The following is a 288,358-nucleotide window of genomic DNA, read 5'->3' on the forward strand; positions in this document are numbered from 1 at the left end:
TGTTACTGCCACTTTGACATTATAGGGTATTTTTTGTGTAGATTGTTGACAAAAAATTACAATTCAATCCTACTTTGTAACACAATAAAATGTGAAGAAATCCAAGGGGTTGAATATTTATGATACCCACTGTAATCTATAACAACTGTAGTGAGTCATTTGGTTAATCTCCCATGCCAGTATACATGTTTCCCATTGTATTGTCACATAATGCACATTCCTACTGTCTTTTTGAAATAGGTCATTGACTATGCCTATATTCATGTATTTTCTGTCGTTTAATTATAAACTGTATTGATATTTAATTCATTGTTAACAAATGTTAATAATTGGACTGCAGTGCCAATTAGATTTTCTCCAAAACTTCCCTTTTCATGACTTCTGAAACACAACTGTAGGCCTACATAATGTTCTGTTTGATTTATTGGTCAATCAGAGGATTCTGCGAAAAAACATGGAATACTTCCTGACATGTCATTTAGCAGTGGCAACAACCTTTCAGAAGCAACCCCACAGCACTGTTTTACAGTTTTACAGAGAAAATTCCTGCAAATGAAAGAGGATGTGTTTACAGGATAAAGGTGAGGAAGCCTCGACTTTCTCCAGCCGTTGTTGGGAAGATTTTGCTGTTCTTGTGTCAATACTTTATCCGAATATGATTTCATTATTGCATCCATTAGTGGCTCACTGTTTTTGTCGACACTGTTTTATCCCGTTCATGTAACAAGAAAACATGATCGTTTCGGTTACATAATAAATGCAGTATTCCAACGACACGAGGAAATCCTCTTGTTTTGCTGGCCCAGTGGCCACTATAACATGTTGGCAAAGAGAGGGCTTGTGTGTTGATTAATCCTGCCCAAGGAATTTCAATCATGTCGGAAACTAAATAATAAAAAAAAATATATATATATATTTTACTGTCTGAATTTTGAATTAAATGCTAATCCTGTCAATCACTCAGGAGTGATGACACGGGCCTGTCTACTGGAAACGAAGAGCCGTGATTGGAGGGCACTGGTATAGGAGGCGGGATCAATAAATATTCGACTGTCAGATTGGAGCTGGTGTTGCTGTGTGCAGGTAAAGAGAAACACAAATGAGGTAATTTACAGTATTTGTCCTACCTTACTAGGCTACGAAACGCGATGGACAGACACTGTTCTGTTGAAGAGCAGCACGTTTATGTCACATGAACGAACAGTTGAACCCTCGAGCGGCAAAGTAAAAGCGTGCAACACCTTGGAAAGAAAATATCCCGTCAAACGTTTGGTCGGGGGCACACATTTTACAAGGAACTTCGACAGCTGCGTGTTTTCAAACAAGCCATCAACAAAGAATGAAACCCTTCAAACGAGGTAGGCATACGTTTGTGGGAATTTAGTACAGAAAATATTGGCAGGCATTCATTATCACCCTGACAGTTTGCCAAGTGTGCCCGGCTTTTGGGTGTAAATGGAATGCGTTTTTTTGTTGCGAGCAAATGCATCGTGTGTTTGTGTTTGAATTTGGAGGGACAGCGAGCCAGCTACATTATCTTTGGAAGCAAGCATGGTGTCCATCTGGCGGAGCGACAGAACAATCCTGCATCCGCGAAGGCGTGCGTTCAGCGGGTTCTTTGTACGTTTGATACACGATGAAGATGGCTAGCCAACTTAGTTATCGTTTTTTTTTTTTTTGAATATTAGTTTATACTTTTCTCATGTTACATCTTATTTTAGCATTTGGCAAATTGGTAGCATTCCGGTAGCTATTTGATTTCATTGCAAAAGTAATCTTAACCCCACGATAGACGACACTGAATAGAACAAGACAGTTCCACGAATTTGCCTCATTGTTTGGTAGCTAGCCTGCTAACTTTAGCCTAAAACTAGCTAGCTAAATCCGCCTTGAAGATACGAGTACATTTTAACAAACTCAAATTATGCACATCTTTGCCTTAAGTTTGTCAAGGTATTTTGTCTAGATAGCAAACTCCGTATAAAAATATGCCCTTTTACGTTATGCAAAGAGAAAGTTGAGGTTTGACAGGAACAGCGTGTGACATGTAACGTTACTGTAGCTAGCAAAGTAAAACAACTCCACGATGTAGCTACCATAGATTTTTATAGCAGTTTTCTAGCTAACTTTTATATCGCTACTCCACATCAACGGAGACGAGTGGGAGGAGTGTACCTCTACTAGTGATGCGCGAGTTGACTCGTAACCTGCGGGTGGGTTATTTTGTGGATAAAGGGGGGGGGAGTAAAAAGAGAACAGTACCTTAAATTCATAAATGTACCATTATAGTGCATTTTATCTATAGGCTACACGGAGGCTTTTCTTTCGTTATTTTAGGCTATCTGGAATTACTGAGTAAATTTTAGGTCCTGACTGTACGCGTGCTAAATAGACTACAAGACAATCGCCACATGCTTTTCGGGAACTAGCCGAACAATTGAATTTTGATCCAAGGCAAAACGGATGACTCTTAATTCGTTACGAGAAAAGCTGCGAAATTGATCTTAGAAAATAAGAGAAGGGAGGGCCAGAAAAGTAATGTTGGGAAAGATTTGGTGAAGTGGTTAAAGAGGATGGTGGCAGTGTGATTGCGAGGCGCTCTACACATTTGAGTCACAAGAAGGGGACTTCAAATAGACCTGTGGCATGTCAAGGGAACAGCATCCCTATACTTTGCAGATGGGTTAAAGAGAAATCTGGACACTGACTTTAGGTCTATAACCTCTCATAGCCTTAATATTAACTCATGTTGAATTTAAGCGTTTCTTGCTGTAAAACAATACGCCAAATGTCGGCTAATTTGAATGAGTAGGTGTCAACTTTTAACTCATACTGTACGTTTTCTGACCCGTTTCTCAGGCGGGCGCTGTCTTGATCTTGGCAAAGCTCCCTTCCAACTAGAGATAAGTAATACACGTCTAGTCGGATTCTTATGGGTACCAAGTTTGGTAGCTAGCGTATTTAAAATTTTGCCCATTCATGCGCAAATTTTCTAACTTGATTTTAAGGTTATAGTTAGTAGCTAACCACATACTCTGTTAACCATTGAATTAAAATCAATTGCTCCAGGACTTAAATTCCCTGGCCAAAGGTGAAAATAGCCCCTTGCACGGCTGGAGATGGTGACATGCACACGATCTCCTTTTGTGAGGACAGGAGCTGCCTTCAGGGGTCAGATTTCACCCAGAGAAAGACATTTACTGCATTCTATACCCTGGGAGAAACCATTCTCCATTTTGAGTTGGTCTTCCCCAGTGCCACAAATATAGCGATTTTGAGGAAGGAAGACAAATCTTGTTTTGTATTTATTTTCTTCCAATTTGCTTATCTCATCACTTAATTTAATGAGGGAGTGTCTCATTGCTTCATCATGCATGCTTGTACATTTGTTGTCAACTACTACACTTACCAATCAATCGGTGTAACCTGATTTGTTTCAATCGCATTGCTGAAATAAATCATAGATCATATTGTAGGCAAAATACTGATCAACCACAGGCCTACACAACAAGTAGATGGTTGTCAGTCTCTGATTTGGAGGGAAAGCAATACATTCTATAACAAGTTAATGTCCAACCCTGGCCTATGAGTACAAACACTAGCACAGACTCAACAGCCCCATCTAAACCTCATCTCCTTGTCCTCAGCTCTGGAAGAGGAGCGGATGCGAGAGCAGGAGCTGTCAGCCATGTCTGAGGGTGACCCCTTTGAGGATGACAGCTCCACCCTCGACCTGTCTGGAGGGGGTGGGGGCTCGGGTAAGCGGCGTCGCCGTGGCAACCTGCCCAAGGAGGCGGTGCAGGTGCTGCGGAGCTGGCTGTACGAGCACCGCTTCAACGCCTACCCTTCAGAGCAGGAGAAACTCAGCTTGTCAGATCAGACCAGCCTTTCTGTGCTGCAGGTGAGTGGACCGGGACCAGTCTTTAAATCGTTTTATTAAAATAAATAACAACTAAACAAATTAGAGTTAATTCTTGCTCCCAAATGCTTGAATTGGGCCTAATCAAGCAGCAGTCCACAGACAACATTTTGGCCTACAGTAGCCTTTGCCAGGTGGAAACTTTGAGCTGTGTAGCAGAGTACCAACATAGGGCTGGGAGATTATTTAATTTATTAATTTATTGGCGTTTCAAGATTGCTTAAAAAAAATTGTTTTCTCTAAATAAGCATTGTGGTTTTAAAGGTCAAATGCACTGCATTTCAAACAGTCAGCAATAATCTGGTTTTTTTTGTTGCAATAATCTGTCTTTCAAGACCTTTTATGAAAAGGGGTAGTGCACATTAATTAACCAATACGGACTAACTTCTTGTAACGGGCATTGGGCTATAGAAAATGAACAGGTCTCAAGCCCACGTGCTAGTGATTTATCCAGCTGATCTTTATATTTCAAGTTTAGCGGACTTGGATCTATTTGCTAGCTAACAAGGTTGAAAAGTTATGAACACACCCTTTTTGAAAAGCACGTTATCTTGTCAACTTTGTTCAGATGTTGAAGTGGCCTACCTAATTTCTCAGATTGAGAACGAGTTGCCAATTCCTTTATATAATTGTTTTATGCTTATTGCACATTTATAAAACAGACTAGACAGCTAGTATAAGTTGTTGGCTAAATTGCTACTGGACCATAATGTACTTGTCCTCTTGCTCAGTGGAAACCGGGGCCTCCCACTCTTTCTATTGTGGTTAGAGCCAGTTTGCGCTGTTCTGTGAAGGGAGTATTACACAAAGGCGTACGAGATCTTCAGTTTCTTGGGAATTTCTCGCATGGAATAGCCTTAATTTCTCAGAACAAGTTTAGAGGACACAAATGCTCCTAAAAACGAAAAATAAACTCAATATAGGCATTTGGAATTTTGCGCAAAAACAAATTCAAATGAATTCAATATATCACCCAGCCCTACACCAACACAGCCTATACCATAACAGGGCTTGATTTTTAAGTTGTCTGACTTGCATTTTAATTAGTCTAACAATGTATTAGGTCAGGTTTTGGCATGTTCCCCTCAATTACAGTTGAAATGAATGATTTAGTTTCCTCCAGTTCAATTGTTCCAGATTAGTGCCTGATGTAGTGTAAACAGTTGATCATAGCAGACACTCGGGGCCCAGATGGAGCCGTGACTGCGTACTCTGTCGAAGATGGTGGTTTCATTATCAGATATTGTGTTCTCTGTTGGCCTCTTGTAAGTGTCCTGTGTGCGTGGAGATGAATGCCGTAGCACCTATAGGCCTACTTCAGGCTGGTGCTAAATAGAGATTCATCCCATGATATTTACTTTGTACTTATCGTCATACTTCATCGCTAGGGTGTTTCTCAACAGCTTAGTGTACAACAATATTCAAATGTCACATGGGTGAGGTACTACTGTACAGATTAATTTGACATGGTCACCGCAGTCTTCCCTTCTCACCTTGTAGGCTGACCATTTGTTGTCATTTCCTCTCCTCAAATACACACACACATTCACACCCCAGGAGTGGCGACATGAGGTATTCCTGGACTGAGCAGAGAGCAAGCAGGGCTAGAGCAGTGCTGACAGACCCATAGTGTAGTCATTGCAGTGAAATGTCCCTGGTTGGCTGCGCTCTACTTGCTCTGTCGCTCAGCGTTTTTCAGCCGAGACTTCATTAATGCCAGCTGTCTGAGGTCACTCATCTCACTGCGTGTGGGAGGTTTTTACCACAAGATGGCAGTAAACAAGGCCTGGAGGAGAGCAGGAGAATGAGAACATGTGGGCGGAAGTCTCATTCCAACAAACTACCCCTCGGACCAGTTTGAGCTATTATATGCCAGCCTGTACTGTTGACACCAGGCAGGATGGGTCCATGGACTCATGCTACTTATGCCAAATCCTGACACTGCCATCAGCGTGACGCAACAGGAACCAGGATTTGTCGGACCAGGCAATGTTTTTCCACACCTCAATTGTCCGGTGTTGGTGGTCGCGTCCCCACGAGTCGCTTCCTCTTGTTTTTAGTTCATAAGAGCGGAACCCGGTGTGGTCATCTGATGCAATAGTCCATCCTTGACAAGGATCAGCTAGAGTTGTGTTTCTGAGATGCCACTGTTGTACTGTGGCGTTATTTGTCTTTCTGGCCTGCCTGTTAGCTTGTATGATTCTTGCCATTGTCATTCAATCTCTCGCACTGTCGTGTGTGAAAAGCCCAGGAGGGAGGCCGTTTCTGAGCTGTTGGATCCGGCGTGCCTGGTACTGACTATCATACCACGCTCAAAGTCGCTTAGGTCACCCGTTCTAACATTCAATCGAACAAACAGTAACTGGATGCCTGTCTGCCTGCGTTATATAGCGAGCCACGGCCACATGACTGGCGATCCATTTTCGTGAATGAGGTGGTGTACCTAATAAACTGTCCCACTGTCATCTGTTCTTGTAGTTTGGTTCTTCAGGGAATCTGTTAGGCTTTTGAGATTCACCCCGATTCTTTTTTGCAGGCGTTGTTAAAGTTACTGACTCTTTTCCAGATATGCAACTGGTTCATCAATGCCCGCCGCCGCCTCCTCCCTGACCTTCTCCGCAAGGATGGCAAAGACCCCACCCAGTTCACCATCTCCAGGCGGGCGGGGAAGGGTGAGGGCCGCCCAGCCACTGGAGGATTTGGCGAGGGTAGTTCCCCTAAAAGCCCCACCTCAGTCCCCTCTCCGGCCCTGCCCCCTCTCAGGCCCTCTGTCATCCGACCAGCCCCCACACTGGACCTCAGCCTCTTGGGAAATACTGCCACTGCCATCCTTTTGGGAGCTGGCTACCCCAGCCAAGAGGGCTACTGTGTCCAGGCCCTGATGCAGCTGGACATGCAGAGTCTCCTGAGGAGGGAGGCCGAGGAGAATGGCTCCAAGGTTATCAGCGCCAGCCCCACTGGCGGGCTATTCAACACCCCGCCCCCCACACCTCCGGAGCTGTGCCCCAGCCAGGACTTCAGTGACCTGCGGTTGCTGGTGGATGCAGCTCTCCAGAGGGCCGCCGAGCACGAGAGTCAGAGGCTGTTCCCAGAGTACCAGAGCAGGGCAACTACAGAAGCCACAGGTGGCTACAGCCACAGCAGCAGTGCTATGGGTCCGACCACTCCACCGGCGCAAAGCCAAGCTACGTTTGACTCGCCCAGAGAGCAGAGTCCTACGAACAAGGCTGTGGTGTCCCCAGTTTCAGTCCTAATTCATGTCCCAGTCTGCTCTGCACCTAAACTCACCATGGCCTCTGTACCGGTTCCAAATGTGCCTCCCCACCTAGCCCAAATGCCAGTCCTAGTGCCAGTTTCGACCCCTTTTCCAACCTTCGTCCCAGCACCAACTTTCTCCCTGGTCCCACCTTCAACTCCAATCCCAACCAAACCCCTTCTCCCAGCCCCAAGCCCTGTTCAAACCTTTGCCGGTGCGCCAACTGTGTCCTGTGTCCCAACCTCAATCCCAGCTCCAAGCTCTACCCAAGTCCCAACCCTAACCTCTGTCCCAACCCCGGCCCCACCGTTACCACCAGCCCTCACCCCATTCCTGGGCCTAGCCTCCCTCCAGCCCTTGTCCTCCTCTATCCCCAACAGCAGTGTCCAGAGGGCCCAGTCGGTGCCCAGCGTGTGGAGTGTGGTCCACAGCGACGTTACAGTCCGACAGCCTGCCACCGTGGTTCAGACTCCCATGGCTGCCGTGTGGGGGCCACAGCACACCTTGCGCGCCGTTAGCGAAACAGTCAACTAGAGCCACGGCCACTCCCTTGTCTGTGTGTATGAGGGAGCACCATATCCCTATTCAGACTGCCCCTAACTATGTTCTCTTCATCCTCTGACACTGTATGCTCTGCAGTTTGGATATGGCAGAACTCATGCATACGGTTCATACATCAGGCGCTGGGAAGGATACGAGGGATGGAAAGACAATTGTTTTTAAAGACGGTGCTTTTTAAGCATTTTTATCAGGACTTTAAAAACTTTTATCCAATGGAGGCTGTTGCTGGGTGGAACCTTTCAACATGGTTTTTCAATCAACATTTCAGAGTATAGGTTAAATGTTGCGACGGTTTACATAAGAACGACGACACCAAGTTCTGTAATGTAGTTTTTAACTCCCTTTTCCACTATCTCAACTATTTCCAAAAGGGGTCAAGGAGGACATTTCCTTCCCCTGTGATTTAAAAAAAAAAAATGTATAGTTTGAAGTTGCACCAGTAGAGCTAGGCTTATCAGTAGCAATACTGGACTTGGTTGAATGTATGAAGGTCACTTTTATCTCGGGCTGTCTAGCCTGTCAATCATTCCCACCAAGGTTAAACAAGGGTGTACCTGGGGCTGAGACAGGTGTGTTTTCAAGCCCTGGTGCTGTGCTCCTCCAGTACAGTTTATGCACTTTAGATATTTTCACCTTTTTTTAGTATGTCCACATCTTCACACAGTGCCGGAAGACAGGCGGAAGGGGAAATTGATTGTATTGCAGTGTGCCTGACTGCACAGCTCCAATGTCTGTCTCCTCTCTCCTTGCCTTAAAGCTACTGTAAACAAGTGGCCACCATGGATTCTACATTTTAAGACACTAAATCAGTTGCAAAGAATATGAACTTTTTTTTCTTTTTTAAAATGTTCATTTAAACCTATTTCCAAAATAGTATCTTAGCAGGTAAACTGTTTTTGTGTGTATACACACACAGAGGAATGATTTTATTTTTGTTGGTCTGTTACTTTCTGCGCTATCTTTATGCATCATGTACAATTTCCAGGGATGTATTGTTTTTATTGTGGATGTGAAGGAGGTGGAATTCCTGTCTGTGTTTGAGAACGATGGGGCGGGAGGTCACATTGGTCCTGTTATAGAAATCAATTTTGCGGCGAAGCTAAAGGCTTAGTTGTGTGACGCCGCCAGGCTGTCTCCTCATTCTTAAGGGTAATTTAACACTTGCTATAAGTGCCCTATTATGCCATAGTCTTTTATGGATGAAGCCTGTCACAAACATTTCAAGCTTTTGGGCCTCTCCTGTTTGGAGAGGGATTGACCCAAGTAGCGAATCATTGGCGGCTTAAGATTCGGTCCTTGTATTTCAAACCAAAATATGTCCTTAATTGAAACGCCTGTAGTTGTTCGCTTGGATGACAATCTGGTCAGTGTTGTATTGAATTCATTGATTTTTTTTTTTTAATGTTGAATGTGTTTAATGTTGTAAGTTATTGAGAAGCAAACTGTCTTGACTTCCTTTCCCTCTCTCTTTTCCCTCTGTTTTAGCAAAGTATATACTCTCGTTAGAGTATTTTACTATTTCTTATACGGTTGTAGTTTCCATGAAACAATCTCTCATAATACATATTATGGCCAAATCGACGCTGCACAAAGTTAGTTGGGCCCTACTACGTAAACAGTGCTGCTGCGAAGTAATTTTTTTCTGTCATAGGTCAGTTTAAATGGGACTAACTTAGTCTTTATAGCTGTTACCAGTGCCATACATTTAATGACCCTGGTGGTGATTTTTTTTTTACAGCTAGATGCATGAGGAGCTGATATGGAATTCCGTGTTATTAACATAGATTTGTGACTAGCACAAATCCCCATTCCTTCGCTACTCCTTGTTTTCTGCTCTTTCGTGAGGCTTAATGTCAGCACCATTTCCTGAATTGTCTAGAATGTCAGTGGGGAAGGGTAGACGTTATAGATCTTCTGCTAACGGAGATATGCTAAAAGAGTCATCTCTTTTTCTCACGGTTTGGGTCGACTGTAGGGTTCAGTCAGACTTGAGTCTGAATACTAAGCAAAGATTGTTAACTGTTTTGAATATAGATGCAGTACAATAAAGCGGGTATGTGGTTTATTCATTACTACATTTCTACGTTACTACACGCCACTGACTACATATTACTCATTGTGATACTGGAATCGGCTGAATACTGAACATTATTTAGAAAGGCTATTTTGGATATACATATCAGGTTTTGGATGCAGAATGAAACTTGAGTCATAGATGCCAATGGGGAAAAATGCATGCAAATATGTCAAGGTGGGGGGGCATGAACTGTCTCAAATGTGTAGCATCTCAATACGACCAAATGCATCCTAAATGTTTTTCCATTTCACTGTGAAATCATGGGTGATGTATGGACAGTATAACTGGCTATCGTGCCTTAAACCTGGGATTGAGGAAACATGTCCCTTCTACATAGAAACCTTTGAATAGTCTGTGCAATATATGCCTTGAACTTTAAATGTTTTGTACCAGCATTTTGGAGAATAAAACTTTTTTTCATACGCTGATCCTTGCGCATTTCTTTTTTTTTAATCCAACTTGAAGAGTGTGTAGAATTAACCATGTACCTACGTTTTCTTATTTTTGTCTCAAAGTTTAATAGCACGACTACCTTTCTTGGAGCTGATTACATGGGCAAGATATTGTACATTGGATTTCCACCCCAGTTTTACCAAATGATTTTCATTTAAGGCAGGTCAAGAGTTGTACATAACCTTTTGGATGTAATTAACCTACTAGATGTTTTTTTTCTTCTTTCTGGAATACTCCAGACGACTCCCGTAGACCCCCAGATAACCATTTTGCTCTATCCATAGGGGGGTCCCTGATGTACTTTTCTTTTTTTGGACCATCTGTAGGGTTCAAGGACACTACAACTTTATCTCCAGCACAATACCAGTGCCTTCAGAAAGTATTCACACCCCTTGACATTTTGCTACAGCCTGAATTTAGAATGAATTTGAGATTTTCACTCATCTACTACACATTCATTGTTTCAATGTTTACAAATGAATTACGAATGAGAAGCTTAAATGTCTTCAGTCAAGCGTTCAAGTTATTAATTATGCTTTTGATGGTGGCATCAATAAACCACAGGAGGCTGCTGAGGGGTGGATGGCTCATAATGACGCAAATGGAATGGCATCAAACACATGGGAACCATGCGTTTTATGTATTTGATACCATTCCGCTCCACCCATTATCGCTAGCCTGTCCTCCCAAATTAGGTGCCACCAACCTCCTGTGCAATACACCAAGTCACTACAAAGATGCAGGTGCCCTTTCGAACTCTTGCTGGAGAGGTATGAAACCGCTGAGGGATTTCTCCATGAGGCCAATGCAGATTTTATTTTTATTTATTTTTTTTATAATTTTTTTTAAAATATATATATATATAATTAAAAAAAAATAATCTGCATTGGCCTCATGGAGAAATCCCTCAGCGGTATATATATATATATATATATATATTCATTTTTTGTATTTTTTACACAGTTGCAGAGTTTAATGGCTGTGGATAGAACTGAGAATGGAGTGAAAAGAAAGCTTGTAAAGAAAAATATTCCGAAACATGCATCCTGTTTCCAATAAGGCACTAAAGTAATGCTGCAAAAAATGTAAAATTAACGTTGTGTCCTGAATACAAAGTGTTATGTTTGGGGAAAAAAACAACGCAACACATCACTGAGTGACTTCATATTTTCAAGCATGGTGGTGGTTGCATCATGTTATGGGTATGGTTGTCATTGGCAAGGACTAGGGCGTTTAAGGAAAAAAACAAACGGAATAGAGCTAAGCGCAGGCAAAATCCTAGAGAAAAACTTGGCTCTGTCTGCCTTCCAACAGACGCTGGGAGACATTCACCTTTCAGCAGGACAATTACCTAAAACACAAAGCAAAATATACACGGGAGTTAAATATACATTGAATGTTCCTAAGTGGCCTAGTTACAGTTTTGGCTTAAATCTATGGCAAGACTTAAATGGCTGTCTAGCAAATGATCATCAACCAACTTGCCAGAGCTTGAAAATTTTTTGGAGAATATTGGGCAAATATTGTACAATCTGAACTGTTAAGATTTCAAAAGGTAGACAGGCCTACAGGTGCTCATTGAGGCCTTTAAGTTCTTTGGTTATCACTTTCCAACTGGTGTGGATCTGTATATTTAAAAAAAGTGAATATGAATTATTAAATGTGAAACTCTGTGGATTTAGGCCAAATAGAGAGGCCACAATTCCATCATCACAAAGTCACGCTACCCCCCCCCCCCCCCCCGCCATCGAACAGCTCTGTCAGGCCCGTTTTTTTATTTTATTACTAAGTGCCTACAATCTGAACCGCATCCAGGAGGGGGATGACTGGAAAACGGCCCACGATGTCTGCGCACTACGAGTACTTGGTGATGCCTTATGGATTAGCCAATGCTCCGTCGGTGTTCCAGGCATTCGTAAACGAGGTGTTCTGTGACATGCTCGGGCGCCAGGTGGTTGTGTATATTAATGACATCCTGATCTGCTCGGCCACCTTGGAGGATCACATCACCCGCGTCCGGGTTGTCCTGGGACGCCTCCTGGAGAACCATCTGTACGTCAAAGTGGAGAAGTGCCTGTTCCATCAGGTCGACGTCTCCTTGGTATACCGAATCAGCCCGCAGGGAGTGGTTATGGATGAGAGGAAGGTGGAGGCAGTCAAGTCATGGCCAGTCCCAACCACCATAAAGGGAATTCAGCGTTTTTTGGTGGTTTGCCAACTTCTACAGCCGCTTCATTAAAAACTGCAGCTCACCTCAAGGGTGGCCCCCTTAAGTTGGTGTGGAGTCCTGCAGCCGATGAGACCTTCTGCCTATTGAAGGGGCGTTTCACCTCCGCCCCGTTGCTGAAACACCCAGAAACACCTCAACGTCGCTGGTCTACTAACTACCGGTCCTGGCAATCGTTACGCACACCTGGACCTCATCACCTAGATTCTCTCCCTTTATTTATCACCCAGGCATCAGGCAGTATTGGTTTTGTTCACGTTCCGTACACTTCTCCTGTTTTTGTTTATCTTCGTGATTCTTATTAAACTCACCTTTTGCACCTGCTTTCTGACTCCCAGCATATACGTTACAACGAAAGTATCACAGCCCTTTTAGATCTAGAGCTGTTATTGACCTTAAAGGCTCAGTGGCTCTTGAAACACTATCTAGCATCCCCCCCTACTCTATCTGGTCCTTTTTACTAAAACCTTTCACAAGTGGGATCCTGTGTTTCATTATAGTGGACTACTTCATTTTATCACTTGTCACAACTGAAATGTGAGGAAATCAAATCGGTACTTTTGGTATGGGAATGTCTTTTATTTTCTCCAATACAGAATATAAAAGGTATACAGCTGCTGCACTGAATGCAGCAGGACATTGAAACAACTCTTCATCTTGGAATAAAGAACACGTTACTTTTTTTGAAACAAGGATCCTTCGTTGGTTCTTTACAGGCATGCTACTTTTCCACAATTCAACCCAAACAACCCAGCCCAACCGTTTCCTTCTGCTCTTCATCCTCCTCCTTGGAAGGGCAACGTGTAAGACTTTGCTCTGCAAAACACAATTCCAAGGCTGACTTCCTCCACAACATTGCCCCTTGGTTTTTTTTTTTTTTTTTTTTAACATGTCCGATCCTTCAGCAACATTCATATTGAGTATTCCAACTTTAATGATTTTGATACATCAATGCAGACATAGTTAGAATAGACCTGACCAGCTGACAAGGGGATACGACTAGCAACAGGTAAAACAAAAGGTGGAATAATAAGCATTTTAAGCAGTGAGGGTAAACTATAACCTGCTTTGATTGTCAAAAACATTACATGAATAGAACAGAATGGAGTCCTTTTAAAATGTGGTTTTCCAACACAGCTCCTGGATAGAAGGTGCGGTTTCTTACAAAGGCAGTGCTGGTGCTGATGTGAGGGAAGGAGAGGTAAACTTGGCCGGTACACACACACACACACACAAAGGTGTTCAGTGCATCTTATAAGTCTAACACGGCTTCCTATCACGCTGTCACCTTTCCTTCATCTGCACTGATTTATGAAATATGAATTACAGAAAGGACATATGGAGACGAAGCCACTATAGACTTGTCAAGATGCATTAAGCTGAGATACACTCCTCCTTAATGGATAATCACCATTGACAATAAAACTCACTGAAGAGGAGTACATCCCAGCTAGAAAGCACTATATGTGTGTGTGGCGCGAGGCAGTCGCCCGTCTCTACATGTCGTCCTTGTCCTTGGCGCCGTGTTTGAGGATGCGAGTGAACTCGGCGTAGTTGAAGTTGCCCTTCTTGTCGATGGGTGCCTCGCGAAACAGCTCGTCAACCTCCTCGTCGGTGAAGCGGTCACCCATGGTGGTCAGCAGCTCCCGCAGGTGGTCCTCGTGGATCACTCCTGCAAACAGGGGAGAGTTATTGGGCCTGTGTCACTCGATGCTTAGCGGACTCCTAGTATTGTCATGCCAGCAATGGAGTAAGACAGCACAAACAGATCTGGGACTCGTGGACTCTCTTTCCAAGATACAGGCTACAGCCCATTATATCTCTGGTCCTGTGGTCCAGATCTGTATGTGCTAAGAAGGGTTGATCAGCTCTAGCTACAGATCTAGACCAGGCTACAATGATGACTTTGCACAACCTACATCTGGACAACTAATTGGGTTTGTAATTTTCTAGGGATGTGCATCTCGCCTTTCATGAACGGTTCAATACGCATCTAGATACATGGGCTCGGATACGATACGTTTTATTTTGAAACGATTCGGAGAAGGAATTGATTCGATGCACTACATTTTTTTGCATGAACACATTCATTTTCCATTTTAAATGAATATCGCTGCTGATGGGATAACTTCTCACAACTGATTAGCCCTCAGTTTAAGAAGTGTGTGTGTGTGTGTGTGCACTAGCAGAATGGAAGGAAGTGGGGGTTTATTTGATCGCCTACGAGCGTCGAGCTCGTCAGACTCATTAAAGGAAAGAAAGGATTCTGCCAGTCCGTGATTAGTAATCGCAGTCCTGATGTCCAGAAGTTATTTTTGGTCATTAGAGACAGTAGCGGCAACACTATGTACAAAATAAGTTTTAAAAAATTGTTACAAACAACTGAAATAAATGAACAAAAAAACTATCGGTAAAACGTCAGTCTTCTCCGGCGCCATTTAAAAAAAAATTGCATGGCATTTAGCCATTAATATGAGTTTATGATTTTTACCCCGTCTCAAAAGCGAATAGTAGATCTTTTGGAATTTACTTAGAGCTTCTCCTACTCAGATCAGTGAATGGAAGTATGTATGGAAGGCCATTCTGACAATACATTTTTTTCAATGTCGATACTATCTACAAATTTTAAGATACTACACTGAAAATATATAACATGCAACAATTTCAAAGATTTTACCGAGAGTTCTTATGAGGAAATCAAATCAGCCCTACTCTAGTGTTTCCCAAACTCGTTCCTGGGGACCCCAAGGGGTCACGTTTAGCTTTTTTTGCCCTAGCACTACACAGCTGATTCAAATAATCAAAGCTTGATGGTGAGTTGATTATTTGAATCAGCTGTGTAGTGCCACACTCTTAGAAAAAAGGTTTCCAAAAAGGGTTCTTCGTCTCTTCATTTAGGAGAAGCCTTTTTGGTTCATGGAACCCAAAAGGGTTCTACCTGGAATCAAATGGGTTCTTAAGGGTTCTCCTATGGGGACAGCCGAATAACTATTTTAGGTTCTAGATAGAAAACAAGGTGCTAAGTGTGTAGGGCAAAAAACTAAATTGTGCACCCCTTGGGGTCCCCAGGACCGAGTTTGGGAAACACTGCCCTAATCTATGGATTTCACATGACTGGGAATACAGATATGCATCTATTGGTCACAGATACCTTTAAAAAAAAAGAGTGGTGTGGATCAGAAAAAGACTATCTGGTCTATGGGATGTTGTCCCACTCCTCTTCTGTGCAATGTTGCTGGATATTGGCGGGAACTGTCATACACATCGATTCAGAGCATCTCAAACATGCTCAATGGGTGAAATGTCTGAGTATGCAGGCCATGGAAGAACTGGGACATTTTTGTGTACAGATCCTTGCGACATGGAGCAGTGCATTATCATGCTGAAACATGAGGCGATGGCGGCGGATGAATGGCACAACAATGGGCCTCAGGATCTCGACAGGGTAACTGTGCATTTACATTGGCATCGATAAAAATGCAATTTTGTTCGTTCTCTGTAGCTTATGCCTGCCCATACCCATAACCTCACCATGGGGACTGTGTTAAAAACATTGGAAAAAGCAAACTGCTCGCCCACATGACGGCATATATGCTGTCTGCCATCTGCCCCGGTACAGTTGAAACCGGGATTCATCCGTGAAGAGCACACTTCTCCAGCGTGCCAGTGGCCATCAAAGGTGAGCATTTGCCCACTGAAGTCGGCTATAATGCTGAACTGCAGTCAGGTCAAGACCCTGGTGAGGACGATGAGGACGCAGATGAGCTTTCATGAGACAGTTTCTGACAGTTTGTGCAGAAATTATTCTGTTGTGCAAACCCACAGTTTCATCAGCTGTCCGGGTGACTGGTCTCAGACGATCCAGCAGGTGAAGAAGCCGGATGTGGAGATCCTTGGCTGGCGTGGTTACACGTGGTCTGCTGTTGTACTGCCAAATTCTCTAAAACAACGTTGGAGGCGGCTTATGATATAGAAATGACCATTCAATTATCTGAATAACAGCTCTGGTGGACATTCCTAAAGTCAGCAGGCCAATTGCACACCCCTTCAAAACTTGAGACATCTGTGGCATTGTGTTGTGACAAAACTGCACATTTTAGACTGGCCTTTTATTGTCCCCAGCACAAGGTGTACCTGTATAATGATCATGCTGTTTAATCAGCTTCTTGATATGCCACACCTGTCAGGTGGATGGATAGTCTTGGCAAAGGAGAAATGCACACTAATGGGGATGTAAACAACATTTGAAATAAATATTTGTGTGCGTATGGAACATTTCAGGGATCTTTTATTTCATGCTCATGAAACATTGGACCAACACCTTACATGTTGCGTTTATAATTTGGTTCAGTTTAAGTCAATTTCAAGATACGTTTCAAGATTTCAAGATGAGATGTGTTTCCCTGTGGCCCAGAGATTTCCTAATCTGGTAGGCTAACCCAGTGGTTCTCAAACCTCTCCTCGGGGACCCTCAGACAGTTCAGGTTTGAGAACCACTGGGCTAACCTAACCAGCTAAAACTTTGCACCCTAGTTGGATGGTGTTATTAGCAGTTGATGTTACTCTTCAATAACACAGACCCCAACGCAAATCAGAGGGAGGAAAATAGGTTTATTCAAAGAGAACAAATTATGCGGGGAGGTAGATGTTCATGCTCTCCTGTCCTCAGTGATTCTCTCCTGTGATTCTCCACACAGAACAAAGGGACAGGATGTAGTTTTATAACCCAGCCTTAGCCTGTGGTATACCAATTAGAATTCCTTGCAATAAACTGGGCCAATGGTCAAATAACAAGTATCCTATTTCAGATTCAATGTATAAACAATTTGGGCCAATGAGAACTTGTTATGAGTCCCAGACTGAAATTCCTCCCATGTCTCTGGCCCATTGATAATACAGAAAAAACTATTTCCATTTATCGTTAGTACTCTATTGACCTCTCGTCCTCTGCGTTGTGTATTTATCTTCAGAATATTCTTACAGTACGACATAGTGATAAATCTGATATGATGGGACCATATTTTTTTCTAATCAGGTCATACGGTTTAAAAAAATTGGACAATTGAACTAACAGAGCTGAGTTTGCTTTAGGCAGGGTTGTGTTGTGTAGGCCTTTGCATCTATAATTAAAAAGTTACTCACAGTATGTCATCACAATTGTCTAGGTAGCCTAGCCACCCGAAGTGTGAATATAAACCACATTCACATTCTCTTAACATATATAAATTGTCCTATTTTAGGCTATAAATACATAGCTTAGGCTATAAAAATGCTTGTTTTCCTTGGCCAGAGGGGATCAGAGCTCATAGGCTTCTCTAGGCTAACTGCAGCTGTTATCAGTAGGCTACAGTTCATCAGACTGAAGCACAGATTAATTATGCACGACTTGGCAAATCAATCTAAACAACAGTACTTTGTCCCTATTTTCAACACTTACGTCAATATTTTTTTATCAAACAATCAAAAGTGTTGGGGAATATGCCAGCTCGCCACAGGTTTGCTGATCCCACGTTTGCTGGATAGATGGATATCGCCACATAATGCTACAAATGAAAAAACATCCTACCTATATGTGTATGTTCTACTATCTAGAAATGCCGAGATACTATCTAGAAATATTGACTTGCGTATCTCGACATTTTGAAATAGTTTCAACATTAAAAAAATATGAATGTGACAATGTACAGCTCTCCAAAATGACCCTGTTCATGTAAAAATGACCAAATACCTTGACTGTTTAAAGCAAAACTACCAAAACTATTTCTTATGGTGAACCTAAAAATCTAAATAAAATCGGAATGATTCGAAAACTCCTATCAACTGTTGCGTCCCCCCTAACACTACACAGCTGACTCAAATAACCAATTCATCATCAAGCTCTGATTATTTGAGTCAGCTGTGTAGTGCTAGGGCAAAAACCAAGACATTCACCCAGGGGGGTCTCAGGACCGACTTCGGGAAACCCTGGGCTACTGAACTGATGGAGAGGAAGCTATTTTAGAAATGAAACAATATTAGTTAAAAACATATGTGAACAAATCATTTTTGGCTCCTGCAGACCGATACGCTAGTATCTTAAACTCCCACACTTTGAGCTAAAAGATGATGGCCAGAGTTTAAATTTCCCATGATGTTGCACAGAGATGTTACCTCCCTGCAGCATGGCAGTGTTTATTGATCAGAAACACCTGCTGCAAAGTTCTTCCTATTCACGAGTCGTCTGAGAGCCAAACAGCTTTTCTCTGTAGCCTACACTTGGGTTTCCATTAGATAAAACAGCCACAATTGGCTATATCGTACATATTCATGAAAACAAAAGCGAGCGTTTGTCTTAATTTAAGGTTAGGGTTAGGGTAAATTTAGCATTGTGGGCAAGATTAGGGTAAAGGTGAGTGTTGGGTTTCAAATCTGATTTTAATAAGAGAAAATGTAGAAATAGACAGGGTTTATGACTTTGTGGCTTAACTAGTGACCACCCTACACTTGGTCGGCCTACTATGAAGAAAATTCAAATAGGGGGTGCAAACTAATGTTTTTGTGCCTCCCCTTCTTTACCAACAGATTATCATAATCCATTGGATAATTTGTCAAATTTCACTTATTTTTGACCTAGTTTGCATTAAAAAAAAATACATATGACCATTCGCCCCAAGATGTATGGTTTTGTCTGCTAAAGTTTAAGGCAAACTCGCCCATTGCTTCAATACACGCTCCAAACCGTTTAATAGGGGGCGTTAGGGGAAAATGGCAGAAGCGGATGTTCTGTTTGAATCGGATGACGTAGAGATGACAGTGAGAAGAATTGGATTACAGTGGCGAACACAAAAGGAAATAAGAGAAGTAAAGTGGTTTTAAAAAATAGTAAATCCAAACCTAGTTCTGAATATAATTTTTGGGGGGTTGGAATAATGGTTTTTCGATGTTGATAACCATGGCAAGGTGACTGGGAATATGGTTGAATCCAAAAAGTGTAGTTATTCCATCTGTAAGGCAATCAAACAGGCAAAACTTCAGTACAGAGACAAAGTGGAGTCACAATTCAACGGCTCAGACGCGAGACATGTGGCAGGGTCTACAGACAATCACGGATTACAAAGGGAACGCCAACCATGTAACAGACACCGACGTCTTGCTCCCGGACAAGCTAAGCACCTTCGCCCGTTTTGTGAATAACACAGTGCCACCGACGCGGCCCGCTCCCAAGACATTTAAGCATGTTAACCCTCGCAAGGTTGCCGGCCCAGACAGAATCCCTAGCAGCGTCCTCAGAGCATGCAGACCAGCTGGCTGGAATATTTACGGACATATTCAATCTTTCCCTATCCCAGTCTGCTGTCCCCACTTGCTTCAAGATGTCCACCATTGTGCCTGTAACCAAGAAAGCAAAGGTAACTGAACTAAATTACTATCACCCCGTAGCACTGACTTCTGTCATCTTGAAGTGTTTTGAGAGATGAGTCAAGGATCATATCACCTCTACCTTACCTGACACCCTAGACCCACTTCAATTTGCATACCGCCCCAATAGATCCACAGATGATGCAATCACCATCGTACTGCACCCTGCCCTATCCCATCTGAACAAGAGGAATACCTTATGTATGAATGCTGGTCATTGACTATAGCTCAGCCTTCAACACCATAGTACCCTCCAAGCTCGTTATTAAGCTCAGGGGCCCTGGGTCTGAACCCCGCCCTGTGCAACTGGGTCCTGGACTTCCTGACGGGTCGCTCCCAGGTGGTGAAGGTAGGAAACAACACCTCCACTTTGCTGATCGTCAACACAGGTGCCCCACAAGGGTGCATGCTTAGCCCCCTCCTGTCCTCCCTGTTCACCCATGACTGCATGGCCACGCACGCCTCCAACCCTATCATCATGTTTGCAAACGACACAACAGTAGTAGGCCTGATTACCAACAATGACGAGACAGCCTACAGGGAGGAGGTGAGGGCCCTGGCGGAGTGGTGCCAGGAAAATAACCTCTCCCTCAACAAACTGAAGGAGCTGATCGTGGACTTCAGGAAATAAGAGGGAGCACACCCCTATCCACATCGACGGGACCGCAGTGGAGAAGGTGAAAAGCTTCAAGTTCCTCGGCATACACATCAGTGACAATCTGAAATGGTCCACCCACACAGACAGTGTGGTGAAGAAGGCGCAACAGTGCCTCTTCAACCTCAGGAGGCTGAAGAAATTTGGCTTGGCCCCTCACAAACCCCGCTACCATCCAGAAGGCGAGGTCAGTTCAGGTGCATCAAAGCTGGGACTGAGAGACTGAAAAACAGCTTCTATCTCAAGGCCATCAGCCTGTTCAATAGCCATCACTAGTCGGCTACCACCCGGTTACTCAACCCTGCACCTTAGAGGCTGCTGCCCTGTATACATAGACATGGAATCACTGGTCACTTTAATAATGTTTACATACTGCTCTACTCATTTCATTCTATTCTACTGTATTTTACTCATTGCCACACCATCGCTCGTCCTAATATTTATATATTTCTATTATTTTACTGTGTGTATTGTTGTGAATTGTTAGATACTACTGCACTGTTGGAGCTAGGAACACAAGCATTTCGCTACACCCGCAATAACATCTGCTAAATATGTGTATGTGACCAATAAAACATGATTTGAAGATGACGGATTGGAATCTGTTGTCTTCAGGGCGGCTATCAATGTTGTCATCTCTGGGGTGGTGCTAGATGCAAATGCAAAGGATATACGTGAAGAATTGGATCAAGTGGTTGGTGCACAATGACTGACCCACATGGTAGATGGAAGCCCACTCCATCCATTCTATTGTCTCCCTTCTCACGTGTATTTGGGTTATATGAGATTCCCTGTGAGAGCCTTCGTGCCCAAATCCATGCAGCGTGATGAATGTAACTGATTTGGTCATGTGTCAAGTGTATGTGGTAGAGGTCGACCGTTTATGATTTTTCAACGCCTATACCGATTTATTCGAGGACCAAAAAAAGCCGATGCCGATTTTAAATAAATACAATTAAAAAAATACTATTTTTATAAATGTATTTATTTGTAATTTTTTATTTATTTCACCTTTATTTAACCAGGTAGACAAGTTGAGAACATTTTCTCATTTACAATTGCGACCTGGCCAAGATAAAGCAAAGCAGTTTGACACATACAACAGAGTTACACATGGAGTAAAACAAACCTACAGTCAATATATAGTCGAAAAATAAGTCTATATACAAAGTGAGCAAATGAGGTGAGATAAGGGAGGTAAAGGCAAAAAAGGCCATGGTGGCGAAGTAAATACAATATAGCAAGTAAAACACTGGAATGGTAGATTTGCAGTGGAAGAAAGTGCAAAGTAGAAATAGAAATAATGGGGTGCAAAGGAGCAAAATAAATAAATAGAGTAGGGGAAGTGGTAGTTGTTTGGGCTAAATTATAGATGGGCTATGCACAGGTGCAGTAATGACAATTACAACAATACTGAATGAACGCTTATTTTAACTTAATATACTGTTCAAAAAAATAAAGGGAACACTTAAACAACACATCCTAGATCTGAATAGAATCTTATTAAATACTTTTTTCTTTACATAGTTGAATGTGCTGACAACAAAATCACAAGTCACACTCAAAATTAAAGTGGAAAACCACACTACAGGCTGATCCAACTTTGATGTAATGTCCTTAAAACAAGTCAAAATGAGGCTCAGTAGTGTGTGTAGCCTCCACGTGCCTGTATGACCTCCCTACAACGCCTGGGCATGCTCCTGATGAGGTGGCGGATGGTCTCCTGAGGGATCTCCTCCCAGACCTGGACTAAAGCATCCGCCAACTCCTGGACAGTCTGTGGTGCAACGTGGCGTTGGTGGATGGAGCGAGACATGATGTCCCAGATGTGCTCAATTGGATTCAGGTCTGGGGAACGGGCGGGCACACTCCAGCCACATGAGGTCTAGCATTGTCTTGCATTAGGAGGAACCCAGGGCCAACCGCACCAGTATATGGTCTCACAAGGGGTCTGAGGATCTCATCTCGGTACTTAATGGCAGTCAGGCTACCTCTGGCGAGCACATGGAGGCTGTGCGGCCCCCCAAAGTAATGCCACCCCACACCATGACTGACCCACCGTCAAACCGGTCATGCTGGAGGATGTTGCAGGCAGCAGAACGTTCTCCACGGCGTCTCCAGACTCTGTCACTTCTGTCACATGCTCAATGTGAACCTGCTTTCATCTGTGAAGAGCACAGGGCGCCAGTGGCGAATTTGCCAATCTTGGTGTTCTCTGGCAAATGCCAAACGTCCTGCACGGTGTTGGGCTGTAAAGCACAACCCCCACCTGTGGATGTCGGGCCCTCATACCACCCTCATGGAGTCTGTCTCTGACCGATTGAGCAGACACATGCACATTTGTGGCCTGCCGGAGGTCATTTTGCAGGGCTCTGGCAGTGCGCCTTCTGCTCCTCCTTGCACAAAGGCGGAGGTAGCGGTCCTACTGCTGGGTTGTTGCCCTCCTACGGCCTCCTCCACGTCTCCTGGTAGTGCCTCCATGCTCTGGACACTATGCTGACAGACACAGCAAACCTTCTTGCCATAGCTCGCATTGATGTGCCATCCTGGATGAGCTGCACTACCTGAGCCACTTGTGTGGGTTGCAGACTCCGTGTCATGCTACCGCTAGAGGGAAAGCACCGCCATCATTCAAAAGTGACCAAAAAATCAGCCAGGAAGCATAGGAACTGAGAAGTGGTCTGTGGTCCCCACCTGCAGAACCACTCCTTTATTGGGGGTGTCTTGCTAATTGCCTATAATTTCCACCTGTTGTCTATTCCATTTGCACAACAGCATGTGAAATTTATTGTCAATCAATGTTGCTTCCTAAGTGGATAGTTTGATTTCACAGAAGTGTGATTGACTTGGAGTTACATTGTGTTGTTTAAGTGTTCCCTTTATTTTTTTGAGCAGTGTATAATACATCAATAAAATCTATTTAGTCTCAAATAAATAATGAACATGTTCCATTTGGTTTAAATAATGCAAAAACAGTGTTAAAGAAGAAAGTAAAAGTACAATATGTGCCATGTAAAAAAGCTAACGTTTAAGTTCCTTGCTCAGAACATGAGAACATATGAAAGCTGGTGGTTCCTTTTAACATGAGTCTTCAATATTCCCAGGTAAGAAGTTTTAGGTTGTAGTTATTATAGGAATTATAGGACTTTCTCTCTATACCATTTGTATTTCATATACCTTTGACTATTGGATGTTCTTATAGGCACTTTAGTATTGGCAGTGTAACAGTATAGCTTCCGTCCCTCTCCTCGCCCCTACCTGGGCTCGAACCAGGAACACATCGACAACAGCCACCCTCAAAGCATCGTTACCCATCACTCCACAAAAGCCGCGGCCCTTGCAGAGCAAGGGGAACAACTACTTCAAGGTCTCAGAGCGAGTGACGTCACCGATTGAAACGCTATTAGCGCACACCCCGCTAACTAGCTAGCCATTTCACATCGGTTACACCAGCCTAATCTCAGGAGTTGATACGCTTGAAGTCCTAAACAGCTCAATGCTTGAAGCACAGCGAAGTGCTGCTGGCAAACGCACAAAAGTGCTGTTTGAATGAATGCTTACGAGCCTGCTGCTCCCTACCACAGCTCAGTCAGACTGCTCTATCAAATATCAAATCATAGACTTAATTATAACATAACACACAGAAATGAGCCTTAGGTCATTAATATGGGCAAATCCGGAAACTATCATTTCGAAAACAAAACGTTTACTCTTTCAGTGAAATACGGAACCCTTCCATATTTTATCTAACGGGTGGCATCCATAAGTCTAAATATTCCTGTTACATTGCACAACCTTCAATGTTATGTCATAATTATGTAGAAATCCGGCAAATTAGTTCGCAACGAGCCAGGCGGCCCAAACTGTTGCATATACCCTGACTCTGCGTGCAATGAGCGCAAGAGAAGTGACACAATTTCCCTAGGTTAATATTGCCTGCTAACCTGGATTTCTTTTAACTAAATATGCAGGTTTAAAAAAAATACTGAGCCACAGGCCTTCCCTGTGGCTCAGTTGGTAGAGCATGGTGTTTGCGATGCCAGGGTTGTGGGTTCGATTCCCACGGGGGCCAGTACAAAACCAATGCATGAAATGTATGCATTCACTACTGTAAGTCGCTCTGGATAAGAGCGTCTGCTAATTGACTGAAATGTAATGTAAATGTATTGATTTTAAGAAAGGCATTGATGTTTATGGTTAGGTACATTCGTGGAACGATTGTGCTTTTTTTCGCAAATGCGCTTTTGTTAAATCATCCCCCATTTGGCGAAGTTGGCTGTCTTTGTTAGGAAGAAATAGTCTTCACACAGTTTGCAACGAGCCAGGCGGCCCAAACTGCTGCATATACCCTGACTCTGTTGCACAGAACGCAAGAGAAGTGACACAATTTCCCTAGTTAAAATAAATTCATGTTAGCAGGCAATATTAACTAAATATGCAGGATTAAAAATATATACTTGTGTATTAATTTTAAGAAAGGCGTTGATGTTTATGGTTAGGTACACATTGGTGCAACGACAGTGCTTTTTTCGCGAATGCGCTTGTTAAATCACCCGTTTGGCAAAGTAGGCTATGATTCAATGATAAATTAACAGGCATGTGTATGTAATTCACATAGAAATGTCAGTTATTGATCTGTCATCCTACTTGAAAGCAAGTCTAAGAAGCCGTAGATCTGTTCTATGTGCACTATTTCTATGCTTCCGGTTCTAAAGTTTTGTTTTTGCTTCTTACGTTTTGGTTTTGTACACCAGCTTCAAACAGCTGAAACAATATTTTTGGTTATGGAAAATATATTTCACAGCAGTTTAGGTACAATGATTCTCTACACTAGACTAGCTTATTTGTTACATAAACTGAAATTAGATTTTTAGCAACCAGGAAAAAGTGGAGCATTTTAATGCATAGTTCAACTTTAAACATATGAACCGGGGACTGATGCATATCTGTGTATCATTAAATTCCTATAATTTTCCCATCTGTTTCTCCTTTTTAGTGTTCGTTGTTGTTATGGTGGAGGCTAGGGGTTGACATTGGAGAGTGTTAGTGTGCTTGCATGTGTGTGTTTGTGTGTCTCACCAGAGCCCTCCTCATCGAAGCAGGCGAAGGCGTTGCGGATGACGTCCTCGGGGTCGGTGCCGTTGAGGCGCTCTCCAAACATAGTGAGGAACATGGTGAAGTTGATGGGCCCCGGCGCCTCAGCCATCATCCCCTCCAGGTACTCATCAGATGGGTTCTTACCTGAGGAACACAACAAAACGCACACACCATGGTCAACATTTAAGAGATTCTACGGTCTTTTGTATACTTTTTAGCCGGTAGTTCTGAAAGTAGCCTCACTAGCCAAAAGTGGTTCCCGACAATTGCATACTATTTCACACTGTGCAGATATGCGCACCACGTCGTTGCTCTCTCTCTCGCTCTGCTGTGGGTGCATGATGTTCCTCTTGCTAGTGGTCACTCATATGGCGAGGGGCTGAACTCAAATTTCTAGGGGGCTGGCCAACCGTACATGGGGGAAAATGGCACAGCACAGTTTCCAGAAAAACAGTTGCTTTCAAACTAGGGATTTCGTGGCTAAATGAGGTAAGACAGTAATTATGCTCATAGAATATTCATGTATGAACTACACATCGACACATCCAGCCCAAAGCGGGAGGTTTAAAAAATACTTAGTTGTCTCCGAGCATGTCTTTAAGTAGTCAAATCTGAATTTTGTTCAACAGTAGCCATTGATTAACTAGGTCAGGCTTTGTTTTTTGGTAGATTATGGTTAAATGTTATTACTGATCTGCCTGCTTATTGTTATCTCTATTTTACAGTATACTAGTATTTAGCTGGGAAATGAATTTGTTCCAATATAGATTAAATGAAACTCATGTTCTATGACTGAGTGGAATTTCTTTGAATTTCACTGAATTCAATTCTACTTCCTGTCACCCAAACTCTACATTGTGTGGGGTGTGGCCAATTCAATTTGATATTCAACTCATGAGTTGAATGTTTAGGTCTTGTAAATAAACTCTGGGGAAAAAAACAATCTCACTGTCAACGGTGTTTATTTTCAGCAAACTTAACCTGTAAATATTTGTATGAACATAACAAGATTCAACAACTGAGACATAAGCTGAACAAGTTCCACAGACATGTGACTAACAGAAATTGAATAATGTGTCCCTGAACAAAGGGGGTCAAAATCAAAAGTAACAGTCAGTATCTGGTGTGGCCACCAGCTGCATTAAGTACTGCAGTGCATCTCCTCATGGACTGCACCAGATTTGCCAGTTCTTGCTGTGAGATGTTACCCCACTCTTCCACCAAGGCACCTGCAAGTTCCCGGACATTTCTGGGGGGGAATGGCCCTAGCCCTCACCCTCCAATCCAACAAGTCCCAGACGTGCTCAATGGGATTGAGATCCGGGCTCTTTGCTGGCCATGGCAGAACACTGACATTCCTGTCTTGCAGGAAATCACGCACAGAACGAGCAGTATGGCTGGTGGCATTGTCCTGCTGGAGGGTCATGTCAGGATGAGCCTGCAGGAAGGGTACCACATGAGGGAGGAGGATGTTTTCCCTGTAACGCACAGCGTTGAGATTGCCTGCTGTGACACACCGCCCCTGACAATGACGAACCCGCCACCTCCAAATCGATCCCGCTCCAGAGTACAGGCCTCGGCGTAATGCTCATTCCTTTGACGATAAACGCAAATCCGACCATCACCACTGGTGAGACAAAACCGCTACTCGTCAGTGAAGAGCACTTTTTTCCAGTCCAGTCTGGTCCAGCGACGGTGGGTTTGTGCCCATTGTTGCCGGTGATGTCTGGTGAGGACCTGCCTTACAACAGGCCTACAAGCTCTGCCCAGCCTCTCTCAGCCTATTGCAGCCAGTCTGAGCACTGATGGAGGGATTGTGCATTCCTGGTGTAACTCGGGCAGTTGTTGTTGCCATCCTGTACCTGTCCCGCAGGGGTGATGTTCGGATGTACCGATCCTGTGCAGGTGTTGTTACACGTGGTCTGCCACTGCAAGGACGATCAGCTGTCCGTCCTGTCTCCCTGTAGCGCTGTCTTAGGCGTCTCACAGTATGGACATTGCAATTTATTGCCCTGGCCACATCTGCATGCCTCCTTGCAGCATGCCTAAGGCACGTTCACGCAGATGAGCAGTGACCCTGGGCATCTTTCTTTTGGTGTTTTTCAGAGTCAGTAGAAAGGCCTCTTCAGTGTCCTAAGTTTTCATAACGGTGACCTTAATTGTCTACCGTCTGTAAGCTGTTAGTGTCTTAACGACCGTTCCATAGGTGCATGTTCATTAATTGTTTATGGTTCATTGAACAAGCATGGGAAACAGTGTTTAAACCCTTTACAATGAAGATCTGTGAAGTTATTTTGATTTTTATGAATTCTTTGAAAGACAGGGTCCTGAAAAAGGGACGTTTCTTTTTTTGCTGAGTTTAGAATATAGTCAACCCTCTAACAACAGTTTCCAATGGGTTCCCTTTTGGCCCGTGTCTTACCCAGTGAGGCCAGCATATCGTGCAGATCCTCCTTGTCGATGAAGCCGTCTCGGTTCTGGTCGATCATGTTGAAGGCCTCCTTGAACTCCTGGATCTGAGACTGGTCAAACATGGCGAACACATTGGACGTGGCCCTCTGGGGGCGCTTCTTGGTGGTCTTCCCCTTTGCACGTTTGCTCGACATGGTGGCAGTTGGATTGGCCTAAGGGTTGCAGAATAGGACATGGATAGTTAGTTAGATGAAAGATAGACTTGCATATTGTCGAAGGGGAATATCCCAAAAAATAGAGAAAAATGCTATTGGTTAAAACTTGGTGCTCAACAAGAGTATATAAAGTGAAAAGGTAGACAGTGATGCTTTACAAGACTAAATCAGTCGGTGTCATTACGATGTGCATTTTAAATGATCATACATGAGTTATAGTGGCGGTCAGTGCCGTTTAAGATGATGGAGGGCGATTATTTTTTTTAGAAGCATGGCCTTATTTCTATTACAGCATATTGGATGACTGTCATTCATATTCCATTCACCCGGCTCAATGCAAAATTAATAGGTTTAGGCTACTTACTACATGACACTCATTCTCCCTATAACCATCATGAGGTTGCTACAACCTAGCCTATGAATGAAAGTTTACAACATAGGTGCACAGGTCTAGAGAAATTTGAGTAATCAAGGTGACAGACTTTGACACATTCAATACCGCCTTGCACAATCTTGCCTGCATCTAGCTGACCTAGGGTGTAATCATTAGTCCAGCAGTTGCAAATGAGAGTTTCTATTGGACAAATTCAGGTATGTTTATCTCCGTTTCGTTTGCTTCCGTTTAAGAAACGTTTTTCAACAGAATCGACGGAATTAATACACCCCTGATCACACGCAAACACAGTTCACTTTCAAAGCAGCCAAATCGTTATATAATTCCTTCTCGCCTCTACGCGCTCTCTTCCTCTCACCTCTTCCCTTTGCTTGTGGACTTCAGTGCACAACATCAGCTGTCTGTGACCATGCGAAAAAACCTTTCCAAGCCAAACCTTCATATCATAAACGCAAACCGTTACACACAGCCTACATCGTTGTCACCATATTAGCTTACGTCAAGTCAACAACAGAGCTACTACAACTAACACGTTAGTAAACCCGCTACAATCATGGAGTACAGTGTACAGTCAGAAAGCAGTTGCGCCGGTGGCAATAAATTAATAAAACCAAAAGCTTACCTTGACTCTGAAAAGTTCCAGTGTTGGATAGCCAGCTAGTTAACATAGCGTCCCTTTCTGTTTGAGCCGGGTGTTTGAGGAGGCTAAACTAGCTAGCTGCATTTGGTAGCTAAGTAAGTGAAAGTGAGAAATATAGCTCTCGCTCTCTCGCGCTTCTCAATTTTTTAAGAAATGTATTTGTTCAAAACTGTTCAACTATTGTCTTTCTCTTTGAGTCAACTACTCACCACATTTTATGCACTGCAGTGCTAGCTAGCTGTAGCTTATGCTTTCAGTACTAGATTCATTCTCTGATCCTTTGAATGGGTGGACATGTCAGTTCATGCTGCAAGAGCTCTGATAGGCTCCGGAGGACGTCCTCCGGAAGCTTATCATAATTACTGTGTAAGTATATGGAAAGGGGTGAGAACCACAAGCCTCCTTGGTTTTGCATTGAAGTCAATGTACCCAGAGGAGGATGGAAACTAGCTGTCCGGCTACACCATGGTGCTACCCTACAGAGTGCTGTTGAGGCTGCTGTAGACCTTCATTGCAAAACAGTGTGTGTTAATAAATTATTTGGTGACGTGAATATATTTAAAATAGTTTTATCTAAAAATGATCATGGTCCTCCCCTTCCTCATCTGTGGAGCCCCCACTGATTAGTTAACATTTTACATCAATTGTATAGGTAAGGATACGGACTTTAAATTATTATTACTCATTCTCAGTTATTCCGTTTTCTAGTGATGCACCGATATGGCATTTTTGGCCAATAACGATATCCAAAGAAACCGAAACCGATACCCGATATTTATAATTTTAGCGGCCTTTTATGCATTCTAGTACAGTTAAATAGTTCACACACATGGACGCAGCGGTCTAAGGCACTGCATCTCAGTGCAAAAGGCGTCACTACAGTCCCTGATTTGAATCGAGGCTGTATCACATCCGGCCGTGATTGAGAGTCCCATAGGGCGGCGCACAATTGGCCCAGGGTCGTCCGGGCGGTCATTGTAAATAACAATTTGTTAACTGACTTGCCTAGTTAAATAAAGGTTACACACACACTGACCAAAAAGTTATTTGGTTGGCATTTACGTATGTCCCCATTACCAGTAAAACATAATCAAAATCTATTTCTTTCACTTACTTGCTGTGCTATTTCGTTGTTTCAGTCGTTTCATTCTCAACCAGGATTTCTATGGAACGACGTATGGGTCTTTGTGTCAAAAAAGATACACGTCAAATAGCACTAAAAAAAGCTAGCTAGCTCATGGATGCAAACAATGTTCTTCCCCAAAAACATAACAAAATGCCAATCTGTTTCAGTAGCTATAGTTAGCTAGGTGTCATCTAAAATAACCCTAATTTATAAGACAGTTCTTACTTGATTAATGGTTGTCGGACCCATCTATGTGAAGCTAGCCACAATAAGGTTTAGCCACAATAGTGGACTTTGCGGTTATCCTTCAAAATAAAGTATGGCACAATTCTACTATTTGTATTCATTTGCATCACTGCCAATGACATACTTTTATTTTGAAGGCAAACTGCAAATTCCACAATTGTGCCTAATCCTTAATGTGGCTAGCTTCACAATACATAACCCGGTCCGGTCAACCTAGCGAATACTTACTCACAAGGATTCTGAAATCATTGCTAAGAATGAAAATGACTGCAGTTTCTACTGGTCATTGTTTTCAGGCTGGTTGTATTGGTGCTAGCTAGATACCAAGCTAAAGCTAGCTACCCCAGAAGTTGTGGTTGAACAAATTATGCTTTATTACCAATGCAGTATTGTAAACACATCGTTCGTGGCCGGTGTTTGCAGACTTTTTTGTACAGCTTTGACAGTGCTACTGTATCTTTTTTGACATGCAAAGACCCAAACGGTGTTCCATAGTATGCATGTCATGAAGCTAATAGCAGTGATGATATTACTGTGCAACTCTGGTAGGGCAACATCTGAAAAGTAGCGCACTTGGTAGTGTGTACCGGTGCTCGACCAGTCGGCGAAAGCCAACAGCACCAACGAGATAAAGGTTGATTGTCAAGGGCAATCAACGGCAATGAATTCCATGCTCTGACAGCTGATGCTTAAAGTTAGAGAGGGAGATATAAGTCTCCAGCTTCAGTGATTCAGCGAGACAGTCATTTGGGAAACCAAGGCTATTGAGTCTGCCGATAAGACTTGATTGGCAGAGTCGAAAGCCTTGGCCAGGTTGATGAAGACGGCTGCACAGTACGGTATTTTATCGATGGCAGTTATGATATCGTTTAGGACCTTGAGCGTGGCTGAGGTGCACCCGTGACCAGCTTGGAAAACAGATTTCAAAGTGGAGAAGGTATGGTGGGATTCGAAATGGTTGGTGATCTGTTTCTTGGCTTTCGAGTTGTCTCGCTGAAATGTTCTTACTTTTTCAAATGATGGCTCGACTTGTCGACTGCTCAATCCACAAAGCAGACATTGTGGGCTAGGTTAGGAATGCTGTGTTGCACGTGTTGTGCAAAATTTTACGTTGCATCATTATGCCATGGACCTACGTTATATTGGTATGCACGGTAGCTTTGACATCAGTTTTTAACATTGGCGTTAACCTGTTAGGGCTAGGGGGCAGCATTTGCACGTCTGGATAAAAAAATGTACCCGATTTAATCTGGTTACTAATCCTACCCAGTAACTAGAATATGCATATACTTATTATATATGGATAGAAAACACTCTAAAGTTTCTAAAACTGTTTGAATGGTGTCTGTGAGTATAACAGAACTCATTTGGCAGGCAAAACCCTGAGACATTTTCTGACAGGAAGTGGATACCTGATGTGTTGTATTACCTTTAAACCTATCCCATTGAAAAACACAGGGGCTGAGGAATATTTTGGCACTTCCTATTGCTTCCACTAGATGTCACCAGCCTTTACAAAGTGTTTTGAGTCTTCTGGAGGGAGATCTGACCGAACAAGAGCCATGGAACGATGATGGCCCATTAGACACCTGGCGCGCGAGTTCATGTTGGGTACCCTCGTTCCAATACGTTATAAAAGAGTATGCATTCGTCCACCTTGAATATTATTCATGTTCTGGTTAAAAAGGCCCTAATGATTTATGCTATACAACGTTTGACATGTTTGAACGAACGTAAATATATTTTTTCCCCTCGTTCATGACGAGAAGTCCGGCTGGCTTAGATCATGTGCTAACAAGACGGAGATTTTTGGACATAAATGATGAGCTTTTTTGAACAAAACTACATTCGTTATGGACCTGTGATACCTGGAAGTGACATCTGATGAAGAGAATCAAAGGTAATGGATTATTTACATAGTATTTTCGATTTTAGATCTCCCCAACATGACGTCTAGTCTGTATCGCAACGCCGTATTTTTCTGGGCGCAGTGCTCAGATTATTGCAAAGTGTGATTTCCCAGTAAGGTTATTTTTAAATCTGGCAAGTTGATTGCGTTCAAGAGATGTAAATCTATAATTCTTTAAATGACAATATAATATTTTACCAATGTTTTCTAATTTTAATTATTTAATTTGTGACGCTGACTTGACTGCCGGTTATTGGAGGGAAACGATTTCCTCAACATCAATGCCATAGTAAAACGCTGTTTTTGGATATAAATATGAACTTGATAGAACTAAAAATGCATGCATTGTCTAACATAATGTCCTAGGAGTGTCATCTGATGGAGATTGTAAAAGGTTAGTGCATCATTTTAGCTGGTTTTATGGTTTTGGTGACCCTGTCTTTGACTTGACAAAACATTACACACAACTCTTGTAAATGTACTGTCCTAACATACTCTAAATTTATGCTTTTGCCGTAAAACCTTTTTGAAATCGTAAAACGTGGTTAGATTAAGGAGATGTTTATCTTTCAAAGGGTGTAAAATAGTTGTATGTTTGAAAAATTTGAATTTTGACATTTATTTGGATTCAAATTTGCCGCTCTTGAAATGCACCTGCTGTTGATGGAGTGCACCACGGGTGGCACGCTAGCGTCCCACCTAGCCCATAGAGGTTAAACTATACATCAGGCCGATACCGGCGTTGGCATTTTTAGCTAATATCGTCCGATTCCGATATGTTCACTGATATCGTGCATCCCTACCATTTTCAGTTTCTCTGCATTTGTGAGAAAGATCATGCCATCAACCTCCAACTAATACTTTCTCTCTCAATGCAGTGAAGACACCGGTGGTGCTACCCCTAAAGTGTCACCTGCAGTGAACAGTGTCAAGATGACAAAAGACAGCCACCTGCTTTCCTTGAGAACGGGCCAAATTTAGACCTGTCACTCACACGGCTCAGTGTGCATTATTGAGGAAGTGTGTACAGGAGGTGATAGTGCAGCTGGGTGGTGGCACATCAGAATACTGACTGTGAGAGAGCCAATGTCATGCAGGAAGGAACAGGTAATTAGAGAAATATGTTGGATTTGAGTCAGTGACTGATGGAGTATCTATTGTTTCTCTCTCTACTGGCATTCAGTACAGGAGATATACAGTTGATTTGGAAAGTATTCAGACCCCTTCCCTTTTTCCACATTTTGTTATGTTACAGCCGTATTCTAAATTGATGGGGGTTTTTTTAAATCCAATCTACACACAATACCCCATAATGACAAAGCGAAAACAGGTTTTTAGAAATTGTTGCAAAAAAACAGATACCTTATTTACATAATTATTCAGACCCTTTGCTATGAGACTCGAAATTGAGCTCAATTTTCCATTGATCATCCTTTAGATGTTTCTACTTGATTGAAGTCCACCTGTGGTAAATTCAATTGATTGGACATGATTTGGAAAGGCACACACCTGTCTATATAAGGTCGTACAGTCGACATTGTATGTCAGCAAAAACCAAGCCATGTGGTCGAAGGAATTGTCCTTAGAGCTCCAAGACAGGACTGCGTCGAGGCACAGATCTGGGGAAGTTTAGTGAAAAGGTTCTGCAGCATTGAAGGTCCACAGAGGCCGCCATCATTCTTAAATGGAAGAAGTTTGGAACCACCAAGACTCTTCCTAGAGCTGGCCAAACTGAGCAAAAGGGGGGAGAAGGGACTTGGGCAGGGAGGTGACCAAGAACCTGATGGTCACTGACAGAGCTCCAGAGTTCCTATGTGGAGATGGGAGAACCTTCCAGAAGGACAACCATCTTTGTAGCACTCCACCAATCAGGCCTTTATGGTAGAGTGGCCAGACAGAAGCCACTCCTCAGTAAAAGGCACATGACAGCCCACTTGGAGTTTGCCAAAGGGTACCGAAAGGACTCAGACCATGAGAAACAAGATTCTTTGGCCTGAATGCCAAACCTCATGTTCTGGAGGAAATCTGGCACCATCCCTACGGTGAAGCATGGTGGTGGCAGCATCACGATGTGGGGATGTTTTTCAGTGGCAGGGACTGGGGGACTAGTTAGGATGGAGGGAAAGATGAATGTAGCAGTACAGAGAGATCCTTGCTGAAAACTTGCTCCAGAGCACTCAGAACCTCAGAATGGGGTGAAGATTCACCTTGTAACAGAACAATGACCCTAAGCACAAAGCCAAGACAACGCAGGAGTGGCTTCGGGACAAATCTCTGGATGTTCTTGAGTGGCCCAGCCAGAGCCCGGACTTGAACCCGATGGAACATCTCTGGAGAGACCTGCAGTAATGCTCCCATCCAACCTGACAGTGCTTGAGAGAGGATCTGCAGAGAAGAAATGGGAATAACTCCCCAAATACAGGTGTGCCAAGCTTGTAACATCATACCCAAGAAGAGTCAATGCTGTAATCGCTGCCAAAGGTGCTTCAACAAAGTATTGAGTAAAGAGTCTGAATACTTATTTAAATGTAAAATTTCTGTTTATATTTGTAAAAAATGTTGTGCAAATTTATGAAAACCTGTTTTGGGTTTGTCATTATAGGGTACTGTGTGTAGATTGAGGGATTTAATCTATTTTAGAATAAGGCTGTAATGTAACAAAGTGGAAAAGGTCAAGGGGTCTGAATACTTTCCGAATGCACTGTAAATACTGTCATTTAGCAAGCCTTATTTGAGGATAGATTGGAACGTGTGTGCATGTGATAGCAGGTTGTAGAATGGTAGAACACTAAATAATGATTGTGTTCAGGCAAAAAAACTGCAGAAAATTATAAAACTTAAACTAAAATGAGCGTTATCGTCCAAATTCAGGTATTAAACAAAAATCTACCGTTTCACCCCTACTTGTTGTTAAGTGTTACTTGTAACTTGAGGGTTTTACAGAAACAAGTAATGCAATATGTCTACCAGTCCACCTTTATATGTTGCGGTGAACTCCGCTCTGGACATAGAGGTTAACAACACTGGACAACTGAAACATATGAAGGCGGACAGGTACACATATTGCATTACTTGTTTCTACAGAAACCTCTAGTTACAAGTAACTGTTTCCAGTTCATAAACCACCAGTGGTTAGAATATTTCTCCAAAGTTGGTTTGAGGCAATTCTCAGACTTCCAAGGAAGGCTATGTTAACTAACGCTCGTCGTTTGCCTATCTTCACTGTCCTTTATTGCTCACTCTTCCCCCGCTCTGTCTCTCTCTGGTACAAAGGGACAGTCATTTTCCCAATTGGATCAACCTGCAATAACAGACAGTGCTCTCAATTTGACTCTGTAATATGTAACCACATTTCAACCTAGTCAAGATCTCCAATGCAAAGCATCCTTACCGCTATCAGCCTGCCAACTGTATATGACCCAGTAGAAGTAAACAGGCCTGTGTGTAAAACCTGCACCTTATGCCCTTACTAACAAAGATGAAAATCACACAGCATTGCACTTCAAGCAGTGGCTTGTTCCTTTCAATTAGGTTTGTTTACTTTACTCTGTTTCGGTCTCTCTGCTTGCTATCGGAGGTAACAGAGATCTGAGGGAGTGTTTCACAGTTTGCTAATTCTCCCTGTTGCTACGTGAGGAAGCCCAAAACAAAACATTGTCCAGCTCCTTTTCAGAGGATGAAGGACTTCGAAGATGATTAGGATTTTGGGCCAGGGGGCAAATGTTTCTTCTCAGAAGTTCTCACAGTCCTCTTTTCCAGAGCTTTATAACTCACCACTATGACAAAGGGGGCTGTTCAAAAATGAGATTGTTAGAAGTAGTGACGTTCAGGGTCGAGTTAACTGACTTCCTGTAAACATTCATAGTTGTTTTGGAATGTTCCGGTTATTCTTTCACATTCTTGTGACTCCAGAGGGCAAGGGAAAACTAGATCCCTATCCCCTTGTAGTGATGGCAAGCACAACTAATAAAACTAGTTAATTAGTCTAGTCCAAACCCCCTCATCTAATCCCAACTAACTAAATCTCTTCAGTCTGAAGCCACCTTGGAAACCTGTGTTTGCCAACCTTTGTGTGTAACATTCAAGTGGATTTCTACGCCCAAATGACCTCACTGCTTCTGAAACCTATTGAATTCCTCAGCACTCTCGACTGTCTGACTCACCGATGAGGTCTTGAAAACGTTTCAGGGTCAACTCAATCATTGGTTTGTGTGTTGTGCTCTTCTCTGATAACTGTTCATTAGTGTACCTCATCCTTGCCCAATGCACTCTATGTATCCCTCCCCTCTGTGTTGCAGACACATACACTCACTCACTGACTGTTAGTCACCAGACAGTCAATCACTGTGTTGACCTGACCACCTAACCTCTCACCACAGGTCACTACTACTACCGAGGCGTCAGCACTGGGGTCGTTTCACAACGCAACACAGTCCAACAAACCTAACCAACCTCTTGTCTGAAAACAGCTAAACATGACAGGCTTTAGATGAGAAGTGAGACTGAGTTTGTGGGTCACAGAGTGGTGAAATTCCACTGTCTAATCTGGTGTGATGGGAGTACATTAGTAAATCCTTCCTTCCACAAGTTGTGGGGACTACAGAGCACCAGTGTGATGAGACGCTACTCCAGATGACCCTAAACCTATGACCGGTTACTTTTGGCATACAAGGATTACTCAGAAACCCTATCCCGTCCCCACCTTTTAACCCAGCTCTTACCACTGTTGACAGTTTCCCATACAACTCTGACTAATGTGTTTAAGTGCCACAAATCTAATCCCAACATAAATCCCTCTCAACTAAACAACGTTAAAACAGAAGGCAAAATGGAAGAAAAAATGTATCTTACCTTGGCTTCAAGGGAATAGTATTTGTTTCTGGAGTCCTCTTAGCCCTTTGTCTGGGTCTCACTGTTAAGTTGAAAGGGAAGCAGGCAGCTCTGCTGAAAAGTTTGTTTAAAGCATCAGTCTTCTAACCGGCCACTCCCACTCCTCCCCTGGCCAATCGTCTGTCCCGGCTGTCTCAAACAGCTCAGGCGTTTACCCATACAAGGGAAAAGAATGTGCAGGCCTGCTGCTCCCCACTGCCATAGCGGAGCAGGGGATGTTTGGGAATGGGGCCGAAATGACAGGAACTCTGATAAGGCTGCCTTATTTAGAGAGAGAAAATAAAGGGGCAGCGTGCAGAGGAGTTGTCTATGGTTTCTGCTTTTGTATCTGGGAGGGATGGAAGAGAAGATGGGGGCTGGGTTCTGTGGTGTTCTGAAGCAGAGCCCCTAGTTGTTTTTCAAGCTGCCTAGTGGACTCCTTAAAAAGGCAGTTTGCATGGCCAAGCTACTGTCTGGATCTCTAGGGAACACCTTTTGTCATGCCAGTAGCCTCAGTTCTGTGTTTTTATTGAGATTTGTTTGTTGCGCTGTTCCAATAAAATGTCCCTTTTAAATTCTCGTGTTACTGTTTTTGCAAATAGATGCCAAGAAACAAAGTATCTGGTCACATTTGAGTTGCACAGATGTTACATCTATTTTGTGGTGTTATTATCCAAATGTATCCATTGATGTATATACCTTATCTGTAACTACCATGTACAGCCAAGCCGTATTTATTTGACCTTTTTTTAACAGGGAGTCACCATTGAAACCAATGTCTCTTTTGCAAGGGAGCTCAGCATATACTCAAATGTGAAAATACAAATATACAAACACACTCAAGAAACACAATGACATTCCTCAGCAAAGATGTCCCCAACCAACAATTTGAACACCAGTACATCCAGTTGTAGGGAACTCTATAGATTGTTCCATACATGGGGTGCAAAGAAACAAATCTGTTTATCACATTAACGACTGCCCCTAACAACCAACTAATCCCTTTGAAAACAGCGTATGTGGCATCAATATGAGTCAACCATTTATTCTAGTGTCATAATTGACTACAACATGTAAATAGAATAATTTGTCATAAAGTCAGTCTCAGAGTTTGGAACCTGAGTGCGTCACAACGAGTAAACGAAGGTTGGGTTTGGATTATAATTATGGCAACAATTAATGATGCCCTTTGCCAAGCTCCACGTACAAATTGCCCCTCCGCCCACTTCGCTTCCCTTCATTGAACGGCGCTTCGTTGTTTCATCGCCCCGAACACGTTCAAAGGATCACGGCCGTTTTGAGACTAAAAAAACGTATACAGATTGACCGTGCGACAATGCATGCTTCCAGAAGGATGCACAGCCAACTATGGTTTGCATGCCCTGCCAAAATTGGAATTTGTTGAGTATACCTCTAGCTAGACAATAGACTGCTGGTTATGTACTGTTGAAGTCGGAAGTTTACATACACCTTAGCCAAATACATTTAAACTCAGTTTTTTACAATTCCTGACATTTAATCCTAGTAAATATGCCGTGTTTTATGACAGCTGCCTGGTCCCATGCCTGGTCCCATGGTGTTTATACTTGCATACTATTGTTTGTACAGATAAACGTGGTACCTTCAGGCGTTTGGACATTGCTCCCAAGGATGAACCAGACTTGTGGAGGTCTACAATTTTCTTTCTGAGGTCTTGATTTTCCCATGATGTCAAGCAAAGAGGCACTGAGTTTGAAGGTAGGCCTTGAAATACATCCACAGGTACACCTCCAATTCACTCAAATGATGTCAATTAGCCTATCAGAGGCTTCTAAAGCCATGACATAATTTTCTGGAATTATCCAAGCTGTTTAAAGGCACAGTCAACTTAGTGTATGTAAACCTCTGACCAACTGGAATTGTGATACAGTGAAATAATCTGTCTATAAACAATTGTTGGAAAAATTACTTGTGTCATGCACAAAGTAGATGTCCTAACTGACTTGCCAAAACTATAGTTTAACAAAAATGTGTGGAGTGGTTGAAAAACGAGTTGGCTGCTCAGCAAGGAAGAAGCCACTGCTCCAAAACCATAAAAAAGCCAGACTACGGTTTGCAACTGCACATGGGGGGGGGGGAGATCGTACTTTTTGGAGAAATGTCCTCTGGTCTGATGAAACAAAATTAGAACTGTTTGGCCGTAATGACCATCATGTTTGGCGGAAAAGGGGGGAGGCTTGCAAGCCAAAGAACACCATCCTAACCGTGAAGCACGGGGTGGCAGCATCATGATGTGGGGGTGCTTTGCTGCAGGAGGGACTGGTGCACTTCACAAAATAGATGGCATCATGAGGCAGAAAAATTGTGTGGATATATTGAAGCAACATCTCAAGACATCAGTCAGGAAGTTAAAGCTTGGTTGCAAATGGGTCTTCCAAATGGACAATGACCCAAAGCATACTTCCAAAGTTGTGGTACAATGGCTTCATGACAACAAAGTCAAGGTATTGGTGTGGCCATCACAAAGCCCTGACCTCATTCCTATCGGAAATTTGTGGGCAGAACTGAAAATGTGTGTGCGAGCAAGGAGGCCTACAAACCTGACTCAGTTACACCAGCTCTGTCAGGAGGAATGGGCCAAAATTCACCCAACTTATTGTGGGAAGCTTGTGGAAGGCTACCCGTTTGACCCATATTAAACAATTTAAAGGCAATGCTACCAAATACTAATTGAGTGTCTGTAAACTTCTGTCCCACTGGGAATGTGATGAAAAAAATAAAAGCTGAAATAAATCATTCTCTCTACTATTATTCTGAAATGTAACATTCTTAAAATAAGTGGTGATCCTAACTGACCTAAGACAGATCATTTTTACTGGGATTAAATGTCAGGAATTGTGAAAAACTGAGTTTAAATGTATTTGGCTAAGGTGTATGTAAACTTCCAACTTCAACTGTATATTTTGTATGCAGCTGTGGTGGTACTAGCTAAGTCATGTCTGACTACAACAGTGTACAACAAACCCAAACCAACCCAGGGCCATAGCAAAATATGTCACAGATGATTACATAGTGTAACGGCGTCACCTGCCAAAATCGAATCCAATCTGGAGCCAGTCAGTCTACATCTGTAAAGCATAGAATTAGTTTCCAAAAAAGATTACGTTATTTCTCGAAATATGTTTATAATTGAGGGATGATGACAATCGTTGATCCTGTTTTTTCAGTTAGACAAAGTGCACAGTTGGGTGTCAGACTTATCCCCTGGTCATGAACGGATGCTGGGACCTATCAGAAGAAGTAAAGGTGGGTAGCATAACATGTCCAGAAATGTGATTGCAATGGTTTATCGACCTCCAAAAATATTTGAGTTCACTGTTCACTTGCTATTTTCACAATATGTCAGGCAAGCCTCATAATAAAAGTGTGTCATGCGACACAAGTACCCTTGTCACACCTCCGTTGTTGCCAGTCTCCCTGGACTCCTTTGAAAAGGACACACCATCATGAGGCCTCTGTTAGTGTCATCAAGACAGTAATTAGTCACTAACAGCTTCATTAACAACGACAAGTAATGTGTGTTATGTGAAAAGTTGTATTAAAAAAATACCTGGCTTGATAAACTAGTAGGCTAGTTAGAACTAGTAGAGATAGAACTAGTAGACTAATTTTGGTTGTGAGGTGCATGAGCAAAAAGCTTGTCCTTTTCTTTCGAACAAAATGCAATTTCCACTTGGCTGTCTCATATCACCCTGTCACAGGTCCTCCCAGTGAACACCACCTCATAAGATTGCCTGCTGCGGTTGTTCAAGAGATGGACTGGGGGAGGGGCCCTCATCAGCATCATGCAGACAAGCGATTGCTGTGAGCATTCCTATGAATTGATCAGTCAGCCACATATTGGCAAGTATCTGTCCAGAAACATTCACTTGTCAGCATCAACAACTTTCACAGGCTCATCATTTGTACAAATACAGAAGGTAAACCACTTCATTCCTTTGATACATTTGATAAGCCAATTGTGAAACAATATATGTAAACTGACATTATTTGGTGCTTATTTTCTACTTCTTAGATGCATATAATGCCCAGGGCATAATGTAGCCTGGTTGAACCACCTGATCGCCGTGTTCACCATTCTATTTCACTTTACATTTGATGATATTTGAAGTGAAATAGAAAGGTGAACGCAGTGATCAGGTTGGTTCCACCAGGCTAATCATAACCATTATTGATAATGCAATCAGTGCTCTGTGTGTGCGCGTACGACCGCCTGACCGACCGACCGAGGAGCTGATCTACGCTGCTATGCCCATCAATGGGGCTCTGGCAAAGACCTCACCTCCAGCCTCACCTCTTGCCTCCTCAGCAACGGTTGTCGATGGGGAGAACAGAATTAGGTAGGTTTAGTCTGACCCGTTCAAACTTCAACATAGTATCTGTTTGTGTGCCAGATATGACCTATTCTAACTGCTATTGGTAATAGAACAGTGACTGTTCACAGATACCTGTACGGAGCCAGCACTTTGGAAACTTGTTATGGTGGTACTACTGATGTCTGACTATAACCGGTTACAACAAACCCAAACCAACCCAGGGCCATAGAACATGTCACAGTTGGTTGCATAGTGTAACGGCATCACCGGCCTGAATCTAATCCTACACCTGTAGGGATATTAGTTCTGGGATTTGTCTCCCGGGAAAGATCTAACAGCGGACATGAGGAGAGATGAGACAAAACCATCCAGTTATAGAATATTGTGTTAAAGGACAGCTGAGCTTACTGTTGACCTCGGGCATTCAACTCGCAGTAGTCGATATTATTTCCACGGTAACATGTATTTACATGACTTGTTGAAACTAAGTTCCAAGCTACTTTGGTAGCAAGGCGTTGTAGAACGAGTGTCTTATGAAACACATTCCAGACACTGGCTCTTGCTATGTTGCAATAACTGATTTGACAGAGACATATCAGCTAGATGGTATAACCAGCTGCAGCTATTAAAAAGCTATGCTAACTAGCTGCTGTCAGCTTGGCTAAATACAAGCAAAAGTGTAAAGTACTCAAGTAAAAAATACTTTAATGTACTACTTAAGTTGTTTTTTGGGGTATCTGTAGTTCACTTTGCTATTTATATTTTTGAGAACTTTTCATTTTACTCCACTACAGTTCTATAGAAAATATACTTTTTACTCCCATACATTTCCCTGACACCCAAAGTACTTGTTACATTTCGAATGCTCAGGCAGGACAACAATATGGTCCAATTCACACACCTATCAATATAACGTGTTGCCATCCCTTCTTCCTCTGATCTGGTGGGCTCACTCAACACAAATACTGTGTTTGTAAATGGTGTCTGAGTGTTGGAGTGTGCCCCTGGCTGTCTGTAAATAAAACAAAATTATAAAAAAAACTGTGCCGTCTGGTTTGCTTTATATAAGGAATTTGATGTATAGCATTTACTTTAACTTTTTCCACCACTGTACTTAAGTACATTTTAAAGTGGGATACTTTTAGACTTTTACTCAAGTATTATTTTACTGGGTGACTTTCGCTTACTTGAGTCATTGTCTATAAAGGTATCTTTACTTTACCTCAAGTTTGACAATTTAAAACTTTTCCACCACTGAACACAAGGTAAGTGCAAGCTTTAGCCTACACATAGAATTTAATTCGCTGACCACCTTAAGATGGCGAGTCAGTCAGGAAGTCCTCAACTTTGTTCTCTCCATAGCAAAGCTAGCTTAGTTTACCTCGCTGTACTCATTGCTGCAATTGTTTGTCGTGATTGAATGACAGACACACCCAAGAAACACCCAGATCAAACCACACCCCAAAGACGACTCGTTTGCCTTCAGCCTTGGCCGCAAGCATGTCTTAATGAGCATGGATGAAAAACGAGACCTTTATGTAAATAGTTGCTCTCTTAAGAATTGTATAAAATCATGAATAAAGGATGTAAGGTTCTTTAAGCAGACCTATGCAAATGATGTTTTTTAATACATCCAGATAGTTTTGCATTGACCACATTTTACATTTGCAAAATAACCTGTACTTCAAATGTAAATGTTTTATTTAAAAAAACATAAAACAACAGTTTATGCTTAAACACAGTGGGCTTTTAACTTCAAATTTACAATTTTGGTAGGAGAAAAACCATGAAGTTGGAAAAACATGCATGTCTGCCCAATTTCCATTAGAAATTGTTAGAAATATTTTTCATGATTAGTTAGGACTATTATCTTTATATTTTATTGAACCCCACAACGAAGAATAATATTGTAGCAAATTCAGGGGGTAGCCCCGACTGGGACTCAAACTCGGGTCCAGCGACTCACATTTAAAGGTAATATCCGATTGGGCCGATATATGTAGCCTTTACTGTGAATGCAGTCTCCACGACCGCTGGAACATTGCCTTTAATTGGTCAATCACACTATAAAACGGATCTACAATATTTGAGAGGGAGGAGCTAAATAATTTTTTGCACTTTTGTGAACACTTTTGTCAACATCACATTTTTATTCCAGTTCCAGTAAAATTTCTTATAAGAAGTCAAACAACAGCAGCGAAAGTTATTCCATTTATTTTATACCCATTTTTATGCTTACATGCAATGGGTATAAATGTCTGCCTGGAATGACACTAATGAAAACTCTTATACCTTGCTTTATACGACGACTGTGAAGAGCAAACTGGAGCCCCATTGAGTCATTGCATGGGCTGTATACAAGCGAAGGATGCCCTCTGGTGGCCAGAGTAAGTTATTAAAAGCCTTTTTGTATGATAAACTACAGTAATAATTATAGTTTTCTGATTTATAACGTTACAGCGCTATAATTGCGATTTCAACTTTGAGTATTCTGATTTCTGCAATATATTGTTTTTCATTTGATAAATGAATCTATCCCATGTAAGAAATTAGATAGTTTAAATAAAGTCCATTGACCCTCTCCAAAACTCCTTAAACTACTACTGCATGCAAATTACATTTGCCCCAGATAATTACTCTTATCTCGATTTTCATGGATGGGTGCACACTGCACGCATTGGGTGTGTTGAGTAGTTAGGCTAAAGGCGCCCGCCCGCATACTAGGTTCCATTGGCTCCTAGCAGAACTAGAAAACAAAAAAAGAGGCAACAGTACTGTTTGTCCCTCTTGCGGCACGTAGCAACAAAATAGCTAGTATACACCTCCTCAAAAATAGTCTGAATTAATCTAAGAAACATCAAGAAACACATCTGTAATTCATTTTGACGTTTTTGCTAAGGAGGTCTCAATTTTTGGTGTATTTCTCAAGTGAAAAAAAGGTGCATGAAAACGAGTCGTCTCTCATTGAATGACAACAACCCAGAGGAGAACGAATGTCCCCCTCTTATTGAAGTCACAGAAGTTCAAGGCCGATTGCGATACTGCAAGCATCGTTAGCCGAAAACAGGATCCCCTATCCATTAAAGTGAATGGAAATATTGTAATCTTCGTGGTCAATCTTCGTGTAAATACATACATGTTTAGAAGACAATCATGGTACCAATAATGTATTCTAATACACCAGATGTATGTCCTTGAACATATTATCAAAATGTAGTTGCTAATGGCAGCCTTCAGTACCCCAGTCGGGCTTCAACTTAGTTACTCAATGAGAGGGGGCAGCAATGAGCTAGCCTGCAATGTCACTTCCTGGAGTAGCTCAAAATGCACGTTACGTCTCCATGAGACGCCATCTTAAGAACTATTGGACCCTTTAAAAAAAAAATGCCTAAAATAATGCCTAAAATGACATATGCAAATCTAACTGCCTGTAGCTCAGGACCTGAAGCAAGGATATGCATATTATTGATAACATTTGAAAGGAAACACTTTGAAGTTTGTGTAAATCTTAAATTAATGTAAGAGAATATAACACATTCCATCTGGTAAAAGATAATACAAAGAAAAAATTTGTACGTTTTTAAAATTTATTTTTTACTGTCATCTTTGAAATGCAAGAGAAAGGCCATAATGTATTATTCCAGCCCAGGCACAATTTAGATTTTGGCAACTAGATGGCAGCAGTGTATGTGCTAAGTTTTAGACTGATCCAATGAACCATTGCATATCGGTTCAAAATGTTGTATCAATACTTCCCAAATGTGCCTAATTGGTTTATTAATACATTTTCAAGTTCATAATTGTGCACTCCTCAAACAATAGCATGGTATTCTTTCACTGTAATAGCTACTGTAAATTGGAAGGTGCAGTTAGATTAACAAGAATTTAAGATTTCTGCCGATATCAGATATGTCTATGTCCAGGGACTGATCCCGTAGAAGTTAACTAAATTAATTTGGCTTCAATGCACTTTTGATTCTTCAGTGGTTTCAAGTATGTAAGTAAAAATACTTGAAAGTACTACTTAAGTCATTTTTTGGGGTATCTCAACTTATCTTTACTGTTTATGTTTTTGACAACATTTACTTCACTACATTCCTAAAGAAATGATGTACTTTTTACTGCATACATTTTCCCTGACACCCCAAAGTACTCGTTACATTTTGAATGCTTAGCACAACAGGACAATTGCCTAATTCACACACTTATCAAGAGAACATCAATGGTCATCCCTACTGCCTCTGATCTGGTAGACTCACTAAACACATGCTTCGTTGGTAAATTATGTCGGAGCATGCCCATGGCTTTCCGTAAAAAAAAAAATCAATGATGCCGTCTGGTTTGCTATATAAGGAATTAGAAATTATTTATATTTTTACTTTTGATACTTAAGTATATTTTAGCAATTACATGTACTTTTGATACTTAAGTATATTTAAAACCAAATACTTTTAGACTTTTACTCAAGTAGTATTTTACTGGGTGACTTTCACTTTTACTTGAGTCATTTTCTATTAAAGTATCTTTACTTTTACTCAAGAATGACAATTGGGTACCTTTTCCAGTGTCACGAACGGTGTCACGTGATCGATGTCATTGGCTCAGATCAACATGGCAGTGTCAACATACCTGCTACTGTTCATAAGTTTTTCTTTCTAAATGTCTAAATAAATTAAATCTATAAATCACACACTCACAAACTTCAAACATAACAGGTGTACAATTAATTTGTTAAAGATCACTTTCATTTGTCTCCCCTGTAGCTTTTAGAATAATGGCAAAGTTGGTTCCTGTTTCAGTCATGTATTTGGTCACGTGTGCATGGGTAAACCAAAAACAGGTGATGGCTGCATGGTGTAGTTGGTGAGAAGGAACTGCAGCAACTTGTAGGCTACTTCATTAAACTGCTGGGCTGGCATGGTTACACGTGGTCTGCAGTTGTGAGGCTGGTTGGACGTACTGCCAAGTTCTCTAAAATGACATTGGAGGAGGCTATGGTAGAAAAATAAACATGACATTATCTGGCAACAGCTCTGGTGGACATTCCTGCAGTCAGCATGCCAATTGCACGCTCCTTCAAAACTTGAGACATCTGTGGCATTGTGTTGTGTGACAAAACTGCACATTTTAGAGTGGCCTTTTATTGCCCCCAGCACAAGGTGCACCTGTGTAATGATCATGCTGTTTATTCAGCTTCTTGATATGCCACACCTGTCAGGTGGGTGGATAATCTTAACAAAGGAGAAATGCTCACTAACAGGGATGTAAACAAATTTGTGCACACAATTTGAGAGAAATAATATTTTTGTGTATATGGAACATTTCAGGGATCTTTTATTTCAGCTCATGAAACATCGGTCCAACACTTCACATGTTGCGTTTATATTTTTGATCAGTATACAGTACCAGTCAAAGGTTTGGACACACCTACTCATTCAAGGGCTTTTCTTTATTTATACTATTTTATACATTGTAGAATAATAGTGAAGACATCAAAACTATGAAATAACACATATGGAATCATGTAAACGACAGTCCATCATTACTTTAAGACATGAAGGTCAGTCTATCTGGAAAATTTCAAGAACTTTGAAAAATTCTTCAAGTGCAGTCGCAAAAACCATCAAGCACTATGATGAAACTGGCTCTTATGAGGACCGCCAAAGGAAAAGAAGACCCAAAGTTACCTCTGCTGCAGAGGATAAGTTCATTAGAGTTACCAGCCTCAGAAATTGCAGCCCAAATAAATGCTTCACAGAGTTCAAGTAACAGATACATCTCAACATCAACTGTTCAGAGGAGACTGTGTGAATCAGGCCGTCATGGTCTAATTGTTGCAAAGAAACCACTACCAAAGGACACCAATAAGAAGAATGGTCTTGCTTGGGCCAAGAAACATGAACCATGGACATTAGACCGGTGAAAATCTGTCCTTTGGTCTGATGAGTCCACATTTGAGATTTTTGGTTCCAACCACCGTGTCTTTGTGAGACACAGGGTAGGTGAACGGATGATCTCTGCATGTCTAGTTCCCACTGTGAAGCATGGAGGAGGAGATGTGATGGTGTGGGGGTACTTTGCTGGTGACACTGTCAGTGATTTATTGAGAATTCAAGGCACAATTAATCAGCATAGTTACCCACAGCATTCTGCAGCGATACACTATTCCATCTGCTTTGCGCTTAGTGGGACTATCATTTGTTTATCAACAAGACAATGACCCAACACACATCCAGTCTGTGTAAGGGCGATTTGACCAAGAAGGAGAGTGATGGAGTGCTGCATCAGATGACCTGGCTTCCAAAAGCACCCGACCTCAACCCAATTGAGATGGTTTGGGATGAGAGTGAAGGATAAGCAGCCAACAAGTGCTCAGCATATGTGGGGACTCCTTCAAGACTGTTGGAAAAGCATTCCAGGTGAAGCTTGTTGAGAGAATGCCAAGCGTGTGCAAAGGATGGCTACTTTGAAGAATCTAAAATCTAAAATATATTTTGATTTGTTTAATACTTTTTTGGTTACTACATGATTCTATGTGTGTTATTTCATAGTTTTTTTCATAGTCTTCACTATTATTCTACAATCTAGAAAATAGTACAAATAAAGAAAAACCCTTGAATGAGTAGGTGTGTGTCACGCCCTGATCTGTTTCACCTGTTCCTTTGATTGTCTCCACCCCCTCCAGGTGTCGTTTATTTTCCCCAGTGTATTTATCCCTGTGTTTCTTGTCTCTCTGTGCCAGTTCGTCTTGTATGTTTAGTCAAGTCAACCAGGGTGTTTTTCTCGTACTCCTTTTGCTATTCTCCTTTTTCTAGTCCTCCCGGTTTTGACCCTTGCCTGTTTCTGGACTCTGTACCCGCCTGACCATTCTGCCTGCCTTGACCACGAGCCTGTCTGCCACTCTGTACCTCCTGGACTCTGATCTGTTTTTGACCTTTTTGCCTGTCCACGACCATTCTCTTGACTACCCCTTTGGATTATTAAACATTATAAGACTCCAACCATCTGCCTCCTGTATCTGGATCTCGCCTTATGCCTTGATCGGTGTGTCCAAACTTTGACTGGTACTGTATATCAATTGCCGTTGAGGGCACAATCTTACACTGTTGTAGTCCAGAAATGTGCGTTTATTATGGATCCCCATTAGCTGGGCTCCAGCAAAGTTAAGGCAGTTTATACAATTTAAAAAACATTACAATACATTCACAGATTTCACAACACACTGTGCCCTCAGGCCCCTACTCCACCACTACCACATATCTACAGTACTAAATCTGTGTGTGTGTATGTTATTGTGTGTATGCATGTTTCTGTGCCTATGTTTGTGTTGCTTCACAGTCTCCGCTGTTCCATAAGGGTCTTTTTTCTTCTGTTTTTTAAAACTAATTGAACTGCTTGCATCAGTTACTTGATGTGGAATAGAGTTCCATGTTGTCATGTCTCTATGTAGTACTGTGTGCCTCCCATAGTCTGTTCTGGACTTGGGGACTGTGAAGAGACCTCTTGTGGCATGTCTTGTGGGGTATGCATGGGTGTCCGAGCTGTGTGCCAGTAGTTTAGACAGACAGCTTGGTGCATTCAACATGTCAATACCTCTCATAAATACAAGTAGTGATGAAGTCAATCTCTCCTCCACTTTCAGCCAGGAGAGATTGACATGCATATTATTAATAGTAGCTCTCTGTGTACATCCAAGGGCCAGCCGTGCTGCCCTGTTCTGAGCCAATTGCAATTTTCCTAAGTCCTTTTTAGTGGCACCTGACCACACGACTGAACAGTAATCAAGATGCGACAAAACTAGGGCCTGTAGGACCTGCCTTGTTGATAATGTTAAGAAGGCTAAGATGGACAGACTTCTCCCCATCTTAGCTACTACTGTATCAATATGTTTTGACCATAACAGTTTACAATCTAGGGTTACTCCAAGCAGTTTAGTCATCTCAACATGCTCAATTTCCACATGATTTATTACAAGATTTAGTTGAGGTTTAGGGTTTAGTGAATGTTTTGTCCCAAATACAATGCTTTTAGTGTTAGAAATATTTAGGGCTAACTTATTCCTTGCCACCCACTTTGAAACTAACTGCAGCTCTTTGTTAAGTGTTGCAGTCATTTCAGTCGCTGTAGTAGCTGACGTATATAGTGTTGAGTCATCCGCACACATAGACACTCTGGCTTTACTCAAAGTCAGTGGCATGTCATTAGTAAAAATGGAAAAAAGCAAGGGGCCTAAACAGCAACCCTGGGGAATTCCTGATTCTGGATTATGTTTGATAGGCTTCCATTAAAGAACACCTGTGTTCTGTTAGACAAGTAACTCCTTATCCACATTATAGGGGGTGTAAAGCCATAACACACACGTTTTTCCAGCAGCAGACTATGATTGATAATGTCAAAAGCTGCACTGAAGTCTAACAAGACAGCCCCCACAGTCATTTTATCATCAAATTCTCTCAGCCAATCATTAGTCATTTGTGTAAGTGCTGTGCTTGTTGAGTGTCCTTCCCTATAAGCCTGCTGAAAGTCTGTTGTCAATTTGTTTACTATGAAATAACATTGTATCTGGTCAAACAATTGTTTGAAGTTTACTAAGGGTTGGTAACAGGTTGATTGGTCGGCTATTTGAGCCAGTAAAGGGGGCTTTACTATTCTTGGGTAGCGGAATGAATTTAGCTTCCCTCCAGGCCTGAGGGCACACACTTTCTAGTAGGCTTATATTGAAGATGTGGCGAATAGGAGTGGCAATATCGTCTGCTATTATCCTCAGTAATTTTCCATCCAGATTGTCAGACCTCGCTGGCTTTTCATTGTCGATGGACAACAATACTTTTTTCACCTCTTCCACACTGACTTTACGGAATTAAAAAGTACAATTCTTGTCTTTCATAATTTGGTCCAATATACTTGGAAGTGTAGTGTCAGCGTTTGTTGCTGGCATGTCATCCCTAAGTTTGCTTATCTTGCCAAACTTAATTCAAGTAGTTGGCAATATCAGTGGGCTGAATGAGCCATCTGATTTAATGAATGATGGCGCCGAGTTGGGGTTTTTTTTGCAAAAAATTCACTTTTAAGGTGCCCCAAAGCTTTTTACTATCATTCTTTATATAATTGATCTTTGTTTCACAATATAGTTTATTTTTATTTAGTTTAGTCACAATTTCTTAATTTGCAGTACGTTTGCCAGTTGGGCTGCCAGACTTATTTGCCATACCTTTCACCTCATCCCTCTCAACCATACAATTTTTCAATTCCTCATCAATCCAAGGAGATTTAACAGTTTTTAAAGTAATTTTCTTAATGGGTGAGTGCTTATTAGTAACTGAAATAAGCAATTTCATAAATGTGTGAAGTGCAGCTTCTGGTTGCTCCTCATTACACACCACAGACCACCAAATATTCTTTACATCCTCAACATATGAATCACTACAAAACTTATTGTATGACCTCTTATACACTATATTAGGCCCAGCCTTTGGAACTTTGGTTTTCCTAAATATGGCTATATTGTGATCACTACATCTTATCGATTTGGATACTGCTTTAAAGCACATTTCTGCAGCATTAGTAAAGATGTGATCAATACATGTTGATGATTTCATTCCTGTGCTGTTTGTAACTACCCTGGTAGGTTGACTGACAACCTGAACCAGGTTGCAGGCACTGGTTACAGTTTGAAGTTTTTCCTTGAGTGGGCAGCTTGATGATAGCTAGTCAATATTTAAATCACCCAGAAAATATACTTCGCTGTTGATATCACATGCATTTCACACATATTATCCAGATTGTGACTTTTAGCATTTGGTGGTCTATAGCAGCTTCCCACAAGGATGCGCTTTAGGTGAGTCAGATGAACCTGTAGCCATATTACTTCAACAGTATTTAACATTAGATAATCTCTAAGCTTTACTGGAACGTGGTTCTGAATATAGACCGCAACACCGTCCTTGTTGGCATTTCTGTCTTTTCAGTAGATGTTATAACCATGTATTGCTACCACTATATCATCAAAGGTATTATCTAAGTGAGTTTCAGATATAGTCAGAATAGGAATGTCATCTGTTTCAAGCAAGTTATAGATTTCATGGACCTTGTTTCTTAGGCTACATATGTTAATATGGGCTATTCTTATCACTTTTCTGGGTTGCTTGATTGTTTTTAGTACTTTACTGGGAAGCTTATCAGAGGTAGACTTACTCATGTTATTTACATTGGAGCTGAAAGTGGTTTTCCTACTAGGGCACACTGCCTCAGTGCTAACAGTGTAACTCTGGTTCATAGGCTCATGATTACTGCATACAATAGTTGTAGGATAAACAGAAGAATTCGGTGCAATTAGGGGTACATAAATTAAATTACTTACATTGTGTTTGCCAATGCCCCTAGGATCATGTACATTTGATGCAGCATTATGACGACTCATTGTCACAATGGTAGTGATTAACCAAGCTGGTCTTGGATCATTGACCAGTCATTGTTTCAACGCAGCCTTGAAATGCGTGGACAGAGTCCAGGAGCCAAGATGATTTGGATGGACTCCGTCATTCCTGTAGAGTATCTTCTGTTTCCAGAAGGTGCCAAAGTTATCTATAAAAGTGACTCCAGCAGAGCTACAGTAGTCTTTTAGCCAGATGTGTAATGTCAGCAGTCTGCTGAATCTTTCACACCCGCGGTCCAACAATGGTACTGGAGTCTTTTAATGCTAAAATCAGTTCTTTTAAATCCATTTTCAAATGTTCCGAGCAAGCCCTCCTGATATAGTTTGACCCCACAAAATAAAGCGTACCATCTGGGTTAACTTGGTTGAGTTTATGAAAACTGATCTAATATGAGTGTCATCCCAGATGAGGAATAAGACACTATTTCAAAGCATAGTACATGTAATGTTTGCCTAAGTACAATGTAATTACTACTAGTTGTTACACAGGATTTAGTGCATATTGAGGGGTACTTACTTGTACTAGTATGTTTCCCATCTTGACAATCTAATCATCAGCTTCTGAAAGCGCCATCCAAGTGAGAAAGAAACACACTAGTACACCACAGAGTACATGTATTTATGCAGATATTACAATCTAGTTACTAGGTGTTACACAGGATTTAGGCCTACTACTAATTACCAAGTGAAAATACCTACAAACATTAGCTTCTACTTTAGTCAACTTTAACGCGCAAAAAGTCCTTACATTTCTTACAAAATAATAAGGATTTTTATTGTTAGATTAATAATTTGATTAATTACATTAAACAAATATAACAGAAATAACTACTCTAGTGGTGATTCAAATCTGTAGCCTATAGAATGGTGAGTAGCCTAGATAGCTAAGTTGAAAAATATATATATATTTTTTTTACGTTACAAGTAATAATGGAAATCAACAACTCTATCTTCATATGTTTCTTTCTTGAAAGCATTTTCCCATCCTGGAGTCTGAGACCTTGTGGAAATCTGTGGTAGAGGAGAAGAATGTATGACAAATTAGCATTAGACACTATGTTACCTTATACTTGTAAGGACAGACGCTGGGAGACGAGAAGCAAGTACAGGAAGTGAATATTTAATGAATAAACAGACAGGAAACAAAACACAAACAGCGTCTGGACACATAACGACATTAATGCTGACTCAGGAAAGAAACTGAGGAAGTGACAGATATAGGGGAGGTAATTAATAACGTGATGGAGTCCGATGAAGCCCTGATGCGCGGAACGATGGTGACAGGTATGCGTAATGATAAGCAGCCTGGCGACCTCAAACACCAGAAAGGGGGAGCGGGAGCAGATGTGAATGACCCCCCGCCCAGGGGTGCCAACCGGCGTCCCACCTGGGTGAGCCCGATGAGACGGCCGAGGCGCGGGAGCCCGACGAGCCAGCCGAGGTGTGGGAGCCGGCCGAGTGAGGCATGGCGATCCGCCAACCAAATCATAAAGAAGAAGAACCGTTATTGTGGCTAGCTTAACACAAAGGTGAGCCCAGCTAGCTCGCTACAGTAGTTAGCTAACGAGTAGCGACCATAGCATAGCTATTTACCAGCTTTAGGGTAGGTAACTTAGCTTGCTAGTCAAAGTAGAAAACTAGAAAACATGGAAAAGATTGCATGGAAAGTCTATTCTGTAGAATGTGCTATGGTAAATAGTAACAAAAACAGCAGCTGACGTGTGCTACCTAGCTAGCTACGTTTGTTAGCTATCTAGCTAGACACTTGGCTAGCTGGCAAATGCTAGCTAGATAGCTAACTTCCTATGCTAAATCGTACAGCAGAATTCTCTCTCCTGTCTTGACGTTTTTGTCTGAGAGGACAGTACACTACCACTTTTTTTTATTTCGTGGCAATCTATCCTGTCTGGATTTTGCACACTGACCTTCTCGACCGCATTTTTTACAAAGGAACACATTCGAGGTCATCTTTATTCCGAGGATGTTGCGCAGATTGGCAGACATTAAGCCTTAATTCCTTGACATGCCTTAATTCCTGGGATAAATAAATAATTGCACCAATGCATCACATCCAAAAGTGAGAATGTTCTTCAAACAGTGCAAGGTTACATGATGGAATAAGAGTTTGTCTCATGATGTCATAAGCGTAGGACCAAGGCGCAGCGGGTAAAGTGCTCATACTTAATTTATTTGAAGTAACGTGAACACTTAAACAAAAATAACAAAACGACGAAACAGTTCCATAAGGCACACAGGCTATACAGAAAATAACCACCCACAAAACACAAGTGAAAACAAACCCAACTAAATATGGCCTCCAATTAGAGACGACAACCAGCTGCCTCTAATTGGAGGTCATTACCAAAAACCCAACATAGAAATAGAAAATATGGAACATAAACCAAAAACACCGAAACACACAAAACAAACACCCCCTGCCACGCCCTGACCAAAATACAATGACAAATAACCCCTTTTACTGGTCAGGACGTGACACATGACCATTTTAAGTGCATTTATAAACCATTATTCAACCAAGCTTACAATTTGACAAGCAAAAATTATTATCTCTCAATTTTAACCAGAACTGTTTATTAATGTGTCTACAAATGTTTTTAATTGATGGTTGAAACAATTTACCCATTGTCAAATACACTGTTTAAGAAAATAGTTTAAATTGTTAAACCATTTATGTGAACCGTTTGTGAACCCATTGATGCCATTTGATGCCATTTGAAACAAAAGCTTGTCTTTGGCCTGGGTATCAGACTCCATCCCTTTATAGGTTCGTTGTAGAACATTACGTCCGTTTTTAGTAAACAGTACCCACTATTTCAGGCGCATCCGGAAGTCATCGTTCAGTGCGTGGAGGTTTTCTCTCTGTGCCTTCAGGAGTTGCCGAAGTTAACCGTAATCGATGTCAATAGAATTGCCAGGGCCAAAACGTCAGTACTGAAAAGAAAATTGGAGAACGGCTTTAAATTATATGATTAAGAAGGTATGTATACTTAATTAAGCAATAATGCCCGAGGGGGTGTGGTATATTCCCACGACACAACATGGAGTGCCTGGACACAGCACTAAGCCGTGGTATTGACAATATACCACAAACCCCAGAGGGTAAATAAACTGGTTACCAATATAATAAGAGCAGTAAAAATAAAAGTTGTCATACCCGTGGTATACGGTCTGATATACCGCGGCTGTCAACCAATCAGCATTCAGGGCTCGAACCACACAGTTTATAATTAACATTAATAGCTAAATATTGCTAGCTAGCTCAGTACTTGCCAGTAGCGACAGCATTAGCCAGCTCGCTAAACTAGTAAACGAAACAATGGCGATCTAAGCAGAGTTGTGTCAATGAGGAGATCGGTTTTCAGTTGGCTAACATATCACAGGGTTTGTGCAGGCTGAAATATGGTGGGTTGGGATGCGATCAGCAGTGGTGTAAACTAAAGTACCGGTACTTAAAGATGCACTCCAGGATCTTAAGCACAACACATTTTTTACATATAGTACAAATTGGATTCGTAACATATCATACGAATTGCAAAAAACAAATACAGTACCAGTCAAAAGTTTGGACACACCAACTCATTCCATGGTTTTTCTTTATTTTTACTATTTTCTACATTGTAGAATAATAGTTAAGACATCAACACTATGAAATGACACCAATGGAATCATGTAGTTACCATAAAGTGTTAAATATAAGTATATTTATATTTGAGATTCTTCAAAGTAGCCACCCTTTGCATTCTCTCAACCAGCTTCATGAGGTAATCACATGGAATGCATTTGAATTAACAGGTGTGGCTTGTTAAAAGTTAATTTGTGGAATTTATTTTCTTCTTAATGCATTTGAGCCAATCAGGTGTGTTGTGACAATGTAGGGGTGGTATATAGAACAACAGCTCAAATAAGCAAAGATAAATGACAGTCCATCATTACTTTAAGACATGAAGGTCAGTCAATCTGGAAAATATCAAGAACTTTGAAAGTTTCTTCAAGTGCAATCGCAAAAACCATCAAGTGCTATGATGAAACTGGCTCTCATGAGGACCGCCACAGGAAAGGAAGACCCAGAGTTACCTCTGCTGCAGAGGATAAGTTCATTATAGTTACCAACCTCAGAAATCGGCAATTAACTGCACCTCGGATTGCAGCCCAAATAAATGCTTCACGGAGTTCAAGTAACAGACACATCTCAACATCAACTGTTCAGAGGAGACACCAATAATAATAAGAGACTTGCTTGGGCCAAGAAACACAAGCAATGGACATTAGACCAGTTGAAATCTGTCCTTTGGTCTGATGAGTCCAATTTTGATATTATTGATAAATTGACTGACTTTTTAAAATCACCCAACAGTGCTATTTGCAGAGTTAGAACATTTGCATTCCTGAACCTGCGACCGATAATAAGCTAAATACCAAAACAAATGATCTAATGATTCTGTCTCTTCACAGCAAAATCTACAGAGTTGGAATGGTTGTATCCCCCATACATACTCAACGCTACCCCACTGATCACCACTTTCATCGGCGCACTGCTCAGGAGAGTAAAGCACACCATAGGTTGAGCCCCGAGCCACGTGACTCGAAGCGCCTGCTTCCTCTGGGAGGCGGATACACAAAAAAATCTAAGCAATTCCACTTCTCGAAATGTTCACAGATGTAACCATTGCCAGTTTGTCCTTTACCCAGCCTGACACAATGTATGGGTCAGCCAAAAAGCAGGAATCCATTCTTTCCAAACATCTCACTCCTACCGGTCCCAAATCCTTTCTGGTAGGATTCTCAGGGCAAACATTGGAAGTCTCCACTACACCTGTCGCCGCAAGTAGGCCCACTTCATCCTGGACTGGCTCAACCTCAGAGCGCTCTTCACTGCCGTCTGACTCCATTTCGAGATTGTCAAGGTTCTCAAGAGAGCATGAAGACCTACAGTACAAGTCATATTACTTGGTTTGTAATCAGGAGATGTAGGTATGTACAGCTTGAACTAAGGTCTATACTCAGGAGACAAATCTATGATCTTAACAGCGCCATTCTTACGCTTTCGCATCATCTCACTTCCTCCCGCCCTCTATTGCTATCTATCTACCACCTTAGATATGAATAAAGTGATTCACAGACATGATCAGCAGAGATAGTGCCATGGATAGTACATGAGTTTTGATTGGTTTACAATTTAGTACTTAGAGGCGTTTTCCTGTCTAGCTAGCGAAACATAAAAGTATTTAGAAAAAAATGGCAAATATTGACACTGCCAACAAAAGGAAATGTGTTGAGAAAAAATAAATATACACAATATGTAAAAAACAGCTCTTCCCTTGGCGGAGATGGATCATCTTGAAAACTAAAGCAGATACCTTGCTATGGCCTAGCCCAAGATGTACTCTTAAGGAGCCTAATGTTACTCCTCAAGGTCCGAAGACCTTGTGTTATTTTCAGAGGTAAACTGGCTCTGGCAGCATCCAAATACTCAATCTAAACTTAAATCGATTCTTAATTTTTTATGTTATTTAATTTTATTTAACCTTTATTTAACTAGGCAAGTCAGTTAAGAACAAATTCTTATTTACTATGACAGCCTACCAAAAGGCCTCCTGCGGGGACGAGGGATTAAAAGAATCTCTCTAAAAAAAATAAAAAATAGGACAAAACACACATCACGACAAGCGAGACACCACAACACTACATAAAGATAGACCTAAGACAACATAGCATTGCAGCAACACATAAGAACACAGCATGGTAGCAACACAACATGGTAGCACCACAAAACATGGTACAAACATTATTGGGCACAGACAACAGCACAAACGGCAAGAAGGTAGAGACAACAATACATCACATGAAGCAGTCACAACTGTCAGTAAGAGTGTTCATGATTGAGTCTTTGAATTAAGAAATGGAGATAAAGCTGTCCAGTTTGAGTGTTTATTGCAGCTCGTTCCAGTCGGTAGCTGCAGCGAACTGAAAAGAGGACCGACCCAGGGATGTGTGTGGGGACCTCTAACAGAATGTGACTGGCAGAACGGGTGTTGTATGTGGAGGATGAGGGCTGCAGTAGATATCTCAGATAGGGGGGAGTGAGGTTTAAGAGGGTTTTATAAATAAGCATCAACCAGTGGGTCTTCCGACGGGTATACAGAGACGACCAGTCTACAGAGGAGTATATAGTGCAGTGATGTGTCCTATAAGGAACATTGGTGGCAAATCTGATGGCTGAATGGTAAAAAACATCTAGCCGCTCGGGAGCACCCTTACCTGCCGATCTATAAATTACATCTCCGTAATCTAGCATGGGTAGGATGGCTATCTGAATCAGGGTTAGTTTGGCAGTTGGGGTGAAAGAGGAGCGATTACGATAGAGGAAACCAAATCTAGAATTTACCTTAGCCTGCAGCTTTGATACATGCTGAGAGAAGAACAGTGTACCATCTAGCCATCCTCCCAAGTACTTGTATGAGGTGACTACCTCAAGCTCTAACCCTCAGAAGTAGTAATCACACCTGTGGGGAGAGGGTCATTCTTCTTGCCAAACCACATGACCTTTGTTTTGGAGGTGTTCAGAACAAGGTTAAGGGCAAAGAAAGCTTGTTGGACACTAAGAAAGCTTTGTTGTAGCCTGTTTAACACAAAATCCGGGTAGGGGCCAGCTGAGTATGAGACTGTATCATCTGCATATAAATGGATGAGTGAGCTTTCTACTGCCTGAGCTATGTTGTTGATGTAAATTGAGTAGAGCTTGGGGCCTAGGATCGAGCTTGGGCTACTCCCTTGGTGACAGGCAGTGGCTGAGACAGCAGATGTTCTGACTTTATACACTGCACTCTTGGAGAGAGGTAGTTAGCAAACCAGGCCAAAGACCCCTCAGAGACACCAATAGTCCTTAGCCAGCCCACAAGAACGGAATGGTCTACCATATCAAAAGCTTTGGCTAAGTCAATAAAAATAGCAGCACAACATTGCTTAGAATCTAGGGCAATGGTGACATCATTGAGGACCTTTAAGGTTGCAGTGACACATCCAGAGGTGGTTAGATTAGGATGGGGGGCCAAGAGTCCGTGTAACCAATAGAGAGTCAGAGTCCCGAGTGTGGGAACAAACAGTCTGTCCCACGGTTGGGTAAACAAGCAACAAGTTTATAGTCAACAAAGCACGCAGGAGTCATGAGGCAAATAGCATAAAGCACAATAAAAAAAATATAATGACTTGGGGCTAGCCATTGTTCAGAGTCACTCGCCCCAACAGTGAGTGTGTGCTGGAGGCAAGCGAAAGCTAGGGAGAGAGGGGGGAGTGTGGCAGGGTACCTGTACCAGACAGGGGGAGACAGGCCAGGGCAGATGGTGAACAGATCGCCAGGTGGAATCCAAGCAGCAATGCAGCAGGCAATGGTAGTAGGTGTCACACCCACTTGGGAGAAGAGGGAGGGAGATTCATTGTAGAAAATGCTAGGGGATTCTCTCTGAATAGCGCAAGGTGGCTTCAAAGGCCTCTGGATTTAGGTGGGGTAGACTGTGAGACTCTCCTGACATTTTTGGCCTCAAAGGCTTTGACACCTCTCACTTCACACTTCAGTGCTAATTGAAGTTGTATCTGTTCTGTCCTAGCAAGCTTGGTAGCCTTAACTTAGCATTCAGTCCTTATAAAGTAAAATATATAATTGTAACGTATTAATCTTCTTGCCTTTCAAAATAGCTTCAAAATAGTTTACTGTTTTGGGTGGATGACTATTTAAAAATGTAAAATATCTTTATCAAATTACATAGACCTACATGTGCAAATTGCTGACAAAAATAAGTGAAATATCCTACTTGCGACAATATATAGTGCCTTCGGAAAGTATTCACACCCCTTGACTTTTTCCACATTTTGTTATACGTTACAGCCTTATTCAAAAATTGACTAAATAAATAAAAATCCTCAGCAATCTACACACAATACCCCATAATAACGACGTGAAAACAGGTTTTTAGAATTTTTTGCACATTAATAAAAATTTCAAAACCGAAATACCTTATTTACATAAGTATTCAGACCCTTTGCTATGAGACTCGAAATTGAGCTCAGGTGCATCCTGTTTCCATTGATCAGATTTTTTGCCCATTGCCTCATTCACGGGGCACCCGCTGCTTTGTCAAGCGGAAGTGGTGCTCCTGCCGTTCACGTGCCGCTTTCCTTACGCAGCCAACCCGCCCTTCTCCCGACCTGCGACACTACAGCTGCCAGTCCGAGGCAAATGCTTTTTCAGCATCAAGCCAGAGAAGTGCCTACTCCCATTCGTCACTTATTTTTATATATTTAAGATACATTGGATGCCATGTCCATTTGAAAAACGGTGTGTATTTACAAGTACTCTAAATGATTGTGTGTCTAAAATATATCAGATAATGAAGGGTAGTCCTGGATCAACAAGTGACAAAAAATACATTTTGTCAAATCAAATATTATTTATTTACAGGCTTCTCACACAGTGAAAAGGGCAACAAAAGTGACATATTAATCAACATTGTAAATATACAAAAAAAAACGTTAAATAAGACTCAATTAAATGAGGTACAAAAGAAACATGCAGATCAAAGAAAATAAGATACAACTAAAATAGTCTACAGGCATATAGTATGGATACGGTTTGTATTAGCAGCATAGAATTATAATGAAAATATATGTTAGGTGACATTTTTGTACCTAATTTAATTGAGTCTTATTTAACATTTTGTATATTTACACTCTAGACCCAAACTGTTACAGACCTATATCCATCCTGCCTTTCTAAAGTCTTCGAAAGCCAAGTGAACAAACAGATCACTGACCATTTCGAATCCCACCGTACCATCTCCACTAGGCAATCTGGTTTCCGAGCTGCTCATGGGTACACCTCAGCCATGCTCAAGGTCCCAAACGATATCATAACCACCATCGATAAAAGACAGTACTGTGCAGCAGTCTTCATCGACCTGGCCAAGGCTTTCAACTCTGTCAATCACCGTATTCTTATCGGCAGACTCAACAGCCTTGGTTTCTCTAATGACTGCCTCGCCTGGTTCACCAACTACTTCTCAGATAGAGTTCAGTGTGTCAAATCGGAGGGCCTGTTCGGACCTCTGGCAGTTTCTATGGGGGTACCACAGGGTTCAATTCTAAAGGCCGACTCTTTTCTCTGTATATATCAATGATGTCGCTCTTGCTGCGGGTGATTCTTCGATCCACCTCTACGCAGACGACACCATTCTGTATACATCTGGCCCTTCTTCTGACACCGTGTTAACAAACCTCCAAACGAGCTTCAACACCATTCAACATTCCTTCCGTGGCCTCCAACTGCTCTTAAATGCTAGTAAAACAAAATGCATGCTCTTCAACTGATCGCTGCCCGCACCTGCCCACCCGACTAGCATCACTACTCTGGACGGTTCCGACTTAGAATATATGGACAACTATAAATACCTAGGTGTCTGGCTAGACTGTAAACTCTCCTTCCAGACTCACATTAAGCATCTCCAATCCAAAATTAAATCTAGAATTGGCTTCCTATTTCGCAACAAAGCCTCCTTCACTCATGCTGCCAAACATACCCTCGTAAAACTGACTATCCTACCAATTCTTGACTTCGGCGATGTCATTTACAAAATAGCCTCCAACACTCTACTCAGCAAATTGGATGCAGTCTATCACAGTGCCATCCGTTTTGTCACCAAAGCCCCATATACTACCCACCACTGCGACCTGTATGCGTTGACTGGTCCTCGCTACATATTCATCTCCAAACCCACTGGCTCCAGGTCATCTATAAGTCTTTGCTAGATAAAGCTCCGCCTTATCTCAGCTCACTGGTCACCATAGCAACACCCACCCGTAGCACGCGTTCCAGCAGGTATATTTCACTGGTTATCCTCAAAGCCAACACCTCATTTGGCCGCCTTTCCTTCCAGTCCTCTGCTGCCAATGACTGGAACGAATTGCAAAAATCACTGAAGTTGGAGACATATCTCCCTCTCTAACTTTAAGCATCAGCTGTCAGAGCAGCTTACCGATCATTGCACCTGTGCACAGCCCATCTGTAAATAGTCCACCCAACTACCTCATCCCCATATTGTTGTTTATTTTTTGCTCTTTTGCACCCCAGTATCTCTATTTGCACATCAATCACTCCAGTGTTAATGCTAAATTGTAATTATTTTGCCACTATGGCCTATTTATTGCCTTACCTCCCTACTCTTACTACATTTGCACACACTGTATATTTTTCTTTTGCGTTATTGACTGTATGTTTGTTTATTCCCATGTGTAACTCTGTGATGTTGTTTTTGTCGCACTGCTTTGCTTTATCTTGGCCAGGTCGCAGTTGTAAATGAGAACTTGTTCTCAACTGGCCTAACTGGTTAAATAAAGGTGAAATAAAATACAATAAAAACATAACTATTGCATTGGTCCGGTTGACCTAAGTGATTTAAGTTTGTAACAGAATATAAATAAATGGTACGTGTGTGGTAGGGTGCAGTAGTCAGCCCAGGGTTCAACTGTTAGATTCGTTTTGTGGCTTGGGGATAGAGGCTGGCTTTTAGATAGGTGGTCCGAGACTTAATGCTGACCCTCAATGCAGCGGATCCCTCTCCCGTCTGCGCCACCTTGTTCCGTCTTCACGATCGGAGGCCCCTTTCAGGTAACGGGTGATCTGAATCTGGACCCCCTTGTCTGTGGCATCCTGGGTTGGAGTTCTTATGAAAGACACCTATACACAATGTAAGAACACCGAGTTACATTTTAAACCCTAGAAACCGCTGCACCTCCTTTACCGTGGTGAGAGTCGGCCAATTACGCACCGCTGAAATGCGGTCACTCTCCGAAGGAGACGGACTGTTAGAAGAACAGGCATTTCTCAGCCTTGACGTACAGGTCATGCTCCAACAGTCGACCAAGCACCCTGCGCACCAGGGACACATGCTCGGCGCGTGTAGCGGAGTATATCAGAATGTCATCAATATACACCACTACACCCTGCCCGTGCAGGTCCCTGAAAATCTCGTCTACAAAGGCTTGGAAGACTGATGGAGCATTCATCAACCCGTACGGCATGACGAGGTACTCATAAATCCCTGAGGTAGTACTGAACACCGTCTTCCACTCGTCTCCCTCCCGGATACGCACCAGGTTGTAAGCGCTCCTGAGATCTAGTTTGGTAAAGAAGCACGCCCCGTGCATTGACTCAGTCGCTGTGGCTATAAGAGGTAGCGGGTAACTGTACCACAGTGATCTGTAACCCTTGCAGCCTGCAGTGAAGGCCTATCCACCACCATGAACTCTTCAAGAGCACCATTCATACTCTCAACTCTTTTAACAGCTGCTGCCTAACTTTGGCCACCTCATTTTCTTTCACCCTTGTCAGGCATTCAAAAGACGTGGCTTCCTGGTTCCCACCACAATTGCAACATGTCACATTTTCATAACTTTTAGAACACATGATATAATCTTGTCCACAACTTGGACATGCTGGTTTCTCCCTTCTGCCAACACTTGAAACATGACCAAAAGCTTTACAGTGATCATGCTCTGACTCTGTAGTTTATATACCCCAACTGCACTTGAATATGGAGAGACTCCATATCAAAAAAACAAAAGAACAGATGAATTCTTCACTTTTTCATAATTCACCACAATTCATCCAATGTGCATCAATCACTCCCGGAATATTTTTCATCTCTTCACCATCGACTTCCCACTAGACGCCATATTACCCCCTTGAGGGGTGCCCTGTTCCCAGTGATGTAAAGTACTTAAGTAGTACTTTAAAGTATTTATACTCAGGTTTTTTTGGGGGTATCTGTACTTTACAATTTATATTTTTGACAACTTTTAATTTACTACATTCCTAAAGACAATAATATACTTTTTACTCCATACATTTTCCTTGACACCCAAAAGTACTCGTTACATTTTGAATGCTAAGCAGGACAGGAAAGTGGTCCCATTCACACACTTATCAACAGAACATCCCTGGTCATCCATATTGCTTCTGATCTGGCTTACTCACTAAACACACATGCTTCGTTTGTAAATTATGTTGGTGTGCCTCTGGCTATTCGTAAATAAAAAAAACAAGAAAATGGTGCCGTCTGGTTAGCTTAATATAAGGAATACTTATTGATAGTTAAGTATATTTTAGTAATTACATTTACTTTTGATACGAAAGTATATTTTAAACAAAATACTTTTACTCAAGTAGAATTTTACAGGGTGACTTTTACTTTTATCGTTCTCTATTAAGGTATCTTTACTTTTACTCAAGTATGACGATTGGGTACTTTTTCCACCACTGCCTGTTCCGAAGAGACACACACACATGACACGTAAAACTTAGCAAATCGGGTGAGAAGCAACACAAGTTCCTTATTAGGAAAGGTTGTCCTATCTCTCCGTACCTGTTTTTATTAATCACCCAACTTCTTACAAATTCTTTAAATAATAGTCCTGTACAAGGTATTTCCATAGCTGGTAAAGAAATTATTATAAGCCAGCTGGCTGACGATACTACACTTTTTCTTTAAGATGCTAACGAAATTCCCATATCGATCAATGTTATACAATCCTTTTCCAAAGCGTCTGGTCTATATCTTAACATTAATAAATGTGAGCTCATGGCTGTCAAAGATTGTGTGACACCTTCATATTATGGTATTCCAGTAAAAGAAGAACATATTTAGGCATAACCATTACAAAGGATCAGAAGTCTAGAGGCTTACTAAAACCCAGAAGAAGCTAAATCAATGGCTACAGAGGGCCTTATCTTTAAAATGAAGAGTCCTAATAACCAAGGCTGAAGGTAGCTCTAGACTAACATACGGCGCTCTATCTTGATATCTTGACAGTAAAATAAGCAAGGAGATAGACCAGATGCTTTTCAACTTTCTGTGGAGAAACCGTACCCGTTACAAACTGTTGTAATGAACACTTATGAGAATGGTGGGCTGAATTTTCTGGACTTTACTACCTTAAATAATACTTTTAAGATCAATTGGATAAAACATTTCTTAAGAAGACCCACTTCTATGTGGAATTTTATTCCTCATCATGTCTTCTCTACTTTTGGTGGCCTTAACTTCATGTTGGTTTGCAATTATAATATTGACAAAGTTCCAGTGAAACTTTCTGCTTTTCATCAGCAGGTTTTCTTGTCATGGTCCTTAATTTATAAGCATAATTTTTCTCCACACAGATATTATATATGGAATAATCAGGATATATTGTATAAAAATACTTCTTTGGTTTTTAGAATATTGGTTCTGAAATAATATCCTATTTGTGAGCCAACTGGTAAATGCAGAGGGTCTTTTACTCAGTTATAAAGAATTCCTATCACTTTACAAGGTCCCTGTAACACATAAAGATTTTGCAATTGTTTTAGATGCCATTCCCTCAGGTGTTGCTTTATTATTCAGGAACGTGTCAAGACCTGACCCTCAGAGCCTACCTTCCGTTCACGCTGTTGACTCGTCAGTAGGAAAGATTTTTTCTCTTTTGGTCCATTCAACAACAGAGCGATACGAACCTTGTTTCAGCAGGCTGTTGTGCCTATACCTTATGTCATGCCTTATTGGAGTGGATTTATTGATAAGATCTGTTGGAAAAAAGTTTGGATGTTGCCACACACATACCTACTTGTTAACAAAATTAAGTACATTTCCTTTAAAATTATTCCTAAATATTATCCTGCCAACCACTATATGAAGAAGTTTAAGGAAAACATCAACTCAAATTGCTCCTTTTGTAATGACCACCCAGAAACAGTGTTGCATTTTTTTGGCATTGTATTCATGTAAGAAAACTGTGGCAAGACATCAGTAGATTTATAATTGAACACATTTATGAAGATCTTACACTATTGTGGAGAGATGTACTGCTTGGATTCTTTACCTACGATATAAATAAGCTGAAAAAATTTTATGTAATTAATTTCATTATTCTTTTGGCCAAATTTCATATTCACAAATGTAAATTTACAAACAAAAAAAACAAACAAATTTTCTTACCTTACAAAAAGACATTGAACTGTATTTTAAGACAATTAAATACTCTACTAACAAAAAAGCTGTTAGAATTATAAGTGTATGTATGTCCCTTGAAGTCCTTATGTAATGTGATATTGTACCCCCTAGCCCAATTGTCCATTGTATATTATTCATATATACTTGTGTTCCCACATGTACTTCCTGTATTGATTTGTTGTTATTAAAATAAAACACTAGTTCCTTCTGATCCGCAGAAGTACAACAAATCAAATCAAGCCGACCTGTCGTGATCCTCACAGCCTTCACGTTACCCATCACTTTCTCCACCAGTTTGGATAGCTCAAATTGATTCTTCATGAATAATTTTTGACAATACACTAATTGTCCTTGATTCTACCGCAATTAGATTCACATTCCGCTTGAGCTTCCGCTTCCGCCATCTTTCCCGCCACCATCAAATTTGGCAGGCTGTTGGCAATTTGGCCAACTTCCGACTCCTGGTGCATACGTACCTCCTCTCCCTCGATTTTATTTGTCGACTTCCGGCTACTTTCAGTGTATCACTCAAACGCTGACTTGCATGTTCTTCCATTGAAAATAGTGTGCGCACGCGCCTGAAGTAGGAAGCATCATTTTGTGGAAACTCCGTTTGTAGGTAAGATCAAATAAACATAATCGTTACTGTGTCGTTAATTAAACATTACATGTAAATGGATAGAAAGATGATGTGCGAAATAATCTTACTTTTATATTGTTAATACGTTTATTTTTGTGAAGCGAACCTAATAGTAGCTATGTCAGCCAGCCACGTCGCAAGGGACGGGGAGTTTGGTTGATCGTGTTGTTGATGTCCAGAATATTAATTCCCTGACAACTATGATTGCTGGCTAGCTGCTAACCCACCACCAACTGCTTTTAGCTACGCACTTGGTTTGAAAACTATAGGTAAGTACGGAACGTAAGCTGTTTTGAACATACAGGGTGTTGGGTCATCATAACTTGGAACTGCGCGTTTTGTTTCGATGAAACAATGTGACAAACCGATTGACTGGCGTCAGTGTTCAAGTCTGGCTTGAAATGGTTCAACAGTCGAAGTAGCGTCTTATTGGAACAGTGTCCCAAGTAAATTGCGTAGTGTTTTCAAGGTAACTTCTATTAAAAACCCCTGAACACGAATTAATCTAATCAAAATACTGAATATGGCCATTTTAGTCGTTTGTTTGATCCAAACAATGGTTTGTTCGAATTTTGGCCCATCTCTAAATGTAATAAACTATCGCAAAGTCATTGTTGCAAGGAGCGAGGATTTTGGCATTAAATGTACATATTAGTCATTTAGCAGACTCTCTTGTCCAGAGCGACTTAACGTAGTGAGTGTATACATTTCCGTACTTTTATCCTGGCAAATGCCACCTCCACCATTTTTACAGGTCATGTCATGCATGATGGTCTTTATTTTCTTGGTCCACGTCAGATGCATGCTAGTAGCACATACGTCAGAGGTACACACTGTGAGTAGGTGGCTTCTAACCAATGATGTAGCACAAAGGCGAGCAGGCCTTTCTAATCGACCTGGCCCTGGTATCCTGGAAGGATATTGACCTCATCCAGTCAGTATAGAATGCCTGGTTGTTCTTTAAAAGTGCTTTCCTCACCACCTTAAATAAGCATGCCCCTTTAAAAAAATACACAATTTCAATAAGTATTTCTCTACGGCTGGCCATGCTTTCCACCTGGCTACCCCAACCCCGGCCAACAGCTCTGCACCCCCCGCAGCAACTGGCCCAAGCCCCCGCCCCTGGTTCTCCTTAACCAAAATCCAGACAGCTGATTGTTCTAATAGAGCTGCAAAATCTGGATTCCTACAAATCAGCTGGGCTAGACAATCTGGATCCTCTCTTCTTAAAATTATCCGCTGCCATTGTTGCAACGCCTATTACTAGTCTGTTCAACCTCTTTCGTATCATCTGAGATTCCTAAAGATTGGAAAGCAGCCGTGGTCATCCCCCTCTTCAAAGGGGGAGACACTAGACCCAAACTGTTACAGACCTATATCCATCCTGCCTTTCTAAAGTCTTGGAAAGCCAAGTGAACAAACAGATCACTGACCATTTCGAATCCCACCGTACCTTCTCCACTATGCAATACGGTTTCTGAGCTGGTCTTGGGTGCACCTCAGCCACGCTCAAGGTCCTAAACGATATCATAACCGCCATCGATAGAAGACAGTACTGTGCAGCCGTCTTCATCGACCTGGCCAAGGCTTTTGACTCTCTCAATCACTTTATTCTTATCGGGGGACTCAACAGCCTTGGTTTCTCTAATGACTGCCTCGCCTGGTTCACCAACTACTTCTCAGATAGAGTTCAGTGTGTCAAATCGGAGGGCCTGTTGTCTGTTCCTCTGGCAGCCTCTATTGGGGTGCCACAGGATTCAATTCTCGGGCCGACTCTTTTCTCTGTATATATCAATGATGTCACTTGCTGCGGGTGATTCTTTGATCCACCTCTACGCAGACGACACCATTCACCATTCTGACACCACCCGTAGCACGCGCTCCAGCAGGTATATTTCACTGATCATCCCCAAAGCCAACACCTCCTTTGGCCGCCTTTCCTTCCAGTTCTCTGCTGCCAATGACTGGAACTGATTGCAAAAATCACTGAAGCTGGAGACTTATACCTCGCTCACGAACTTTAAGCATCAGCTGTCAGAGCAGCTTACCGATCGCTGCAGCTGTTCACAGCCCATCTGTAAATAGCCCATCCAACCAACCACCTACTTACCTCAGCTCCATATTTGTTTTTGTTTTTCTGCTCTTTTGCAAACCAGCATCTCTACTTGCACATCTATCACTCCAGTGTTAATTGCCAAATTGTTATTACTTTGCCACTATGCCTATTTATTGCCTTGCTTCCTTACTTCATTTGCACAGACTGTATACAGATTTTTCTATTGTGTTATTGACTGTACGTCTGCTTATCCCATGTGTAACTCTGTGGTGTCTTTGTCGCACTGCTTTGCTTTATCTTGGCCAGGTCGCAGTTGTAAATGAGAACTTGTTTTCAACTGGCCTACCTGGTTAAATAAAGGTGAAATACAAAATACATCAGAGGTACACAATGTATTTATTAGGGACACCCATTAGCTGCTGCTGAGGCATCAGCTACTCTTCCTGGGGTCCAAACACATTAAGGCACTTACATATAAAACAAAAGATACAACAGTACATCGTATAACATTATTACACCACTACATATTACAATACAAAATGTATAATACCACCATACAACAATATTACAACATAGGTGTGTGTGGAGTACGTGAGCTTGTATGTGTGTCTGTACCTTTTTGTGTGTGTCTTCACGGGCCCAGCTGTTCCATAAGTTGCATTTTTAGCTTTATTTTTTAAATTTTTTTAATCTGATTCTACTGCTTGCATCAGTTACCTGATGTGGAATAGAGTTCCATGTAGTCATGGCTCTGTGTAGTACTGTGCACCTCCCATAGTCTGTTCCGGACTTGGGGACTGTGAAGAGACCTCTGGTGGCATGTCTTGTGGGTTATTTATGGGTGTCCGAGCTGTGTGCTAGTAGTTTAAACAGACAGCTCGGTACAATTCAGCTTGTCAACACTTCTTACAAAAAGAAGTAGTGATGAATTAGGTGGCTTCTAACCAACAATGTATCATTTGCTTCTAACAGATGGGATGAGTCTGTTTGCCTTCAAATGATCTCTACCACTTCGAGGGAATGGTTCTCCTTGGCTACAATGCCTGCCTATCAAAATGAAAGTTGTAGTCTGACACATCAGGAAAAGTAGTAATAGCAAGCTTTGTCCAATGCTTAAAAGGATCAGCACCAAAGTCACAAGTCATTCTCATACTGGCCATTTTTTTCGTAGACATCTGAGTAACTTCGTTGCAGTGTCGCTACAGTTCATCTAGCTTAATCATGTTTAGACGTCTCAATGAAATAATAGGCCTACTCTTGGCTTTCCGGAAATATATCGAATGCCAGGAGTTTTCCCTGACCACTATACTCAGTTTGCACTCCCTCCATTTTGTCTCCACACAAACTGTCCGTCATTGTCCGTTGTGGGCTTTATGTCCAGCCTCCATTACTGCTGACCTCGCAGATTCTATTACAAAGTAATGTATCGGTAAAAATAAATAACATCAACCGCAACTTGAATTGCCTGACAGAGCAAAGAGAAGAAAACAATCACACCATCATCGCTGTAGCCCAGGAGCTTTCCAGCGGCCCTGCTCTACTTGTCTCTTCTAGAACCAGCATGGTTAGGCTATTTGGTCAATTGCACTGTGTGGACCTCTACCCACACCATACTTCCTCCCTCACCCCCTTGTGCACCAACTCACCCTCTTGTTTTCTGTTCATGTGAGGATATCCCTTCCAAGTTCCCAAAAGTACCGCTTTCAAGTCCCCGAAAGAAAATGTTGTTGATAAATGGTAGCGTTTATTCTAGTGGTGATGTTGCACGTCATGGTTGCTAGAGTCTATTTTTAGAATGGCCAGAGAGTAGCAGTCAAACCCAGAGTGCGCCGGGTGACCGGTCACTGTGTGTTGGGCAGAGCGGAGTGTTCGTGAATAGATCAGCCAAGCTTTTCAGAAACTGCTGGCCTGGCTGTCATGTGCAGTGAGAGGGGAAGTGTGAATTGTGTATACGTGCCTTAATGTGTGTTTTAGTGATCGAGGGAGCGGTGATGTGAGTGAATATACTGGGTCTCTCACATAGACTGCTATATTGCATTCCAGTTCAGAACACATGGGCCTAGAGACTAATAGCGCTAGGCGTATAAGCCAATTAGAAAACCCTCATCGGGATGGAACTTTGTAGGGGCTGAAAATGACTTTTTCTTTTCAAAGTGTCCGCGGTTCTACTAAGGTGGCTTTGGAGTCTTCTAGCCTAAGTGTCCAAAATGTAGCCTAGCGTAGGGCTAACTGGAAGGCCAGTGGACCGATTCTGGGGAGCGTAAAGATTTCTGGGGGATGAAGGAAGTTTGGGTGACTGATGGCGGAAGGGGGGTCCAGGGAACAAGGCCTTGTGGGGAAAGTACAACTTCACTTCTCTCTGTTGGTAAGGCCTGAAACTGCTAGCCATATCCTTTTGGGGAGGCTATGTTTCTCAAGATTTATTAGTTTTGGTCTTGTCTTTCCTCTTAAATCACTTTAATCCACATTCAACATTTTTGTTGCGACAGTACACTGACTCCATGATTAGCCTTAGCCTGTTTTAACGGTCTTCTACATTCTGATAGGCTGCTCCTTCACCTTTCAAAGTCCTATTGTCAACACTGGACCGTCAGAATAAAAGTAGAACAGCCCAGTTGCCTCAATTAATGCTCGGTTCTCCTGTTTTGTTTGTTTGGGTCTAGTTTTGCTATAGTGCCAAGTTTTTGTGGCGAGTCTTCAAAGCTTATATGCAAATCACGGAGTGGTTTTCATTCAAAAGTAGTAGCTTGATCATAATTCAGTCTTGTTAAATATGTGATCACTTTCAATAGAGGTTAATACAAAATGCAGAAACTAACATTTTATTAGCCTTGGGCCTAGGCTATGGGATTTGTTTCATTGTGAATCATAGACTCTTCATTTAATTCTCATGTTGTGGTTTGTCATGGCGTGTATGCTGAAAATGTTTTTTTGACCTTGTGCCTTTCTCTACAATGTTACTAATCAGTTTGCCAGTATGGATTTGACTAAAGGACAGTCTTGGACACAACTCAAAATGTAGCCTAAGCTACAGTGCCTTCAGAATGTATTCACAGCCCTTGACTTTTTCCACGTTTTGTTGTGTTACAGCCTGAATTCAGTATTAAATGTGTGTTTTTGTCTCACCCATCTACACACAATACCCCATAATGACAAAGTGAAAACATGTTTTTAGAAACAAGGGGTATGAATACTTTCTGAAGGCGCTGTCAGATTACATGTTGTCAGAAATAATTGATGTAATCCCATCTTTTCTAATTAGGCCCAGGTAAGCTGTTTTACAGGGAATTTCAGGCAAGTAGCCTACCAGGAGTACCAAAACAACTCTCAATATTGATTTGTTTTCTGTAGGCCTAGTATTACACTGTTATAACCCCAGACCCGTCTTAGTGACAAAACAGCATAGAAAGAGTTTTGAAACCCCATAAATAGGAACTCCATATAAGGTGGGTCAATGCATCATCATGAGTAGTTAAAGGAAATGACATCGCCATATTGTTTTGTTGGGTGTGTAATGACGGACCTTGATCTTCCTCAGAGCAGTGGATCTTTTAACCTATAATAATTAATCAACGCTCTCGCATATTCCAAGGGTCAAGAAAGCTTGTTTAAAACACTTAGGCTAGCTGCTTGGCATCTCGGTTTAGCGTGACAAGATTTTAGAGTGGACATGATCCTGGTAAGGTAAATGGTATGTTGTATTCTGCCAACAAACTTGGATAGCCTACTAGGCTATATTATCCTAGGTATTGTAAAAAGTTGATTGCATGGTAGTCTAGCTCGATTGTTGTGTTTTGATTTAACCATGTAAAAGCACATAGGAAGAAACAACAAGTGAAAGCAATATGGAAGTAGCCCACAGGGGAGTGTAGCTTATAGGGAGGAAGAGAGACGAGTATAGCCTACCTTGTTATTAAACGACAACAAATTGCATTGATATTGTTTGCCTTTCATGAGGTCTCAAAACGTGTTACACAATTTGCAGTCGGAGCCTAGACTAGGCCTTATGTATTCTCAATTCAAGAACATTGATTGGTAGAGAATTGCGTAAACGTTGGATAAGAATTGCCCCTTGACCCACTTTCTCTCCCGCTCTTCCCCCCACCCTCCTCTCTCTCTCCTGCTCTATCTCTCTCTCTCCCTCCACCTCCAGTCCCAGACCATGAACTACGTGGGGCAGTTGGCAGAGTCGGTGTTTGTGACGGTGAAGGAGCTGTACCGGGGCCTGAACCCAGCCACGCTCACGGGGGGCATCGATGTCATCGTGGTGCGCCAGCCCGACGGCAGCCTCCAGTGCTCCCCGTTCCACGTGCGCTTCGGCAAGCTGGGGGTGCTGCGCTCCAAAGAAAAAGTGGTGAGTATGGAGAAGACTGAAGTGTGTGTGGTGTAGCCTACACCTGATGGGTGCATGTACAGTGCCTTCAGAAAGTGTTCACAGCCCTTGACTTTTTCCACATTTTGTTGTGTTCCAGCCTGAATTTAAAATGGATTAAATTGAGATGTTTTTTGTCAGTGGCCTACACACAATACCCCATAATGTCAAAGTGGAAGCATGTTTTTAGACATTTTTACAATAAATGAAGAGCTGAAATGTCTTGAGTCAATAAGTATTCAATCCCTTTTTTATGGCAAGCCTAAATCAGTTCAGGAGTAAAAAATGTGCTTAACAAGTCACATAAGTTACATGGACTCTGTGTGCAATAATAGTGTTTAACATAATTTTTTTGAATGACATACAATACACACACACTATCTGTAAGGTCCTTCAGTTGAGCAGGTGCCACAAAGAGGGACTTGGGAAAATTGCTGTTGGCTCAGAACAGGGCAGCGCGGCTGGCCCTTAAAAGTTTACGGAGAGCTAACATTAATGACATGCATGTCAGTCTCTCATGGCTCAGAGTGGAAGAGAGATTGACTTCCTCATTACTTGTTTTTGTAAGAGGTGTTGACAAGCTGAAGGTACCGAGCCTTCTGTTTTTAAAATACTAGCACACAGCTCGGACACACATGCATACCCCACAAGACATGCCACCAGAGGTCTCTTCACAGTCCCCAAGTCCAGAACAGACAATGGGAGGCACACAGTACTTCATAGAGCCATGACTACATGGAACTCTATTCCATATCAGGTAACTGATGCAAGCAGTAGAATCAGATTTAAAAAGCAGGTACCATAACACCTTATGGAACAGTGTTGCATGCTGAAGTTATTAATTACACTTTGGATGGTGTATCACTACACCCAGTCAGTACAAAGATACAGGTGTCCTTCCTAACTCAGTTGCCAGAGAGGAAGGAAACCCCTCAGGAGTTTCACCATGAGGCCAATGGTGACTTAGAGTTTAATGGCTGTGATAGGAGAGAACTGAGGATGGATCAACAACATTGTAGTTATTATTGTGGAGTAACCTAAATGACATAGTGAAAAAATGGAAGCCTGTACAGAAGAATAAAAATATTCCAAAACATGCATCCTGTTTGTAATAAGGCACTAAAGTAAAACTGCAAAAACTGTGGCAAAGAAAGGACTTTGGCCTGAATACAAAGCATTATGTTTGGGGCAAATCCATGACTACGTCGTGTTATGGGTATGCTTGTCATCGGCAAGGACTAGGTATTTTTTTATTTTTTATAAAAGAAACAGAATCGATCTAAGCACGGGCAAAATCCTAGAGGAAAATCTGGTTGTCTGCTTTCCAACAGACACTGGGAGGCAAATTCACCTTTCAGCAGGACAAGAACCTAAAACACAAAGTCAAATATACACTGGATTTGCTTACCAAGACGACATTGAATGTTCCTGAGAGGTCTAGTTACAGTTTTGACTTAAATCAGCTTAAAAATCTATGGCAAGACTTGATCATTGCTATACAGCCATTTTCAACAATCAACTTCTCAGAGCTTGAAGAATTAAAATAATTATAATAATGTGCAAATATTGTACAATCCAGGTGTCCAAAGCTCTTAGAGACTTAACCAGAAAGACTCAGCTGTAATCGCTGCCAAAGGTGAATTTATTTATTTATTTTATACGTGTTGACTCGGGGGTGTGAATACTTATGTAAATGAGGTATTTCATTTTCAATCAATTTGCTACAATTTCTAAAGACATGTTTTCACTTTGTCGTTATGTGTAGATGGGTGAGAAAACAAATACATTTGAATAAATGTTGAATTCAGGCTGTAACACAACTAAATGTGAAGTTCGTCAAGGGGTATGAATACTTTCTGAAGGCACTGTATATAAGCAGATAAATACACATTCAGATCAACATACACGCACCCTCTTTCTTACCCTCTCACTTAAACATACCCTTTTTCACGCTCTCTCTTAAACAAACACACACATTGACTGTGTTGCAGGTGGACATTGAGATCAATGGGGAGCCAGTTTACCTGCAAATGAAGCTGGGGGACAATGGAGAAGCTTTCTTTGTGGAGGAAAATGAGGATTTTGAGGTTTGTAAAATAAAAAACATATTTGATCCTGTAGGTCTGTTCATTAGTGGAGGTTAACCTCTTTTTGTTGACGTGTTAAGCTAGTAGGAAAGGTGATGTAGCCTGTTTTGTTTATTCTTATGCATTGTACATTGTCAATAAGCCAATCATAAGCATTCACCCCCCGACCCCCCCCTTGAAACTCTTCACATTTTATTGTCACAAAGTGGGATTATAATCTATTTACTTGTCATTTTTGGTCAATGGTCTACACCAAATACTTTAGTGTCAAAGTGGAAGAATAATGATCTAACATTAGTTAAGGATGAATGAAAAATAAAACACTAGTATACCTTGATTAGATAAGTATTCACCCCCATAGTCAGTACATGTTAGAAATACCTTTGGCAGCGATTACAGCTGTGTCTTATTAGGTTAATTGTTACGATCATCGTTAGAGCAGTTTTCAAGTCTTGCCATAGATTTTCAAGACGATTTCTTAAGTCAAAACTGGAAGTAGGCCACTCGAACATTCAATGTCTTCTTGGTAATTAACTCCAGTGTAGATTTGGCCTTGTGTTGTAGGCTATTGTCCTGCTGAAAGGTGAATTCCTCTCCCAGTGTCTGGTGTAAAGCAGACTGAGGAAGGTTTTCCTCTAGAATTTTGCTTGTGCTTAGGTCCATCCCATTTATTTTATCCTGAAAAACTCCCCGGTCTTTGCTAATGTCAAGCATACCCATACCATGATGCAGATACCACCATGCTTGAAAAAGGAGGCAGTTACTCAGTGACGTGTTGAGTTGGATTTGCCCTAAACATAAGGCTTTGTATTTAGGCTCAAAATTATATATTTAAATTATTTTTTGTATTATTACATTAGTGCCTTGTTAAATACAGGATGCATGTTTTGGAATATTTGTATTCTGTATTTTATTATAATTATATAATTTTCTTGTGGAGTCACAGTAATGTCCCATCACAGCCATTGAACTAAAGTCACCAATGGGCTCATGGTGACATCCCTGAGCAGTTTCCTTCCTGTCCTTCAGTTCGGAAGGACGACTATCTTTGTCTGGGTGGTTTAATACATCATCCACAGCCAACTTATTAACTTGACCATGCTTAAAGAGATATTCAATGTCTGATTTCTTCCCTTTCAGTCAGTCACTCGGTATAACATACTATGGGAAGTCAACAACCAATCAAATTCACCTGAAGAAAATGAAAAACGGCCAATGAATTCAGAGCCAGCCCTGGGAAGCCCCGCCTGCCTGTCTGTAACACTGGGGCTTGCATTCATTTCATCAATTCTTTAGCTCGCCTGAAGGAGAACATGTCACTCAATTTACTAACATTTCAAGCACACGGACTACTAGATTTGGCTCTGACTTAGGTGTCTGTTAGTGGGGAAGCGAGTACTCGTCCCCTAGATGTTTTGGGTCTTGGTATTAGTTTTTGTGTTTTCTAAAAGCTAACTACTTTCTGCTTTGCTTGTGTAGCTAACGCTTCCTTGCTTGGGTAGGATTTGTTTTTGCCAAAAGCCTACCACTTCTGCTCTGCTTGTGTAGCCAGTGCTTCCTTGCTTGAGTAAGATGGCCAAGTGGTAAGAGTATAAAAAGGCTAACCAGACAGATTTGAACCTCTGACCATGCCCTAGGGCATGTGGTTTTACAATGGAAATTCAAGATACTCACAAGTGCTGTCTTGCTTGCCTGGGGTTGGAAACGCTCAGGCTGCCTTGACTCGGACCAGTTCGTGTGACCGGTGTCAGCGTACAAGAGTCTGAACTCTGTCGATGACTTCTTAGGAAGATTGGTGTTACTGGAGAAGGCCCTCTCTATTAAAAGAAAAAAACAGTGTACGACGGCATCAGGGTTGCCTGAGATGGGGAGAGAAGGTCTGTTTGTTGTCGGAGTTGTTCCCCGCCTGTCATGCAGGGGACTGGTGTTCAATTACCAGATGGGCATCCCAACTAGGCTTGGGCGATACCCCAGTATATGGTATATTTCGTAATACCGATGCTATGGTATGTAGTACCAGTCAAGAGTTTGAACACACCTACTCATTCAAGGGTTTTTCTTTATTTTGACTGTTTCCTGCATTGTAGAATAATAGTGAAGACATCAAAACTATGAAATAACACATATGGAATCATATAGTAACCAAAAAAGTGTTAAACAAATCAAATATATTTTAGGTTCTTCAAAGTAGCTTCCCTTTGCCTTGATGACAGCTTTGTGCACTCTTGGCATTCTCTCAACCAGCTTCACATGGAATGCCACATGCTGAGCACTTGTTGGCTGGTTTTCCTTCACTCTGCGGTCCCACTCATCCCAAACCATCCCAATTGGGTTGAGGTCGGGTGATTGTGGAGGCTCGGTCATCTGATGCAGCTCTCATCATTCTCCCTTTGTCATATAGTCTATTTTTATTTATATATATATATATATATATATATTTATTTATTTATTTATTTATTTTTATTATTATTATTTTTTTCACCTTTATTTAACCAGGTAGGCTAGTTGAGAACAAGTTCTCATTTACAACTGTGACCTGGCCAAGATAAAGCAAAGCAGTGTGACAGACAACAACAGTTACACATGGAGTAAACAATAAACAAGCCAATAACACAATAAACAAGTCAATGACACAGTAGAAAAAAAGAAAGTCTATATACAGTGTGTGCAAAAGGCATGAGGAGTTAGGCAATAAATAGGCCATAGGAGTGAATAATTACAATTTAGCAGATTAACACTGGAGTGATAAATGAGCATATGATGATGTACAAGTAGAAATACTGGTGTGCAAAAGAGCAGAAAAGTAAATAAAAACAGTATGGGGATGAGGTAGGTAGATTGGGTGGGCAATTTACAGATGGACTATGTACAGCTGCAGCGATCGGTTAGCAGCTCAGGTAGCTGATGTTTAAAGTTGGTGAGGGAAATAAAAGTCTCCACCATGTGTGGAGAAAGCGTGAATACAATGACATTCTAGATGATTCTGTGCTTCCAACTTTGTGGCAACAGTTTGAGGAAGGCCCTTTCCTATTTCAGCATGACAATGACCCCGTGCAAAAAACGAGGTCCATACAGAAATGATTTGTCAAGATCGGTGTGGAAGACTTGACTGGCCTGCACAGAGCCCTGACCTCAACCCAATCGAACACCTTTGGGATGAATTGGAACGCCGACTGCGAGCCAGGCCAAATCGCCCAACATCAGTGTCCGAACGAGTGCTCTTGTGGCTGAATGGAAGCAAGTCCCTGCAGCAAAGCCTTCCCAGAAGAGTGGAAACTGTTATAGCAGCAAAGGGGACCCAACTACAAGATAATGCCCATGATTTTGTAATGAGACGGTTGACGAGCAGGTGTCCACATACATTTGGTCATGTAGTGTATTTCAATCCCACTTTGTCATGCAACAAAATGTGAAAGAATCCAAGGGGGTGAATACTTATGATACCCACTGTATGTGTAGCCTAGTACATTAACACAACTAATTTGTATTTTAGTTGTGCCTTAATTTTCTCCCCTTCATCCCCAGTCCAGAGTGCCAGCCCACCTCTGCACGTCGCCCATCCTCATCGAGCTCCCGGAAGGGGCCGAGGAGACCTTCGAAGGCCCCCCCACTTCCGGTAGCACACGCAGGAAAAAGCGGCGGCGCAAACGCATACGCTCCGACTCCCACCTAAGAGATGATGGCAGCTCCTCGTCCGACGAGAGGGAGAGAGAGCGGGAGCAGATGGAACAGGAGAGCCCTTCCAAAGAAGAGCCCACCACACCCATGCTCGCCAGGTCAATGTCAACTCCTGTTGAAAACATTAATTCTATTGGTTAAGAATGACTATTCTATTGGATTCATTGTGCTGGCCGATCTAAATCAAACACACCTCCAAGTTTTAGGCGAAAAAGACAAATGCATTTAACCCAGGTCCTATTGTTAGATATAGCATTCGGTATATGGCTTTGAATGATCAGATTTTATGTTCTGATATATCCTGTGGCTGGCTCTTTTGTCTCCCTAACAGTAAGTCGGTGTACTTCTCACTGTCTGAGCAACCGTATGAAGAGTTGGGGGCCGTGCAGACCAGGGACGTACACCCTCACTCCGAGGGAGAGTGGTCCCCCTCAGAGAGCAGGTCAGACAACTTACCATCTAAGCCTTATGTATTGGTTTTCCTCCGGTGTAATTTATTATTTTGACCTCTCACTTAGAAACGTGACCTGTGGATTGCACATGTAATTTTGACTTGGGAGCACCGGTCCCCTCTCAGATAATCCATTGAATGGCGCACATGGGTACATCTATATTGTTGTTTCCAGTCCGGTGCACTCAGGCTGTCAAACCGTTCCAAACTGAAAACCTATGAGTAAACTCATGCAAGCCCAGGTGTTATAGCTATAGGAAGGCGGGGCTTCTGAGGGCGGGGTCTGCATTGTATTCATTCTAGCACAGTTTCACAGGACGCTTTTTTTAAGAGTCCACACAAATGAATCATCATAAGTAAGGAACTATGATAACAGTTCAAATAAACCTGATATAATTGGTAAAAAAAAACATTTGTCAAAGAAAATGTATTATTTGCAGAATGGATCAGATGAGATGGAGGTCATTACCACAAAATAAATGAATAGGGACATTTTAGGTGTGACGCATAATATTTGTTATTCCATCGAGGTGTGCTACGGTTTTAAAAAAGGTTGGAAGCCACTGCTTGGGAACCACTGCTCTAAGGGGGTGTTTCCTGGACACAGATTAAAAGAATAATCCCCCCAAAACCACAATTTCCTGTACAGTGTTAAATAACACTATGTGAGAACAATATTTTTTTGTGAAGAAATGTTTCACTTTGTCGTTATACAATATTAACACTTATAATAGGGGTCGTTATACAAAAATAATAGGGGTTGACATGATTTCTTTATCACTACCCCTTCCTATGTCCCCCATACATACTTTTGACACCTACTCATTCCAGGGTTTTTCTTAATTTGTACTATTTCCTACGTTGTAGAATAATAATGAAGACATCAAAACTATGAAATAACACATATGGAATCATGTAGTAACCAAAAAAAGTGTTAAACAAATCAAAATATATTTGAAATTCTACAAAGTAGCCACCCTTTGCCTTGATGACATCATTGCAGAACTTGACATTCTCTCAACCAGCTTCTTGAGGTAGTCACTTGGAATGCATTTCAATTAACAGGTGTGCCTTGTTGAAAGTTAATTTGTGGAATTTCTTTCCTTAATGCGTTTGAGCCAATCAGGTGTGTTGTGACAAGGTAGGGTTGGTATACAGAAAATAGCCCTATTTGGTAAAAGACCAAGTCCATATTATGGCAAGAACAGCTCAAATAAGCAAAGAGAAACTACAGTTAGTGATTTATTTAGAATTCAAGGCACACTTAACCAGCGTGGCTACCACAGCATTCTGCAGCGATAAGCCATCCCATCTGGTTTGCGCTTAGTGGGACTATCATTTGTTTAACAACAGGACAATGACTCAAAACACACCTCCAGGCTGTGTAAGGGCTATTTGACCAAGGAGAGTGATGGAGTGCAGCATCAGATGACCTGGTGTCTACAATCACCCGACCTCAACCCAATTAAGATGGTTTGGGATGAGTTGGACCGCAGAGTGAAGGAAAAGAAGCTAACAATTGCTCAGCATATGTGGGAACTCCTTCAAAACTGTTGGAAAAGCATTCATCATGAAGCTGGTTGAGACAATGCCGAGTGTTCAAAGCTGTCATCGAGGCAAAGGGTGGCTATTTGAAGAATCTCAGATATATTTTGATTTGTTTAACTTTTTTTGGTTACTACATGATTCCATGTGTTATTTCATAGTCTTGATGTCTTCGCTATTATTCTACAATGTAGTAACAATAAAGGAAAAACCCTTGAATGAGTAGGTGTCCAAACTTTTGACTGGTACTGTACATCTAAGGTCCCTCAGTCGAGTATTGAATTTCAAGCACAGATTCAACTACAAAGACCAGGGAGCTTATCAAAGTGTATTATTCAACCCAAAAAACAACAAAGTTAGTCGTGCTTTTGAACTGAGCTGCTGGACAGGAAGGTAACTGCTCAAGGATGTCACAATGAGGCTGACGGTGCTTTTAAAACTGCTTCAGAGTTCAATTGCTGTGAAGGGAGAACTGGGGATGGATCAACCACCTTGTAGTTACTCCACAATAATGACCGAAATGACAGAGGTGACAAGAAGAATACAAATATTCCAAAACATGTATCCTGTATACAACAGGGCACTAAAGTAATACTGCAAAAAAAACACAGCAAAGAAATACTTTTTTTTTTTTTTGTCCTAATTTCAAAGCATGATGTTTGGGGCATATCCAACACATCACTGAGTTAACTGCCTCCTTATTTTCAAGCATGGTGGAGGCTGCATGGTATGGGTATGCTTGGCATCGGCAAAGACAGACACTTTTAGGATAACAAGAAACGAGACGGAGCTAAGCACAGGCAAAATCCTAGAGGAAAACCTGCTTCAGTCTGCTTTACACCAGACACTGGGAGATTAATTCACCATTTCAGCAGGACAATAACTTACAACACAAGGCTAGCTAGTAACATTAGCATATCAAACATGAACGTTTACCACTCATGCAAGTATTTAAAGTACAGTTTCATCATTTTTAAAGTTACTTGAGATCAAACCAGGCTTCATTATATTGTATGAGGTAAATGCAAAATTGCGACTGAAATGTTGATTATTCCCCTGGTGAGTTGATCAGCTTCTTGCTGCAAGCTTCTTGCTTGGACGGTGGCTCAAAGCAGCCAAGGGGGGGAAACACCCCTGCTAAAGCATTCGTATCAAACTTTATTTGTCACATGCGCCGAATACAACAAGTGTAGACCTGACCATGAAATGCTTACTTACAAGCCCTTAGCCAACAGTGCAGTTCAAGAAGAGTTAAGAAAATATTTACCAAATAAACTAAACTAAAAAAAAAACTTTTTGACTGCGCATGAATTTATTTTATTACTCTGCCATTTTTAAAGTCATGCCCCCCTCCCTCCTTGACATTTCCTAAATGAGTCTAAATGACACGCTGCCGTTTAGAATCGTAATATCACAAATAGACCTGGAGTTATAACCAGTTTTAGGAGGGAATGTCATTATTTTAACGGTACCTTTTACCTTTCTTTGGCGAAACCATGTCACGGGATGGCTTCAAGAGAGATCATGCGTTGCCTCAGTTTTGATGACAAAGAACAGTTGAACAAAGATTCGATTGAACAGTTAAATTTTTGTTTTTAAATATAGCCTACAGCGACAAACTAATGATTTTATTTTAAATTAAGAAAAAAAATGTATTCTAATGTTACCTAACACCATGAGTACAACCCAATTTATAATTTTAGCGATAGCATATATGAAATGTATTAATTAATTACACTGAGAATGTTGCAGTCAGAATGACTGCTCGTTAGCTTGAAGGGGGGGTCCCTCGAGGCCCAGCAGTTCTAGTGTTAAAGATGCGGCAACAATTTCAGAATGTAACTCAATAAACAAGTCTCAAATATAATGACAATGTCAATACATTTCAGCTGTTTCAAAAACATTGCTCTGCTATTAGTATTTTTACGATGTGAATGTTCGGCTTAACAAGACTTATTTTTACACTGCACTGCTTTGAGGGTGAGCAACTATCGGGCAATTGCCGTGTGCGACCTCCGGAGGTAGCGTTTGAGACGTCAGAAATGCAGGAATCTCTAATTTAGGCTAATCTGTGTCCAAGAAACCAAATTTTCTTTCTCTTTCACCCTCTCTCTGCGTCTGTCCCCCTCATTCTCTCTCAAGTTGTTGAACTCTCTGTTCTTGTCACTTTTTTTCCCTACTGTCTTTCTCCCACTCTCTTAAAATAGGAAAAGCACACATCTGAGGTTACTTGTTGCAGGTGCGTGGGAATTATATGATGATAACTTAACCTGCAAACTGCGCTTGCCGGTATCAGTTATGTTTATTTAGCTTATGTATGCATGGCCTTTTTTAGAGCTTTGCTCTCTTTCTCTCGCTCTCTTTATCTTCTCTCTCTTCTGTCTCACTCTCTTTTGGTTTCTCTCTCTCTCTCTGAAGAACAGTTTCTCTGTCTTCTGTTTCAATCTCTCCTATTAATGAAGCCTCTCTGTGTCTCCTCTCTGTCTCTAGTGTGTTCTATAGTCGTCCTTCCTCCCCCAAGAGTGACTCCGAGCTGCTGGTGAAGCCTCAGGAGTCCTCAGGGCCTCAGATGCAGTGGAACTGGGGTGGCTTTCCCAAGGTATGATATATAACCGAGCACACTGGTGTCGTAACAGGACGTACAGGTGTCGTAACAGGACGTACAGGTGTCGTAAGTTGATGTAGAAAGTTTGTACTGAAGAAATTCATAACCACACTGCTTTGTTTTCCCTGCTCCCTCTAGATGTGTTTGGCGGAGAGGGGGACGGTGGAGATGCAGCGCGTCTCCCCTGGCATCCACTGCTCGGACAGCTCCCACTTTCGCACCATCCAGTGGCAGGACTCCTTCGACATGGGCCAGGAGCCCGGTTTCAGCTGTGGCCGAGCGAGCAGTAGCGTGACGGTGGTGGTCAGGCCCAAACCCAGGACCGGACCAGCGGTCCCACCCACAGAGAGTTCCCCCATAGACCTGGAGAGAACCTCAAAGAGAACCTCCAGCCCATATCACCCCACCGCAGAGCCACTGACTTTAGCATCATTAGCGATGGCTAGCATAGACTCTTCCCAGGCTCCAGGGCATACAAAAAAGCAGCCACAAGTAGAGACCCTGCAGGCAGGGGAGGAGGGAGCCAAGGAGTCTGCATCCAACCTGGAGCTGAAAGAGGCAAGAACCTCCCTGGCTAACACAGTTAGCATTGCTAATGTAGGAAATGCTGATGGCCTAGCTAGCGAAGGAAGCATAGGCGATGTTGAATGTGTAGCTAACACATTTAGCCTAATTGAAAACGACTGCATAGACACACACATCCCATCCAAAAAAGGTAGCAAAGCCGGCACAGACAGGCTAGCTAGCAACAGCATAGCTACTTTAGCAAACACTGCTAGCTTACCTGACGCTGCTAGCTTAGCCAATGCAGCTAGTTTAGCCAGTGTAGCAGGTCCCAACATTATCACAGAGTCTCTCGATAGGATAGAACACCCAGACCAGCACAGTGCCTTACCAGAAACCAATGGACAGGGGTTTGCAGAAGGAGTTATGGTGAGTGAGGGCAACAGCGGGATCAAGCCCTGCACCGAGGGAGGGGAAGAGATGGAGATCAAATCTGTTATGACGGACAGAGCCACAGAGGGCTCCCTGACCAATCAGGCTGCGGAGAGTATTGGAGTGACAGACATGGGAGCCACTGAGGCTCTGGGGGAGGAGCATTCTGGCTCAGCAGTCACAACGGGCAAAGCAGAGCACAGAGACAAGAAGAAAGGTGAGAACTCTGGGAGAAACAGATCTACCCATGCTCAATTCCAAATGAACACAGGTATAAGCATTATGTTAATAGATTCAAGAGGATTTGTGTTGTTTTTGACCTGACTTTGAATTGTGTGGTGGTTCTCTGTGCTCAGTCTCTGTGCTGCTGTGCTGTGTGAACAGGTAAACGCAGTCAGCACCTAGGACCCTCCGACATCTACCTGGACGACCTATCTAACCTTGACCCAGAGGTGGCAGCTCTCTACTTCCCGCCTAAAGGGTAAAGGGCTCCCTGCTCTGATTTATTTTTCTTTCCACTCACCCTCAATGTAATCAATGTTCATACATGATAGGTGGGAGCACAGATGCCACTATAGAGCTACTTAAAGTTAGAACGGACATTGCTCTTAATCCAGAGTTTTTCATACCACTTTTTTTTTTACATTATGTTTTGGTGTCTCCCGTGGTTAAATATTAATGGAGGTCAACAGGCAATAGATTTCATAATATGCAGCCCAAAATATGTCACCTTTCCCCCACTCTGTCTCGATATGACCCAAGTTCCTGGTTGGCATGTCTTCCGTAATTCCTCACTTACTCAGTGTCAATGATGACACACATCGATGAACTCTGTGTGGATAATGTAGAAGGATGCATTCCCTAAACTGATCATGAGAAATGTTATCTTAGGCTTGACTTTGTCCTCACAAGGCAGGTCACACTGCTAGGGACTCACTCGGCATAAGATATCAGTTTTTCAAAGTTCTAAATATTGGAGTAAGAAATTGACGAACTCTCTATAAAAGCTCCAACCAAGTTTATTCACCCCAAAGGGTTGAACAGACTAAGAACATATTCATACAAGCACTGATATTTAACCCTTTCTCCTACGCTGAGCCCCGCCTTACACATCTGAACAGCCAATACACCTCTGTTGCTATCCAGAAGATTAGTGATATATATTCTTCCTCACTTCATCTAACCTGACGTCTGCCCAAATTCCTCACTCCTCCCCAACTCAGGCGGTCATTGTGATTGGTACCAGACTGTTTCTCTTCTCCTCCCATAGGGTCCCTGATGGCTAACAATAACATATCCTGACATAATGTAAATGTTATACATTACCCTTTCTCCCTTAGTGAAATTAATAAGTATATTTCATGATTTCTTATGTCAAGAAATCAGAAACCATCAGTCTTATTGATCCCACTGTTAAATACCAATCGGATCTCAGTCACTCATTCTATTTACAGTCAATTCCTGGGACTGTTTTCATAAAGTGTCTCAGAGTAGGAGTGCTGATCTGTGGTCCATTTGAACTTTTCGATCATAATGAACAAGATCACATGGAAAAACGTATGTGTTGTGGATAATCAGGAGTTCCCCAGGGTAGCTGTTTAGGCCCTTTGCTTTTTTCAATTTTTACTAACGACATGCCACTGACTTTGAGTGAAGCCAGGGTGTCTATGTATGCGGATGACTCAACACTATACACGTCAGCTACTACAGCGACTGAAATTACTGCAACACTCAACAAAGAGCTGCAGTTACTTTCAGAGTGGGTGGCAAGCAATAAGTTGGCCCTAAATATTTCTAAAACTAAAAGCATTGAATTTGAAACAAAACACTCACTAAACCCTAAACCTCAACTAATTCTTGTAATAAATCATGTGGAAATTGAGCAAGTTGAGATGACTAAACTGTTTGGAGTAATCCTAGATTGTAAACTGTTGTGGTCAAAAAATATTGATGCAGTAGTAGCTAAGATGGGGTGAAGTCTGTCTATAATAAAGCGATGCTCTGCCTTCTTAACAACACTATCAACAAGGCAGGTCCTACAGGCCCCAATTTTGTCACACCTTGACTACTGTTCAGTCGTGTGGTCAGGTGCCACAAAAAAGGACTTAAGAAAATTGCAATTGGTTCAGAGCAGGGCAGCACGGCTGGCCCTTGGATGTACACAGAGAGCTAATATTAATAATATGCATGTCAATCTCTCCAGGCTGAAAGTGGAGGAGAGATTGACTTCATCACTACTTTTATTTATGAGAGGTATTGACATGTTGAATGCACCGAGCTGTCTGTCTAAACTACTGGCACACAGCTCGGACACCCATGCATACACCACAAGACATGCCACAAGAGGTCTCTTCACGCTCCCCAAGTCCAGAACAGACTATGGGAGGCACACAGTACTACATAGTACCATGACTACATGGAACTCTATTCCACATCAAGTAACTGACGCAATCAGTAAAATTAGATGTAAAAAAAACACCTTATGGAACAGCGGGGACTGTGAAGCAAGAAACATTGGCAACACACGCACAATAACATATGCACTATACATACACATTTTTTAGTACTGTAGATATGTGGTAGGGGCCCGAGGGCACACAGTGTGTTGTGAAATCTGTGAATGTATTGTAATGTTTTTAAAATTGTATAAACTGCCTTAATTTTGCTGGACCCCAGATAGAATGGGGATCCATAATAAATACATGAACAAGGGGGACCCCGATCCTTGATCAGCGCTCCTACTCTGAGAAGCTTTAAGAAAACGGCCCATGATAAATGCAACAGCTTGGAACTAGTATTTTCACCCATTATAATTATGAAATGGTAGCGTTAGATTATTAATTATTATTTGGAAGCAGGTTTTGGGGTCACTTCCATTTTTAACTCAGGCAATTCACAAAGTAAACTCAAAGGCATTGAGGTAGACTATTTTCCCTCTACTCTCCATTTAGTGAGACAGAAGGGAGCTCGCGGCCGGGTGCTGAGCAAGGGTCTGGGTCTGGTAACCAGTCTCCCCAGTCGGTGGGCAGCGGGGCCATGGACAGCGGCACAGAGTACCTGTCAGACTCCACCTCCGACCACATGGATGTCAGCATGTCCCTCTGCGGCCGCACTGGCCACACCAGCCAAATCAACAAAGGTGTGTGTGACAAGAGTGTGAGAGAGAGGGTGATATTGGAAGTACTGTATGTATATTTCTGTACAGCTGTGCATGTCTCATGGAAGGACACATTTCCTTCACTCTTTGCTGCTCCTAATGATGGTCTTTCTCAAGCTAGTGAGTAAACAATGAAGACAGTATTTATTTAATCTAAAAAGGACTAAGTATGGGATAATCAATGAGGGGCTATGTGTCCTGTGGAATATAATGCATGATGTGAAAGTGTGTGCCACGATGCACTAGCAGAATTGCATTTTCCATAGAAGGCATAGGGCCCTGAATTGATTATCCCACTTATAGCACAGCTGTAATTTAGCACATTTGCTGCTAGAAATGTATTTAATTTGCCGGTAGAAATGTGTTCAACATCCACTGAAGTCGCTAGCAAGTTTACTAGATAGCTACAATAGTTGCCTTTTGTAACCAGACAGACTTGCTAGCTTATCTAACCAAAACGTCAGTACTGCTAGCTTGCTACTATGAAAATGTAATTCAACAATGCCAATAATATATTCATTTTGACTTTTGCTTTCAAAAGAATGAACTTCATTGAGATTGAATATTGCCGTGCATTATTTAAGCAATAAGGCCTGAGAACTCGGGGCCTAAAAACAGCCCTTAGTCGGGAGGTATCACACGATAATCCCCGGGTTTGAGGTCCTTATTGCTTTTATAAGATATTTTCATTAAAAACGAGTAAATTCATTTTTACATTCTGAAGTTGCTACCCAAGCGGCCTGACCGTTAATTATTTTCTGGTGTTTTGACCCAGTTGTTCATTCTATTCATTCGACGTTGCTATGCTAAACAAATCATTGGCGTGTAGCTAGCTAGCAGAGGTTCAATGATGATGAGCTACAAGTACTTCAATAAATGATTTAATAAATATCGAATAGGCCTACATAGTCATCAACTATTACGGTTGGCAAGTCCGAGCTAACCAAGCTAGTTGATGTTAATAGTGACGTTTCCGTTGATGGCAAACGAGTGGAAGAGCTGTCCATGGTTCGACGTTGCTATGTTAAACAAATCATTGGCATGTAGCTAGTTAGCTTAGAGCCAGGCAGGTAGGTCTGTTTTCAAACCAAATAGTAGCATGGGAAAATGTATGTGTAGACGCTTTTTCCCCAAGGGTGATAAAGTTTCTGAATTTTCCTGCCTTGGCTGCGGGACAGTGGAATTATGACATTAACACGTCATGGTATTTTGTGGAAGTTGTTGGCCCACGACTCCTGCATATCAGCATCCAGGATTTAAACAATCCGTTTTGTAATGGGAAATAATGCACACTCTAGAATGCCCTTCAAGACAAAAAAACTAGTATTCAACAATGCCGTTGTACTCATAGGTTGCACCTCTGTCACTGTCGCGTCGTTGCCATTGTTATCAAAGTTCTACAGACCCTCCAGCCACATTTGATATCCAAAAGTAGAATGAGGGCTAATGACTTTGAATGGGAGCTATGACTGTTTCACAAATTACACTGTAATGGTTTGGAAATACAATGACATTGCTAAAGTAGGCAAATATTTTGTAGGAAACAGCTTTACCATCATGTCGTCAAGTTTACTTTAGACAGTTGGCAATGTTGTCATTATCCATCAAAGCTTGTCAATCTCCATCTAACCAAACGTTATACTGCAACTCAATTCTATCTGGTGACATCAAAGTGATGCCACAAGGTTTTGCTAGTAATAATTGACCTTTTAGATATGGCGTCAGGTTTTTAAGCGACATTAATGCACTTTAGACCAGATCTTTATCAGCACCTATTGAAAGATGTATTGAATAGAATGTTCAGTTGGCCGTCAGTCCTAAAACAAACGTTCAAAACAATATTGTGACGAAATGTACAGGCCATGAATAACGTGGTAACCTATGTTATTTTTATTTTATTTTTACCCATTTGTATTCATGAGACATTCTCTATTGCCATTTCCCTTTGTTCCAGATAAGTTTATGGAGCAAGTTGTGAACTACCAAGATTTGGTGAGCAACCCTGGACTCATCGAAGATCCAAATCTGGTTATCTGCATCAACTCAAAGTAAGTTCCATATATGGTAATGATATACAATACATCTGATCTTGTGGTTCTGCCATTATACTGTATGATTTGTATAGGTCTCTGTCAGTTGACTAATTAGGTTTTTTGGTGCTCTTTTAGGTATTATAACTGGGCAGTAGCTGCCCCTATGGTCCTGTCAATGCAAGTCTTTCAAAAGAATCTACCAAAGGTATATCACCGATCTCTCACCAGTCTATACCTACTCCATTGTAATACCTTTGAATGTATGAGGTAGAGGTCGACCGATTAATCGGAAGGGTCGATTTGAAGTTTTCATAACAATCGGTAGCTTATCTTATAAAAAACAATCAATCTTACATAATCACTAGTTAACTACACATGGTTGATGATATTACTAGTTTATCTAGCTTGTCCTGTGTTGCATATAATCAATGCAGTGCCTGAAATTGTGTAACTTTTTTTTGCGTTCAGTGTAAGCAGAGTCAAGAGTATATGCAGCAGTTTGGGTCGCCTGACTTGGAACGGTTCCGTATTTCACTGAAAGTATAAACGTTTTGTTTTCGAAATGATAGTTTACGGATTTGACCATATTAATGACCTGAGGCTCGTAGTTCTGTGTTTATTATATTGTAATTAAGTCTATGACTTGAAATTTGATAGAGTAGTCTGACTGAGCGGTGGTAGGCAGCAGCAGGCTCATAAGCGTTCATTCAAACCGAACTTTACTCCGTTTGCCAGCAGCTTTTCGCAATGCTTGAAGCACAGCGCTGTTTGACTTCAAGCCTATCAACTCCAGAGATTAGGCAGGCAATACTATAGTGCCTATAAGAACATCCAATAGTCAAAGGTCTATGAAATACAAATGGTATAGAAAGAAATAGTCCTATAATAACTACAACCTAAAACTTCTTAACTGGGAATATTGAAGACTCATGTTAAAAGGAACCACCAGCTTTCATATGTTCTCATGTTCTGAGCAAGGAACTTAAACGTTAGCTTTTTTACATGGCACATATTGCACTTTTACTTTCTTCTCCAACACTGTGTTTTTGCATTATTTAAACCAAATTGAACATGCTTCATTTGAGGCTAAATTGATTTTACTGATGTATTATATTAAGTTAAAATAAGTGTTCATTGTTCATTCAGAGTTGTTGTGATTTATTGTCTTTTTTTGGTCCTCCAATAATCGGTATCGGCGTTGAAAAATCTGAATCGGTCGACCTCTAGTATGGGGAGTAGTATACAAGGGCACACTTCAGGGGTGCGTTCAGTTTGAGTCAACTTTTGCGTGACGGTTTGTACTGAATGACATGTTTCCTCAAAACGGTGTGCAGCGTTCTTCAACAGCTTTCGAGGTACGTTTGCTCCCGTTTGGTGGGTGTGGCGAGGGATGGCCCTATGTTGCGGCACGATCGATATGGGTGTGACCATTTGAAATAGTCCCATGTGACTCAGTTGGTAGTGCATGGCTCTTGCAACGCCAGGGTTGTGGGTTCGATTCCCACGGCGGAGCAGTACGAAAATGTATGCACTCACTACTGTAAGTCGCTCTGGATAAGAGCGTCTGCTAAATGATTCAAATGTAAAATGTCGTAAACTCCTGCGGAACACCATACACAAATGTCCTCTGGGCCACCATAATTACAACGTCCTTCAATACAGTACCGTTTCCATTGAACAAAATTTTGCACACCGTTCTGTTGTACTGAACGCACCCAAGGATAAAGGAACGATAATTGGAAAGCAGGGAAAGTGGTGGCAGGTGTAATATATGACCTTTAACCAAGTGCTGTCTGTTTGTCTGTAGAGTGCCATTGACCAGCTGGTGAAGGATAAGATGCCCAAAAAGTCTGGCCGCTGGTGGTTCTCCTGGAGGAGGAAGGACATGGACACTAACCCAAACCAGGTAGCCTATCACTGTTTTTCTATCCAGGCTAGGGTCGTGTTCAGTAGACACGAAACTGAAGAAAACTTGGAGGTACTATCTGAAATTGTTTTCTGTTGCAAAATGTTATGCTACGGTGTGGCCTAATGAACACGATCCAGGACTTCTGGGGACCCCTAGCCGTCGCACATACAGTATTTGTTCCAGTCTAGTACCAGCACACCTTCATTTGACATTTTAGTTGGATTGGAATGTCATAAATCGTCGTCTTATTGAAGGATAATGGGTAAACAGCTGCTTAGCTTTTAATTTATAACAATATTTTTGTCCGTCTTTCTTTTACTACAGACTGGAGAGAATTCCAAGCAGGATCAAGAGAAGGCACAAGCAGAGACTGAAGAAGCCTCAACCTCTGTTTCCGGTCACTCGACAACGATACTGTGAGTGATCACAGACGCACATTGTTCCGCATATGCGTAACTCAATTGCACGTTTTGCCTAAAAGAGTTCCATGAAAAGTTTGAATTTGACCTTTTGGGGTTTCTTTTAGCAGAATTGCTCGTCTATTCCATTAGCTACCTACCATATAGTGAGAAATAAGACCGCGTGCTGAAATAGTGTGTGCGCGTGTGACTGTCCAGGGCAACTCTCGAAGACCTGACAAGCGACGAGGAGGCGGGCCTGGGCCGAGACGGCAGCCTATCATCAGAGACCTCCGAGACCATGACCACCGCCCAGTGTTTCAGCCAGATGTACCGCAAGTCCCTACGCCTCACCTCCGATCAGATAGTACGTCATCACTGCCACATGCACACACACGACCACTACCTCATGATCCCGACCATGTGGTCATTTCCCTGCCCCCGTCAGTAAGCCATCTTAACCTTGTGATTGTGTTCTGGCCAGGAGCGGTTGAACCTGCGGGAGGGGGCCAACAAGGTTGTGTTCAGCGTGACCACTCAGTACCAGGGCACCTGTCGCTGCGAGGCCGCCATCTACCTGTGGAACTGGGACGACCGCGTCGTCATCTCCGACATCGACGGCACCATCACCAAGTGAGCAGAAAGCTTTCACCAAGTACCTCCGAATGCCTTTAGGGTGGTTTATCATGATCGGAGCACAGTATGATGTGCATTTGTACACAAATACTTTGGGGTCTGAAATTATTAACACCCTTGATAAAGATGAACAGTAATGACTATATAAAATAAATAATTAATACTGAGCTATATTGTATGTGTAACAGTATAGCTTCCGTCCCTCTCCTCGCCCCAACCTGGGCTTGAACCAGGGACCCTCTGCACACATCAACAACTGACACCAACGAAGCATCGTTACCCATCGCGCCACAAAAGCCGCGGCATTTGCAGAGCAAGGGGAACAACTACTTCAAGGTCTCAGAGCGAGTGACGTCACCGATTGAAACGCTATTAGGGCGCACCACCGCTAACTAGCTAGCCGTTTCACAACGGTTACATATGCTCAAAAAACAATTGGGATATTTATTCTAATCAATTGCTCAGAGAAAGAGATTTTGTTTAACAAGTAAAACAAACTGTTCTCAGAAAGGTAACGGTCAAAAATATTGACACTCCTAATATATAGATAGATCTACATATATATCTAAAATAACTAAAGTAAGAGGGAAAGTCAGCCAGTAAAATACTACTTGAGTAAAAGTTTAGAAGTATCTGGTTTTAAATGCACTTAAGTACAGTGGTGGGAAAATTATTGAATTGTCATGCTTAAAAAGTAAATGCTATACATTAAATTCCTTATATTAAGCAAACCAGACGGCACAATTTCATTTTTTATTTACGGCGGACAGCCAGGGGCACGCTCCAGCACTGACATCATTTACAAACGCAATATTTGTGTTTAGTGATTCGCCAGATCAGAGGCAGTAGGGATAACAACACTTTATATCGATAGGTGTGTGAACTGGACTGTCCTACCTGAGCATTCGAAATGTAACGAGTACTTTTGGGTGTCAGTGAACATGTATGGGAGTAAGAAAGGACATATTTTATTTCGGAATGTAATGGAGTAAAAGTACAGATACCCAAAAAACTACTTAGTTTCTTTTGTTGTTTTGGCTCTGTACTCCAGCACATTTGAAATGATACAAAGTGGTGTCTGTCAGCTTTAATTTGAGTGTATTTTCATCCATATCAGGTAAACCATTTAGAAATTGCAGGACTTTCTGTACATAGCCCCCCATTTTAGGGAACCAAAGTATTTGGACAAATTCACTTTAATATACAGGTATGTGTATTAAGAGTCACGTTTTAATATTTGGTCTTATATTCCTAGCATGCAATGAACACATCAAGCTTGTAACTACAAACTTGTTGGATGCATTTCCAGTTTCTTTTGGCTGTGTTTTGGAGTATTTTGTACCCAATAGAAATGAATGGTAAATAATGGGTTGTCATTTTGGAGTCACTGTTATTGTAAATAAGAATAGAATATGTTTCTAAACACTTCTACATTGTGGATGCTGCCATGATTATGGATAATCCTCAATAAATTGTGAATAATGATGAGTGAGAAAGTCAAAGATCATACCCCCAAGACATGCTATCCTCCCCTGTTATTGGTAATGGTGAGAGTTAGCATGTCTTGGGGGTAGGATCTTTGACCTTCTAACTTTCTCACTCATCAAATGAAATGGTATTTGTCACATGCTTTGTAAACAACAGGTCTAGACTAACAGTGAAATGCTTACCTTCCCAACAATAAAGAATAACTAATCATAATAATAGGAAGAAAAAAAATTGTAACACAAGGAATGAATACGCAATGATAGCTTTTCTATATATACATGGGGTACCAAGTCGATGTGCAGGGGTATGACGAAATTGAGGTAGGTATGTACACTACCATTGAAAAGTTTGGGGTCACTTGGAAATTTCCAGCTACAATTAGTCGTTGACGACATTAACAATGTCTATGCTGTTTTTTTTAAATCAATTTGATGTTATTTTAATGGACAAAAAATTTGCTTTTCTTTCAATAACAAGGACATTTCTAAGTGACCCCAAACTTTTGAACGGTAGTGTACATAGGGGCAACAGGATGGCTAAATAGACTGTAGCAGCAGCAGCGTATGTGATGAGTTTCTGTGTTGGAGTAAGTACACTACGTGACCAAAAGCATGTGGACACCTGCTCCTGGAACATCTCATTCCAAAACCATGGGCATTAATATGGAGTTGGTTCCCCTTTTGCTGCTATAACAGCCTCCACTCTTCTGGGAAGGCTTTCCACTAGATGTTAGAATATTGCTGTGGGGACTTGTTTCCATTCAGCCACAAGCATTAGTGAGGGTACTGATGTTGGGTAATTATGCCTGGCTCACAGTCGGTGTTCCAATTCATCCCAAAGGTGTTCGATTGGGTTGAGGTCAGGGCTCTGTGCAGGCCAGTCAAGTTCCTCCACACCGATCTTGACAGACCATTTCTGTATGGACCTCGCTTTGTGCACGGGGGCATTGTCATGCTGAAACAGAAAAGGGCCTTCCCCAAACTGTTGCCACAAAGTTGGAAGCACAGAATCGTCTAAAATTGAATTATATGCTGTAGTGTGAAGATTTCCCTTTATTGGAACTAAGAAGCCAAGCCCGGACCATTATTCCTCCTCCACCAAACTTTACAGTTGGCAATATGCATTGGGACAGGTAGCGTTCTCCAGATTCGTTCTGTCAAACTGCCAGATGGGAACCGTGATTTATCACTTCAAAGAACACATTTCCACTGCTCCAGAGTCCAATGGCGGCGAGCTTTACACCACTCCAGACGACGCTTGGCATTGCACATGGTGATCTTAGGCTTGTGTGCCGCTGCTCGGCCACGGAAACCCATTTCATGAAGCTCCCAAATAACAATTATTGTGCTGATGTTGCTTCCAGAGTCAGTTTGAAACTTTGTAGTGAGTGTTACAACTGAGGACAGGCAAGTTTTACGTGCTACGCGCTTCAGCACTCGGCGGTCCCGTTCTGTGAGCTTGTGTGGCGTACCACTTCGTGGCTGAGCCGTCGTTTCCACTTCACAATAACAGCACTTAGTTGACTTACAGGCAGCTCTAGCAAGGCAGAAATTTGACAAACTGACTTGTTGGAGAGGTGGCATCCTATGACGGTGGCATGTTGGTCACTGAGCTCTTCAGTTAGGCCATTCTACCTCCAATGTTTGTCCTATGGAGATTGCATGGCTGTGTGCTCGATTTCTATACACCTGTCAGCAACAGGTGTGGCTGAAATGGCCAAATCCACTAATTTGAAGGGGTTTCCACTTACTTGTATGTATGTATGTATGTATGCGTATAGGATGCTAAAGGACCTCGGATGCTGAGCAGTTGCCATTCCAAGCGGTGATGCAGCCACTCAAGATGCTCTCAATGGTGTAGCTATAGACCTTTTTGAGGATCTGAGGGCCCATGCCAGATCTTTTCAGCCTCCTGAGGGGGAAGAGGCGTTGTCGTGCCCTATTCACGACTGTGCTGGTGTGTTTGGACCATGATAGGTCCTTTAGCGTTGTGGACACCAAGGAACTTGAAGCTCTCGACCTGCTCCACTACAGCCACATCAGTGTGAATTGGGGCGTGTTTGGCCCTCCATTTCCTGTAGTCCACATTAAGCTTCTTTGTCTTGCCCACATTGAGAGAGTGGTTGTTGTCCTGGCACCACACTGCCAGGTCTCTGACCACCTCCTCCCTATAGGCTGTCTCATCGTCGTTGGTGATCAGGCCCACCACCGTCGTGTCATTGGTAAACTTGATGTTGGAGTCGCACGCAGCCACGCAGTCGTGGGTGAACAGCGAGTACAGGAGGGGACTAAGCACACACCCCTGTGGGTCAGTGTAGCGGAAGTTTTCCCTTCCCTCACCACCTGGGGGCGGCCCGTCAGGAAGTCCAGAATCCAGTTGCAGAGGGAGTTGTTTAGTCCAGAGGGTCCTTAGCTTGGTGATGAGCTTTGAGGGCTCTATGGTGATGAACGCTGAGCTGTAGTCTATGAACAGCATTCTCACATAGGTGTTCCTTTTGTCCAGGTGGGGAAGGGCAGTGTGGAGTGCAATAGAGTTCGCATCATCTATTGATCTGTTTGGGCGGTTTGCAAATTGGAGTGGGTCTAGGGTTTCTGGGATGATGGTGTTGATGTGCGCCATGACCAACCTTTCAAAGCATTTCATGGCTACAGATGTGAGTGCTATTGGTCGATAGACATTTTGGCAGGTTACCTTGGCATTCTTGGGCACAGCGACTATGGCGGTCTGCTTGAAACTTGTAGGTATTACAGACTGGGTCAGAGAGGTTGAAAATATAAGTGAAGACACTTGCCAGCTGGTCGTGCTCGGAGTACTAGTCCTGGTAATCTGTCTGGCCCTGCGGCCTTGTGAATGTTAACCTGTTTAAAGGTCGTACTAGCATCGGCCTAGCGGTTAAGAGCGTTGGGCCAGTAATCGAAAGGTTGTTGGTTCGAATCCCCAAGCCGACTAGGTGAAATATCTGTGTTCCCTTGAGCAAGGCACTTAACCCTTATTGCTTCTGGAGAAGAGCGTCTTCTAAATGACAAAAATATCAAATGTAAATTATTCACGATTCATTCAGGATGATCTGTAATCATGAGCAATTGGATTAGTATAAAATACTAAAATTCCCTCTTTTTTTTTTTTTTTTTAAGTATACAACATATTTATTTTATAGTCATTTTTGCTCATCTTTATCAAGGTGTCGATAATTTCGAACCCCAGTGTATATGTGCACAGAAAAAAATTTATGAAATTGTATGAAATGTATGCATTCACTACTGTAAGTCGCTCTGGATAAGAGCGTCTGCTAAATAACTAAAATGTAAAAAATGTATGTGTGTGTTCAGTGATTTACTAACTCTCTCCTTATTCGTCATAGGTCTGATGCTCTTGGGCATATCCTACCTCAGCTGGGGAAAGACTGGACGCACCAGGGCATCGCCCGACTGTACCACAAAATCCACCAGTAAGTGCCTATGCTCACACCAGGGTCATGTTCAGTAGGGCACACCGCAGCAAAACGTATGGAGACGAAAATGAGCATTTCTTATTGGACATGTCTTCTGTTTGATACATAATGAACATGAAGCAGCCTAATGATCCCCTCCATTTAACTTTTACTGTGCATGCATTGGTGCCGAAACACTTGTATGTGCCCAAAAATGGTGACATTGTGACACTTCCTGGTCTGAATATGCCATGCTGAGCTTCTCATTAGAAGCTGTTGATAACTGACAAGATTATTCTATATTTCTCTCCTGCACTCTTTCCCCTTGCTCTTTCTCTCACTCTTTCTCTCTCCCTCCTAGGAACGGCTACAAGTTCCTGTACTGTTCGGCGCGGGCCATCGGCATGGCCGACATCACCAAGGGCTACCTGCAGTGGGTGAACGACAAAGGCACTGTCCTCCCCAAGGGCCCTGTGCTGCTGGCCCCCAGCAGTTTCTTCTCTGCCCTGCACAGAGAGGTGGTGGAGAAAAAGCCCGAGGTGTTTAAGGTCGCCTGCCTTACTGACATCCGAGATCTGTTCAACCCCCAGAGGCAGCCCTTCTACGCAGCCTTCGGTAACAGGACCAACGTAAGCCACACACGTACAGTACTAACACAGGCCTTGTCACATTCCCCGACTTGCGTCCTATGAGAAATTAGGGAGTTTTATAGTATTTCAAATTTGCAAAAATGTTTTGTGCTTTAAATGCCAGGATGTCATACTCATTTCGGCTTTTCATCTAGTATGAATTCACTATTAAGGAAGAGAATCATCTTTCCAGACCCACGTGTCTTTGACCACAGCTGGTAATCAGCTGATAGTCAAATAAGGGGATGGGCTGTACCAAAATGAACCAATGGCGGGAAACAACGTGTACGTTAGATCATGCATTCTCAGTATTGGTGAGCCTAGTATGTTGACAGGGCTCGACATTACCGCTTGTCCGGGACAAGTGGGGGAAAAAAACACTTTTTTTTAAATACAAAATTCGGACAACTTAAATCTATATTCTGCTTGTCCAACAAGTTTTAAAAAATTACAATATCAAACAATTACTCCGATCAGTTGAACACCCTTCTCCCATTCTCTGCAGAGCACATTGGAGTAGAATTATTGTATCACGTGTGTGCCAGTGCAAGGGGGCTGTTGCTCGAGGAGAGAGCTGGGGACGTTGCAGCGGTAGTTAGCCTATGAAATAATGATGGACAACAGACTAACTAGATGGCCAATTCAAAACATATCGTGTAGTCTGGCAAATTTATTTGGGTAGTTGGCTGTTTAGAAATTTGCATGTATTAATGTCATTTTTATGCCCTAAAAAAAAAGCACTTGTGAATAACCGCAGATGGCAGACAAGTAGTTGAACGGATGCGTTCATAAAACCAATGCAACATAGCCTACTTCAGTTGCGAAACAGTCTCTCAAGTGCTCAATATCGGGAGTTGAGGAAAAACATCTGACACCGTTGGAAAACATGGATTCCCCTCAATTCAATATTGGCCATGTAATTTTGACAACGTTCTAGAATGTTCTTAGAATAGCCTAATTGACAAATGGCTCCCATGCTATCAATAAATCTCACCTGAAACCTGAATTGATTTATATATATATATATATATATTGTGGTTCCTTTCAACATACAACACAATTGTCAGTCACTTTTTTGGCCCATGGTGTTAGACCAGTTTCTATTTTTGGAAAAGTGACTTGAGCTTTCGGACAAGTAAAAACTGTCAAAAAAAAAAAAAGAATTTTTAAAAGTTAATGTCAAGCCCTGGTTGATATTTGCTGCTTACTGTGTGGCAGTTCGGGGGACACACACCGCCGACTCATTTTCTATGTGTTTGGCCTGTGTTTCTAATATATTTGAAATAAAGTTTGATTTGAGTGTTGTTATTTCAGGATGCCTATGCCTATAAGAAGGTGGGTGTCCCTGACACCAGGATCTTCACTGTGAACCCCAAAGGAGAGCTCATTCAAGAGAAGACCAAAGGGAACAAGTCATCGTAAGTGTACTACCCAACCGAGAAGAGTGACAGTGGTCAGTCGACTCCTCATAAGTGCACTTTGGATAAGTGCACACAACACATGCAGTACAGTTTTCCCAGTCCCCAATACAATTCCATTCTTTAAAAAAGATTGCTCATGATAACTGCATGCTCTGGTTTAGAGCATGCTGTGTCATGTCACTTTATATTCAGCGAATTGGAACTATCAGTTGACTCTTGATAAGTAAAACTGAATTCATAGAGCTACGATAGCTCCAGCACATTATACTCTCTTTCTGTGTGTGTGTCACAGGTACACACACCTCGGTGAGCTGGTGGAGCACTTCTTCCCTGAGATCTCCAAGGATGGGACGTCATCCTCCTTCCACTGCCCTGAGTACAGCCACTTCTCCTACTGGAGAGAGCCCCTACCACCACTGGACATGTCCTCTCTGGACTAGACACACACACCACTGGACCAGTCCTCTGGACTAGACACTCGCGCGCATGCACACACACTTTCTTTCCTCCCCTTTGCTCTCTCTCTCTCTCTCTCTGTTGATCCCTTTCTGAATTCATAAATAGCTTTACTAAGTGTTCATTGCCTGGAATATTCTAGATGTGAAAGGTTCTCATTTAATATACTCTATATTCTCCTGTGTCATTCATCTAATGCAATAGAGAACAAAACTAAAGTGTATAGATTTCAAAAAATGACTGGGAGACACACACACATGCACAGAGCCAAATTTGAGACCAAATATGCATCGATGACTGTTCATTTTACGCAACGCTGTATATTTCATATTGTGGAATATTGATTGCAAAAAGTCACTGCACTGGCTGTGCCATATTGCCATTATCCAAACGATACTGGAGCAAGGTACATTTGTGCTGCTCAAGAGTTCCAAAAAGAGCTTTGCCATTTTAAATCTCAATTAGCAAACCTGCATACTAGTATACTATACAAATTATAACATCTACATAGACGCAACTGGACAAAAAAACACCCTTTTCAGTTTTAGGTTTGTTTTAACGCTATATTGCCTGAACTTTCTACTTCATTTGGTGTATGCATACAATTCCATCCTATATATTGTTTTGACAAACATATTTATTAGCTCATTGTACAATTGAGCGCAAAACAGCTTTTTAGTGTAGAAAAGGCATTGTAAGTAAGCCTTTAGCTTGTTTGAAAACGAAGCCCCCCCAAAAAAAAACATGCCGAACAACGTGAGTATTTATGCTTTGTGTTCTAGCGGGACTGATCTGGAATTGCCCAACTTTCTCTCTGCCTGTACTCGCTGTAGTCCATTGCAGTGACGTTGACGACTCAGTAGTCTGCTTTAAAGGGACAGTTCACCCAAATTCCTCACTTTTTTTTCTTTTCTGTTGACTTTAAAAGTAGTCCATAGACTATTATGATATACTGCAGTACACTCTTCCCATGTGATGGTGGAACATTGAATGTCAGCATGACCAAGTAACCGTACTTAAGAGTTTTACATTAGATGAGTAAAGGACAAACCATTTTTCTTTTTACAGTGCTAAAATGAGATTAGCGTAAAAACTCAAGTTATAGAAGTGTGTGTGCATGTTGACCCTAAAGAGTATATTGTAGCTCAAATACAGTCAGTAATGGAGAAAATGTGTTGTTGTAGCCTAGCGTGATGAGTAAGCCCATCTTGAGACCAAAATGACTTGAACTGCTGCTTTTGACTGGAAGCTAGCTTTTTGATCTTGTTTATAGTTGACTTCACTATGTATTTTGGAGCTCTTGCATCAAGGATTTGGTAGCAGTTGGATACACACAAGGCCCCAACCAGAAACAATGCCTAGCCCCTGCCCCCTGCAGTGGTCAGGGTGGTGGATCAGGCATCTTGCACCCTGGAAAAAGTGTTTCAGCTCTACGCAAGAGACGAGGGAGTAGGGGTTGGGGGTTGTTTCGGGACAGGGGCAATGGCACAGTAGGTAGGGGTTCATTCTAAAGTCAGGGTTAAAGCTATAGCTCCTCTTTAACAGTAGGCTCGGATCACACCACTCCCTTTAAGGTACTACACTACATGTTTTCGAGCTGAGCCATATAGATATCTATATATGGTTTTATACTAGGCCATATGTGAATCGGGTGGTTCAGAATCGGACACATTCCAGGGTTGAGTAAATAGAACCGGTTGGGGAATTGAAATGGCCATGGTCTGGGTTGACACGGTGCCTTCTTGCTTATATGATTCATAAGCTTTTATATGTATTGATATTTCTAAATATATTGTTTGTCATCCAAAGTAATACCATGGGCTCTGTGTGGAGACTAGAGAAATTGCATTGGACCCGAAAAGCCCTGTCTTTGCTGTATGTTTTTATCAAATTATCTTAATATAAAGTAAATACTGTAAAACACACCATGTTTCTTTTTGTCTTCTTTTGTCTGAGTTGAGTTGGAATATGTGCTTTGCCATTTTTAAAAAGTAACCTACTGCACCAGTGGTGCCTGGAGTGGGTACACTCGAATTTTGCTAAAATGAAATCCTAAGCTTCCCGCCAAGCGAAGGAAACGCGCCCTGTGTGAAAAATTCTATGACAAACAGTGCCATGTACTCTCAATGACCTAAAATGATGAATCTTGGTCTTTCACAGTCAGGCTAATCCAAATTCTACTATGCAAGTAGGCTAATAGTAGACCTAATATTGAAACGGATAAATGAGGCTGTCAATAGTCGGAAATTCACAGGTTTCAGATTTTTTATTTTATATTCTTTTGAGGTCTGGGAAGAATCTAAGAAATGTATATTTGAGTGTAGTTTATGAAGTTACGTCATTGACAATGATTTAAGTGTACAGAATAGTTTTGTAGTTGTAAACATCATTTGCAAGTGTGTTACTGATTAGTTGAAAACATGAAAGATGAATCTGTAGTTCTAAGCACATTCTCGAATGTGTAAATGACGAGTTGTTTAGTTTATTAGGATCCCCATTAGCTACTGCATATGCAGCAGCTACTCTTCCAGGGGTCCAGATAAAGCGTACAAATACATGACAAAGTACAGAGCAGTAAATAGACCAGAACTCCATAAGATATTAAATTCAAAATAAAATGTCATACACTGAGTGTACAAAACATTAGGACCACCTTCGTAAAGCCGTATAAGTCATCATTCCATAAAACCTAGCAGTAAAACCCGAAAGTGGTTCCAATCGTTTTTTCACCACTACTTCATATAAGGTCTGTGTTTCGTGTCGGATTACCCTGGTGTGATGTTTTGATAACCGTGCAAATCTCTCTCTGACAAGGTAACCTTTATCAATATGTTTGCCTGTAATTAGCTAACACAACGTGCCATTGGAACACAGGAGTGATGGTTGCTGATAATGGGCCTCTGTACGCCTATGAAGATATTCCGTTCAAAATCAGCCTTTCCAGCTACAAAAGTAATTTACAACATTAACATTGCCTACACTGTATTTCTGATCAATTTGATACTTTTAATGGACAAAAAATTAGCTTTTCTTTCAAAAACAAGGACATTTCTAAGTGACCCCAAACTTTTGAATGGTAGTGTATACTCAGCGACGTGATGTTTCACGAACAGCACCACAGATATTTGGACAAGCGAGATGCATGACTACACTCACGTTCACACACAGTATACGTGCATGAGTTAGGTGGTAGATAAAAGACCAAAACAGCTGAGCAGTTGAGCCTCGTGTAAAAGCTCTTAGTAGTTGTGGAAATTGACCCACTCATCTGTTTCCTTTCTACATCTACGTCATATCGCTGAGTCTGGAAAGATCCCAGTGAGGACGACGAGCACACAGATGAGCTTCCCTGAGACAGTTTCTGGCAGTTTGTACAGAAATTCTTCGGTTGTGCAAACCCACAGTTTCATCAGCTGTCCGGGTGTCTTCTCTCCTCGACAGCCGGCATGGTTACACGTAGTCTGTGGTTGTGAGGCCGGTTGGACGCACTGACAAATTCTTTAAAACAATGTTGGATGCGGCTTATGGTAGAGAAATGAACAATCAATTATCTGGCAACAGCTCTGGTGGACATTCCTGCAGTCAGCATGCCAATTGCATGCTCCCTCAAAACTTGAGACATCTGTGGCATTGTGTTGTGACAAAACTGCACATTTTAGAGTGGCCTTTATTGTCCCCAGCACAAGGTGCACCTGTGTAATGATCACACTGTTTATTCAGCTTCTTGATATGCCACATCTGTCAAGTGAATGGATTATCTTGGCAAAGGAAAAATGCTCACTAACAGGGATGCAAACATATTTGTGCACAACATTTGAGAGAAATAACTTTTGTGCCAGGAACATTTCTAGGATCTTTTATTTCAGCTCATGAAACCAACACTTTACATTTGTGAGAATGTTTTATGCCTATTTGAATAGGAAGTGTACACGTTTGCTTTTGGATTATGTGCTCACCAGGTTTAAATGAGGTTGTAATCAGAGTACATGTTAGAGAGTCTTGGTTGCGTGTGGATTGTGATGTCATTCATGTCTGTCCCAAAAACCAGATGGAATTCAGGTAATTCTAACAATATGCTGTTCAGAGAATCAAAAAACAGTGTGCTTATATGAATTTGGAGCAGTGGCTTACACATTAATAAAGGACATTTTCTTTCCATTATGGATACATTTAAGATAGTGATTCTGCCTTCTTGGTCTTTGCCTTTATCCAAGATGGTGATTTTGTGTTTCTTATGTATTATTATGATTACCCCTTTAGTTTTGTTTGGGGCTGATGGGAAAAAAAGCAGCCAGTTTGTACAAATGGTTCTGCATTCTATGTGCATCCTTGTGGAGCAGGTGTGTTTATTGGAGCAATATAGTTTCTTGCTAGGATATCGAGACAGCTGGAACGTTTGATAGGACAATTTAGGCCTTTCCAATTCCAAGAGAGAATACCTAGCATTGACATTTTTTCTTCCAGAAAGGAATGTTATATTAATGATATAATTATTCTCTTTAGTGGTGATAAGCCCATTGATGTGTAACAAAAAGCAGGACCCACAGGGAAACTCACCCATGGGTCATTCCCCACCCAGAAAACCCTTCCTGTACACCCCCCCTCCCCCTCCCCCTTCCTAGCCCCCTCTTCACAATCATTCATCATGGCCTGTAGGCCAAGTCCTCCCTGGGAGATAAATTCAATAGCCTGCCTTAAAAGAAGTGGGACAGCAATCAAAAAGAAGAAGAAAAAAACTAGTGTAGAAGCCCATATGAGACTGGCCATCTCTCCTTAGCAGTAGTAAAAAAAGTTGTAGGGGAATAGCGTCAAATTTATATTGCCATATTTTGCCCATGTAGGGATTCAATGTGCTGTAGCCCCACAAGGAAGCAGCCCCAGCCTGTGTGACATCTCACTATACTGTATTGTCCATTGTTCATTCATTGGAGAATTAAAAAAAAAAAAAAAATTATGTGGCCTTGACAGAATGATAAAATTAGTGTGTGTGTGTATGTGTATATATATATATATATATATATATATATATACCAAAAATGTACTATTCATGGAACGACCCAGTTGCATTTCACCCATGGTGATGGAGCTCTATATTTAGCCTACTTAGTATTAGAGAATATGACTGTTCTCTATTTTATGACTAAATGTGAACGCCCAGGTAACGTCCAACATATCAGGAAGTAGGCAAATATTTCTTATCGTCATGGACAGGCTGGCACTTGGTGGAAGTAGGCTACGGCTAATTTAAGACGACTATGATTTTATACAGTTTGCGTTTGACTATTTAACCTTCAGGCCTAACTATCTACATGGGATTTTTGCGCTGTCATTCAAAATATGTGCTCTGAACATGACAGACCTGCCAATACAAACATTCCTACGTTTTGCGTGTGAGAACAAATATTGCATTATAAATTCAGTCATCACTACCAAACAACAGGATTGTAGGTAAGTAAAACTGTTTTATGGTTAATTGATGCTGCATTGGCTGGGTTTAGACAGGCAGCCCAATTCTGATCTTTTTTCCACTAATTAGTCTTTTGACCAATCACATCAGATCTTTTTCAGAGCTGATCTAATTGGTAAAAAGACCAATTACTGAAAAAAATATCAGAATTGGGCTGCCTGTCTAAACGCCAGAATTAGGTTACCTCTGTTGGTCATTCCTCTTTGGTCCTCTTTGGTCATTCCTAAAGGGTAAATTAATGGGGTTTCTGGAGGGTTTTTGGATAAGTAACGAGTACGAAGATCTGATACATTTTGTTCTATGAGATAATATCAATCAGTTAACCTTTATGAATTATGAAGCGTTTATGTGCTTATGAGCATTCAGATGTCAAGACAGCAGGAGAGCAAGAGAGAGAGCGAGCGAGATCACAGGGAGTTTAAACTTAGCTTGGGTGCCAGGCTGTTTCTGCTCTCTTGCCAACTCCTGGTGGAATTGTCACTCTAAGCATGACAAGGAGTGGAATGATAGCTAAACAGTCTGGTACCCAGGCTAATCGTGTTATCCTATTGCAACGCCCCACATATGCAAAACTCATATTGGACCTTGAGCCTGATAAGGGACAATACATTTTGTGGCGAGATCATCTGACATGTTGCCAAAGTTTAGCTTAGTCACTCAATCAACAATTGGAATATTGTTTTTAGATTTCCAAAGCAAAAACATTTCTGACTTTCTTTAGCAATTATGAACAAATATAGACTATACCTCACTCTCAGAAGACCTAGAGGACATGCTTAGGGTAAGATTTGTTGCATTTCTAGACTAACCTGAAAGGCCGCTCAGCAAGGAAGAAGCCACGGCTCCAAAACCGCCATAAAAACTGCACATAGGGACAAAGATCGTACTTTTTGGAGAAATTTCCTCTGGTCTGATTAAACAAAAATAGAACTGTTTGGCCATAATGACCATCGTTATGTTTGGAGGAAAAAGAGGGAGGCTTGCAAGCCGAAGAACACCATCCCAACCGTGAAGCACGGGGGTGGCAGCATCGTGTTGTGGGGGTGCTTTGCTGCAGGAGGGACTGGTGCACTTCACAAATTAGATGGCATCATGAAGAAGGAAAATTATGTGGATATATTGAAGCAATATCTCAAGACATCAGTCAGGAAGTTAAAGCTTGGTCGCAAATGGGTCTTCCAAGTGGACAATGACCCAAAGCATACTTCCAAAGTTGTGTCAAAATGGCTCAAGGACAACAAAGTCAAGGTATTGGAGTGGCCATCACAAAGCCCTGACCTTAAATCCTATAGAAAATTTGTGGGCAGAACTGAAAAAGCATGTGCGAGCAAGGAGGCCTACAAACCTGACTCAGTTACACCAGCTCTGTCAGGAGGAATAGGCCAAAATTCACCCAACTTATTGTGGGAAGCTTGTGGAAGGCTACGTGAAATGTTTGACCCAAGTTAAACAATTTAAAGGCAATGTTACCAAATACTAATTGAGTGTAAGTAAACTTCTGACCCACTGGGAATGTGACGAAAGAAATAAAAGCTTAAATAAATAATTCTCTCTACTATTATTATTCTGACATTTCACATTCTTAAAATAAAGTGGTGATCCTAACTGACCTAAGACAGGGACTTTTTACTAGGATTAAATGTCAGGAATTGTGAAAATCTGAGTTTAAATGTATTTGGCTAAGGTGAATGTAAACTTCCGACTTCAACTGTATACACTACTAATTGCTTGCAAAGTTACTTGAATTTCTTTTGAGGTTACTCACCTTCCATGAGGTTACTCTCCTTCCATGTTTTGTTGTAGTCTTTTCTGTTGTTGTTACAACTCTTTTTTTGTTGCTTTTTTATTGTGCATTCTAGAGCCTGCCAACATGTCACTGTGTGAGACTGAAGGACCCTTGCTGCCGGACCTGAGCTGCCCTATCTGCCTGCAACTCTTCTCTGACCCCATGACCCTGCCCTGCGGCCACGTCTACTGCTTGGCCTGCCTTGGGAAGTACATGGACACTGACACGGCCAGCCACTTCTGCCCTGAGTGCCAGGTCGAGTTCCAGGTCACCCAGCCCCTTGGGAATAACTTCAAGATGTGCAGCAGCATCGAGAGCTACGAAGCCACCACTGCAGGGAAGGTCAGCTCCGTCACAGATGAAGATGGTGGTGATTGCCACCAAGGGGTAGTGTCACCTGACCAGAGCAACGATGAGACGTCTGAGTGTCTATTAGACATAGAGCAACAGGAGCCACATCATACAGGAAAGGAGGCCTCAGAGACAGGCTTGGGAGATGCGTCTGCAGTGTCCCCTACTTCTCAGAAGGAAAAACTGCTGGTGGATGTAAGGACCGAGACGGAGACGGCGATGATGGACAAGTCTAAACTACTATTAGCATCTCAGGTAACGGAGCTGACGCTGAGGCTTCAGTTGGCTGAGGACCGACTGAGGGAGGAGGAGGCGAGGGAGGCCGAGGTCAGGACCACCAATGCCCTGTTGAGAAGAAGGGCTGCCAAGCTGCTGGAGCAGATGACGGAGCTGACTCTCAACTATGTTAGTGGGATGACGGAGTTGATCGAGACGGAACTGCGTCCCAGTGAGGAGAGCATGGGCGGACGTGTGCGCCAAGCCTCTGAGCTCAGGGAGAAGTTGAGGGAGGCCCAACTCCGAGCCAAATCGCTCCTGACCGAGCAAGACAGTGGGGTGTTCAGTGACGGGGTTGAGGCGGAACAACCGCACATCATGGAGCTGATGGTCCAGAAACCTCTAGAGGAGTTGGACAACAAGTCAAAAGTGAACCCGGACCGAGCTTGCGCTGAGCTGGAACGAAGGAGTGCGGAGTTAAGGGCGGGAGTCGGGGCGGCCCAGCGCTCTCTGCGCTGCGTCCTCAACCCCTCAGAGGTGACCTTTGACATAGACACGGCCCACCCCAGCCTGGTCCTGTCGGAGGACCTGAAGACGGTGACCTTCAGCACCAAAAAGCAGCCCTACCCGGCCCTGCCAACGAGGTTCAGTAGCTTCCTCCAGGTTCTGAGCACCCAGAGCTTTTGGGGAGGCGAGCATCGCTGGGAGGTGGAGCTGGACGGATCTTCTCCGTGGATAATTGGGGTGTGCTACAACGAGGCGGTAGCACGCAGCGGGCTAACAAGCGCCCTGGAGAGCAGCCAGGGCTCCTGGTGCCTGATGTGGTTCAACAACCTGCTGAGGGCCTTCGAGCAGAGCCATGACATCCCCCTGAAGAGAACCCTGGCAGTACACAGACTGGAGATCACATTGAGCTTTAAGACTCAGAGGCTGAGCTTCTATAACATCAGCCAATGCAGTGGGAAGACTCACGTGTATACCTTCAAGGCGAAACTCACGGAGCCGGTGCATCTGGCCTATAGGATGATGTCAGGCCAACCGAAGGCACACATAACAGTATGCTCTTGAACTGTCACTGGAACAAAAGAGAACCACATACAATATTACATTGACTCTTGTTGTTATTCATCCTGTATTCATATCAAACTTTTAGTTTTTTTTACATGTAATTGTGTTTCAAGTGTTTGTGGAGACAGAGGTGTTTTGGTCTGTGAATGACAGTAAAGAGAAAGAGTTCTGGTTTACATCGAATGACACATGACCCTTTGGTAGCGTAGGCCTTATTGAAATGACAAAACTAATTGATTTCCCTACATGATTTGCAAATCTCCAACAACTATGCCCTTGTTCTTCAATGAATGTATGTTTTTGTCAATAAAGAAACAGTTTGGGACAATAAATTGATGATATGTCAAACCAATGACTGTATACAGTTGCTAGTGAAAGTCTACACAGTCTTCACATTTTGCTGCCTTAAAATTAAATCTCCAAAGAGAATACATTTGACACTTTTCCCACCGATCTACACAACCAACTCCACATTTCCAAAGTTAAATAAAAATTATAGAATATTTTCCAAATTAATATGAAAAAAAAGATGTCTTGATTGGGTTTGGACAGATTTTGGGGGGAATAAACCCTCTCACATGGTCCTCTCGCATTGCCTCTTTCTCTCTGATAACATGTGCAGTTTGAGCAACTCCAGGAAGTGACTTTGCAGGCTAGATCAAGTGTTGCCCCTTCTCATTGAGTAACTCAAGTTGAAGGCTGGGGGTACCCCAGGCTGCCGTTAGCAACTAAAGTAACCTTATAACTTCTTCTGTGTGCGATTTTAAAATAATCGGTTCAAGGACATACATCTGGTGTATTAGAAGCAATTATTGGTATCATGATTGTCTTCTAAACATTTTTCCATTCACTTTAATGGGGAATCCTGTTTTCACCAAACGCCGGTCAAGTTCCCCTGCTCCCTGCTCAGATGTCGCATGCATCAACCAATGTTTGGGTGCTACATCATCTACTCAAGAACTGACAGATTGCTATAACATATGACGTGGTTATTGAAGCTGATACTTCAAATAACTATCATTGCATACCTTTCCAGGCATTGTACAATCTGGCATGCGGCAGCAACGTCTGGGCAGAGGAAAGCGTCCAATGCCTGCTGTATGTGGTCGGCCGTGAACATTCATGGCTTCAATAAGAGGGGGCAGTCATTCTCCCGTGTCAAACAGATACCGATGGGACCCCTGGCATGGAGTGCTACAATGTATTGAATGCAGTAATACTTAGGGGTTGTCTTCATATATACAAGATACATTACTGCCAACCTAAATTGTTTATCAGCATTTAGCTGTAATAAAAATGGTAAAGTATTACATATTACTGGTTACATCGATGGGACCGCAGTGGAGAAGGTGGAAAGCTTCAAGTTCCTCGGCGTACACATCACTGACAATCTGAAATGGTCCACCCACACAGACAGTGTGGTGAAGAAGGCGCAACAGCAACAGCGCCTCTTCAACCTCAGAAGGCTAAATAAATTTGTCTTAACACCTAAAACCCTCACTTTTACAGGTGCACAATTGAGAGCATCTTGTCGGGCTGTATCACCGCCTGGTAAGGCAACTACACCGCCCACAAACGCAAAGCTCTCCCGAGGGTGGTGCGGTCTGCCTACAGCATTACCGGGGGCAAACTTCCTGCCCTACTGGACACCTACAGTACCCGATGCCATAGGAAGCCTAAAAAGATCATCAAGGACATCAACCTCTCGAGCCACTGCCTGTCATCCAGAAGGCGAGGTCAGTACAGGTGCATCAAACCTGGGACAGAGAGACTGAAAAACAGCTTCTATCTCAAGGCCATCAGACTGCTAAACAGCCATCACTAGCACATCAGAGGCGGCTGCCAATAGACATAGATTATGAATCACTGGCCACTTTTAGAAATGGATCACGAGCCACTTTAATAATGTCTCTGTATCTTGCATTACTCATCTCACATGTATTAACTGTACTTTATACTATTCTACGGTATGTTAGTCACTTTAATTGTGTGTAAATATTGCATCACCCATCTCATGTATATACTGTATTCTATGCTATGCCCCTGTATTTTAGTCCAATGCCGCTCTGACATATATGTATATATTCTTAATCCATTCCTTACTTAGATTTACGTGTTTTTGTGGTATATGTTGTGGAACTGTTAGATATTGTTAGATATTACTGCACTGTCGGAGATAGAAACACAAGCATTTCGCTACGCCCGCAATAACATCTGCTACACTCGTGTATGTGACCAATACATTTGATTTGATTTTGAACATTAGTGATAACTACTATTAATTGCTATATTTATTTGCAGAGGTATTTTTTTGTAATACTAAAGCCATTTGATTTTCACGTTTCTATACCACCATCCCTAACAGGACACACTTTTTTTTAAGGCACTTCGATATAACGTATTTTTCGTAGCAGGTCAGAAGCATTTTCCTAACCTTAATCTCAGTCTCCTAACCTGCTTGGAAAAACTCACATCAGTATCTAAATGCAGTGAAATGAGTGGCCGTGTTCGAGATCATCAAAACCGTGATGTATCATGACTGACTGACCTATAAGTCATTTATGTCGTTATTTATAATGCAAGGTGATTTGTAGATCAGTCAGTCGGCAGTCTCTTTCACTGTCGGCTGCAGTGTCGAATGAGCCCAGTGTTTACCCCCATCCCAAAACTCTTGCAGACGGATGTCGTCATACCTCCCTCAGATGCGCCTGCGCAAAGATTGATATCGAAATTAAAATCCGGTTTGTCAGGTGACTAGCTAGCTTGGATAAATTATTAATTAAAACAGTAGACAACAGTATGATAGGTTAGCTAGTTATGTTGCTTGCACCAAAAGTATTGTCCGTGAAAAGTGCTGCAGAATATACAACTTGCCCTTGAATTCGAGACGACTGAAACGGTAACGTTAAGATCATTGTTAGCTAGAGCTAGCTAGCGAACCCGTAGCTATCTAACGTTAGTTGTTTGTTGTCAAACTGTCGAATCGTTGCAATGCTTGGCTTGTTAACTACATCTCCCTGCCAGCCTTGCCGTGACACGGCGATGTTTGTTTTAATATTCAACATGTGAGCCACTCAGCCATGGCACTTACATAGCATCGACTATCTATATATTCTAGAACGTTATTGCAGCTAGCTGGAAGCTAACGTTAGCTAGTTGGCCTGATTTTGTTGTACACAAGCTACGTGACACTGTCACGGTTACGTAACGTTAAACTTACCGGACGTGGAAAATGTTTGAACAGACAGATGCAGCGTTTAAAAACAACTCGAGAAAATAAAACATCACAAAAAAACAAACACATTGAAATGTCAACCATCTCGGAATTGCAAGTCGGAAACTCGGTATCTTCTAGAGTTCAAACTTTCCGACCTGAATATCACCGATGTCATCATGGTTTGATCTCGTTTGTCTTGAAAATATCAAGTGCACAGACTAGAGCTAGTACCCCTGTATTTTCTCATATGTAGCTAACGGTAGCTCATAGTTACCAATGTTAGGAAATAAGCAAACCGCTGTGTATTTGAGCTGGAATTACTATTATGTATTGTTTACTTGGTAACACCACATTACTGAAGTTATAACGTTTTCCCCTAGGCCTTGAGTGCATTATGCTTGACACCGTGACTGCAGTGGTGAGGTTTGCACAATACAATGGCAGCATATTGCCAATTTATGTGGAGAATACATCAGCAATTCCTACCTGGCAACCAGAGTTTGAGGCCAACATCACCAAGCCTCACAGATGTCTCCAGGTCCTATTCGAGGACATTGGCGAGTCAAGGTAAGCCAGATAAGACTGCGTTTGCTGTGCATCTTTTGAACGTATTGCATTATTTCAATTCTACATTTTGAAACACTTTGTCATTCACATTGTTGGTACTATTCAGTTCTGTGTTTAATGTTGTTATGAAGACTGGTGTAGTCTAAGAAGAATAACACTTACTCTTTGGAACTAATGGCCATATAGGCTATACAGCAGGTAACAGGGCTTTGGATTGGTCTAAAACGAGGGTTGAGTTTCACGTCTTCATGATCTTTTGTCAATGTCTCTCGCATACAACCGTGCAGGCCAGCAGCATACCACCCTGCATCCCACTGCTAGTGTACCTCTGATGCTAAGCAGGGATAATCCTGGTCAGTCCCAGGATGGGAGACCAGATGCTGCTGGACTTGGTGTTGGAGGGCCAGTAGGAGGCACTCTTTCCTTTGGTCTAAAACAAATATCCCAATGCCCCAGGGCAGTGATTGGTGGACATTGCCCTGTGTAGGGTGCTGTCTTTCTGATGGGATGTTAAGTGGGTGTCCTGACTCTGTGGCCATTAAAGATCCCGTGGCACTTATTGTAAGAGTAGGGGTGTTAACCCCAGTGTCCTGGCTGAATTACCACTGTGGCCGTCATACCATCATCCCCAGCTTCCAATTGGCTCTTTCATCCCCCTCATTTCCCCTGTAACTATTCCCCAGGTCATTGCTGTAAATGAGAATGTGTTCTGAGTCAACTTACCTGGTAAAATAACATATTTTTTTAACTCTCCCTCCTTAGAGTTCGGTTTTGGGACCTCCTGCTCCTCATTCCCAATGTGGCTTTCTTCATGTTCCTGATGTGGAAACTTCCCTCAGCCAGGGCCAAGATCCGGCTCACCTCCAGCCCCATCTTCATCACCTTCTACATACTGGTAGGCAACCTCTTATATTCAAGCTCTGGAAATAGGACAGCGAGATGTACACGTAAAAAGTTGGCTTGTTAGAAATTGAATGCATACATTTCCATAATAACAATCCAGTGAGATCCTGCTTGGCGGCTCTTTTAATGGATGTCTGACCTATGTCCTTCCAGGTGTTTGTGGTGGCAGCGGTGGGAATCACCCGTGCCATAGTGTCCATGACCGTCAGTGCATCCAGTGCTGCCACCATCATTGACAAGGTAAGGCTACTATGGCAGGGTGAAATTGGTGACACTCTGAACCACCTATACTTGTAGCATGTTAGAGACTTGCTGTAATAATTCATAACTCAAGGCTTCTTGCCACAGCCCTTGTAGATGCATAAAGGCTTTGGTTTTGTCATGCCATACACAGATGGAAGTTAGCGTCTGTAAAAAGGGAAAATGTGTGCTCTGAGCGACTTGGGAATCCAGAAAAACATATAAACCCAGGAGACTTCACAAGTTTATTATCTCAAAAAAGAAAGCGGAGCAGTCTGATTTCTGCAGTTATCAGGACAAACATCTGAGTGCTTCTTTCTTTTCTAAGAGAGTCATCTTGTAAAACTATTTTTTTCCCTTTTGTGGTACATCATAAGACTCGTTTTTAGCATTCGTAAGAGCTCAAGACTCCTTATGGAAGCATGTAAATAAAGTAATTCATTTACATACAGGTGGTTCTCAGAAAGTGTTACCCTCAAAATGGCTGTAGTGGTGAGATGGTGTCAGTCATTGAGCTGTGCTGTATCGATTGAATTTTGAGCCACACACTGCTATAAATCACTTCTTAATACACCCTGGAAACCATCGAGATTCACTCTGGCTGCGTCCTAAACGGCACCCTATTCTCTATATGGTGCACTATTTTTGGATCCATATGGCTCTGGTCAAAAGGAGAAAACATTAACAAGACCTGCTCTTTCCATGACATATACTGACCAGGTGAAAGCTACGATCCCTTATTGATGTCACTTGTTAAAACCCGCTTCAATCAATGTAGATTAAGGGAAGGAGACAGGTTAGATAAGGATTTTTAAGACAATTGAGACATGGCTTGTGTATGTGTACCATTCAGAGGGTGAATGGGCAAGACAAACAAATTGTAAGTACCGTTGAATGGGCTATGGTAGTAGGTGCCAGGCTCACTGGTTTGTGTCAAGAACTGTAATGCTGCTGGGTTTTTCACGCTCAGTCACAACGTGTGTCAAGAATGGTCTACCACCCAAAGGACAGACATCCAGCCGACTTGACACAACTGTGGGAAGCACTGGTGTCAACATGGGCCAGCATCCTTGTGGAATGCTTTTGACAACTTGTAGAGTCCATACCCTAATGAATTGACGCTCTTCTGAAGGCAAAAGGCGGGGGGGTGCAACTCAATATTAGGAAGGTGTTCTTAATATTTTGTACACTGTGTATAGGGCAGTGGTATTGAAAGTTTTCATTGGGGACCCCATTCACCCCCCCCCCACCAGAATTTATGGGAACTCTATTTTTCACCTAAGATTTCTTATGACTCATCGCCAAATCTAATGACACAACCTTAAAATTGGTACATTTTAGATTTTTACATCCACAAATAACCTTCAATTTATTGCATTTTCATCTCTTATCAAAATTAAAAGTAACCAATGAATACATTTTACATTAAAACATTTGACATATTTGGCCACCCCACTGCCGTTCCCGTCGCGACCTCGGCGTTGAATACCATAGGTAATGGGGTGACGTTTGGGGCGATTCCGATGACTTTCCATAGGGTGATGAAATTTCACTTATGTTATAAAATACATTTGACCGAGTCAAATGTGATTTATTCATGATCTGAATTGTTCAATGGGGTATTTTTCTAACATTGAATTAATACTATGTCGGATTTCTTAACCTAATACCGAGCTCTGACAGAGCGGTGCAGCTTACTTGAAGATTTGACATGTGGTGGTCGTCTTCAAAGTTGTTTTTGCTGGTAGGGTTGCAAAAATCGAAATCAGCTTGACGATCTGAGGTAAGACTAAAAATAAATTTAAAAAGCGTATTAGTTTTGCATTAATATGAAGAAGTATACTAAGATATGAAAGTACTACATTGTCTCAATCTGTCTTATCTCTATTGTTCTATGTCTTGCGGATTCGAGGAAAGAGGACTAGTTCAACGGGAAAGTAATCCTCGGGTAGCGTTCATTCTCGCTGACACAATGCTTTGCAATTTTCCTTATTTTTGACCACTTCTTTTCTCTGGCGAAAACTCCAATAACTTTTGAACGGCTTCCGATAGGGCCGTGAGTTTTGGACCATTGGTTTTCTTAGTGGATTATCTACACAAAACAAATATTTGACCTATTGGTCATTAGCAGTAGGGAGCATGAAGTATTAAGAAATGCTGTGACTTGATTAGTGATAACATGAAGATATTTCAAGAGTGTGTCTCAACCCTCTAAATGGCCTAGTCTGTCTCTCTTCCCCTTCGTGTGCACTGATTTCAACAGACAGGATGTGATCCTCAGAATTTCTGAATTTGGGTAGAGAAAGCTGATCTGAAAGCAGTGCTCCCAGCCTATTAATTAGTTAATTTTTGTCTTTCATGTAAGTTGATTAGTTAATTGTGTATGAGATTGTTTCTGCTACAACAGACCCACAGATAAATGCAGAGATGAAGGAAAGGTGATTAGGAGAGGGAGGCTTCTTGAGACTATATTGAGGTTGACTCCTTTTTTTTTTAATGTCTCTCTCTTTAGGTGCTGTGGGAGATCACCCGCTTCTTTCTGCTGGCCATTGAGCTCAGTGTGATTATCCTGGGACTGGCTTTTGGTATGTCTTCTAATGACCGCAATACGTTTAATTCATAAAACTCTCTCTTTCAACGTTTCCTTTTTCTGTGTTATTATACTACTAATAATAAAATGTTTTTTTTACTGCTCTAGGTTTATTGTTATTTTTGCTTGGATAATCTTATCTGCGATTGTGCATTGATTTAGTTTTGAATTCTTTATGCGTTGCACAGAACATCGGAATAATTATTACTGTGAATTATCCCTGTGAATCATTGGAATGTGTTTGTGTCAATTAATCCAGTAAGGGATGGGTTGCCGACTGGCGATTTTAACATGAAAATAAAATGTCATACATTTCAACTCCAAGTTCTTTACAGTAGCCTGGTTCCAGATCTGTGGGTACTATCATTGTTAACTCCTTGTTTGGAATCACAATGAATGACAAGGAGTTGACATGATAGCCTGGATGCCAGTATGTTTTTGCTAACTAGACACATGAAATTAAAACAAAAGCTAGAAAGTACACGCTGAATACAAAGTATAGTATGTTTATTAGGACAATATGCAGAAGTACATGACTAATGTGTGTAAGGGCAATATACTAAAAACAGAATATTAGCTAAACAAATGTGCAGCGCAATGAAAATGTAAACGATGTGTAACACTGCAAACCTAAAACTACGACATCTCCCTCTGGGCTCGTCTCACTTCTGTTGTAAGACTAACAATTGGAATGACTTGGTCACCAATGATATGACTACAGTTGCGCACACAGTCATATATAGTCATGCACTGTCTGTATACGCGGTAGTGCATATACAAGTTGTTTATAGTTATGGTATTCTTAGAGGGGGAGGAATTAGGCTAAGCTTGCTGTAGACTCAAACCGTATAAAGCTGACAGAGAGCGTCATTATTACTGTACTGCATATTCAAATGTTTTCTTCAGTTTATGGTAGTATCGTAGTCGACCTAACCTCTTGCTTACGTTTTAGAAGTTTTGGGCCACTTTTGCCCTGGGGTATTGAAGAATTCCCACTGATGTGTTTCTTCTGTTGACAGGCCACCTGGAGAGCAAGTCCAGTATAAAGCGTGTGCTGGCGATCACTGCTGTACTGGCACTGGGTTACTCCATCACGCAGGTAAGACCGGAGACAACTCGCATGGCAGCCCCACAACTCTCAAACTTACACGAGATCATAACAACTCAAAACCTCCATAATAAGAAGTGTTTACAAATGACAAATAAAAATGAATGACTGGTTAATGGAACCCCTGTGTTGACCATTTTGATGGTTCTTCCTCAGGGCACCCTGGAGATCCTGTACCCTGACAAGCACCTTTCCGCCGAGGACTTCAACATCTACGGCCACGGGGGGCGCCACTTCTGGTTGGCCAGCTCCTGTTTCTTCTTCCTGGTGAGCTGCCAATGGTTACAGAGCAAATGCAGAGCTGTCAAAGTTATTTGTAGAATAATGTAGTTGTGTATATAGTTCTACTGTCTGGAATTGTACTTATAACATGAATAGAGGGGTTTTTGATCACTTCTGTTTTGAGAATTGTTAGAATTGGATGTCTTTGCCACACCTTTGGTCCTCTAATTTTGCTGTTTTGTTATTTTGTAATGCAAGAAGGCACTAATTTCACCAATGGGTTTCTGCATGCTAGCACATACCCACAGACTTCCGGTCATTGTGCTTATGCTAGTTAGCATTGACTTGCAACCCTACCTCTAACTTCCTTCATACTGGACACAGAGACATTAAAATGGTGTCCACCAGTTCATCTGACTCTGGGGAAGTAGATGAAGGGCCTCCCGAAGTACCCCTTTTAACACTGGTCCTTGCACTTTCAGGTGTACTCTCTGATTGTCATCCTTCCCAAAACCCCGGTGAGGGAGAGGATATCCCTGCCATGTGAGTTATTGGGACATTTGTTCACCCAGAAAACTATCAACAGATGGCAGAGGGCTTTTTTTTCAGGGTCATTTACTAATATACCAAACGTTGAGTTCCACAGTGCTGTTTTTTATTTTTATTCTCCCTGATGTTTTATGATTAGCTGGAGAGTGGCCTTGTGTTAGCAGCAAAGTTGACTCACACCCCTTCTTGGGCCTCCTACCTCCACAGCTAAGAAGAGTTTCTATGTGTACGCTGCTGTCCTGTCCCTGCTCAACCTGGTCCAGGGCCTGGGCAGCGCCCTGCTGTGTGCCGGCATCATAGAGGGGCTCTGGTGAGTGTCTGTACTGTGAAAAACAAGTGATGGACATTCAAGTAACTGTTCAGAGATTCAAGTAAATCATCACACTCTGATCTATGATTTATCCTAATGAAGAAAAAGGGTCAAAAAAATATTGTCTTTTCAATCACACTTGCGCATTGATGGCAGCGCGTACTTTTCATTTGACATCTGTTTAATTGATCAACTGTGGCCTAACTGCAAAGCAATGGATTTATCTAGGTTTTATCTGTATTTTCAAGGCTGACTTTTTTTTTTATTATGACAGTGTTACATAGACCTTATAGCTGAGGGTCCAAGTCCATTTCCTAGCTGAGGGTCCAAGTAATTCCCCCCCCAATCTAATATATGTATTTTTTTTATTCCTTCTGACATACTGTATCTTAAACACCCAGTGCAGTCAAATGTGATTTCCTGTGTTGTGTGTGTATATATTTCCACACTGAGGTTGGAATAATACTGTAGAAATTATGATAATTCCCTTTTAGTGTAAGAGCTGTTTGAAAAACACCGCCTGACATCACCAGGCGGTAAATTGGTTAATAGACAATAAGAGTTCTAAACCTTTCTGCCAATAACAGTTTGCTTTCAGTTTCCCACACCCAGACAGTCCTAGCAAAATTCTTGCTTGAGAAATTGGTCTTTGCTAAGAAGCTATTTTTGTGTTTTCAATTAAAATGGTCAAAAAGACAATCACAGTAAGGTTTTATTTATTTATCCAGGTAAGTTGACTGAGAACACATTCTCATTTACATCAACGACATGGGAAATAGTTACAGGGGAGAGGAAGAGGGATGAATGAGCTATTGTTATGCAGAATTGATTTGATATTCAGATAAGAATGGCTGCATTGCACCATTTTAAAAATGTACTTTTCCCTCAAAGTAGAGCAGCTTGTGTTTTAGTGTCCATGTTCTGGTGTTTTCTGTGTAGCCTAATTGAAGCCTAGTGTCATTCTGTTGCTAGGCTATAGAGCTCTTTCAGTCACTGCTGATGCCTGATGATGTTTATCTGAGTCAGTAAGCTCCCTGTTAGTCTGTGGTTTATGTGTATCTGTGTGATTTGTAACAGCTGCGTGGACGTCACCACCTTCCTCTACTTCTCCGTGTTCGCCCCGCTCATCTACGTCACCTTCCTCAAAGGCTTCTTTGGGTACGTAGGTCAAAGGCTGAAAACTATGGCTGTCTGAAAATATTACTAAATGTCAAATCCTTGCTTCCTGTCCTTTTTTTCTCTCCCTTAATTCCTCTCAAGGCTCATTGGAGGAAGAGGTCCAAGAGGGACCTTGGATTCTGTCCTCCAATGCTCTTTGAGGTTAATTGAGGAAACGAGGACAGAAGACACAGGCAAGGTTCCCCAATGCATGATTCATGTTTGGGTATCATCAGGCAGAAGTAAAATGCAACATGTCTTTTCGTCCTCCTTTTCTTCCTGTCCCTCCTTTTTCTCTCCTTGTCCCTCTTTTTCCCAACTCTCTTCCTCCTCCCTCCCTCTAGCTCAGAGCCCAAGATCCTCTTCTCCTACAAGTGCCAGGTGGACGAGCCGGACGACCAGGCAGACGTCCACCTGCCCCCCACCTCGACCTCTGGTCTGGGCCGCAAGGAGCAGCTGGAGCAAGGCTCCTTCTACTCCAGCACTCAGATAGACGGCCTGACTGCCACCGGCATGGCTGCCTACCTGGACGACGTGGCCTCTGGTCCTTTCGGGGCGGGCAGCATCAACAGCATCGACAGCGACCGCTGGAGGGCCATCAACGCCTGAGGAACAGGGAGGTTAGGGGATGTATGCTAAGCTAGTAGGAGAGTGCTAGTAGGACTGGTTAAGTGGAGAGTAGTGAGGTTGGAGTTTGCTATGGCTCTCTCTCCCTCTGGAGAAACTGTGAGGAGGGCCCTCATTGAGGAAAATGCTCCCCCCATTTCAGCTCCTGTTTGTCCTCCATATCCTTCATTTTGGCTCTTGCTGCCTGCTTCATTCTGGCTCAAACATTACATTCTTCCCAATACCTGCCTGGGATTATCCCCCCCAGTAATTGAGTGCGTGGACAACAAAGCTAAGAAGCAAATGTTCTTTGTTAAGTGTAAAGGTAATGTCCGTTACATTCCCATCGAAGGGTTACAGCTCAGTGAGGTAAAGTCCACTAACTGTGGCTTTGTGTTTAGATTTGTGACTACTTGGTAACCAGGTCGTATTGAATCACCAATTCACAGTGCCTTGCTCCCTATAGACCAGACCTGTCTTTATCACGCTAGGACCCTTCTCTAAATTGCATCATTCGTAATGTTTTGTTTGAAATCAGTGCTTTTTTTTTCCCGTCTTTGATGTTTGACGTGTAATGTCATGTACCCTCATTGTATTAATTGAGGAACTCGGGCTTGAGTCTGCAGGAGCTTGGTATGCCGTGTCAAAGACCATTAGTAGTGCATCTGGTATCCATGTGATTTGCTGCTGGGGCACAAGGAGAATCAAAATGGAGGCTGTTGCACCCGTCATCTCTACCTATTTTATGTTATTATTTACTGTCTGTTTTATTTATTTTAGTGACGCTCGGTTTTATGTCGATAGGTAGTTCCATCAACGGATCAATCTTGGTATAAGAAATGTTTCTAATGACTAAAGCAACATTTACAAACCAACCGTCAAATGAGGGAGAGGGAAGGCAGGAATAGCACTTGTGGTTAGGCTATGTATTTTGCGGACCTTTTGTTTTTTTTTATTTCAAGAAATATTCATCCCTAGATGCATTGGATTCAACTGAAAAGAAACGGAGAAAAACAAAGGTAATTTATTTTTATGACTCAAATAACTAATATTGAAATGTCATTTTCAAGATATGAAATTATTGAATTTGGCCACCTTGCGTTGCTCGTGTGCTCTTTATAATCAAGCCCTGATTTTCATCACAAAGAAAGAGCAACTTTAAACACAGTACATCTGTTTTCTCATAATGCTCAATGTGAACTGGACCAATTTGCATGAAACACTACTCCCTTGCTGTAATCCTACTTTGTCTGCTGTGAATTTAGTAGCCCACAACACATGGTTTGCTGTGAAACCAATTCCATTGTTTATGCTTCCTTTTGATTTTGTCACTTTTATTCATTCTCTCACCCTGAACCAGAATTGCCCCTTGGAATGGTGTACATTTGGCGTGGTAAGACATTGTCTTGTGAGTGGAGTTCGTCGTGTGACATATAGCATCAGTATGTCATATAAGGACACGTTTATTTTTTTCATAAATGTAACCCACCACAAAGCAAGTGTTTTATATTGCCATAGTAGTATTTTATCAGTCTTCTGCCTTGCGTGTCCCAACACTTGACCTGAATCAACAAAGGAAACCCTGTAACTTGCTCTCACACAGGCATATATTTCTAGAGAAATGTTGTAAGGTTGCATTTGAGGGTCAGCATAATTGATGAAAAATGGAGTATAATATTTATAAGGTGTTAGTGGGGTGTGGGTTTCAAATGCAAGTGTTGGCAGGCTACGTGAGATTGAATACAATATTTAATTGAAAGGACTTTGAAAAAGAGTAAGGATACTCAGTGCCAGCAAGCTGTGAATAACTTGTAATTGTATTTAATAATGTATCATTGTAGAATATTCAACCCATATGTTGTGTTGAGGATTACATGAGACGATTAAACCTGCTTCCTTTTCATTCCTATACATGCATGTCTCCTCTTGGTGGTTTCTTGTGGTACTGCAAATTGAAACGTTTCGTCTAGTCCCAATTTTCGGGGGATGCATGGCACGCAGTGCTTCATGTGATTTGTATTGACCAAGACGTGGAATGTATTGCATTACATGTTTTGCCTAACCATAATATTTATTGTACAAACATAGTCCTACACGACGTTTGGATAACTTGATTTTTGGGTTGACAGGGGATGACTACAGAACTACAGTTCCCAGCTCCCTTATGGTCGCCTATGATACAAGATAAAATGTAATTGGAGTCCGATTATGTTCTCAACCTATACGCGTTGAGATTACTGGCCATCCTGGAAAGTGACCTTTTCTTGGGAGTATTTTGACCGCGACGCGCTGTGGCGGCTACTGTTGCTTTCACATTGTCGTAGACTTGTAAAATATCCTAGTGTAGGGCAGCGTTTTTTTTTAAATACAGGTTAGTTAATACAAGCCGACCATTGACCATGGGAGGCAGTGAAAGTACGAGGAGAAAAGTGTCATTCGGCCTGGATGAAGAAGAGAAGGTCACAGTAATTCATGGAGTTAAGGTAAGTAACGTTAAGCGACTGATTAGAAAACGGCGACTGTCATTGCCAAGTTCAAATAATTTGACATGGCGACAGAGAAATGAAATGCAACATAGATCTAATAGGCTATATTTAGTGGATCCGTGACTTTTGGTTGCATTACCGTAGCTCTAGTAAATATAGCAGGCAGTATAGAACGGAAATGGTTGTGTATTTTGAAGCAAATGCAAGTAACAGACCAGCATTCTAATGTAATGTATTCCGGTGTCCTCAAATGAATTCGGTCACGGTTCCCCCCCCAGACCGCTATGCGTCGTTGTCTGAACTTGGAAGGTACACTGTAGCGGCTATATGTAGGCTACAGATAATATTTAACCGTAATGGACTCGTTCTAGGCTGCTACAATAACAATGGACCACATATTTTTGACAAATACAATTTATATTGCAAATATTTTAGGCTATGGCTTATAATAATGCAGGTGTAGCTTTGCGCAAATAGATTGTGCAGCTGGACAGTCAATGTAGGCCGATACGTTTGGATGCATTGTAACGAGAGACTGTCGCGATATGATGATGTTACAACTGTAATTTATAATTATATATTGGCAATTTTTTGGGAAGTTGCCCTACATAAAGTTATGAAAAACAAATTTGATTTGGTCTAGGGCAGCAAGTTATTGTCAACCCCACTTTGACTCTATCTTCTTACATTCTATAATACGTGTGCCCAAATCAACCTGTTTCAATGAATTGGGTCACACTTATGGTGCTCTTATTACTGAGTAATTATCTCTAATACAGTCGTATTACATAAGGTTTTGTCTACTCATTGCTATACATTAGTTAGGGTAAGGGTTAGTCGACTGTGCAGTCTAACAATAGTACTGTTACAATAGTTAGTGGCCTATATACTGTTCAGGAGTATTTACAATCCAATACATACACTGGAAAGTGTAAAACTTTGAAACAATAATTTGGCTAGTAGTGTATATTATTTGACACTAAGGTCTTTCTGTAAGCACCCATTGCTTTGAATGTCCGTCTGACCGGTTTTGCACAATGTAACCTATTATTACGCAATTCACAGCTCTCAGGGGAGCTTCTCCAGCGGATGCGAGATTCGCAGGGGACAGACGGCGTCAATCCACCGCCACCCCAGCCTGGCAGCCACAAACCTGCACCAGGTATGGAAGAGCGCAACAACCTAAATGCTCAACTCAACTGGAGACTTTGGAGTTAACGTAGGCCATTTGGTCCCAGGGAAATAAATGCTTGTAACAGTTTTGGAGATTTTATCATGGACGACAGTAATAGTTAATTGTGATGTTAGCTGACTGTCTTACGAAAGTGATTATCATGGATATGATGGACCGTTTTATAAAGACAATTATTAAATGTATTGCAGGTCCAAGACCTGGCCCCACTGCTGCTGAGGCACAGGAGGAGCTGCGGAGAAAGTGAGTTCAACTGCCACTAGTATACACTTTACACCTGAGAACCAACTCCATTCCTTGGGTGTGGAGGATTTTCTTCCAGTCTAGTAACACACCTGATTACAACAATGTATGTTACTCAAACCTTTGCATAAATCAATACGACTGTTGCATGTGTAGTCTTATCTAAAGTTAGGATTTGACACCTTAGTGCAGTGTCACTCAATCGATTCCTGGAGGACCATTCCTGTGGCACCCCGGGGGATGACTAATCGAATTTACTCTGTGATATCCTTAGGTTGATCGTACGACCTTTCAAGCGATATCGTGTATGGGACTAGACACTAGCCAGACATGTAATTCGTAGACTAAGGGAGCTATCGACACCGCATGTTGATCTTATTTACCGCCAGCAGGGGGGCAGTAGGCCATGTCAACAGCATGGCTCACTATGTGGTTGGAATGCTAACGGCTCATGTCTGTGTCATGCTATATGCTAGGCTAACTAGCGTCTCAGTATAGTTCGACTTCTCATGAGGCACCTTTGTGACGCCATGGGCCTGTTGCCAAGGCCTAGATGAAACTGCAGTCCATGTGTTTTCCTATAGCAAGGGTGGCCAACCAGGGGTGGCTGATTTAGGTATGCAGGTTTTTGCTCCAGCCATACACTATCCTGCCTGATTCAGCTAATCAAGATCCCGATGAGCCGCCGATTAGTTGCCAGGTGTATTAGAGCTGGGCTGGAGCGAAAGCCTGCATACACAGTATCTCCCCACGCAGAGGGTTGGCCACCCCTACATTACAGGTTGAGTGTGTGTCTCATGTTCATCGTATGTCCCGTGTGTAGGTTTGAGAGGGAGCAGGCCCAAGTGCAGGAGCAACTGTTTCGACTGGCCCAGAGGGAAAGAGAAGCAGCAGCAGCCACAGCAGGGAGGAAAGGAGAGGCCCACGACGGCCTGAACCCTGCCGTGCTCCGAGAGAAGGGCAAGACCCACGAGGAGCTGATGAAGGCCAAACAACTGGTGAGTCAGTGGGCTCCTCTCTGCTGCCCTCTAGGGCCCAATCCCAAATGGAAGTCAATGCACTTGTCGAGGTCTAAGAGGATTTGATTGGTATAAGCAAAATGGTAATAGCTCCACCTTGCCCTTTGATAGGCTAGGTGGACATTTCATAATATTATACAAATCCATTTCTCTTAGATCTCCACAAGTGCGTATAGTGTATGGTAGAGGTCTTCACGGATCCACCTGTACCCGAATACCCGAGACTCGATCCGGGACCCGAGCGAGTCCAGATACACAATTCCAAATAATGTCACGGGTCTCGTGTATGTGTAATTTTAACTGATTTGTCCGGAAGGGCCTGTATGCGACTGCTGAGCGAGAGATAGAAAGTTTATAATTTATGCTGCTGCTCTTGCTTTTTACAAGAGTGACGCGTGTATCTTGTTGTTGGCCAATCATGACTCATCAAAGCGGCAAGTTGAGAACAAGTTCTCATTTACAATTGCGACCTGGCCAAGATAAAGCAAAGCAGTTCGACAACATACAAAAACACAGAGTTACACATGGAGTAAAACAACATACAATCAATGATGCAGTAGGAAAAAAAAGACTATATACAATGTGAGCAAATGATGTGAGATAAGGGAGGTAAAGGCAAAAAAAATGCCATGGTGGCAAAGTAAATAAAGTATAGCAAGAAAAACACTGGAATGGTAGATTTGTAGTTTGAAGAAAGTTCAAAGATAAAATATAAATAATATGGTGCAAAGGAGCAAAATAAATAAATACAGTAGGGGAAGAGGTAGTAGTTTGGGCTAAATTATAGATGGGCTATGTACAGGTGCAGTGATCTGGGAGCTGCTCTGACAGCTGGTGCTTAAAGCTAGTGAGGGAGATAAGTGTTTCCAGTTTCAGAGATTTTTGTAGTTCGTTCCAGTCATTGGCAGCAGAGAACTGGAAGGAGAGACGACTATCTGATCAATGGATGATGGAATTAAAATGACGGAATTAAAAGTTAAAGGAGAGGGATAGGCTACAACGACCAAGAGCCAACAAGTAGCCAGGCTGCTACTTAATATTCTGAGTGGAGTTGTTATTTGTAACTAGCTTAAGAAAGCACTGCAGCCTCAGTTAGCTTAGCTAGCTAATGTTAGCTAACTTATCTAGCTTCTCCTGGTTTGATGCATTCAAGACAGGTCATACGTAATCATATTTGATGATAAATAGCCTAGCTATGGCAGCTATTAGTCTACGAGAGCGGGCGCTCGGTTGGTTGCTGTCTCTCGTTCCCTCCAGCCCGCTAGAGCGGCATCTCTCTCCCTCTTGTGCTTTATCAGCTCCTGTTAATAAAGTAGCTTATAAAATGACTTTTCTGCTGCTTCCCTCAATCGTATCGAATCAGACCGGGTCTATATGGAACGGGTCTAGTTGTCCTCGGGTCCGTTGAGAATGGGTCTCTATATTTAGAAAAAGTATTTATGTATATCGGGTCTGGGTGGGAAAGCCCCAGGTCCATTTCGGAACAGGTCCAACTTTTTGAACCCGTGAAGACCTCTACAGTAGAGCACGTGTCAAACACATTCCATGGAGTGCCGAGTTTCTGCGGGTTTTCGCTCCTCCCTTGTACTTGATTGATGAAGTAAGTTCACAAATTAGTCAGGAACTCCCCTCACCTGGTTGTCTAGGTCTTAATTGAAAGAAAATGAAAAAAAAAACCTGCTGTCACTTGGCCCTCCATGAAATGAGTTTGACACCCCTGGTGTAGGACTTCGGGGTCTATTTGGTATTGAACTAAAGCTCTTCCCTAACTCAGTTCCACATAGTTAGCACTCAGTTATCATAGAAATGTCATCAGTATGTCCTAATAATAATAATAATATGTGTGAGGACCATAGTAATATCGGAGTTATTGCCCTTTGCTGTACTAGAAATGCTATAATGGTGTCTAATACCTGAGTATGTCACCTTTCATATCAAGGGAAATGGCACAAATACATCATGAGTATTGAGTATTAGCAAAGCGAGGTCAAAAAGAGCCAGTTTTAGGCTGGTATTTGATGAGCAATAGCCCTCTTTGAGATAAACATTTTCTGTTAGTGTACAGTGCCCTCTGCTGGTTAGAAAATGAAACGGCGTGGCCTTTGTGAGCTACTGTACCTTGACCACAATAGACTCCAATTAAATGTTATTCTTCAAATGCTTTGTAAACAACAGGTCTAGACTTACAGTGAAGTGCTTACTTACGGCCCTTCCAAACAATGTAGAGAGAAAGAAAATTGAGAAATAATAAAATTAATTACATGTAATAATAAATACACAAGGAGTAACGATAACTTTGCTATATACACAGAGTTCCAGTACCGAGTCGATGTGCCGGGGGTACGAGGTAATTGAGGTAGATGGGTACATATCACTAGGAATAAAGTGACTAGGCAACAGGATAGATAATAAACAGTAGCAAAAAAGTTTGAACAAAATAGCTACCCATACTTTTTGCAAACTAACTATTTAGAAGTCTTATGGGTTGGGGGTAGAAGCTGTCCTGTTGGTTCCAGACTTCGTTACCATTTTCTGGGCGGGTGGCTGGAGTCTTTTGACAATTTTTAGGACCTTCCTCTGGTCTTCTATAGCAGGGAGCTCAGCCCTAGTGATGTACTGGGCCATACGCACTAACCTCTGTAGCGCCTTGTGGTCGGATGCCAAGCAGTTGCCATACCAAGCGGTGATGCAGCCAGTCAAGATGCTGTCAGTGGTGCAACTGTAACTTTTTGAGTATCTGATGGCCCGTGCCAAATCCTTTCAGCCTCCTGAGGGAAAAGGGGCATTGTCGTGCACTCTTCACGTTGGTGTGTGTGGACAATGATAGATCGTTAGTGATGTGGAAACCGAGGAACTTGAACATAGTAGGTTTTACAGACTGGTTCAGGGAGAGGTTGAAAAGACACTGCCAGCTGGTCCGTCTGGCCCTGCGGCCTTGTGAATGTTAACCTGTTTAAAGGTCTTACTCACATCGGCTATGGAGAGCATGATCCTACAGTTGTCTGGAACAGCTGGTGCTCTCATGCATGGTTCAGTGTTGCTTGTCTCAAAGTGAGCGTTGAAGGCATTTAGCTCATCTGGTAGGCTCGCATTTAGCTCATCTGGTAAACTAGTCCTACTTAGTTGACATTCATTTTCCACCCCAACTAAGCACATTACTGATAAAACACTATTGTATGAAGGTGAAGGAAATTGATATTTGTGCGTGCCTTCATGCAAGCACGTGCACAAACGCACGCGGGTTTGATTGCTCAGTGAAGTCTTAAGAAGCAGCTAATTGCAGCGTACACTACAGTTCGAGTGCACTGACTCACTCTGGTCGTCTGTTTTACTCCCCACTCTCCCAGTTGCTTTTTTTTTAAACAGAGTTGGCTTTAATGAATATTGAAATGCATTTATCTGGTTGGGTTTTCATTGCTTTGGCCACCAAGCTTAATGATGTTCTATTATAATGAGTCACCTGAGTCTCCGTGATTGCCTTGTTTTTGAAATGTTGTTGTTTTAATGACAAATTGGTACCGTTTGTCCATGTGCGTTTGGAGAGGATAAACACCAACCATTGCATTGTTTTCAACCACTGACGTGATAGAATAGAAAATCACTTTTAGCAAGTTTCTTTTGACCATTGGGCTCTTTTGACAGGTGTGAACCCACTGTCAGACAGATCACAACTGCGGTATTTCGGTGTGTGTGTGTGTGTGTGTGAGTCTGTATGTGCATGCTTAGTTTGACACGCCAGGTGTTGTTTTAGCCACTGCTGTGTTCAGAGTTTGATCAGTGGTGAGAGAGATCATGCCCTGGAGATAGTAGTGTTGACATAACTGCTGTTCCTCCTCCTGTTTTGCTGTCCCTCTCTCCTCTCTCGTTGTCTCTCTGTATTCTCACATGCCTGCTTCCTCTCACACACACACACACACACACACACACACACACACACACACAGGACTAAATTGGGAGTGATTTTGACAGTGTGCCTCTTGCTCCGTGGAGTATTTCGGAACAGTGTTACATCCGATCCTTCTCTGACCTTTTCCTCACCTATCGCAACTGCGCTGTGTTTACAAGTTGTTGGTTTGGATTGTGTGTGGAGTGTGTGTGTGTGTGTGTGTGAGGTTGAGAGAGCGAGAGAGAGGGTGGGTGAGAGGGAGTGTGTTTGTGTGTGTGAGGGCGAGAGTGTGTGAGAAAGAGAGGGAGAGATCTATATTCCATATCCGTTTTTACTGTATGCCTCTGCTCATTGCTCTCTTGCCACAAGTTGCTCTCCATCCAGGGGCACAGTTTGACCCTGTGCCCACCTCCAACTGTATGTTGGATTTGATCTTTCTGGGGAGGTTGAGAACCGAGCAGAGGACATATTTCCATTGTCCGTTCGAACATATGGACAATAAAGTTGTTTTCCGTGTTTTGTATCTCAAAGTTTCAGTCTCATCTGATCGCCTTAGTGTATGATTCTACACTAGCAACATCCTCCTATATTCGAATGCAGGTCTCCTTTCGTTGTAACTAGACTAACTTCTGGAGTGCACTTCTGAGAGGGAGAGAAAGGAAGAGACTGAGGGGAAGAGGAGGCATAGCAGGTCTCCCGTCATTTTAACTATACTAACCTCAGGAGTGCACTTTTAGAATAGACGACAAAGCACATTAGCATAAAACTTTGTTTCCTCCACCGCTCTTTTCTTTCATTAGCACCTGCTTTCATTCCCATCACCCCTCTCTGCAAATATACTCTTCTTCTTTAGCAGGCACTACACACACCCCCCCAGAATGGGGGAATACATTCCGAGCTCACACATACAGGAATAACCATCTGCTTCAAAGACATGTTGATTGAGTTTGGAGTCATGAAGTGTTTGAAAAGCTAGTTGGTGCTGACAGGTTTTCTATAACTGTGTTATAGGTGTCTGTATGTTTGTCTCTGTCTGTTTATCTCTCTCTCTCTCTCTCTCTCTCTCTCTCTCTCTCTCTCTCTCTCTCTCTCTGTCTGTCTGTCTGTCTGTCTGTCTGTCTGTCTGTCTGTCTGTCTGTCTGTCTGTCTGTCTGTCTGTCTGTCTGTCTGTCTGTCTGTCTGTCTGTCTGTCTGTCTGTCTGTCTGTCTGTCTGTCTGTCTGTCTGTCTGTCTGTCTGTCTGTCTGTCTGTCTGTCTGTCTGTCTGTCTGTCTGTCTGTCTGTCTGTCTGTCTGTCTGTCTGTCTGTCTGTCTGTCTGTCTCGTCTGTCTGTCTGTCTGTCTGTCTGTCTGTCTGTCTGTCTGTCTGTCTGTCTGTCTGTCTGTCTGTCTGTCTGTCTGTCTGTCTGTCTGTCTGTCTGTCTGTCTGTCTGTCTGTCTGTCTGTCTGTCTGTCTGTCTGTCTGTTCGTCTGTCTGTCTGTCTGTCTGTCTGTCTGTCTGTCTGTCTGTCTGTCTGTCTGTCTGTCTGTCTGTCTGTCTGTCTGTCTGTCTGTCTGTCTGTCTGTCTGTCTGTCTGTCTGTCTGTCTGTCTGTCTGTCTGTCTGTCTGTCTGTCTGTCTGTCTGTCTGTCTGTCTGTCTGTCTGTCTGTCTGTCTGTCTGTCTGTCTGTCTGTCTGTCTGTCTGTCTGTCTGTCTGTCTGTCTGTCTGTCTGTCTGTCTGTCTGTCTGTCTGTCTGTCTGTCTGTCTGTCTGTCTGTCTGTCTGTCTGTCTGTCTGTCTGTCTGTCTGTCTGTCTGTTCTGTCTGTCTGTCTGTCTGTCTGTCTGTCTGTCTGTCTGTCTGTCTGTCTGTCTGTCTGTCTGTCTGTCTGTCTGTCTGTCTGTCTGTCTGTCTGTCTGTCTGTCTGTCTGTCTGTCTGTCTGTCTGTCTGTCTGTCTGTCTGTCTGTCTGTCTGTCTGTCTGTCTGTCTGTCTGTCTGTCTGTCTGTCTGTCTGTCTGTCTGTCTGTCTGTCTGTCTGTCTGTCTGTCTGTCTGTCTGTCTGTCTGTCTGTCTGTCTGTCTGTCTGTCTGTGTGTGTTTGGAGGTGCAAGTCACATCATTCCTGTACACAACCATCCAGAATCCATATGAAAGTATTCACTACCGTTCAAAGGTTTTGGGTCACTTAGAAATGTCCTTGTTTTTGAAAGAAAAGCAACTTTTTTGCCCATTAAAATAACATAAAATGTATCAGAAATACAGTGTAGACTTTGTTAATGTTGTAAATGATTATTGTAGCTTGAAACGGCAGATTTAAAAAAAAATATATATATATATCTACATAGGCGAACAGAGACCCATTATCAGCAACTGTCACTCCTGTGTTCCAATGGCATGTTGTGTTAGCTAATCCAAGTTAATAATTTTAAAAGGCTAATTGATCATTAGAAAACCCTTTTGCAATTATGTTAGCACAGCTGAAAACTGTTGTTCTGATTAAAGAAGCAATAAAACTGGCCTTTAGACTAGTTAAGTATCTGGAGCATCAGCATTTGTGGGTTCGATTACAGGCTCAAAATGACTAGAAGCAAATAACTTTCTTCTGAAACTCGTCAGTCTATTCTTGTTCTGAGAAACGAAGGCTATTCCATGGGAGAAATTGCCAAGAAACTGAAGATCTCGTGCAACGCTGTGTACTACTCCCTTCACAGAACAGCGCAAACTGTCTCTAACCAGAATAGAAAGAGGAGTGGGAGGCCCCGGTGCACAAATGAGCAAGAGGACAAGTACGTTTGAGTGTCTAGTTTGAGAAACAGACGCCTCACAAGTCCTTAATTGGCAGCTTCATTAAATAGTACCCGCAAAACTCCAGTCTCAACGTCAACAGTGAAGAGGCGACTCCGGGATGCTGGCCTTCTAGGCAGAGTTGCAATGACAAAGCCATATCTCAGACTGGCCAATAAAAAATAAAATATTAAAATGGGCAAAAGAACACAGACACTGGACAGAGATATGGCTTTTTCTTTGCAACTCTGCCTAGAAGGCCAGCATCTGTGTGAGAGCGAAGTCTTGCATCTCGCTAATCTCAATATCTGCGGTGCTGCTCGTGGCAACGTCTACCTTTTTTAAGCAAGTCTTCCGATGTTCAGACTCATAAAAAGCAGAAACGTTCCTATCTTCACCACTAGATGGCAGTAGTAGAGCTTATTTCCCATATCTAGGATATGAACCAGAATTGATCCGTGCCCAGCACAGCAACATGTGCTGTACTCTAACCAGACTTAATTTTTTATTCCCCCCACCTCTCTCCTGTGTGTGTGTGTGTGTGTGTGTGTGTGTGTGTGTGTGTGTGCGCGCGAAAAGGACTGGGAAAGATGAGCCACTGCAGTGCTTCTGACACTGTCCAAAAGAACGATGATGAAAGGCCCAACATTCATTAAAGTCAAGGCTGGGAAAAACACACACGGACACACATCCTAGCTGGCATCTATCAGCAGCTCACGCTCTGCATGTTAACACAGACACCCTGCTGCTGCAGGCTGGGGAACGGACCGGTTATGACTACGTCCTCACTCCAGTCTACATCTTTCCATCCCCATTACAGCCACTATTTTCTACATTGTACAATAATAGTGAAACATAAAAACTATGAAATAACACATATGGAATCATGTAGTAACCAAAAAAGTGTTAAACAAATCAAAATGTATTTTATATTTGAGATTCTTCAAAGTAGCCACCCTTTGCCTTGATGACAGCTTTGCAAACTCGTGGCATTCTCTCAACCAGCTTCACCTGGAATGCTTTTCCAACAGTCTTGAAGGAGTTCCCACACGGTGGTTGAAACCAAAAATCTCAAATTTGGCCTCATCAGACCAGATTTCCACCGGTCTAATGTCCATTCCTTGTGTTTCTTGGCCCAAGCAAATCTCTTATTATTATTATTGTTATTATTATTATTAGTGTCCTTTAGTAGTAGTAGTGCAGCAATTCGACCATGAAAGCCTGATTCACGCAGTCTCCTCTGAACAGTTGATGTAGAGATGTGTCTGTTATATGAACTCTGAGGCATTTATTTGGGCAGCAATTTCTGAGGCTGTTAACTCTAATGAACTTATCCCAGTAATTCTGGGTCTTCCTTTCCTGTGGAGGTCCTCATGAGAGCCAGTTTCATCATAGCGCTTGATGGTTTTTGCAACTGCACTTGAAGAAACTTTCAAAGTTCTTGACATTTTCTGGATTGACTGACCTTGTCGTTTCTTGTCACAACACAACTGATTGGCTCACACGCATTAAGAAGGAAAGAAATTCCACAAATTAACTTTTAACAAGGCACACCTGTTAATTGAAATGCATTCCAGGTGATTCCCTCATGAAGCTGGTTGAGAGAATGCCAAGAGTGCAAAGCTGTCATCAAGGCATAGGGTGGCTACTTTGAAGAATTTTAAATAAAAATATATTTTCATTTGTTAAACTTTTTTTTAACTACATGATTCCATACGTGTTATTTCATAGTTTTGATGTCTTCACTATTATTCTACAATGTAGAAAATAAACTCAGCAAAAAAAGAAACGTCCCTTTTTCAGGACCCTCTTTCAGAAATAATTCATAAAAATCCAAATTTCACAGATCTTCCTTGTAAAGGGTTTAAACACCGTTTCCCATGCTTGTTCAATGAACCATAAACAATTAATGAACATGCACCTGTGGAACGGTCGTTAAGACACTAACAGCTTACAGACAGTAGGCAATTAAGGTCACAGTTATGAAAACTTAGGACACTAAAGAGGCCTTTCTACTGACTCTGAAAAACACCAAAGGAAAGATGCCCAGGGTCCCTGCTCATCTGCGTGAACGTGCCTTAGGCATGCTGCAAGGAGGCATGAGGACTGCAGATGTGGTCAGAGCAATAAATTGCAATGTCCATACTATGAGACGCCTAAGACGGCGAGACAGGACGGCCAGCGGATTGACCTCGCAGTAGCAGACCACGTGTAACAACACCTGCACAAGATCGGTACATCCGAACATCACACCTGTGAGACAGGTACAGGATGGCAACAACAACTGCCCGAGTTACACCAGGAACGCACTATCCCTCCATCGGTGCTCAGACTGTCCGCAATAGGCTGAGAGAGGTTGGACTGAGGGCTTGTAGGCCTGTTGTAAGGCAGGTCCTCACCAGACATCACCGGCAACAACGTCACCTATGAGCACAAACCCACCGTCGCTGGACCAGACGGGAATGACAAAAAGTGCTCTTCACTGACAAGTCGCGGATTTGTCTCACCAGGGGTGATAGTCGGATTTGTGTTTATTGTCAAACGAATGAGCGTTACACCGAGGCCTGTACTCTGGAGCGGGATCGATTTGGAGGGGGAGGGTCCGTCATGGTCTGGGGCGGTGTGTCACAGCATCATCGGACTGAGCTTGTTGTCATTGCAGGCAATCTCAACGCTGTGCGTTACAGGGAAGACATCCTCCTCCCTCATGTGGTACCCTTCCTGCAGGCTCATCCTGACATGACCCTCCAGCATGACAATGCCACCAGCCATACTGCTCGTTCTGTGCGTGATTTCCTGCAAGACAAAAATGTCAGTGTTCTGCGACGGGCCCAGATCTCAATCCCATTGAGCACATATGGGACCTGTTGGATCGGAGGGGGAGGGCTAGGGCCATTCCCCCCAGAAATATCCGGGAACTTGCAGGTGCCTTGGTGGATGACTGGGGTGACATCTCACAGCAAGAACCGGCAAATCTGGTGCAGTCCATGAGGAGGAGATGCACCACAGTACTTAATGCAGCTGATGGCCACACCAGATATTGACTGTTACTTTTGATTTTGACGTCCACCCCCCCTTTGTTCAGGGACACATTATTCAATTTCTGTTAGTCACATGTCTGTGGAACTTGTTCAGTTTATGTCTCAGTTGTTGAATCTTATGTTCATACAAATATTTACACAGGTTAAGTTTGCTGAAAATAAATGCAGTTGACAGTGAGGACGTTTCTTTTTATTGCTGAGTTTAGTAAAAAAAAAAAATTTTTTTTTAATTCAGGGGGTGCTGCAGCACCCTCAGCAGCCCTACTTCCCGCGGCCATGGTCGTCGGCCGTTAGCTGCGTCTTTGGAATACCGCTAGCAAGCAACGGCTCGTGCTTGAGCGGAATAGAAAAGCAGCTCGTCAGTGGGAATGGGAGAGACTGAAAGAGAGAGAGAGATGTTGTAAAAAAAAAGGAGAGTGGAGGAGAGAGAGCTCGGTGTGTTGACCTATTACCTGTGAAATCCTTTACAGGTCTGGGGCTAGGGTTTGATTTGGAATTGGGTGATTAACCTATTGGGTGCAGTCCCATGATTTGAGTTCCTGACCCACACACTCACACACACATACACACCGTCAAACCCCCCCCTGTAAGCTCTCCTCTCCAAGGGGAACCTACACTGCGAGGAGAAGAGAAGAGAAAAGCAACGTTAGGCTCCAGATCCACCCGGCCCTTATCAGTCTATGTAATCACCAGACTTGACATCTTTTGTGCATGTTAAAGCCGTTAAGCGCCATTCTCTCAGCTCTCCCCCCCCACCTTCCCTACCGATGCCAGCCTCAGGCAATTGCTGACGAGTCGACCGCACGGGCTGAGGAGATTTTTATCCCCGCCGTGGCTCGCAAGCGGGACGTCTGGCTGTAATCCTGGCGGCGCAAAGGGCAAGTGAGTAGGTGTGGATCGGAATAATGTGAGCTCAGATCAAAATGATTGCCAGATGTAATGAGGCAGTGGGAAGAGGAGCGTTTTGAATGGTCTCGTTTGATTGTCAACCCCTGTGTGTTCCAGTGGATTTAGGTTCTGAGATAATGGTTATAGTGTTCATGGGGACAGAGTGTGTGATGACGACAAGGTTTTTGAATTGTCCAAATCAAAATGGGGTTCAGTGTATTTGCTCCTGTTCATGACAGTGCCTGCTTTTGTTCCAGCCCTGTTGTAAATGCACTTGATTCTACTCATCAGGAACTTGATTGCTGATTCAGAGCAGGGATGGAACAAAATCCTGCACACCAGGAGAAGGGTTGGCCAACTCTTAATACAGCAGTATTAGGTCCCAATTGGGTCAAAACTGGATTCTGATATACACAACGTAACCAAAAGTATGTGGACACCTGCTCGTCTCATTCCAAAATCATGGGTATTAATATGGAGTTGGTCCCCCCCTTTGCTGCTATAACAGCCTCCACTCTTCTGGGAAGGCTTTCCACTAGATGTTGCAACATTGCTGCGGGGATTTGCTTCCATTCAGTCATGAGCATTAGTGAGGTCGGGCACTGATGTTGGGCGATTATGTCTGGCTTGCAGTCTGTGTTCCAATCCCAAAGGTGTTTGATGAGGTTGAGGTCAGGGCTCTGTGCAGGCCAGTCAAGTTCTTCCACACCGATATCGACAAACCATTTCTGTATGGATCTCGCTTTGTGCACGGGGGCATTGTCATGTTGAAACAGGAAAGGGCCTTTCCCAAACCTTTGCCACAAAGTTGGAAGCACAGAATTGTCTAGAATGTCATTGTATGCTGTAGTGTTAAGATCTCTCTTCACTGGAACTAAGGGGCCTAGCCCAAACCAATGAAAACAGCCCCAGATCATTATTCCTTCTCCATCAAACTTTACAGTTGGCAATATGCATACGGGCAGGTAGCGTTCTCCTGGCATCAGCCAAACCCCGATTTGTGCCAGATGGTGAAGCGTGATTCATCACTCGAGAGAAAGCATTTCCACTGCTCCAGAGTCCAATGGCGGCAAGCTTTACATCACTCCAGCCGATGATTGGCACTGCACATGGTGATCTTAGGCTTGTGTGCGGCTGCTCAGCCACGGAAACCCATTTCATGAAGCTCCCGACGAACAGTTATTGTGCTGATGTTGCTTCCAGGGGCAGTTTGGAACTCTGTAGTGAGGTTGCCACCGAGGACAGTAGATTTTTACATGCCACGGGCTTCAGCACTCGGCAGTCCCGTTCTGAGCTTGTGTGGGCTACCACTTCGCGGCTGAGCCGTTGTTGCTCCTAGACATTTCCACTTCACAATAACAGCACTTAGTTGACCGGGGCAACTCTAGCAGGGCAGACATTTGATGAACTGACTTGTTGGAAAGGTGGCATCCTATGACGGTGCGACGTTGAAAGTCACTGAGCTCTTCAGTAAGATCATTCTACTGCCAATGTTTGTCTATGGAGATTGCATGGCTGTGTGCTGGAGTTTATACACCTCTCTCCCTCTCTCGCTCTCCATATTATTCCACCAGTCTGTACTTAGAATAAGCAGGCTGATAAAGTGCTAATTCATTTAGCATCCCTGAGCTATGTGAGGAGTACACACATTTAATGAGCATACAGATAGACTAACTAATTTACGCCTGTAATTCCACTCTGTGCGCGTGCGTGCGTGCGTGCGTGCGTGCGTGCGTGCGTGCGTGGGAGCACAGATCAGGACAGTGCCTGGTCCATTTAGAGAAGGTGTATGAGTGTGTTTGAGGCTGAAAAGGAGAAGACTGAGAAAAGGGTTTACTGCAGATGTTTGTGTAAGTAAGATTTATTTTTGGCTTACTGTATCTGTGTGTACCTGGAGCTCGCACCTGTTACTTTCAGATGGGGGTAACCACTCAAACAATTTAAACCCAGAAACCTCTTTTATACACATTTTACTTTCAGCCCTTAGACATTCCCATAACCTGAATTTGACCTATTCTTCAACATTTACATTTGATTAACTTCTGAAAATAACAGGGCAAAACATGCACACAAACTGGCACAACCAGTTTACCCGGTATTACTGGGATTGTATTGTATCTCTTTCCTTCCCCTTGCTCTCTTTTCTCCTTTTATCTCTACCGCTGTCACTTTCTCTGTTCATCTCTTCCCCTCTCTCTCTCTTTCTCTCTGTATCTGTATATATCTCATCTCTCTCTCTTTCTCTCTCTTTCTCTCTCTGTATATATCTCCTCTCTCTCACTTTCTCTCTGTATAGATCTCCTCTCTCTGTATCTGTATATCTCTCCTATCTCTCCAGTTTGGACACCAACACAGACTACCAAACGACGCCAAAACCCTCCTCCCCAAACACACAGATTTTATTCAAATGTTCTATTTGCATAATTCCTCATTTGCATAATTGATTTCCTAGGAAGCGCTTTTCTCCATGCGAGTCGGTGTGTGTTTGTGAGACCCAAAGGTCTCGTCCGCTCAGTGTCTCACACACACACACACACACACACACACACACACACACACACACACACACACACCAACACACTCCCATTCTCTCAGTTCCCATTAGATTTGGGATATTGAATTCGAGCTAACTAGCATATCTGTTTGCTATGGTACTGCCTCTTAGGTCACCAGATGCACCAGGTTGGCAACGGTTTGTGCCACGCTTAGATTACGGTTGAAACTCCCTCGGTTTGGCAGGGGGTGGGGTTGTGTTATCTACCAGGGGTGGCAGCAGGCTGTGAACAGCCACTCTAGCCCAATGGAAAAACACCACATCTAGCCTATCTGATGGACACGGGTGTGGCTGTGTTGTGCCCAGACGGTTAGCCTGAGTTGAACTATAATGAGGTCTGTGTGTGTTTGGTCAAAATGATTTTAGGAAACAATGCACCGCCACACACACACACACACACACACACACACACACACACACACACACTCATTTGTGTATGTAACTCAACAATGATTATGCTTGGGAGCATTTGTCTTTGAGCATATGTTGAGAAGAAGTGGTAGAACTTGCACGGTAAGATGTAAGGTTTGAGTTGACTTCTTGTCCCTAGGGGAACCCTGGGCTCGGGTAACCAAGGGACAAAATAATTGATTTGCTGAATGGCCATCAGACAATTTACAGACCATTTGTGGAGCTTGATGGAGTGTAAATTCAAACCCTTAAGTTGGTCTATGTGCGTGTCTCAGCTAACCCCTTAACCCACTAACACTCTGGCCGCATCCCAAATGGCACACTATTCCCCATATAATGCACTACTTTTGACCAGAGCTCTGTGCACTATATAGGGAATATGGTGCCAGTTGGGACCAAGACTCTGAGTGTTCTAAAGAGAGGGGAGGTTCAAATAGTAACAGATGGTATGGGCTGTAACCGCTTCACACCGCACGCCTCTGTGAGCTCACCTCATTTAGCTCAATGGGACTTTTTATGGGCCGTGGCCATATTATATTAGCCTACTCTGCCATTCTACTTCATTTACTTCTATGATCCTGGGTCCAGTATAAGGCCATCCTGCTATTCTACTTCATTTACTTCTATGATCCTGGGTCCAGTATAAGGCCATCCTGCTATTCTACTTCATTTACATCTATGACCCTGGGTCCAGTGGTGGAGTGCTATTCAGTGTTTTCCAATTGCTTCTTCTATAGGACTCCCAGGACGGTGCTTTTTATTGTTCCAGTCGGGGACTGGTCTGACCTGACCCAACGAATGAAGAGCCCGGACATTAGTTGACAAGTTGGACCGGCTTTGTCAGCGCTGGTCCGAGAGAGAAATGTTCTGCTTCACTATCGGGTGCGGTGACGGCGCAGGAGCAGTCGGTCGTATTAAACGTGGATGACAATGTTCGACTTGTATTTAAAGTGGTCAAAAAGGCCGTAGAAGTATGTATATGGTGTAACCAGCATGTTACATTTTAGAGCAAGGGTCTCCATGCCAATAATGTTTCCGGAGAGCTACTAGAAGTGAAGGCGTTTTGTTCCAGCCCAGCCGCAAAACACCTGATACAACTCGCCAAGGTACAGACTGAAGGTCAGATACAAAATAGCCCTAGCTAGATGTTTCCGATGCATGTTCTTAAAGAGCTGGTGGGGAGTGGTGTGGTTGTTGTACCCCAACAGATGTTGTAACAAAGCCAGACTACTGTATCTCCTAACCTTACAACCCCTTCCTCTACTACATCACGAATGTAAACACTTTCACTTCCTCCCCTCCCCTGACCTTTCCAGTTCCTCTTCTGTGCGAACCTCACCTCTTTAATCTCAGTTCATCATCCGTGTGTCTCGCTCGGCGCTCATTCTGTACATCGAGACTTAATAATTAGCCTCACGTGGGCTCTGTCCGGTGAAGAATGGTCTTTGTGAGATTACACAATGTTCTTTCTATTTTTTAACCCCCCCCCTTCTTATCCCTCTGTCCTCCTCTCATCTCTGTACTGTCTCCTTAATCATGAGCTATGGCACGGCGCTCGTGTTTTAACCCTGTTTGGTTTCATGGCAGGCGAACGCCAGCTAGCCGAGTGCAGCTCCCAGCGTTGTCTGCTATAGCAGCCTGACTCGATTAATCACTGCACTAACCTTGTGTGTTCTGCTTTTCTCCCCCCTTTCTTTCCGTTTCTCTTTCTCTCTCCGATCTCGCTACCTGCTCTCTTTCACTGTATCCGCCGTCTCACCCTACTCCTCTCTTCCTGCTTTCTCTCTCTCTCTCTCTCTCTCCCTCTCTCTCTCTCAACTCCCCTTCGCTCACCCCCCCCCCCACCCCCCCTCGCTCTCTTTCTCTCATCCCCCTGCCCTCCCTCTCTCTTCCGCGCTCTCTCTCTCTCCCAGACAGCAGAAGTGGATGCTTGGGTAAGCAGGAGCGGCTGCTCGCTGTTAATCTTACTTTCCTCTTTCCCTCCATTCAAATGTCATGTTTTCATTGTGCATTAAAGCAAGGCTCTGAGCATGCCTCCTCCCTCGCCCCGTCCCACCCGCCGCCGCCTCGTCACCAACAACACTTTGGGAGGTATTCAGCTAGAAAATTGCACATCATCTGCTGCTGCTGGGCTGAGGTGATTCTCTCCCCCCCCCCCTCCACCACCGCCAGCCTCACTCACAACAGACAGCAGCTGGAGTAGAAGAGAGAGAAAGAGAGGGGGGCGGAGGTTGTGTGTTGGTGGGGGGGTGATTACATTGGATGTAATGTAGGTGTGTATGTAGGGGGTGGGACGTGTGCGTGCGTGTTTGTGCGCGGCTGTTCTGCACTTGTAAAGATAAGACGCCATAAAACAAGAGTACTTCATCGATCTCCGAAAGGTAAATGTCATCGCACCATATTGCACATACAGCAACCGACATCAGTCAACATTTTATGTCATTACATGAAAATGTGCAGACTGCACACGCACAACCTGTATCCCCTTGGACAGTTGAATGAGCATCTTCCTCTTGTGTTTCTTGCCCACCACCGGGAGTGCCTCAATCTGAACTCTATGGTCTTGTGTCCACTCTGGAAATCCAGCCCAGTCCAATCCGCCCTCCACTTCTATTGTCATTTTGAATGAGAATAATTCCCTTCTTCTCAGCATGATTTGGCAGAAGAAGGGCATGCCGTGCTATGTTGTTTTGTCTTCTTACTCCTAGTCTGGAATATGGATCCTGGACTAAGTCCTGTTCGTATTGTATGTATGCCCAGCCTTTGTGTACTTAGGCAAGCCATGATTTAGAGACTGACGCCTTGTAAAGGACACTTTCTATGTTCGTAATGGGATACTCAATGAGTGTATACTGCCTTTCATCACCTTATAAGGCTATATAAGACTTTCTATAAGGATTCATAACACTCATGGCTACTTATAAGAGACAAGGCAGATGCATTAAACAAATGGCTCGTAGAAAGTTAAAATGACGTCTTCATATAGCCGCCATTCTGCCTATGCTGTGCTTATAAAGCCTTATAATGCTTCGTAAAGGCCTTTGACTCATGTTCATTGACCATTTCTTCTCTCTCTCCGCAGCTCTGCTCCGTCTTTCCATCGCCTCGTGGGCTTGCCTGTTTGTCTTGACTAAACGGTATCACTTCACTTAAAGCTCTCTTGACGTCAAGTCGAGTTCAGCAATGAAATTCAACAGCTGAACTCGCCAAACGGCAATTGATAGCAGTGTCAACTGATGTAGCTACTATTTGGAATAACAATTTTTTTAAAAGGCACGCAGTTGGATAGTGGACTGCTTATTAGCCTATGTCCGACACTGTGCATCAGGAAAGGATATTGTGTAAATGTAACGCTGGTAGCTATGACTTCCTGGGACTGACCTTACGTCAGTCTTTAGAACATGTTATGCCAGCTGTAGAGTGTATGCCGGGGGGGCTGGTGGTGGTGGTGTATGTTTAAGTGAAGTGCTACGAGCTTTGACATTTCTTCTTGTTATTTTGCATGCCGCCAAGCCATTGCCAGGCTGTGGTCTCCGCCTCAGTTTCAGCTACAGCTTTGCCACAATGGGCTCTAAAGCTTGAGGGCCCACACCTCATAACCCGCTGCCTGCTTTCCGCCGCCGCTGCTGCCGCTGCCTTGATGTCGCGATGTATCAGGAAGCAGGGTCAACGCAGACAGGCAGTCACACACACACACAGCCACTCCAGTGTGGTCTCGTAAGTGCAGAGGAGATCAGACCTACTCTCAAAAGTAGTAGTAGTATAGGCTAACACTTTATTTGGATAGTTCCCCATAGATGGTTTATATTGTGTTCAACAAACTATTAGACTAACTATTCACTAACCTTATCCTAGACCTAAACCCATTCCTAGCCCTACCCCCCCAACCACCTGTAGAATAATAACACAACCTCATACGTCTTCCCGTTGCGATACATTCAATTAGTGCCATTGATAACAGTGACGCTTGAGATGTCTTAAGAACTTTTCAGTGACCGCTTCAAGTTCTGTTTGAAATAAAACCAAGGTCTTTGCAAATTCTGTTGAATCTGCCAGAAACTCCTCAGCTGTTTTAGAGGAGCCACTTTCTACTGAAGTCCGTCCACTGTGTTTAACCCTCCCGTCTCTCTGTCCTTTTCAGGCCAAGCAGCTGGAAAAGAAAGAGGCTGAACTGCAACACCTGGCGGCCTTCTACAAGGAACAGCTACATATCTTAGAGAAGAAGGTAAGGACGACACTACCAAGTATATAGGAGTGGAGGGAAGTTTTACAAATGTGTGCTAATGAAAACAAATACAATCAAACTCTCTTTAAAATCGCAACACATTTACAGTAGAAACAACACAAGAAAAGAGAACAATACATTTTTTTTTTTTTTTTTAAAGCACAAAGGATGTCTAACATGACAAAATTGTGGATTTTTATAGGTCCATCTAACATATTGCAAACATATTGATTTTGGCACTTAATGAACCAGGTTAGTCGTATAGGACAGGGATGAGCATCTCCTGTCCTTTGGGGCCTGAGAACCTGTTGGTTTTATTTCATGCCTGGCATTTCTTTGGCACACTGATGTCCAATAATTGCTCACGGAGTGCACAGAAGTCAGTTGTAAATGAACTGAATGTTTTTCTACGTTGTTCAGAAATACGGCTTGTATTGGTAGAGTAGCACTTGGAAACGTTCTCAACAAGCGTGGTCTCTGAAAGAGGACTTAGCGGCTAATCAAATTGACCTGACTTTGGTTTCTCTGCAGCCCTTATAAAACGGGTGTCACAAAACGCAACATAAAAGTGTTTTTGTGCTTTTAAGAAATAAGGACCTCTGTTCCTGCTCCCGTTTTTTTTCTCCCCACGGCGCTAATGTACCCGTAACGTAAAAGCTACTTTTGAAGTGTCTTGTTAAACGTTGCCGGCTCTTACATGGCTTAGAGTGAAACGAGGTGGTAGTTTAGTATCAAAACGGCACTGGTGAAACTAGAAAATCCCTGAACAAAACATACACGCACTATGTTAATATTGAATAGCCCTTCACTCTTCAGCACCAATAACTGACCTGACCTGATAAAACATTTGCCCAAGGCTGAACTACTTGCTAAACAAACACACGCACCCTAAAAATAAAAATACATGGTTTTTGAACACCGCTATGGTTTATGTATTGCTTTCAATATCATTGTTCTCGACTTCAGAAGTTTTGCTTGATATTAATGACACAAAAGTAACTCACTAACTAGAGGATTACACCATATAATAACAATATTACTCGGTTAAAAGTGTTTAAAGCAGCAATCCTTAATAGAAACATTGGCAAAGTGACTCCCTGCCATGGTTTCAGTAAAAAGCTGAGGGATGGGGCTGACCATCCATGATATCACAATGATAGTTTTAACCATGTTTTTAGGCTATACAGTGTTTGTTTACAAACATTGGAGTAAATGTTTAATTCAAACTTTTTTTTGTGGAATTGCAAGTTCACGTGTCAAAAACAATCATGTAAAAATCAAATTTGCAGTTTTATTTGTGAAACATTTTCATCTGAAAACATCACTTTCACATGGAATATTTAATGTTTATCTTTTTATAATTTTGTGTATATATATATATATCAGTCAAAAGTTTAGACACACCTACTCATTCAAGGGTTTTTCTTTATTTTTACTGTTTCCTACATTGTAGAATAATAGTGAAGACATCAAAACTATGAAATGACACATATGGAATCATGTAGTAACCAAAAAAGTATTAAACAAATCAAAAATATATTTTAGATTTGAGATTCTTCAAAGTAGCCACCCTTTGCCTTGATGACAGCTTTGCTCAGTCTTGGCACTGTAGAAAATAGTAAAAATAAAGAAAAACCTTCGAATGAGTAGGTGGGTCCAAAGTTTTGACTGGTACTGTACTTTTGTTCTGTAAAATAACAACAATGCAAATGGCCGCTCCCATCTGGAATTGCATGTGAGTTTTCACATAGGAAACTGCAAATTAAGAGTTTTACATGTAGAGCTGTTGTACAACAGATTTTTAGGACGCACACGCTTGTGTATATCATGTGCTTTTACCTGTACTGTTTTGTTGTATGAATTTGAAGTTGTTTGGATCTCCATCTTTCCTTGGTCTCACGAACACCATCTCCCTGGTCTCAAGAACACCATCTCCCTGGTCTCACGAACACCATCTCCCTGGTCTCACGAACACCATCTCCCTGGTCTCACGAACACCATCTCCCTGGTCTCACGAACACCATCTCCCTGGTCTCACGAACACCATCTCCCTGGTCTCACGAACACCATCTCCCTGGTCTCACGAACACCATCTCCCTGGTCTCACGAACACCATCTCCCTGGTCTCACGAACACCATCTCCCTGGTCTCACGAACACCATCTCCCTGGTCTCACGAACACCATCTCCCTGGTCTCACGAACACCATCTCCCTGGTCTCACGAACACCATCTCCCTGGTCTCACGAACACCATCTCCCTGGTCTCACGAACACCATCTCCCTGGTCTCACGAACACCATTATGACGTCACCTGCATGGATGTAGTTAATAACAAGGAAATCAGCATGGTTGTCTACGTAAACCATCAATCGCATTCTAGAGACCGAGCCAAGATTCGCCTCATGAACAATCCCACCTGCTGTGAAGATGCATTGTTTTGAGACACCTTGGATATCTTTCGATTGCCAAAATGTCACGTCACTATGACTTTGGCTACTCCGACTCCGACTGTCTGATGAGGAAAGTCCGACTCGGCTGGCTACGGCTATGTGTCTGACTTTGACTGAGGTCAGATGACCAGTCACAAGAGTCCAGAGAGGTGTGCCAATGTGACTTTGAAAAGGAGTCAAATTCGACTACTATCAGTCTGACTACGAGTCTGACTACGAGTCTGACTACGAGTCTGACTACGAGTCTGACTACGAGTCTGACTACGAGTGTGACTATGTGTGACTGTCACTTTGAGCCCAAAGACCAGTCCGAATTGTCCAGAGAGGTGAGCCTCAACATAGAACCCACACCCTCCCAGCCACCCTCTGCGAATCCCTCTGGCCAAGAGGCCATCTCTTTATTATCCCTGACAACACTTGGATTAAGATGGAAGATGAAATGCATGTCGAAGGGCACATATACATGCAGTATATTCACGGTACAAACACTCGCATGCACACACACACACACACCTTCATATCCTTGTAACCGCTTGAGGTACAAACACCCTGCAATATTTACCATCTTCCTAGCCGTTGTCATTCCGCCACCACCCCCCAGCCGTCTTCTTTGCCTTGGCTGAAGGACCATAAGCTGCAGGTCTTATCGTGGCCATCACTCGCCTCCTTTAGCGTCTGAGTAGAATGTAAATGACCTGCGCACCACACTGCACGAGCTGCCATGCTTTTATTTATTGTTGTTGTAATTTTACCCCATTGTTCTCCCCAATTGCTAGTTACGATCTCGTCTCATCGCTGCAACTCCCCAACGGGCTCGGGAGAGGCGAAAGTCGAGACATGAGTCCTTCCGAAACGCGACCCGCCGAGCCGCGAGGTTCTCAACACACTGTTCACCAGAAGCCAGCTGCACCAATGTGTCTGAGGAAACGCCGTTCGACTGACGACCGGAAGTCAGCTTGCTGGCGCCTGGCCGCCACATGGAGTTGCTGTAATGAGACCAAGGAAAGCCCCCGGGCCTTCCCTAACCCGGACGGAGCTGGGTCAGTTGTGCGCCGCCCTACGGGGCTCCCGGTCACGGACGGCTGTGACACAGCTTGGGATTGAACCCCAGGCTGTAGTGGTGCCTCAGCACTGTGACGCAGTGCCTTCGACCGCTGCGCCACTCGGGAGGCTCATGACGCCATGCACTGACATGCCTGTGGATGAGGAGGAGAAAGGGAGAGAATACTGTTCATTATTTTGCGCCAGTGTTCACACGTCTTTCCCCAGCAACTCCCGCTGCTTCCTTTTCTCCTCCTCTTTTATTTATTTCCATTGTTTTCATTCTTTCTTTCCTCCCTCCGTCATATGCCCCTCTTTCTTTATCTCCCTACTTGCATTCTATTATATTGTACCTGCCTGGTGGAAATTGCTTACCAGTAAGATGAGAAGAATATAGTTCCTGGTTCTGAACGCTTGCTGCTTTCATAAGCGAATCACTTGACTCAGAAACAAGGCACCGTTTTCACAGTCAGTAGCATTTCCAACGCGAGTCTCTCAATCAGCTCAGTCAAAGACACTGCATAGCGTATAGCTTGTTCCAGCAAGGCTTCTAGCACATCTCAAAGAGCTGTAGCTAACCAAACCTTTTGTCCACGTGGGAATGACAGGCAATGCGTTAAACTTAGAGGAACCCAACAGCCATTCTCTCCCTCATAGCTTTCCATTGATTTCCACATGCATTCAAACAACAACAATCAGACAGCACTTGCCACAGACACACACTCACGCATACACTTGCACAGGCTTGATGTCTTGATCAAGTCAGTCTCTCTCCAGTGACAAGGCCGAGCCACACACACAGATTAGTGGAGAAATCCTACAGCTAATTGCTGTCTGATCTTCCTGAATCAATATTTGACTCTGGCTTAACTCGGGGCCTTCTGATCGTTTGATAAGAGGTGTGTGTGTGTGTGTGTTGAATCCCCGTTAGAGGGGGACACTCACTCTCTCTCTGTCTCTCTCTGCACCTATGCTTACTAATCGGTCCTCAGTTTCCATGTATCTTTGAGAGTTGTCGCTGTGTGAAAATATATCTGTAAACAAGTAATCTTTTAAAATGCAACTTTTTTTAATCCCCCTTCCTTTCCATTTGTCGAATTCTGAAAATAATCCCTCCGCCGTTCAAACTTAAAGCGTGAAAACCCCCCCAATCCTGACATCAGCTCATCGCCATGCACATGCGTGTGCACGCATGCGCCAACACACACACACGAACGCATACAAACATGCACATAAACATGCTTACAGTCACACAGGTATACACAGTACACATACTGTGCGATAATCCCTAAACGAGGCCCCCTGCTTTTTCTCCATCCCTCGCTTTCTCCGTTGCTCATTCCCACCATTAAGAGTAATCTTTCTCCTCTCCTTCCTTCCTTTTGTTGAAAATGGCTGCCAAGAGCTTGGATCGTGCTTTAGACAGTGTAGTATCTTCGCCATCATCCATATTCTACCAACTGAGCCACATTTCTGTTGTGTATAACCCCCCCCCCCCACCACACACACACACTCACACACACACTCCCATTCTCTCAGTTCCCATTACACCTCTCCTCGCCTCTCCTTCCTCCATCTCTTTTTTCCTCCGTCAGTAGGGACTGTGGTGTGAACATCATCTGACCAGAGAGAGGTGTCGGTTTCTGGAACACCTCATCATACTTTCCTCCAATGTCTCCATCACTTTATCCTTGAACTCTCCATTCATCCAGCCCTGTGGATCGAAGCTGGTGGAGTTCTGTGTGTGTGTGTGTGTGTGTGTACGTGTGTGGAGGCTGGTCTATGAGCCAGATGTGGGATTAGAAGTTGGCAGTCTGTAAACCCTTTCACCTTCCCATCAATGCCAACACACATACACACACTGGTCGCCCTTCTCTCTCCACCTCATATAGCCTCTGTCTTCTGCACCTCTTGGGACAAAGCACCAGCCCCAGTGGGTCTCCTTTCATGTCGTTAAGTTCACAAGCCTGGCTACTTTTCCTTTAATGTCATCCACCGAGCATTCCCGTTGAGCTCTTGGCACTAACTAGCTCTAAGTCGCTAGTGTCTGTATTGAGGCTAACGCTCCCTCGTTCATGCCCGTTGAATCTGAGTGTTAGCACGTCGCTAACTCTCCCCTCGTCTTAGTTTCTGGAGCTCCCGGAGGCCCCCCCTGGAGAAGTGACATTTCAGCCCAGTCCAGATGCACCGTCAATGGGGAGATTTAGAGACGACAGTGGCCAAATCCTCCATGGTTAATCCTATACAGTGCAGCTCCTCAACCTGATCGCTGGCAGTAATACTTGGGTTGCTACCGAACTGGAACCCTCTTCCATAGTACACTACGGACAAACCCAATGTGCCCTGGTCAAAAGTAGCGCACTACGTAGGGGATAGGGTGCCATTTGGGACAGTACCATTGCGTCATTCATCCACCCTGGGAGTCGTGATATTCTTCACACTTAACCAAGGTAGCAAAGCAGGAGGACACTGGTGTGAAGTCAAATGGATTATAGACTGCGGATTTAGGGATGAACTCCTGCTGGACAGATGACGGTGTGCTCTATTTCAGTTGACAAGCACCTACCATTGTCTTTGTCTCTACAACGGTATAGAAGGACTTTGTTAACTTGTGCAAATGTGTTTAGAGAGAATCTCATCTTGGAGATCTTGAGGTTCAACTCTGTCAAATGGGAAGGAGAGTGAGATGGAGGGGGGAGAGAGAGAGAGAGAGAGAGACATTTTTTAGATCTTAGCGACTGGTATTAGGAGGGATTACTTTCTAGACGACACGTTATCCTGACTATAAGGAATAGGGATCAGAGTAACCCATCCATTGGTAGTGGATAAGAAGAGGATAAGATGAGTTCCCCGCCCCCCCCCCATAAAAGCTCCATATAAATCCAATCCATTATTAGAGTGTGTGGAATAATGTGGAAATGACTGTGGGAATAGGTGGGTGGGATTGTAGAGGAGGTTCACGTTTGATCCCATCTCTTTTCCTGCTTACTGACTTCAATTATCCTCTTCCCTATCTCTCTACCCATTGGGAATATCGGGGATAATTAAGGGAAATGACTAGGGAGTCGGGACCATGGTTATTGGGTTTAAATAGTGATTACTGCATGGAACAATGAAGTGGAAGTCTATGGGGTACGTGTGGTGAGCGTGTGTCTTGTGTGAGGGGGGGAAAAAAAGAATGGATGAGGTTTGAGTGGTGCACTTATTTTATTGTACCGTCACTGGCGTACGCAGTACGTTAAACAACTACACTGAACGTTCACCTTCGATGGTGAAAGGGTTTGGACTCGAAGAGTTATGACAAAGCCCAGTTCGACTGTCAATCGAAGCAAGTTCTTCACGTCACGCCGCGTTTTTACAGGACTGCAGTAAACCTGACATTGCGGTCACTGATTAGAGCAGAATAGAGTAGATAGCCTAGCACATGCCCTCTAAGTACAAGTCTCTCTTTATGATGTAATTGCTGTTTAAATGCCACCTCTGCACACATTAATTCAAACTTTACGGAGATCCACCAGAACATCAATGATCAGATTTGTTAGTGACACTGTTCGGTCGAAAGTTCCCCCATTTTAATGAGTTTGACATTTAAGATGTGTTTAGCTTAGCGGGCTTATCAGAGCTCGCAAATCAATAGAGCAGTCGTAACCCAAGAAAGGTACTTGTACAGATGTTACCGGATAATTGGTGTAACTCAACTACTCTGTCATCTCTATTTTTTGTGTTTTGTCCCAGAATCTCGACTACTACCAGCAGACGTCTGAGCAGTACAACGAGGCAGCCGACAAGGCCGAGGCCCATATCAAGTAAGTAGCTTATTTTGAGAACTGACTGAATGGGTGTCAGCAAAACCATCCATTAGCTAACCATCCGATACTTTCACTGTGTAGTCGGTTTGTTTATTACTGTTAATCAGTCACACCGCAAGGAGAATGGGCTCAACAAATGAATATGCCATGCTATTGCAGCCATGGAGCGATACTAGCGACGTTTAGAGAATGCTAAGTGGGCTAATTCCTGCTGTTCATAATGTATTAACATAGCAACATATACGCATGTCATTCTTATTTCACCTCAGGTATGTGAAATTTTGCCACCCATTTTTTCTTTTTTTTAAAGGCTACTAATGATCTTTGTTCAAGACCATTGGTGGACAATTTATTGGTAGACGGTCACTATATTTTATTTCCCAATGTAAAGTGAAGAATGGCTGAAATATTTTCTTAGAAAAGGGAGAGTGATGGGGATTTGAAGGAACAGTTGTGCTTTGGACAGTGCTTTTCAGAAACCGCCACCTGTTAAAAAAACAGGACATTTTTATTCTGCCAGTGATTGCCACCACGCTGGCACTGTCAGTATGTAGATACTACCAGTCTATGCAGCACCAGTCATTATTTTCCTTGAAAAGAGAGAGGGAATCGGAATACCAGAATGCTTTTCTTTTCGTTTCTGGCTAGGAGTGCTGATTCTCGCAAATCTGCCGAAAGCTGCATAATTCCTTCGGCTTGCTTCTCTCCTCTGTGATTTCTTCAGGCTTTTTTAAGTCTTAATCTTTCCTTTTATAAGTTCAATTTCCAAAACCTATGTCTCAGCCCCTCACCCATCTTGCCACCCACATTCACCTACTCCTCCCAAACTTAGTCTTCCCGCAAAATGACATCTCTCCTCAGCGACACATTTCTATGTGAGGTAATAGCCTAGGAGGATGGTCATCTTTTTCTTCATTTATATTTTCCTGCTGTGTTAAATATACAATTTTTGTAAATATATTTATTTCCAATATATTTATCTCCGATGAACCATTTCAGTTCCTGGAATAGAATCCTCTCTATTGGATTGGCCTGTAATTTCATGTGTGTGCAATTAGTAAGTGTTGAATTAGTTGCCATTCCAAAATGGAGCCTCGTTTTGAGCCGACTCATTTCACTTGGCATGTCCCTGCCGTGGTTTGTCAAATTGCTCGTATTTGATTTAGTCTATTTTTTTTTTTTTTTTGCTGTTTGTATTTCAAACGACATGTCACTACATTTGAGTTTTCAAACATTTCTTTGGTTGATTAAGTTAAAGTAAAATTGCGGTCATAAGTCATTTGATAGTGTGCTGGTGTGTGATCCCAATACCAGCTTGTGATATGGTTTTCAAAATGGCACACTGTGTGATAGAAACTAAGACTGTGGGAACGTGGTTTAACATCAGCCATAGTTGACAGCATAGAGCAGGAGCTTCACCAGAGCCACATTGTTCAGCAACAACTCAACAATCAGCTGTTTGATACTTGACGTGCGGGCTGCCCGGCTGTGGGCCTATATGCGCTTGTGATGTGCTAAAACACAATCCACCGCAATTTATTAAAAGAAGCTATTGATCCTCTGTGGGGCTCAATAATGCTCTCTGATGTAGTAGTTTTAAATTATTTCATGTATTTCTGTACAGACAGGAGTATTTATTTCATTTTGCAAATGTATTTCACTTTATCTACATCACTTCCAGTTCCCGAGACTATTTTCTTCCATGCACTGTGCTCTCCCCAAGGCCAAATAATCAACACTACTTATTATTAATTCAGTGGGTTGTGGTCAGTAACCCCATATGAGGTTAGATAATCTATCAGCAAGTAGCCTACAATTACAAGAGAATAATGTAGATATATTGTTGTAGAAACTATGTAGGCTTTATGACCTTTTTAACCATTGTAGCACAGTTTCTATATTCTGTTAAGAAAAGATGTCAAATTACTTGAATAGCCTATGGGAGAGGGGTAAACCGTGTGTATTGGCATCAGTAGGCTAAGTGACTGAAATGCATCAGAGAAGTTTTGGAAAGTTCAAGAAAACATCAGGTATGGCTATATAGGCATAATTGTTTGTGTAGATAAGATTTGCATTGCTTTAAATTGCTAAACTGATGATCGTGAGCACTCACCTCGACTTCGCTAACATTTCCCAGCCTAATTGTAACCAAATGTCCGAACGGAGTTCAGTGAAAACTAAAAGACCAGAAAAGAAAAAGGAAGAGCAATTCAAACAAAGAGAGACACGGCAAGAGAGTGCGTCGGAGAGATCTAGAAAGCAATGTGCTCACGCACAGCTGTGTAGATCTCAACTTAGCCACAAGCCCTCGGCTCCAAGCTGTAGTCTAGGCCACTGCGAATTCGGCTCTACTTTCACTCTTCAGAAAATTCACTGTGCTGTTTTTGAAGACCTTAAATCCATGACAGCACACATTAATAACTTTGCTCTCTCCTCTCATGCGCAGAGAATAACAAATGCTACACCATTATCATCCCCTCCCTTCTTATTACTTTCTTCTCTTTCTTTATATTACTTTGTTCCCCACATAGTCTCGGCAACGGCTCGCAAGTCATGCTTTCTTCATAAACCCCCGATTCGGAGAAAAAGAGGCTGAAAATAATGGGAAGCTTTAATGATTAGAGCGTAATTCTCTCTCCGCGATATGCTTACAGATGCAAACCATGACGGGCAAGAGCAATTGGAATGTGTTTTTCCCTCAAAAACCTGGCTAACAAAGTAGCACGGCTAATGTTTTTCTAATAAGACCTCACCTTTAATTTCACTCAAACAAGGCAGTTGCAGCAGATTAGAAAAGGCAATTTTCTGCTTCAGATTCCTTTATTAACACGACCGTCCTGTTATTAAGCTGTCCTTTGCAGCCAATGCAGTGAATTCCTAAAGAAAAACCAAGAGTTTCTTATCTCTGTGGTGCTAGCCTGTGGCTACATTTTGACCTTATCCTGAGGGGTGACTGGAACAAATGGCCGCCACCTGTAGCTGTGCAAAACCGGAGATATAGAGTGATCGGTTTGATTTGGGTCTGTGTAGGCAACATGTTTCTACAACTTGATTGGAGTTCACCTGTGGTAAATTAAATTGATTGGACATGATTTGGAAAGGCTCACACTTGTCTATATAAGGTTCCACAGTGCCATGAGGTCGAAGGAATTGTCCGTAGAGCTCCGAGAAAGGATTGTGTCGAGGCACAGATCTGGAGAAGGGTACTAAAACATTCTCCAGCATTGAAGGTCCCTAAGACCACTGTGGCCTCCATCATTCTTAAATTGAAGTTTGGAACCACGAAGACCCTTCCTAGAGCTGGCTGGCAAAACTGAGCAATCGGGGGAGAAGAACCCGATGGTCAGTTTGACAGAGCTCTGGAGTTCCTCTGTGGAGATGGGAGAACCTTCCAGAAGGACAACCATCTCTGCAGCACTCCACCAATCAGGCCTTTATGGTAGAATGGCCAGACGGAAACCGCTCTTCAGTAAAGGACACATACATGACAGCCCTCTTTGAGTTTGCCAAAAGGCACCTAAAGACTCTCAGACCATGAGGAACAAGATGTTTTGGTCTGATGAAACCAAGATTGAACTCTTTGGCATGAATACCAAGCGTCAGGTCTGGAGGAAACCTGGCAGCATCCCTACAGTGAAGCTTGGTGGTGGCAGCATCCTCCTGTGGGGATGTTTTTCAGCGGCAGGGACTGGGAGATTAGTCAGGATTGAGGCAAAGATGAATGGAGCAAAGTACAGAGAGATCTTTGATGAAAACCTGCTCCAGAGTGCTCAGGACCACAGACTGGGACAAAGGTTTACCTTCCAACAGGACAACGACCCTAATCACACAGCCAAGACAATGCAGGAGTGGCTTCGGGACAAGTCTTTGAATGTCCTTGAGTGGTCCAGTCAGAGCGCGGGCTTGAACCCGATCGAACATCAATGGAGAGACCTCAAAATAGCTGCGCAGCAACGCTCCTCATCCAACCTGACAGAGCTTGAGAGGATCTGAAGAGAGGAATGGGAGAAACTCCCCAAATACAGGTGTGGCAAGCTTGTAGCGTCATACCCAAGAAAAGACAAGGCTGTAATTGCTGCCAAAGGTGCTTCAACAAAGTACTGAGTAAAGGGTCTGAATTGTTATGTAAATGTCATATTTCAGTGTTTTGCAAAAATGTCAAAATGTAATGAAACAAAATGTTGAAAAAGTCCAGGTGTCTGAATACTTTTCCGAATGTAATGTGACTATATACTTTTTTTTATAGATGGCCAAATACAATCAAATAGCACTTTCAATGTTGCCATAAACAGTAATATATTGCCTGTTTGCACTGAGTGAAAGCAATTCAGCCCTGCACAAATCCAACACATTGCTTGTGCCCCAGTTGAAGCTGCTAGCCATAAACTACTCAAGTGATATATGAGCATTATATGAGCATATACTGTATGATTCATATGGTCATGAATCAACATGTGTGTAGCCAGCAATAATGCCAGGGGCTATTTCAGAGGAGACAAACCAGCTCTCTAATCTAAACTCCATTAGCTGGTGCAGTCTATCAATAATGATGTCTGAATCATGACCTCGATAACACCTTGTCATGGGACTACTCCCAGCTCGTTACACCGAATGACTGTTGGTGCATGTCAAAAGGCATCATGGCTAATATTCACACCAGGTGTCTTCGCTATGGACGTGTGTCACATGTGTGTCCTGGGGTGCGGAGAGTATTAAAAAAAAAAAAGAGTCCGCTGAATGGTTGCCAGGGTTACCATTTGTTCGTGTGGGCTTTGAGGGTTATTTGTCATCGTTCCATACATCATCACGGTCTCTCTTTGTCTCTTTTTTTCCCCACTCCCTTTCTCGCCTTTCTGGATGTTTTCACTTCTCTGTTCAAGAATATTCTCAGTGATTTTATTCAAACCTGTTTTGCTATCCTCCACCACACACACACACACACACACCGTCTATCTGTCAGTGTGGTCAGGGACTTCCAAGCTCATTCATATGTGGAATATGCATAGTTCTGTAATTGCAATGTTAGGGTGGCGGGAGGGCAGCGTTCGTGGGGAATGTGTGTGAGTGTGTGCATGTCAACCGGTCAGAGTTCCCCAGAATGTGCAGTCATGTCAAATGAAGTCATGCGTCTCCTCGTCAAATAGAACACCGGTTGGTTGGCTCACTCATTAAATTAGACACGCTATGAACAAGCCTGCAGCACATATGGAATAATGAAAATGTTCATATAGATCTGTTTCGGGTGGCATTCGCCTGGTATTTACCAAGATACTGACGGTTACTTTCTGATATTAAATTATTTTACCTCAATTATGTCATTTTTAAGTCAACACCAGGTAAATATGACTGTGAAATACAGCCAAACGTGTGCTATCTTAATTTGATGACTGTTGTCAAAGAGAATTGTCCTGCACAACAGGAAATTACCATTTTTGTGTGTTCAAGATTTAAAAAGGCTTCGAAAGTGTGAAAACGTCCACTTTCAAATGTAGAGCGAGAGAGTGGGAGAGAGACACTTTCCCAAACACAAAGTGGCTAAGCTCTGGTGCCCAAACAATAGACATGCCCTGGAGCTGTTGTCAGAGGACAGACTAGGGTCCCCCAGCCACATCATAATTCACACAGGCACAAATGACCTGAGGGCCCAGCAGGAAAAGGTGGCCACAGCACTCAAGGGAGTGATTTGAAAAAGCTTCTCCCACTTTCCCCAACGCACAAGAGGTTATCTCCAGCCTGCGACCACAAAAAGACTTCCACCCTGCCACCATACAGCGGGTGAATGCAAGCATTTCGCGAGACTGTGCCTCAAAACCTAATGTCTACCTGGCCCACCACTCCACCCTGGACTTGAACAGCCTTTACGACCAGGTCCACCTCTACAAGGCAGCAATCCCAACTTTTGCCAGGACCCTGAAGGACGTCACCCTCAACCGTAGCCCCAGCACCTCAGGCGGGAGCAACGGACACCCCGCCCAGACCAGTGAGACACCCTCTCAGACCTGATGGACCTGCACCGAGAGAACCAATGCCAGGAGGACCTACACCCAGACCACAGCATCACCAGCCACACTCCAACCAGCTAAGACCACCCTAAGCAAACCCTGGCCACACCCCCACATCAGACCTATGCCCCTTCTGCCCACCTTAACATGACAGCAGGACATATGCCTAGGCCGTGAGCAGAACAAACAGGCCCAACCCCCACTATTACCCCCAGCCCAAGCCGCATCCTGTGACCTCAGAGGTATGTGTATCAGATGCTCAACATGCTCTGCTTACACCTAGTGTGATGGTCCGGGCCTTTAACCACAGAAAAACAACACTAGACACGATGGAACACAAGGCTTTTACTATCTCATCCGCCTTTGCCCTAAAGAGCAGGAACCCAGACTTCATCAAAGAAATTAGAAGTACAGACATTGTCATCCTTCAAGAAACATGGTATAAAGGAGATGGACCCATTGGTTGACGTCTTGGTTACAGAGAGCTGTTAGTCCCATCCATCGAACTACCAGGTGTGAAACAGGGAAGAGACTCAGGGGGTATGCTAATTTGGTATAGAGCAGACCTAACCCACTCTATTAAATTAGTCAAAACAGTAACATTTTACACCTAGCTAGAAATTAATAAGCAAATGATCTCAACAGAGAGAAATATCCTCACGTGTGCTACCTATATCCCCCCACTAGAATCCCCATACTTTAACGATGACAGCTTCTCCATCCTAGAGGGGGAGATCAGCCACTTCCAGGCTCAGGGACATGTACTAGTCTGTGGCGACCTAAATGCCAGAACTGGACAAGAACCTGACACCCTCAGCACACAGGGGGACAAACACCTACCTGGAGGTGACAGCATTCCATCCCCCATATTCCCCCCTAGACACAACTACGACAACATAACCAACAAAAAACGGGTCACAACTCCTGCAGCTCTGTCGGACGCTGGGTATGTACATAGTCAATGGTAGGCTTTGAGGGGACTCCTATGGTAGGTACACATATAGCTCATCTCTTGGCAGTAGTACTGTAGACTACTTTATCACTGACCTCAACCCAGAGTCTTAGTGTTCAGTCAGTCCACTGACACCCTGACATCAGACAGCAGAATCACACTCTACTTGAACAGAGCTTTGCTCTGTCATAAGGCATCAAAGCCAAAGGAGTGGAATAATATTAAGACATGTTATAGATGGAAGGAAAGTAGTGTGGAACTCTACCAAAAAAACAATTAGGCAACAACAAATTCAATCCATTCTAGACAATTTCCTGGACAAAATGTTTCACTGTAATAGTGAAGGTGTAAACTCGCCAGTAGAAAACCTAAACAGTATATTTGACCTCTCAGCTTCCCTATCAAATCCAAAAATTTCAAGCAGACAACCTAAGAAAATTAACAACAATGACAAATGGTTTGATGAAGAATGCAAAAACCTAAGAAAGAAATTGAGAACTATCCAACCAAAAACATAGAGACCCAGAAAACCTGAGCCTACACCTTTACTATGGTGAATCACTAAAACAATACAGAAATACACTACGGAAAAAGAAGGAACAGCACGTCAGAAATCAGCTCAATGTAATTGAAGAATCCATAGAATTTAACCACTTCTGGGAAAATTGTGAAAACTCTAAACAAACAACAACACGAAGAGTTATCTTTCCAAAACGGAGATGTATGTATGAACCACTTCTCTATTCTTTTTGGCTCTATAACAAAGAACAAACAGCAAAAATATACATGATCAAATACAAATCTTAGAATCAACTATTAAAGACTACCAGAACCCACTGGATTCTCCAATTACATTGAATGAACTACAGGACAAAATACCAACCCTCCAACCCAAAAAGGCCTGTGGGGTTGATGGTATCCTAAATGAAATTATAAAATATACAGACCACAAATTCCAATTGGCTATACTTAAACTCTTTAACATCATCCTCAGCTCGTGCATATTCCCCAATATTTGGAACCAAGGACTGATCACCCCAATCCACAAAAGTGGAGACAAATTTGACCCCAAAAACTACAGTGGAAAATGCGTCAACAGCAACCTTTGGAAAATCTTCTGCCTTATCATTAAGAGCAGACTGCTACATTTCCTCAGTGAAAACAATATACTGAGGCTCTGTTCACAAACAGAGCCCCAGGACAGCAACACAATTAGACCCAACCAAATCATGAGAAAACAAAAAGATAATTTCTTGACACATTGGAAAGAATTTACAAAAAAAGAGCGAACTAGAATGCTATTTGGACCTAAACATAGAGTACACACTGGTAGAATATCTGACCACTGTGACTGACCCAAAATGAAGGAAATCTTTGACTGTGTATAGACTTGCTATAGAGAAAGGCCGCCGAAGGCAGACCTGTCTCTCAAGAGAAGACAAGCGATGCGCACACTGCCCACAAAATGAGGTGGAAACTGAGCTGCACTTCCTAAACTCCTGCCAAATGTATGACCATATTAGAGACACATATTTCCCTTTCGATTACAACACACCCGCAAAGAAACTCCCGTATCGATTGGATGAAATACCACAGTGTGCCATCACAGCAGCCAGTGAAGAACAAACACCATTGTAAATGCAACCTATATTTATTTTCCCTTTTTGTACTTTACTCTATTTGCACGTCATTACAACACTGCATATATACGTAATATGACATTTGAAATGTCTTTTATTCTTTTGTAAGTGTAATGTTTACTGTACATTGTTGATTATATATTCCACGTGAGTGAGTGAGCCCGTGTGTATCTCTGTCCTCACCTTGGTGTACTACTAGTGCGGGCTCTGTCACAACAGCGGGTGAACCACCATGAGCAACAGAGCACTCAAGGATTACCCTCATGTAGGATTACCACACCTGTGTGTGTGTAATTGTGTGTTTAAGCGTGGGTAAGTGTGTGTGTGTGTGTGGAGAGAGTGAGCGAGAGGCTGGCGTTCAGCTATAAGCGGCTTTCCCCTGTTTTAGCATTTTCTTCAGTTTGTACTCATTGTGCCTCGAAAGCCTTGCAAAATGTCATGTAGAGTTCCACATGCGGCAACTGCCCTCTAAAACACATCCCCCACCGTAGTTGTGCTGCTTTGCCTTTGGCACCGCCGTATTCTGTGTGTCAGGACAATGCAGATCGTTTGAATGTCAATGTCGTTTGATGAAGGCTACGGTACACACTGAAACGCATCGGATTGAATCATGATGTAGCTAGAACTCTTTTTCTTTCTTCTTCTCGTCTTCCATTGTCCTCCAAGAGTTGCTAAGGACGGTATCTGTCACAAGTTCAGTTTGCTTTATTCGTGCATCTTGGTTGGAAAACGAGGTAGCGACAGTATACCTTTTCCCCCTGTGTGTGTGTGTGTGTGTGTGTGTGTGTGTCATCATGATAATACCACTCGGACGCTTTTATCCAAAGCATCCAAAGCCTGCATTTTAGTATACACTGAGTGTACAAAACATTAGGAACACCTGCTCTTTTCATGACATCGACCGACCAGGTGAATCCAGGTGAAAGCTACGATCCCTTATTGATGTCACTTGTTAAATCCATTTCAATCAGTGTAGATGAAGGCGAGGAGACAGGTTAAAGAAGGATTTTTAAGCCTTGAGACAATTGAAGAATTAACTGTGTATGTGTGCCATTCAGAGGGTGAATGGGCGAGACAAAAGATTCAAGTGCCTTTGAACGGGGTATGATAGTAGGTGCCAGGCGCACCGGTTTGAATGTGTCAAGAACTGCAGCGCTGCTGGGTTTTTCACACGCAACAGTTTCCCATGTGTATCAAGAATGGTCCACCACCCAAAGGACATCCATCCAACTTGACACAACTGTGGGAAGCATTGGCGTCAACTTGTAGAGTCCATGCCCCGACGAATTGAGGCTGTTTCTGAGGGCAGCAGGGGGTGCAACTCAATATTAAGAAGATGTTCCAAATGGTTTGTAGACTCGGTGTATGTGACCGCAGCAGGAATCGAACCCGAAACCCTGCCATTGCTAGTGCCACACTCTTACCAACTGAGCCACACAGGGCACTTACACTCCCTCCCTGTTCCTGTGTCTTCCCATGCAGGCCCAGACCTGCGGTGTCTATCTGTCCTGAGCTGCAGGCCCAGGTGTTACACTGCTACAGAGAGAACCAGCAGCAGACTCTCCACTGCTCCACCGTGGCCAAGGAGTACATGGACTGCATCCAAGCCGCCAAGAAGGTACGCAACAGTGTGTGGGTCGGGGAAGTGGGAGGTGTTTCTGTGTGTGTGTGTGTGTGTGTGTGGCGGGGTGTGCTCTTCAGCTGTGCGTATGCATGCACTGGAGGGGGTGTGTGTGTGTGTGTGTGTGTGTGTTAACTAGTTTCTATCCATGTATGTTTCCCTCAAACAATTATAGAATCATGCATTCATAGTGTGTGCCTTTTCCTAAAAATCCAAGAAGTGTTTCTTTAGTTGCGTTTTCGAATGTTGTGTTATACCTTATGAATACTGGAGTGTTGTTAAAGCTTAGGAGATGCATCGTCAATACAGAGCATGTCAGGACAATGAACTATGTGGTACAGGCATTATCAAAACAACATTTTACCAAATCGATTAACTTCACAGACGAATAAGCCGCTTTATCGTTTACTGTAAATACATTTGCATCATTTGAGCAATTTTTTTATGTGCTGCTTCGAAGTCTCCAACTGTGCGCTGTGTTTTGGAACAATTTGATAGTGAAATGACACTTTATTAGCATGGTAAAATCCATTTTGGCACTCTGTGCTTTTGAAATGCATTCTTTTTGCAGCCAATTCTATTCAGAAAGCATTTCAACAACATCGCGTTCCTCCTCAAAGTGCTCATATCTCCACTTCTTTCCATCAAAACCAAATAATGAATCAACCAATTTGCACATTGTTATTGGGACTGAAAAACACTGATTTACTTCCAGGAAAAGATAAAAGAAACCAAACAACAATGACTGCATTTGACGGTTTAAACTGACAATAAAGCAAAGGAAAGCACACAAAAAAAGGCAATCAGTCATTTTTAGCTTCTATCAAAAGACCCGTTCTGGATATTGAGATGAGAGTAGTTGTATTTTTGAAAAGGCTGTGTGTGTGGCTGTGTATGTTTTGTGTTATTGAGTGTTTTGAAGGAGTAGAAGCATGTTTAACACAAGCTGCTAGTTTAATTCCGATTCAGTATGGCATAACATTGAACCAGAGAGGAAAGAAAGTGAAAGAGAGAGAGTGAGGGAAATTAAGACCGGGAGAGAGGCCTCAACCCTAATCAAAGATGAAATCTCTGTCTCTGACTCTGTCTCACCTCATGGAATGAGGGAATGAGGGAGCGGAGGAGTATTGGCACTGAAAGCTTGGCTGCTGCAGTCCTATCTGGCTGTTAGCCAATAGGAATTGGCTTGGCGCCCACACGACCCTTGCGGGAGGAAAAAGTAGCGATTCTCATCCCGACCACTCACTCACTGACTCACCATATCGTAATGGGAGACGGATGCGGTTGTCACCATGGACAGTGGAGTAAGCCCAGATGTTATGTTATGGGGATGTATGCCTTGGTTAGGGAGAAGATAGAAATCACTATTATCTTCTATGTTGATATTCTCAACTGAACTGCACAGCAGAATGCTGCTACTGTAGTGACCTGTTGAAGGACAAGGCAAGTTGGAAGCCAGATTACGTGTTGTCAAAGTGTGTGGCTTTATACAAAGTTTGAATAGTTCAGAGCAATGTACTGTAGCATTGCATATCATCTCTCTCTCGCTCTCCCTCCTCTTTCTCCATTTCCTCGCTTTCTCACCTTCCCAATTTGTCCTCCAGCTCTGAGCCACCATTTCTTGGACCTCCTTGCCTCTGTCACTTTTCATCAATCTCTTCTCCTCCACTTCCCTCCCTCTATCCCTCCCTCCTGATAAAAAAAAAAACCTTTTCCGCTGTCCATCCCGCCACACTTTGTCACATTAGTGAGTGCCATTAGCTTCGCCTTGGCTAGGCTAGGTTCGCAAGTCTGTCTCCTGTTCTCAGTCATTTGAATGGTTCAGCAGCGTATGTTAGCTAAAGCTAACGTGTTAGCTGAGCTAAGGTGCTGGCTCTCAGGCCCCTGGGGTAACCAAGCTGCCATTCAGCTTTCGACCCAGTTGTCCCCATTTTCAACATGGCGTCATGCTTGAGTTGGGCCATCTTCATTGCCGGTGGTACAGTAGCTCCCTTGTGTTCTCATCCATTTTTGGGAGAGGATAGTAATTGATTGAGTGGAGGAAATAATGATTATTGGGGGCAGTTGAAAGGCCCCCCTGACACACAGTATTCATTTTGGAACTCTTTTTCTGTCTAGTCTTAGTCATTTTGACTAAAATATCATTTTTTGTCATTTGAATTATGATTTAGTCTAGTTATTGTCAAACAGTGGGCCATTTTAGTCAAATAAATGCCTGTTCATTTTAGTCACATTTTAGTCAAATCACATTTGTATTGCCTCATTATACAACAGGTTGGTCTAATCTTGAATGCTGATTGGTTAAAACCACATTCCAGCCGGTGTCTATTTCACAAGTTACCACCGGCTAAATCTATGATGTTAAAATGCCTATTTACTCTGTTTCATCCGACTGCACAATCCACTGTCTCATCAGCTCAGCCAGGCAATTTATACACTTGATCTCCACTATAAAAAGCATCTAGACATTCTCACATTTCTTTTAGACTAACATTTAGTTTTCAACAGCGGAGATTTGTATAAACCTTGCTGTCTGTCTCTGACATTTGCAACATTGTTTCAATATTTAAATTCAGTCTCCAGCTGTCCCATGGTAATGAACGTGTCGGGACAAGACAGACAGGCAGTGTTGAATCAGCTGGCATCATTTTATGGATATATACAAAGAAATGTCAATTGAAAAATGTAAAACAAAACGAAGTGCAGCTAGTTAGCGGTCTTTCCAGGCTTCAGTTTGAAGTGATTGTGTTACTGTGTTATTGGCTAGATCCTCTGAACAACAGTGTCCTGACGAAGGAGCCCCTTTTCTATGCCAGGCAAAATCGCGCCTCATTAGCTCATTGTTATCCAAATAAATGTCTCTAGAAAACAGCTTAAACAAATGCAAATGCTGCTACTTTGCTGTTATTCTGTCTGACGCGACGGTTGGCTGTAGTTGGCTAGCTAGCAAGCGAGGGATAAGAACGTTGCCAGCCAGTATATTAATGGAACATTTAGAATGAACGACTGGGTCGTGTCCATAGATACAGAACAAAAAGACTGAATGATTGGGTCGCGTCTCTAGCACCCGAACCGATAGAACGAACGACCTGCCGGCTTGGGTAGCAACCCTAGATTTGTTGGGACTATATCTTGTGTCAGGATGAAATAGTATGAATAAATTAATCAAAATAATGTTTTTAATAAAAAAAAATATTTAATATGAATTTAATATGTTGGTAATGCCCTCAAAGCCGGTGTTTGGAGGATATATTAGACTTTGTCTCGGGCCGAACAACACCCGTGCCAATATATCCTCCAAACACTGGCTTCTCGGGCATTATCACTTAATTAACCTATAGCAGACACAATCATTGACTTCCATGTCCACAACATACATAGCCTTGTCCGACCAACACATTTTTCTGCATAAATTCCTAATTCAGCCTACATAGATATATTGCACAGAGATAATTTTGTCTCATTTCGTTTTAGTCCAACTGAAATTAAAAATATGTTTTGTTTAGTTGTAGTTTTTTTCTGGGTCTATTAAGTCAGTTAGTCTTGTCAATTGCGACTGAAAAATAGGTGTAATATTTATAATAGGTAAAATTTTTGTCACTATTTTTGTTGACGAAATAAACACTGCTGGCACATTCTGGGCTGCCTGGCATGGTTAGTGCTTGGATGGGGGTTCAAGTGGAGAACTGCTGTAGTTATGGTTACAGCAGTCAAAGGCACTGCATCTCAGTGCAAGAGGTGTCACTATAGTACCTGGTTCGAATCCAGGCTGTATCACACCAGGCCGTGATTGGGAGTCCCATATGGTGGCACACAATTGGCCCAGCGTCGTCCGGGTTTGGCCAGAGTAGGCCGTCATTGTAAATACGAATTTGTTCTTAACTGACTTGCCTAGTTAATTTTCATGTATTTGCAGTCCTCTACAGAAGATATATATGCTGAACTGACTATGCACAGACTGTCTATCAAATGATGACAGCACATGCAACAAAGTGTCACTATCTTAGCTGACAAATCTTCCACTCTACCTTTCTTCGGCAGTTACCAGGCCAACAAGTGCACAATTACCTCAAACAAGTTGGACAATGTTTCTCAGGGTTCAGTCCGCTGGCATTATTTGCAATGACGCTCATATTTTTTTGTCAACGGTATTCCACCTCCAGGTGGATGGTGATAAGCTAAATACTCAGCAAAGCCACTGGTCTGTTGATAGTTTAAGCATACAAACCCCTCCTAGAAGGCTATCCAAATGAACACTGAGGCTTAATAGTTTGCTGGTGTAGGTGGGTAAGGGTCAGTGTTCTCTCCCAAATACATTTTCCATTCATCAGTTTTTGTGATGGGGACACTGTGGTGCAAATGGTGCTCTGTTACCGAACAGAACTTGTATTGATGTCCTAGCTCTCTTCAGCCACTTAATGTACCTGCAGCAATTATTATGTTGGAAAGACTTGGGATGTTAAATGAATTGTCCCAGCCAAATATTTAATCTGAGCCCTCTCATTTAAACCATGCCATCTAACCATCCCATAACTGGAAATGGGTTCCAAAAACTTCTCACCTGTCCAACTCAATATGCGGTGAGCATTCTCTCACAAAATGGCTGCCAAGCTGCGTCACCCAGTTGGTGTCTACAAAGCGCGGCAGCCATTTTGGTGGTGACTCATCCCCACAGAGTGATGCAGATCGTGAGCTACAAAACCATTGCCTTCGGTCCAATTTCATAATATAACATTAGTTGTAGACAAAACAGTAGACGTATAATTTTTTTATATATATTTTTTTGCTGAAGTGTTAGAAAAAGTAAAAATATCGCACTCTTTTCAGCTATATGGATCCAACTAAAGAGAAACAGCAACGTTGGACACAGCAATCTTCTGCTTTTGTGGTGGGCAACAATGTGTTGCTCGACACCCAAGCTCTCTCAGCATTGAAAACTTTGCCATATAACTTTGGAGCTCTTTTGATAATTTTTCTTTGGAGTGTTTGTGAGGATATTTTAAAGTGGCCTCTTTCTTCACTACTCAGGCATGTTGAAAGGAGGCTTACTACAAAATAAACGCTTCTTTTTCATCTCTTTGTCTGATTGATGTTTCCTCCGTTCTGTGGACCTTTTTGAGTTCATTCTGAAGGTCTGGACTATCTGTCTGCTTCTGCTTGCCTGTCCGATGTCTAACTATCTCAAATTGTGTATTTATGCCTTTCTCTTTGCTTATCATTATCTCCATCTCTCTGTTCATCCCATTTCCTGTCACTGTGCTCTTTTATGTCATTGACAGACCTGTGATGATGAGGGCCTTGTCCCCCTTTCCTCCTCCGTCCCCTCCTCTCTCTGTTCCATCCACAAAAGATAGAGAGGGCAATCCCGTGACAACCCTTCATGTGCCCACCATTTCAAGTGTTTCCCGTCTTACCTCCTGTCACCTTCCCATCGGTCGGTTATTGTCATGCATATGAGACCTTCTCATGGTGTGGGTCACAGGGAAATGTCAGTGGACCAAGGCGGTGGCTTATCGTTTCTTCCTCACATGAACCCTAGTGCGGCCATGTTTTTTTTGTCTCCTCGTCGCTTTTCTGAAAGCTGGGGAGACGGCGTCTTTTATGTTGTTCTTATTTCATCTGTCAGTGGGAGAGGTGCAGTTTTTCTTCTCTGTATTGGTTTTTACCTTCCCCAAGGATGGGTGTGGCAGGTGTGTGTTCATGTGCGTGCGTTTGTGTATACTTGTGCGCGTGCCTCAACCTCAGCAAAGTAAAACTCATATTCAAGAATGTCCTTTTTAAAATCGTCACTTTAGCAAGAGGCGTGTGGAACTCCTCCATAGTCAAAGGCTAGCATAAACAACACTTATGAAGCATGCTAATGCTAACGGCGAGGCCTTTGAAACCCCATCAGCTGCAGGTGGCACCGTCTCAGTCTATTTCACACACTTAACCCTTCACCTCTCTCCTGAATACAGCGTTTCAACACCGTTTACCGAATGTGAGTGTCTCTGTAGTATGGAGCTGGGTAAGTGGGTTTCCCAGTGCCACTCAGTATCTACTGTCATTAAGTGGGTTTCCCAGTGCCACTCAGTATCTACTGTCATTAGGTGGGTAAGTGGGTTTCCCAGTGCCACTCAGTATCTACTGTCATTAGGTGGGTAAGTGGGTTTCCCAGTGCCACTCAGTATCTACTGTCATTAGGTGGGTAAGTGGGTTTCCCAGTGCCACTCAGTATCTACTGTCATTAGGTGGGTAAGTGGGTTTCCCAGTGCCACTCAGTATCTACTGTCATTAGGTGGGTAAGTGGGTTTCCCAGTGCCACTCAGTATCTACTGTCATTAGGGGTGGGTAAGTGGGTTTCCCAGTGCCACTCAGTATCTACTGTCATTAGGGGTGGGTAAGTGGGTTTCCCAGTGCCACTCAGTATCTACTGTCATTAGGGGTGGGTAAGTGGGTTTCCCAGTGCCACTCAGTATCTACTGTCATTAGGGGTGGGTAAGTGGGTTTCCCAGTGCCACTCAGTATCTACTGTCATTAGGTGGGTAAGTGGGTTTCCCAGTGCCACTCAGTATCTACTGACATTAGGTGGGTAAATGGGTTTCCCAGTGCCACTCAGTATCTACTGTCATTAGGGGTGGGTAAGTGGGTTTCCCAGGGCCACCCAGTATCTACTGTCATTAGGTGGGTAAGTGGGTTTCCCAGGGCCACTCGTTATATACTGTCATTAGGGGTGGGTAAGTGGGTTTCCCAGTGCCACTCAGTGTATATACTGTCATTAGGTGGATAAGTGGGTTTCCCAGTGCCACTCAGTGTATATACTGTCATTAGGTGGATAAGTGGGTTTCCCAGTTCCACTCAGTATCTACTGTCATTAGGTGGGTAAGTGGGTTTCCCAGTGCCACTCAGTATCTACTGTCATTAGGGGTGGGTAAGTGGGTTTCCCAGTGCCACTCAGTATCTACTGTCATTAGGGGTGGGTAAGTGGGTTTCCCAGTTCCACTCAGTATCTACTGTCATTAGGGGTGGGTAAGTGGCTTTCCCAGTGCCACTCAGTGTCTACTGTCATTAGGGGTGGGTAAGTGGGTTTCCCAGTGCCACTCAGTATCTACTGTCATTAGGGGTGGGTAAGTGGGTTTCCCAGTGCCCCTCAGTATCTATTGTGACTAGATGGGTAAGTGGGACGTTGGAACTAGCATGTAGAATAATTGGCACTATTCAGGGGTGGGGATGGTGTAGACGTCACAGTTATGGGGATATGAACACTTGCAGGTGTGCACACACGCGTCTCATCCAGGTAACCTGAATAGCCGGTCTGATTGAATAGGGCCAGACTTTAGCCGTGACCCAATAATATTTGTACACAACTCACCAGTGGCTCCCAACTCACCCATTTAGAAAGCTCTGCCCTCGGCTGATAAAATAAATGGAAAGATTAAAGTAAGTGACGGGGGGAGGAGAGAGCTGGATTTCTTAATAGATGTTAAATAAAAAGACAGTGGCGAGAAGAGACCTTAAGATTCTGTGGATTTCCGAAATAGCTTTATGGTGGTGTTCACTTTGAGGTTATTCAAGGTTGAGTGTACAGTACCAGTCAAAGGTTTGGACACACCTACTAATTTATTTATTTTTTACTATTTTCTACATTGTAGAATAACAGTGAAGGCATCAAACCTATGAAATAACACATATGGAATCATGTAGTCGACAAGAAAGTGTTAAACAAATCAAAATATATTTTAGATTTTAGATTCTTCGAAGTTGCCACCCTTTGCCTTGATGACAGCTTTGCACACTCTGGGCATGAGTGCATCCATGCATGTGCATGTGTGAATGAACACTACAGGATTCAAATGGCCAACAGATTGCAGACAGTGCCCCCTTTCATCAATCCCCTTTATATGTAAGTGGACTAGGTTTGCTGTTACTGTTTGTCTCTCATGGGTTTCAGATGGTATTTATACAGCACAATGACAGAGGAAAAAGACAGAGAATAGGAAAAAGAGAGAGAGGAGGGGAAAGAGAGAAAGGAGGGGAAAGAGGATGGGAAAAGACGGAGAGGAGGGGAAAAGAGAGCCTGTCTGTCTGCCGCCACTCATATGATAAATTCTTCCCCGTTCAGGACAAGGAGCACAGTAGAACACTCAAGCCAATACACACACGCACTCTATCAGTCACACCACGACAGTATGCAATCCATACTGAAACCTATGAACAGCCATCTCCTTAATGTATGATTCTCAGTCAGGTAATTGCATGTCATGTGATCAGGTCCATTCATTTAGATGGGTGGTGATGATCTGTGTGACTGTAGGATGGTGATGAAGCGCATGCATGCACACACACACACACAGACACACAGACGCTAAAAGGCTCTGCATGGTTAGGCCTGTGGTGGTCACGAAATTTCGTCAGTTGGTTATTGTCAAGCAAATAACTTTCGGTCTCACGGTAATTGACCGTAAATGAACATAAACACATTTAGCATCTTCTGGATTCTACACACAGCCTACAAGCCACCGATGCAGACCTTTGGAACATCTACATTTTAAAAAGTCTAATAAATCCATATAATATAGCCTACACCATCACAATAAATCCATTATTTATTTGAGACAAGTCTAAAGAAACATGATATGAAGAAAATGTAGTATATTTCAGAAGAACAGAATAGCATACTCTGAGTTGTCCTGATCTGGCTATGCCGTATGGGTGTAGGCTACACTAGCTCATTTAGCAGACAAGATTTGCTTAGAATTCCGTGGTAATATTTTATATTAAGAATACAATTGAACAAAGCTGAATAAAATAGAAAGGATATTTGCTTCAAACGATTTGAGGGAGTGCCCACATGCGGCTATTCTGTGTGGAGCGGTTAACAAAGAAATAGGTACTCCTACAGTGAGGGGAAAAAAGTATTTGATCCCCTGCTGATTTTGTACGTTTGCCCACTGACAAAGAAATGATCAGTCTATAATTTTAATGGTAGGTTTATTTGAACAGCGAGAGACAGAATAACAACAAACAAATCCAGAAAAACACATGTCAAAAATGTTATAAATTGATTTGCATTTTAATGAGGGAAATAAGTATTTGACCCCTCTGCAAAACATGACTTAGTACTTAGTGGCAAAACCCTTGTTGGCAATCACAGAGGTCTGACGTTTCTTGTAGTTGGCCACCAGGTTTGCACACATCTCAGGAGGAATTTTGTCCCACTCCTCTTTGCAGATCTTCTCCAAGTCATTAAGGTTTCGAGGCTGACGTTTGGCAACTCGAACCTTCAGCTCCCTCCACAGATTTTCTATGGGATTAAGGTCTGGAGACTGGCTAGGCCACTCCAGGACCTTAATGTGCTTCTTCTTGAGCCACTCCTTTGTTGCCTTGGCAGTGTGTTTTGGGTCATTGTCATGCTGGAATACCCATCCAAGACTCATTTTCAATGCCCTGGCTGAGGGAAGGTGGTTCTCACCCAAGATTTGATGGTACATGGCCCCGTCCATCGTCCCTTTGATGCGGTAAAGTTGTCCTGTCCCCTTAGCAGAAAAACACCCCCAAAGCATGTTTCCACCTCCATGTTTGACGGTGGGGATGGTGTTCTTGGGGTCATAGGCAGCATTCCTCCTCCTCCAAACACGTTTAGTTGATGCCAAAGAGCTCCATTTTGGTCTCATCTGACCACAACACTTTCACCCAGTTGTCCTCTGAATCATTCAGATTTTCATTGGCAAACTTCAGACGGGCATGTATATGTGCTTTCTTGAGCAGGGGGACCTTGCGGGCGCTGCAGGATTTCAGTACTTCACGGCGTAGTGTGTTACCAATTGTTTTCTTAGTCACTATGGTCCCAGCTGCCTTGAGATCATTGACAAGATCCTCCCGTGTAGTTCTGGGCTGATTCCTCACCGTTCTCATGATCATTGCAACTCCACGAGGTGAGATCTTGCATGGAGCCCCAGGCCGAGGGAGATTGACAGTTCTTTTGTGTTTCTTCCATTTGCGAATAATCACACCAACTGTTGTCACCTTCTCACCAAGCTGCTTGGCGATGGTCTTGTAGCCCATTCCAGCCTTGTGTAGGTCTACAATCTTGTCCCTGACATCCTTGGAGAGCTCTTTGGTCTTGGCCATGGTGGAGAGTTTGGAATCTGATTGATTGAGTTGCTTCTGTGGACAGGTGTCTTACTTTTTCAAATCATAATTAGTCGCATCATGCAGCCTTACAATGTATTGAAAATCAAAACATACAGCCCAACGTTTGTAGAACAACTAAAGTTATATTAATAACTCTAAATTAAGCATATACAGTGGGGGAAAAAAATATTTGATCCCCTGCTGATTTTGTACGTTTGCCCACTGACAAAGAAATGATCAGTCTATAATTTTAATGGTAGGTTTATTTGAACAGTGAGAGAATAACAACAAAAATCCAGAAAAACGCATGTCAAAAATGTTATAAATTGATTTGCATTTTAATGAGGGAAATAAGTATTTGACCCCCTCTCAATCAGAAAGATTTCTGGCTCCCAGGTGTCTTTTATACAGGTAACGAGCTGAGATTAGGAGCACACTCTTAAAGGGAGTGCACCTCATCTCACTCACACAGCTCTCCATCACGTGATCGGGTCTTTCTCACAGGCTACATCGGGGATGCAACTGCGCTCATCCTTATTCAATTTCGAGGTGCATATTGAAGATTTTGGAAGAACTGTCCACATTTACATTTCGTCAGCCAAGATGAGTAGGCCTTACGAACAGCAAAAGCACTAGCCTATGTCAATCTACTATCCCCATAGTACAAATGTTGACCTATTCTGTGCGAGAAATAAATATTCCAAACATAGTTGTGGGATGCGATAGATCACAAATGAATACAACCACTAGCATCAACAACAAAAACATGTTTACACAATGAGGCTGATGCAACAGAACGTTTAGCTTAAAATGTTTAAAAACTGTTAGACTATTTATTAACATTATAAGCGCAGTATAATTATGGACCATTCTCATGCACCTGTCTCAAAACGGGCTTGGGAAAAAATACATGTCATCTCTGCACTTAAACATCAAAGGGAGGATGCTTTTCCTGTGGTTCATTTTCATGCCAACCAGGTAGGCTATACTCCTGTTGTAAAGATAAGCAACATCACATCACTGGGGCCAAGCTTCCTGCCATCCAGGACCTATATAATAGGCGGTGTCAGAGGAAAGCCCATAAAATTGTCAGAGACTCCAGTCACCCAAGTCATAGACTGTTTTCTCTGCTACCGCACGGCAAGCAGTACCGCAGGGCCAAGTCTAGGTCCAATTGGCTCCTCAACAGCTTCTACCCCCAAGGCATAAGACTGCTGAACAATTAATCAAATGGCCACCGAACTATTACATTGACCCCTAGCTACTCGCTGTTTATTATCTATGCATAGTCACTTTACCCCTACCTACATGTACAAATTACCTCGACTAACCTGTACCCACGCACATTGACTCGGTACCAGTACCCCCTGTATATAGCCTTGTTATTGTAATGTGTTACTTTTTAATAATTTTTTACATTAGTTTATTTGGTAAATATTTTCTTAACTCTTTCTTGAACTGCACTGTTGGTTAAGGGCTTGTAATTAAGCATTTCACGGTAAGGTCTACACATGTTGTATTCGGCGCAGGTGACAAATAAAGTTGGATTTTATTTGAATATTTTGCTTTAAATATTACTAGTATGTTCATTACGTATAGTCTGAGATTCCTAAAGATGGAAAGCGGCCGCGGTCATCACCCTCTTCAAAGGGGGAGACACTAGACCCAAACTGTTACAGTCCTATATCCATCCTGCCTTTCTAAAGTCTTGGAAAGCCAAGTGAACAAACAGATCACCGACCATCTCGAATCCCACCGTACCTTCTCCACTATGCAATCTGGTTTCTGAGCTGGTCACGGGCACACCTCAGCCACGCTCAAGGTCCTAAACGATATCATAACCACCATCGATAAAAGACAGTACTGTGCAGCCATCTTCATTGACCTGGCCAAGGCTTTTGACTCTGTCAATCACTGTATTCTTATCGGCAGACTCAACAGCCTTGGTTTCTCTAATGACTGCTTCGCCTGGTTCACCAACTACTTCTCAGATAGAGTTCAGTGTGTCAAATCGGAGGGCCTGTTGTCCGGACCTCTGGCAGTCTCTATGGGGGTGCCACAGGGTTCAATTCTCGGGCTGACTCTTTTCTCTGTATATATCAATGATGACGCTCTTGCTGCGGGTGATTCTCTGATCCACCTCTACGCAGACGATACCATTCTGTATACATCTGGCCCTTCTTTGGACACTGTGTTACAAACCTACAAACAAGCTTCAATGCCATACAACACTCCTTCTGTGGCCTCCAACTGCTCTTAAACGCTAGTAAAACTAAATGCATGCTCTTCAACCGATCGCTACCCGCCCGCCCGCCTAGCTTCACTACTCTGGACGGTTATGTGGACAACTACAAATACCTAGGTGTCTGCTTAGACTGTAAACTCTCCTGACTCACATTAAGCATCTCCAATCCAAAATGAATTCTAGAATTGGCTTCCTATTTCACAACATAGCCTACTTCACTCATGCTGCCAAACATACCCTCGTAAAACTGACTATCCTGCCAATCCTTGACTTCGGCGATGTCATTACTTCGCCACTATGGCCTATTTATTGCATTACCTCCTTACTTCATTTGCACACATTGTATACAGATGTTCTATTGTGTTATTGACTGTACGTTTGTTTATTCCCATGTGTAACTGTGATGTTGTTTTTGTTGCACTGCTGTGCTTTATGTTGGCCAGGTCACAGTTGTAAATGAGAACTTGTTCTCAACTGGCCTACCTGGTTAAATAAAGGTGAAATAAAAAAAATAGTAAAGTTTACAAATATAGTAGGCCTGGCGTATAGAAAGTGATGGGATCCTCCTTTTTTAATAGAGGCCATCACTCTGTTTTCTCGCGCAATTGCACAGCCTATAGAAATGTTGCTCAACTTGAGCTCATGGGCTCTCATGGAGTGTTTGATTTAGATGTTCGATTACATTTGCATTGATGTCAGAGTGATTAGAGGGACAATAGAGTGCTGAGTACCAGGCAGTTAGCAAGTTTGGTAGGCTACTAATGACCATCAGCAGCATCAGAGTTTGGAGAAGCCTAATTACCGTGACTAAATGGTCACATGGAATTTGACTGCCTTCTTGACTCGTGACCACCGGTGTGGCGGTAATACAGTCACCACAACAACCCTATGCATGGTTAATCCTACGTCTGCAGTGGCTGTAGAGCATTTACTGCGATACGGCCACTGCAGAAGTCAGGGCATTTATACTTCTTGCGCTTCACTGAGCAGAGCTGTTGTCAAGGAAGTGAATCTGTATTTATACTGGACCTCGCACCCCCACCTACCGTCAACCAATCATGTCAATGCGGAGCTATGCGGAGCCCTCCGCATTGTTACCAAATTTGGGAGGCACACGGCGATGCGGTAAGGAGCTCTATTTGGCCCCTCATGCCTCTAGAGGCTCCGCAATTGCGTCACACCCTCCATACGGTGCCTCCGACCACGTTTTCAGATCAAGAGTAAATTGTCTTTTACACACACATGCTTCAGCCATTGGCATGTGTGGTGTCTCCTTTTCATCTGTCATCATCATCACTGTCTCCAGTCATTTTGACTGCAGCCAAGGTCACCTTTACTTGTGTGAATGGCCTGATCGTCTCTCTCTCTTCCCACAGTACTGTAACCAACTGTTGTGGTTCAAAGCACTGCAAATGTTTTTATCTTAACATGTTATTCAGGACTGGTAACTTCTACCATTTGGATTTAATTGATGACTTACTACACAAGTTACATATTCAGTCAGTATCTGATTCACTAACTGAATACAAGTGTATAATGGACTTGCTATATGTTTAACTAACTGATTACAAGTGTATAATGGACTTACTATCTGATTCACTAAATTACTATTTCCTGAATGAGTATGTGACTGACTGACTATCTGGCAGATTGGCTAATTGACTGACTGAATCAATACAGTGGGCTCAAATTACTGGCACCTCTGACTGGCAATGCACAAACAATACTTAAAAAAAATATAAACAATATAATTATAAAGAGAAACTCGAAATACTGTACTTTGTTAATGTTTCAATGGACCCACCAAAATAATTTATTGATTTAATTCCAAATCAATGTCCTCCAAATCAAGGTATCACAATGAATGGCACCCTTAAATATTAGATGACACCCTTAAATGCAGATAACATCTACCAAAATTAAACCAGGAATTAAATTCCAGTTATTTAAGGAACTATATTGAGCCATTACATCACTTCCTGTTTCACTAGGGTATAAAAATGAGGTAACACGCATGCAATATCCCTTTGTCATCCAACACCATGAAGAAAAGAAAAGAACTGGCAGTTCAAAAAGGACAGATGGTCGTAGACCGCCATAAATCTGGTGATGGGTACAAGAAGATCCACAAACGATTGAATATACCACTGAGCACTGTCAGGGCAATTATACACAAATTAAAAGATATGGAACCGTTGAAAACCTCATGGGTAGAGGACGCAAATGCATTTTGCCCCCCAGGATTGGGAGGAGGATGGTGAGAGAAGCAACAAAATCCCCAAGAATCACTGTGAAAGAATTGCAGGCCTTGGGGTCACCAGGTTTAAAAAAGCACCATCAGACGCCACTGCTACAACCACAGGTTCTTTGGAAGGGTTGCCAGAAGAAAGCCCTTAATGACCCCAAGACACAGACGCAAACGCTTGGAGTTTGCCAAACGTCATTTAAAATATGACTGGAAGAAGGTGCTCTGGTCAGATTAGACCAAAATGGAACGTTTTGGTTAGATACAGCATCGGCATGTTTGGCGTCAAAACAGAGATGCATACAAGGAGAGGCACCTCATACCCACAGTGAAATATGGTGGTGGGTCAAATATGTTTTGGGGCTGTTTTAATTCCAGAGGTTCAGAGGCACTGGTTAAGATTGATGGCATAATGAATTCCACCAAGTATCAGGCAATTTTGGCTGACAGTCTGGTTGCCTCTGCCAGAAAGAAGGCTGGGACTTAGCCGTACTTTCCAACAAGACAATGACCCAAAACATACCTCAAGATCCACACAGAAATGGTTCTGTGACATCAAAATCAATGTTCTGCCATGGCCATCTCAGTCGCCGGACCTCAATCCAATCGAAAACCTGTGGGCTGAGTTGAAGAGGGCAGTTGATAAGCGCAAACCCAAGAATGTGAAGGATCTTGAAAGGATCTGCATAGACGAATGGTCCAAAATCCCTCCAAATGTGTTCCTTAACCTCGTCAAACATTACAGGAAAAGACTCCATGCTGTTATCCTTGCAAGAGGCGGTTGCACAAATAATTATGAAACCTTGATTTTGGTGAAATTTATTTGGTATTAAATAATTGTATGATTTTGGTTGGTTCCATTGAAACAATAAAGTACAGTATTTCTCACATGTTGGTATTTTGAGTTTATCTTTACAATTATATTGTTTATATTTTTTTAAGTATTGTATGTGCATTGCCAGTCAGGGGTGCAGATATTTTGGAGCCCACTGTAGATGACTGGCTGGATGGTTTGCTGGTGACTGACTGATTCTGAGAGAATCTGTTGTTAGTGCAGACGAGAGAAGACAGATATTGATTTTCCTTTCTATTATTTTAGTTTTTCCGAGAGAAAAGCCAGTGAGTCAGTGAAGAGTGTGTGTGTGACTGCGTGCGCTATTGCCTATCAGCCTGTGACTGTACCCATTATCAGATAAGTCTAAAAAAGAATTGGATAGGTACTAGCAATAAGGCTATAACTCCCACCTTTGATGGGCAAGGTGGAATCGTCATTTTCACCATATTGCTTACAATATTTCTTTCAGAAGTACATGGGGGTAGGGTCTTAGGGGTTTATTGTGGATAGGGTGAGTATACAGCAGCTCATATGCAATGGTGTAGTGGAGGGTAAATGCCGTTTTTATTATTTTGCGCAAACGTTTACCTACCTTTCGCATAAAAATGTTCAAAGTATAGGGAGTTACTTTACTCACCGTGAACGGCGATCAGCATTTATCCACCTGTATTTTATGGCTATGGGTTGTAGTGTGTGTGTGTGTGTGTGGACGTAGTCATTACTCAGTCTGTGTGGTGAGCTAGAGAGCTTTTGTTTTCTTTTGGAGTCTTGGCGGAACACCAATGTAGAATCCTCCTGTTTTGAGGGAGTGTGTAAGGGAGGAGGGGAGGACTACAATTTCTTACAGTTTGAATGAGCGTGTAAGTACATTGTGAGATTGTGAGTATGATAACGTCTTTGTGATTTTTGCATTTGTGTCTTTGCCCATGTCTATAGACTGAATGACTGACGGTCACTTGCTGTGCCTTGTCCACAGACCCTGCTCATAAACCACGGTTGAGAAAGAACAAGAAACCAAAGAAGAGAAGGAAGACGCAGGGGAGGAGAAGGAGAGCAGCACATCCATCTTCCCCCATCACTTTAAATCACCCTCCATTTTCTGTCTAAACTAATCCAACTGGGCCCAACTCCACTCGGACTCAATCCAGCACTACCTACCGCATGCCTTCTCTCCCTTTTTCCATGTCCTTGTTTTGGAGTGTATTATCTTGATTTGTCATCTGTAGTGCATTGTCTTGATTTATTTTGAAATTGCACTGGCACATCCTTCGGGGCTCAAATAAATCCTTCCAATCCTGACAAAATGAGATTGAAGATGGCTCTTTGTCGCGCTGCACCTCCTGACGTTAATGCCCCACACTCGGGGTGCCTCCTACCCACAATGCGTGGCTTGATTGCACGGTGCTCATGGTTTCATTAAACAGCTGGCGTCCTTAAGCCGACTCCATGGAGATACCAAGGGAGACTGTGTGTGTGTGTGTGCGTGGGGGGCAGGGATTAGTTTAAGATTTATGGAAGATTAGTTAGTAGCTAAGAAAAAGTCATATATTTTCTAATGCAGATGTAGGACGGTGATTATTCTGGAGCACCAGTTTTCATTTCAAGCCTTGCATAGTTATGTTCAACTGGTAAGGTAAATGACCTAATGATATTGGTATCAGATAAAGAATGCCGGTCCGTTGCGGAGTACAGTCAGAAAGAAATAGTGGAGGTACTCCGGTAGAACATGAGCATATCATAATAATTAAAACAAAGATGGCAAAGATTTAGGCTATTACACCATCATTTATCATTACTGCCTGTCAGCAGCATGAAAACATTTGCAAATGGACTTGAAAACCGATGGTATAGGCTACGTTCCAAACTGCGGTGTGGATCGATGTACAACATTTTTGCCAAAGCAGAGATGATTGGCTGGGGCCAAGACAGACAGCAGTGTACCCGTCAATCAAGTGAGGCTACAAATGTGCCTAATGACAATCACCGTATGACATAATACTTGTTGGTGTTTTAATAGACGTCTCTTTCCATTCATCAAATGGCAGGTGCACAGTGCACTGTTTCAGATGCTGGAATTACTTTAGAGTGGATGAACGGGTGCAGGTAGCCTACTTTTTGAAGTGATTTGTTTGAAAACATCAGGACTGGTTGTGTTCATGCCACACTAAAAGGTCATAAATTTTTACAGTTAAATGTCATGTCTTTACAATTAGGCCCATTTAAAAAAAAAAAAGGTACCATAACGGGATTTTTTTTAAAACGACTTTCACCCCTGGATAACCTGACACCATTGTGTGAGTGTTGGAATGACACCTCTAGGATCGATTGTGAGAACTACTTGCTTTCTCTCCTTTTCATCTGTTTTCTACCACTTATTATTCCTTTAACATATCCTATTTTTTTCCCTCACTCAATCAATCTCAGGTCCCCAACCCTCTCAATCCCTATGGCTTTATCCCCAAGAGGATACTAGTGCCACTACCTACAATACCTGTGTGTGTGTGTGTGTGTGTGTGTGTGTGTGTGTGTGTGTGTTTGTGTGTGTGTCTCTGCGTGTGTGTCTTGCAGCCTCATATTGTCCCTTTTCCACCGTTACCATGGTTACAGGCAGTGCGCTAGCGGCAAAGCAAGGTGTGGTGGAACCTTGAAGATAACCCTTAGGGTCACCCCGCAGAGAGGCTCAACTAGGTACAGCTGACAGCCCTATACAATACTGCAACATCCAACACACACTCCCACACCACAGACCATTGCTGAAATCTCACTCCACATACCCATTGTCTGGAGGAATTATGTGTGTATGTGTCTGCGTTTCCACTCAAATACACAACTACACACACACACCAGGGTTTCCGGTAGGAAAATGTGGGCCGGACATTTCACTGGAAGCATTTTAATTTACTAGACATTTAAATTTACCGGATCCATATGCATTGGTTGCACAACCTGATTAGGGCGTCCAACCACGGTGCTCAGAATGCCAGAAATCACATTTTGTTTATGGTAATTCATCTTAACAGGACATGCAGGTACGTGCAATGGCGTGTGTCATTCTTACTGAATTCCGATGAGCAATTTGAAGATGTGAGGACACAGGCTGCACGTCCATAAGGCTATGGGAAGCTTTCCCTGAAGTAAATTTAATTAAATTGTCACAATTGTATAGCCTAAATAGCTTACTCCTGTCTATACATAAATACAATTATTCAAAAATAAGCTACTACACCAGAAAGCATGATTTGACCAGAGGATCATTAGCTAAATTAGTTTTTTTCCCTCTAGGTTAGATGTAGGTCATATTGTATTTGTCTCCCCTTTTTGTAGGCCCAAAGTAGGTTACCCTGTATTTTTTTATTCTGGTAATGCCTCCAGTCATATAAAATATATTATTAGCCTAAATTATGACTATTCAATCTAATCATCACATTAGGAATAGTTGGGTATTTTACATAAATATGCGAATGGGATAATGGAATGTTTTATTATGAAGGTGCATTTTTATGGTGTAAATAGCTTCCACAAACTTGAAACCCACACGCACCTATGTTAGAATAACTGTCCACATTTACTTTTCCACAGCCAACAAGACGAGTAACGAACAACAAAATCATTAGAGCGTTGGACTAGTAACCGAAAGATTGCAAGATCGAATCCCCCGAGCTGACAACGTAAACATCTGTCGTTCTTCCCCTGAACAAGGCAGTTAACCCACTGTTCCTAGGCCGTCATTGAAAATAAGAATTTGTTCTTAATGTTCTTAACTGACTTGCCTAGTTAAATAAATCTAAATAAATCTAAATATGCAACATGTGTGAAGAAAGTTGATTTGAAAACCAATAGAACATGAGAGAAAAATTGTACTTTTTTCAATGGCATTTATAAAATAATTGCCTGCAGGTTTGATTTTGGCTAGGCTAGTTTGAAACAAGGTAAGACATTCCTCATAATATGTAGCAAAACGTTTCAAGCTCATGTCTCCAGCTCATTGTAAAGTGTCGTGTGCCAAGTTGCCTGTGCACTTGATTGGCGAATGGGAAGTGCGCTTCAATTTACCAGTTGAGAAGAAACGCAATTAGTTATGTTTAATTGCAATTGCCATTAGAACTGTTGCGCAATGAATGGGCTTATTAAAGCGCATGTTTCACTCCAGTAGCAACAAACCGTTTGGTGAGCTGTAGCAGCATCTCTGGCGCTAGCGACATCGACTGGTATTTCAATCAATGAATAGGCTAAAATGCATTATTTCGCAATGGGATTTTTTTCCCCCTCCAGGACAATTGACCTGCTACAATTTTATCGGATTTTCTTTTTACAAAAGTCGGTTATTACCGGCTAATGGAAACACTGACACACATTTCACCTCTAGCATGCGTTTGAGTTCAACCCATATAGATGTTTGTTGCTGGAATCAGACTTGTTCTCTCTGCTACTATGTGTGATAAATTCCAGAGCACCAGAACAACAGTACTGCAGACTGGGAGTCAAACGGTAGATCAATAAATCACTCATCACAGCTCCTGGTACCAACTAGCACTGTGATGGACTGTCAATCTCATCTGTGTGTGTGTTGGGTTGTGTGTGTGCATGCAAGCAATTTTCCTCATACACCAGAGACTAGCCTTTTGTACATCACGTGTCGTCTGTATATTACATACATGTATATTAAATAGGTTACTGGGTTTCCCCCATCTCCTTCTCACTGGCATTTCTCCACAAATACCAGCCTCTCTATAAAATGTCTGAAATTCTCTGTCCTACCCCATTATTCACAACGACCATGATTAAACAGCCCTTTGAATGTTATCTGCCTTATTACTTTTATTGCTACCCTTCAGTTTTAATTAAGACGGTGGAATTAAGGAAATATCTTGGGTGATTTGACAAGATATTGGATCTGGCATTGCCTACAGTATGGGGAGGATCATGGGTGTGTGCTAGGGAGAGCATGGTACATAATTTTTTGCAATTGGACTAACTAACATAGCAACACTTGAACGTAAACGGACATAGCAACACTTTAACCTTTTAAGTCGTTTTGGGGATAGCGACAACATTGTCAGACAAAGAACCCCCCCCCAAAATGTTTTTTACACTTCTCATAGAACATCACCATAAAGGTCTTTTCAATGACTTTCCTCCTCTGCTCCCTCCAGTCCAATGATCTTCCCTCCTTCCTTCTCTCCCCCATACCGCTGCCTCGCTTACTTTTCCACATTATTCCTGTCAAAGACTTTGGAAGAACAGGAAGTGTGTTTCCGTGGAAACCATGCAGCTTGCTTTTGATTCGGCGAGACCCCTGGAAGGTGCGAAGTCTGAAAATGACATGGCACGTTTTGAATTCTATTACACTATTGATTTCCATTCATGCAATTAACTGAGCCGGGTGAGTGAATGCAGAGCAGGGATGTAAACAGAGTAATGCCCATCGGAATACGTTTGGTTTCGCAGTATGCTTTCCATGACCATTCCCAATGATGGTCTCATAGTGATGGCTAAAGATTTCTGAATGTTTTTCTTAGCAGAAAGTTAGCCCCCATTGTTTCCTGTTTTTTAGAGTACAGATAACCTGAAAATTAAGCTATATCACAATGGTCTGTGAACATGCATGAAATTATCCTGAAGTTGCACTGTCTGTCTGTGTTTCTCTCTCTCTCTCTGAAAGACTGCCCACTTGTCACAGATGTCAATTCAGCGTCTATTCCACGTTGGATCAACGTAATTTCATTGAAATGACATGGAAACAACATTCATTCAACCAGTGTGCGCCCAGTGGTTTGGCACCACAGGCCTAGTCCAGCCTAGCTGACAATGAGTCGAATTGTGGTGTGTGGCTTTGCAATCGGCGCAGCTTGCTGACATCACTGTGGCTGGGCTAATAGAATAGGCTTTGATTCAATTGTCTTAATGAACAACTGGAACTGGCTACTGGGTAATTGAATTAGAACCCAGCTCATCCTCCAATGGGACGACAGGAGCCACAGCTCCTGGAGGATGGGAGGGAGAGAGAGAGAAGATGGAGAGAGAACCACAACTGGAGAACTCACTAAGCAAAGGTATGTTGAATCAACATTTTATCAACAGCATCTTTCATAGTTTTTCAGCATGCTGACATTTCTGGGTTGAATTTGCAAAACGTTTGTCAAGCTCGGTCCACTTTTTCCAGTGTGTAGTTTACTGGGGACTCTTGACCCTCGGCCATTAATTATCTCACTCCCATCCTCACGCACACAGACACACACACACAGATAAAGGTCTTATCCCAGAGGGGCCATGCAGCGTATCTGAAGTGGACCGCCTTATCACTCCCCTCCATCAGCTAGCCTGGGAGAGGGAACAAGAGGACGACTGGGAGTAGAGGGAGAGGAAGACTGAGGAAGAATGCTGTATACATAGGGACTAGGGGGGGAAAGAAAAAGAGGAGAGAGAAGGGACTATAGAAGGAGGAGAGGAAGGAGAAGGGAGGGTTGAGGGAGGAGGGGAAGGACAAGGGAGCGTTGAAGGAGGAGGGAAAGGATAAGGAATGGTAGGAGGAGGAGGGGAAGGAGAAGGGAGAGTTGAAGGAGAAGAGAGGGTTGAAGGAGGGGGGAAGCAGAAGGGACTGTTGGAGGATAGAAGTAGGAGGGGAAGGAGAACGGAGGGTTTGAAGTTTGAACAAAACAAAAATAGCGTGGAGAGTGGTAAAGTACAGGCAGAAGAGGGGGAAGAAAAGGGAGTGTGAAGTAGCTATCGAGGACAGGTGCTGTACACGGAGTGTGAGGGAGGGGTCTGGGGAAAAGAGAGGCGGTCCAGGAGAAACAACTTGAAGACCGGGCTGGGCTTTATTCTTTATCACATGACATCCTCTAAAGTCATTACACCCCAATAACAGAGACTCGGGCCAACTGAGCTCCTTAACCCCACTGGTGTGTGTGTCTGCATGTGCACCAATGAAAGTGGCACATCACGTAATCCCACCAGTAACTGGGATAAACCCACAGTCTAATCTCCCTTTGTTTTTCTCTTTCTTTTCTCCCTTGTTCTTTTCCACGGGAAGCATTGTCCTTTACCTTATCCTCACCGCTTTACTTGCTGCGGCCCTCCCTGGGCGCGGCTTATTGCGGCCCTCCCTAGCCCCGGGAATCTTCTCTGCGTCTGCAGAAGGGGCTTGTGGATTCTGTGTAACTTTGACTGATATTATGAGCTCCTGGCTGGATTTGAGGGAGACTTTCTGGGGAAGGAGCTAGGTTTTGTCGTCTTTACCACTTGTGTTAAAGTGTGATATTGAGAAGTTACGGGAGTGAAAGACACTGTACGGCTACACTAATTAAAACTTGATCCACAGGTTTAACATTTGTCACAGCTAAATCTCTAGGGTTTTAGAAATAGTTAGGAAGAGGTAGGGAAGTGTTGTTGGCCATAGCTAGACAGTACACTTCAACGATACACATCACATCCCTCCAGGGCAGCAGCAACAGGCCCAGGTGCTTGAAGTACCAGCAAGGCCTGACAAGCAGCTAACTGCTCACAGGTGTGGGTGATTGCAGAGTGATAGGTGGACTGAGTAGCGTCTAGGCTCGGCTGGGCTTTCCCACGTTGGTTTGCTACCTTGATGTTAAAAAGTCATACGATAATGTTATCGTATGACTTTTTGCATAGTTTTGTATATCTTACTTTTTTGCCGTCACTAACTGACAGGGTAAGGACAGAGATCGCCCTGGACCCTCTTAAGTGCATTGTCTCCTTAGCACATGCATCCAACACCCCATTCTCTTATACTTACTTTCACGTTAACTGCACACATTGACAGATTATGGAATAGCTAGGCAGGCCTAAAACCTCTAGACATAGCGAGAGTAGACTTATTCGTAAACTGGCTAGTTGGTTTTGTAACGATGCTTTGTCTGGAGTGTGGAATACACATACCCATCTAACACAGACTCTGGCCTTTGTGGCCTTCTCCTTCAAGGCTGGAACAATAATGACAGCTTCTTGTTTGTGTAATGATCGTATCGGCTCCTGTGGAGAGAGAGGGGGCAGTGTTATCGGCTTTGTCTGAGAGTATACAGAGGATCAGGCACACACACACACACACACCTTCATCGTGTCTTCTTCCGATGGACATCCAGTGTAAACGGAGAACAGCTTTGATTGACTGTGGGGGCATTGTCTTTCTCTAGGATTGCATAGGATTTTTTCAATGGTGAAGTGAACCTCCATGGTCACAAAATGTTGTTATGTAGCTTATGAAAGTTCAGTCGGTAAGGCTGGCGTGAACGGCTCGTCACTTTTCAAATGTATCTAGTAAGCGCCATATAATTCACATCGCTTCCTATCTCACAGGCAATAGCGGGCATTCATAATGTAGCGTTTATAATGCTACCTCGTCAGCTTAGCAGGCATTTACATGGTAGCGTTATTAATGTGACCTCGTCAGCATAGCATCACGTCTCTCCTCCTCCTTCACTATTAAGCGAGAGCGCTGAAGGTCAATCACCTATTAACTTCAGCCAATGAGCATGGCACACTAAGGCATTTCCACTACGCTTCCTGAATAACCTTTGGGCTGAGTCGTGCAATAATCACTTTCCGTTCTTTCAACCAATGGGCATAAATCTAGGGGGGTATTTTATACGTCAACTCACCCTTTGTGTGTCTCACTTGCTGTTTTGAAACAACGGTCTTCCCGACGACCTTCCACCTCCCCACTACCACCAGCCAGCCAGCTGCCCAGCATAGAGCAACCTGTCATCAGCAGACGAGGCCTAGCCCCAAACGATTTAATAACATTCCATGTTGCATTCTGTCTCTGTTGTCGTTCAGTTAAGCCTGTACTTGATTGAACTATACTGCACCATAACTTTGATCATCTTTAAATGACACTAATAACCTCTTTCGTTATCCATATCTTTTTCTCTTTTTTTACCTTTATTTAACCAGGTAGGCCAGTTGAGAACAAGTTCTCATTTACAACTGCGACCTGGGCAAGATAAAGCAAAGCAGTGCGACAAAAACAACAACACAGAGTTACACATATGATAAACAAACGTACAGTCAATAACACAATAGAAAAATATACAGTGTGTGCAAATGTAGTCAGATTAGGGAGGTAAGGCAATAAATAGGCCATGGAGGTGAAATAATTACAATTTAGCATTAACACTGGAGTGATAGATGTGCAGATGATGATGTGCAAGTAGAGATACTGGGGTGCAAAAGAGCAAAAAGAAATACTGTATAATTATAGATACATTGGGAGAAATACTCTTGGCCTTGTAGTGCTTGTTCTGTAATTGGGGGTATTTACATTATGTTTATTTCGGGTGTATTTACACATTTAGTCATGAAAAGAAAATGTCCTCAATCTGTCTAACTGGTTAGGTGATTCTGACTTAATTTCTATTTAGCAGCCATCAGTTCAGCCTAATCATTCTCGCTCTCCCTTCCCCTTTCTCCTAATCCATCTCTCCTCCTCTCGCTCGCGCTCTCTGTCCAGCGCTTAACCAGAAATTCCATTTTTTTTTTAGGCAATGAACAGTTTAAGTGAATCTGTCACTCCATCGAACCTAAAGAACCATATGACAGGTATGGGAAAACTACTAATTGCCATCTTTCTGATTTTGCAGAGATTTTGCCATGTACTTTAACGGAGCTACCTGTAACATTTTCACCCGAAAATAGATTAATGTCAGAAACATATCAGTAGTAGTAACATGTTTATTTTTTTTATGTAGGACATCTGTTGGTGTGTATATATTCTAGTAATTAAAAATTGGTCCTCAACCTTGTTCATTAAAATGTTACATGTAGCTCATTTGCATCCGACTGACAACCAGTCATTTTGGCTGTGATGCCTTCATTAAGGTTAGGCCGTCAAGTTTGGGGAGGGGGGGGGGGAGTCACTTTGGATCACTTTGGATCCAGTTACTGCGATGAGATAATCAGACGGTTAATTTATGAGAGGGGAGATGAGAAAAGATAATACTGTATATTAAAATGATGTAGCATGTGTGCGTCAGGTAGTGAATGTATGCGTGAGACAGAGAGGACATGCTAGTGTGTGTGCGTGCGTGCGTGGCTATGCGAGTGTGTAAAGCAGTGGCGGTCAGTGCTGTTTAAGATGAGGGAGGATGATTATTTTTGTATGAGCATGGCCTTATTTCTATTACAGCATATTAGATGACTGTCATTCATATTCCATTCACCCTGCTCAATGTAACATCAATAGGTGTAGGCTACTACATGATACTCACATTTTCCCAGTTACCCATCATGAGGTTGCTACAACTTAGCCTATGAGTGAAAGTTTACAACGAAGGTGCACAGATCGAGAGAATTTTGAGTAATCAACGCCTGCATCTAGCTGACCTAGGGTGTAATCATTAGTCCAACAGTTACAAATGACAGTTTCTATTGGAGAAATGTTAAGGTATGTTTATTCCCATTTCGTTTAAGAAACGTTTTTAAACAGAATCGGCGGAATGAATACACCCCTCATCAAACACAAACACAGTTCACTTTCATAGCAGCCACATATAAAAACAGCATTCGGAAAGTATTCAGACCACTTCACTTTTTCCACATTTTGTTACGTTACAGAATTATTCTAAAATTGATTATATATAAAATATTCATCAATCTATACACAATACCCCATAATGACAAAGTGAAAACAGGTTTTTAGAAATTGTAGCAAAAAAAAACTGAAATACCTTATTTACATAAGTATTCAGACCCTTTGCTATGAGACTTGAAATTGAGCTCAGGTGCATCCTGTTTCCATGGATCATCCTTGAGATGTTTCTACAACTTGATTGGAGTCCACCTGTGATAAATTCAATTGATTGGACATGATTTGGAAAGGCACACACCTGTCTATATAAGGTCCCACAGTTGACAGTGCATGTCAGAGATCTGGGGAAGGGTGTCTGCAACATTGAAGGTCCCCAAGAACACAGTGGCCTCCATCATTCTTAAATGGAAGAAGTTTGGAACCACCAAGACTTTTCCTAGAGCTGGCTGCCCGGTCAAACTGAGCAATCGGGGGAGAAGGGCTTTGGTCAGGGAGGTGACCAAAAACCCGATGGCCACTCTGACAGAGCTCCAGAGTTCATCTTTGGAGATGGGAGAACCTCCCAGATAGACAACCATCTCTGCAGCTCTCCACCAATCAGGCATTTATGGTAGAGTGGCCAGACGGAAGCCACTCCTCAGTAAAAAGCACATGACAGCCCTCTGGGAGTTTGCCAAAAGGCACCGAAAGATGAAACCAAGATTGAACTCTTTGGCCTGAATGCCAAGCGTCACGTTTGGAGGAAACCTGGCACCATTCCTACAGTAAAGCATGGTGGTTGCAGCATCATACTATGGGGATGTATTTCCCCACAGCATGACTGGGAAACTATTCAGGAGCATGGGAAAGATGAATGAAACAAAATACAGAGAGATCCTTGATGAAAACCTGGTCCAGAGCGCTCAGGACCTCAGACTGGGTCGAAGGTTCACCTTCCAACAGGACAACGACTCTAAGCACACAGCCAAGAAATGCAGGAGTGGTTTCGGGACAATTGTCTGAATGTCCTTGAGTGGCCCATCCAGAGCCCAGACTTGAACCCGATCTAACTTCTGTGGAGAGACCTGAAAATAGCTGTGCAACGACGCTCCCCATCCAAACTGACAGAACTTGAGAGGATCTGCAGAGAAGAATGGGAGAAGCTCCCCAAATACAGGTGTGCCAAGCTGTAATCGCTGCCAAAGGTGCTTCATCAAAGTACTGAGTAAAGGGTCTGAATACTTATGTAAATGTGATATTTCTTTTAAATTTGATACAATTTCTAAAAAAAATGGTTTTTGTTTTGTCATTATGGGGTATTGTGTGTAGATTGATGAGGGAAAAAAACTTTCATCCATTTTAGAATAAGGCTGTAATGTAAATGTGGAAAAAGTCAAGGGGTCTGAATACAGCTTGTGTATATATAATTCCTTCAAGCAACTATCTATGCGCTCTTCTCTCACCTTTTCCCTTCACTTGTGGACTTCAGTGCACAACACATCAGCTGTCTGTGACCAGGCGAAAAATCCTTTCCAAGCCAAACCTTCATATCATGACTGCTAACGCTACACACAGCCTACATCATTGTTACCATATTAACTTCATAGTCAACATAGCTACTATAACTAACATGTTAGTAAACTCACTATAATCATGCAGTACAGTGTACAGTTAGAAAGCAGTTTAGCAGTTACACCGGCGGCAAAAAATTACTAAATCCAAATACTTACCTTGATGAAAACCTGGTCCAAGAGTTCCAGTGTTGGATAGAAATAGCCAGCTAGCTAGCATAGCATCCCTCTCTGATTGAGCCAGGTGTTTCAGTAGGCTAAACTAGCTAGCTGCATTCAACTAGCTAACTGAAAGTGAAACTTCCAAAAGAATACAACCAAATATACTGTAGCTAGCTCTCTTTCTCTCTCTCTCTCTCTCTCTCTCTCTCTCTTGCTTCTCCTTAATTTAAGAATACATTAATTAGTTAACTGTTCTACTATTGTCTTTCTCTCTTTGAGTCAACTACTCACGACATTGTATGCACTGCAGTGCTAGCTAGCTGTAGCTTATGCTTTCAGTACTAGATTAATTATCTGATCCTTTTATTGGGTGGACAACATGTCAGTTCATGCTTCAAGAGCTCTGATATGTTGGATAATGTCCTCCGGAAGTTGTCAGAATTACTGTGTAATTCTATGGAAGTGGGTGAGATCCATGAGCCTCCTAGGTTTTGTATTGAAGTCAAAGTACCCAGAGGAGGACGGAAGCTAGCTGTCCACCGGCTACACCATGGTGCTACCCTACAGAGTGCTGTTGAGGCTACTGTAGACCTTTATTGCAATACAGTGTGTTTTAATCAATTATTTGGTGAAGTGAATATACTTAGTATAGTTTTATCTAAAAAGGATAACTTTAATGTTTCACTATTTTAATATTTATGAAATTCACTGAGGAGGATGGTCCTCCATTCCTCCTCAGTGAATAGGCATACATAATGGTGTAAAGGTGTATTTCCACTGGTGTAAAGGTGTATGTCTGGTTTATGTGTGTCCAGACAGAGACCCTTCACATCATGCCTCATTCTACCCATAGATGGCACTTTCGTATCCAGAGTATATTTTCAACCCACCTCTTAGCCATTCTATAGCATGCCTTTCCTAATGCCTGTATCACGGACATTTCACCATGTACAGAAACATGTTAGCCCAATGGTACAGTATTAACCTACAGCTCTAATGACATCATTCAGTCATCCCAAACCAGTATGCAATTTGTAGAATAGCTAGTTGTGCAATTTCACGACAACGACAAAAAACACTGATTATGCTAAATGAATGTCAAAAGCATGCTCCTACATCCTCTCTCTCCCTCTCTCTCTATTTCTCTCTCTATTTCTCTCTCTATTTCTCTCTCTATTTCTCTCTCTATTTCTCTCTCTATTTCTCTCTCTATTTCTCTCTCTCTCTCTCTCTCTCTCTCTCTCTCTCTCTGCATCTTCTTCCTTCCCTTCCATACCTGTCGTTTGTGTGGTGTCAGCGATAGGGCTATTTCACGCTTAATTTGCCACTCGACACGCTTCGTTAATAAGCAAGACCTGCTGTTGCTACGTGCCTAGGCTCTGCTAAGCTAAGCTCTCGCTCTCGTTCCTTAGCATCTATCTTTCAGTCCGCTTTCAGAAGACAGCTCAAGACAGGAGTGCTTAGGCGGGATTAGCTGCACAATGCACTGTGTTTATGCGCATTATGTATGCCTATGTGTGTTTTCTACACTTAAGGAAGCAAAATGTTAACCGTATCAGGCCAATATTTAAAGTAGCTCTCCTCTCCCTCATTCTCTGTTATCTTTGAAGCACCCTTTAAAGATTTTGTTTTAATGATAAATTAGCACTTTTTGACAGATTTATACTCGTCCTCCAACAGTGGATCACTTTTTTATTTTTCATCCAAGAGTGGCCGAGTGTCTTCTGTCCATCTAATACATACGTCCATTCAGCTAATAAGACTATCCTATCCATTGCAACGTCACGTGTGTGTGTGTGTGTGTGTGTGTGTGTGTGTGTGTGTGTGTGTGTGTGTGTGTGTGTGTGTGTGTGTGTGTGTCTTTCTGTTTGCTACAGGTGTTGAGAGGTAGAGAAATGTCAACCCAGATACAACACTTCTCTCCAGCCTCTAACACATTCTCACATAGTCCATTTCCTACCTAATATGTGAATGTCACTATGAGCTGCAAAAAATATGACATGCAATTCTTAATAGCTGGGGCACAGAATTGAACACTGATAGCTGTGATGGCGTCGTACTGTATGATTGCCATCTAGCGAGCTCTGACACAACTTTGCGATTATTTTGGGCGTTTATCTTTACTTTTTTTGTACAGAATGTATCCGCTATAATTTCATATGACCAACAAGCACTTTTCAGCTGTTACTAATCTTAAAGGCCCAGTGCAGTCAAAAATGTGATTTTGCTGTGTTTTATGTGAAGTACCAGTCAAAAGTTTGGACAAACCTACTGATTCAAAGGTTTTTGTTTATTTTTACTATTTTCTACATTGTAGAGTAATGGTGAAGACATCAACACTATGAAATAACACATATGGAATCATGTAGTACACAAACAAGTGTTAAATAAATCAAAATATATTTTATATTTGAGATTCTTCAAATTAGCCACCCTTTGCCTTGATGAGTGTTGCTCACACTTAATTCTCAACACTGCATTCTCTCTACCTGCTTCATGAGGTAGTCACCTGGAATGCTTTTCCAACAGTCTTTTTTGTGTAATTTTCAGTTTTTGCCTCCCCACTAAGACCACTCCCAGACAGTCCTAACAAAATTCTTGCTTGAGAAATTGCTTTTTGCTTAGAAGCAATACTGGGGTGAAGGTTCACCTTCTAACAGGACAACGACCCTAAGCACACAGCCAAGACAATGCAGAAGTGGCTTCGGGACAAGTCTCTGAATGTCCATGAGTAGCCCAGACAGAGCCCGGACTTGAACCTGATCGAACATCTGTTTAGAGACCTGAAAACAGCTGTGCAGCAAAGCTCCCCATCCAACCTGACAGAGCTTGAGAGGATCTGCAGAAAAGAATGGGAGAAACTCCCTAAATACAGCTGTGCCAAGCTTGTAGCATCATACCCAAGAAGACTCGAGGCTGTAATTGCTGCCAAAGGTGCTTCAACAAAGTACTGAGTAAGGGTCTGAAAAGTTATGTAAATGTGATATTTCCCAAAATTTCTAAAAACCTGTTGTTGCTTGGTCATTATGGGGTATTGATTGATGAGGGGAAAAAACTATTTAATACATTTTAGAATAAGGCTGTAACGTAACAAAATGTGGCAAAATTCAAGGGTTCTGAATACTTTCCGAATGCACTGTATCAGTTTAAAAACAAAGTAAAAAATCTGGGGCTCAAAACAGGTGGGGCTCTGTCCAGCACCTGCCCTGAATGACGGGTCGCCACTGGTGGGTAGGTTAGTGTACATGATGAGATTATTATGGATAAGAGTGAGAATATTTGTATTTGTCAAACGGCAGTCATGCATTGATCATCATGTCTCCAGAATATCTGTCAGCATTTATAAAATTGTACCAAAACTTCCTGTTTCCATGACAGCTGTCTTGATTTGTTTTTATACGATATGACTTTACTCGCATTAAAACTATGGACGGAAACATGGTTAGAAAGGTACTTAATTGCTACCCAAAAATGATTTTATATTGAGATAAAAATGGCTGCATTGGACCTTTAATTCCGGCTTTAACTTAGACCTTGACTCATCTGCCCTGGGCTTTTTGTGTACCTCCGACCCAATCTTCGGGCTACCCAAGAGGAAATGCAGGCGAAAAAGAGGCAAGAGAACAGGTGTTCTGGTGAGACTAAGGCGAAGGGAAAACCAGCCCCTCCATTTTATTGGCCACTTGATAAAAAGATGGATGACCTCCAATCACAAATTTTGCTTTCAACGGGACTCTCGTAATTGCAATATTCTCTGCTTTACTGAAACATGGCTCTCTGACATGACACCCCCCACGGCTATCCAACTTTATGGATTGTACATTCACCGAAAGAACAGGACATTGGACTCAGGGAAATCCCAAGTTAAATGGATCAACACTCGCAAGGCTGCAGGGCCAGACGGTATTCCACGGCACATTCTCAGAGCATGCGCAGACCAGCTGGCAGGGATCATTACAGACATTTTCAAACTCTTCTTGTCCCATTCTGTAATCCCCACATGTCTTAAGCTGATCACCACCATTCCTGTTCCCAGGAACACTAAGGCAACCTGCCACAATGACTATTGCCCTGCAGCTCTTACATCTGTAATCATGAAGTGCTTCGAAAGGCTGGTCATGGCACACATCATCTCCATCATCCCAGACACCGTTGACCCACTCCAATTTACATACAGCAATCTCAATTGCACTCCACACTGCCCTCTCCCACCTAGACCAGGAATAACAATGTGAGAATGATGTTCATCGCCTGCAGCCCAGCGTTCAACACTATTGTGCCCTCCAAGCTCGTCACTAAGCTCGGGATCCTGGGACTGAACACTTCCCTCTGCAAAAGTCTTAAAAGGTATTAGAAAGACACTATATATGGGCTTCCAGAGTGGCGCTGCGGTCTGAGGCACTGCATCGCAGTGTTTGAGGCGTCACTACAGACCCGGGTTCGATGCCAGGCTGTGTCACAACCGGCTGTGACCAGGAGTCCCATAGGACAGCGTATAATTGGCCCAGCGTTGTCCGGGTTAGGTGAGGGTTTGGCCGGGGTGGCTTTTTCGATATCACGTAAAAGGTGGCTAAAATACACAAAAAATATGTATAAAGAAAGAAATACACTATATATAAAAGAGTATGTTGACACCCCTTCAAATGAGTGGATTCGGCTATTTCACTCACATCCGTTGCTGACAGGTGTATCAAATCGAGCACACAGGCATGCAATCTCCATAGACAAACATTGGCAGTAGATTGGCCTTACTGAAGAGCTCAGTGACTTTCAACATGGCACCGTCATAGGAAAAAAAATTCTGCCCTGCTAGAGCTGCCCCGGTCAACTTTAAATGCTGTTATTGTGAAGTGGAAACATCTAGGAGCAACAACGGCTCAGCCGTGAAGTGGTAGGCGACACAAGCGTGCAGAACGTGACTGCCGAGTGCTGAAACGCACAGCGCATAAAAATTGTCTGTCCTTGGTTGCAACACTTACTACTGAGTTCCAAACTGCCTCTGGAAGCAACGTCAGCACAAGAACTGTTCGTTAGGAGCTTCATGGATTGCGTCTCCAATGGCCGAGCAGCCGCACACAAGCCTAAGATCACCAAACGCAATGCCCAACGTCGTCTGGAGTGGTGTAAAGCTTGCCGACATTGGAGCAGTGGAAACGTGTTCTCTGGAGTGATGAATCACACCTCACCATCTGGCAGTCCGACGGACAAATCTGGGTTTGGCGGATGCCAGGAGAACGCTACCTGCCTGAATGCATAGTGCCAACTCTAAAGTTTGGTGGAGGAGGAATAATGATCTGGGGCTGTTTTGCATGGTTCGGGCTAGGCCCCTTAGTTCCAGTGAAGGAACGATAACATTCTAGACGATTCTGTGCTTCCAACTTTCTGCATGACAATGCCTTGTGCACAAAGTGAGGGGCACACAGAATTGCTTTGTTGAAATCGGTGTGGAAGAACTTGACTAGCCTGCACAACTCCATTGAAACCCCTTTGGGATGAATTGGAACGCCGACTGCGAGTCAGGCTTAATATCCAAACATCAGTGCCCAACCTCACTAATGCTTATGTGGCTGAATGGAAGTCCCCACAGCAATGTTCCAACATCTAGTGGAAAGCCTTCCCAGGAGGCTGTTATAGCAGCAAATGGGGGACCAGCTCCATATTAATGCCCAGGATTTTGGAATCGACGAGCAGGTGTCCACCTACTTTTGGTCAGTGCACATCAGAACACAATAATATTGAAGTAAAGACCCCTGCCAACTAATATCAACATTTATATTTCGTTTTGGAGAAATGATTTGCCTTCTGTAAGTTTAAGAAACATTGCCTTGTGCCTTGTAATTCCGTTACCAAAAACCCACATCTTTAAGATATTTTCTAATTTCTCTCTCTCATGAGGAGGAAGGATAATGAAAGTTCACAGAAGTAACAGGTAAAGTTAGACTGACCAATACGTTTAAGTGTTTTTACTGAGATCACGTTTGTTTATGAATCATCAAGTGATTGATACTAGTAATTATGTTACCAAATCGGTAAGAGAATTACCGAAAAATATGTAACAGAATTATTACAATTAAATTGGCTATAATGGGAAATCATAATGGTCACAAACCACAGTTGGGTCACCTGCTGCTGTCCTCCCTTCCTCTGGCATACTGTTATGTTCAGCTCATAGGGTCACCTGCTACAGTCCTCCCTTCCTCTGGCATACTGTTATGTTCAGCTCATAGGGTCACCTGCTACAGTCCTCCCTTCCTCTGTCATACTGTTATGTTCAGCTCATAGGGTCACCTGCTACTGTCCTCCCTTCCTCTGGCATACTGTTATGTTCAGCTCATAGGGTCACCTGCTACAGTCCTCCCTTCCACTGGCATACTGTTATGTTCAGCTCATAACTGTTTATTTTCTATTTCTGTCGTCTGGTTGTCAAAGCAAGACTGTGAAAAGTCAGGACCCATGATGTAAATCCGTTACCGTAATTCCTTTACCGGATGTAAATCCTGTAGTTCAATAAGCAAAATAAATACTTAAAGGTGTCACGTCATAGCTGACGCCACATTATTTTTTGGAAAACGTGGTCGCATAAAAAACTGAGGGATATTTGACCGTAATTCTATTACCATCTGCACAGTTTTCCCAGTAAATGTGTTTTTATAAAAATGTCTGTGTAAATTGTTCAAAGTAGACTTTGTGCATAGAGTTGTATGGTTTGTTAAAAGCGTCATTCAGTTATCGTGGCATTGCCCTGTGGCAACTGCACCACCCTCGACTGTAAGACCCTACAGAGGGCGTTGCCGACGGTCCAGTGCATCACGGGGGCGAGCGCCCAGCCATCCAGGACATTCGTGCTAGGCGGTGTCTGAGGAAGGCCTGAAAAATCGTCAAAGACTCCAGCTACCAGAACCATGGACTGTACTCTCTGCTCCTGTCCGCAGGCGGTACTGGAACATCGGGTCTCGGACCAACACGCTCTGAGACAGCTTCTACCCCCAGGCCATAAGACTGTTAAATGGCTAACAACTACTGCCCCTCCCACGGACTATCCACAGGTCTTTACCGACTCAGGCACACACACGTGCTCACATACAAATGCTTGCATACATCCTCACTCACACACTCATTGCTGACGCTACACACATACACCCACATGCATACACCCACTCACACCTATGCTGCTGCTATAATGATTATATTGATTCGATTTATTATTACCATTATGCTACTGCTCATTGATTATTGTGATTGCCCTTACAACTAGTTTTTATCTATTTATCTCACTGTGTCACTTTTAACCTTGTTCACATGTAGATATTACCATTAGTATTTATTACCATTAGTATTTATAATTTATTCCCGCTATCAGACACTTTCGCCCCTATTTACTATTGGGCATAAAATAATCTGAAACACAACCAAAACAAACAGCAAATGCATCCAAGGTTGTAGAGCCACAAGCTTGATGTAATCATTGCGTGCTAGGAATATGGGACCAAATACTAAACTTTAGACTACTTTAATACATGAGAATTTGTCTCAATATTTTTGGTCCCCTAAAATGGGGTGACTATGTTCACAAAGTACTGTAATTTCTAAACGCTTGTACTTTTTCAAATTCGAGGTGCTGGAGTACAGAGACAAAACAACAACAAAAATGTTTTGTCCCAATACTTTTGGAGCTTACTGTACCTACCTCAACCACTCCAGTACCCCTGCACATTCAGTACAGTACTGGCACAGTGCATACACTACCGTTCAAAAGTTTGAGGTCACTTAGAAATGTCCTTGTTTTTTTAAAGAAAAGCATTTTTTTGGTCCATGAAAATAACATGATATTGATCAGAAATTCAGTGTAGACATTGTTAATGTTGTAAATGACTATTGTAGCTGGAAACGGCAGATTTTTTATGGAATATCTACATATGCGTACAGAGGCCCATTATCAGCAACCATCACTCCTGCGTTCCAATGGCATGTTGTGTTAGCTAATCCAAGTTTATCATTTTAAAAGGCTAATTGATCATTAGAAAACCCTTTTGCAAATATGTTAGCACAGCTGAAAACTGTTGTGCTTATTACGGAAGCAATAAAACTGGCCTTCTTTAGACTAGTTGAGTATCTGGAGCATCAGCATTTGTGGGTTCGATTACAGGCTCAAAATGTCCAGAAACAAAGAACTTTCTTCTGAAACTTGTCAGTCTATTCTCGTTCTGAGAAATGAAGGCTATTCCATGTGAGAAATTGTCGAGAAACTGAAGATCTCGTTGAACGCTGTGTACTACTCCCTTCACAGAACAGCGTAAACTGGAACTAACCAGAATAGAAAGAGGAGTGGGAGTGCACAACTGAGCAAGAGGACAAGTACATTTCAAACGGTAGTGTATTTTCATTCTTGTGTTTCGTTATCTCATATCTCTTGTGTGTTTTTATTTTATATTCTCTATATTATTACATTTATTACTGTACTTTGGGACATTTCAGTACTGTTTTACACCTGTTTAATCCTGTGCTTGTGGCAAATAAACATTGAAACTTAGACTTAACACTTTTCTTCCTAACTCCCCTCCCCAAATGACTACATCTCAAATGTAGTGATAAAAATATCTCTGTGAGAGCTTTAGGACCTGATCCCTGACCCCTCTTGCCCCCCTCCTGTTTTAGGACCACTGTAGGGCGCAAACCACAAACACCTGTTGTGTCAAATCAGAATGTTGCTAACACTATGTTAACAATAGTGAGGAACTAGTTTAGAAGTAGTGCAGGGTACAAAAAGTAAACTGATGCAAGAAAGATAGAATCCTGCAGTTTTGTTGTGCAACGTTTCAACATGGTCTTCCTCAAGCCTGAGGAGATCCACAGTGAATCCCAATGTGTAGTTCCTCCCACTCCCTCCCTTCACTCCAACAGGATAGTGTGACGCACACACAAACATAATCTGACTGACAGCTGTTTGAAGGGGTGTGAAGGGAACATTGCTGGGAAGTGGCGGCGGATCGGAGCTAGCCAGAACAGTCCAAATGAGGGGTTGAAAGCGAGGGCAATAAGGGCATGACGTTTCTGACTCCATCCTTCATGTTGTAAATGGGAAAGACCCTGGAGAGATGGAGGGCGTTGACTCAACTCGGTGTAGCCAGAGCCTACCAGCACCTCTATGCGCTACAAGCCATACAATGGTAATGGTGTCCATATTATGACAGCCTCAGCCCAACTCTTTGTGACTTGGAGGCTTTGCTAATACGAACACTGTACTCAGTGGAGGCTCTGCATTCCCTCTGATCTGATGACAACCGACGTGACCTTCACGTCCAACGCAGCGCCATGGAAACACCCTGGGGGCGCTCCCGCCACCGCCACTCTGGCCTACGTCCACCCGGGCTCAACTGGGATAAACCTCACAGCGAACTCGAATGCGAATGTACCGATGGATGCAGCGAAGCATTACTAATCAGAGACATTTACCCAGAGACTGGACCTGTCGGGATCTGGACCAGTCATCTTGACAATGGTACCTACGGTATGGAAATACAAATGATTCACTGTCATTAATATGCAATATTATATAATAAGGAACTGCATGTTTCAAGCCCAGAGGAAAAATCCACTCAAAAGCCAAAATCTGATTTCTGAGTGGAGTTTTCCTTTAAACGCCACTGTGTCTTGTGGTTTTGGCGTTGATTACCAAAACACTGTACATGGTTAGCCATGATGACATCAATTTACTAGATAAAGTTATCCGCGGACATCAACTAGCAGACACACGGGCTCTTGTGGATTTGAGTCCGGACCCCAATGTTAATAAGGTTGTAATTACATTGCTCAATAGCAGTGTTCTTCAGTCCTAGGCAACAACTGTGTGTGCAGACTTTTATTCCTTCCCCATTAAAGGAAAGGATGAAAGGCACTTAAGGGAGGATTCCTTTTGAAAATATTGGAATGGGGCCTTGGACTGGCAGCTGACAAGGAGGGGATGATGAAGCATTATATGTTCCTGTCTCTGGCAAAAGTTCAAAAAGTTTGGGGTCACTTCGAAAACGTCCTTGTTTTTTAAAGAAAAGCGAATTTTTTTGTCCATTAAAATAACATCAAATTCATCAGAAATACAGTGTAGACTTTGTTAATGTTGTAAATGTCTATAGTAGCTGGAAACGGCTTTATGGAATATCTACATAGGCGTACAGAGGCCCATTATCAGCAATCATCACTCCTGTGTTCCAATGGCACATTGTGTTAGCTAATCCAAGTTTATCATTGTAAAAGGCTAATTGATCATTAGAAAACCCTTTTACAAGTATGTTAGCACAGCTGAAAACTATTGTGCTGATTAAAGAAGCAATAAAACTGGCCTTCTTTAGACTAGTTGGGCACTTCTACTCATTGAAGTGTTTTTCTTTATTTTTACTATTTTCAACAATGTAGAATAATAGTGAAGACATCAAAACTATGAAATAACACATATGGCATCATGGAGTAACCAAAAAAGTGTTAAACAAATCAAAATATTTGTTCAATTTTAGAATCTTCAAAGTAGCCACCCTTTGCCTTGACAGCTTTGCACACTCTTGGTATTCTGTCAACCAGAGAATGTTGCAAGGTTAAACCTAAATGTGTATTTTCAGTTTCATACTGTTGTATTTTGTATGAAAATGTATGCACTCAATATTGTAAGTCGCTGTGGATAACATCTGTAGCCATGAAATTCTTTGAAAGCCTGGTCATGGCTCACATCAACACCATAAACCCAGACACCCTGGACCCACTCCAATTCGCAAACCGCCCCAACAGATCCACAGATGACACAATCTCTATTGCACTCCACACTTCCCTCTCCCACCTGGACAAGAGGAACACCAATGTGAGAATCCTGTTAATTGACAATAGCTCAGTGTTCAACACCATAGTGCCCTCCAAGCTCATCACTAAGCTAAGGACTCTGGGACTAAACAGCTTCCTCTGCAACTGGATCCTGGCCTTCCTGACGGGCCACTCCAAGGTGGTGAGGGGAGGCAACCGCATCCTCCACGCTGACCCTCAACACTCAACCCTCAGGGGTGCATGCTCCCATCCTGTCCTCCCGTTCACCCACGATCACACACGACTCCAACACCATCATTAAGTTTGCTGACGACATGACGGTGGTGGACCTGATCACTGACGACGATGAGACAGTCTATAAGGAGGTGGTCAGTGGCCAGGCAGTGTGGTGCCAGGTCAACAACCCCTCCCTCAACATCAGCAAGACAAAGGCGTTGATCGTGGACTACAAGAAACGGAGGGCTGAGCACCCCGCCATCCACGTCGACAGGGGCTGTAGTGTAGTGAGTCGAGAGCTTCAAGTTCCTTAGTGTCCACATTACTAAGGAATTATCATGGTCCACACCCACCAACACAGTTGTGAAGAAGGCACGACAACACCTCTTCCCCCTCAGGATGTTGAAAAGATTCAGCATGGGACCTCAGATCCTCAAAGTTTTACAGCTGCACCATTGAGAGCATATTGACTGGCTGCATCTCCACTTGGTATGGTAACTGCTTGGCATCAGACCTCAAGGCGCTACAAAGGGGAGTGCATATGGCCCAGTACATCACTGGGGCCGAGCTGCCTGCCATCCATGACCTCTATACCAGGCGGTGTCAGAAGAAGAACCTAAAAATTGTTTAAGACTCCAGCCATAGACTGTTCTCTCTGCTACCAGCGCGGCAAGCAATACCAATGCACCATATCTGGAACCAACAGGACCCTGAACAGCTTCTACCCCCAAGCCATATGACTGCTAAGTAGTCCAGGTAGCCATTGGTTAACTATTTAACTATCTGCATTGTGACCCCTTTACACTAACTCCTTTGACTCATCACATAAGCTACAGCTACTGTCCTTTATCTATCCTACATTTTATCCCTACCTACAGTATATGCACAGAGTGCCTTCAGTAAATATCCCCCTGACTTATTCCACATTTTGTTACAGCCTGAATTCAAAATTGATTAAATATATATATTTCTCTCACCCAGGTACACACAATGCCACATTATGACAGTGAAAACATGTTTTTTTTGTAACTTTTTCAAATCTACTGAAAATTAAACACAGAAATATCTCATTTACATAAGTATTCACACCCCCGAGTTAATATTTTGTAGACGCACCTTTGGCAGTGATTACTGCGGTCAGTTTTTCTGGGTAAGTCTATAAGAGGTTTCCACACCTGTGCAACATTTGCCCATTTATTATTTTCAAAATTCTTCAAGCTTTGTCAAATTGTTTGATTATCGCTAGACAACCATTTTCAGGTCTTGCCATAGATTTTCAAATAGATTTAAGTCAAAACATTAACTCGGCCACTCAGGAACATTCTCGATCTTCTTGGTAAGCAACTACAGTGTAGATTTGGCCTTGTGTTTTAGGTTAGGTTGAAATGTGAATTAATCTCCCAGTGTCTGGTGGAAAGCAGGCTGAACCAGGTTTTCCTCTAGGATTTTATCTGTGCTTAGCTTCCTTCCATTAATTATTTTATCCTGTAAAAACTCCCCAGTCCTTAACAATTACAAGCATCCCATAACATGATGCAGCCACCACTATGCTTGAAATTATGGCGAGTTGGACACAGTAACGTGTTGTATTGGATTTGCACCAAACAAAACACTTTGTAGTCAGTACAAAAACTTAAATGTTTTGCCACATTTTTTGCATTATTACTTTAGTGTCTTGTTACCAACATGATGCATGTTCTGTAATATTTTTGTTCTGTACAGGCTTCCTTCTTTTCACTCTATCAAGTATGATAGTATTGTGGAGTAACTACAATGTTGTTGATCCTTCCTCCCATCACAGCCATTTAAACTCTCTAATTGTTTTAAAGTCACTATTGGCCTCGTGGTGAAATCCCTGAGCGGTTTCTTTCCTCTCTGGCAACTGAGTTAGGAAGGACGCCTGTAGTGACTGGGTGTATTGGTACAACATCCAAAGTGGAATTAATAACGTCACCATGCTCAAAGGGATAGTCAATGTCTGCTTTTGAATTATTACCCATCTACCAATAGGTGCCTTTCTTTACAAGGCATTGGAAAACCTCCATGGTCTTTGTGGTTGAATCTGTGTTTAAAATTCACTGCTCGACTGAGGGACCTTACAGATAATTGTGTGTGTGGAGTACAGAGATGAGGTAGTCATTCAAAAATCATGTTAAACTTATTATGTGACTTGTAAGGCATATTTTTACTCCTGAACTTATACTGAACAAAAATATAAATGCAACATGTAACAATTTCATAGATTTTACTGAGTTACAGTTCAAGTTCATTTGAAATAAATTCATTAGACCCTAATCTATGGATTTCACATGACTGGGAATACAAATATGCATGTTGGTCACAGACACCTTTAAAAAAAAAGAGAAGGGGCTTGGTTCAGAAAACCAGTCAGTATTTTGTGGGACCACCATTTGCCTTATGCAGCGCGATACATCTCCTTTTCATAGAGTTGTTCAGGCTGTTGATTGTGGAATGTTGTCCCACTCCTCTTCCATGGCTGTGCGAAGTTGCTGGATATCGGAGGGAACTGAAACACGCTGTCGTACACGTCGATCCAGAGCATCACAAACGTGCTCAATGGGTGACACGACTGGTGAGTATGCAGGCCATGGAAGAACTGGGACATGTTCAGCTTCCAGGAATTGTGTACAGATCCTTGCGATGTGGGGCCTTGCATTATCGTGCTGAAAAATGAGGTGATGGCGGCGGATAAATGGCACGACAAACAGGCCTCAGGACTTCATCATGGTATCGTTGTGCCCGGTATAGTTGAAACCAGGATTCATCCGTGAAGAGCACGCTTCTCCAGCCTGCCAGCAGCCATCTACATTGAGCATTTGCCCACTGAAGTCGGTTACGCGCCAAACTGCAGTCAGGTCAAGACCCTGGTGAGGATGACGAGCTTCCCTGAGACAGTTTCTGACAGTTTGTGCAGAAATGCTTCGGTTGTGCAAACCCACAGTTTCATCAGCTGTCCGGGTGGCTGGTCGCAGATGATTCGCAGGTGAAGAAGCCGGATGTGGCGGTCCTAGGCTGGCGTGGTTACGCGTGGTCTGTGGTTGTGAGGCCGTTTGGACGTACTGACAAATTCTCTAAAACAATGTTTGAGGCGGCTCAGAATGCCAATTGCAAACTCACTCAACTTGAGACATTTGTGGCATGGTGTTGTGTGACAACACTGCATGTTTTAGAGTGGCCTTTTATTGCCCCCAGCACAAGGTGCACTTGTGTAATGATCATGCTGTTTAATCAGTTTCTTCTTATCTTGGCAAAGGAGAAATGCTCACTAACAGGGATACACAACATTTGAAGACAAATAAGATTTTTGTGCGTATGGAACATGTCTGGGACCTTTTATTTCAGCTCATGAAATGGGACCAACACTTTACATGTTGCGTTTTATAATTTAGTTCCAGTGTATTTAGGCTTGCCATAATAAAGGGGTTGAGAAAATGTGGGTAGCACTAGATCTACTCAGCATAATGCAACTCATATGATTTACAGAGTGATATAATATCTGTCGTTTTGTCAGGGTTTTACCTAGCTCGGTGTGGTGCCTGTATAGCTGCCACAGCGGCACACTACAAATAGTTCTCTCTTCTCTAACCTCGTGTGACCCAGCACATTAGGGAGTGTTGACTCATATACACACTAACACACACACACACCCTTACTCAAGGGTGTAAATAAGGCCAAATTGTTGCAGACAGTGAGTCCGTGGAGTGTGAGAAGTTGGCAATGGCCTCTGGTGTGTGTGTGCACCCATCTGCTCTGCTTGGCGTTGGGGTACGACTCTGGCATGTACCCTGGCTACCATATCTGGCTGGGTGACTGTCATTGTGTGTTGCTTTGCGTGAGTGCTCGCATGCCCGTGCACGCGTGCGGATTGTAGGTGTGTGTTTGAGTGTGCCTGCCTGGGTCTGTCTGTTGCTGTGTTTGTCGCTTGTTTGTCTGTAGTCTGTATTCCTGCCTGTCAGTAGTAGTCTTTTCACACTTTCTCGATAACTGTTGTCTGCTCCCAGATATTTTGCTGTGCGAACTAACATTCAATTTCTGGAACACCAGTGCGACCAGGTTAAAAATCCCCAATTTAATAATTGCCGTAATGATAGGCTACACTCTGCAATTGTTTCTGAGTTCAATTGAGAAAAAAAGCGAGTGCAGATTCGTTCAATCCAAAGCCTACATTTAAAGAATGCATCAGTGATTTCTGGAGACGTAACGGCATAGGAATGCCTGTGTCCACAACTTTGTGTAGCTAGTTAGTGACACCGAAACAGTCATTTCCAAAGGCTTTCCTATAAACATTTCCAAATGAAATGTTAACTGCAAAGTCGGCTTACCTGACAGCATGATATGATATCATGGTTTTGTATCAATCGGTTGGTCTTTTGTTTTGCGAACGCTGATATTGCGAAACACCACCTGTCTCTTGAGGTGCGCAATTGAAATTAAAGTGCTACTATTGGCCTACACTCCAAAATATATTTTTTATTTTCCTTCCCAGATCTCAAAAGTTTTCTCCTGATGTGGTTTAAGCACATCCCATTTTTGTTGAATTTATATTTTTTTTAAAGTGTGATTTTGAATGGGAAAAAATGGGGGAAATAACCTTGTTACTTAAATAAAAGTTTCTAAACATTTCACTGTAACGCATCTCAATAGGTAGTGCTTTTACACAATGTGGAAACCTAATATTCCACAAATGACTTTGCAAATTTCAATGACAGGTTTTCGTATTGACATTTTAGCTTTTTATAATAAACAAATGTCTTTACAGGGTTAAATATTAGTGTCTAGAGCACAACATGCGCTTCAAAAGTGGCTAGAATTCGTAGGCTGCGTTTAAACATGCAGCCCAATTCTTTTTCAGAGCTGATCTGATTGGTCAAAAGACCAATTACTGAATTTTTTTAATCAGAATTGGGCTGCCTATGAATTGGGCTGCCAATAAACACAGCCATTTAGGCCCAATATGCTATATCTCAATTAAAAAATACATATATCTTCTGGTGCTCCTAGATTTTATTTTGTGCTCCTAACCTTTTTCAGTTGGGATCACCAGTGCTACCAATGAAACATTTTCATTTAGAGCCCTGATTGCGGTTCATTCAGGTTGGACTTGTCTCCAGGCAGCCATTGAGACATGACTAGCTGATGCTAACGGTTCTAACCCCTGGGCCTATGGGGCTGCTGAGTCATCCTGTTGAAAGCCCAACACTAAAAGCCTGCAGAAAGTCCCCCTGACATCTGCCTGTTCCCAGTTAAGTTGAAGTCGCCTTCAGTGACCCTCCGCTGCTCTGCTTCAAAAACTCCCTTGGATCTAGTAGTCACAGGTTCCCTTTAGTGTTGCGACTGGCTGGCTGGTTGGCTACTGGCCAGTTCCGCTGATAAATGTGGATAGCAAGCTACCTGCTGAATCGTAATTGCGGATAGTAAGATAGTTGTAGAATGTTGTACATTCAGACATGTGACCACACACACACACACACACACACACACACACACACACACACACACACACACACACACACACACACACACACACCAGCCTTCACACTGCAGCATCAACACATAGTCCCTCCAACTCACACCCACTCCTTCACTGACCCCCCCAAACGCTTGCACACTTCAAGTCAACACTCTAGCACTTGTAGTAGCATTCACTGCTACTCCAAAACGTACTCCAAATTTACCCAGACACTCTCACAGGTGTACACAAAACTCTCCAGGACACACACAAACACACACACTCACTTGACATTGTATGACCAAAAGTTTGAAAACTCCAGACGCACAACACTCACTCCCTCTCAAAATGAACTCAAATCTAACACGTTCATTCATCTCACACACACTTCAGGCTGGCAGAGCAGGGTGTGTTTCACCTGTTCTCTCTCTCTGTTGTTGTTGTTGTACAGCACTTCTGAACTAGTCATGTTATACTGGATTTGTATTCATTTGACATTTTAGTAATTTAGCATACACTCTTATCCAGAGCGACTTACAGTTAGTGCATCCATCTTAAGATAGCTAGGTGGGACAACCACAATCACAGTCACGGTAAGTACATTTGTTCCTCAAAGTGGCTATCAGCGAAGTCAGCGCTAGTAAGAAGGTAAAGAGTCAACTGCGAGTGTTTTATTTTGGGCTGTATTCATTCCACAAGTGCCTTAAAAACATCTGTCTTTTCAAATAGACAAGTTTATGAAGACTTTCCTTTATCCTGAGAGATGGAGAGGGGGTGATAGAGTGGAAGAAAGCACACGAGAGAGAGAACACTAGAATGATAGATGAAGCGCACAGTCGAGTCAGCTCTAGTGCCATTGCAAACATTTCCACGACTGGCGAATATTGAGAAGGAGACAAACGACCTGGCAATGAGCGAAAATTAGGATTTTATCGCCCATTTCTTTTCACTTCGTCGGCACCCAGATTCCCTGAATCGCTCAAATGTGTGTGTCCCTCCCACTCTCTGACTGCCCAGCTTATGGCATTGCGCTGGCCTAGGGGCGTAGTTAGAGAAATCCCTCACTCACTCAGCGTCTACTGGAAAGGCCTCCAGGCTCAAGGTCTATGGCTGTTAGAGAGTGGTTGGAAAAGGGTAGGAGGACTTTACCTACCTGTGTGTGTGTGTGTGTGTGTGTGTGTGTGTGTGTGTGTGTGTGTGTGTGTGTGTGTGTGTGGCAGTAGATTTGTTGTGTGTCATGTGTGTGTGCTCATGTGCTTGCCCGTGCATTGTGTCCTAATCTCATCCGCAGATATAATTACAATGCCCCAGGTTTAAGGTGAGGTATCCAGCTCTAGCTTGCCTTCTCACACCCCCCTATCCTACCCCATTCAGGAAAGCTGATCCGATGTTACCATCTCGGGAAGTCATTACGGGATTAAAGGGGAAGTTCACCCAAAACCGCATCTGAGCCTTTTATAACACTTGCCTGGCTGTTTGTCAGTGCTCCAGACAGTTTTTAGGTCCATTGTTTGAGTATTTAGATTTCTGTATTTTTATATCAAAACGCAGAATTTCTGAAATTGCTTAAAATGCATTAAAAACGGTGTATTTATTGTTACATAAACAACGATTTTTGTCTCGGCATTGAATTGCCAAATAAATGTGTTGTTTAATGTAAAAACAAAGATCTACTTCGTGCTATCGTAAAGATCTTCCATATAGTCTGTAATCCGTTAGATACTCTTCTTCATGGTTCTAAAATGGATCATTACAGGAGGTGGGCTGAAGGAGCGTCTTACTATTGGTCTTCAAGAAAGGAAATCAGAATGAAAGGAAGTGAACAAAGATGGTAGCTAGCTAGGCTGGCTGTTAGTAATCTCTGAAGTAAAGTAAGTGTCGGCGAATAACGTTGGTAGTCGAGTAGTTGAATGACTTTGGCCAAAATGAAATGCATTGTACCTGGGTGCAATAGTGTTGCGGTCAGATAGAAATACACTAAACATTTGCACTCTTTTCCTGGAAGCGATGGAGCTTTGTGTCAGGCATGGCTGCAGGCCATCCAAAATCCTGCTTATGGTGTCGATACGACACCTGAAGTCATTCACCAGCTGCGGTTGACCATGTCCAGCAGTGGAGGCTCCTCAGAGAAGGAAGGGGAGGACCATCCTCCTCAGTGAATTTCATAAATATAAAAATAGTGAAACATTAAAGTCATCCTTTTTAGATAAAACTTTACTAAATATATTCATGTCACCAAATAATTGATTATAACACAGTTTTGCAATGAAGTCTACAGTAGCCTCAACAGCACTCTGTAGGGTAGCACCATGGTGTAGCCGGAGGACAGCTAGCTTCCGTCCTCCTCTGGGTACATTGACTTCAATACAAAACCTACGAGGCTCACAGTTCTCACCCCCTTCCATAGACTTACACAGCAACTTCTGGAGGACGTACTCCAACCTATCAGAGCTCTTGCAGCATGAACTGACATGTTGTCCACCCAAGGATCAGAGAATGAATCTAGTACTGAAAGCATAAGTATAGCTACCTAGTACTGCAGTGCATAAAATGTGGTGAGTAGTTGACTCAAAGAGAGAGAAAGACAGTAGTTGAACAGTTTTGAACTAATTAATTTCTTCCAAAATGAAGAAGCAAGAGAGAGATTGTCATGTTTGCTGAACTTTGTTTCACTTAGCTAGCAAATGCACCTAGCCAGTTTAGCCTACTCAAACACCCTGCACAAACCGAGGGATGATATGTTAGCTAACTGGCTATGACTATCCAACACAACACTGGAACTCTTTCAAGTCAAGGTAACTTTTTGTTTTTACAAATGTATTGCCACAGGGCCCGCCGGTGTAAGTGCTAAACTGCTTACTGACTGTACACTGTAACATTATTGTATGACTGTAGTGGGTTTACTAATGCGTTAGTTCTATTAGCTATGTCAACTATGGCGTTACTTTACCTAATATGGTGACAACGATGTGGGCTGTGTGTAGCGCTTATGATATGGTTTGGCTTGGAAAGGTTTTTTCTCCTGGTCACATACAACTGATGTGTTGTGCATTGAAGTCCACAATTGAAGCAAAAAGGTGAGAGGAGGAGAGCGCATAGATGTGAGAAGGAATACAACGTGGCTGCTATGAAAGTGAACTGTGTTTATGAGTGATCAGGGGTGTATTCATTCTGCCGATTCTGTTGAAAAACGTTCTTAAACGGAACGGGGATAAACATACCTGAATTTGTCCAATAGAAACTCTCGTTTGCAACTGTTGGACTGGATCAGATTACACCCTTGATCAGCTAGATGAAGGCAAGAGTGTGCAAGGCGGCTTTGAATGTGTCACTGTCTTTCCATGTTTCACTGTCACCTCAATGTTCTCTCGACCTGTGTGCACCTACGTTGTAAACTTTCATTCATAGGCTAGGTTGTAGCAACCTCATGATGGGTATAGGGAAAATTGGAGTATCATGTAGTAGCCTAAACCTATCGCTGTTACATTGAACTGGGTGAATGGAATATGAATGACAGTCACCCAATATGTTGTAATAGAAGTAAGGCCATTCTCATGAAAGTAATAAATTGTCCTCCCTCATCTTAAACGGCACTGACCGCCACTGGTGTTCAGTGATCACTTTGTGGCCACTGACTACAATGGGGACCGGTTGAAACTGGGTTCTGTTCTCACCGGGAAAGCACCAACCATTTAAGGTATGTTGATTAGCTAACACCTGTAGCTAGTCACCACAAAGTCATTTATAACGTCATTTGTTCCCTGAACTAATTTGTGGTATTTTTAGCGGTAATGTTATCCTGTCCTACTAACTGTTTTGTTTATTTTGCTTTGTGATGCAATTCCCTTTTTCATTATAACGTTACTGATAAGAAATAGTATATTATTTTCTACTAGGCATCACTGTTTTCTGTAGTGCTATTGATTGCATAAAATGAGTTGCCCTTGTTAAGGTCCGTGAGAAGGACACAGCCCTAGCCAGAGACATATAGATAAATATATGGCTTTGGCCCTAGCTGATGCATGAGTTGTACTGACAACAAACTAGCCCAACCTTTGAATTATTTAAATGAAAACATTTCGAATAACAGTACATGCCCTGAATTGACATGTACTGTAATGACTGACTCTGTTTCATACCATCAGCAATCAGTCTTTCTGTTTATACCTGCCTGGGAGGGAATGGAATAAGGAGGGGGTGGTGGAACAGACATGTGGATAGGACACTGAACCATGCTGTCTCAGATTTGGTCTTTGTTCAATTTCTTTGTTCAATATTCTATCTTTGTATTCTTTTCACACCCTTTGCCAAGAGGGGACCCGATGTTCCTCCGCTCAGGACGCAAGAAGGATAGACTAATTAGGACTTATTTATATTTTTTGTTTTGTTATTCCGTTACAAATCTTTCAGATCTGAGAAACCGTGTGGAGTATTCCAAACAGGCCAAGGACTGGGCAGAGAAGAGTGTCTGAACAGAAGACATTCAACTTTAGAACCCCCATTGGTCCAGCAGGCTGTCTAGAACCCGATTTGGTCCAGCAGGCTGCCAAGCGGCGGGAATATAAACAGATCATACACAAAAGACCCAGACTTCAAAGTTGACCTACCTCCCAACATCGACCCAGTTGAAAAACCGACCAAGGAGGAGCTGGTGGTGAAACTTTTCAGCCTAACTTTGCAACTAACTTGTGCTAGCCTAATGATGGCAATTTGACTGATCAACTTATGCGTATACTTGCAATGGCTGCCTGGTGTTGTCATCAAATGAAATGTTATTTGTCACATGCTTAGTAAACAACAAGTGGACACTAACAGTGAAGTGCTTACTTACAGGTCCTTCCCAACAATGCAGAAAGCGGGAAAAAGAAATTATAGATAAGTAATAATACATAATAATAAAAGTAGTAATAAATACACAGTGAGTAATGATAACTTTGCAATATACACGGTGTTCCAGCACGGGCGATGTGTCGGGGTACAAGGTAATAGAGGTAATTACCGTATGCACATATAACTACTGTAGGAATAAAGTGACAGATAATAAACAGTAGCAGCAACGTATGTGATGAGTCAAAAAAGGGTCAATGCCGATAGTCTGGGTAGCTATTTTATGAACTATTTAGCAGTTATGGCTTGGGGGTAGAAGCTGTTCAGGGTCCTGCTGGTTCCAGACTTGGCACATCTGTACTGCTTGCCATGCGTGATGCAATCATTTCCATGGTAATGTAGAATTGTTGATTCACATGATGCTAACTGATGTGGCTCGTTCAATGGAATGTATTTTTTGAAAATGTCAATTGAGTTGACTCGACAAATCACAGCACAGATTGATGGGTACACTTCCTGCTTTTACTTCCTGCTTTTGCTCCTTTGGGTACTCTCGCAATGGCCGGCAGTCCACCCATTATGCCATCATTGTCTTGAATGGGAACATCTGTTCTGTTCAAATCAAATCAGATTTGTATTTGTCACATGTGCCGAATACTATAGGTGTAGACCTTACCATGAAATTATTTCTTACAAGCCCTTAACTCTTTTCTTAAAACTGCATCATTGGTTAAGAAAAGATTTACTAAATAAATGAAAGTTAAAAAAAAGAATTAATAATTAAAGTAACAATAAAATAACAATAATGAGGCTATCTACAGTGGGTACCGGTACCGCGTCAATGTGCGGTGGTAGTCAAGGTAATTTGTACATGTAGGTAAGGGTAAAGTGACTATGCATACATAATAAACAGCGAGTAGCAGCAGTTTAAAAAACAAAGAGGGAGGGGTGTCAACGCAAATAGTCCGGGTAGCCATTGTTGTTCAGCAGTTTTATTGGCTTGGGGGTAGAAGCTGTTAAGGAGCCTTTTGGACTTAGACTTGGAGCTCTGGTACCGCTTGCTGTGCGATAGCAGAGAGAAAATTCTATGACTTGGGTGACTGGAGTCTTTGACAATTATTTGGGCCTTTCAATGACACCACCTAGTATATAGGTCCTGGATGGCAGGTAGCTTGGCCCCAGTGAAGTACTGGGCCATACGCACTACCCTCAATGAGGGGATTAGGTTAATCTGGCCCGGGGGCACGGGTAGGCATGAAGGAACCGGGCTGCCTCCCAGGCGTGAGCCAGCACATGGAGTAATGAGTAGGATTCTGTGGGAAGATCTCAATTGCATACACCTCGCGTCCTCTCTCCTCGTCTCCTTCTCAAAACACATTGGATGTTCTCTGGCTTTCTCATCCAATGTGTTTTGAGAAGGAGAGAGAACACACAGAGTATGCAATTGTTTTAAATAACCCCACGGTTCTCAAAACTAGAAAGCTGCCGTCCTATATGTTTTCAATCCTACCCAACCCTAATCAAGCTCACCTGTTGGAGTGAAAACCCAGGAACATGTTTGTAAATCCCTGGTCTAACTAATGCTAAGTGACAGTGTGAATGGCATAGTAGCTGTGTAATTGTTGTCTTATAATAATATTTCATTGTTTATAAAAAATGTTTTAACTACACAGTTGAACTATTTATTGAAAATGTTATTCGTATAAGACGCTATCAGCCTCCTCAACTTCCTGGAATCCAATGTACTGTAGCTGCTGTTGGGGTCAGGGTAGTTGCTGCCACCACAGAGGCTGGCAGTACCCGTTGTTGGCCTCGACCTGAATGTTCTCCCCTCAGCATCCACTCCAGAGTGATCTGATAAGAGACCAGTCTGTATTGTCTAGAGAGACAGAAAATAAATGCATGACCTTGTTATATACAACAATCAAGACAATAAATAGGCCTAGGCCTATACAACATAAGAAATAACAGGCTCGGGGATCATTAAGCATATTCATTTATAAGCCGTATTGATGATGGCACAATACATATACATTTAGGTCATTTAGCAGATGCGCTTATCCAGAGCGACTAACAGGAGCAGTTAGGATTAAGTGCCTTGCTGATGGGCACATGCAGATTTTTCACCTTGTCGGCTCTGGGATTCGAACCAGCAACCTTTCGGTTTCTGGCCCAAAACTGTAACTGAAAGGCTACCTGCCACAATATAATTGATGGCTCTCTTAGTCTTGTATACTTGAAGACTGTATAGCCAAATCATTGTTCAAAGGGTGTTATTGGTCAAGTGTGAGGCTGTTTATCTTCCTCTTGTGTGTGGAATTACAGGCTAATTAGGCTATTATTTATATAAAAACTCGACTGGCAAATGCGAGTAACATGTTCTTCTTTATTACCACTATTGACTTTATACTTCTTACACTGTTTTTTAATATCAATTCTTGTTGATGTAAACCCAGATTGTGAAGTGCCCGTCCTATACAATCTATTTCTATGGCGTGCATCCACTCGTTCTAGACACAGTTTACATAGCCACCATGTCATCATTGTCAGACAAACTTGAAGGGGACTACAGTAGCCAGTTATGGTGTGTAGGCGGGATACTCAAAAATACAGTTGGAAGGGTAGTCTTTTTATTTTCATTTTAGAGAGTAATATAAATATCTTGTGAGTAATGTTAGCCAAAACATTTACGCTTCAGAGAGCTTCCGATTGGGGACCGTCTGGTGATGCACTTCATTTCCAGTCAATCCTGGGCATTCTGAAGAAAGTCTCCAACACGTCAGGATTGATGAGACAAGAACTCACAGTTCACAGTTTAGTTAGTTTAGTTACACACACACACACACACACACACACACACACACACACACACACACACACACACACACACACACACACACACACCATCGTCAGTCTGATGTTCTACCTCCTCCATAATCGGAATAAACTGGTTCCATTCCGACAGCCGAGACATTCACTGTCTGTTGGTAGAGGTAGGTAGGCATCTCCCGCAACTGCACCACCAGTCACTGTGCGTTCTGGGAAGTGCATGTGTTTCCTTGACTTCTGCTCGCTCATTTCTCTTAGCCAGCCTGCAAATGGAACTACTCAGCCTCAGTATAATCCGGCTCAAACCGATATGGCACAAGAGTACCATTCTGACAATAAGGCAGGTCTCCAATTTCCTCTTCGTCCTCGATCTGACATTCTTTATTCTAATTCAATTTGATGAGGGCAGCAAATACTGTGTGGGAGTGAGAACAGAAAATTATTGTTTAAATCCTTCAACAACACGCACCTCGGAAGTCCCGACCTAGGTCCTAACTCGCAGCACGCATTAATCTACTTCCTGGGTTTGAATATGAAAATAACAAAATACATTGGTAAAAATGTGCCTACTAAAATAAGTTAACTGAAAAATTGGGCAGAGAAAGTCATTACAAGGACTATTGCGGTCATGGGAGGCCAGAGCAGTGTGTTTGGGTGATAGTTATGATGGACTTTGATGTTGTATGGGGTTTCTATGGGGAAGTCGGGGGTAGAATCAGCTTATTACTTATCTAAATACTCAAGCAATGGACCTAAAAACTGTCTGGGGTACTGACAAACGACCAGGCAAGTGTTATAAAGGGCACAGAAGTTTATTTTGTATTTTTTTAAAGTACTTCCCCTTTAACTCATTCCCACAGTCATGAGCTTCGGAGCTCCATGGATAAGCACCAGGTAAGCAGGGTTTCTACACTTAATTTCCCCACACACAGCTCCCCCTGGCTGGGGTAATCAAGCCCAGACACCCCCCTTTCCAGCCTGGAGCTCCACCACAGGGGAAATCACACTCGCTTCTCCTCACTTCGTCACAAATTAATCTTCCAACACGGTGGATAGGCTATAATTTAGTCCCTGTGCCCAAGAACACCAAGGTAACCTACTTAAATGACTACTGTCGTGACTTTACTTTCATTCATCTGATGACTGTTATTTATCTAATCAACTAACTACGTTTAATTGTTACACGATTTAAATTAATCATGTAACACTTAACTCAATAGGATTTTGGGCACCACGAGAGCGGTTGTTTAAAGAGTTACCATCTCTAAAGGTCTTTACCTATCACATCCATTAAACAGTCAACGTATTAATCATAACCCCACATCATATCATCATTCTGAACAGTCTTAAAACCTCTTACATCTAGATGTTCCGCTAGCGGAACGCCTCGCCAATATCCAATGATAGAGCGTGGCGCGAATTACAAACTCCTCAAAAATACAAAAACTTCAATTTTTCAAACATATGACTATTTTACACCATTTTAAAGACAAGACTCTCCTTTATCTAACCACATTGTCCGATTTCAAAAAGGCTTTACAACGAAAGCAAAACATTAGATTATGTCAGGAGAGTACCCAGCCAGAAATAATCACACACCCATTTTTCAAGCTAGCATATAATGTCACAAAAACCAAAACCACAGCTAAATGCAGCACTAACCTTTGATGATCTTCATCAGATGACACTCCTAGGACATTATGTTATACAATACATGCATGTTTTGTTCAATCAAGTTCATATTTATATCAAAAACCAGCTTTTTACATTAGCATGTTTTGTTCAGAACTAGCATACCCACCGAAAACTTCCGGTGAATTTACTAAATTACTCACGATAAACGTTCACAAAAAACATAACAATTATTTTAAGAATTATAGATACAGAACTCCTTTATGCAATCGCGGTGTCGATTTTAAAATAGCTTTTCGGTGAAAGCACATTTTGCAATATTCTGAGTAGATAGCCCGGCCATCATGGCTAGCTGTTTTGACACCCACCAAGTTTGGCACTCACAAAACTCAGATTTACTATAAGAAAAATTGGATTCTACTTAAACAACAAATGTTGTTTTGGTTCCAAATAATCCATAGTTATATTCAAATAGCTCCGTTTTGTTCGTGCGTTCAGGTCACTATCCGAAGGGTGACGCGTGAGCGCATTTTGTGACAAAAAATGTCAAAATATTCCATTACCGTACTTCGAAGCATGTCAAACGCTGTTTAAAATCAATTTTTATGCTATTTTTCTCGTAAAATAGCGATAATATTCCAACTGGGCAATGTTGTATTCATTCAAAGGCTGAAATTTAAAAAGAATGGAGTAGTCTCGTGACCGCGCATCTCCAGTCTCACTGTCCCCAGGCTGACCACTTACAAACTCTCCTGCTGTTCTTCGCCCAGAGACTGCAGAGCTCTCATTCCACTTTCTGGCGCCTTCTGAGAGCCAATGGAAGCCTTAGAAAATGTCACGTTACAGCAGAGATGCTGTATTTTTGATAGAGATAACCTAGAAGGACAACAAATTGTCAGACAGGGCACTTCCTGCATGGAATCTTCTCAGGTTTTGGCCTGCCATATGAGTTCTGTTATACTCACAGACACCATTCAAACAGTTTTAGAAACTTTAGGGTGTTTTCTATCCACATCTACTAATTATATGCATATTCTAGTTTCTGGGCATTAGTAATAACCAGATTAAATCGGGTACGTTTTTTATCCGGCCGTGAAAATACTGCCCCCTATCCTAAACAGGTTAACCTCTTACATCTAGACGTTCCGCTAGCGGAACACCTGCTCCAATATCCAATGATAGGCGTGGCGCGAATTACAAATTCCTCAAAAATACAAAAACTTCAATTTTTCAAACATATGACTATTTCACAGCATTTTAAAGACAAGACTCTCCTTTATCTAACCACACTGTCCGATTTCAAAAAGGCTTTACAGCGAAAGCAAAACATTAGATTATGTCAGCAGAGTACCAAGCCAGAAATAATCAGACACCCATTTTTCAAGCTAGCATATAATGTCACAAAAACCCAGAAGACAGCTAAATGCAGCACTAACCTTTGATGATCTTCATCAGATGACACACCTAGGACATTATGTTATACAATACATGCATGTTTTGTTCAATCAAGTTCATATTTATATCAAAAAACAGCTTTTTACATTAGCATGTGACGTTCAGAACTAGCAAACTTCCGGGGAATTTGCTAACAATTTACTAAATTACTCACGATAAATGTTCACAAAAAACATAACAATTATTTTAAGAATTATAGATACAGAACTCCTCTATGCACTCTATATGTCCGATTTTAAAATAGCTTTTTGGTGAAAGCACATTTTGCAATATTCTAAGTACATAGCCCAGCCATCACGGGCTAGCTATTTAGACACCCGGCAAGTTTAGCACTCACCAATATCAGATTTACTATTATAAAAGTTTGATTACCTTTTGTTGTCTTCGTCAGAATGCACTCCCAGGACTGCTACTTCAATAACAAATGTTGGTTTGGTCCAAAATAATCCATCGTTATATCCGAATAGCGGCGTTTTGTTCGTGCGTCCCAGACACTATCCGAAATGGTAAATCAGGGTCGTGCGCATGGCGCAATTCGTGACAAAAAAAATCTAAATATTCCATTACCGTACTTCGAAGCATGTCAACCGCTGTTTAAAATCCATTTTTATGCCATTTTTCTCGTAAAAAAGCGATAATATTCCGACCGGGAATGTCCATTTAGCTAAACAGAGGAAAGAAAACAAAGCTTTCAGTCGACGCGGGCACGAGCCTGAGTCTCACAGTACTGTAACCAGCCACTACCCAAACACGCTACTTTGTTTCAGCCAGAGCCTGCAAAGCCACGATTCAGCGTTTTGCCGCCTTCTGAGAGCCTATGGCAGCCATAGGAAGTGTCACGGGACAGCTAAGATCCTCACTCTTCAATAAACAGAGACAAGAAGAACGACACCTTGTCAGACAGGCCACTTCCTGCATGAAATCTTCTCAGGTTTTTGCCTGCCATATGAGTTCTGTTATACTCACAGACACCATTCAAACAGTTTTAGAAACTTTAGGGTGTTTTCTATCCAAAGCCAATAATTATATGCATATTCTAGTTACTGGGCAGGAGTAGTAACCAGATTAAATCGGGTACGTTTTTTATCCAGCCGTGAAAATACTGCCCCCTAGCCATAACAGGTTAAGTTCACTGTTCTAGATACTTTACTTAGGACAGCTAATCAGCTGTACCGGTGAATGTCCGGGAGGTGACTGTCGTCTCTACCTCGTGTTGAGATTTCAGAGTTCGAACCACTTTGGGCGTGAGCTGCAGCTCAACGCCTCTCTGGTCTGATGTGTTAATTCTTAACTCCTCATTTTATACAGTTCAAAAGAGGCTGTTCGTGAGTTTGACACGCTCTCTGATCTCATGCAAGAGGGCGGTGACTACTCACTTCTACAAAGTTATAGAAACAATTTCCTCTTATAGTTTCTAAGATCACATCTCTCTCTGAACAAAAACACTTTCATCATTTTTCATATTTCATATACAACGTAGAGGATGGACACTTCACACATATAGTGTGTATACTTTTCAAGTTACAGTATTTCCTTTATAACATGTTTATTGACATCACAAAATAACAACCCATATGACATTAGTTTTCTATAGTTCGCCTCTGACCATTCCCCATGTTCTCTGTTAGGAATATTGTTCCAGTACTCGCATTTGAAGTGGAAAAAGTCTCTGGAGACAAATCTTATTCCTTTGTGAATTTGGAGAGAGAGACCCTGGATCTCCTCTCCTTTAATTTACAACAGGGCGTGAGGTGTCAACCCCCGATACCAATTCCATCCTCCCCCCCCCTCTGCGGGTGAGCGGGGGTCTGGTTGAAATGAATTCATTGCAATCCTGATCTGACCCATTTGGATCCTCACAGTCATGATACTACCGACCTGTAGCATTCACATCTGTAGCCATGAAGTGCTTTGAAAGGCTGGTCATGGCTCACATCAACAGCATTATCCCAGAAAACCTAGACACACTTCAATTTGCATACCGCCCCAACAGATCCACAGATGATGGAATCTCTATTGCACTCCACACTGCCCTTCCCCACCTGGACAAAAGGAACACCTACGTGAGAATGCTATTCATTGACTACAACTCGGCGTTCAACACCATAGTGCCCTCGAAGCTCATCACTAAGCTAAGGACCCTGGGACTAAACACCTCCCTCTGCAACTGGTTCCTGGACTTCCTGACAGGGCGCACCCAGGTGATAAGGGTAGGTAACAACACATCTGCCACGCTGATCCACAACACGGGGGCCCCTCAGGGGTGCATGCTCAGTCCTCTCCTGTACTCACTGTTCACCCATGACTGCATGGCCAAGCACGACTACAACACCATCATTAAGTTTGTCGATGACACAACAGTGGTAGGCCTGATCACCGACAACGATGAGACAGCCTATAGGGAGGAGGTCAGATACCTGGCAGTGTGATGCCTGGATAACAACCTCTCCCTCAACATGATCAAGACAAAGGAGATGATCGTGGACTACAGGAAAAGGAGGGCCGAGCACGCCACTATTCTCATCGAAGTGGCTGTAGTGGAGACGGTTGCGAGCTTCAAGTTCCTTGGTGTCCACATCACCAACGAACTGTCATCGTCCAAACACACCAAGACAGTCGTGAAGAGGGGACGACAACGCCTATTCCCCCTCAGGAGACTGAAAAGATTTGGCATGGGTACTCAGATTCTCAAAATTCTACAGCTGCACCATTGAGAGCATCCTGCCTGGTTCCATCACCGCCTGGTATGGCAACTGCTCGACCTCCGACTGCAAGGCACTACAGAGGGTAGTGCGTATGGCCCAGTACATCACTGGGGTCAAGCTTCTTGCCATCCAGGACCTCTATACCAGGCGGTGTCAGCAAAAAATTGCCAAAGAGTCCAGCCACCCTAGTCATCGACTGTTCTCTCTGCTACCTCATGGCAAGCGGTACCGGAGTGCCAAGTCTTAGATCCAAAAGGCTTCTTAACAGCTTCTACCCCCATGCCATAAGGCCCCTGAACAGCAAACCAAATGGCTGCCTGGACTATTTTATTTATTATTTTTATGCGGCAGCTACTCTGTTTATTATGCATGCATAGTCACTTTCCCTGCACCTGCATATTGAATCTATAGTGGTACCCCCTTTATATAGCCTCGTTACTGTTTTATTTTATTTGTATTTCAGGTGGTATAGAGTATTGTAAGAGGGGTGTTTAAATTTCAAACCCAGGTTAGTCATATTTCTTTTAATTTACAAGTATTTAATAGTATCCTAATATTTTATCACAGTTAGTAGATGCTAGTGGTGGTACAAGCATTTGTGCTCACTATAAGAAATAGGATCCCCCTCCAGGGCTGTCCTGACAAAGAACCGCATCCTCGGGGGAAACTGAATGTGATGGGACTGAAACATCATTACTTACCATATTTAAAGCATCCTGCAGTCTTCACCAGTAACACCAGCCACAAGGTCTTCCACCTTTTGCCTGAGTTGTGTTCAAGAGGTTGGAATGTTGTTAGTTTTGCAGATAGCAATGCTTTTGTGAAGCTGACATGATTTCCTATTTTACTTGACAAAGAGGCATGCATGTCTATTATACATTATGTCAACATCTGTAATGTGCCGTAATGCTGCATTCCACTGAAAGCAACTTTGTTTATGACAGTTGGTTAGCCAATCAAAGAGATGTCAAGGAGGTAGAAGTCATCATTGATAAGAATTAAGTAACAAGGCACAAACTGATCCTAGTCATCCACCAACTTTCCTGTTTTTGAAACCTCTTCAGTTCAGATATCTTTAACGCAGCCCCAAGCTATAGACACAGTATCTGTGCAACTTTACAGTCACAACACTCCTACTTCTAGAGTCACAAGTTTGTATTTTCACAGAGATGTGCTAGCCTGCTACACAGAGCATTCACACATGTTGCGGGCGGCCTCAGTTGGGCATTTATCTACCCTAACGAGATCAAAACGACGTGCCCTCCCTCTCGGTCTTCACGGATTGAGTTAGCGACATCCATTTGGGGTCAGCTCCACCCTCAAGCTCTATTTTTACCCACAATACTGTTGGCCTTTGTTTGTTCAAATGTCGCCCGTCTGCGGAATGCAGGCATGAGGCTAATCATAACGGAAAACTGGTGTTTTTCCTCTCCTTTTCTGTCTCTCCTTCTATTCTCCATATTTCTTTCTTTCTCTCTATCTATCCTGCTCGCTCTCTGACTCTTTTCCAGCGCCCTCTATCTATCTCTCTCTCTCGCTCTCTCTCTCTCTCTCTTTATCTCCTCTGCTGGCTCTCAAGGGGTTACTTTTGCCCATCCCGACCATAACTTATTTTCTGCAATGTTATCCCACTGGGCACAGATGTCAATTCAATGTCTATTCCACGTTGGTTCAACGTCATTCCATTGAAATTACGTGGAAACAACGTTGATTCAACCAGTATGTGCCCAGTGGGATGGCCCCTTTCAAAAGCAAATGTCCTTGAGTGACGGCTTGAAAGTGGAGAAAATGCCACCTAGATTGTATTTTCCGATAGTGCAGGGGAGACCGAGAGGCAATTTTGATTGACACAGGCTTGGAATTATTCAACTATTTCTTCCCGTAGTGGCCATAACAATAGACTCAGTTCAGTGTGTGTTTCAAGATTATTGCATGTTAGTCAATAATGGAGTCACTCTCTCAAATAGCCTGCCTCCTTTACTCTACCTCTCCTCTTTCTCTCTTGCTCCCCCACCCCATCCTCTCCTCCACCATGCTTCAGTTCAGATCTTGACAAGGCCTCACATCCAGCCCAGCACAGGATGAATAATAGATGTTGAAGTGGGGCTTTTTAGGGTGCTAGTCTGTCAGGGCCTGTTTACGGAAAGGGCAGCTCCGTCAGAGGTCTTTAGAGCCAGACGGTGGCTACATCCCAATAGTTCTCACTTTAGTTTCCTTTCCTTGTCTCTTTTACTTCAAGAGGACTTAAGAGTAGGAATATCAGACTCTAGAGTCTAGATTCATTAATGCTATATGCTGTAAACCTATATATTTGCTTCATCATCCAAATCATAACAATGATCATAATGTTTCAGTATATAGGTAATAATTGATAATGTAATCAGATTCTCATTTCCTCTATCAAAGTTCAAAGGATGAGCTTATTCAGATTGTGGAAAGTTGGAAGACAGGCATCGGGATAAATTCTATTTACATAATATGTACATCAACTTTTCAATTTACATTAGCAATGGAATGTCCTGTGCCCATTGAGGGCTCTGGGGACGTTCTTGCTTTGCAGTGAACATGTACCGTAAATATCATAGTAGATACTATAAGCATGCAAACTATATTCAATTAACTACTGTATGCAAGCAACTTTTCATGCACCACACACTCTTGATTAATGCAACAAAACAATCTAACACTCTTAAATAATGCAACAATTCATAAGCATGTGCAGACATTTAAATGGTTTATTTAATCATTCATACACTCATTAATTTAGCTACAAGATAATAACACAGCCAAAGTGGCACAGCTGCTAGCCATCTAGTTAACGTTAGCTAACAACTTTTGCTTCATCAAGTATAACAAAAATGTAAAATTACAGAAACGTTATCATACTGTTTCATTCCTATTATACAGAGCTAGGTAGCAAGCTAAACAATATGTTTGTATCCTCCTCACAAACTTACTTGTTAAGTTAGATGAATGCTAAGGTTAGCTGAACGATAATTAGGTTGCCTTTCGGCCTACCTTAGATCAAACCACGCTTAATTTCATCAATATCCTGAAAATCATTACATGGGAAAAAAGCAAATTGCGATTGAAAAAGTTGTTAATTCACTGAGGAGTTGCTGCATGCGTTCCTGCTTGCTTTTGCATTGAAACAAATTACGGTGTTCTGAGATTCGCTTAAAGCTATGGCGTCAATTTCAGAGTACCCAGCTTTTATTGCAATTTCGAGTAAACGAAATTAAAGTCTATAATATAAGGAAAATGCCTATACATTTCAGCTGTTTCAAAAACATTGCTCTGCTATTAGGATTTTTACTGTACGGAGTGTTGGGCTCAACATAACAATTCTGTGTACACTGCCCTGCTTGGTGCCCGAGCGCAAATGTCAAGCCAAGGGTATTTTCTTGGACTCACTAAGCAATCTCTCGTACTGAGAAGAGGCCCCAAATGTCCCGGTGTGGTTACTGGTGCTGTTGTAATGACAATGGCCTTGAATCAGTTTGTGCTTTGCAGACATTCACTGGCTTATGTGTTTAAACAGGTCTAAGATCAGAGCTACAGCTTCTAAATCCAGACATGCTATCACTTTTATAGTATAAGGTTTCTGACATTAGCCCCATGATGTACTTCCTTCCTTCACATCCCCATACCTCTGATATGTCATTATAGTGACCTATAAGTAATATGTCACCATATGTGAAATATAACTAATATGTCAGCACAGGTGACATAACTACAATGGTTAAATGTCACTATTTTGACATATTGTAATGAGACAGTCCTGCATAGACAGACAGTCGGGTTTCTCCCTCTTTGAATTGGCTAGTGTTTCAAAGCACCAAGGGAGCACGGACAACAATTCTCTGCAGCTAGTTTGACGCTGTAAAATTGTGTGCGAGGAAGCTTGTTATTTTCGTACTCGCTTTTTATCCCCCCCAGAGACGCAATGAATTTACTGCAAGAGTGGAGTCAAAGGATTCAGAAGTATACAGAGTCAAGCAGTGGAGGCTGGTGACTTGAAAAATTTAGGAGGATAGGAGACCCCCGGTATAGGCGCGTAACGCACGGAGACAACAAAGTGTGTTTCAAAAATCATCAAAGACTAATTATTTTTACCTAAAGCATTTAATAAAGACATTTATAGTACAATATTATAGGGAATGGGAATGAGAGGGCTACTTACACCATGTGGGAAAGGGATCACAGCAGTGATTGAATGAGGGTATGAGGCATGATTTGACTGGGAAGACAAAAAGCAATAACACACTACACAGTTAGACAAAGAGCTAAGAATTAGTTAGTCCAAGCAAGGAGTAAAATCATTGATGTGTAATAATGTGATTGTGTATGTGATTTGACTCTACATACAGGAAAGAGAAAATGTATATGGGTACTCAGTGTGAGACGCCTAAGACAGCGCTACAGGGAGACAGAACGGACAGCTGATCATCCTCGCAGTGGCAGACCATGTGGAACAACACCTGCACAGGATCAGCACATCCGAACATCACCCCTGCTGGACAGGTACAGGATAGCAACAACAACTGCCCGAGTTACACCAGGAACGCACAATCCCTCCATCAGTACTCAGACTGTCCGCAATAGCCTGAGAGAGGCTGGACTGAGGGCTTGTAGGCCTGTTGTAAGGCAGGTCCTTACCAGACATCACCGGCAACAACTTCGCCTATGGGCACAAACCCACCGTCGCTGGACCAGACAGGACTGGCAGAAAGTGCTCTTCACTGACAAGTCGCGGTTTTGCCTCACCAGGGGTGATGTTTGGATTCGCGTTTATTATCGAAGGAATGAGCGTTACACCGAGGCTTGTACTCTGGAGCGGGATCAATTTGGAGTTGGAGGGTCCGTCATGGTCTGGGGCGGTGTGTCACAGCATCATCGGACTGAGCTTGTTGTCATTGCAGTCAATATCAATGCTGTGCATTACAGCAAAGACATCCTCTTCCCTCATGTGGTACCCTTCTTGCCAACAGCCATACTGCTCGTTCTGTGCGTGATTTCCTGCAAGACAGGAATGTCAGTGTTCTGCCATGGCCAGCGAAGAGCCTGGATCTCACTCCCATTGAGCACGTCTGGGACCTGTTGGATCAGAGGGTGAAGGCTAGGGCCATTCCCCCCAGAAATGTAAGGGAACTTGCCGGTGCCTTAGTGGAAGAATGGGGTAACATCTCACACCAAGAACTAGCAAATCTGGTGCAGTCCATGAGGAGGAGATGCACTGCAGTACTTAATGCAGCTGGTGGCCACACCAGATACTGACTGTTACTTTTGATTTTTGACCCCCTCTTTGTTCAGGGACACATTTTTCAATTTCTGTTAGTCACATGTCTGTGGAACTTGCTCAGTTTATGTCTCAGTTGTTGAATCTTGTTATGTTCATACAAATATTTACACAGGTTAAGTTTGCTGAAAATAAATGCAGTTGACAGTGCGAGGACGTTTCTTTTCTTGCTGAGTTTACATAACGTTACCAATTAGTTTACCCTGATCAGATGGACCAGGTGCAGAGGCTGTATGCAGCTGCTCTTATTAGTAGCCTACAGTTGATCAGACTAAAAATTAGTCTTGTTTTCATCCCATACAGCATGTCAGATTTCTAATGTCTAGGTGTAGCCTAGGCTGCTACAACACTTATGTCATGAGTTTTTGCTTGTGTCTGTCTGGAGTGATTATGTGTTATCATCTTTGCTAAATAAATACCTGAGGAAAGTGGAAAGCCTACAGGAGCGCACGCGAAAAACTGCGCTGCAGTCAAATTCTCTCTTTAATCTTTTAGTGGATGATACGACGGAAGCTATCAAATCATTAAGAATTGTTTTCGACATCCCAGAAAAGACAGTCGAAAGTTCGATATGTTCAGCAAGTAAAGCATCGTAACGTGCAATTATCTCTGCAAGCTCTTTGTAGTTGCCCTTGTCGGCGGAACTTTCCATCTTGTTGTGTCCTCTAAAAGCAAATTCTTGCATGCCCAAAAACGCAGACAAGGCCAGCAATACAGGCGGCCTCAGCCTCCTGTAATTTTAAAAAACTAATTTGAATTGAATAATATCCCAAAAATGCTCAACTATCACTTTTCACTCTTAATCTCTATCCAACAGTGTCACCAAGCTTCTCAACACATAGAACCCCCATAATGCTCTGTGGCACAATCCCAATACAACTCAATAGGTTTGTTCTCTGATCCTAATTCTATGATTGGATGGACAACATGTCAGTTCATACTGCAAAAGCTTTGATTGGTTGGAGGACGTCCTCTGGAAGTGGTCATAATTACCATGTATGTCTATGGAAATGGGTGAGCCCTACGAGCCTCGTAGGTTTTGTATTGAAGTCAATGTAGCCAGAGGAGGACGGACGCTAGCTGTCCTCCGGCTGCAACATGGTGCTACCCTAGACAGTGCTGTTGAAGTTACTGCAAAAAGGTGTTATTTAATAAATTATTTGGTGACATATGAATATATTTAATATGGTTTTATCTAAAAATGATAACTTTTTTAATGTTTCACTATTTTAATTTCTATGAAATTTAACTGAGGTGGATGGTCCTCCGCCTCCTCTGAGGAGCCTCCACTGTAGTCAAGTGACTCACCTTTTCCTCTGAACTATTTCCAGTTTTATTAGAAAAATATATAAATGCTGTATAGCTTTGCTGTATAGCTTTGAGCTGGGTAGAGATTGGTGTGTAGACTGTTGTTGTTTTTCTTACAGCCTACAGGAAGGCAGTGTTTGGGACTTTAGTGTCTGTTAACCTCAAATGAACTATGTGTTAGTGTCTGTTGTACTTGTGTACTGCAGTTTCGCAAGGCCCCACAACTTCCTAGCAAGGGTTACTTTTAGGATTCCCCTTTTTTGTGTGGGGGGGGGGCTAACTTCCTGCACTTCTAAAACAAAATCCAAAGAGAATCATTTGCAGTTTTATAGCTCATCTCATGCTATTCTACACGTGTCCATGAGGCTGAAAGATCATTTAGCAGTTATAAGGTAACTGTCCAGTGAAAATGTCTGTCACGAACGTCGTTTGAAGCGTATGCTCGTCGTTGGAAGCGTACTCGGACCAAAGCGGACCAAAGCGCAGCGTGATCTGGGTTCCACATGTTTATTAAATGACACTCTCAAAAAACAATAAAGTATAAACTAACACGTGAAGCTATGGAGTGCTCAAAGGCAACTACACATAAACAAGATCCCACAAAACACAGTGGGGAAATGGTTGCCTAAATATGATCCCCAATCAGAGACAACGCTAAACAGCTGCCTCTGATTGGGAACCATACCAGGCCAACAAAGAAATACACACACTAGATTACCCACCCTAGTCACACCCCGACCTAACCAAAATAGAGAATAAAAGGCTCTCTATGGTCAGGGCGTGACAATGTCTCTTTTAAAAGTTCATATTCTGTTAGCTCATTCCCAAATAATGTTGTTGACTCATCCTATAGTCGTATTTGTGGCCAAAGCAAAAATTGGAGAGAAAAAGAACACTTTAAAAAAAAACACTCAAACTTGTATATTATTATTATTATTATTATCATCATCTCAAACAAACAATTTCAAAAATGCTTTTGTAATCCCCTGGTTACTTTGTTTTTGATTTTAAGCATGGATTCTATATTTTACTGTGAATATTTAATACATAACAGACACGAAACAAAACACGGACAGCATCTGGACAGGGGAAAATAACAACATTAATGCTGACACGGGGAACAAACTGAGGAACAGACAGATATAGAGGGGGCAATCAACAAAGTGAAGGAGTCCAGGTGAGTCCAAAGAAGCGCTGCTGAGTGTAATGATGGTGACAGGTGTGCGTAATGAAGGGCAGCCTGGCGCCATCAAAGGCCAGAGAGGGGGAGCGGGAGCAGGCGTGACAGTACCCCCTGTTCTAGGGGCGCCACCCGGCGTCCCACCTGGGCGAGCCTGACGGGCCGGCCGAGGCATAGGAGCCGGACGAGCCAGCTGAGGTGTGGAAACCCGATGAGCCGGCTGGGGCATGGGAGCCCGATGAGCCGCCTGAGGAGTGGAAGCCCGACGAGCCGGCTGAGGCATGGGAGCCTGACGGGCCGGTTGAGGTGTGGAAGCCTGATGGGCCGGCTGAGGCATGGGAGCCTGACGAGGCAGCTGAGACGTGGGAGCCTGACGGGCCGGTTGAGGTGTGGAAGCCTGATGGGCCGGCTGAGACATGACGTGGGGTGGGAGCCTGGTTCCTTCGACAGCGGCACCCGGACCCGACGTCACCAACCAAAACAAAAAACAAAATTCCCTGATGCTTCCAATATTGGTGTCAGAATTCTGTGAGGACAGACACTGGGAGACGAGAAGCAAGTACAGGGTGAATATTTAATAAATAACAGACATGAAACACAAAACGGACAGCGCCTGGACAGGGGAAACATAATGACATTAATGCTGACACATGTAACAAACAGAGGAACAGAAAGATATAGAGGGGGCAATCAATAAAGTGAAGGAGTCCAGGTAAGTCCAAAGAAGCGCTGATGCGCATAATAATGGTGACAGATGTGCGTAATGATGGGTAGCCTGGCGCCCTCGAGCGGCAGAGTGGGGGAGCGGGAGCAGGCGTGACGCTAGGGCTGTTACAGTGACCGTATTTCCGCCACGCCAGCGGTCACGAGTCATGAAGGCAGTCAAATTCCAAGTGACTATTTAGTCACGGTAATTAGGCTTCTTTAAGCTCTGATGCTACTGATGGTCATTAGTAGCCTACCAAACTTGCTAACTGCCTGGTACCTCAAAAAATCTAAATCAAACACTTCATGAGAGCACATGAGCTCATATTGCACAACATTTCTATAGGTTATACAATTGCGCGAGAAAACAGAGGGATGGCCTCTATTAAAAAGTGGAGGATCCCATCAGTTTTCTATAGGCATGGCCTAGTATATTTATTTTTCAACTTTCCTAATATTAAGCACATTGCTACTCTTTACAACAGGATTATAGCCTACCTGGCTGGCATGAAAATTAACCACAGGAAAAGCGTCCTCCATTCGCTATTTAAGTACATAGATGACATGCATTTTTTCCCCTGCCCCTGTTTCCAGACAGGTGCACGATAATGGTCCATTCTAAATCAAAACAAATTTCAAACATATATTATTTAGTATACGTAAAGGCAAGATTAAATCAAGAATAGTCTGATGGGTGACAATATTAGCCTATCACTTGTGAATTAAATATTATCGCTTGTGAATGATACGCTGTGGGAGGCAAGAAACAATGCATACCTTTTTTTGCAATGTAGCCTAGCCTATAGGCCTATATGTTTTGATAAGGTTGTGGCCAAATAAGTTCTTAGACTTAAGCACATTAATCCGCTTTACAAGGGGCGTAGAGCCTAACTGGCATATATAAGCAGCCGTGAGTTTGAAGTTTGGGGAAGATAATTTTGACCATAAAAATGCACCTTTATAATAAAAGCATTACATGCATCATGGCATTTGTGGTCCCTTTTGACAATGGTGTTTTCCTGCTAATGGAACATTCTCGCTTATAGCCTACTGCTGTGTGCGCATTGCTGCGCTTATAATGTGAAGAAATTGCCAAATAGTTTATAAACATTTCAAGCTAAATGTTCTGATCCGTTGCATTAGCCTCATTGCGTGGACAATGTTTTTTTGATGCTAGTGGTTGTATTAATTTGGGATCTATCGCATCCCACAAATGTCCCAGACTATGTTTGGTATATTTCTTTCTCACACAAATTAGAATAGGTCAACGTTTGTACTATGGGGATAGTAGATTGACATAGGCTTGTGCTTTTGCTGTTCATTAGGCCCACTCATCTTGCTGTCGGAAAGTAAATGTGGAAAGTAATTCCAATAGCTTCAATGTGCGCCTTGGAATCGGATAAGGAGGTGCGGAGTTGCTTCCCGGATGTGTCAGTTTTCACTTGTAGTGAGAAAGACCAGATCATGTGACAGAGAGCCATGTGAGTGAGAGGTGCTTCGGAGTGAGCAGCGAGCAGGGAGAAGGGAATTAAAATTATTATATTCAGCCGAAGGGCACAACAGCTGCTAGCCGCAAAAGGCATGGATTTATTTAGGGGGCATTACAGGCCACACAAAGGGGATGCCGCCGGAAAATTTGAGGCATTATCAAGTGCTTGTCAAATTGTGAATGAGAGACTGATGAGTGTACAGTACAGCCTGCGCCAAAAACAAAGCAGAGCTCATGCCTTTCATGCAACTTTTTTCAAATCATCATAAGAGTCGCGTCATGCAGCCTTAGAATGTAAACATATAGCCCAACGTTTGTATCACAACTAAAGTTACATCAATAACTCTAAATTAAGTTTATAGGAGTAGCTGTAGCTTTGTTAACCGCTCAACACAGAATAGCCGCATGTGCGCACTCCCTCAAATCGTTTGAAGCAAATATCCTTTCTATTTTATTCAACTGTATTCTTCATACTATAAAATACAAAAAAAGAATGCCATGGAATTCTAAGAAACTCTTGTCTGCTAAATGAACTTGTGTAGCCCACAGTCATATGTCCTAGCCAGATCAGGACAACTCAGCTATTCTGTTCTTCTGAAATAGACTACATTTTCTTCATATCATGTTTCTTTAGACCAGTCTAAAGTAAATAATGGATTTATTGTGAAGTTGTATGCTATATTACATGGATTTATTAGACTTTTTAAAATGTAGATGTTCCAAAGGTCTGCATCAGTGGCTTGTAGGCTGTGTGTGGAAGCCAGGAGATGCTAAATGTGTTTATGTTAATTAACAGTCAATTACCGTGAGACCAGCAGTTATTTGCTTGACAATCACGGGCTGACGAAATTTCGTGACCGCCACAGCCCTAGTTCTGACATTGTTTCTGGTTGGAGGAAGATGGTGGAAACTAAGGTTTTGTTTAAAACTGCCAGTGAGTCAGGTGAAGCTAATAGTACAGAAAGTTATGACGAGTGGGTTACAGTGGCAAAGAAAAAGGGAAACAAGATAAGTAAAGCTGTGTTGGAAAATAGGAAACCACTAGACACATTTTTAGTCGAGTGAGGCTTTTGGATAAATGCTACTTGGGAAATCCGTTTAACATCTCCAGGAAAATCTGGAGGAAAGTGTGGAGTCGGTGAGAGTCACAAGAAGTGGTCTTATTTTGATTTTTTGTGTGTCTGCGGAGCAGAAGAAGCTTGTTAAGACTCAAAAAGATATCGGAGTGGAATGTTTCCTGTATGGATTTTCGTAGCAGGGCGCCTATAAAGGGGGTTATTTCTGGGGTGGCGCAAGAAATAAAGGCAGAATATATAACTGAACACATCGATGGAGTGGTTGTGGTGCACGTCGACTGACCTGTATGGTGCATGGAGAAAACAAATTCACTTCATCCATGCTACTCTTCTTTGATGAAGAGTCTCTCCCTTGTCATATCAAGTTAGGATTCATGAGATACCCTGTAAGAGCTTTTGTGCACAAGCCCCTACAGTGTCATACATGTAAAAGATTTGGTAATGTGTCAAGTGTGTGCAGAAGGGAAGAGTATCAAATGCCATATGAAGGGAAATGCTGCAACTGTGGAGGTGAAAATGCACCTGAATTCCTGGAGTGCCCTGTTATGGTGAATGAGGTGGCAAGGTTAAGGAGTGTCCAGCGTGTCTCCTATCTGGAGGCGGTGAGAAGATCGGAAGGAACGAGTGGCGAAGAAGAAGCAATGGTAGTAGAGCTACCACGACCGGTGAAGGTTTCTTGTCAACCGAGGGATAGTGACAGGCTACATGTTAAAAAGGTGGACCATTATTTATTGCAATGGTCATAAACTGTACAGCATTAGCAGATAAGGAGTCTAAGAAAATTGGAATCATTGTGAATGCCTCTGAACATTTTTTAGGTCTTTGCAATTTCACAGCCGAGGCCGTGAAAGAAGTCCTGTCGGTGAATGTACCGCCATCACAGGCCCCTGAGCCTGTGTAGGGATGTATTTTGGAGTGGACTATAATTTGTATGATGTCATTTTCCCCCCTTTCCCGTAATGGTTTTTTAGTTTCTTATTCAATACCCCGTACAGCTGGTGGCGGTAATGGACCATTATCATTGGATGCCAACCGCCGTTAAACCCCATCAAAGAAGAAGACGTTTCTGGTGGGACATATTTGGGGGACGGACGAGAGTCTGAGGCGAGAGAGTTGAGGGAAAGAGCCACAACCATTTTGAGCTAGCTAATAACTAACTCATTTATTAAAGGCGCTTATGGATGGGCCGCAGTAAATGGCAATTGAACTTCAACAAAATCCACCTACCTTGTGTAGAAACCAGCAGTCCCGGATGTTGTCGGCTCGAATGTTGTTAATAAAACATTGTTTGATTGGTTGACAAGATGAACTCCGGTCAACCATGTGTAGCGGATGCTCAAGACTTCAGCTAATCTAGAGCTAATTTCATCTTTTGGCACCTCGATCAACTGAGCGGAATGGTACAGCCTCTCAGCCGAGTAATGTCCTACCGAACGTTTTATCTGGATGCCATTTGGGACACTAACTTAGAAAGCCAGGAACAGATCCCTTGTTTGGATTCAGGACCTTGAGTTCTATTTGGGACTGAGTTATTTTGTTTATTTTATTGGGTTAAAAGGGGATCCCCGTTTAAATAATGTACGTACATGAGCGCTCTGAGGTACTAAGTCCTTTCTAAATATACTGAACAAAAACGTAAATGCAACATGCAACAATTTCAAAGATTTTACTGAGTTACAGTTCATATAAGGAAATCAGTCAATTCAAATTCATGAATTAGGCCCTAATCTATGGATATCACATGACTGGGAATACAGATATGCATCTGTTGGTCACAGATACAGTACCTTAAAAAAGAAAGATGGATCAGAAAACCAGTCAGTATCTGGTGTGACCACTATTTGTCTAATGCAGTTCGGCACATCTCCTTCACATAGAGTTGATGAGGCTGTTGATTCTGGCCTGTGCAATGCTGTTCCACTCCTCTTCAACAGCTGTGTGAAGTTGCTGGAAAATGGCGGAAACTGGAACACGCTGTCTTTCACGTCGATCCAGAGCATCCCAAACATGCTCAATTGGTGACATGTCTGGTGAGTATGCAGCCATGGAAGAACTGGGACATTTTCAACTTCCAGGAATTGTGTACAGATCCTTGCGACATGGGGCTGTGTATTATCATGCTGGAACATGAGGTGATGGCGATGAATTGCACGACAATGGGCCCCAGGATCTCGTTACAGTATCTCTGTGCATTCAAATTGCCATCGATAAAATGCAATTCTGTTCATTGACCGTAGCTTATGCCTGCCCATACCATAACCCCACACCACCATGGGGCCCTCTGTTCAAACGTTGACATCAGCAAACTGCTCGCCCACACAACACCATACACGTGGTCTGCGGTTGTGAGGCCAGTTGGACGTACTGAAAAATTGTCTAAAATTATGTTGGAGGCGGCTTATGGTAGAGAAATTAACATAAAATTCTCTGGCAACAGCTCTGGTGGACATTCCTGCAGTCAGCATGCCAATTGCACAATCCCTCAAAAACTTGAGACATCTGTGGTGTTGTGTGACAGAACTGCACATTTTAGTGGCCTTTTATTGCCCACAGCACAAGGTGCACATGTGTAATGATCATCCTGTTTAATCAACTTCATGATATGCCACACCTGTCAGGTGGATGGATTTCCTTGGCAAAGGAGAAATACTCACTAACAGGGATGAAAGACGTGTGCACAACATTTGAGCAAAATAAGCTTTTCGTGCATATGGAACATTTCTGGCATCTTTAATTTCAGCTTATGAAACATGGGACCAACACTTGAGTTGATTGAAACTGAATTGACATGTCTTCCTTTGAATAATAATTCACAATTGTACATTGTTTTTTGGTTTATTCCTTGGCTTAGTTCAAGGGATATTTAATTGGGGTGTATTTCAATACTGTATGGGCATCTTATATTTCCTAGTGGGTAAACTTAAATTCTTTAGGGGTATATTACATACTTGGTAGAGGCACTGCGCTACTTTATTCACATTTTCACATGCTGCCTGCTTACAGACCACATAGTTTATTATTGTCACAAACTTAGATACTAGTTCCAAACTGATAGGAACTCTGGTCCCTCAGAAGAGAGCGCTACACTTCCTATTTCTTCATGGAGGATGATGTCATCCTCCTGAGGAGGATGAGCTGGCCAATCAGCGGTCTACTTGCATGAATATTTTTAATGACCAGTATATACCTCCAGGGGGCCCCCAACTCTGCAGGGGTGTGTGCTATGCCAATGTGTGGAGTGCACTGTCTGCAGTTCCTGCAGCTTGTTAGGCTGAGGGATGGGTGTGCTTTCTCAGCATATTTAGTCAGTGTTTAAACATTTATAAACATGCACACACGCACACATGCTGTGACAATAGCACTGCAGAACAATTTCATATCCCTTACTCATGTTTAGCCTTTGGGTGTAAAGGTGAGACATACTGTACATTGAGGGCTCACTTTTAATAAATCTAACACAATGATAAATGTTAGCGTTATAGGTTCGGGGGTGTGTCAGAAATATTTTTGCTTTCACAACCGGAATTATGGGTGCAGTAGCTGGTGGTGGCACGAAAGGGCTGGGTTTTGGTGAATAAACAAGTTGTGGGTGTGTTGCAGCTTGGCCCCTCACTGGCCAATCAGAACGTGCTCCATGGCTAAATAGGTGGTTGCTTCAAGTTGTGTATTTACAGTCCTTTATGTATTGCGTTGTCATCAACTCCAATTAGAATGTTTAGTCCGTTATAGCCTAGTTTGTTAAATAGCCTGGCCTATGTTTGCTAAATATGTTGAACATGTTTGCAGTTTTTATAGAATGATGGGGCAAAATGTTGTTCTACCTAAAAAGACATACCCAAACATAATTATTTTTCATGAGATGGCCATAAACAATAACTGACAATGTTGTATAGTTTTAGAAAGGTCTGGAACTCACCTTTCTGGTAAAAATTGTTATACATGGCTGAGGTATACTCACTTTTGAGGACACAAGCTCAGGTACATAGTACAAATATTATGAAAATATGAAATTCATCAGATTTTTTCCCCCTATTCAACCAAGGTGGGGCAATGCTTTCTAAATATAGTGACAATCAAATTAGAAATAACTTACTATAAGATTTTTACATTTTACATTTTTAGTCATTTAGCAGACGCTCTTATCCAGAGCGACTTACAGTAGTGAATGCATACATTTCATACATTTTTTTTTTCTGTGCTGGCCCCCCGTGGGAAACGAAACCACAACCCTGGTGTTGCAAACACCATGCTCTACCAACTGAGCTATTTAACTGTAAAATAAATATGATAATAATAATTGATGACATTTGTAAAGCGCTTTCCATTATACAGAATAATTTCAAAATGCATCAAATAGAAAAGAAAAAGCAAAGATAAAAGAAAATAAACACAACTAGACAGGGCAACTGACACAAAGACTCTACAAGGGACAAGGACATTAAGGAGCACTGCTATCAACAGAAAGCCTTCCTAAAGGGAAATCTCTTTAGGCCCGTTTTTAAAGGAGCCCAGAGTCTGTTGCACAATAACTTCAGGTGGTCTGGGAGGGCATTCCAGAGGCTGTGGGCGGTCGAGCTGTAAGCCCGATCCCCCAAGGGCATGTGATGGTGTTCCTGCACTCTCATCAGGATCCTGGCAGCGCTGCTCTGGATATATAGGAGCTTCTGGAGACTCCTGCCAGGGATCCCGATGAAGAGTGCATTGCAGTAGTCCAGCTTTGAGGAGATAAAGGCATGGACAAGCTTCTCTGCATCAGACTGAATGAGGGTGGGATGGAGTTTGGCAATGTTCTTGAGGTGATAGAATTAAGCTTTACACAGTTTTTCTGTGTGGCTGTCAAAGGTCAGGGAGGAATCAAGCTTTACACCCAGATTGGAAACTGAGGGGGAGAGAGGGATGTTCTGTCCTGCAATGGTGAGGTGTGTTATTGGTGAGTACTGGACCTGGTAGGGGGTGCCAACCAGCAGGGCCTCGGTTTTGCTGCTGTTCATTTGAAGGAAGTTTTGCTTTATCCATGCCCTTATCTCCTCAAGGCAGGTGTTCAAAACGACACATGCATCAGAGGGACATAGGACAGTTTTTACATACAGCTGGGTGTTATCAGCATAGCAGTAGAATGAGATTCCATGCCGGCTGACGACACTACCGAGGGGGAGCACGTACAGGACTAACAGGATGAGTCCAAGAACATATCCTTGTGGGACACCGCAGGGGTGTCTCTCTTTATCTCATACTTAATGACAGTATCATCAGTATCATTGGCATCATTTCATACACCTGAGGACAGATCATTTTCTCCTAAACGTCCACTGAATGGCGCAGAGACACCATTCAAATGTGTGCAGACTCCTTGCAACTTCAGCTTTAAGCACAAGGTGACCAAGAGAAAGTGGTGTTGTTTAAATTCTATGAAATTATTTATCATTTGTTTCATGTTGAGAGCTCTAAACCTGGCTGAGAATATCACAGCGAGATGCAACTACAACTTTCCGATTTTCGCTAGACTGTCACCTTCCATACACCATCTCCCAAGCTGGATTCGGTCGCTCAGAGGAAGAGCAAATTGATCATTTGTCTGGATAGTCCAGAAAATGTGACACGTCACATCCTATACAAATGTGGGGTCTGAAACCTGACACTTCAAGTCAGCTCTGCTGAGAGAGTGCCAGCGGGGAGCAGACAGATGGGGTTTTCTGGCATTATAAGGCACGGGACCCTACAGCGTTCACAGAGTGATTTGTACACCGAAATGTCAGTTGGAACCGGTCCAGAGCCGCATACAGAGGACTTAACATCTAAGAGGGTACCAATTGCATTGCTTCAATATGGAAATACATTGTTAAACATTGGCTATAGCATTTACACTGATATAGGGGTACTGTAAATTGCAGTCTGCTAATAGACATGCGAAACGTAGTCAATAAGAAAGATTAAATTCACTAGGCTATTGACAAGGCCTAAAAAGACAAATTCTAATGAAATTCTAATGAAATCGAAACAACAACTTGTTTTAAATAGGCTATGTCTAAAAACAGTTACAGGCACCGTAATTGCTCCCCTTGGCAACTTAGACTAGGTTTTACCACATCAAAACTTTTCACTTGAGCTGGATAAAGATCCAATATAAAGAGACAGGGGGAATGTCCACTCACCGTTATACTGGTTGCAAATGTAATGTTTTATAAACAACATGGAACCATCTGACAGATCATATTGGCACTTTTTCAGAAATAGAAGACGAAACTCCATTGCATTCGAGCCATGTAGACCTACTGTATGTTCTCACCGTAAACCCATGGACGGTGAATATTTTGAATAAGTCTGTTTTTTAAAATTAAATTAAACAAAAAAACAATCTAAATAGGGTTGGGTCAGAAGAATGTTATCATAAATCGCTTCTATACAAAATACTAGGTTCCTGTCAATTGTACTGTATCATTGCCTATTTGCGAGGCAGATCAAAAATTATAGTAATAATAAATCAGCCGTTGATATTTTGCATTATTGGAGAACTGAAGGTTTGGAGTAGCATGTCGGACGAGGGCCGCTCTTTGAAAATGGGGATCGATAATGAAGTGAAATGCAGGTACGTGATTTTTTTTATATTGAAAAAGCATCACAGCAAAGCACTCTCAGTAGACCATTTAAAACCCTTATTCTTAGGCAAGTTTTGGCTAATGGCCAGGATAAAAAGACTCACCTATGCAATGCTGCTAAACCAGCCTTGAGGGTAGGCTCTGCTTGGTTTTAAAAACAAACTAAAAAGGGGAAAGACGATATTTTTTATGTTTCTAAACACGAGATTCAAAGTCCATGCCATTATCAACTGCATTACTGACCTGCTTTTTGTGGGTCTTAAAACGTCTCATTAGCGCTGCATGGAAATGTTCACTTTTGCGCTTGTATTTAAGGACACATCTCAAATATTGCCACCCCTCCTACCTCAGAACAAGCGAGCTGATGTTAGAAAGGATAGAGAGGTACAGAACCTGGCGTTAGGGCTGGAAAATGCCAGTGCCTCAGTTTTTACATGATAAAATTGCTAAAACTAAAGGCCTTTGCGGACTGTACGATTTCAGCCGTTTTAATGCCACGATTTTGCCGTCACAGACAAAATGTGCATGTTGTGGACATATTTTGGGGTCATAAACGATTGTCGGAAGTCTTGGCTCGTTCAGTGTGACAGGATCTAGATTAAATACCGCTAAGTGCGGTCGTAGGCTCCGACAAAGTTTTTTTGTTGCCTTTATCATGTAGTGTGTGGCCGATCCCGGTGACTGACCAATAGGAACATAGCCGGCACTGAATATGCACACAATAATATGATTATTGTGAATAGCTAGATTAATATAATAGTTCAATTTAAACATTTACATGCTGTGTAAGAACAACTTCCCTAATCTTGTTAACATGCACAAAAATATCAATCAAAATAAATGTTCTACCACAGCAACCATGCTATTTTGGGGAAGCCTATTTGTTCGGACAAATAAAGTTTGTATGTGAAAACTATTTCTAAGATATAGCTACTTTCAGTTTTTCAGAACTCACTTCACTCACGCATAAGCATAGCGAGGCTTGCGCTGCTGGCTCATGCGCAGATCACATATGCCCCTGCAGTTGACGTAGCCTCACAAGCCATTCACAGAATGTGATGACAAAACTGAAGCAAATCGTACAATCTGCCCAGGTTGATATCAATATTTGAATTTGGTAACATCGCACAGTGTGACGTGATAATCGTAAAAGACAGAATCCGACGCGCAGTCTGCAAAGGCCTCTAAAGTGCGTCTGACACAAACGCCTCTTTAGAGCCGGCCGAAAATAGAGCCTTGAGTGCCCTTGCTTTGTCATTTAGTGATTCCGAAGGCTTTCTTACCCAAACAGACGTACAAGTCAATATACATTTACTGCATTCACATGTAGGCATTTAGTATGGGGCCTTTGTTAGCACAACCTTGCGTTTTCCTGTTGTGTGGTACGCTAGCTACCTACTGTATGAATACGGCACAGTCAACCTGAAAGTATGTGAACATATTTTAAAAAGAGTAATGGGAGGAACATCGAGAAAAGAAGGAAGACAAAAGTGATCAAGCGACATTGAATGAATGTGTCAGGGAGGAAATGCCTGCGTTTGTTTGTCTCTGCAAGAAAGAGAACGGGAGTTAGAGAGGCGTGGAGATAGGAGAAGTGAATAGAAGAGTGAGAACAGGATAGCTGGCGAGATTGAAAGGTGGTTGGAGAGAGAGAGAGAGAGACACACACCGAGAGAATAAGGGTAACAAAGATGGCTAGGAGAGAGCGATGGAGGTTAGAGGTTGAAGGAGTGCGAGCATGCATGGACAGAGACACACAGGGAGAGGAGGGATATGCCGTATGTCACCCAAAGTGACATATAACTAACATCTCAGCTCGAGTGACATATAACCAATGGTTAAACTGCACTATTTGTTCATTTATTTATGCTATTTATTTATTTGCACTAAGTTCATGGTGTTGAATTGTGCCGGCTCATTGGGAAGCTAATGTCGGATGAGTGTTGATGAGGATTGCGCGTCTGTCGTTGTCTCGCTCTGTCTCTGTGTGTGACTTTTAGTGTAAAGTGTATGATACACTGCATCCTGGGTAGAAGAGAGAAATTTGTGGGTGACACACTACTCATAGACACAACCAGCTGATGCTTCATTAACAATGACTATAGACTGGCTCTGTGTGTTACTCTTAGAGTGTGTGATGCATTGTAGCCTGGGGAATGGGAGAGCGGGAGAAAGAGGGAGAGTGTTCACAGTCGACAGAGACACAACAGATGAATGCTTCTTCGAGTGTGTGTCGTATCCGAACACAGACCACTGTGTGTGTGTGTGTGTGTGTGTGTGTGTGTGTGTGTGTGTGTGTGTGTGTGTGTGTGTGTGTGTGTGTGTGTGTGTGTGACCCTCTGAGTGTGTGATGCATCGAGGCCTGGGTAACTGTTTGTTCTATGGTGAAAAGAGAGTGAGAGGGAGGGAGGGATAGAATGAGAGAAGGGAAGATGGTAGACACAGACAAGCTAGATTTCCATCCAATTGGCAACAGATTTTCATGTGAATATTCTAGAATCCGCATAAAGAAAATATGCACATTTTCCAACAAACAGACACGTTGCAGATAAAAATCGGTGCTTGTTTACTTAGTGCAGGGTTTCCCAAACTCGGTCCTGGGGTCCCCCCCTCTTTCACCGCCCTGTGAAGTTCAGTGTAACTTCCTTCATCTGTAGTCTAATAAACTGCATGTTTTCCCAAGTCGTAGTGGGATGACCACACACCATATTATCACGTGACTCCAAGTTTACTTCGATACAATGGTTATTATATTAATATTTGTGAATAAAGGCTTTTCCACCTCCATTTCTTGCACAATACATTTTACCGACACAAAACTATTCCACCATGTCGAACTAACAAAATATGTCTGCATCTATATAATTGTACTGAAACTTCCTGATTCCATCACAGGTGTCATGATTGTGGCATTTATATAATTGTCGTGATTTTTTTTCTTATACGGTAGATGCAAATGTGGTTACACACACACACACACACACACACACACACACACACACACACACACACACACACACACACACACACACACACACACACACACACACACAAAACAGGCTTTGGGTTTGTTAACTGTCTATGGCGACACAGACTGCTGTGTGAGTGACCCTTAAAATGGGTGATGCATTGCAGACCCAGGGAAACGTGTCAATGGAGAGAAAAGAGAGAGCGACAGAAGAAACTGAGACACTAGCAACTAACCTCATTAGCAGAGTGAAGTTAAAAAAGAACACATGTTACAGCCTGGCAACCCACAGCTCAGCAAATAAACATGTCAACAAAGCATGTGAAGTTTCTCCAATTAAGTTCGAAAAAAAAAACAGGCTTTGCTGTAAGCTCCCCCTCCCTTTCCACTCTGTCTATCTCACACACCTCTCTCTCTCTGATAGATACCTTGCCTCGACTCCATTGCACACACATCTCTCTCTCTCTCCCTCATTCTCTCTAAATAGAGCAAGACATCTATCTTTCTCTCCTTATATCTCGCATTGACTTAATTGTTCTCTCTCTCTGTATCTCATTTAGACTCCATTGAGGATTCCGGGCGAGCCGGCAGACTGGATTAAACAATACAATCTCTGATGGCGAGAAATCAATGGACTGGATGTGATTTCCTAAGCTGAAAACATTGTCTGACATGTTGGCCAATTAGGAGTGTCAAAAGGAGATATCTTTACCTCACACGATGTGCTTTCAGCTAAGAAGGCGAGAAGGTCCACAGTAACATCCCAGTCTGTGTACGCGTGCGTGCGTGCGTGCGTGCCTGCCTGCCTGCCTGTCTGCCTGTCTGTCTGTCTGTCTGAGGACACACACACCGAGGAGAAAACAAAGGGAAAAACATGACGGGGTGTTACTTGTTTAAATCCTCCATCATCACTTCTATTTGCCCACCACAGTTTATTGTATGGACTTTTAGATGAGCATTCCAATAAAATGCCGGTAAATCTTACGGAAATGAATTGAGTCAGGTCAAGCATTGTACACACATTGCTCATGTAATGCATCGAGGACTCTTTATACTGAATCCTCCACTCTTGAGTAGACCCATCATATGATTCGGAGAAAAGCCTTCACATCCTTTCTTAGTGACGACTGCACACATCCATTCAGCAAAACCGTTGTTTTTCAGAACTGCGTTGTCCACTGTCGGTGTCCTTCCTCCTCTTGAAATGCAATGGAGTGAAAACCTACAAACATCACATACAGTACCTCACATTATCAACCCTCTCTTTGAGGGCCTATCTACATTCATTACATACCGAAGATGGTTGATAAATGAAGATGGTTCACTCAGGCTGTTTACCATTTACCAAAAATACAAAAAAGTTCCAAACTACTTAAAAGGGGGTGGCTCTCCCATAGACACCAATGCGATAGCAGCTGGTTCTGGTCTACTTGAAACAGATTTTTCCATTGAATTTTTCCATTGAAACAGAAATAAATGTGGGAATGGGATGTCTCGCTTCCATTTCAGTCTCTGTACATACTCTACATCCACAGTCTCCATGCATAACATCCTGCCACCCAAGGCAAACCAGGAAGTTGATCAGATAAGGGGCCATCTTGAGTCGTGGCCGGAGACGGTAGAGGAAGCGTGACATTCCACTCATGACACTCGTGACATTTTTTTGTTGCAGTGAAAGCATTGAACATTTATTTGCGTTAGAAATTTTTATTTTCCGTTTTCATATTTGCTAAAATGCCCATATCTATTAAGGGTGTAAACATGATCAAAGGACACTGTGGGCTCTATTTTCGGCTGGCGCTATGGCGGCGCAAGTGCATTTTCCACCCCGTGCGCCAGGTTCAGAAATTGACCTATCTAATATCAGCTCGCTTGCGCTGAGGTGGGAGGGGTGGCAATATTTGAGGTGTGTCCTTGAAAACAAGCGACAATTTCATGCAGCGCATATCGGTCTTAGTGGTAATGCAGTTGGTAATGACATGGATTTTGTGAGCAGAAGCGCAACCTATCCAGCCGTGACGCACAGTGTCCTTATGCTCATGGAACACGAGAGGATATGTGCTTTTTGTGGTGGTAACCCTTATAAAAAAAACGAATGCTTTTTTGATTTGGTTTCATTTTATTCAAGGCTGTTTTTTTGTCCTGCCCCAACGCCAAGTAACCAAGCCTATCAATGAAAGGTTTGGCTCATGAGACTGCTTTGAAATAAATCTTAATCACCGACGCTTTATTAAAAGATCAAGTTTGGGAGCAGCAAAACAGTGAGGGGACATCCCCTTTTTATCTATACATTATGTAGACCTACAATATTTTAGCCAGCTCCCGTTTTGGACGTGCGGGAAAAACCCCTGCATGTAGGATACATGTATCCATATGTCCAACATGAAACGAGAGATGAGATGATGCTGGTGACCCTTGCATTTAGAACTTATTTTCCTGTAACAATTGCTTGTTTTCTGTTTCATATTATTAAAAACCAAGCCCTCCTTAGGCTACCCATTACCCTAGGCCTATAGGCTATAATGAAGGCTGGTTCAACAGCAATCCGTCGTCTTTTTTATCCTGTCGATTTTATGATATCATGCTTATGACCTCAAGCTATTTAGAACTATTGTTGTTGTTATATTTTTATATATATTTTTATATATATATATATATATATATATATATATATATAAAAATATATATAAAAATATATATAATTTGATTGTTAGAATGATTTGCCATCCGGCTTCATGGCGAACGTCCAGCTCGCATGCAATGCAATTTAGGAGCCGTCTTCTATTTCTGGAGAAGTGGGAATGCGATCTGTAAGATGGTTCCATTATGTTTATAAAACCTTTTTGGGAGCAGTATAACGGTGAGTGGACATTCTCTTTATATTGGATCTTTGTCCAGCTTCTGCGAAACGTTTGGATGCGCGTAAAAGCCTCCATTGTCTGCGTTGCCTTAATATTATATTAATAATATTAATAATATTATATGCCCAAGGCGAGCAATTATGATGCCTGTAACTGTATTTAGATTTCTTTTTTTTAAGTTGTTTTGATCAGAATTTGATTTAACATTATTCACTCTTTTTAAGTCTCATCAATAGTGAATTTAATCTTGCTTATTGACTACATTTGGCAACAGACATGGCAGACATAATGCAATTTACAGTAGGCCTAGCCCCTATATCAGTGTGAATGCTATGTTTAACAATATACTGTATTTCCATACCGAAGCCATGCAATTAGGCTTCTTACAATCTGGACTGCAAACATGTTCAACATATTTAGCTAAGATGGAATAGGCCTACATACATTTTGTTATTTCGTTTTCGTAGGTTATTTAACAAACTAGGCTATAACGGACTAACATTCTAATTGGAGTTGATGACAACGCAATACATAAAAGACTGTAAATACACAACTTGAAGCAACCACATATTTAGCCATGGAGCACGTTCTGATTGATCAGTGAAGGATCAAGCCTCAACACACCTACAACTTCTTTATTCATCAAAACCCAACCCTTTTGTGCTACCGGCAGCTAATGCGCCCATAATTCTGGTTGTGAAAAAAAGCAAAAATATTCCCGAACCTATAGCACTACCGCCAGATTTACCATTTCATTAGGTTTGTTAAAATAGAGCCCTGTATGTGTTAACGTCACATCCCAGGTCTTAGTGAGGTGGTCATTTTTAAGTGTCCCAGCCAGTATAATCACTGTGTGTGGGTGACAGGGTCCTCTCCCAAGTACACGATGGGACAAGACTTGCAGGCCTGGAATGGATATGACACCGTCTATGACATGACTGTCATTGGACATCAAGGTTCATTTCAATTGGGATGTCATTGCACAGGGGATACTTGTATTAGTTTACAGTCATCCAGAATTCATTCCCCCAAAAAAATGTTTTCATGAAAAGAAATGCTACGTGGTCAGAGGCGATATGACATCCGCCCGTTGCGCATTGCCGACATTCGTTATGGTGTCCCGTGCTTTATGTAGTTGAAAATACTGTAGTCACCACGTTGTCACTGATTTTACTGTTACAGTAGTACCACCAACTGTGCAGTAATTCTGCTTACATAGGAATGTCAATAATTGACTTCATTTTCATCAAGAAAATCAATATTTGACCCTATTGTTGCTTCGCTAATTAGCTAGTTTTCACTCCAAACGACACGGTGACAGAAACAGCTTTGCATATCTGCTTACGTTGCTAAATTGAATGGAGAGCGTCGAATCAACATAGGCTGGAGAATATAATGTTCCAGTAATATACATAGTAGTGTTTTCCTAGAGAAATCCCTATAATTCAAGTCCCTAACCTCTACACCATACCTCAACAATGACAATCCTGCGTTTGCATTTTCTTGACATGGGGCAGAAGCAATGGATTAGCCAAAGGGTTAGCCATATTGTCAGCTGCGGTGAGACTGCAACTCCTCATGTTGGCTCATAACAGTATGAGGTAGTTTGCCATAAACTGACATAGTGTGCTTTTAAGTGGTCATGACAGACCTTGACAAATCATTGTAGCATATAGTTGCATTTTGCTTGCTTTATGACTTTTAGTTTTGAGTCCCCCCCCTTTCTCTACCAGTGTCCTCCAAAATGAAAGTCCCTGGGAGCTACGTCAAAACGCTAATGTGTCAGAGACGACGGAACACAAGTTCCTGTAATCTTGATCATAATGAATTGTGTGGAGTTCAAACAAAAGCTGCTTCGTCGCACACCTCAAGGCAGAGACATCAGAGTCTGGGGAAGAAAGCGACGCGTTTAATACAGCTGATTAGTTTCCGTTCGCTTCTCTAGATTGTAAATATGAGTACTTCTGAAGTTATGAAGTTTGTAGATGGAAAAATTAGGGGTAAGCGGAGCTGCTAACTAGTTTAACATAATTTACCACCTTTAGGAGAGAGTGGTGTTGACTATTTATTTTATATTCAGGATCACTACATCAAGGGAAATTCATGTAAACATAATTGTTTTGAAAACTTAGTTTGTCCCAAAAAAGTGGTATTTCGGCACAACTAGGGGACAGGGTAAGTTGAGCTGCCTACACATTCTTGTACTGAATGAAATATTACCACAACCTTTTAAAACCATGTCTAACATGGACCTTATTGAAGCTTATAGAGGCCCCAACTGATGTATATAACAGTTTTAAACCAGCTACTTTGGTTTAGGTACAAGCATCATGAAACCTATAACACAATAAATTAATTTGAGTTTGTGAGAATCTTTTTTTTTTTTTTGGATGTGGTTTCCATGTGGTTACTTCCTTCACAGGCTCTAAGGAATGATGGCCTCTTCCTAAATATTTGGCCACATGATTCAGTTTGTGTACAGTTTCCTAGAAACAAGGGGTGGCTCAACAAGCCCTTTAACTCTACTTACACACACTCTCCCCTACATAGGTAGTGAGCAATTGAATACACAAATACTACCTTGTATAATGTAAACATGTTGGAAGAGCTATGCTCTTTCTCTTGATAAGAGGCAATGAATGTTATCCGGCATGCAAATGTTAAACCTCTTTTTCCTCGGCCATTGCCGTCTGTGTACTAATGTTTTTAAACAGCAGTGGAAAACACTTAGAAACAGCTCATGTCGGACATTTTGTTTCCAGAGAGGAAAACATAACTGATTTGTTTTTGAACGTACGCCTATAACAGATGAGAACGCGGTGGCTACTGCTTAAAAATATTCCCAGTGGTGTTCGTTTACAGTTAATTGATAGTTGAGGTCTATGAAGAGATGCACATTAAATCATAGCAAATAAGCCTGCCTATAGGGTTGCATGCCATTTAAGAAACAAGCCTCGTGAGTCTTTTATAGCTTCCTGCAACTGAAACATACTCTGAAATGAATAATTCAAGTGGAAATATGCTTAACTCATATTACCTTACTTAAGGCATTATTATTTTAAAGGCACTTTAACTTCTACCAGCACTCCCAGTCTTTAGATGTTAAAGCTAGAGTCCTTAATTGAAACAAGAACAAAGCGGCCACACCGCCTCTGTTTCGGTAAAAAGCTCAGGGATGGGCCTGGAGAAATGTGACTGCACTCAAACTCATAGGCAAAGCCATGGATGCAAGAACTGACCATCCGTTATATCAAATTGATAGTTTTATCCATGTTTTGAGGCTATACAGTGTTTGTTTACCTTTACATTGTTTACAAAACATTGGCGTAAAACCAGCTTATTTTATGGGTTTCGATGAGGTACTGTCCATTATGCTCCTGAGGCATTTCTAAGTTATGACCTTCAAGAATCAATGGGTATATACAGTATGGCATTAATTTATACGTCCAAAAATAGATGTAGCAACTAAGGATTCTAGCTTTAAATACAGCAGTCAATGCTTACTCCTCTAGATGTTTATTCTTATTTACAATCCCCTTGTGTTACATTGAGATCCAAAAGTATTGGGACAGTGACACATGCTTTGTTGTTTTGGCTCTGTACTCCAGCACTTTGGATTTGAAATGACACAATGACTATGAGGTTAAAGTGCAGACTGTCCCTTTTTGTACATAAGCCCCCCCCGATTTTAGCGGACCTAAAATATTGGGACAAATTCCCTTACAGTATGTGTATTAAAGTAGTACGAAGTTAAATCGGTCCCATATTCATAGCAGGCAATGACTACATCTAGCTTATGACTACACCTTTTATTTTGTGCCTAACAGAAATGACTGGTTCGTAATGTCACGTGTTGTGTCATGTCGGAGTCACTTTGATTGGGAAAGAAGAACAGAATACGTTTCTAAACACATCTTCTACATTCATGTGGATGCTGACCACAATTACGGATAATCCTGAATGAGAACGTTAGAGGCATAAATATCATATAACCCCTTCCCTCCAAAACGCTAACCTCCCCTATTATTGTAATGGTGAGAAGTTATTATGTATTGGTTATTGTGTCTTTGTTATTATGTCTGTGATATTTGTGTGTCTATCTTTCTCACAAAATCATTATTCACAATTCATTCAGGACTATCCATAATCATGGTCAGCATCCACATGAATGTAGAAGTGTTTAGAAACATATTCTATTCTTATTTGCAAATAATAGTAACTCCAAAATGACACAACACATTATTTACCATTCATTTCTATTGGGCACAAAATAATCTGAAACACAACCAAAACAAACAGAAAATGCATCCACAAACGTTTGTACAGTCACAAGCTTAATGTAGTCATTTCGTGCTATGAATACGGGCCCAAATACTTTTTACTACTTTACACATAAGGGAATGGGAGGGAATGATGGACAGAAAGTGCTGTAATTTCTAGACAGTTCAGCCGATATGGATGAAAATATCCTCAAATTAAAGCTGACAGTCTGTACTTTAACGTTATAGTCATTTTATCATTTCAAAGCCAAAGTGCTGAAGTAGGGAGCCAAAACAACAAAACACGTATCACTGTCCCAATACTTTTGGAGCTCACTGTATGCACCTGACAAATCACAACCGACAGGTTCATATGTCTGATCAATTGCCATGTAAAACCTGTCCTAATCGGTCATTGGCAGCTCCTGGACGTCTCTTTGGAATTTCCTCATCTGGTAAGGATGAATCTTATCATGAGATTTGTAAATGGCCTGACAGCCTTGGGTGGGTGTTAGCATGAGCTACAGTGAGGGAAAAAAGTATTTGATCCCCTGCTGATTTTGTATGTTTGCCCACTGACAAAGAAATGATCAGTCTATAATTATAATGGTAGGTTTATTTGAACAGTGAGAGACAGAATAACAACAAAAGAATCCAGAAAAACGCATGTCAAAAATGTTATAAATTGATTGGCATTTTAATGAGGGAAATAAGTATTTGACCCCCTCTCAATCAGAAAGATTTCTGGCTCCCAGGTGTCTTTCATACAGGTAACAAGCTGAGATTAGGAGCACACTCTTAAAGGGAGTGCTCCTAATCTCAGTTTGTTACCTGTATAAAAGACACCTGTCCACAGAAGCAATCAATCAATCAGATTCCAAACTCTCCACCATGGCCAAGACCAAAGAGCTCTCCAAAGATGTCAGGGACAAGATTGTAGACCTACACAAGGCTGAAATGGGCTACAAGACCATCGCCAAGCAGCTTGGTGAGAAGGTGACAACAGTTGGTGCGATTATTCGCAAATGGAAGAAACACAAAAGAACTGTCAATCTCCCTCGGCCTGGGGCTCCATGCAAGATCTCACCTCGTGGAGTTACAATGATCATGAGAATGGTGAGGAATCAGCCCAGAACTACACGGGAGGATCTTGTCAATGATCTCAAGGCAGCTGGGACCATAGTCACCAAGAAAACAATTGGTATCACACTACGCCGTGATGGACTGAAATCCTGCAGCGCCCGGAAGGTCCCCCTGCTCAAGAAAGCACATATACATGCCCGTCTGAAGTTTGCCAATGAACATCTGAATTATTCAGAGGACAACTGGGTGAAAGTGTTGTGGTCAGATGAGACCAAAATGGAGCTCTTTGGCATCAACTCAACTCGCCATGTTTGGAGGAGGAGGAATGCTGCCTATGACCCCAAGAACACCATCCCCACCGTCAAACATGGAGGTGGAAACATGCTTTGGGGGTGTTTTTCTGCTAAGGGGACAGGACAACTTCACCGCATCAAATGGACGATGGGCGGGGCCATGTACCGTCAAATCTTGGGTGAGAACCTCCTTCCCTCAGCCAGGGCATTGAAATGGGTCGTGGATGGGTATTCCAGCATGACAATGACCCAAAACACACGGCCAAGGCAACAAAGGAGTGGCTCAAAAAGAAGCACATTAAGGTCCTGGAGTGGCCTAGCCAGTCTCCAGACCTTAATCCCATAGAACATCTGTGGAGGGAGCTGAAGGTTTGTGTTGCCAAACGTCAGCCTCGAATCCATAATGACTTGGAGAAGATCTGCAAAGAGGAGTGGGACAAAATCCCTCCTGAGATGTGTGCAAACCTGGTGGCCAACTACAAGAAACGTCTGACCTCTGTGATTGCCAACAAGGGTTTTGCCTCCAAGTACTAAGTCATGTTTTGCAGAGGGGTCAAATATTTATTTCCCTCATTAAAATTCAAATCATTATATAATATTTTTGACATGCCTTTTTCTGGATTTTTTTGTTGTTATTCTGTCTCTCACTGTTCAAATAAATCTACCATTAAAATGATAGACTGATCATTTCTTTGTCAGTGGGCAAACATATAAAATCAGCAGGGGATCAAATACTTTTTTCCCTCACTGTAACAATAAGCTAATTGCATCGTTATTACCTGCTTAGTCTGACCATGACATGTCAGCTCAGGTAACAGGTGTCCCGTGCAGTCTAGTTTTAATGGGGTTCATGGTACGGTGTTAACATTGTCTGTTTTATTGGCATAGGTCGGTTGGCATGTTTGTTATCGGGCGTTGTATTTGAGGATTTTGGATCCACTGAAGTCTCCCCCTTGGCAAGATCGATTGATCTGATTACGATGGAGATCTGCAGCAAGTGTGAACATGCATAAATGCATGTCAGAGCACATGTCTTGTGTAGCCTGTGTGCTTAGTGTTTGTGAATGCTAGTGTTTTCGCAAGGTGCGCTTGAGTGCATGTACTGTATATGTACAGCATTTGAGTGTGTTTATTCAAGTGTGTGCGATATGTGTATAGTGTGTGTTTGTATAAGATTGCTAATCTGTGTGTGTGCGTGCTTGTATGTGTGTGTGTGTGTGTGTGTGTGTGTGTGTGTGTGTGTGTGTGTGTGTGTGTGTGTGTGTGTGTGTGTGTGTGTGTGAGCAGGGTGCATGTAGGATAGCGGAGACTCCTGCCACTAGCAGATCAGTCAGTACATACTGTATTTGCACTGTGTGTATCCAATGTAACTGTTTGTTCTTTTGTTCTGTTCCCAAGCACAAGTGCATTAATAGTGTATGACTCAATACAAAGCAAAACAACAACAAACAAAAAGTGACACTTAAATATTCTCTCTGCTTTCTGCCCAAGTCGTATCCTTTGTTGACCACCTCAACAAATCACGACAGCTGACATCCTCTACCACTTCAAAAGAGACAATGCGCATTTTAAAACATGTTTGAGAATTCTTTGAAATGAACAACTAACTCATGCCATTGATTTGCACATTGGAATTCAAATAATCCAATTGAATCAGAAGGGACCATTGAAGAGACAGTCTATTTCAATTCATTTCCTGGTCCAGGAGAATAGAGGTCTTGCTGTTGAAGTTGAAAATATGGTCCGTTGTGAAAAAAATGTTTTACATCGTCTGTGGGAAACTGTGTTCCATGTTCTGTCTCTTGATATTAGTGTTGGGGGAACCACTGCACAAACCTCAGCCTGCGGTTGAGTGCCGTGAGGACCCTTACACACACACACACACACACACACACACACACACACACACACACACACACACACACACACACACACACACACAGACAGAAAGGTGGTATGGTGAGTGCCAGACCTGGCTAGCTCCTCTCAAGAGTGCAATCTGTAATGTGAGCTGCTCATTAGAATAACTTGTTTATCCCAAAAGCTTCCTTGCTCGAAGGACACATGAAACTGTGCCCAATACACACTTTGTAAGATGATGTTCCGTGAGACTGTTTATAAATATAAAAATGTCAGGTTTCAAAGTCACTTCTACTGTCAAAAAATAACCTTATCTATAGACAGGTCTGTAACAAACTCTGTTTGTCTGTGATCAACCAAGCCTAACCTATCCTGAACTGAAGCAATAGCCCTCTTGTTGACGAAGACAAATATAGACTGATAATTTGTAACTCATATTGCCTAACCTTTTATTCATTCCTCAACTCAGGGAAAATTAAGTTATCTTCTTATGGAACATGATTAAAGGCCAGAAAGTGAGGTTGTTTTGCCAATTTCAAGCTGTGGCCACCATCTTACTTCTTCTTTTTCTATGGTACTATGGCTGTCTCAAACATTCCTTAGAGGTGCATGCTACCACCTACTCCGAGGGCTGTGTCTGCCCACTGTTCTGGAATGTGAATTCATTATACTTTGTGAAAAACAGGAGGGGAAAAAGGACGAGGAACCTGGAAGAAAAATTGCCCTACCAACTAATCCGACACCCTTCAAAACCTCACCACTATTCCACTAGTTTGCCCTACCTGATCCCTCACCAGGCCGGCAGTCCTCACGGGACACTATCGTTTAACACACCTTGTAACTCTTCTCCAGTAAAATCTCGCACACCCAAGTACGTCTCTGCAGCTGCCACCACCACCGCATCTATTTCCTGTGATTTACGTTCCATTATCTGCGGTACAATTGATCACTCTTCTCATCGACGCCCTCTGTGGAATATACAAGGTATTGAGGCAGCCCTCGCTCTCGCCCCGCTCGCTCACATTGCCAGACACATCGAGGCAGGCTTTTCTCTCTTGAAGCCTCGATCTGCATTCCTCTTCATTCACACGAAGGGGAGCCGCAGTGGTGAGCACGCTAGTACACCGTGACAAGAGTGGAAATGTCCTCAAGTTTTGGATTTTAACCACATCGGCTAGGATATCTAACCCAATGATCACTTGAATTTGTAAGTACCCAGAGGAGTTTGGTGCGTTCTTTGAACGAGATAAACGGTTTATTTTGGTTTGAAACATTTGGGTGTTTTCGCTCCCCATGTTGCGAGTTTGGTATCGGATGTTTTTTTTTGTCTCCTTTCTGGTAGGAGGACCTCTGCGTAGCGTCTGAGGAGTTTATGGAGCTTGTGATTTCAAAACATAGACCTCGTATGAGGCAAGCAACCAGTCCTTTTTTTGTTGTTGTTACCTAAGCGCAACCCATTTATTTACCTACCTGTGATTTGAACTTCATCACAAACAGTCTTGGAATGCTTGTCCAACTGTTTTTCTATGTAATTCAATCAGTTCAAGAGTTAATCAACACCGAAGTCACCGTGGAAAACTGCGGATATTGGAGCGTTGGCCAGGGTTGTGTGGGTTCAGTGTGTGGATGTATCCCTTCGCTGTTCTACAAGCAGATAGACTACTTGAATTAACTGAACAGAAGCCGAATTCAAGCTTACATCTCAAGACCTATTGTACTCTAGCCTATTTTATTGCTGTTCACGCAGGGTTTTTATTATAGGCTACATCCTATCCTAACATCCTTATGTCAATATTGTTTTTCTATTCGAAAAAAAAACATGGGCAAGGACCTATAGTTCAACGGTGAATGGAAAAGCAAACTATTGGTTACCTCATTGCAAAGGGAATGCCGTTGCATAGCTTTTTTGAGAAGGAATGCCTCCATAGACTATATAATTATAGCCATTCACTGACAGACACTGTCGCCTGGAAAATTGTCTTGGGCGGTGAGTGGAGTGGGGACACTGGGGAGGGTGGCATGTGTGGCTCATACATGGCTTTACATTGAAATTCGTTGCATGCTCTCACATATTGGGGTTATTTAATAGGGCTATTTCTTGGTAGTTCTACGCTATTAAACGGACAGAAGGGAATGTAGCATATCTCAAGGGACCTAGTGCAGCTTTGTAAAAAATAAATAAATCGATTCCCCTATTGGCTCTAAAATAATTAGAAATGGTGTTCCATGGTGTGTTAAAAGAGCGTTAATCTGCTAAGGAATGAGTGGCAATTTGTAGGCTTTGTTATTCAACAGCAATTGTAATTCCCCATTGACTGGTAATAGAAGGTTGAGGGTTGTCGGTGGGTGTGTTGGTCTACGCATTGGCTGTCGTCTATTGAATATGCACTCAAATACTATTTGATTTTTCTTTAATAGTTTTTTTCAGTATAATTCTGGTGCGCAAATTACACATGACCCACCCTCCTCCTCAACATATAGCATTCACCAATTAAAAAGCCTGACCGAATTTGAATGTATTATTTAAATATGTTGTAGGCTGATTTGTCTTGCCCGTTGGCCTTTGCCCTCAGTTTACAATTTAGGCAACAGACATTGGCTTGGTGGTTAAAGGCTACGACTACCCATTCACATGTAAATGTTGAAGGATCTCAAGCGTGACTAATGTTTGTTTAGTAGGAGGTACTAGTTGAATATGACTGTCCCTAAGTCATCGGATTGGCCTTTGCTTCTGCTCGTAAATCACTGAATAACAGACCGGTTGGTCTTCTAGCTGCTCCTAAAGTGTCTGAATCCACTGGGATATTGGGTTGTAGCCCTAGTCTACATAGATCATTGCGGCTGCAATGTTTAAATTCTGTAGAGTTGTATTCAAAGTAGATACGATGCATCAGTGCGCGACCAGTGGCAACAATGTAGCTGAATGAGGTTCGCACGCTGGTGCTTTTCAATCCAATTTCCTCGCCCATCCTTCATCACCAGCCCTCAAACTCACCTGCATGTCTAGCCTGGAGACTCCAGCATAAATGAGCATTTGGATTGGGAAAGTTTCCTCTCGCCACCTCTACAAGTAGATGACTGACTTGCCCAGTTAAATAAAATAAATACAAGCCAGAATGTTGAAGGCAGTTATATTTATACTTAGGCCTACTTTACGGTTGTCCGTGCGGTTTTGCAGGTATGAATGCGAGACCATATATCCACAGGAAAGTAGGATTTAAATAAACTTTTCAAAGAGCCGGTAGTGCATTCAGATTTCTATCAATTGAACCATGATTTATATCACCAGGTGATTTATATCACCTGAATCATGCACACAGGATGAATATGCATCCTTGCAGAGCTGGTGCACTTATTTACATTCTTCCGTGCATGGTTCAGTTGATAGAAATCTGAATGCACTACCGGCTCTTTGAAAAGTTGATTTAACTGTACTTTTCTGTGGCTATATTGTTTTGCATTCCTACCTGCAAAAGGACCATGCTCACTGACAACCGGTAAAGTAAGTTAAAAATATACTTTTCTGGGGTTTTTTCGAGCTAGCGAGGACATTTTGTTTTCTAACAAACGTATGGGATTAATCTGACTGTGATTAATGCCAAGATGATAGACAATCTTCTGAGGTGAATTGAACCTGAAGTTTTGTTTGATAAAAACCTTACCAGACATTGGTTTCTTTCTTTCTTCTTAGCAATTACAGAAAACAGTAGCCCATATGGACGTCTCTGTGTGTTGTTGTATTGTGACTCCATGCTCTGTCATCAATGGATTAAGTGTGGGTTCTCACGTTTTGTCGTTAAACTTTTGCGTTTCCAGTATGGCGTTGCAAATAACTCTGCCGGAAAACTACAAGCAATCCGCATCGTATGATACGAATCTACTCTCCATAGACCGGTAATGACGTCAAATTATTTTGTAGCTCTCCTACTATCCTGATCAAGTGTTGATATCAACTGGAAGGAATATTTATTTTTACCTTTTTTTTAACTAGGCAAGTCGGTTAAGAACAAATTCTTATTTTCAATGACGGCCTAGGAACAGTGGGTTAACTGCCTTGTTCAGGGGCAGAACGACAGATTTTCACCTTGTCAGCTCGGGGGATTCGATCTTGCAACCTTCCAGTTACTAGTCCAACGCTCTAACCACTAGGTTAATTGCCGCCCCAATTGAGGAATGAGGAAGAACCTACTGTTGACCTACTGTCTAACTTGATTCTGTAGGGCTAACGGGCTTTATGAAGTGACTCGATAGTCAGTACCTCCCTCCGGTGTATGTGCGTAGTGTGTGTGAGTCTTACGTTTGTGTGCATCTCCTGTGTGTGTGAGTGGACTTGGCAGAAGACCGCCACATTAACAGCCCCCTTGACTGGCAAACATTTTAAATCGGTGTGACAACCTCATCCTGAGGTATTCTCTCGCTCTCTCTCTCTCCTGCTGTTTCTTTCTCTCGCCTCTCATTCTCCCACTGTCGCTTTCCCTCCTCTCTCTTCCGCTGTCACTCCTTCTTTCTTCTCCCTCTCTCATTTTCTTTCCTCCTGTCAGGGCTGCGTGTGTTTTCTCCCGCTGAGGAGTGCCCCTGCTTCCATCATCGGAGCCATTCCCGAGTTCCGACACCCTGGCACCATTCCCACATTTCGGAATCTCCGCTTCCCCTCGCTCTGTTCTGACTTCTGTTAATTGTTGGTTTCGGCTCATTAGGACACATCCACCGCTGTTCCGGTCCAATCCGCCATGGTATCTGCGATATTCCTGGCATGCCAGCCCAGGCTGCCTGCTTTGGCTCACTCTTGGCTCTCTCAAGGAGGAAGCGTTTAGTGCGAGTGTAAAAGGAGACCTCTTACCAATGTGAGTTTGTCAGAGGGAGGCAGCGGGATGCCATGCGAGTGGTTTAATTTCCCCTTGAAGATGATTGAGGGCTTTCTCAATGGAGTGTAATGGAATATCTTCTTTCCATATACGTACCAGTGGAGATGGGTTGTCATTTTTGTTTCTTCCTCTCATATTTTCCCCCCCTCGCTTTTTCCCTTTCTCTTCCTCCTCTCTCTGTTCCTCCCCACCTCTTTCTCCTTTTGCTTCCCTCCCTGGCCTGTCCCCCTGTAGTTACTCTCTCTCTGTCTCTCAACGTTATAACCTTCCTTCGTTCCCTCCATCTTTCCATCTCCTTCCCTCTCTTTTTGAACATTGTGACTCTCTCTGGGGTTCCCTGCTGCCCCTGGGCTAGGGTGCAGCAGTGATATTAAAAAGCACCAAAGAGGCCAGCTTGTCTGAGGGCCCTGACACACGTGAGAAATAAGCCTTTTTACACGACTAATATAGAAATAGAACTCTGTCCAATACAAAACCTCCCAAGGCCTGTCAGGCATACTGACAGACTGAGTGACTAACTGTTCGATGGGAATGACCTTGAATTTAATCGGCAGTGTGCAGTCATGGTGCCAGTGCACCAGACCACGTCATTGTATCCGTTATACCACACAATGCATTTCTATCGGAACGTTCTGTAACGTCGCATCTTCTTGAACAAACCCCAGGATGGATAACCAGCTGACCAAGACCAGTGTTTCACCCACCATTGCAGCTACGGTGTATTGCCCTCCCTGCCTAGAGAAAAGAGTTTGGCTTCTGTTGACAGTTATTGATTTCAATTGACAGTTTGATGCAATGGGGGGCGTTTACTGGGAAATAATCCAAGGGGATGGCTGACCCAGGCACCTATTGGTCCACCAAGCGCCGAACGACAAACGTTTCCCTTCGTCCTCCGCTGAGGGGACAGTCAATGGAGCCGTCCAGGAAGTGTATCAATCAGGAAGTCACTGGTCAATGCCACTGTCCAGATGTCAAGCAGTCGCCCAACTGCGGTACACTTGTTTTGAAACCGAAAACAGAACTGAGCTTTCTTATTGGACAGGTCCAGGTAGAACCCCTCCCCCCCTCCCATTTCATTCCAATTGGTGCTTAATGAACAAGACCCAGGGTTTCGCGTAGCATGGTTGTTGGTGACGTTCAAGTTTAATTCAGGTAATTCATTTTTAATCAATGCAAAATAAATTCCTGGATTTCCAAAACTGTGCACGTGGGCCTTCATGAAAATGGAATATTGTTGGTAGAATACTGTTAGTGTTGACAATGGTATTTTCTAAAGGATGCGGGAGCCTAGTGGTTGTTTGTACTGCTCAGTGGAGTCTGTCAGCCTCTTCAGGCTTGTTTAATGAAAACCACAGTGGGAGAGGAAGCGGCACACTGAGCAAAGCAAAATATGTGTCTTTTTGTTGGTGCAGCACACAATTTGTGTGTGTGCATCTATAGGTGTGCACTGTGCACGTATAGGCAACATACTTAGCTAAAAAGGCCTTTGTGTGTGTGTCCATTCCTAGGTTTAATATAAGCTTACCCTCTCTCCGTTGTGGGGAAGATTTAACTAGGAATAGTTGACAATAAGCACACAGGCTTTTTATTGTTGTGATTCGTGTTAATTGTGTGGTGGGCTCACATCATAATTGTTTGTTTCTTCGCCTTCTGTCTCTATTGCTCCTATCCTCTCCTCTCCCTGCAATGCAGTATCTGCCTTGGCACTGTCCCTCTCATCATATCTGTTCTGTTTACCGAGGGGAATTTAAATAATTAATTTGCCTGCCTGTAAATAAGAATAATAGAATGCGCTGCCGGCCCTTTAAGAGAGCCACTTGCCCAGGGAAAGCATGGCCGCCAGCGATACTATAAATCAGGTGTGGTGTGGCGACATAAATGGGAGACCAGCGCTCACCCCTCCCTGTTAGGCGAAGAAAGGCTCATTTAAAGGAGGTCAACAGCGCCGCTTTGCCCTCAGGGTGTGTGTGTGTGTGTGTGTGTGTGTGTGGAGTGTGTGTACCTGGCACACATGCATACACACACATGCACGCCACCCACTCTGAAGTCAACACCTGTGTGTTTACCAGATGTAGGTAAGTGTTCATTTATTCATTTTGTTTACTGCCTGTTTTCCCCTGAGTGCTTGGAAGTGGACTGCTTCAGGCTAGTTTGGCCTGTGTGTGTGTGGTGAAATGAAGTGGGCAGTCACGTCAGAGAAATAGCCTAGTTGATACCAACTAGCTGTGTTGACGGTTAGCTAAATTCATTCAAGGGTGTGGAAGTAGGCTAGATTCTCGCTTTGGCCAGTTGAAGACTCCATTTTTTTTGTTTTAATTTCCATTGGTGTAGTTGGGAATCACTAGTTCACGTTCCAGACTCTCACTTCCAGAGCTAAACTCCCAGTGACTTTTTGCTCTTAATCTCTCTGTTGTTTCTGTCTCGGCCTGAGGGATAGCTGGAATTCCAGGCACCGACGGCTCCGCGGAGCGAGCTGCAGATAAGCTTTTAGATAAGAGCACGCCGTGAAACTGAAGCGCGGTCAGAGGTTGAGTGGTAAAAGGAGCTATGTGGTAAGAAGTGCCCTCCCCCACCCCAACTCTACTCCAGAGAAGTGTTTCTCAGCTCCAGTCACGCCAAGGGACCTGCACTTTTTTGTTTTGTTCTAACTCCGCTCCAACAGATTCAACTTGTCATGAAGCCCATTGAGTGTTGAATCAGACGTGTTAGTGTGAGACGGAAATTAAAATGTACACACCCTGGGGGGGGGGGCTTCCTGCAGGACTGATGTTGACACATGCTCTCTAGACTAAAACACGTCGGCCTACAACATCACAAGCCCTCCCCTTCTATCTAGCCCCCTTTGTCAACGCTCTCTTTTGTCTGTGTGTGAAAGCGTTAAAGAGACAGATATGAGCCCGCCACTCGACTCAAATCAAATGTTATTTGTCACATACAGGTGCTTAGCATGTTACTGCGAGTGTAGCGAAATGCTAGTGCTTCTAGTTCCGACAGTGCCGCAATATCTAACAAGTAATATCTAACAAGCAAAGTTTCCTAAGAACTAGAAGCAAAGCAGCCCTCTCTGTCGGCGCCATCTTATCATGTGCGTCGTACCGTAGCATAGCATGTCGACCACAGATATGTTACCTTTTTACCCCTCAAGGCTACCGCTAATTTGCTAGCGCTTGCCTCTCCCTAATGCAAAGTGACGCAAACGTTTCCAAAGGTTAGCTGGCCGGTGACATGCCTCCATCCTGTTGGAAGGAGATCCACACCTGTTGCACATATTTGTTCTGTTCTAGCACAGCTGATTCATTTGCTAAATGAATCAGCATTTGCTAAATGAATCATCAATCCCAGTAGTTGAATCTCAGGTGTACTACAGCTAAAATATAGTAAATGTATGCAGTGGCTCTGGGTCCATGAGGAACGGATTGGGAAACACTTTAACCAGCTGATGCCAATGTTACATTAGCCAAAGTTCTCAGGAGTTTTGGAAGCTTCTGTCTTGTTGTTCTCCTTTCAACATTTTACATTTGGGTAATTTAGCAGATGCTCTTATCCAGAGAGACTTATACTTTTTCGTACTGGTCCCCTGTGGGAATCAAACCCACAACCCTGGCATTGCAAGCACCATGCTCTACTCCCCCCACCCCACATTTCCTTCATCCCTCCCTCCTGCCCTTCTCTTTTACCTTAGCTTGTTAAGTGAAAAGCCACTCCAGCCATGTTGTGCAGAACATTGCCTATGCTAATTCCTTTAGCAGACCTGTGCCAGCCGTGTAGCCTAAACGCTAAACCAGCGGGGGATACCACTCCACTCTGCGGCTGGGAGAGGGCTTTTTATTAGTCCCTCCTCAACCCCTTGGGGAGTTGAGTTAGTAGGCAGGGCCTGGGACCAGAACTCTGGGAATAGTTATTGCTGGCGAGACAATGCGGGAATGGGCGGAGAGGAGGAGGACTGAAGAGAGGGCTGAGAGTGAGTGAGTGGGGGGGGGTCAAAGGTTAGACAGATTCCTCTAAGGTGGGGGGATGGTGGATAGTTTATTGGCAGCGGGACCCTTCCCTCGCTGCTCTCCAAGGCAGGTTTAGCTGCTATGGGAAGGAGGGGAGAGGCTTGGTTAAATGGGCCCCCACATTAGTCATGATGGCTCCAGTTGTGCTTGGTGACATTTGACAACCCCCCCCCCCGTTCTGCATACGTGGTTTCATCCATCCCCAAGAGCTGTCATTGAGGTCAGGACTATACCAGCTCACGGAGGAAAAGGGGGGGTGGACGGTGTAGGAAGGGGGATAACATAGCATCCGACTTCTCAGTGTTAGTCATTGCTGGTTCAATGATTCAAAGCTATTTTTGTTCATGCGCTGCACAAGCGCGCTCCACCCTTTCAGATGGCAGTGTTGATTTAGTTAGTGTGACACTTCAGGAATGCAGATGGCGGCCATATGATTCAGTCGAATCAGGCAACGGGTTTCTATTGTCGAGCGCCACATTCCGATTAAACGGAGTGTGTAACTGGTGCGAGGTGCTGACCCGTGAAGGCTGAGAGGAGTTCCTTCCTTTCTCGCTTTTCCTTCCCTCCGTTCCCCAATCCACCATTCCCATGGTGTTTGAGGAATGCGGTTGTTCCAGTTGATCGGCCCGTCATCTATTTTTAATTTTTTTCCCCCCTCTCTGTGTGACCTCTTAGAATGGGCCTGTCATGGCCTTTGGCATGTCATGAGACTCTGACTGACGGCGGTGTTACGGTTTTGTCCGACAGCCAGCGCGGGGGTGGTGGGGGGGGTCTTTTTAGTGAGGTGAAACGTCCCGAACGTTGCAGAACCAAACGGAACGTATAGAGCGGATTTCCTGTTCTACATCGCACGCGAGCATATCCGTACGATACATTTCTATCTGGACTTTCTGTAACATTGCACCCTCCTGAACAGGACCCGGGCCCACCCGGTTAACGCAGAAGAACAAGACATGGAAATGGGCTTGAATGCAGTTGTCACATCGGTTTCATTTTAACGCTCCAACCTATGATTAGAGTTTATTTGATCTATGCCTATCGAGTTTGAACAGAACACATTTTTAAAGGAGGTACTCACTCTATTCCAGTGGCACGACACAAGCCGGTTGAGCTCATTCAAGAGGCCCACCTCTTTCTTGCCATTTTATGAATTGTCCTCGGCACAGACATTTGAAGCCACACAATCCAGAAGACTGAACTAGTTTTAGGACTGTTGTAATTTCAGGACCCCCCCCCCCAAAAAAAATGGGGGTGTTCGTTTTAGGTGGGTAATGTGGAATTTCAACAAAACTACGCCCGTCCACCTCAGCCAGGAAAGAGGGGATCCGAGGAGAGGAAGGGAGGGAACTTGGCAGCGTAGCTGGTTCAGCTCTCTGCACAAAGCTTATCGGGAGCGTTGTTCTGGGGAAGACCGGTTGTTATGTGTGTGTGTGGGCAGGGCAGGGGGAAGGATGACAAAACCGAGGGAGAGAGCTGACTCAAACTTTAATTAAGCCCTCATCCAGCAATCGGGAACAGCTGCTGCCACCCTGGTGGCTAGACAGATGTTAGGGGTGTTTTAACCGGAAAGTTTTGTTATTTCGGGGAAAATTGGATAAGTGTTTTGGGTGGGTATTTTGGTGGCAGCGGTGGGATCATTCTCACTCCTGATCACCAGGGTCACCAGCTCGGTTCCTGGAAAGCAACAGGCCGGTGAGTTAACCGTATCATTTGTAGCCGAATTCTGCCAACTGGATAGACTAGACACCCCCGTTTGTAAGAATGAGAGAGGGAAACGGCAGAGGCAGAGACAAACATGCACACGCCTAGAAACATGGACAGAGACACCGAGACATGCTTCCACACACTTTATCAGAGATGTTGACCCCTTGCCTTTTTCCTATTGTAGCTGAAGTGCTGAGTACCTGTCTGCAGCTCCCACACACTGTATACAGACCCCCCCCCCCCACACACACCCTCTTTGGAGTCCCCAGACACAGTTACCACCTGAATGTCAATGGATCAATGAGAAATGGGGGGGCGTAGTAGTAGAGGATCCTGGGACAGAGGACAAACTGGCGTTACACCACGCAAGGAGCCGTCTGGGTGTTAGTCCAGCGTACTCACTAGCCAATCCATAGTTTCTCATTGGATTCAGAACTAATTGACATTGGGGAAAAAGGTTGACTTGGCTCAGCTCAAGCTATTGCTATTTCTGTCTCGCCAAACCCCTGTCTAATCTAATCTTGTCAAATAATAAAACATTGATCACAGAAAGAGTGATGCTGTATGATGTTGCGTGCTTGCTGCCTGTGTTTTTGATCAAGGCGGCGAGTGAGTGCGTACAGCACGGGGCTCTGCCTCGAGTGAGTGCCTCTTCAGTGAAAAGCTGCGACTCTCTCTCCCTTGATCTCTTTCTCTCGCGCTGTCATTCACTCACTCCCCCCTCCCGTCGCTCTAACCTTGCGTTGGCGTGTGTTGATGATCGTGGAGTGGAGCGAGCGTGCGCGTGCGCGCGGGAGAGAGGGAGAGCTCCGTTTGTTGTGTAAATGCAGCACGCCGTCAATTGACTGCCCGCCTCCCTGCCTCTCCTTCAGCGGCTGAACCCTGCCCTCTGCGTGTCTGGCCCCCGGAGTGTTTGTGTGGGGCTACCCTCTTTTCCTCCCTCAGGGGCCGTGATGGCAGCTTGCCAGGGGAAGGATGGGCACCACTCACACCTCCCCCTTACTCTCTCTCGCGATTCATGAAATATGATAAACCGGCTGGTTCGAGCCCTGAATGCTGATTTGGCTGAAAGCCGTGGTATGTTGGACCGTATATCACGGGTATGACAAAACATCTCGATTTTTACTGCTCTAATTACGTTGGTAACCAGCTTCTAATAGCAATAAGGCACCTCGGGGGGTTTGTGGTATATGGTCCATATACCACGGCTAAGGGCTGTATCCAGGCACTCCGCGTTGCATCGGGCATAAGAACATCCCTTATCCTTTGTATATTAGCCATACACCACACCCCCTCGTGCCTTATTGCTTAAATATAGCCCTAGATACTGTAGTGAACATGCTGCTATTGGAACTGGTTTCTAGCACTAATACCATGTCTAGCCATGTTTCAGGCTGTGCAATGTCCCCATCTGTCCCTAAACTGCGTCACTGGTGTCACACTCCAATGGTAATGCAAGCTAATGCTACCCTCAGCCGTTTGGCCTGCTGGTTCTGATTCTAGCATCGAGAGCTGTTGGCGCGCTAGATCAGACCCACATGTCGTTTTATGTAAAGGACTGATAGCCCGTCATAAGGACGTGACCATTTTCAACCCTCCCCAATCCCTCTCTCCCTGGCTGACTCAGCCCTGGTGGAGCAACAGATGTGGACACGCGAGTGAAGCAGACGTTGTCGTTCCAGATCTAGTTTGCTGTCTGTGTTGCTGTTGGGTAAGGGAAAAGTGTGACGCAACTGGATCTTCTAATTCTGCGAGGTTGTTTTTTGTTGTCTGCAGGCCTTGCTTGAGGACAGCTAGATGTTACATAGTGCTATATTAAGAAAAGACTGGGAATGGAGCCATCCGTTTACCTTCTGTAGCAGACACACACACACACACAGACACTGTACTCTCCCGACCTCTTGTTTCCCACCGACACCCATTGTATTCCTGAAGTAAACAGTCCCGCGGCACTCGGGAGCGGAAAAGCCAAACAATAACCTGCTACTCAGGATTGCTACAGTGGGTTTAACACTAGACACATGCACACAAAGGACTCGCCTACCGTTTGTGTCTGGCGAACCGCAAAGGAAAACGATACAATTGCGAGAGAGAGAAAGTGAAGCAAGCCGTCACAATAGCAGTTACTGTATTACGGGCGTCATTAAAGGGACAGTTCACTAGGGCTGACCCCATTTAGTCGACTGGTCAATTGTTTGATCGATAGGCTGTTGGTCAATCGAGATTTCTTTAGTCGAGCAGTTGCAAATTGAAGACGGAGACACCTGTCTGATTCGTGCCCTACAGTGGACTAATCCATTGCGGCGGCCACGGGATGGCGCAGTCCGTCCTTCTAAGACGTGTGCTACCGAAAACTGTAAATGGTTATATTTGGTAAGAATAATGGTGCAACACTAATAAATATAATCTTATTTTAGAACAATTACGCTTTCGCACACGATGGATAGCAGTCGTTGAATTGGCATCTTTCCCTATGTTACTATGCGAATAATAGCAAAGTTAACCCGCATATTGGTTTTTAGAACAATGAGGAGGCAGCAGAGTGTGGGGGGGGGGGGGGGGGACCTTGCCTTAATTGTCTAAGAAAATTGAGGAGAAAGGAAACCCCAACTTTAATTAGGTCTATAATCAATAGCCTAACTGTTAAACATGCCCGGCTTTGAAAATCATCCAAATACTGTATATCGACAGAAATAAGGCATCCTGCTTCTGTTGCCAGTTTGAGTGTTTGTTTAATAGTCTACTGATTATGTGAGCGCCAAGCCTCATGCAACCCCGCAAGATGTCAGATAATGCAATTACACAAATTACGCTGTTAAATGTTTGCTATGCTGAAATAAAGGGTTAAAAAACGTATTTATTCAGTGTTTACACTGTTCCAAACAGGCAGAAAAAATGATATTGTAATCTAACGGCACCTGTATGTCACACATAATATGCAGTTCTTCTATAGCCTCCTGTTTCTGGATCTCATTGTTGTTATTACAATTGTTAGTGTGATCATCGTTATAGTAAGCAATGTCATTATTTTTAGTAGGCTCCTTATAGTAGGCTTGTGTAACCACCATCGAGCTGCAGGCCTAAGAGCGCGTCTTTGTTTAGCCTGAATACTATATAGGCTACAGTATCGATCCATCATTTATTCGTTCATGTCATCCCACAGCATCCAAGTCGTTCATGCTTTGAAATGCAATCGAGCATTTTGGGTTTAAAATCTAATAACAAAGGAAGCTGTGGATAATTAGCCTGAACAATAAATAAACCGCAATTCACACATGCACGCAACTGTTTTTAGTCTTTGGTTTAATAAAGGCTTTCATGTAAAAAATGTTTTTGTTAGAGTGCACTCTGGTACATTTATCATTCATTTAGTGTTTACACTGTTCTAAATGGTCAGGGAAAAAAATGACAATATTGTAATCTAACAGCACCTGTTTAGCACACAATACTCACGCTGCGCTTGCTCCTATACCCTCCTTTTTTCTTCATCTCCAATAGTTTCCACAACTAAGTCAAATGTCTTCCACACATTTGACTTCCCCTTTCCCCCCTGAGCAACCAATAAAAATTCCCCCATTTTTGAGTTACATTTTTTACGTCGTCCACATCCATTTTTGCTATCGTGTGTTACGGTGTTCGGAGTTCGTTATAACATACATGTGTCACGTAAAGAGCGCAAGGGTCGAGAAATAGGGAATGTTTTTTTTCCCTAAACAAATTAGGGATTTCGGTAACAGAACTTTTCAGTCAGAGAAACAAGTAAGAAATGAAATGGTGGTAGTTATGTTGCAGCTTCAGCACGGACAGCGCGATTAAACACGTGCTGTGCTGTGGTGCCTGTTCGCTGCCGCAAAGAGTGCGCCAGTCACACAGGGACTCGCTGTAATTTCTTTTAACACAGCGTGGCCATCGGGCTCCTTCTTGAGTCATTTGTTTGTCTTAATTCTTTTATCAAACCGTGTGCTTAAAGCATCAGACAAGTTCAGTGCATATAGTTGATTTTATTCAAACACAGGGTGTGCCTATCAATGGAAAAATACACGTTTAAACATTTCAACTGATTGGTTGGTCGAAAGAACAGACCACTCTTGGTCGACCAATATTTTTGGGGGGATCGGGGACTGCCCTACAGTTCACCCTAAAATCAAAGTTTGCCTAGAGTGGGACAGGAACTTACTGTATGTTATCTCGACACTTGACCACGCTTGGGTCTGAACGTCATAGAGGTCTTAATGGTAACCTCATCAACCGTGCACACTGTCTGTAATCAACACCATGTGCTTGCTTGGGACTAAGTAAGAGATTAGTGATTTAATAACTTGAGTAAAGCCTCTTATTTCCCAGCCAAGCCTCTTTTCTTTTTTTTATATATGGCTAGCCTAGCACTTACGTTGCGATCTTAATATGGCTAGCAGTTACATTTGTTGGAGATCGTGGAGAGTAAAATGGGATGCCCCCAGGGTTGAACCGTAACGCCCTGACAACAACAGATCAGAACAATGGCCACAGGAGAAGAATGTCTGGCAGCCCTCAACTGACAACCACAACAATAACAATCAGGGGAGAGGGGGAGGTAGGAGAGGCTGATTGGGAGACAGAGAGAGACATGGAGAGGTAAAGAGGGATGTCGCGAGAGACGGACTGTCCTGGCGAGCAAAGCCTCTTCCTTTCGCAACAACAACCGCAGCAGTGCTCCCTCTTCCTTTGGCAATAACAGTAGTGTAGAGTCTTGCATGGTCCTAGTAGTCTTGCCCCAGGGACCATCATAGTGACTGCTGCAGTCAGACCTGTCGCCCCTATCATATCCCAGGCATGAGCTGTTCACCCAACCACATCTAATTAGTGGTTAGCTGTTCTGTTGGCCCGACCTTGGCGCCGCTGCCTCATCCGCCGTGTAAAGCGGAGGTTGCGTGTGTGTGTGTGTGTGTGTCATCATTGTTGAGGTTTGTGTGGGAGGGAAGTTGAGGTTTCTGTGTAGACACCGTGGTGCTGGTGGAAGGGGAAAGGTGGATCTTGGAAACTGGCAGGGGTACTGTTAGCATGTCTGCTCTGTGGCCGAATGCACGGGCGTTGTTTTGACTTTTGCTCTCCTCCTTTCTCTCGCTCTCGCTCTCTCTCTCCCTCCTGTATCTCTGCCTCTCTCTCTCTCTCTCGTCTCTCACTCTCCTGTATCTCTGTCTCTCTCTCGCTCTCTCTCTCCTCTCACTCTCCTGTATCTCTGTCTCTCTCTCGCTCTCTCTCTCGTCTCTCACTCTCCTGTATCTCTGTCACTCTCTCGCTCATCTCTCTCTCTCTCTCTCTCCTGTCTCTGTGTGGGTGTAACTGTCCTGTTTCCCTTAAGAGATGGGAAGGAGTTAATGCGTTCTCTGCTGCCACTGCCAAGTACAAAATGTGTTTTCTCATAATTTTATGATCAAATTAAGAGAAATGTTATCCCACAGCTATGACTCACAGATTTCTTGTCCGGAAAGTATTTTTTTTTGGGGGGGTGGGTTCACTTGGGTAATGTACTGTAGGAGAGGAAAGCAATTGTGACTTCAAACGTTCATTTAAATTTTTTTCCAGATTTGAGTTTCACTGGGTTACTCGTAAGGTAGGTGTTTTTTTTCTCTTTTTCTTTTTATTCCCCGTGAGCGTTCCCGAGAACCGTTGGGTCAGGGTGTGTGTTTTGCGAGTGACGTAAAGGGTGTGTCTGCAGCCTTGGCACCTGGCACAGCTTCATATATCACAGAGAACAATGGTATGCACCCCCCCCCCAAACATCACACACGCTTTCCTCCTTTCTCCTTCTCTCTCTTCCTTTCCTTCTGTCTAGCCTTCTTTTCCATGCGGGATACAAGTTTAAAAGTTTATCCCCAGTCGTGAAGACCTCGGCTGGGGGCTTACTTTTTGTGAGCGTAGCGGTAGTCTTGGGAGATGGCGCGGTATATGGTATAAACAATATATTTTTTAAATCCCGGCAGTGTGGTTTTCACTACCTTCAAAAAAAAGACACTGGGGGAGGGGGGTGTTACTACAATGCTAATTACTGTAAGTTATGTGTAACTATAAGAAATCTAAGATGGCAAATACATTTCATCTTATCTTGGATCCAGCTATTGCATGTGGCTTGCTAGCTAAGTGGCTAGATGCCAAGATCGGGCTTATTGTTTACAGCAGAGAGATTCAATCCCCTCCTAGATAAAGATCCCTGTTGTCTGAATAGTTTTATGTGTCAAAAAAAAAAAAAAAATATATATATATATATATATATATATATATAGTAACAGTCAAAAGTTTGGAGACACCTACTCATTCCAGGGTTTTTCTTTATTTGTACTATTTTCTGCATTGTAGAATAATAGTGAAGACATCAAACTATGAAATAACACATATGGAATCAATTGGTAACCAAAAAAGTTGTATATATTTGAGATTCTTAAAAGTAGTCATCCTTTGCTTTGATGACAGATTTGCACACTTTTGGCATTCTCTCAACCAGCTTCATGAGGTAGTCACAGCCAATCAGTTGTGTTGTAACAAGGTAGAGGTGGTATACAGAAGATAGCCCTATTTGGTAAAATACCAAGTCCATATTAAGGCAAGAACAGCTCAAATAAGCAGAGAAATGACAGTCCATTACTTTAAGACATGTAGGTCAGTCAATCTGAAAGTTTCTTCCAAGTGCTGTCGCAGAAACCATCAAGTTTTACGAAGAAACTGGCACTCATGAGGACCACCACAGCAAAGGAAGACCCAGAGTTACCTCTGCTGCAGAGGATAAGTTCATTGGAGTTACCAGCCTCAGAAATTGCAGCCCAAATAAATGCTTCAGAGTTCAAGTAACAGACACATCTCAACATCAACTGTTCAGAAGAGACTGTGTGAATCAGGCTTTCATGGTCGATTGCTACAAAGAAACCACTACTAAAGGACACCAATGAGAAGAAGAGACTTGCTTGGGCCAAGGTCGGTCGGAGGTCGGAGTCCAAATTTGAGTCCAACCACCGTGTCTTTGTGAGATGCAGAGGAGGTGAATGGATGATATCCACGTGTGGTTCCCACCGTGAAGCATGGACGAGGTGTGATGGTGTGTTTTGCTGGTGACACTGTGATTTATTTCAAATTCAAGGCACACTTACCCAGCATGGCTAACACTGCATTCTGCAGCGATAAGCCATCCCATCTGGTTTGTGCTTAGTGGGACTACCATTTGTTTTTCAACAGGACAATGACCCAAAACGCCTCCAGGCTGTGTAAGGCCTATTTGACCAAGAAGGAGTGTGATGGAGTGCTGCATCAGATGAGCTGGCCTCCACGATCACCCGACCTCAACCCAATTGAGATGGTTTGAGATGAGTTGGACCGCAGAATGAAGGATAAGCAGCATATGAAGTGCTCAGCATATGTGGGAACTCCTTCAAGACTGTTGGAAAACCATTCCAGGTCAAGGTGGTTGAGAGAATGACAAGCTTTCATCAAAGCAAAGGTTGGCTACTTTAAAGAATCTAAAATATTTTGATTTAAAACTTTTTTTTTGGTTACTGCATGATTCCATGTGTTAGTTCATAGTTTTGATGTCTACACCATTCTTCAATGTAGAAAATAGTAAAAATAAAGAAAAACCCTTGAATGAGCAGGTGTGTACACATTTTTGACTGGTACTATATAATTATTTAAAATTGTGCCCCTTGTGTGCACTTCTGGTATTTCTGTATACCCCGGTATGGTACAGAAATGGTATGAAACTTGGGATACCGCCTAACCCTACGTGGCGTTGGTAGTACTGGTGGTGAGAAGCTTGTACATTGGGTGGTTAGGCTGACAATCTCTCCAGAGGCCCAGTAAAAGCACATAGCTGGAATAGTTCATTTTAGCTCTGGCTGCCCGGTTAATCACAACCACATTTTACTCAGCCACTCCACTCTCCAGCCAGACCGACGGAGAGAGCGAGCGAGATAGATGGAGGGAGAGAGTGAAGGAAAAGCAGCAAATGAAGTAGTGGTCGACCGATTAATCAGCATGGCTGATTTTAATTAGGTCTGATTTCATGTTTTCATAACAATCGGTAATCGGCATTTTTGGATGCCGATTACATTGCACTCCACGAGGTGACTGCGGGGCAGGCTGACCACCTGTTATGCGAGTGCAGCAAGTAGCCATGGTAAGTTGCTAGCTAGCATTAAACTTATCTTATAAAAAACTATCAATCTTAACATAATCACTAGTTAACTACACATGGTTGATGATATTACTAGTTTATACTAGTTTAACTAGCTTGTCCTGCGTTGCAAATAATCAATGCGGTGCCAGTTAATTTATCATCGAATCACAGCCTACTTCGCTAAACGGGTGATGATTTAGCAAGCGCATTTGCGAAAAAAGCACTATTGCACCAATGTACCTAACCATAAACATCAATGCCTTTCTTAAAATCAATACACAAGTATATGTTTTTTAAACCTGCATATTTAGTTAGAAGAGATTCATGTTAGCAGGCAATATTAACTAGGGAAATTGTGTCACTTCTCTTGCGTTCTGTGCAAGCAGAGTCAGGGTTTTGGCAGCAGTTTGGGCCGCCTGGCTCGTTGCGAACTGTGTGAAGACCATTTCTTCCTAACAAAGACCGTAATTAATTTTCCATAATTATGACATAATATTGAAGGTTGTGCAATGTAACAGCAATATTTAGACTTAGGGATGCCACCCGTTAGATAAAATACTGAACTGTTCCGTATTTCACTGAAAGAATAAACGTTTCGTTTTCAAAATGATAGGTCATTAATATGGTCAAATCTAGAAATTAAGGCTTATATTTCTGTGTGTTTATTATAATTAAGTCTATGATTTGATAGAGCAGTCTGACTGAGCGGTGGTAGGCAGCAGCAGGCTCGTAAGCATTCATTCAAACAGCACTTTCCTCCGTTTGCCAGCAGCTTTTCGCAATGCTTGAAGCACAGCGCTGTTTGACTTAAAGCCTATCAACTCCTGAGATTAGGCAGGCAATACTATAGTGCCTATAAGAACATCCAATAGTCAAAGGTATATGAAATACAAATGGTATAGAGAGAAATAGTCCTAGGGAGAGAGATTGAGGGAGGGAGAGTGATAGAGGGAGGGGGGATGGATGGAGGGGGGATGGGTAGAGAGAGATTGAGGGGTAGAGAGAGATTGAGGGGTAGAGAGAGATTGAGGGGTAGAGAGAGAGAGGGGGGATGGAGAGAGGAGGGGTGGAGAGAGAGAGGGAGAGGGGGAGAGAGAGAGAGAGGGATGGGGGGATGGGGAGAAGGGGTCGAGAGGGGTCGGGAGAGGGGTCGAGAGAGGGAGAGGGGTCGGGGGGATGGGGAGAGGGGTCGAGAGAGGGAGAGGGGTCGAGAGAGTGATTTTCTCTTTGGTATCTGGAAGTGTGACCTATCGGATTCAACGAAACTCATGTTCTATTACCGGGTGAAATTTCTTTGAATTGCACTGAATTAAATTCTACCTCCTGTCACTCAAATTCATATTCTACATCCTGTGGGGGTGTGGCCAACTCATGAGTTGAATGGGAGTTGATTCCAACCCTGGCACACACACACACACTGCTAATGCAGACACTGGCCAACCAAACAACACAGTAACCCCAATTTCTATGTGCATGACCACACACTTATGTGTATGAGCTGTTGTTGAGTTTAACTTAACACACATGAGACCGTTGGCACCACAAAGCTACAACATAAGACTATAATTGGCCTTGTGGCTTGAGCTTTCAATGATTTGACGTGAATCACGTTGGTCTGGATCTTGCTATTTCTTTTCTCCCTCAGTACTACTGCTTCTAGTTCCTTGGCGAATGAATTCATACCCCAAGGCATTTTAGCAATCAACAACTGTATTTTTTTTTTAGAAGAAGTGCAAATGAATTCTCACTCACTTTCACGCTGGGGTGGGGGGAGAAAATAAGAATACTCGTCTCGTATGCCGCCAGACGACGGCAAATATCTGCAGTTGAATTAACACTTGCGTTTGCGTTCGAAATGCTAATGCAGCCTTTTGGGCAAACCTTTGGGGAATGTGCCATCACTTTGTCTAGTCCTGGTTATTCATTACCTCTTCGTAATTGCTGGTGAACATACACGTAGCCGGGAGTAATGGAATTATCCTGTCTCTAAAGGACAAACGAGCGTCGTCTTGACAGCGCTATGTGTGGAGGGTGCCCCATCGGTTAGAAAAATGCACATTCTACTGGACGATTGAACTGGAAATCTCTCCTCCTGTTTTTTGTTGTTGTTCAGAATGTCATTGAAATTCAAATGTTAACTTGAGCTCAAGACTGTCATGAGAGAAGCTTCTGATTTAAGAATTAGAGGCAGTGAGTGGAGAGACCTTTGTCAGTGGACTTCCTGTCCCAAAAGCACTGTGGGCAGAGCTCAAACGCTTGCCACGTATCACAGATTTTGTCATAGCATGAGCTCACCCCGGACAGCCCTGTCAAATCCACATTAGCGTTTAGAAAAGGGACCTGATCATACAAGTGGAGAAACCCCACAGCGCACCAAGTGTTTCCTTACCAGGCAAACACAGGTCTGACTTGGGCCTCAGTCCCCTTTTTAAAACAGTGTTTTACCAGATAGTGGATCAAGAAGTACAGGTGATTCCTACAGCCTTGCATCTGAAGATTTGAGTCTCTGTCCTGAAACAATGCCTTTATTCTTGACTTGAAATCCAGAATATTTGAGGTCAGGGATGGGTAGGTTACTTTCTAAATGTAATCCGTTAGTTACTACTTACCTGTCCAAATTTGAAATCAGTCATGTAACTTTTGGATTACTCAATCAGTAATGTAATCAGATTACATTCAGTTAATTTTAGATTACTATCCACTTAAGGCATTAGAATAATACAAAAATGTATGTGATCAATTGAACATCATCTATTGCAGGACAAATCAATGTTAAAGTTTACATAGCTGGCCATATATGGACGTAAAATGTTACTTAACCAACCTGTAATGTAGGCTTCTTCTAACCCATTGCTTTCCGCTACATACAGTTGAAGTTTACATACACCTTAGCCAAATACATTTATACTCAGTTTCACAATTCCTGACATTTAATCCTAGTAAGAATTGCCTATCTTAGGTCAGCTAGGATCACTACTTTTTTATTTTAAGAATGTGTAATAGTACAGAGAATGATTTATTTCAACTTTTATTTCTTTCATCACATTCCCAGTGGGTCAGAAGTTTACATGCTACCAAATACTAATTGAGTGTATTGCCTTTAAATTGTTTAACTTGGGTCAAATGTTTTGCGTAGTCTTCCACAAGCTTCCCACAATAAGTTGGGTGAATTTTGGCCCATTCCTCCTGACAGAGCTGATGTAACTGAGTCAGGTTTGTTGGCCTCGCTTGCAAACGCTTTTTCAGTTATGCCAACACATTTTCTATAGGATTGAGGTCAGGGCTTTTTGATGGCCACTCCAATACCTTGACTTTGTTGTCCTTAAGTCATTTTGCAACACATTTGGAAGTATGCTTGGGGTCGTTTGTCCATTTGGAAGACCCATTTGCGACCAAGCTTTAACATCCTGACTGATGTCTTGAGATGTTGCTTCAATATATCCCCATAATTGTCCTTCCTCATGAAGACATCTATTTTGTGAAGTGCACCAGTCCCTCCTGCAGCAAAGCATCCCCACAACATGATGCTGCCACCCCCGTGCTTCACGGTTGGGGTGGTGTTCTTTGGCTTGCAAGCCTCCCCCTTTTTCCTCCAAACATAACGATGGTCATTATTGCCGAACAGGTCTATTTTTGTTTCATCAGACCAGAGGATATTTCTCCAAAAAGTATGATCTTTGTCCCCATGTGCAGTTGCAAACCATAGTCTGGCTTTTTCATGGCGGTTTTGGAGCAGTGGCTTCTTCCTTGCTGAGCGGCCTTTCAGGTTATGTCGATATAGGACTCATTTTACTGTGGATATAGATACTTTTTTACCTGTTTCCTCCAGCATCTTCATAAGGTCTTTTGCTGTTGTTCTGTGATTGTTTTGCACTTTTTTCAACAAAGTACGTTCATCTCTAGGAGACAGAACGCGTCTCCTTCCTGAGCGGTATGACAGCTGCATTGTCCCATGGTGTTTGTACTTGCATACTATTGTTTGTACAGATGAATGTTTTACCTTCAGGCATTTGGAAATTGCTCCCAAGGATGAACCAGACTTGTGGAGGTCTACAGTTGTTTGTCTGAGGTCTTGGCTGATTTCTTTTGATTTTCCCATGATGTCAAGCAAAGAGGCACTGAGTTTGAAGGTATGCCTTGAAATACATCCACAGGTACACCTCCAATTGACTCAGGCTAATTGACATCATTTATCAGAATTTAAAGCCATGATGTAATTTTCTGGACTTTTCCAAGCTGTTTAAAGGCACAGTCAACATAGTGTATGTAAACTTCTGACCCACTGGAATTGTGATACAGTGAAATAATCTGTCTAAACAATTGTTGGAAAAATGACTTGTGTCATGCACAAAGTAGATGTCTTAACCAACTTGCCAAAACTATAGTTTGTTTACAAGAAATTTGTGGATTGGTTGACAAATGAGTTTTAATGACTCCAACCTAAGTGTATGTAAACTTCCGACTTCAACTGTGTAGTAATATTAAATTATCTTTCCATTAAAAAAACTGTATCAGATTTCCAGTCATTCCAATAACTGTTATACCCCTTGATCTTCAAGAATAGGACTTGGAAATATGGAAGTATAGATTAGCCAAATTGTTTTACCTGAGCATTACCCCAAAACTAAGGACTTAATAGCCAGCCCTACTCTGTTATGATTTTGTTGTCATGGAGGACTGATTGGGCTCATTGATTCAAGTTGAAAAATAAATGCTGCACTCATGGAATGGCATGCTTTGAGCACTACTGAAAAGTGCAATTTATATGTGAAAAATGTATTCCATCTGCTGCATTTGCTATAGGCCTATTGTTTACCTTTTTGTTGGTGACACTTTGATAATATGCAGCTGTTTAAAGGGCAAATCCACAGAGGAAATAATAACAAAACGGTTGCCCCGCCTCTGTTTTTGTAAAAAGCTAAGGGATGAGCCAGGAGAAATGTAACCACTTTCCGATTAACAGACAGAGCTATCGATCCAAGGACTGACCATCCATGAAATAAAAATTATTGTTTTAACCATGCTTTGAGGCTATACAGTGTTTGTTTACATTTCCATTGTTTACAAACATTAGAGGAAAAACAAGCTGATATTTTGGATTCTCATGGAGTGTGACAGTTGAACTAAGCTCATGAGGCATTTATAAGTTCTATTGTTCAAGAATCAATTGACATACAGTACCAGTAAAATGTTTGAACACACACATACACATACAAATCAAAATATGTTATATTTGAGATTCTTCAAAGTAGCCACCCTTTGCCTTGATGGTAGCTTTGCACACTCTTAGCATTCGGTCAGCCAGCTTCACCTGGAATGCTTTTCCAACCGTCTTGAAGGCGTTCCCACATATGCTGAGCACTTGTTGACTGCTTATCCTTCACTCTGCGGTCCAACTCATCACAAACCATCTCAATTGGGTTGAGATCGGGTGATTGTGGAGACCAGATCATCTGATGCAGCACTCCATAACTCTCCTTCTTGGTCAAATAGCCCTTACACAGCCTGGAGGTGTGTTGGGTCATTGTCCTGTTGAAAAACAAATGATAGTCCCACTAAGCACAAACCAGATGGGATGGCGTATTGTTGCAGAATGCTGTGGTAGCCATGCTTGTTAACTTCTTACGGCTGAAATCCCGTTAACGGAAGCCTTAGGAAGTGCAAAATGACCCCACAGACACTGTATACTGGATAGGCAATCACTTGAAAAACTACAAACCTCAGATTTCCACACTTCCTGGTTGGATTTTTTTCTCAGGTTTTTGCCTGCCATATGAGTTGTGTTATACTCACAGACATCATTCAAACAGTTTTAGAAACTTCAGTGTTTTCTATCCAAGTCGACTAATAATATGCATATCTTAGCTTCTGGACCTGGGCAGCAGGCAGTTTACTCTGGGCACCTTCTTCATCCAAGCTACTCAATACAGCCACCCATCCATAAGAAGTTAAGTGTGCCTTGAATTTGAAATAAATCACTGAAAGCACCCCCACACCATCATATCTCCTCGTCCATGCTTCACGGTGGGAACCACACATGTGGAGATCATCTGTTCACCTACTCTACGTCTCACAAAGACACGTCAGTTGTTCTGACTCATCAGACCAAAGGACAGATTTCCACCGGTCTAATGGCCATTGCTCATGTTTCTTGGCTCAAGCAAGGCTCTTCTTCTTGTTGGTGTTCTTTGGTAGTGGTTTCTTTGCAGCAATTTGACCATGAAGGCCTGATTCACGCAGTCTCCTCTGAACAGTTGATGTTGAGATGGGTCTGTTACTTGAACTCTGAAGCATTTATTTGGGCTGCAATCTGAGGTGCAGTTAACTCTAATGAATCTATCCTCTGCAGCAGAGGTAACTCTGGGTCTTCCTTTCCTATGGAGGTCCTCATGAGAGCCAGTTTCATCATAGCGCTTGATAGTTTTTGCAACTGCACTTGAAGAATCTTTCAAAGTTGTTATAATTCTCAGGATTGACTGACTTTCATGTCTTAAAGTAATGATGGACTGAGTTGTTCTTGCCATAATATGGACTTAGCCCTATTTGGTATAACACCATCTTCTGTATTCTACCCCTACCTTGTCACGTCACAACATAAGTGATTGGCTCAAACGCATTAAGAAGGAATGAAATTCCGCAAATTAACCTCTTGGGGCTAGGTGGGACGCTAGCGTGCCACCTGTGGTGCACTCCATCAACAGCAGGTGCATTTCAAGAGCGGCAAATTTGAATCCAAATAAATGTCAAAATTCAAATTTTTCAAAAATACAACTATGTTACACCATTTGAAAGATAAACATCTCCTTAATCTAACCACGTTTTACGATTTCAAAAAGGTTTTACGGCGAAAGCATAAATTTAGAGTATGTTAGGACAGTACATTTACAAGAGTTGTGTGTAATGTTTTGTCAAGTCAAAGACAGGGTCACCAAAACCATAAAACCAGCTAAAATGATACACTAACCTTTTACAATCTCCATCAGATGACACTCCTAGGACATTATGTTAGACAATGCATGCATTTTTAGTTCTATCAAGTTCATATTTATATACAAAAACAGCGTTTTACTATGGCATTGATGTTGAGGAAATCGTTTCCCTCCAATAACCGGCAGTCAAGTCAGCGTCACAAATTAAATAATTAAAATTAGAAAACATTGGTAAAATATTATATTGTCATTTAAAGAATTATAGATTTACATCTTTTGAACGCAATCAACTTGCCAGATTTAAAAATAACCTTACTGGGAAATCACACTTTGCAATAATCTGAGCACTGTGCCCAGAAAAATACGCGTTGCGATACAGACTAGACGTCATGTTGGGGAGATCTAAAATCGAAAATACTATGTAAATAATCCATTACCTTTGATTCTCTTCATCAGATGTCACTTCCAGGTATCACAGGTCCATAACGAATGTAGTTTTGTTCAAAAAAGCTCATCATTTATGTCCAAAAATCTCCGTCTCGTTAGCACATGATGTAAGCCAGCCGGACTTCTCGTCATGAACGAGGGGAAAAAATATATTTCCGTTCGTTCAAACATGTCAAACGTTGTATAGCATAAATCATTAGGGCCTTTTTTAACCAGAACATGAATAATATTCAAGGTGGACGAATGCATAGCCTTTTATAACGTATTGGAACGAGGGTACCCAACATGAAGTAGCGCGCCAGGTGTCTAATGGGACATCACCGTTCCATGGCTCTTGTTCGGTCAGATCTCCCTCCAGAAGACTCAAAACACTTTGTAAAGGCTGGTGACATCTAGTGGAAGCAATAGGAAGTGCCAAAATATTCCTAAACCCCTGTGTTTTTCAATGGGATAGGTTTAAAATCAATACAACACATCAGGTATCCACTTCCTGTCAGAAAATGTCTCAGGGTTTTGCCTGCCAAATGAGTTCTGTTATACTCACAGACACCATTCAAACAGTTTTGGAAACTTTAGAGTGTTTTCTATCCATATATAATAAGTATATGCATATTCTAGTTACTGGGTAGGATTAGTAACCAGATTAAATCGGGTACATTTTTTTTTATCCAGACGTGCAAATGCTGCCCCCTAGACCCAACAGGTTAAGGCATAAGGCACACCTGTCAATTGAAATGCATTCCAGGTGACTGCCTCATGAAGCTGGTTGAGAGAATGTCAAGAATGTGCAAAGCTGTCAGAGGCAAAGGGTGGCTACTTTGAAGAATCTAAAAAAATTCAATATATTTTGATTTGTTTAACACTTATTTGGTTACTACTTGATTCCATATGTGTTATGTCATAGTTTTGATGTCTTAACTATTATTCTACAACGTAGAAAATTGTAAAAATAAAGAAACCCTGGAATGAGTAGTGCTGTGTGTATGTATAAGTTATAAGTCCAATAATGGATGTAGCAACTACAGATTTCCCCTTTAAGTATATCAAGTGTGCAGGTTTGAGTGTGTGTTCATTAGGCCTACAGATTTATATTTTTTATCAGAATGAATTAGATTGAGCAATAAAAGTCTCACTTTTATTCCATAGGTTGGGACCCACACTATGCAGCTATTTCAAGAGTGCATTTTTCACTGGCTGTCCATTAGTTTCAAATACAATGATTGTCAGCTTAAACTTCTTGAATTCAACCATTTATTGGGTTCAAATACACATTTAGATTTGAGAACAGCCATCCACAGCAACCACAATCTTTAAGGTGCAAATAGCTAAATGAGAGAGCAGCAGTGTGATTCACATCAATGCGCGATGTAAACTCAGCAAAAGAATAAATGTCGTATCACTGTCAACTGCGTTTATTTTCAGCAAACTTAACATGTGTAAATATTAGTATGAACATAAGATTCAGCAACTGAGACATAAACTGAACACGTTCGACAGACATGTGACTAACAGAAATGGAATAATGTGTCCCTGAACAAAGGGAGAGGGTCAAAATCAAAAGTAACAGTCAGTATCTGGTGTGGCCACCAGCTGCATTAAGTACTGCAGTGTATCTCCTCCTCATGGACTGCACCAGGTTTGCCAGTTATTGCTGTGAGATGTTACCCCACTCTTCCACCAAGGCACCTGCAAGTTCCCGGACATTTCTGGGGGGAATGGCCCTAGCCCTCACCCTCCGATCCAACAGGTCCCAAACGTGCTCAATAGGTTTGAGATACGGGCTCTTGCTGGCCATGGCAGAACACTGACATTTCTGTCTTGCAGGAAATCAAGCACAGAACGAGCAGTATAGCTGGTGGAATTGTCATGCTGGAGGGTCATGTCAGGATGAGTCTGCAGGAAGGGTACCACATGAGGGAGGAGGATGTCTTCCCTGTAACGAACAGCGTTGAGATTGCCTGCTATGACAACAAGCTCAGTCCGATGATGCTGTGACCCTCCACCTCCAAATCGATCCCGCTCCAGAGTACAGGCCTCGGTGTATCGGTCATTCCTTCAATGATAGACACAAATCCAACCATCACCCCTGGTGAGACAACCGTGACTTGTCAGTGAAACACACTTTTTGCCAGTCCTGTCTGGTCCAGCGACAGTGGGTTTGTGCCCATCGGCGATGTTGTTACCGGTGATGTCTGGTGAGGACCTGCCTTACAACAGGTCTACAAGTCATCAGTCCAGCCTCTCTCAGCCTATTGCGGACAGTCTGAGCACTGATGGAGGGATTGTGGGTTCCTGATGTAACTTGGGCAGTTGTTGTTGCCATCCTATACCTGTCCCGCAGGTCTGATGTTCGGATGTACTGATCCTGTGCCGGTTATGTTCTTGCATGTGGTCTCCTGCTGCGAGGACGATCAGCTGTCCATCCTGTCTCCCTTTAGCGCGGTCTTAGGCGTCTCACAGTACGGACATTGCAATTTATTGCCCTGGCCACATCTGCAGTCCACATGCCTCCTTGCAGCATGCCTAAGGCACGTTCATGCAGATGAGCAGGGACCCTGGGCATCTTTCTATTGGTGTTTTTCAGAGTCAGTAGAAAGGCCTCTTCAGTGTCCTAAGTTTTTTTTCATAACTGTGACCTAAATTGCCTACCATCTGTCAGCTGTTAGTGTCTTATCGACCGTTCCACAGGTACATGTTCATTAATTGTTTGTTTCATTGAACAAGCATGGGAAACAGTGTTTAAACCCTTTACAATGAAGATCTGTGAAGTTATTTGGATTTTTACGAATTTTCTTTGAAAGACAGGGTCCTGAAAAATGGGCGTTTCTTTTTTTTGCCGAGTTTAGATATGAATAATAAATGATATCCGTATCGCCGTAGACGACACCACTGCTGTCGTCCTTACTGCCAAGCGTTCATTAAAGTTGGATAATCTTTGGATGTCGACAGCAGTCGCACTATTGGAAGACCCAGCTTGGACTGTAGCCTACAAAAGCCTATTCCTGCTTTTTTCCCCCGCGATCATCAAACACATTTGGTGTGTCATCATAGTTTTCTCTGACTTGTGGTCAGACTCGCTCAGGTGGAACAAAGTTAAACGTGCATCTTTTTTCAATGCTGATTTGAATGTCATTGAGGGAACAGGGAAGTGTTCCTCATTTTGTTCCCCTGCAAACATCCTTTCTGAATTTAAAAGTAATCCTTCAAGTAATCATCTCGTTTTTCAAAAGTATCTATAATCGGATTACATGTAATCCGTTGCTCCCCAACCCTGTCTGAGGTACAGTATCAAGTCAGCTCAAGTCAAATGCTGCCTCATAACATTTATAACCCGGTCTTAAAGTCATCAATCGCTGTCAACAGCCTATGAAAGCAGCGATACGATAAAGGCAACAAATGGATGCATATATAGCCTTTCATACTTGTTCTGTTCTCCATCATCGTTGCATCAGGCGTTTCCCTTGTTGCTACTAATGCCATCTACTTTAGCACTTAGAGCTGAGAGGCATTTGAAGCAACATTAACGGCTATCGGCAGCTGTTAACTGCACCGAAACGCAGGCACAAATAATGCTGTCATATTTTCCAATCTCTTCACAAGTGCTGCGAAATATGGGAAGGTATAGTGGAAATGATTGGCGGCTGCCGGGTGGGCTAGTCCCTTGGGCTATTGGGGAAACATGGCAGGTCATTTGCCTTGGCTGTTTGGGTGATAAATGTGCCCTCCACTGCTGCTCTGGGCTGGATATGCAAAGTATAAGAAGCTTATTCACTGTAGTGTTGAGAAAGTAGCAGATAGAGTAACTGACTAGTCAGCTGACCTAATTTCCCTTTCCTATATGGCAGAGAATCGTGTCTGGTTCTAGATAAAGGGTATGCATTTGGATGTCCCGGAATATTTTAATTGTAAGCCCCTGGTTTCTCTGTACCAGCTCTCCCTCTTCTATAGACGTACATAGATGGGATCCCTCTTCTCTCCTTTTTACTCCTCTTCCTCCATACCTTCTGCATTCCTGTCACTCACCGTTCCTCCTCTCATCCCCCCACCTCTCCTTATCTGTTTTCCTCATTTGTGGGCACGTTTCTTTTTTTCAAATGTGTGTCTCGCTCTTCTTTTGTCTTGTTTCTTTCTCTGTCGCCATTCTCCAATGAAACACACACACTGACACTTGTTTACACTAGGCTCAACATTATTAATTACCCAGTGTTTGGCGTTGAAAGAATGGCTGAAAGCAATACTAATGAATTTGTCTCTCTTTGTGTCCTTTTCTTTTGTCAACTGCTCAATCCTCCCTCCCTCCCCTCCTTTTCCCGCCGTCTGACTCACAATGGCCGTTGTTACTCATTCTGCGGTCTGGCCTGCCTGCCACTTGGGACAGTGCAAACCAGTGGAGCGGTGTGGGCCAAACTAGTGCCAATGCATCTGTAGCATCACAGCTGGTTCAGAGAAACTTTGCCTGTTAGCTCCCAGAGCTAATGCCTTGATTTTAGCTCAGCAGTATTGTAAAATGTAGACGGCCAGGGTTCAAACCGAGTTGATCGAACATGCACATAATTTGTCCGGTTCAAGTTTTTGTTGGACGTTGGAAAGATGAAGTGCTCTTACAAACAAGTATTGTTTGAAAGTTTCATAAACCTTGTCTGCCCACTAGTTCATAAAGTCAGTTGGCCCTCTGATGCACAAACTGCTCTCCTCTTATCACAATCTTACACTTTCTGCCTCACTGGTTACCTCTAAAAGGTATGTCTAGCTTGTCTCACCTCCCTTCTGTCTCGTTCACTCTCTTTCCCGCCCATGTTCTGTCTCGCTCTTTAAAACAAATGTTCCTCTACCCCCCTCCTCCCTCAGTTTAGGCTACCTCTCCCCCCCTCTCTCCCTCTCTCTCTCTCTCTCTCATCCCCTCTATAGCAGGGCATTGGAGCGTGCAGCGCTGTGCGACGCGCTTGACTGGGAATATGTGCTGATGAGTAGTGGAAAGGCAGGAAACTGCCTGAGCTCATAGGCCTCCGTCTGTTTCTCCTCCCACTGAGCTCCATTTCTCTCCCTCCATCCCTCTCTATCTGAATATTCAGTTGCTCCAAACAGAGCCCCAAAGCTACATGCCTAACTAGCTTGGTGAAAGTTTTTATTCAGATGAGCATTCGCTCATAATAGACTGCACACACCCTCAGTCATATGGCATACACAGTCTTCATGGAGAGAGAGAGAGGGCTGTCTGTGGTCGTGGCACCTATCTACAACGACATTAAAATTACACAACACGTCGAGTCATAGCTTAAGAAGAAAGGCTGCATTTACTCAGGCAGCCCAATTGTGTTTATTATTGCCACTTATTGGTTCATGTGACCAATCAGATCCAGGTTTTTCCCCAATAATTGGGTGAAAGATCAAAATAGGGCTGCCTGTGTAAATGCGTCCATAAAAACACGGTAATGCGAACCCGTTGTGAATGCAGACAGATAATACGTGCTGTCAGTGCTGGGCAGGGTCGTTTTGCTGTTCTAATCAGAGTGTGTGATCTTAGCTCACTGTGATCTGGTGGATGAGCTAATGGGGAGGAGACTATGGTTTGGCAATATTAAGATTTTCTCTCTCTCAATGTCGGATGATCTGGGCCTCCGGTGTGTAAACAAAGACGACCGTTGTATAATTTCTCTCTGTTCTGATATGAATATGACTTGCATTTTTGTGCACGCTGGCTGGCTTCCTCCCGCCGCGCTACTTCATGATCAAACTATTCATTTTAAATTCCGTGGTTTTTGAATAACCTAAAAACATGATAGGCTTAAGGTAATAAGGAGGGGTAGAACAAACCGTAGCAAGATAGAACATCTAGTAGTAGTTTGAACACACCTTAGAGTTGAGCAAAGCTTCGTCAAAAACAGATGGATGCGTCGCTCCTTGCCGTTGTGAACGGCTAAAAGCAAAATCCTACTAATTACAATAACCTATCAAAAGCGTTAAGACAAATGACAGTTATGAGGAGTATTTCCAAAATGGGCGATTCTCTATCACAGCTTTATTTTGAATGGAATATTACAGGCAACGGGAAGTCAAATGGAGCAAACAATATCTAGATGGAATAATCGAATGAGAAGTCAAAAGTAACTCACAGCTGCGCAAAGTTTATGAAAGAAATATGTAGAGTAGTCCTATTTCCTTAGTCTATTATTAGCCATGTATAGAACCTACCTACATAGCAGGTTTTACGGTAGGAAAATGAACATTCTTACTGGCAGCATTTACCAGACATTTAGGAAATGTACGGGTGTTGTGCTGAAAATCTATCCCCGGTGTCAGAATCCCCCCCCCTTCGCGGGACCGTGTACGCACTCAATTCTTCATTGCTGCGACTTGCTTGCTAGTTGAGATTTCTGATCACGTTAGGCTGCGTTTCATTGTATTTTTTATGGTGGCTTGATCGCGGGGTAGGCACTAGTAATGTCTGCAGTTTTCGGTTTGGCTTTTTGTTTCAAGTGTATTGGTCTATAAATAAATCTCTTTGCCAAAATTGGTCATCTCGCCCACGTCTTATTCGACTTGTAGTTGTTCTGAATTGTTTATTGCTTGCTTACATTTTACTCCCTCCTCTGTTTAATATAACACGCATACATTAATTATTCATTTCGGTTGCCTATCCTGACGTGAAGTTGGTTCTGTATAAAATATTTGACTCTAGCCACAAATGAAGGAAATTAGAAGGGGAAAGATTTGCTTCCCTGAACTTCAAACCCACATGCTAGAATAAATGCCTACGTGCACTTGTCCTCAGCCGACAGGACTAGTGTAACCGATGTGAAATGGCTAGTTAGTTAGCGGTGGTGCGCGCTAATAGCATTTCAATCAGTGACGTCACTCGCTCTGAGACCTGAAGTAGTTGTTCCCCTTGCATTGCAAGGGCCGCGGCTTTTGTGGCGCGATGGGTAACGATGCTTCGTGGGGTGTCAGTTGTTGATGTGTGCAAGGGTCCCTGGTTCGAGCCCAGGTTGGGGCGAAGAGAGGGACGGAACCTACACTGTTAGGCAAGTGGTTTTGCTTTTCGTTACTAGTGTATGTTTTCTACTACCCCCCCATAGTAGAAAAGTTCACCTGTTCTATTGGTCAACTTGTCGTTCTGTGCGAGAAATTAATAGCCTATTCCAAACAGACTCTGGGACAGTTTTGGGACGTTCATACAACGCACATTCATACAACCAGTAGGCCTACGGTACATCCCAAAAACCTTATCGGCTTAATTGTTTTTCACTGGTTAACTGAAACCCTGCTACATAGAAGCCTGGGCCTGAGAGAGGAAGATTAATCATTGAATAATTAACCAGTTCTGGGGACAGCCCATCACACAACACATGACGCACAGCCGTGATTGTCTGTCTTGCACATCGGCGCACGCACCTCGTTCATGGCACAACTCCAACAGAGAGAAATAGGCTACTAAAAAAAGATTGGTCACGATTCCTCACATCCCTCCCGTAGCATTTTTATATTTTATTTTCAAACTTGTTTTTTCCCCCCAACATTTTTTTTGGGGGGGGGGTTGGCTAGTAGGGGCCGAAACCATCATATATCACAATGTTTTATGGGTACTTATTCACGATAGTACAAAGGTTGACATCGCCCAACGCTAAACTAGGCAAACTGTTTTGTTCAGTCAGTGAATAGTCATTTAGGACTATTTGCTTTTCTCGCATGGACTAGCCCGGTTATACTTTTTCTTCATTTCTTATGACGATCGTCTCCATGTTTGTGTGCACATGTTTCAAGTATCATTCCTGATGCTGGAGATATGAAGTCTGGACCAAACTATTGGTTTGTGAACAACAATATTATTATTATTTAAAAAAAATGTAAACCCCCAAGTCCTCAGCTCTTCCTCAGTTCTAGACCAACTTCAACACGTTGTCTAGACCTTCTCTATCTCTACTGGTGATATCAGGCTTTCCCTCATTTGCTGAAATATTTGTCAATAGCCTATTATTGTTGAAAAAAATACAGACCTATTCCAATACAAGCGAGCCATTAATCTCACCCCTCGATACAGTAACCATTTGGCCAGTGGAAAACGCAGCTATCAACGCAGGCCGTGCTCTTAAAAATATCAAGTCAAAGGAAGGAAACATTTACGACCGAATAAAAGACAGCAGTGATTCCTTTTAATGTCGTTCCCCCTTGGAGTGACTATTTTCCTCCTGTCCTAGTGGGATTTAAAATGGCTATGGCCGCCTTTACGACAGTCCGTGTTTGGGAGCAGTCAGGAGCGACAGCGTGTCTCGTGGAGCGCGAGCCTTCGCGTTGAGAGCCCTGGGTGTCGAAGTCAGTGGAGCTCATATATGGACATGATGAGAAAATATAATAGGAGGGTGAATCAAGACACTGGTATCTTCTCACGGCACTTCATGAGTGGGAGGCTGCGTTCCATTACAATCGAACAACTGTTATGGAGGAATTCGATGGAGTTCACTTCAGGGGAAGCACCATGTGAGGTCGAAACTGGTATGTTTAGTTTGTGACTAATGTAATAACTCGCTGACTTGCGTGCAGTGTTGTTGTTCCCGTAAGATAAATGCTAACCAACACAAACATACAAAAGACTGGCACATTCAAACAGTGGCAACAAGTTCCAGAGTTCATGCTGAGGCGTCAGGAACCCAGAGCTGGCACTCACTGCAGCTGTTGAGGCGGAAATACTGCTGAATGAGTGGTCGCATAAAACCTGCTCACATGTAAAATACCCATGCATAGATCACACACAAGTACTATGAGATGAAATAAACCCTCGTAGTTTGTTCAGAATATCTGACTGCTCCCGGGTCATTCCTTCCTTCCTTGACAAATCCTTGGTGAAGGTGGGGTGGAGAGAATCGGTGGGGGAGAGGGAAATGAGCTGCGGAAGAGAGATACAGACAGAGGGGGGAAAGCGGGAGAAAGACGGGAGGTAGAAGAGAATGTATGAGTGAGATGGATAGACAGGATAGAGGTAGAGGGTGAGAGAGAAATGAACAGAGCAGGTAAGGGTTGAGAGAAGTGAACCGAGGGGAGGCTTAATGATGCTTCACACTAGGGCTGTGTTCAATCATTCAGTGTCCAGTCACTGGAAAAAAACTTAGTTGGCCTTCTTCACGGGTTAAAAATCTTTGAGTGGTATTCATTTGTCCAGTTGGGTGACATCATCGGAAACATTCCAAAGTTGAATTTGGTGTCCCACAAGGTTCTGTGCTTGGACCCATATTATTTTCTTTAAACGCGATTTTGATTTGTGCCTCCCTTGTGGCGCAGCGGTTTAAGGCACTGCATCGCATTGCTAGAGGCGTCACTACAGACCCGAGTTCGAACCCAGGCTGTGTCGCAGCTTGCCGCGACCAGTAGGCCCATGAAGTGGCGCACAATTGGTCCAGCGTCGTCCGGGTTTGGGGAGGGTTTGGCCGGTCGGGATGTCCTTGTCCCATCGCGCTCTAGCGCCTCCTTGTGGCGGGCCAGGCAAGTGCATGCACATTGGTGCGGCTGGCTACCGGGTTAAGCGAGCAGTGTGTCAAGAAGCAGCGCTGCTTGGCGGGGTCGTGTTTTGGAGGATGCATAGTAGTTGCAGCGATGGGACAAGACTTTAACTAACAATTTGGATATCACGAAATTGGGAAGAAAAAGGGGTAAAAAGTAACCCCCCCCAACAACAAAAACATTTGGCCAGAGCCGTGTTCCAGAGGATTCAATTGTCAGAACATTTGAAGGTGGAAATGTCTTGTAGAGAACTGAGACGGTACCCGATTCTACATGTTGACAGACAAGCATGTATGTTCCATATGTAGATTGTTATGTGAATATCCTGTAAGGTTACACCGCACTGAATGTGACCTAGGGTGAGGCTGTTAGGGGCGGGGCGAGTGCAACACCTGTCGTGCACTGCTTGCATTCCTATCGGCAACGCCTCATAACGTTTCAACGCTCTGAATGTAACCCCAGTCTATCTCTAACTCTGTCCCCGATTTTAAGAGGTTTCTGTAGGGTAGCGGAGTTGGGGTGGGGCAGTGTACACTACCTCCCCTTCACCCCCCCTTCCTCTGTCCCAGAGGCAGGACAGCGACAACTGGAGCCTTTGATGCCGAGAGAGCCAGCCTTTATACATATGCGCACCACACACACACACACACACACACACACACACACACACACACACACACTGGTGTGCTCAAAGTCCCGTCTGTCACAACATAATCCTGTTTACCTCTTAAACACAAGTGTGCATTTCAAGGTGTGGGTGGAGGATGTAAAGGAGGCTCCTAGTGTGTCAGCTGTCACCCACTTGTAGAACCAACACTCGTCCCCCAATCAAGCACACACAACACTTACCTTCATGCAACACTGCCCCTCGAGGAATAACACCTCAGTTTGTAATAATGTAGTTCCTATCGTCATCCTCTAGTCTAGGTATATTCTAAATCATGTTCTGGTTTAGCTCTGGGAGACCAGCTGAGTAGACTGGAGTTGCACAAAATCGAGTCGGTTTTGCAATTTGCACTTTCATCCCCTGATCTGGGTTCAGCTTCTTGACGGTTAACGTCTTAAAAAAAAAACTTGCTCTAGACCTTACTTTGGCAGAGCATCTGCGGAGGGAATGGCACAACGCTTGCCCTCAACTACAGAGATTTACATTGGCATTAAAATCACTCCCGAGTTCCTTTTATCACCCTCAGCCTTGCCAGTCAGCTCTTCTCCTTGCAAAGTTTGCCCTACAAAACATATCCTCCACCGTTAATATTAAATCACAGATCTGATATACTGACACCGAGTAGACATTCACTGCCGTTCAATGACTTGAATTGTAAAACCTTCTTTTTTTTTTACGATGCATTTTTGATTAAAAGACGTTACGACGATTCACTGGCGGGAATCTCGTCTGTGACTTAATTACCTCAAGTACCTGAAATACAACCCCCTTTCCTCAACTCATCACCCAACTCTAAGTAGTCACTCGATGGAGGTGTGTTTTCTCCTTATTGCCCAGGGGAGTAGTATATTTCATATGCGTACGTCCATTTGCCGATTTGTGCTTCCGGCCGTGGTTGAGATTTAACCCACGGAAGGGGAGATTAAGTAGGGGGTTGGGGTTTGTTCTCCTTCCCCCCGTTCCCCCTCTACCCACTCAGAGAACCCCGAAGGCAAATCCCTTAGCGTGTTGTCTTAAGGCTCAGACACACTAATAGAGTTTGCTGGCCGAGAGAACTTGGCACCTCTGAGCGTAATTTGCGCACCGATTTTACATGTAGAACCGCTTGGGGGAAGAAAAAAAAATGGCGTCAGTCAGACTGCAGCGGGTGGTCCCTAAAACCTAGATACATATGTGCAAGCCTTTAGAGTGCCTGGTAAAGATAAGAGCTTGAGAGACTTGCCCACTCAATCTATATGAGTGTCTTTGTGTGCTAGGCTAGTGTTTTGTGTGTGTGTATATATATATATGAGTGAGAGGGGCATATGCATGTTATATCTGTGGTTATATAGCCTAGTATTCAGACTACGGCTATTAGTGGGGTGCGAGCAGGTACGTGCGTGAGTGTCGTGAACCATTACTTCTCCACCTTCCTGTGTCTTGGTCTGTGTCTTGGTCTCTGTCTTGGTCTCTCTCGGTCTGTCTCTGTCTTGGTCTCTCTCGGTCTGTCTCTGTCTCTGTGTCTGTCTCTCTCTGTGTCTGTCTCGGTCTGTCGTCCCCCTACCCCCACTCCAATCTTCCTGCTGCAGCATCCGTCCGGCGACGCTTGGTTTTCCTACAATCAAATGTATGATATTTTTTTTATTTTTTATTATTATTATTTTTTTTACATCAGCAGTTGTCACAAAGTGCTTATGCAGATACTCAGCCTAAAACCCCCAGAGAGCAAGCAATGCAGTTACAGAAGCACCGCCGGCCCACGTGACCCAAGTAACAAAATGCAGCGAGGAGAGAATTTGCTTGAGCTTTACGTGTGGAGTCAGATGCGTGGGCTTTTTCTACTCTCCCCCGCTAGCGGCGAGTGCTATAATTGATATGCCACCGGCAATAAATCAGCCGGCCGCTGGTGCCAAGCTGGGGGCCATTATCTGAACGCACAGGTATAGCGTCGAGGAGCTGTATGGCTGCCTGGCTACTTTGCATAGGCGCGAGAGAGCATGTAGAGCTAAGAGAGTGAGAGTGGATTTATGAATTCTGTTTGGTTTAGTCCCCTGCCCCCCTCTTCAAATTCTTCTGGGGGTCATACACACACACACACACACACACACACGTACCAGTCTGTATAATTTCCTCAGATCCCCCTCCGCCGCTAAGCCCAAACACTGTTAACCCAAATAAACAAATTGAAAACCAATCAATCACTGTACTGTTTTTGCCTTTTCTATATTACTTGATTGTGATAACAGTGCAGGCCTAGATGTCACTCTAGGTTCTCAACCAACGGGTTAAAAAAAGCGAGACTCGCAAAAGTCCCAAATGATTGACGCGTTTCCCTGATCTTCCCCCCAAATATGGTGCTCAGCCTTGTTCTACAGCCTTTTCATTTCGACATGGCAGAGGAAATTGAAACTGAAGAGGTGAGAAAGGAAGAGGGGGAAAATTGAAAAACGACAGAGGAAATCTGTACGAACCTGGAAGTGCTGGCAGATTCTTTATCGGGGAGAGATTGTGACAATTTCCTCATCTGTCAAGCCATTCCATCAAGACCCAGGGGAGTTGAGTGTAATACATTTGTTTTGTCCATTATCAACTTGCTCTCTCCTCTCCCATCTCACGCTAACTCAGGGATGGGGCCATAGGCTTCAGCCAGGCATGCTTTTTTTTTCAGCCAACCCCTAGAATTAGCTCTTATAGAATTAGCCTTTGAGTGA

The 288,358-nt window shown here is 42.7% G+C and overlaps 7 protein-coding genes and 1 long non-coding RNA gene across 20 annotated transcripts in view; 7 read left to right on the forward strand and 1 right to left on the reverse strand.

Annotated features, from left to right (window-relative positions):
- The first annotated feature begins 1,029 nt into the window (after positions 1 to 1,029).
- On the forward strand, positions 1,030 to 10,241 carry LOC106565220 (leucine-rich repeat extensin-like protein 5). 2 transcript variants are annotated; one of them, XM_045691439.1, is made up of 3 exons: positions 1,030 to 1,358; positions 2,860 to 3,901; positions 6,486 to 10,241. In XM_045691439.1, exons 2-3 carry the CDS (start codon positions 3,665 to 3,667, stop codon positions 7,707 to 7,709), a joined length of 1,461 nt encoding a protein of 486 aa, XP_045547395.1. In that variant the 5' UTR covers positions 1,030 to 1,358; positions 2,860 to 3,664; the 3' UTR covers positions 7,710 to 10,241. The 2 variants fall into 2 exon arrangements, with proteins under 2 accessions (XP_045547395.1, XP_013987567.1); XM_014132092.2 differs by having other exon boundaries at positions 3,648 to 3,901.
- A 2,807-nt stretch (positions 10,242 to 13,048) lies between these two features.
- Positions 13,049 to 37,730, reverse strand: myl9b (myosin, light chain 9b, regulatory). Its single transcript, XM_014132091.2, has 4 exons — positions 37,437 to 37,730; positions 28,066 to 28,267; positions 25,626 to 25,787; positions 13,049 to 14,165 (listed from the first exon to the last, which is right to left on the reverse strand). Exons 2-4 carry the CDS (start codon positions 28,247 to 28,249, stop codon positions 13,990 to 13,992), a joined length of 522 nt encoding a protein of 173 aa, XP_013987566.1. The 5' UTR covers positions 28,250 to 28,267; positions 37,437 to 37,730; the 3' UTR covers positions 13,049 to 13,989.
- A 2,642-nt stretch (positions 37,731 to 40,372) lies between these two features.
- LOC123725633 (uncharacterized) lies at positions 40,373 to 42,850 on the forward strand. Its single transcript, XR_006758173.1, has 2 exons — positions 40,373 to 40,739; positions 41,195 to 42,850. It is a non-coding gene; the product is annotated as an uncharacterized lncRNA (long non-coding RNA).
- Positions 42,851 to 43,936: 1,086 nt separating this feature from the next.
- Positions 43,937 to 102,153, forward strand: zgc:123305 (SMP2 and LNS2 domain-containing protein). 5 transcript variants are annotated; one of them, XM_014132086.2, is made up of 19 exons: positions 43,937 to 44,196; positions 73,151 to 73,351; positions 75,361 to 75,456; positions 78,982 to 79,232; positions 79,466 to 79,576; positions 83,621 to 83,729; positions 83,874 to 84,888; positions 85,056 to 85,152; positions 87,623 to 87,810; positions 89,783 to 89,876; positions 89,997 to 90,066; positions 91,669 to 91,767; positions 92,095 to 92,186; positions 92,388 to 92,535; positions 92,653 to 92,801; positions 97,654 to 97,740; positions 98,084 to 98,351; positions 99,666 to 99,769; positions 100,065 to 102,153. In XM_014132086.2, exons 2-19 carry the CDS (start codon positions 73,160 to 73,162, stop codon positions 100,210 to 100,212), a joined length of 3,318 nt encoding a protein of 1,105 aa, XP_013987561.2. In that variant the 5' UTR covers positions 43,937 to 44,196; positions 73,151 to 73,159; the 3' UTR covers positions 100,213 to 102,153. The 5 variants fall into 5 exon arrangements, with proteins under 5 accessions (XP_013987561.2, XP_013987559.2, XP_013987560.2 ...); XM_014132084.2 differs by lacking the exon at positions 43,937 to 44,196 and adding an exon at positions 66,790 to 66,920; XM_014132085.2 differs by lacking the exon at positions 43,937 to 44,196 and adding an exon at positions 66,949 to 67,210.
- Positions 102,154 to 105,382: 3,229 nt separating this feature from the next.
- LOC106565216 (E3 ubiquitin-protein ligase TRIM39) lies at positions 105,383 to 109,468 on the forward strand. Of its 3 annotated transcripts, none has more exons than XM_014132089.2 (2): positions 105,383 to 105,676; positions 107,555 to 109,468. In XM_014132089.2, the coding sequence occupies exon 2, from the start codon at positions 107,566 to 107,568 to the stop codon at positions 109,114 to 109,116; it is 1,551 nt and encodes a 516-aa protein (XP_013987564.2). In that variant the 5' UTR covers positions 105,383 to 105,676; positions 107,555 to 107,565; the 3' UTR covers positions 109,117 to 109,468. The 3 variants fall into 3 exon arrangements, with proteins under 3 accessions (XP_013987564.2, XP_013987562.2, XP_013987563.2); XM_014132087.2 differs by lacking the exon at positions 105,383 to 105,676 and adding an exon at positions 105,856 to 106,476; XM_014132088.2 differs by lacking the exon at positions 105,383 to 105,676 and adding an exon at positions 107,136 to 107,181.
- Positions 109,469 to 111,893: 2,425 nt separating this feature from the next.
- On the forward strand, positions 111,894 to 122,497 carry tpra1 (transmembrane protein, adipocyte asscociated 1). Of its 2 annotated transcripts, none has more exon segments than NM_001140163.1 (11): positions 111,894 to 112,015; positions 112,714 to 112,900; positions 113,663 to 113,795; positions 113,957 to 114,043; positions 116,556 to 116,628; positions 117,653 to 117,732; positions 117,898 to 118,008; positions 118,446 to 118,506; positions 118,720 to 118,822; positions 119,900 to 119,980; positions 120,325 to 122,497. In NM_001140163.1, coding segments are annotated over 10 exon segments (1,167 nt in total). In that variant the 5' UTR covers positions 111,894 to 112,015; positions 112,714 to 112,727; the 3' UTR covers positions 120,590 to 122,497.
- A 270-nt stretch (positions 122,498 to 122,767) lies between these two features.
- On the forward strand, positions 122,768 to 177,549 carry chchd6b (coiled-coil-helix-coiled-coil-helix domain containing 6b). 2 transcript variants are annotated; one of them, XM_014132081.2, is made up of 9 exons: positions 122,768 to 123,069; positions 124,138 to 124,234; positions 124,456 to 124,507; positions 125,331 to 125,505; positions 140,981 to 141,001; positions 143,209 to 143,292; positions 150,519 to 150,589; positions 160,669 to 160,804; positions 177,222 to 177,549. In XM_014132081.2, the coding sequence occupies exons 1-9, from the start codon at positions 122,986 to 122,988 to the stop codon at positions 177,243 to 177,245; spliced, it is 744 nt and encodes a 247-aa protein (XP_013987556.1). In that variant the 5' UTR covers positions 122,768 to 122,985; the 3' UTR covers positions 177,246 to 177,549. The 2 variants fall into 2 exon arrangements, with proteins under 2 accessions (XP_013987556.1, XP_013987557.1); XM_014132082.2 differs by lacking the exon at positions 140,981 to 141,001.
- A 72,888-nt stretch (positions 177,550 to 250,437) lies between these two features.
- The window catches only part of LOC106565213 (plexin-A1), a 259,984-nt gene continuing 222,063 nt past the window's right edge, over positions 250,438 to 288,358 (forward strand). For 2 of the 4 annotated variants that reach the window (XM_014132076.2, XM_014132080.2), the window contains exon 1: positions 250,438 to 250,630. The gene's annotated coding sequence lies outside the window, so the exon portion shown is untranslated. Of the gene's footprint in view, positions 250,631 to 256,140; positions 256,364 to 288,358 lie in introns of those variants that run through there. The other 2 variants (XM_014132077.2, XM_014132078.2) reach the window with 2 other exon arrangements.

The sequence above is a fragment of the Salmo salar genome, chromosome ssa12 (genome assembly GCF_905237065.1).
Source record: "Salmo salar chromosome ssa12, Ssal_v3.1, whole genome shotgun sequence".
Lineage (NCBI taxonomy): Eukaryota > Metazoa > Chordata > Actinopteri > Salmoniformes > Salmonidae > Salmo > Salmo salar.

Excerpts from the sequence above, each read along its gene's own strand:
- LOC106565220 (XM_014132092.2), top strand. Across the intron at positions 3,902-6,485 it reads CCAGCCTTTCTGTGCTGCAG|ATATGCAACTGGTTCATCAA; the intron begins GTGAGTGGACCG and ends ACTCTTTTCCAG.
- myl9b (XM_014132091.2), bottom strand. The coding sequence starts at position 28,249 with ATGTCGAGCAAACGTGCAAAGGGGAAGACCACCAAGAAGCGCCCCCAG. Across the intron at positions 25,788-28,065 it reads CGATATGCTGGCCTCACTGG|GTAAGAACCCATCTGATGAG; the intron begins GTAAGACACGGG and ends TGTGTTCCTCAG. Across the intron at positions 14,166-25,625 it reads CTTCGATGAGGAGGGCTCTG|GAGTGATCCACGAGGACCAC; the intron begins GTGAGACACACA and ends CCCTGTTTGCAG.
- zgc:123305 (XM_014132083.2), top strand. Across the intron at positions 79,233-79,465 it reads ACCACACCCATGCTCGCCAG|TAAGTCGGTGTACTTCTCAC; the intron begins GTCAATGTCAAC and ends TCTCCCTAACAG. Across the intron at positions 90,067-91,668 it reads TTCAAAAGAATCTACCAAAG|AGTGCCATTGACCAGCTGGT; the intron begins GTATATCACCGA and ends GTTTGTCTGTAG.
- LOC106565216 (XM_014132089.2), top strand. The coding sequence starts at position 107,566 with ATGTCACTGTGTGAGACTGAAGGACCCTTGCTGCCGGACCTGAGCTGC.
- tpra1 (XM_014131726.2), top strand. The coding sequence starts at position 112,365 with ATGCAGCGTTTAAAAACAACTCGAGAAAATAAAACATCACAAAAAAAC. Across the intron at positions 112,901-113,662 it reads GAGGACATTGGCGAGTCAAG|AGTTCGGTTTTGGGACCTCC; the intron begins GTAAGCCAGATA and ends CTCCCTCCTTAG. Across the intron at positions 114,044-116,555 it reads CTGCCACCATCATTGACAAG|GTGCTGTGGGAGATCACCCG; the intron begins GTAAGGCTACTA and ends CTCTCTCTTTAG.
- chchd6b (XM_014132081.2), top strand. The coding sequence starts at position 122,986 with ATGGGAGGCAGTGAAAGTACGAGGAGAAAAGTGTCATTCGGCCTGGAT. Across the intron at positions 123,070-124,137 it reads CAGTAATTCATGGAGTTAAG|CTCTCAGGGGAGCTTCTCCA; the intron begins GTAAGTAACGTT and ends CGCAATTCACAG. Across the intron at positions 160,805-177,221 it reads GCATCCAAGCCGCCAAGAAG|ACCCTGCTCATAAACCACGG; the intron begins GTACGCAACAGT and ends CCTTGTCCACAG.